Below are 288,358 nucleotides of genomic sequence, written 5' to 3' on the forward strand. Positions count from 1 at the left end.
TTTGACTTTATACTCCAGCTCCCGTATTTAAGAGGGAATATTTCTCTTTTTTTTTTATTCCACCGAGTTTATCTGAGAACTATTACAGCATATTAGGACTTAACATCATCAACATGAAAACTTAACATCATACAGTTATCATAAGCTCAGCTCAGTGTATTTAAACTCGAATGTTGGTACTTTACTACAGGAAATATGAGATGAGAGATGAGATAGCCTTTATTTGTCAGTTGCAGGTCTTTTGCCCACAACCAAGATGACAGACCTTGCCGATCGTACATACAATACACAAATATCACATTGGGGAGACAGGTCAGGCTAGGTAGCGAGGAAAAAAAACATCGAAAAATGTAACATGCAAACATGCTGAAGTACTGCAAAAAGGACATCTTTTGTGATCCTATTCTTCTTCTTTGGCTGCTCCATTTAAGGGGTCACTGCAGCGCCTCAACTGCCTCCATCTCACCCTGTCCCTTGCATTCTTCTCTTTCACATCAACCCTCTGATCTTTCCCTTTCTCTCCTTCAACATCCTTTGTCCAGTATATCCATTATCCCTCTGCACATGTCCAGACCTTCTCAGCCTTGACTATCTGTCTATCTATCTATCTAAACAAAATTTTATCATGAGTAAAGCATTCAATCAAGTTACGCAAATATATATTTAAATTTAAAATATGGGAGTGAAAACAGAAAAATGAAGGTACATCAAGGGGTAAAATGTTCCCATTTCATATTAACTATTCAGACATGTTTCAAAGTCTAAAAGTTCTTCTAGACTTTATAATTATTATGTAAATGGGAAAGAATTTCTCTCCTAAATATCGTAATGTATTTATCTATAACTATATCTGCCATTTGTTTCAGCGTTCGTATTTTCATTTTCATACGTATGACGCGGGTTTGGCGCGGTAGTAGTTTCTGGTGACGAAAACATTTAGGACGTATGTCACATGTAAACCGACCAATCAAATCGCTGTAAAGATTAAAAAAAAACCCAGCCCCCTCGTCTGCGCAGACTCAGTCACTGAGGAAGAGTCAGAGCTCGCGTCCCACAGCGGATTTCACGTCTCCCTAAAAAGGTACAAAATTGCCACTTTTTTGTATCGCTTCAGGTGTCATCGGTGGTCACAAGTTTAGTTTAACGCTATTAATATTCGCGGTCTGTATTAGAATGTAAACGGTAAGCCTGTTTGGTTGGGGTTTACTTATGTTTTTGTGGTAACCGGCAAAAGCAAGCTAATCTGGCTAACGTTACCAAGTAGTAGTTAGCTTGGCAGCTTTATGTAAATGCTAACGTCAGCTTTTGTTTCATTGAGCACCTCTGGGCTCCGCTCGTGCGACTTTGAGTGACCACATTCACACTCACCCAGCCTATGAAAAGCTTCAGTAGAGGCGGCTTAAAACACAAAACAAGTACAGTTCACAGGTTGACACATTCAGTGTAGTCTGATATTAAGCTATGGTTCTCTGCAGTCAGAGTGCCATTGACAGATTAGGCAACTTGTATTGTAATTACGATGTTTTTGCTGCAAATTGTTAAATTAGAGTCCAGCGGACTCTTAGATGACCCGAGAAAGCTCATGTGGTTGAACACGAGCATGGGTATGTTTTTAATGGCACTTGTTGTTTTGTGACTGAATGGGAAGATTTAATGTACTTTCCCATACAGTGCAAGTTACTATCATGGGACAGCTAAAATCATTGAAATCCACCTGGTCCCCTCTGAATGAGTTAACTTTTTTTTAATTTTTCACAATAACTTTGCTACAATTAATGGGGCAGTATAAGGTTTAATATTTATATATAGAGGACATGGGGATGGGTAGAAATGTTATGCTTTATGTACAAAACAAGTGCTCTGCGAATGTCTGATCAGAAGTAAATGTGACTACAGCAGTAATGATCATGTAATACAGCATAATGATGTTTTCTCAATTCAAGTCTGTTAATTTTTGCTATAAAGTTCAAATGTTAAAGTTGAACCCAAGAAAAGGCGTCATTTTAGCACAGAGTATAAAATGTCCGCAGTGAGGACCTTGGTTTCCTGTCGGTTTTCTCATCTCTCTGCTGCAAAAACAACCTGAATGAGAAACGTTTCCACTGACAGGTCATAAATTTTGTTGTGTAATGTGTGGCCTAAGGCAAATGTGCTCTGTTTTTACATAAAAAATGTTTGCGTTGCTCCCAAACACATCCAGGCTGACAAGTCTTGCTACTGCTGTTAAAGAAAGGTCTATTGTGCTCATTTCCTCTCCGACTTTTGTTGATGGGGATTCCTGATTATTCTGATTCACAGCTTCCTTTGCTTCCTTCTATTCATGGATTGAATTGCATTTGTGTTTCTGTGTATCTTTATGCATTAGCTCTTAGGAGCTCATCATCACCTGTAAAGCTGTATAAGTATCGGGTTGACGGGACTGAAGGAAGCGGCACGTCGTACGGGGAGCTGCCTGCTGAAATCGCCATGAGTTACAAACCCATTGCTCCTGCACCATCTGGCTCCAACCACACTCCACCAGGTACTTTAGGACCAGCTTTAATGTTGTGCAGTGCTGTTATTAGCATGTTGTCAGTTTCCTGTGGTGTGTATGTATGAAACAGTTCACACTGTGACTATGGTCAACAGTCCCATTGCCTTCATAAACCAGTGCTGCCCCACACAATATTTTATCAGTCATTAACAATACAGCACAATAGTATTATTAAACTATTTTTTAAGATTTTACATTTGAAACAAAATTGCTTGTGTTTTAGGTTCAGCCTTTAATGTGTTCTATCTCTTCTCTTCTTCTGGCCAGGGTCTTCTGTGCCCTCTCCCTCTCTTCCATCGTCGTCCAACTTCAGGCCAGCCTTCAGTGACTTTGGCCCGCCCTCCATGGGCTTTGTTCAGGTACAACAACAATTTAATTGCTCTGATACTTGAATACAGACTGCTTTAGTAAAGAGTTGTCATGTTTTTACTGAAGCATAGGTCACCAAACATGGATTTTCAACCACTCTGATTATGTCAATACTGGACCTTAACTGAGTAAATAAACTAAAAAAAAAACTTGTGTATTCACATACTTTTCACACTCATGTCCCAGCCTGGGGTTGATTAAATTCACCTCTTTACTGTTGCTGAATTATTTCTAAAAGGCGTGATAAAAAGTCATTTTCCTTTATTTGAAGCTGCACAGAAGTTTGTTTTTGTTCCCATACATCCAGCAAAAAGTGAAGCATTAGGAGTTAAACAGTTAAGTTTAAGTAAGTTAAGTTAAAGCATTACAACATACAAGAAGATACTATAGAAATGTCTATCAATAAAGTCACCCTCTAAGGTAGTAGAAAAAATGTGCCTTTCTGCACTACTTATTAGTGCTATATTGATTAAGTACAGTAAATATTGTTGGCAGTGGAAGGCGGTCACGGTTTGACTGAAGCATGTTTCATTAGCATAAATGGAAACCAATGAAGGGAACTTGATTTCAAAAGAGTTCTGAGAGGACATGGGAACAGTTACATTATTGTTAGATGAGGCAGTGAATACTTGAACACTACAATACTACATCATTGCAGTATTATAATTATTTCATCATTGTTACACAATGTTCCCTCTAAGCTGCGTGCGTGCGCACAGCTGGCATGGTCTCTGCGCAGAAAAAATCTGCATTGCGCACAACGCCTGAATTGAAATTAAAGTAAATACATTAACAATTCTGTTTTGCAGTGTTAGTCAGTAAGTGACTGGCTGCTCCCCTATGGGATTAGAACGATTTGGGACATTTAGCGCAAATATTGTGTAGTTAGTGTGTAGTGTATTCAATAGTTTTGTTGTGTGTGTCAGAACTAAATGTTACAGGTGTTACAGGAGTGATACATCTCTTGTTGTCAGGCCTGCAGGTATCAGGCTGTTCTCCATTATCATAGTGGACAGAAATTATTTTCTTGGTTGCACAAATAATTTGTGTGGCATCAGATTTGATGCAGAACATCTGATTGTTCTGTAAATAGTGTGAAATGTTTGTTTAAAAAAAATAGGTAAACAGCTGCAAAAAACTTTGTTGTTTGCAAAACTCCGTTACTTTTTTGAAGAAGTAACTATATAATTAATTGCCCAGCATTGGTCATTATATACTGTATTTTGCAGACAGAGAGTTACAGACTCTCTCCCAGACCACAGACTCATACTCATAATACAAAAAAAAAAAAAAGTTGTGTTCTCAAAATTGGAGTTCAAGTTACTTTTACTTCCAATAGTGTTAACATACTACACAGGTTATGAACAAGATTTTCTTTTTTAAATTTTCATTGTAAGTGGGCTAAAGCAGTTAATTAAAAGTAGTCTAACATAAATGTAAATGCTTTAATTTGATTATTTTAATAAACCATGTAACTTGGATGGATTCGATGCTGGCGTGACCACAGTGCACACGTCTGCTGTTGCTCACAGTGGTCCAAGGGACCGCTCAGGGAGTTTGTGTGTTCGCTCAGACACATGAAAAATTACAGGGAACATTGTTGTTACATCTGCTGTAAAAAGCAAACTGACATATTTTTCATGTCATTCTACAAAAAAGAAAAAAAATCTACATTTTTCATTCATGTCTGGCGTGTATGTGGAACTGTGACATGACTAATGTTTTCTACTACTTTCCCAAACAGCCTGTGAAAGTGTCCCAAGGGTCCACCTACAGTGAGCTCCTGTCTGTCATTGAGGAGATGAGCCGTGAGATCAGGCCCACATACGCAGGGAGCAAGAGCGCTATGGAGAGGCTAAAGAGAGGTATGTTTTAGTAGTCAAAAGTGCATGTCAGTAGGATTCAGAACATTGTTGTTGTTGTTTCGGTTTTTGGGGGGTGGGATGAAGGTTTTTTTTTAATTATTTTTTTATGCATCTATTATGCAAATAGAATCAGAGGAAGAGTGGTGAACTTTTCACTTTTCTTAGCTCTTTGGTGAATGTGGATTTCACACAGCTTATTCTGAAAATGCTTATTTAGTTGCTGCAGTAACAGTGCTCTGTTATTATCCTTTTATATAAAGAAAATTGTCTCTGACTCCAGCTGAAGACTTAAAGCCCAATATACACATTTATAAGAAATTTGCCAGGTAAAGCCCCCCATGACAGCTGGAAGTTATCACAGTCAGTTATCCATTAAGACACATTTGTCAAAGTGTGGGGCACAGTGAAGAATTTAGTGAAACTGAGTTGCATACCTGCATTTAAAAGATAAGGTTTGTCACATGACTGTGCAGTCCTGTGAAACTATAAGTACACTCTATGATTTGGTAGCTTGTGTACATTTAGCAGCAATAACTAAAAATAAGTTCTCATTTTCTGTATGACTGAGTTTCATATCTTTGGAGTAATGATCCCACTCTTCTTTACAAAGCTGCAGGGATTTGTTCTGTACCTCCACCACTCTGATAGTTCAAGACAGATGTTTGTGCTGATATGCTGTGCTTGATTTGTGTTGTGCTGTGCATTACCCAGAATATCTCCACTTTAGTCTTGTGTGTCCAAAATGCGTCATTCCAGAAGTCTTGTGTATCAACAGTATCTACACCTCCTTTGGTCTTGTTGTAGAACAGGATCAGTTGTGCTTTTTTTTCCTTTCTCTGGTATTTTCATCCACCATTTTGTTGAGTCCAGATTTGTGCATCACAAACCAAGAAGATCTTTAGGCCATACTCGATGGGCTTGTTTGGATTATATTGTAAAAATCTGAACGTTCCCGTGAATGGCACAAGCGTTCGTCTACAGTGACACAATCACTGGGGATAAACTGTGTGTTAGTTCTTGTTGTGTAAAATAATCTTCCTAAGTGGTGGCACTCTTTGTGGTCCACAAAAAATATATTCCTGACACTCACACTTTGTAAGAATATAGGGTAATTCCATAGGAAACAAATGCAGGAAGTTTGGGGTAAAAACACAAAAACTAGAATTTTATTAAAAGTATAAAAGGAAAGTTAAAATTTTAAATGGCATGATAGCCAAAAAGGTATAGTTTGAGGTATAGCTGGAATATGAAATGACAACAACTTTTCATTAATTAGGTAGGAAAGAAAACAACATTAGCGGGTCTTTTTTTGAAATACTTTTATGGGTTAAATCAACTCAGTTTTCTTGGTTAATGAGAGACCTCTAACTTGGCAGTAATGACTGTTGCGTGTTGTTGTATTTGAGGTAGTCTTTTTTTTTTTTCTTTCTTAAACCTGCCTTGTGTTTGTGTCATACAGGTATAATCCATGCCCGTGCACTGGTCAGGGAGTGTCTTGCAGAGACGGAGAGAAGCGCCCGCACATAACCTTTTGGACAAATCCCTCCACCTGGCACTGGCACTCTTTTTCCTGTGACACCTGCCCACATCGTGATCCCCATTTGATGTTTTATAACCTTTTTTTTTTTGTTGTTGTTGTTATAAATTAAATCCTTCCTCTTTCCACTGGCTTTTTAGAGGTGCATTATGCCCCCTTGTATCCATTCACAGCATTTCACTTCGCCCATTTTGGTAAAGACAAACTTTCTGCAACTCGTTGTGCATACGCAAACAGAAAATTTTATATCTATTTTAAAAATGTGGGGAATTTCAGCACATTTTTAGGTCAAGCTGGGGATATCAAAGTGGATGGGAATGTTTATATTTGTTCAACAATGGGATTTGACCAAGAAAGTTGACTTTTTTTAAAGATGTCCCCACTGCACCAGTGCTCCTGTGTCGATTTTGAACATCCAGTTTTCAACCCATGAGCATTTTCTGTTATTCTGTACATCTTGAATATCCTCCTGTTCCTTTCACCCTTGTTTTGTTTTCCATATTTTGTAAACACACATCGGACGTTTCTCATTCCCAAGAACTCTGTATATCTCATGTCAGTTTGTTAGTATGGAAATTTTGTAAACCAGATTTTTGAGATTCGGTATGTATAAATAAAAAAAAAAAATCACAAAAAAAATGTAAAATGCTTTTTAGGTTTTTAAGATGTTACAGGAGGTTTTATCAAACAAATGTGACTCAACATCTTTCAATGGAGTGTTTTTTGTTTTTATAAAAGTAGTTGAAATGTTTATTGACCTTGGAAATAGTGTTTTGACAACATACTTAGCAGATTTATTTCTTTATTTTTAGGAAATTAAACTTAACGGCCTTAATCTAGAAAACATTTAAAGAGCAAGGACAGTTTGTTTTTTCACTCAAGACTTCTGATTGATAGAAAACATCCTATTTTTTTTATTTTTTAAATAAATCCAGCTCTATGGGCCGTATTTAACAAAACACAAAGCTGAGGATAAACACAGATTTATTTACAGTTCCACAATCACAACCTCAATAACATGTCACTGCAGGCAAGCTTGGGCTAAATGACGCACTGCTTCACATGAACAGTAAAGAGTAGCTCTTTCTAAGCAAGTGAATGAGATACTGTGAGTTTGCGCAGAGTACATCTTGACATAAAAATAAAGGTAGTATTTAGTACATACATGAAATACGTACACAGTAGAAAGCAAAGACAAAGTGTTTTATAAGATTGTCGCAGAGGTTACGTTTCATGGCCCACATATCATGTAGTCATGGTGATTCTGCTGTGACCATAATAGAAAGGGGTTGCGAGGCAAAGATGAGATACATGATTGTCCAAAAAAACAAGATTTTCTGATCATTTTGATCATGGTAATGGGCTCCCAAATTGCAGATAAGTTGATCATTAAAAGGAAAATGCTCCCTTTAAGAAAGTAAATGAAAAAAAAGTTCCTTTAAATTAATATTACAGACTGAATTAATGGCTGTGCCTTACATTACAGTCCTCTAAAAAAAACTGGGTTTTCACTTTAAATTCCAGCTACAACATAAACATTTTCAAATCAAAATCTTAATTTAACATTTAGAGGACTAAAGCTGCAATGCAAGTTTTGTTTGCGCATCGACCCGTGGCTGGGTGTTTGGCTTGGATGGAATAAAAGTGGAACGCCGAGCGCACCGACTGTTTCTCTCCTCCATCTTGAAATTAACAGGCATCCTCTCGAGTCCAACTCATAGAGACTTCAACCCTGCGAGAAGGAAAGAGTATAACACGCTTCATTAAAACACAATACGACTTACTTACAAAACAAGCTTCTCACTTGCGGGCCTGTGAATATGATCAGTGCAATTAGGAAAAACTCAAACTGGACTGACTGTAGTGGCAGTAGCTGGTGGCGTGTTGTAGTTGAACAGGTCCTTGTAGCGACCCTTTTCCTCCTTCTGTTTGGAGCGGATCCTCTCCTCCATGGTTTTCAGCTCCTTGGCCACAGACGGTCCCAGAGAAGGATCCAGTTCCAAGAGCTTCGCAAAGTCGGCTCGCGCCTCCGTCTCGTTCCACACGGCAGCGTGGGCTTTAGCGCGCTTGTAAAGGGCCTTTACGTTGTCTGTTAGGAGGAAGAACAGCTATTCAAACTACAACATTGGTGACACAGGGCAGGGATAGCTCAGTAGGTAAAGTGGTTGCCCCATAATTGGAAGGTCAGGGGTTTGAATCCACTGAACGGCTACCCTGAGGTACCCCTGACCAAGGTACTGTAGCCACCCGCTGCTCCTCGGGCGCTGCACTGGTGGCTGCCCACTGCTTGAATGGGTTAAATGCAGAGGAGTCATTTCTCTACAGGGACTAACACATACACATCATTATTAGATAGGAGCTCAACTGGCTTGTTATCCATCATAATTTGCAAATTATTGTAATGTGTGACATGCAGAAAGAACGTTTTTTCTAAACCTAACAAGAATTTAAATCCACTGAGAAGTCGAGGAGGCCCGAAAACACTCGTTTTATTAAAATCTGACTACCTCAGTAGCAGGAGGAGCAATTCTTGTGCCTTGCCATCATATCAATCCTTCGGACGGATGAGCTAACAAGAGAATAGCAGCGTCCAATAATATTAATGACAGTGAGACGCTTTTTCATGCCATAATAACCCTGAACAGCTGCACAGTTCACTTGTATGGCATGAGATATAGTTTAGTGTTTGTATGTGCAGAGGGCAATTGTGAAGCAATCAGCTGTCACAAGTAAAATAACCTACGTATAATGAATTATTTTATTATGCTGAGCACCTTTGTGTTGGTGATAAAACTCCCAAATGGTAAAGAATAAATGCCAAAAATAGTAACAGTATTTTACCATTTTAATATAGAAATGAAAAAAAAAAAGAGACTAATACAACAACCACAACTGATACGATCAGTCAGGTTCAGGCTGGTTTCTGCGTCTGTTCAACTTTCTGTGTAATATCCCGGAGTGGATCGGAGGACATGGGCATGACATCGATACGTGGTTGCATCTGTGGCCACGAGGTGGAACCAGATGACCCAGCTCCAGACCTAAGCCAGGAGGTGCGACTTATCTTTGACGATGAGGCTAGTAGTAAATAACTGAAGTTATGCAATCTGCGACAACTTTGACAAAACTGACTCTAACAGAGTCACATTTGTTTAAAATAAAAAAAAAGATTAAAGGATGTATTTTACCAAGTTTCTTAGCAATGATGATATGCCACAGAAAGGCAAAAGAGAGAAAGCAACTAATGCTGTATTAAGCAAGACGCTAACGTTTAAGTGGTGTCATCCTTCAGCAGTGAAATTGGTGCAAACTGACTAAATTTGAGTCAGGCAGCCTTACTCTCGTATTTGAAGAGAAGGGACGAGCAGTGTTCGATGACCTCGTAATACTGGCCCTCGAGCAAGAGGCACTGACAGTAGTTGAGAAGCAGTGTTGTGATCATCTGGTCCAACTTTAACCAATTTTCATCTCCAGGTTGCTCCTGAATAAAAGATTTCACAAAGTATTCACAAAATGACAAGAGACACAAATCTTAATTCCACTTGAAAACATATTCAAGGAAGGAAATGTATGACAGCAATGTGTCCATGGTTATCAGTGCATAAAATGCATGACTGTCCCCCAACCTTGATCTGTAGGTTTTTAAGGCAGGCGATGCCATTGTAGTATTTGTCTCTGGCCTCACTGATGTGGCCTTCTTTGAAGAGCTTGTTGCCCTCCTCGTGGATCTGAGGCACAAAACTGAGTTTCTCTTCATCCGTCATGGCCCACACATCCAGCTGGAATGACCCGGGAGGAAGAACCTGGGCAGGCAGAGAGACACATGAAGTATATTTAGTATATTTGATGCACCTATTAATGGAATATAATGAGTGTATTTACTGAGGAAGAAATTTGAAAAATATATATTTTTCACTAGTATTTTCTTTCCTTTTTCATGATCCCATGAAAAGCTTGAAAATATTTCCTAATATAGATTAAACAACTTTACAGTTAATACAAAGTTAATACAGGCTGAAACAATTATTTGATTTATAGCTAATTAACTGGAAATTATTCTAATCATCATTTTTCATATAAAAATAACACATTTTTACAGTACCAGCTTTTGACAAGTGAGATTCTGCTGCCTTTTAGCTCATTTAGTCATTGATCTACTTAATGGATAACGTAATTATAATAAAATAATAATATTATCCTTCACATTTAAAAATCACCTGCTGTGGCGACGTTTTGTGAATTAAAAAAAAGCTCTATTAAGTTTGGACTACTGGTAAGATCAAACAAGCATAATTAAGGTGTCACTTTGGACTAACAGCATTTTCTTTATTGATTAGACAATCTTTAATGGCCTAATCAATAAATAAAATACAAAAATATATATGTATAAAAACTCAAGTACTGTGTTGGTGCTATTACTGGAACCCAACCCAGCACCACCACTGATGTTGCTCTCCTTCCTGCTCACCTCCAGCAGCTCGATAGTAAAGACAAGTGGCTGTGGATTGGCTTGGAGATGATCCAGGTCCTTGTGGCCCAGAGAGTGGTGCGAGTGGATCTGGGCAATGCCACAACAGTGCCTCTGGCCTTCCAGAGGGTCCTTACCAACACTGATGTTTCTTAAGGACTGGGACACAAGCGGATAAAGTGCTGTGTGCTGAGGAATGAGACAGAGATACAATCAGCCCTGAGGAAAAATGAACTGTTTAACCAATCAATTCCAGTATCACCAGCTTACCAACCTTGGTGTCACAGGTAAATTCTGCAACTTCTCCTTCTCTCATAGTGATGACCAGTCTTTCCCACACAGCCAATTTAAACTTTTTGCCCAGGATGAGCTCCATGGGTTTACTGCGGCCCCCCATGGTTCTGGAGTCATCCAGCACGGTGCCCTCACACAGGCTGGTGCGGTAGTGAAAGACCACCTAATAATAAAAAGGGAAATGGTGTTATTACCTAAAAGAAGAAAGAATTAGCACCCCCAAATGACATATCTGTAAGGGTCTGCGTTGTATCACACTGTGACCAATCACAAAAATGGAAAATTGACTGACGTGACAGCTCGACGAATCAGAATTCACAAACACAGGCCGTCCTGTTCCCGCCCCTATCTTTCCATCAAATGAAACAGAGGGGGGGGGGGAAACGAACCAGGCCTAAAACGATCCTAACCCCGTCTACTACTTTATCACCATAAATCGACAAAACACTCTAGCTTGTCGGTGATGTGTGTACACAGCAGCGTCCGATACAGCAAAGACTCGGACTAACTCGAGTCCAAAGTGTTAGCAAAGCTATAAACGCCGATAGCATTAGCTATCGGCCGATAGCAGTACCTCGTCGCGTTACTCAGACTAAAGCCTGGATTGAACCCGATCAGTCGCTGGGACCGGAGGTCTTACCTTAGTTCCATTGGGAAAGGTCGATAAGTCTCCTTTACCGGGACTGGTTAATTTCTTTTTAATTCCCTCCGCGAGAAGCTTGCGAGCCTCTTCCTCCATCCTCGGTCGACTCTCAGTTCACGAGATATCACGATCTTTCGCGAGTGCTGTCGTTTCGTAAGACGTCATTAGGGGCGTCATCTAGCGCGAGCTTTTCGTTTTCATAGAAAAACAGCTGTAATGGTTTACTATTGTAGATGCTCAGAAACAAACACGCAAAATAACGAAATAAATAGATTAATAAGATTATTATTTAGCTACGCTTTTATTACATTGATATTACCTCCTGGTAATAACAGTCCAGATGTCGCCAGATGATGGCGCTCTCGAATATCGGAATAATGCAACGTATTATTTTTATTTGCATACACACACACACGCACACACACACACACACACACACAAAACGTTTCATATGTTTTTACTTTTTATGAGTTCTCTATGTACATTACTGTGCAAATGTCTTGAGCCACCCCCTCATCTTTTTATATTTTCTTTCTGAGGAGAGAGACTTAATTGTGTCTTGAGCAATAGTTCTCCAGGATTTCTGCAGGTCTTCAGAGATTTTCTTTAGACATTGGCTGCTTTTTTTTTGTTTTTTACTCATTTTCAGTCCAGACCTTGTACTTTACAATTTTTAGACGAATGTTTGTTTGTTTGTTAAGTAACTTAACACTGACCCACAAATCATTCAAGCACAAAACAAATCCAGTGAAGACTTGACACAGCACCTGAGAGATTCTTAGTTGATCCATCTACTGTTGACTGAAGACTCATCAGAAACTGTCTAACTGGAAGGGTGACTGTCAGGAAGCCATTCTGAAGGAAGGAGACCAGAAAGAAAAGGCTGAGGTACAGCCATCTGTAAAACACAGCGAAGCCTCTGTCGTGGTCGGTGCATTTCAGCCAGTGATGTTGAAGATTGTGCCACATTTGATGGGAATATGAACACAGAAAAGTGCCATCAGATTTTGACCCACCATGCAATATAATCTGGAAAGCATCTGATGGGCAACAGCTTCTTTTTCAGCATGACAGTTATCTCAAACACACTGCCAGCAGCATACACACCATGCTTATCTGTTATTTTTCCTCCTCTGTGTGGATGTGAAAGTCTGCAACCCATTGATTTCCCACACTCTACCTGCTAGCCTCCAGCAGATGGACTTTACCACAATTTTTTCTCATCATAATGGTCCAAACATTGTAGCTTCATACAGAGTGATCATCAGTGCAGATCACCAAGAACCCTGTTATTTTTTTTTTAAAAAAGTGCTAGCTTACTCCTGGCTCAGCAGTTATCTGACCAGTATGACAGGAAAGCAGCAGAACCCAAGTGTCCTTCATTGGGTTTGTTATTATTGCTGTTATTTCTTTTTAAAACTGGGATCACTGGAGATTTAGATATCTAGAATAATCTATTGTCAATTTAAATGGAAATAGTTTCTGTTTATTGGGTCCAATTGCTCTTTTTAAGAGTCAATTAAATCAACCCTGAACACTCAAGTGCTTGTTTAGCTTTCATAGATGCACACTCTACAGAGGATTTGTGAGGTAGTAAAGAGGTAGTGGTCCTTTGTGTCATTAGGAATAAAATGTGATTAAAAGCCTGCTGGTTTGTCATACTCATAACTGATCTGATCAGGCTTGAAGTACCAAACCAGTGGCAGTATATGTAGCACAGTGCTGCAATTCAATTCATTATAATATATATACTGTGATTCTAGCCATAAACCCATCTGTCCTGGAGTAACACCCTATTAGAAACACCACATTCACTAAGGTATAAGCATCTAGAGTAATGTTTGAAATGTTGGAGACTCATACATCTTATGCATTTTTACTAGATGTGTAGACTTTATATTTTTTTACATTGTTTTAAGGTTAAATGAATGAAAGAAAGTTCAGGTTTATCAGTTTGCTTTAAAAATGTACAAGGATCAAATCAGGTGTCATGTCTTATGTGTGTCTTATCTGATCTGGCCACTTTTTGAATTATGGCAAATGTGAGCTCTGAAAACGTGTTCTAGCTCTTTTCTGTAGTACTGATTCTCTTTTCATCTTTACCTCTCCACTACCTCTGTTTTTTAATGTGCATGCCACATGCCTCATCTTTTCTATTCTCACCTGCTCTGTCCCATTGTCGCTTTTGCTCATTAAAAAAAGATGTGATCAGTATATGCTCCTCCAAAACTTACCAAATTTCCTTTTATTGTCCTATCAATTAATACTCTAATTAATATGATGTTCATTTATGTGAAAAACAAATGAATACACTTTGTAGATTTAACAGAGGGAATGGCATAAAATCATGTGTGTTAATCACAGGCTTAAAATTGGTTCTTTGCTTAGTTGTCTGTTACAGGTAGACCTAACACTGACTGATTTAGGTGCCTTTTTATGCTTGAATGATTCATAGGTCAGTATTTTAAATAAAAATCTATAAAAATGGTTAGATACAAGGACTGGTCTACTGCTCAAGACCAATGTCTCTAAGCATATTTTTAATTTAAGCTGAATGATGAGACTCCTCCAGGGCAGTAGGTCCAAAAATGGTATCTACTGTTTTTTGTTTTTTTTTACTGATTTAATTAACTTATTTTGGTGCATTTTGTAATATTTGCCAGCATAAAAGTATAATGAAAATAGCCTTTTTGTTATATTTGTGACTAGAAATATTCTACATGTATTCTACATGTTTCATTTTACATTACTGTGAAATATAACCATATACCATCCAGAAATTATCACTAATTGGCTTTTGCAATGTGAAGTTTATTATTTTTTTAGTGTGTGCTCAAATATGGGACTTTTTCATATTTTAAGGCAATAGACATTTTTTGATGTATCCCAGTTCAGATGAAATTTCAGGCTTTTATCCTTTATAGCTTTTTCAGACACGTTTAAACATGGCCTCAAAATCTGAAAAAGAAACATGCTGGAAGTAGGTCAATGGACCATTTAAAAAGAAAGTATTACATTTAAATTGAAAGTAAATTTAACAGCAATTATTACATATATCCGAACTTTAGACCATGAAATTGTATATAACAAATATATATCTATATATCTATATATATATATATGTGTGTGTGTGTGTGTGAGTGTTTTTGTGCAATCCTAATGCTTCTGTTAAATAGATTTGATCCATCAGCCTTTAAAAGCAGACCCAAAGCTACTTCTCAATCAGCCTTACAAATTGAATAAATGCGTAATACCTTTCAGAACAGCGGATGAATGGAGTGAGTCAGACAAACACGTTCTTAGAACCATGAAATAGCAGAAGGTCAAAAATAGATTTCACTGGAAAATGCACTCAATAACAGATGCAGAGGTAAATGCCTGATCTTGAACTATATAACATCTACATTTTAAATATATTGTGAAATATATCATGATTTAAATGAATGGCTTTTCATTAAAACCAACTGACACAAATTAAAATATACAACATTTTATAGTAATTTCACAGTCATCTTTCACGTAAAACAGAATACACAGGCAAGACGGTGGTCTTTTTGGTATACACATACAGTAATGTCAGTTCATGGAGTGGAAATATAGTGAAGGCGCTGAGTGGTAAAAGTAGGAGTGGTCAATATGTCAAACAAACCAAAAACAAAGAAAAACAACAAAAAAAAGGTCAATATATCTTATGAGTGTCAAAATACCATTAATTGTAACATAGTTGAAAGAAATGTAGTGAACATGTGTGGGCACATGAAATTTCATTTTTCAAAATAAGGTAGGTAGAACAGTTTGAAGCCTCTTCTACCACGAACTGCACAGCTGATGTAAATCACATGGTACACTGCGGGCGAACACAGAGAATGGCAATATTAGCATTCATCAAAACAAAGCTTTGCACATAAAAAGACAAGTAAAAGGTTTAAGAGATAAAATGAACAAAATTACCTCCAGGGATAAACAGAAGAAATCCAGGAATGAAGAAAATAGCACTTGAAATACCTGTGAGGACAGTTTTATTAGCTACAGTCAAGAGAAAACACACACAACGCTTTCTTAATTAGATTAAGAAAGTACTACATAACTACTGGTCCATTTAACATTTACATGCTCTGAAACAGCCAGAAATGCTAAGTTAAATGAGAGGATTGATGAAGTTTGCCTGTACAGTAAATCTGAAGCTACAGCTGCATAAATATTGAAAATGACTAACTACTCTTTTGACAAGATTAACACGTTGTTGTTGGAAATCACTGCTTAGTTTTCTAACAACATTAATAAAAGGTGTGAACAAGAAGGTGAAAAAGTATCTTATGATTATAAATTATGTGGCTGAAAGGAAGGCATAAAAATGGAGAATATTGAGGTAACACCAGAGGACACCAGAAACAGCCAAACTGCAAATTCCTAATATACAACCATCAATATCGATGGTACTTTCAGTTTAGTTAGGCAAAATTTAAGTGGTGGTGTCAAAGATTTCAGCTGTAGCTCAATCTGTGATATTTGCAGCTGCCTGTGGGAACAGCAAACCACATTTATAACTACAGCTCACAGAATTGTGTTGTAATTTTCATAAACAAACCAGGAAATAATTGGCCTCTTTCCTTCACTATGTGATCTCATTTTATGTTGCACATGAAAGGAGTCTGAACAGTGTAAAACACTTTAAAAAAAGAATGCTTGCACAGCTGGGCTGCACTTACAGACTTTCTGGTTATAAACAAAAGGAAATGGTCACAGAAAAAATAGTGCATATTTTACAACATATTAAAGTACGTGTCTAAAAGTACATGTCTAAAGGCCCCTTTAATTAGATGGAATTTTATTGGATTTAATTTAAAATGACACTGTAATTAGATTTACCCACAAATACTTAAAGGTAGTTACACAAGAATAAGGGGGTAACAAGTCCGTTTTTCACACGAATTATACTGCAAGTAAATGTAAGTAGTGTGTAAGTAATTTTAAGTAAGTAAGCAATTTAGTGGGAAAACAAACAGACACGCTTGAGCCATATTATGCGGCGGCTTGATCTTGCCTAACTTGTTTTTCTACAAAATTACTTATTTAAAATTACTCATGCAGTACTTAAAAACGTACTTAGACACTACTTAAATTTACTTGCAGAGTATCATTTTTCTTTGTTTCCTGTAAAAATCTGTCTTGTTACTCTCTTATTCTAGTGTATCTACCTTTAAGTATATAATTATATTGTAATTTCAAATGAAATACATTGAATTCCTTTTAGTTACAGGGTAATTACTCTCTTTGTGATTACAAAGTGTTACTAAATAATGCAATACTTGAGCCGTATACACAATCACTCTTATGCTAGTTCATTTGGAGGCAGATGGTGACTTAGCAGATGTACATTTTAAAGAAAATCTTAAAGGGGTGAGTAGAATAATTGATCAAAGTAGCACAGAAGCTGATGCAGAAGTGATTAATAATGTGTCGCTAACTTTCAAAATTCTCTACTTAAAAAAAAAAGGGGGGGGGGGGTTAAGAGATCCCCCCCCCACACACAATTCTTGTGGTGATGATGCTCAAGAAAAGGCTTGGGAGCAGTGATAAGAGCATGAATTGCTCTGAACAGGACTCGGGGTTATGCAAGTATGCTCAGTCAACTTTAGATAACAAAATTTCTTAAGCAGATTTTACAGCTTAATTGCAGAGTTGCACCTGCTCCTGTAGCTACTTATGAAAGACAAATTGATCTTCTCATCTATTTTGACTCTGGTGACATTTTCTTAATATGTTGTGGGGGAGCTCATCCCAAAGAGCACATTAATTGCTTGATTTCTGCCTCAAGCTGGAGAGGAGACACTCTATACAAAAAAGGCAGACATGACTAATTAAAAGTGCCTAACTCGGTGTGAGCATTCGAAGCTGATATTCGTGGAATGTGTAGACCAATTTAATGGGAGGTGCTGATTTTTGTAAAGGGGAAAAGCAAGGCTCATTTGATCTGAAAAGACTTTTTAAAACTTGCCTGACAGACTTTAATTCATTATGAATCCTGGTTGTACAGCCAAAGAAATTCTGAATAACAGTTCTGAACATATAGATACTTGATAAAATGCACTGGGTTTGGACAGAAATACAAGATGAGAAGTATTGAACACTCAGCTTTTTAGAGGTTTGGAGGCAGAAAAAACAAAAGGGACACTACTAATCAAAGACAAGGTTCAAGATAGCTAAACATGTGACACACAGAGCCACTACCGGGCCCAGCAGACCTCTGCACTATATGGAATGTGAAGTGTGATCTCATTCAATACAAACTTATCGCAAGCATGCAGTCAGAGCATTGCACTAGGGCTGCACAATTAACCAAATTTGAAACTCAATCACAAACATGATTGACCAGTGTTGAAAATGCTTGTTCTGTCAATCGAGTACAAAGCAAAAGTAAATCAAGCGCCCCTTAAATCAGTGCCTCATCACGTGCCTGCATAAATAACGAAATTCAAATGTCTGGTAAGGCAGAAGGTGAAGAGCTTGCTCCTTGAAGCAGATCCTTATCTGCTGTTTGGTAATACTTCAGATTTAGCACAAGAGATATTAACCAAGAATACTTCATACGCAAAGAGTTTGCACTGCAAGGCCACACAAACTAAGTTATTCAACCACCTGAAAACACACCACAAACAGAGTATATGAATAGATGAACAGATGAATGCCAAGAAAAACAATGTAATGTTTGCTAACATGAATCATCCAATGTCAGTTCATGTCCATAAAAGCAAGGGTGGATATGACACATCAGAGTATCCACCCAGCTCACAAAGACATACTGAAATCACCAACCAATTGAATTCCATTTGGCCAAAGATAGAAACACAGTGAGTAATGGAGGGTTCAGAAAAAATTGTCAACTTACTGGAAAAAAGATATTTTATTTCCACAAGATTTTTCCAATGTGGCAAAGCCTGTCCTGTCTGCAAAACATTGCAGGTATAATGTGGAGGGATACACAGCTGTGGACTACTATGAGCTTTATTCTCACCCATACTACACTTACAATGATCTAACTAAAGATTTCCCTGACAGTAAGAAACAGCGATTCTTGTATAGGTTTGTTGCTACATTACAAACATTCTGCTGACAACATTGAGTGTAGTAACAATGTGTAAGCTTGAAGAAGTTATTTTAGAGGACAAGTGGAAGTTTTAGGTGTTCTAGGTGAAATTGTGATCACTGTCTACAGCCTAAACCCATCTGTCATTTCCAAGTGCAAATGCTCCTTCAGTTCCCAGAAACTGAGGGACTTTTCAGCTGAATTTAAATGATCAGGGTGGCTGTTCCCCCAGGTGTAACCATAAAGTAAAACCTCCAGGCATCCAAGAAAAAGAGGATTTAAAGAGGTTCAGTGGAGTTTGAGGTTAGCGGGAAGTCGGCCAACTAGTTGCTACAAAGATTATGCACCATGTTATCATTTATTTACAAACCCCCCCAAAAATGTTCAGATGCTGAAGATGCTGAGCGAGGGTTAAATTGTTCTCAACAAAAGCAGATGCTGACTGAGACAAATACCATCATGGCAAGTCTGAGATGACCCCTATGCACTAAGGTCAGTCAGCATGAAATATTTGCACTTTTCATTTTTCAAGTGTAGGACAGTTATCTACCATGGATATAATAAAGTCACTGGTTGCTAGGGAAACATGTGTTTCCTGACTGGTTGGCAGTGGTTGTTGGAGGAGATTGAAAACCTCAGAGCGACTACTTTGGCTGCAAACAGGTTGCCACAGCTGCCTCTAGTTTCTCATCTTTTTTTAGTTCCTCTAGTTTTTCATACAATCAACGCACGGTTTTCCCTAGCGACAGGTGGCTGCGGACTGGTCTCTAAGCCTGTGTGACTCAGCGATTCTGGATTGTCACCTTAATCGTCATAAGGCGGTACAAAAAACAAAGAAACGAGCAAAAAAGACCCACTGTACATCATCCTTGTTATGATTCTGTCACTCCAGTCGTAAAAGCAGACAGACTGTGAGATCTGGACTGAGAACTATACTGTCCTGTAGCAGGCAAGGACTATGGCAGCTTTCTGTGTGTTCTTTTGTGTGTCAAGATAACACAGAGATCCTCCCACTTGTGGGAAAGCACACCAGCACTAATGGACTCTAATAAAAACATTCCATTCTGAATTATACTATTTAATCCACTATATAAGTCCTGCATTCATTCATGTTTGGCCTGTTTATGATTTGATAGAAGTTGAGAAGTGACGCGCTTCTTTGTGTATGCTTGCATTTGGACTAACATGCATTTCTAAAAAAAACAACAACAACAGTCTAAATGCTTTGCATGTCAATATTTTATCTTCCTTACCTGCACTTGGATTGAGCTGTATGCCAATACCTGTGAAAATAAGAGCTAAAACAAAAACAGCACAAACATTATAGGTTTGAAAGGTTCTGTTTTTATTAGTTTGGTTATTCTGGCAATAACTCTGTCATAATCTGTTGATCAGTGCAGGGGGACAAAGTTCACTGTGCAAAGTGCCAAGACTATCATTGCCTGACACAACACGGAACAAACTACCTGGTGTAACATTGCAAAACAATTTGGAGTGGCGCCTTAGTGTTAATGTTAGAGCGTCATTTTGAAGTGAACTTAAAATCAGAAAGAAGAGGTGTGTTTGTCCTTTTAGACTGCAGAAATTTAACTGGAGATTAGCAATTCTTTTGAGTTTAAAACCAAAATTTAATTAAAATCACTACACCATCTACAGTGGGAGCAGGCAGCCCTTGTTACTGTGATGCTCCAACAGCCAAAATGAATCAGGTAAACATGAGAAAAACAAGTTTCTCTCAGTAGATTGTTCTGGTTTGTGTGTTTTGTACGTAATAAGTAACAAAAACATGTACTTACCAACTCCAGTGATGAGGAGAAGGAATGAAGAGAGAACAACCCTTCTGTTTTTCTTCACCAGCGGATGGGACACCCACCTAGGCGAAACGTGTTTTTAAAGTAACCGTGTTTGTTATGCTTCTCCATGAGAGAAGACCGAACTTACCCGCAGCAGTGCGCAGAAAGCTGCGTGACTGAACTCAAGGTGCTGAAGGACCACTGAGAGCTGCAGTAAGACAGTGTTGCAGGGTCACTGCGGAGAAAGCAGAAACACGCTTCATCTCACATTCACAGAAGAAGCAGGGAAAAGAAAAATCACACCTGAACTACAGAGCCCACCTGATTTTGAAGAAGTTATTGAAAGAGGAATTCCCGTTGTTGCCCAAGGCGTCTTCATTTTCCAGATTCTAAAACAAGAGGAGATGATGGATGTCATATAAACATGAAAAATGTATAGCTCGCAGAGAGGAAGCAAAAGTAATACTGTTATTATAGTTGCTCTTTTCTTTTTCCTATTTCTTAAGGACGTGACTTTCACATATGTTCATCTGCTGTAGAAATTTATTAGGCCTCCCACTTCTTCTTTTGTCCACACATGCCCAGTTTGTCCAGTTTTATTTTTGAGGACACACTGCACAGCATGCTAGGAATCTTCTTGTTGGTGCAAAATGTTTATTTCATTGTGTTATCTGTGGCATTGCTCATATATTCCAGAGGAAATGGGAACAAATTATGTGTTTCTGTGACAGGCTGCTAGGAATGAAGTGCCAGGAAATATCATTTAAAACTGGTTCTTTGCTAAGTTGTCTGTTAAGTGTAGACACAATACAGGCTCATGCCTTGAGTTAGATACTGCTTTTATCCTTGAATGATTCAGGCAGTCAGTGTAAAGTGGAGAAAAAAAAAAACTGGAGACCACTTTGCTGCTTCTAAGCAAAATAAATAGAAATGAAGGGCAGCTCAAGACTTTTGAACAGTAATCTACAAGAGTCACTGGCCTTCACAAATATGTTGTGATAGAACCACGTTTGAAATAGTTCTTTTCACACGGTTAACAACCAAGCTCCATCACATCTTACAGATTCCATTTTACCAGAACTTACTGTATCTATGTGTGTTTCCATGAATCCCTCCTTGACTTTCATAACTTGAACAGCCACACTTGGCACACAAGCCCAACTTAGGCACCTGCCAGTTGTTTTTTATATCACATATTATGATTTTATTATGTTGCCTAGCTACCGCCAGTCACAAAATGACCAGTTTGAACTTTTATGCTCCTATAACACATTGTAAAGACATCCTATTGTTTTAATTTCATTGCAATAATGTCTCATTCACATCCACAAAAGTTGAATTATGCATTCAGTATTAGGATGGATCAAGTTGCCTAGCAACCACCTAGCAACAGGCTAAAATGAGCAACTTTTACTATATAAACAATATCTACCACCACTATTTTTCTTAAACTTTTCTCAGTGTTGGTAAATACAGTGGGGCAAAAAAGTATTTAGTCAGCCACTGATTGTGCAAGTTCCCCCACTTAAAATGATGACAGAGGTCAGTAATTTGCACCAGAGGTACACTTCAACTGTGAGAGACAGAATGTGAAAAAAAAATCCATGAATTCACATGGTAGGATTTGTAAAGAATTTATTCGTAAATCAGGGTGGAAAATAAGTATTTGGTCACCTCAAACAAGGAAAATCCCTGGCTCTCACAGACCTGTAACGTCTTCTGTAAGAAGCTTTTCTGTCCCCCACTCGTTACCTGTATGAATGGCACCTGTTTGACCTCATCATCTGTATAAAAGACACCTGTCCACAGCCTCAACCAGTCAGACTCCAAACTCCGCCATGGCCAAGACCAAAGAGCTTTCGAAGGACACCAGGAAAAGAATTGTAGACCTGCACCAGACTGGGAAGAGTGAATCTACAATAGGCAAGCAGCTTGGTGTGAAAAAATCAACTGTGGGAGCAATCATCAGAAAATGGAAGACATACAAGACCACTGATAATCTCCCTCGATCTGGGGCTCCACGCAAGATCTCATCCCGTGGGGTCAAAATGATCATGAGAACGGTGAGCAAAGATCCCAGAACCACACGGGGGGACCTGGTGAATGACCTGCAGAGAGCTGAGACCAAAGTAACAAAGGTCACCATCAGTAACACACTACAACGGCAGGGAATCAAATCCCGCAGTGCCAGACGTGTTCCGCTGCTGAAGCCAGTGCATGTCCAGGCCCGTCTGAAGTTTGCCAGAGAGCACATGGATGATACAGCAGAGGATTGGGAGAATGTCATGTGGTCAGATGAAACCAAAGTAGAACTTTTTGGTATAAACTCAACTCGTCGTGTTTGGAGGAAGAAGAATACTGAGTTGCATCCCAAGAACACCATACCTACTGTGAAGCATGGGGGTGGAAACATCATGCTATGGGGCTGTTTTTCTGCCAAGGGGACAGGACGACTGATCCGTGTTAAGGACAGAATGAATGGGGCCAAGTATCGTGAGATTTTGAGCCAAAACCTCCTTCCATCAGTGAGAACTTTGAAGATGAAACGAGGCTTTGTCTTCCAACATGACAATGATCCAAAACACACCGCCCGGGCAACAAAGGAGTGGCTCCGTAAGAAGCATTTGAAAGTCCTGGAGTGGCCTAGCCAGTCTCCAGACCTCAACCCCATAGAAAATCTGTGGCGGGAGTTGAAAGTCCGTGTTGCTCGGCGACAGCCCCAAAACATCACTGCTCTTGAGAAGATCTGCATGGAGAAATGGGCCAAAATACCAGCTAATGTGTGTGCAAACCTGGTAAAGACCTATAGTAAACGTTTGACCTCTGTTATTGCCAACAAAGGTTATGTTACAAAGTATTGAGTTGTATTTTTGTTATTGACCAAATACTTATTTTCCACCCTGATTTACGAATAAATTCTTTACAAATCCTACCATGTGAATTCATGGATTTTTTTTTTCACATTCTGTCTCTCACAGTTGAAGTGTACCTCTGGTGCAAATTACTGACCTCTGTCATCATTTTAAGTGGGGGAACTTGCACAATCGGTGGCTGACTAAATACTTTTTTGCCCCACTGTATATCTGTTTGCAGCAGAACAGCACAAAGAGTTCACAGATAATACTGTGGTTGGTGTGTACAAGTTATGCTAATACAGCACTGTGCTGTCAGACTGCAGCCTTTGTGGCTCCTACAGTTCTCCAGAGTATAATGGGAGGCAGAGCCTTGAGCTACTAGACACATCTTTTGTGGAAATAGCTAGTTTAGGCTGTGGACATACACCCTCTCTCTTCCTTTTAAGGTTGAAATATTTCCTTTTTTGACAAAGATTACAGTCAAAGTTAGATGAGGTAACGCAAAAAAAAAAAAAATTTTTTTTAAAAATGCTGCTTTATGTTCAAGCTGCTAGCGGAAGCTCTCGTGAAGCCTGCTCTTTCACTCCACATAGATTCAAATCATCTCATTGTTACATGTCATTAAAATTGTGTGCTCCCAAGGTTTATTTATTTTCTTCTTTATTCTTTGGCATCTTTTCATGCTCTTGTTTTCTTTCTTCTTTTGTTTCATTTCACTGGCTGCTGCCGATTGCTGCCCACCTTAAGCCTGGATCTTCTCTTTCAGTCCTCAAAATGATAAGTTAGCTGTCTTCCTTGCTCACAGGGACTTGCTGAATTCTTGAGTTTGTAGCTACAAATTCATAGTGTTGTTATAAAAACACTACAAGCTAAAACTGATACCAGTAAAAAAGGAATTAGACAGTCTCTCACTGGAAGTGTAACAGCAACATGAAAACAGAAATGCAAACAATATTTTGTGTCTCTTGTGTGCATGCTACCTGATACTTGAGGTTAGTGGGTTCAGGGGAGGCGGCAGCAGCAGGTGAGGGATGATTCTGAGGTTTGGAGAAACTCAAAGGGCCAAATGTCATCTCTCCTCCTTCTCTGTCCTTCCATCCCTGCGGCTCTCCGTCAGTCACAACCCCCTCCTCATCTCCCTCCAGCACAAACGCATCGTCGATGGTAAACTGTGTTGCCATGGTGATTTCCTCTTACACCTTGAGGTCCTGTAGCCGGATGCTCACTGTGATTTAAGAGTAATAACGAATGTTTTATGGATTTATGGATTTTTAATCCCTCAAATCGCAGGAAACAGCCTGTGAAAATACTAACTCAGCAGCTGCTGAGTTTTCTCTCACCAATCACAGCATTTCCCTTTAAACGTTTAAAGTTCGCTCATACATGCTACACTACATAAAAACTAAATAAAGTAAATCCACCACTTTCGAATTAGTTTAAAAGGCGAAAACAGCTGCCGTGCTGCCTACACGTAACAGCGGATGGGATCGAGGCTAAGTACAACAGAGCAGAGGCTACACGGCTTTCCTGTAGGTCTCTGCCATTGTTTGTCCTCATTCTTCTGTCCGATCAGATGACCAGGAGAAAAACTTACTGTCTTAAGTAAATCCTTTCTCCTGCGAAGAAACTTCGACTTCTGAACTTTGTTCGGAGACGAGTCACATTTTTGTAAGCCCTGAAAAAAGTGGTTTTAAAGCCTTCTGTTAGCAGTATCTTAGTTTTGCTTCTGTAGTGCGACTTCTTTAGAAATTTGGACTCTCTTCTTTTTTTTGGCAACCGGCAATCGATTAGATACGACTGATTACGCCCAAAGCGCTCTCTTCGTGTGCGAGCCAGGGCGCCGAATCGAGTGTCGTTTTATCGATCGATCCACTAACTTTTGTTATCGAAGGTGAAAAAAACTGAAGAAACTGGGTCAATCATTACAATCTATGAAATTCCTACGAAAAAATAGATGGCAAAGCATTACATAAGTCACTCGAAATTTCTATACAGTAAGTTGAATTTTTTTAGTTTAAAGCCTGAAATTTTGAGACAATAATTCAAAAAGGCGTTCACTGTGTGCGTGTGTGTATGCTGAATAATATAAGATAGCTAAAACAGATTAACGAATAGGTTAGGATAAATGATAAATACGATTAAATGAATAGGAAGAAACTGAACAGAAATGAACAAACGTAAGTCACACAGCTGTCACATGATGTGTGTGCATCTTTTTGTTGCAAGTTAGAGAAATGTTATATAATTTAATACAATGCATCTCGTTAAAGATGGTCACGTTTGGTTCTCATTAACTTCAGGGATAGTATAGAACTAGCAAAGCTGTATTTTATTCGACGCAGTTTGTCAGTCTTCTTTCATAATTTTGATCTGGTGTAAAAACACAGTAAATATAAAAAATAATTATTTTATTAAAAGCACGAATCAATTCAAAAACATCTTGACCTGGGTTGTTTAGGGCACAACCTATCAGAATATCAACAAAAGTGTATGTTTGCATATTCGTGTTCATGGACTGTGGTCATCTAATGGAGGAAAGGCATCCCGTCCAAACCCACAAGCCAGTAATATATTACCAAGGCTAATTAATGTCAATTAAAGAGCTGGAATCTATTTTGTGCGTTTTTATCTTTTGCTTTTAATCAAACAGCATTTCAGCTTTTCATTTACTGGAGTTTTAGTGTATTTTGTTTTAACATATTCAATATTCATTAGCAGTGCACTTAAGAACTGATAACAACAAATCAGCTAAATGAATGTATTCTCCATTTGGATTTAAAGACACATATAGATTTACTGGATCTTTGTATTTACATGCATAATAAATTTGGTAAAGCTGCCTCTTCTCCCATAACTAGAATGATTTTTTTTTTTAAAAAAAAGGCTCTAAGGAAGTATTTATTTTGATATAACTTGCTTTGAAATATCTCAAGTTATGGGTATGCTGATGAAGAGGAAAACCAGTTGAGATAGTCGACACACTACAGTGAAAAAGAAATATTTCACAGGACTTGATGCTGTCCAACGCATTCATGTGTGTGTTAATGCAATGCCATATTCCCTCAAGTATTAGTCATCTCAGCAAATCACCCAAGGCCAAACTGTGTGATGCTCAGAGAAACTACAAAATACTGCACGTCTTAGTTCATAAAAATACAATAAGACAAAGACTCAAGAACAAAGGTTTGCCAGGAGAAAGCCTCTTTTCTCTATAAATAACATGGTAGCATCTGAACAAACAACAAAACACACGCGACAATATCCTTTGCACAGATTAAACCAAAGCAGAGATGTTTGGCCATAATGCACAGAGACACATTTGTTGAAACCCAAACACAGCATAGCAGCACAAGTACCTCATACCAGCTGTAAAGCACAGTCGTGGTGAGGTGATGATTTGGGCTTGGGCATGGACACTTTGAAGCCACTGAGCTGGCCATTTAACTCCTCTGTACACCAGAGTCAAATGTAAGGCAGTCTCTTTGGCACCTAAAGTCCAAACTGGGTTATGCAACAAGCAAGTCTACAACAGAAATGCTGAAAAAGACAAGAAATCTTATTCTTATTGAAATGCTGTGGTGAGACCTTAAAAGCACTGTAAACATACGAGTGCCTGTAAACCTCAATGAACCAAAGGGACTTTGTAAAGAAGAGTGGGTCAAAATTCCTCCACAACAATGTGAGAAACTGATAGTTATACAGAAATTGTGGTTCTACAAGCTAATGTGAATCATGGAGTGTACATTTTTTTTCACAGTACTCTGTGCAGGATTGCATAGAGTACTGTGAAAGCTTTCTTTGTTACATGACTGTAAAAGATGCAAGAGAGCCAGTTTACAAAAATGGTAACACTTAACTGTAACCTAATTTATTGCCAGTTTTGTTGGTTTTTGTGTATGTTTGTTTGTTTGTTTTAAAATGATTTTCATATTTTATGTGTTGGGTAACATCCTAATCCCAAATAATCTAAATATTATATCTCAGCAAAAAACAACAACAAACAAACACAAACACACAAATACAATAAATAATAATAAAAAAAATATGATTAGGAAATAAAAGTAATGTAGAGAACCGTTGAGTAAACTATGCTTCAGATTAGGTACACCACCTATACCAGGTTGATCTATATTAATGAAATAGCAGTTGTTGTTTTGTTTTTGTTTTTCCACTGATATTGTATGAGGTTTTTGTGGCTCTATGTTGTGGTGCTTTGCACCTGAGAGGATCCACAAATCTTTCTGCGGTTGTGTTAAGAAGGACATGTAAAAAACAATCTGCCAAATCAAACATGCAGAGCTGCCCACCGTCTCACCCCTTTGAGAATTAGGAAGCAACCGATGAAAACGTTAAAGTCGTTCTGTTGTATGATGTTTCTACACAAATAGTAAGTAAAGTAAAGATGTCGCCTGCCAGTTAGGACAAGCTGGGTTTTTACTTTTTTATGCCCTTGTTTCTCTACCCACCACAACCTTCAGCAAACTAACATAAAACAGTTTAGGAGTGAAACTGTCTGTCTTCCCCCATAATACCCGTGTTTCACTTTTCTTGGCTGAGATGATGTGTTTTGCAAATTCTGCACTAAAGCACTGATACTAGAAGTAATGGAATTTATTTGAAATTATCTTTGAAGGCAAAATAAACACTGAAATTTGAATATTTCCACTTAGTACCTGTTGCCAACATGTGAAATCATGTGATTTCCAATAAGTCAGAAGACTTGCATTATGCAAACAAACATCTCTAAACCAACAATCACAGATTAGTCATTGTTGGTTGCAGTTCAGGCGAGCAGATAGTAAGAGCTGCTGGTTGCAGTGAACAGTGGTTCAATGTCAGAGAAACCTTACTGATAAATACTCGTATCAGGACTAAATCTGGACACACGGAAATTCAAGAGCTGTAAGTTATGTATTTGTATGTGTGTGTGTGTGTGTGTGTGCGTGTGTGTACAACTAACCCAACTTGAATATGTTCAGCTACTTCCTAAAATATGTAAACATATCTGACATGAACAGGAAAATGTGTATATGTGTCTTTTGATTTTTGGAAATCTAATGAGGCAGTGAAATCCTTGTAATTACAACAGTTTAAGAAACTTTGAATGCAGACTGATATCACTACTTCACAGACTGCGCCACATATTGATCTCTCCTCCGGCTTGGTGCCACATTCATTTTGAAATAGTCTCTCGTTTGCAGATGGGACAAAAGGCCACACTTTGCTTCATGCTGCAGCTCATTTTTGAGGTAAATCTGAAGAAGTGCAGGACAATATCTTTACCAATCCACAGAAACTTAAATGGCAGGTGTTTTGTCTCTTAAATTTGCCTTTCTTTCCTCCTGGTCAGCTGTCATCATGCACAAAAATCAGGGTGATACCTGACTCTACGCTGGAGCTTCCCTGTCTCCCAGCAAATAATCCCTTCATTGGAGTGGAAGAAATCACATGGAAATTCAATGGTTTTAAACGGCTTCTGTTTTCAGTGTGATGCAAATATTTGCTGCTTTTATGTACATATATGTATATAACACTTGGTCTTTTTAAAACTACAGGTGCCATCCTGTTTCAAAACTATCAGCCCGTCGCTTCAGACTTTTCCCTCCGCTTTCGCTCTGTCACTAAAACCAAAGAGGGAACGTACGAGTGTCTGTTAAAGGGGAGCGATATGGAAATAGTACGAAGGTTTGACGTTATAGTTGATGGTGAGACTCTTTCGTCATCATACGAGCACTTTTAATTTTACAGTTAGTGGAGCAACGAACAATAAAGTGTTTGCTGTTTGTCTGCTTTTTGTTTCTTTTTGCAGAATTCACTGACTATCAAATGAAAGTATTTACAAAGTCAGATGTTAAACTCCCTTGCAATATCCCAAGTTCCAGAGAATTCAGCGCTGCACTGTGGTTCAAAGAAAGTGCAAACGGAAGAATAAAGTTGAATCTTGAAGATGACTCCGCAGATGATAATAAAAAAATAGAGCTGATTTTTCCACTAGACCACGATCAGAGCATCATGGTCATAAACGCTGGCATGGAGGATGCTGGTATTTATGAATGTGAACTGGATGATGGAAAAAAGCTGAGCTCTATAAACCTTACTGTGGAAGGTAGGGGGCTCGTCAACTATAATAGAGATTTAATAGATTTAATAATTTGAGTTAGTAAGGGGAAAAAAAGGATCGATTAGTTGCATAAAACATTTTCATTTATGATTTGTTTCAGTTTTAGCTCCTCCTACAGCTCTTCCTCACACATGCCAAGGCTCCACCTCACCATGGGAGCCCTGCCCGGAGGAAAACAGCCGCACAGCAGAACCCATACTGAAGGAGTCCATGACAGAGTTTTCAATGAAGCTGTATTATTATCTCAGAGAAATATATCCTTCTGGCAACATGCTCTTCTCTCCTGTCAGCATCGGTGGGGTGCTCTCCCATTTGTTGTTAGGTACGAAAAGAGAGGCGAGTCGCTATTTTAATGTAATCACGTTGAAAATGTTTAGCATTCATCATGTTCTCCAGTGAATCCTATAAAAGTGACAATGAACTGTTCATTCCTCTGAAGCCTGAAAAACAAGGCCATCCCATAGACACAACACATCCACTGTCATTCATGAACACTAGAATGGTGAAAAGGTGGCGCTGTTGCATTGTTTCACACAGTTAGTCTGTAAACACAGGCACGTAGGTCAGCGATTTAGCGATTCTGACATGCAGACATGTATTTTTTAGGCCCTAAAATATCTGGTCAGCGACGCAGTTTTCCAGTTTCATACATCACCATGTTAAATTTGAGATAAACCAACCAGATAAACCTGCAGGTAAAAAGTTAAGATACATTTCATGTTTCAGTTTGGCAGAATTTTAGAGGGTGAATTAATACAGTAATGAACAAAGCTAAAGAAATAACAGGTTACAGGTTGATATTAAATTCCTCTTCCAAAACAATTCTGTTTCTGAACTGGTCTGGCTTTTGTTAGGTATTATTGGTTAACGTCTTATGTGGTTAGCTCAGCGTAACTAGTGAAACTGTTTATTTGACCACTCCTAATATTCCCGCTCTCTCCCTCTGTGTTGGAGAGTGTTTTATATATAAAGCCTAAGGATGGCCCGTTTTTCTTCTATTATGTCTTTTGACCAGATGTTATGAGTTCAAAAAAAAGCTTCCAAATGTAAATGTTGCACCTGAAATAATCTTCAGATCTTTCACCTGCTGAATTTATTAAGAAATAACAACAACAACAGAAAAAGCTCACAGCTGTCCACAGCACAGTACATTTTCCCATTACATTTAAGACATTTAGAGGGCTGTGTAAGGGTCATGCCATATTTTTCTCCTTAAACTAAAGGAGCCCCTGGAGTAAATGTTTCCATGTTTCAAATAACTGTGACTTAAAAATGTTTTGGTACACAGCTAAAAAGACAAAAAAAAAAAATACACCAGTGTCTCAAAAATCTATGGATTCAACTGTATTTTTAAAATCAAACATGGCTTAAAGCTTCCTATAATGTACTAAACTTATTGTTATTGTCTAATTGTACCTTCAGGTGCAAGGAACGATACCCGTAAGGCCATTGAGAGCGCTATCTGCGTGCCTCACGACTTCCACTGCATTCACTCCCAGATGAAGAAGCTGAGAGAGAAGCTGGCCGGCTCCCTGCTGATGGCCTCTCAGATCTACTATAATTCACGTATTACTATCACAGTGTGAAGTATATCACAGAGCAGAAAATCACAGGTCGTAAGAGATAAAATGATTTCTATTTCGGCTCTCCTCCTTAGACATGAATCTGAGTGAGTCCTTTACCGACCAGTCAATCCAGTTTTATGATGCGGAGCCCACAAAGCTGCTGAATACCACTGAGGAAAACACACAGATGATCAACAGCTGGGTGGCAGAAAAGACCCAAAATAAAATCACAAAGTTGCTTGACTTTGTCCCACCAAGTTCACAGCTGATCCTGCTCAACGCCGTCTCCTTCAGCGGTCAGTAAACTGTGCGCACACCTTATGCACATTTCAAAAACGTGGAAACTGATAAACTGTGTTTACGTGTGTTTTAGGTCAGTGGACGGTCAAGTTTAAATCAAAAAATAAAAAAGGACATTTCGCAAAATTTAATGGTGATGTGGTAACGGTGCCTCTTCTCTATCATGACAAGTACATGGCAACTATGATGTATGATCCTCACCTAAAGGCACAGGTAAAGAACAAACTACCAACTGACACTTTTCACAGCAATACATGTCTAAATCCTACACAGACCTTTCTGCCACAGGCAACAGAAGTGACATCCTGTCTTCATTGATTCCTACAGGAAACATGCATGTTATGTTTCTTTAATGTTGAGCTTTTCATCTTTAATGCACACCTAAACTGCTCTACTAACTCACAAAACATACAGTTTGAACAGTAGCTTAGGTAATGTTAGCATCATAGAAAAATATAAATTCAAATTTCATCTGACATTATACGGTTATTTTAATTTTATACTACAATCACTGTACAGTTTATTCCTGTATAAGTAAATATGCTAAAATACTTCAGATCTATAGCATTCAATTTCCTGTACCCCAAAGGGTCAGTTTTTTGTCTCTAGTCTTGTCTCTTGAGCTATGACAGGTATCAGAGTCGTAACCAGAATCCAGCATCTGATAGTCCATAATTCCGGTGACCTGCAGTCCTGTGCAAAAGTCTTGAGCCACCTCTCATTTCCTTATATTTTACTTCCAAGGAACCAGACAGTATCATTTTTTAAAGTGGTCTGCAGCTCTCCCGGCTTTCTGAAGGTCCCTTTATAGTTTTTCTTTGGACATTGGTTGCTTTTTCTTTCACTCATTTTCAGTCCAGGCCTGCGTAACTGACCATTTTCATAAGAATGCTATTCCTATGAAAATTGGAAAAGTTTTTTTGTTCCTCAAGCCATTTAACACTGACCAATGAAATGAACAGACAAGTAAAGAACCAATTTAAAATTCTATCTTCAGGCACAAACACAATTTGTATATTTCTTTTGTTGACTCTATGAAAAATAACAAAGATAACACAGTTTTAAGAGCATCAAATAGTATTTTTGCACCAACAAGGTGATTTTTAAAAAGCTTTTATCTAAAGGGTTGGTGTATTTCAACATGCTGTGGAGTGTGCCCTTAAAAAAAAGAGGAAAATGGACAAGTGGAAGACCAAAAAATAAAAACTATCTATGTTTCCTCAGAGAGTTCAGGCTGTGTTGAAGAATAAAAGCAGATATTGACTTTCAGGCACGTTAGAATTGTACAAACTCTGTTTTTGCCATATATATCGTATTTTCATCAAATTGCTAAAGATTTTCCAAGGAAAATGAGCAATGGCTCAAGACATTTGCACAACAGTAGATATCTTTAAGTTGGTAAACATGTCGGTGGCCTCGGTGCACCGTGGTTTTGCTCAGATGAGTAAGAGAGTCAACAAAGTTACTAAATTTACTGTACCACTGGTGCATTTTCTTTTTTCACTCCTTACAAAACAATACACAGAGAATATTTCCATCTCATGGACAACCAGATGATTTAAACAAAGTTAATGCCAGCCAAACAGTTACAGGCACTGATACTATCATGTGTATTACGATGATGAGATAATTTTTTTTACATCTCAGGTTTATTTTAAATGCCAGTGGTAAAAACAGATGGTCTCATAATGATCTCTTTTGTCAATTATTAACACTTCGAGTATTTTTTATCTTTTTTGGCCAACAGGTGGCGAGGTTTGCCCTCACAGGAGACAGCAGTCTTTACATCCTGCTGCCTTCCACCAACACAGAGGCAAAGTTGCAGGAGATTGAGCAGAAGATGACAGACAGGACTGTGGTTCAAATGATACAAAACATGAAAACAGCATCTCCTCAGCATATTGAGGTCACTCTGCCCAAAATCAAACTGAATTTCCAGCCGGAAATGAACACGCTTATCAAGAAACTAGGTTGGTTCATCTTCTGTGCTCTCCTCTCTTTCCAACCCAACATCTGACCTTTTTTTGTATTACCAAAAATAAACACCACCCATGCGTTCATCCTGTGCAGTTTAGCTAGCAGTAAACATTAGGTTCCCATTTATGAAATATGTCTCTACGTTTGCTTTTTGATCTCAAAGCATCTCCACCACATGCTTGGCTCTCTTACCTGCTTTCACCCTCACTACTACCTTTTCTGTACTTTTCACTCCCTTTCCAGGATTGTCAGTGCTTTACGAGGGTGCCGACCTGTGTGGCCTCTACCCTCAGGAGAAACTGTTCCTGGACGACGCCAAACACAGAGCCTTCCTCGCACTGACCGAACAAGGAGTGGAGGCCGGCGCTGTCACCAGCTTGTCGTTCTCCCGCTCCTACCCTTCCTTCTCCGCCCTGCGGCCTTTCATCATGCTGCTGTGGAGTGACCATATCAATGTGCCGCTCTTTATTGGCAGGTTGATCGAGCCGTGAGAGGAGAACATAACAAGGGATGGGGGGTAAAATGTGCAGGAAACGACAGGCAATGTTTAACAAAGGCTGCTTTGCTGCTGTGTTTGAAGTAATTTGAAGAATTTTTCTGAAAATTCAGTTGTTAAGAATCAATATTGCTTTAAATAGTCTAATTACTAAAGTGAGCAGTGACTTGTGGATTTGGATTATCTTCCGAGATGATGATAAATAAACACATATCTACACAACACACATGGTGCCTATCTTATGTTCTTGAAGAATCACATGTTCAAAGGAGGACAGACGCCCACTGATACAGCTCTGATTTATTTTGAGAAGTACTTACACAAACCCACCACAGGATGGCAGCCATACTGTGTGATTGACATGGACAGTGAATACACAGGGACTGCAACAGTGATTTTCCCATCTCATTCCCTCCTCAGCCCTCCCGCATCATCACCACTGATAATAATTCAAGGAAGACGAGTGTCAAAATCGGCGACAGTAAAGGTTTTTTGTTCGTTAAAGCGAGAGCTTGCTCGAAAAAGCGAAGCGAACTGAGCAAAAAAGGTACCCTGAATCGTCGTATTCACAAACAAACAAATACACAGATGGCGAGGAGGCTGAATGCATGGCACGTCGGCATTCAGAACGATCAGCTAAGGTTGCACTCTATTATACAAGCTGATGGAGATTGCTAAACATGCAGCTGTACTGCAGATTGAAATGATTACATAAGCAAAGCAGGGTCAATAGACAAAGAGTCAGAAAATTCAGTGACTGTAAACAAAACGAACAGATCCAGAGACGGAAACAAATAACCACCCAGCCAGAAATGTGAACTCTATTTGATCACTGCCAACCAGAAATGTATCCTTAATGCCTGGATAATACGATAATGTTGTTTTGGTTTGATTATCTCACTGCTGACGTGCTGGGAGTCTCAATGTGCATAGACAGAGTGCAGAATAAACCTACCACCCTTTCCCAAATCTTACTGACATTATTTAAGCTCTGAATGAAAATATGCTTAAGCCTAAAAGTGTTTTTTATTAGTGTCCAAGCCCTTTATTCTTATCCTAATCCAACTTTGGAGGATCTACTCTTTTTTTTTTTGCAGTCAGCAATCAGACATTCACAAGGTTATCGAAGGACACCAAGAATATGAGCAGCCAGATCGATTCAACAGTTAGAAAACTCCCCGAGGCCACTGACCCACCGTGCATGTGCTTCTCTGAACAAGTGTATGGCCAGAGCTGCTGTGACAGATGAACCAGGGGACGACATCTGATATCCTGGCAGGCATGGAGATAAGTTTTATATATAAGATGAAAATGCTGAAATGTGCACAAAGATCCACGGCATGCATGCAGCTCGATGAAATTGGGATCTTATTGTTGTTGGATCTGTGCGTTTCCACTGACCCTGAAGGATGTAATCCCCCTTTACACCGAGAGGTTAAATTATAGGAAGGCTCTTGTACCAAAAGCAAAGTTTTATCTGAACAGGAATTCCTGTGTTTAATAGATGTGTGGATGATTTAGAAGAGACCTGATATTTAATAGGTCAAAAATAACGGGACAATCACTCCCTCTGATGGCTGATCTCACCTTCAGCCAGATGTCTTCTACCAATATCGAATGTCTGAAGTCGTGCAGATGTGGGTTAGGGAACCTTTTCGAGCTGTTTATAAAAATCAGATAACCGAACTAATCAAATTCCTGTATCTTTAAATTCAAAATATGTGACACCGCACTGACGAAAGAACATGTTGCATAACTGGTGTTTCTGTTGGAGCAAAAATTACAGTCACTGAGGTAAACTGCCTTGAATCCAGATGAAATTTGTTTCAGAAATGCTGCAACACAGTGCAGGATACTCTGAAAGACATCGTTTTGCCTGTTGTGGACACAGCTCTGGGCTTTCATCAGACAGGAGCAGTCAAAGGTTACGCACCACAGTATTTGCCTTTCTTAAAGTTGCTCTTTTGGCTTTCTGGCAGTGGGAGACAGAGATAGCAAAGGCCTGGAACAAGTGGCCGGGCGCACTCGCACCACTGAGGCCTGCGGTGGTAACAGAGGATTTCTTTCTTTTGTCCTTTTTTAAAAAACATTCCTTCGCACCTCTGCGCTTCTGAATTCGGATGGCGACGTTTTGAATGGGGCATGACGTGAATACAGATTAACAGACGCTGCACAGGCAGGAAAAGCAGGCACTCGTAGTCTCACAGCCTTCACGCACGCGCACATTTTGACACATTATCGTCTCATGTGAAGGTGGATAAAACACCACTGTTACCAGAAGACAATGAAAATACATAAAAACAATGAAAAGGTAAAGGTAGAAATCCACCGAATGGATCTTTTTGTGCTTTATAATACGGTGTGTTGTTTTGCATTAGATAGACATCCACGAAGATAAGAGACTTCTCACGACAATCATCCTTTCGTAACACCCCCCCCCCCCCCTCCATCCCCCCACCGCGCTCCTGCATCTACGTACCACATAATGAGTCACAAAGGGTGCACATACTGTCGGGTACTTTCACTGAATGAATTTTGAGTACATTACTCTCAAATCTGGTCATTGTGCATAAAATTTGAATGGACATGAGCAACTTCTACAATACGGTACGGTCTAAAGCACAATTTAGTGAGCTTTGTTTTGTTACGTCAACACTTTAATGAGGACATTGTCACAATTTGGTTTACCTTGGAAAAGAAAAGTATTCAGATTACACCTTATTACCATCACTAATATTAGTATGAATATCATATACTAATACTCTGCGCCGTATTTATTGGCAATATGAGACAGATTTTGAACAGTATTGTTATTGCATGTTTTATCCTTTGTTCTTATTTCTTCCTTACTCACACTCTGTTATCGGCCATCGTTCAGTGAGACATAAATATGTGTGTGTGTGTGTGTGGTATAGTGCATTTGCATGTGTGTGCATTTATGCGTTTGTATCATGAATGTCTTGTATAATCTAGTCCGGTTTGTCACTGCTTGGGGCTCCTTGCTGCGTGAGCGTATGCCAGTACTCGACTTTCTTCCCTTTGTTTTTGAGACACTCGAACCAGTGTCTGAGTCTCTCTCCACTCGCATTGATGCCCAGCTCCACTCCTCCTGCAAACACACAGAGGGAGAAGCAGAGGAAACAGAGAGGAGTCAAGAGGCGAAGGAAAACTTGTTTGCTGGTGAGGACGATTGGTGATAAAAGGAGACAGAAACTGGGAGGAGGTGAAGATGACTAATAAGGAAACAAAATAACTAACAAACTAAAGAAAGAAAAAGTTGAGTTTGCTTTTCTTTTCTTTTTTTTTAAAATACTCTTTATTTTAGCATAGCTATTAGAGGGAAAACAATCACAACACTCACTTATGTGAAATGTTTGCAGGGACCAAAGAATGGTCCAGATCTTTCTAAAGAGCCCCCAAAAATCTGGGAAATACTGGATCATCCTTACCAATGCACTGTACATTATCCTGGGACCTTAGAAAACATTATCTTTACAGTTTAAGTAACACATTTCTCATGAATTGGAGTGGCAGTGTAGACTGGAATATAATCAAGTTCAGTACCTCAAAATTGTACATTAGTACAAGGCGTGTTTAAAGATTGATCGAATCTACCGACAAAAAGCAAAAAAACAAAGCTTTTCTGCTTTAAATTTTACCCCTGTCTGCTCCTAGATATTCTCCTTGTGAAGCACTGTGAGCATTAAGGCACATCTGCTATGCTTGGACTGCTCCCCAGAAGTTCCAAACATAGCGAGAGTTAATCGTCCAGTTTTAGCGGTCATTATTGGGGAAGCCTGCAGACTCAAAGCTTGAAGAAGGGGCATTAGTTAGGAGCACAAGCAGGAGCATATGCTCACAGCTTTATCAACTTTTTCAGGGTTTTGCATTGTGAATTTGCTCCAAAGGAGTCCAACTGGACCACAATTTGTGTCCCGAGGCATCAAAAGAAGAACCATAACTGCACACAGCTTGAGTTATGGAGCTCGCCCTCGTGCCACCATCCACCTACCAGTGCTGGGTAATCACATTACAGTTTTCTTCAAAGTAACGTGTACTGTGATGAATTCATTAATTACACCTACTGTAATACTGTTACAGATGTTAGTGATTAATGATCATCAAATGCACCTTTTTCTTCCTAAACATTTCCCTAATCAGCTGATTTCAGTTGGGCAGGGAGTGGACTGCAGCCTTTGAGAGGTGGCATATGGATATTGCTTTTATTTTTATTTTTTATTGCATGGTAAGAACAATAGCCTGATCGTAAAGTGCAGATTGCATCCAGGACAGAAGCAGCTAACCATTGCTTGTGATAAGAGAGCCAATGCTCTCTACACAGACAGCATGCTAACACAAAGCTAGCCAGCCTGATAAGAATTCAGTGCTGCCGATTCCATTACTGATTCTCCTATTGAGTTCTCACTGGCTCTGCTTTGAGAGTGACCACCATCGCTAAGCAGCATATCATAAATGTTACATTTGTCCAATTTCTCTGTAAAATGACCTGAAACACACTGTCTCGTAATTACCATTTAACAATATAAACTGAGGCTACACACCAACACAAATCCCAATCCTAACAAGAACACATGTGATCTTTCTCTTAGTGTTTAGGTATGAACACAAAGTTAACAGCACAAAGCAAAGATGAAAACCAGCACAGAGACTTTCAAGTGATTCTAATGTAGAAACATGAACAGGTGGAAAGGAAAGCTGCAGCCTGACTGATCATCAGTTTGTTACCTGTTGAATTTAGGGTCTGGCTGCTTGGCTGGGGTCAGCATTCACTCAGCTTTATCACCACTCTGGGTTCTTGGCTAGCTTAGCATTAGCATGCTGTCTACAGGATGCAGTTTAGACTTTATCATTGCGCTTTTGTCCATTTGTACAATACAAATAATGCTAATCTCCATATCCACTCTACACAATATTTTCCACCTCCTGAACATTAACTGAAATCACCTGATTGTAGCTCAAGTGCAACTGAAAAGATAAGTTGATAAGCAATGACTGATCAATACTGATTGATAGGAGAGGACACTAATAATTAGGGGTGGGTTTTTATAATCGATTTATCGATTAAAATCGATTCTGGCTTGGATAACGTAAAATCGATTCATTAAAATCCTGAATCGATTTTTTTTAATATAAATTTATTTTGCCCGAAATGCCAGAATCTCTGGTGAAATCTCACAAAATTTCAACAACCACCAAACAGCTAAGACAGTAAATGAGAGCAGGAACATGGATTCTGCACAAAGACTTAAACACACAGCCCAACCGCGGATCAGAATCAGTGAGATGTTCCCTTTCTCACAGTCGGGGCTGAAAGCCGACAGCGCGCTGATTCTGATCTGTCGGCGGTTCAGCGCTTTGTGTTCACGCCCTTTATGCGCTGATTCTAAAGCTGTTAGTTTTATCTCTCTCCAAACAATATTGACCGAACCAGCAGCAAAAGAAGATCCAAACTAGGCTTCACATAAACATCGTCATGAATTCACACTGACTTTTATTGTTTTGCTTCGACCACGATGCACAGCTCTCTCTCATGCTTGCTCTCTTGCGCGCTCTCTCTCCCTCTCTCTCTCTCTGTACTGTTTTCTGCATTATTCGCTTGCTTGTTACGCACAAGTCTACCGTTGTTTACAGCGCTGTCGGCCGATGTTTTTTTTTTTCGTTTTATATACTTCCGAAAATAAAACCTAATTTCTGCCGTTCAATGCTGAACAAATTTAAACTTTTTAAAATTATGCAAAATGCAAAACGCTCAGCCTTGTCTCTAATAAAACCGCTGTAACTTCAGAGGTAATGTTCATGTGTTGATTAATGGTTTTCTTTCGTTTTTGATCTACTGCAGAAAATTTTTATAAAATCCCAGAACAGGAAAATCACCTTCATGTTTTTCTGTGTTTTATCCTCAGCTACTTTGACACAAAGGCCTCTGCTGTGATGCTCACACCTTTGATAAAGTCTTGGTGTGTCAGCTTCCTTTTTATAGATACAAAAATATGTAAATGTACTGATCTGAATTATAATATTTCTGACTGTCAAAATTTCCCAGATTCAAATCAAAGTGAATCGAATCGAATCGAATCGAATTAAATCGAATCGTGGATCGAATCGATTCGGGACCCTGTGAATTGGAATTGAATCGATTCTAGAAATCAGTGAGGATACCCAGCCCTACTAATAATCCCCGTCCCTAGTGTGGTTAAAGCTGAGTGTATGTATGCTTCCCCCTAGCACAGCAGCCACAGTGGCGTGCCCCCCTAGCCCCCCCAACCAGACTGGCCACCCCGAAGTTAAAACAATAAAATTTAATGAAATATCAAATGTACGATTATGGTTTCACAGTGAAGCTCAGATATCCGAGGGTAAGTGAATGCAGCACCGGCTTCTGCACTATGAGCATCATGTTAGCAAAGGTAGGAGAGCCAAGCACGAAAGACGGCACCGTAGAAAACATTTTTTCGGTGAAAGATTAACAAGTTAACATAGCTGGACTAACCATCGGACATTTGCACGGTGGGCTGATGACTTATTTATTTATTTATTTTTTGTAACGGCATGAACAGTGAGAGGTGGTGGATTAGCCAGATGCTGGCCATTTGTAAAAATAACTCAGTTGTTTGGTGGTGCTATGGCGGAGCTTCCACAGAGGCAACAGGTGGATGAGGAAAGGGGAGGCAGGAGGAGGAGAGACCAGAGGCAGCCGCAGGTCAGAGTATCAGGTGAACTGAACTTCAGGTAAGAAGTTATGACCTGCAGTCTATCTGGGTCAGATATAAACCAAGTTTAGGTGGAGTTTATTTTCGTTGTGCTGACTTTTTACAGTCAGTTACAATAACTCTACTGCGTGAGCTAGCATAAAGTTTCTATACAGCTGTTTGGTTGCTATGATGTTACTGATAGTGAACTTTATTTTATTCATAAGGTTAGTTAGTAGAGTTGCCAACGGCTCCTTAAAAATGGAATGGTCCCTCATTCAGAGAAAATATTATGCGTTTCGTATTGAGCTGAGAAGAGACACAGTTTGTCCCGTACTTTAGCTAGAATGGAAAAAGACACAAAGCTGGAGTTATTCTGTCTTTATGCTCCACAGCTGCCTCTTCTCTCACCCCCCTCCCTCTCCTGTTTCTACTTCAATCATGAAACTGATCAATGATCAGCTTTTCTCTCTTGTTTGTTTATCGCCCACTTTGCGCCAGAAACAGGAAACCAGCGGATGTCATGCTAAACAACAGCAGCACGTTTAATCTTGATCAGCTGTTGTTAGAATTTATTTAATATTAGTTTCTAGTATCAGCTGATGTTTGCTGGAGCCACAGCTGTAAAGCTGCTGGTCATGATGTCTGTTTGGATATGTGGTGAGAGGGAAACATGAGGATGAAACCAGGAGATGTCCTTACTGAATCATCAGAGCTGAACAGGTGATGGAGAAACAGGTTTACCTTTTAGGTGACATGAATGAGTTGAAGAGAAGTTATGAACTGTTTCTGAGAGACAAATAACACCAGGATCCTTTTTTTATGTAGCTGACGGCTGATAGCTGTGCAGGGGCGGATCAAGTGTTGCCAGGGGGCCAGGTAGGGCATTAACAGGGATAGGGGAGCACAAGGAAATACTTTTCTTTCTTATTCTCATTTAAAATATCTAGCTTTTATTAAATAATTATCTGAATCTTGCGAACAAAGTTTTTATCTGACGTAAAATGTATAGAAATCATACATATACCAACAAGACAGTGTACATCACTGTCACAACAGCATTTGTTTTCATTCAAAGGCTTTATGACTTTAATACCTGGTGGGCCGGTCTGTAGTGAAAATGCCCAATTTTTTGTCCCAGTCCAGCCCTGCAGGTTAATACTGCAGGGCTCGCAAAATCGCTAGCCCGACGTCCCGGGGCTAGCGATTTTTCCAGTCGGGCTACCAAAACCTGTCTCTGCCCTGCCCGTCGGGCTATCATAGGAAGGGAAAAATATACGTCAATGCTTTTGCATTCTTTCGGAAATGTAGTTGGGTAATTATGTCATTGGCATCGGTGAGCCAGAATTTGCGCTTGTTTTTTGCTTTCACTTTGCAATCACGCGAACTGTGTATAGAGAGCGACACCACTGATTGGTGAGTGATGATAATTTGCACCAATTCCTCTGACATCGTCTTATCAATCGTTAGCTTACTATGCAAACATGACAAGTGAAATCTCCCGCAGCTTAAACATGTGAGAGGTTGATCGCGCAGAGAATCGCTGAGTGTTATGTGAGTGCGTGCGTAAAAGCAGCAGGATATATATATTTTAGTAATGCTGAGCCAAATAAGACAGGTCAGGGTGAAGAAGTGACAGCCAAAGAAAAGCTTACCACAAAACGGAAAAGTTATGACAAATCAGACTATAAGGCAAAAAGAAGGTGCAGCTTTATGGTTTCATGGACAAAAGAATTTCTGCGGCTGCAATATGACGAGCTAAATAACCGGGGCTGCACATAAGTGGTCCGCAGGTGCGCATTCACTGTCAAAATAAAAGACGCGCACAAGATAAGAAGTTGCAACGCCTGTTTGCATACATAAGATTTTCAGGAGGAGGACAGACATTTGTTTAGAACTCTTAAAGATGTCGAAGAAGCTCCTTTAAGCAATTACTGTGATGTTCCTCCACCTCCAAAGAAATGTCAGAAGGAGTCCGAACCACAAAAGAAGCTCGTATTCACGGAAAAGTGGTTGCAGGAGGTGAGCTGGCTTCAAACAAATGAACGCACTGAGATGTGGTGCAGAATGTGCCGTGAAAATCCCACTCTAGCAGACAAAAACAGTGCCTTTTATATGGACGCAAACGCGCGTTGCAACTTCTTATCTGGTGCGGGTCTTTTATTTTGACAGCGAATGCGCACATGCGGACCACTTATGTGCACCCGTGTAAATAACATAATGTTTTGTCGGGTGTGTTGTTGGTTTTCCCTCGATTTCTGAGTCGACAAGCGCCTTTGTTACTGGGACCAGTCATTTTAAGAAAGGCCCCCATGAGAAATGCATTATTGCTCAGTCTGCAATATCTTTCCCAGAACAAACACCAATTGCAAATAACATACTAAAGATAAACCTGAAAAATCTGTTTAGAACAACGTACTATGTTGCAAAGAGTGAACTACCACTGGCACAATTTAGCAGTCTTTGCAAACTTCAAAAAGCAAATGGCCTCGATCTTGGTTCCACTTGCCTCTTACCCGTGACTTCAGTGGAAATTTCAAATTCAGGATCTGACACAGACTGATTCATGTTCTACACAGTTCTTGCGAGTCCATAGAAATTTCTGTTCAATTAGAACCAAGTATTTGAGTTGATGATTGTAATTTTTATACAATGTTGTAATTTGTGTTTCAACAATTTTTTGATTAATGTTTTGTTTCCGTTACAATATTATACTTTAATGTATAATACTGTAACAGAAACAAAACAGGAAACAAAACATCAATCAAAAAATTGCTCTTTTTTTATTCGGGCTACTTAAATTTATTTTGGGCTACCAAAAACTGAAGAGTCTCTGCCCAAAGGGCTACCAGGGATTTTGAAATTTTGCGAGCCCTGTACTGGCAGTGTCACCATGCCAGCTGACTGTATTTCATCATCAGCCAGTGTTGTTCTTTATCAATATTACCAAAGTTTACCATAAGGCAGCATATAAAGTATTTACTTGCTTTCAGGTTTTATTCAAATGTTAGTCTTTTCATTTGTTTCCCCACTTTTTTCCTGTTTCAAAATCAAACACCAGTTTGTGAGAAGATTATCTTCTTTTTTTAATAGGCATTGGTTTTGCATTGGCATTGGCTAATTTGCCAATTGTATGTTAAAAATGTTCGTATTTTAATATTAAAAAATGATTTTGCCCAAAACATATGTGCACTACATGTCAGTAAAAATACTATGCAAATATTGATGTCCTTGAATGCTGAATAAACACTGACTGATTGTATCTCTTGTACTTTATCAACGCAGTATCTAAAAACTTTGCACCGTAGTGGTTAAAATCTCATTCTAATAAGAGTTAAAAGCACATTCGGTTATTAGGTTTATAGGGTTATTGAATTATGGTTAACGGTTGGTAGAATTGTTTTTAACATTATCTGCCAATTACATCTGCCACCCTTCTCCAAATCTGTGTCCCTACCTGCCCCCCCCCAACAAAAATTTTCTAGACACGCCACTGAGCAGCCAGAGCAAAAACAGCAATGATCAGTCAGTCTTGCAGGACTTTTGTCTTATGTTCTAACAGTGTGGCGATTGCTGTAAAGTGTTTTTGGGGCTGTTGACTTTGTACTCATATTTAAACACTAAAAGAAAGGTCTCTGGTGTCCTTATTAAGACAGGAATCTGTGTCAGTGTTTAGAAGGTAAAATGCATCTCATGCTATGCTACTGAGTAACACAAGAGTAATGTAATTACTGAGTATTTCAACTAGTTTTTTCTCCAAGGACTGATTAATGCATTACTTTTAAAAAAGTGACAAGTACCTTCTTCTGAGTAGTAACCCCAACATGGCCACTAGCATGACCACACACATAGCACAATCTTTGTAGCTCTGAGATCCAGCTTCTAAATGTGATCATCCTTCCCAAAATATAATTAAAAGCGTGAGGAAGGAAAGGGAATCCAGTGTGGGATAGAGATGAGCAATTGCAGCTCATAGTTATATTTCCAGGAAGCAAGTCGAGGAACACCTAGGGCGCTTCATAACTACATGACCTTAAGAACGGCAGCAATATTAATAAATGTATGTTTTCTGTTGAAGAAGTGCAAACCAGTTGTTGTTGGGGTTTTTTTTGGTTTTTTTTAACTTTGTTGTTAAAAAGTAATCTTTAATAATATTTAATTAGGAACAGCCAACATTGTATTATATTAAAATTTATGTAAATATCTTTATTTGCTGCCAGACTGTCATGGAAGGACAGAAGGAAGCAAAAGGGCCTTCATGTCAAATTTTTCCTGACGGAGAGAAAGAGAAATTTAAGGTAGCTGGAAAATAACAATAAATTGAAATTTTGATGGCTGGTTTTACAAGCATTGGATGCGCTGGGAATAAACAAGTGGAGAAACAAGAAATACTTCAAGTGAGGTAATGGAGCCACTAGCGGAGAGGCGCAACGTATGATAAAGCTGCACACAGCTGTCAAGCTGGGGATACAAAGCCTTTCTCATGGCTGTGATTGCACAGATAATGGAGCATAAAGTTTTAAACCCAGTATTCTGACAACACTGACATCTTAAAAACATGAATAACAAGGCCTCAGAAACTGACAGCCAAGAGCAAACAAGGCTCGGTTTTTGATCTACGCCTTTTCTGAGCACGGGACCGAGCGTCGCCTGAGACGCTGCTACTGGGAGGAGAAGAGGAGCGATCTACAGATCATCCCTCGCTTTCCTCTCACAGAACCATGCAACTTGTAGAACAGGTCTAAACCTGTTGACAGAGTTTCGATAGGATAATGACGCACAACACTTTGTCATTTTCACTGCACGCCCCCGCAGCACTCCCACCACCTCCCAACAGTGATCGATGGAGTGTTCCCCGGGCCCACTGGCTGCTAGTGACAAACGAATGGCCAGCCATCCTGACACACACTGGGGGACAGAAGAAGGATGAGGAACTGGAGCCGGGGGGAGACGTGGCGGCTGACGCACAGGCTGGTGAGCAGGTGCGTGCAAAACTCGCACGGTTTTACCCCTGCTCTCTCCTCACTTCTTCTCCGCTGCAGATCTGTCTCATTAAACCCCACCAGCGGATGAATAACTACTTGTGGTGAACCAAGCATTTAGCAGAGCCATAGATCTGAAAGAATCAATAGGTGTCAAAGTTCCTACTGAAACATTGAACTGCATCTGAATTTCTCTGTTCCACACAACTTTCCAATCCTTTTATGGGTGGAGGCGTGTCCAGCAGTGTTTTTGGGCCATCAGATTAACAGTTTTACAAACACCAACCTATTAATGTTCGATCACTCAAAGTCTCACAAAGTCCCTCACAGGACTGACACCTTTAGGTGAACACGAGTAGCTGAAGGTAAATTAAGGTAAATAAGTGTTTAAAAGAGAAACCATTAAGACTTGATGTGTATTAAATTACATTTGACTTTTTAAGCAAGCATGTCGCATAGCTTTATATGTTAAATATTAAGCTTATTAATTTTGGTACCTGGTCTTATCCCTCATAAACATCAAGCAATAATTTAAAGTCTTTCTTTTTTGTGTGTGTATACATTCAAAGCTCTCGACTTCTACAGCTTTATATGCAACATGTTCAAATTAAACACATTTTAAATGAAAAGCACTAAGGGAAGCACAGATGACTTTAAATTTTCTAACGGACACTTTTTACCTGCCCTCAAAATTTGAACTGGAGCTTGATTTGATGGCAGCACAGTAACTGGATTCATGGGTTTCTGTCTGTGCAGTTGTTCCATCATTACATTGCAATAAACATAAAGTCTCTTGCGATTTGGCATCGTGATTAAAACCAAGATTGAACTGAATCGGAGATATCAGACTTGGAACACAGTCCCACTGTTTTGAGACTGTGCTCGCGTGGCCTTCTCATCAACTCTTTATCCGCTTTTTTGGCTTTGAGACTTGACTTTGAAGGGAACCGATTGGAAACAGCTCAGAGGTTTAGATTTGGCTCATGGTGAAGATGAAATTTCCCAACTCTCTTCATGCGCATGTTGCTCCCTCAGTTTATCCATTCGATTCATTGCCTGAGTTTACTCACCTCTGTGATGTGACATCCTCTACATACAGTGGCTTGCAAAAGTATTCGGCCCCCTTGAACTTTTCCACATTTTGTCACATTACAGCCACAAACATGAATCAATTTTATTGGAATTCCACGTGAAAGACCAACACAAAGTGGTGTACACGTGAGAAGTGGAACGAAAATCATACATGATTCCAAACATTTTTTACAAATAAATAACTGAAAAGTGGGGTGTGCGTAATTATTCAGCCCCCTTTGGTCTGAATGCAGTCAGTTGCCCATAGACATTGCCTGATGAGTGCTAATGACTAAATAGAGTGCACCTGTGTGTAATCTAATGTCAGTACAAATACAGCTGCTCTGTGACGGCCTCAGAGGTTGTCTAAGAGAATACTGGGAGCAACAACACCATGAAGTCCAAAGAACACACCAGACAGGTCAGGGATAAAGTTATTGAGAAATTTAAAGCAGGCTTAGGCTACAAAAAGATTTCCCAAGCCTTGAACATCCCACTATTAGTCGTGTACTACACAAAGTTGGCCTTTATGGAAGAGTGGCAAGAAGAAAGCCATTGTTAACAGAAAACCATAAGAGGTCCCATTTGCAGTTTGCCACAAGCCATGTGGGGGACACAGCAAACGTGGAAGAAGGTGCTCTGGTCAGATGAGACCAAAATGGAACCTTTTGGCCAAAATGCAAAACGCTATGTGTGGCTGAAAACTAACACTGCACATCACTCTGAACACACCATCCCCACTGTCAAATATGGTGGTGGCAGCATCATGCTCTGGGGGGGCTTCTCTTCAGCAGGGACAGGGAAGCTGGTCAGAGATGATAGGAAGATGGATGGAGCCAAATACAGGGCAAGCTTGGAAGAAAACCTCTTGGAGTCTGTAAAAGACTTGAGACTGACGCGGAGGTTCACCTTCCAGCAGGACAACGACCCTAAACATAAAGCCAGGGCAACAATGGAGTGGTTTAAAACAAAACATATCCATGTGTTAGAATGGCCCAGTCAAAGTCCAGATCTAAATCCAATCGAGAATCTGTGACAAGATCTGAAAACTGTTGCTCACAAACGCTGTCCATCTAATCTGACTGAGCTGGAGCTGTTTTGCAAAGAAGAACGGGCAAGGATTTCAGTGTCTAGATGTGCAAAGCTGGTAGAGACATACCCTAAAAGACTGGCAGCTGTAATTGCAGCAAAAGGTGGTTCTACAAAGTATTGACTCAGGGGGGCGAATAATTATGCACACCCCACTTTTCAGTTATTTATTTGTAAAAAATGTTTGGAATCATGTAGGATTTTCGTTCCACTTCTCACGTGTACACCACTTTGTATTGGTCTTTCACGTGGAATTCCAAAAAAACTGATTCATGTTTGTGGCTTTAATGTGACAAAATGTGGAAAAGTTATTTCGAATACTTTTGCAAGCCACTGTATTCTGCTAAGACAGTAAGCCTGTTTTCTAATGGTAACGCTTACAGAAGACCACTGCACTGGAACTATGCTTGCTCGACCTATTTATCAACTGTTTTTCTCCATCTCTCTTTTTTTTGTTTCTGTGTCATTTTTCTCTCAGACCCAATTAACATCATGGGCAGGCTGCTGTAGCTAAACCTGTAATGATAATGGTCGGGGAAATGGTTGTTATCTGGGGCTGTGTGTGGGTCTGATGGCCTTTTCCCCTAGCAGGGCTAATAAGTCTTTGGGTTTATCTAAACAGGGGATGTCTCCCTCGCCTACCGACTCTCACACACACACACACACACACACACACACACTAGACAAAGTAAAACGCTTTGATCTGAAGGCCTCCGAGCTCATAGGGTGGTAATCCATTCTCACTGTGCCTCCCTACCAGTTCTCCATCACTCCTTAAGCTCCCATGTTCTCCGTTGCTGTGATATACACGCCGGGCCATACCAAAGCTGTTTAGCAGTCTGATGAAGCTGCAACCATCTAATGTGCCAAGTCTATGAAGGATGTGGACCCAGAGAAAATCATCTTCCTTTTTGAGTTTTCCTCTCCATTTCCTGTTCCACTCAAACTCTTCTTTGCTCGCTCAATCGTTCTCCTCAAGCCTCATAATTACTTCTCATCTCTCTAGTTTTCTTCCCCCTCTCTCTACCCACACTCAGCCTGTTTTTTTCCTCCTTCTTTTTTATCTTTCTGCTCCGCTTTCATTTCAACAGTCTGCTACGGTCACATTCTTTGCTTCGCTGCTTTCCTCTCCACTCCTCCCCTCCACACTACAGCGTTTCTGAGCCTACCTATGAAGTCGTTGCTCATTCCCAAGTCATAGTCCCACACAGTGATCTCCAGGGTCTTCTTCGCCAGCTGGTCCAAGGATACTTCATATGAAAACTCCTGTGCAGGTGGGGTACATGAGAGCATATTTACATCAATGATTCATAAACAGGTGATTGAAAGGAACTGATTTCCTAACTCAGTACGTGTTCTGTGATACGCTGGGTGCACCTGCAGGATATGACACAGTCCCTTTAAGGTATGCTTAAATTGCCATGCTTTACATTGGGAGCTCAGTAGAGAAATCAAAGAAGTTGTTGGCTGCGGCGTGGTTAATTGCAGAGAAAGTGTGGAGCTGTACCTCATTGAATTCGGGATTGAGAGTCTTTTTCTTCACTGAAGTCTTGTATTTGGACTTTTTCCCCATATCTGGCTGTAAGACGCTGAGAAAGAGAGAGAAACCAGATAAAGACATGAATTCAGCGAGATCTTGGGGATCAGGGAACATGCTGTACAACCCCTGGAAAACAGACTGTCAGAAACTATTACTCAAATAGCCACGGTCAATGTCCTAGTTAATCTTTGCCTATATTTCATGAAATTCTGCTACTTTTAGGTTAGTGTTACTGACAAACAAATGGAAATGATCACACACATGCATATTTAGCATTGCTGTGCAGTAATTAGTGTTAGGTACAAATAGAGACAGTTTACCAGGTTACCTGTTTACCATCTGTCTCCAGTGGAGTGGAGACAGATGGTAAACAGATATTCTTACACCACCAGTTTTGCACAGATTAACATACAGTGATTGTATTTTGTTTGAGAAAGTGAGAAAGTGTGCAACAGAGATCTTTGAACTCCTGTCAAACAGAGCCAGAACTTCATTATCAAACCAGTTAATCCACAACTTTTTTTAATCTTTGCCCCGTTGTGACAGTAAAGTCTGCTGAATAGCAGAAACAAAAAGGGAGAATGAAATTTTGCAAAATGTCTTTATGAGATAATTGTAACCCAGAAGTGTTTTGAACAATGGCAGGGACAGAGAGCAGCTGAAAGAGAAAGAGAACGAGAAAGAGACAGAGGAGGTTGTAGACCACGGCAAGATCATAATCGTGCTGATGTTGGAGGAGTATATGCTCCAGAGAAGAGGCAACAGAAGGGTCGCTGGAGGGCAACGGGATTCATCATCAGCATAAATTCAAAGTCAAGATGTTCAGGCAGTGAGATATCACACTCTTCCAGCCTTTCACTGTCAATGACGAATCCTGGCCTGACAGCTGATGCATGCAGAGCGGGAATCAGAGCGAGCGAAGGATGGAGAGGATGCAGGTGGAGCAGGAGGAGGGGGAACTGACAGAGAGCAAGGTGGCAAAAAGTTTGAATCTACTGTTGGATTCTAGTGTCTTTTAATGTAAACTTTAATGCTTATCTGTCAGCTTAGTATCTGAGTGCACTCCCTTCATCAATGCAGACCTTTTCTTTGTCAACTAGAAAGAGAAAAAACAGCAGATGCTTAAGATTTTATGATGGAGAGTTCAAATGTTGTGTCCACTAGGTGGCAGCACATCAACCACCATGACAAGATGAATGCGTTTGTAAACTGCAGCTTGTTCACAGGTTCAGCAGACAAAAAGACAACATTTACATCCCACACATCCCAAACCATTCATGGCTCTCCAGTAACTTCATTCCACAAACTCATGGTATCAAAGAAAGACATAACTGTGGGGGGTAAAAAAATCAATTTAATGTAAATCTAAATCTGAGGTCTGTGCTTCCTCTTTGTGCTGCTTATCCAACATCTTTTTAATTTCCTCTGCTGATCCTGTTCTAGATGTAGGAAGCAGGCCCGTGTTAAATGGTAACAGTCACAATTTATCATGCAAGCCTGGAATCTCTTTATTGTGGGTAAAGTAAGTTAATGTACTTCATCTTTCATAAGTTGAGATAATCTACACGGAAGCTAATAAAAAGCCAGAAACTGTGGTGTCATTTGTTTTCACTTAGTTAGGCTGCTGTAACGCGAGTGCAGGAAATAACATTATAATCTGTGCGGCCTATCCAGCAGACTGTTTGGGGTAAACATACATCCATGATGTACAGCTGTTTTTATGTTCCACCATAATGCCACATCAGAAATCAAGACTCATCAAATAAGGCAACATTTTCCAGTCTGTTGTCCAGTTTCGGTGAGCCCAACAAAGTGACAAATGAGTGTATATAACTCAAAGTCGGTCAAGTTTCGTACATCAGATTAGCCTGACAACCAAATGCATCAGAGTCTGTCTTCTTAGAGAGAAGTTAAATATCTCTGAGCAATTCAAAATAAGTATCCCCTGGGTAACAAACTAACTGTGTGCCTATTAAAGTTCCAATTACTGTGTTGTTCCAGTAAAAGCCATCAACTTAAATGTTTCAAACAATGTATAAAGACGAGACATAGGCTCAGCTAAATGTTTAAAGCATTAAAAAGCTCATTATCGCCACGAGATGCATCCTACCTGGTGTTTACATAATAGTTTGGTTTACTTTTTTCATTCATTCATTCATTCATTCATTCATTTATTTGTTCATTTCAGGCACAACAAAAATACATATATTGAAGATAAAGTGCACAAAACAAGACTTCACAAGAAATAAAAAAGAAATCTTAAAGAAAATAATGAATCAATTAAGACAGTCAGCCAAGCAAAGCATCTTTTTAACCCCCAGCGCGTGAGACGGTGAAGTGAAAGCTCGAGGACATCCGAGCCTTAGCTCTGCCGACTCACATTCTGCATACGCCTCCAAGGACAAATCACGCAGGAGAACTCAGATTTTCAGAATAACAAAACATTATTTGACACCAACGTTCGTAATTAAGATCGGGTAAATGGAAATAAAGGCCACAAAGGAGCAACCGAACTGTGCCCAAATTGCCACAGAAAATTCAATGTGAAAAATAATTCACGACGCAGGATGCTGGTCCACAGAGATACGGGAGGATAATCCCCTCAGTTTTTCACTAACAGTTTCTTTAAAAAGAACAGTGGGGAACAGCAAACTAAGTAACCACATGTTTATGTGCCGTATACGTGCACCGTTTTAGCTCTGCGTTACCGGCTGACAGTGACTGATAGGGTTAGCGAGCTACCGCAGCTGCTGCTGACAGCCTTTAAACGCTGTTCACGAGACAAACTGTGTTTGTAATGTGAGGCAACATTAACAAGCAGAACTCATCTTTAAAAAGCCCCATAAGGCGTGGACAAAGAAATGAGAACACCTCCTCGTACACATACTATTAAGAAATCTAATGCAGCTACACTACTACTCAAAATGTTATGGTTTGTCTACTGGGAGTGACCAGGATTAGTACATCAAGCGGCAAGGCTGAGATAGTTTGGACATGTGCAGAGGAGGGATTGTGTATGTACTGGATGAAGGGTATAAAAAGGGGAAGACCACAGAGAAGATTCACAGAGTGAAGGGTTGGTGTGACAGAGGAGCGTGAAACAGAGATAAAGGAAGATGTTCCACTGTGGTGACCTCTAAAAGAAGGAGTCAAAAGAAGATAAAGATATATATTAATAATATTTTTCATATCCTTTTTTTCTTTTTCTTTTTTAAGAGTTAGGAGATGTCCTCCAGTGCACATTTGTGCAATATCTCTAAAGTTAGAAACATCCTGTTTCTACAGTAGACAGGCCTTAGAGCTGAATGCTCTGCCTCCCAGTTTATTTTGGAAAGTCACAAAGCCAGAGTTATTTGTGTGACAAAAGCCAATAGTGGAGGCTATTATAGTACAGGCAGTTCCATAAGAATCAATCAGTGCAACCTAACTGACCCCATTAGAACAAACTGGTTATTTTCCATGATGACTGCATGACTAGACTGGAAAATTAACCACAAGTTAGCCTGCAGTCTGAGAGTGAAGCACTCTGTTTATTGGAATAATATGGTACTCTGAGGTCTTTGAGATATGATGGGGTCTGATTATTCAATATCGTGTATGTGAGGAGAATTTTTTTAGTTTTGGATTTAACAGGGAGCCGATGAACAGAAGCTAAAACGGGGGAAAAAATTATGGTCTATCTTTCTAGCCCCTGTTAGAGCTGGAGAAAACTTCAAAAAGTAAATGTGCACAGGTTATACAACCATCCACCATTGGTGGCCGGTCCAAACAACTTACAGTGCATTTGATACCAGGTTCATCTTTTGGTCATAATTCCGTCTGTGTCAATGTATGTCCCAGTTTAGTCAAACAGTCATTGAAAAATAATCATTTGATTCTAATGGGGTCCATTAGGGTCAGCTGATTGATTTTCTAATGGAAGTGCACTGATCATTTCATCATTATGCCAGTCCCCTACAGGCTCTTCTGACACATGAACTCTGGAAAATGCTGGGAAAGGACATCACGCTGATTTTTTACTTGAGAGCTAGCAGAGTAAAAATGATTTAGTCCCGTCACTCTGACTGATAGGAGCAACATATCCAAACTGGCCTGGACAGTAAGACAGTCCATCACAGGGGTAACAAAGCAAGAGCACACTCTCACATCCACACCTACGGCACACCTACCTCATTAATCAGCCTAACAAGCATGCAGTGCTAACCGGTGCGTCGGCATGCTGTTGTTGTTATTTTAATAGATGCATTAGAAATTAAATGAAACTTGTAGTCAGGAAGGCAGAATCAACTTCTTTATTTTTGCCCAAAATGTTTCTTTCCACCATGGGACCCACATGACGACTTGACAGCTCTCCAAAAAATTCGGTACCACCGTGGTGGCAAGTTAAGGCAGAGGCAGACAGAAGAATGAGAGCACTCCTGTGAGTGAGAGGGGGAAAATTGCTGAAAATGACAGGGATAGATGGAAGAGAGGGAGCCAACGTTAAAAACAGGGAACAAAAATAAGTTATGACACACAGATGTGCCAAAAAAAAAGGAGTCACAATTAGAAGAGAGGAGCTAAATATATGCCTGCTGCAGCAGAGCCTCATGATCTTTTTACTTCGTTGTGCAAGAACAGAGAGATAACAAAACTGTAAAGCACGGCAGTGTGCTTGGTCAGCATGAAGGATTTGACATGTTTGCACTTTTTCTGCCCTTACATGGCTTTTTTTTTCCGACAGACTTTTCTTTTTCATGTTTTAGATTGTGCATAAAGATCAGGGTAAAAGACTCGGGGCTCTTTTAAAAGATGTCGAATAATTTAGTCTTTAAAATGCTAATTTGTCCTTTAAATGGAAGACAAACTAGTCCTAAGATAATTCTGACCTTGTGTCACTTGATTGGCTTCTAAAAGCTTAACGAGAGAGAGAGAGAGAGAGAGTGACTGGACTCCTTATACAGTCATCTCTTCTCTTTTGGCCTGGTTCCCTGTGGCTTTGATAGATAAATATATGCACACAGAAATGAAGAATGGTTACTTTTTTTAACCTTTATGTCATATTATTTATAATGTTATTATTTAATAGTAAAAATGTGTAGCCTATACAGGGAAATAAAACGGTGGTTAGCATGGATGTTCACACATAAATGTCTCATTAGTATGAATTCCAAATCCAAAAAAGGAAAGTCATTGAGAAAAACTGAGAATGTTTAGACACATTTCTTTTCTGGTTACACAGGCCTCGAGACTGTTCAGACCACCTGGCAGCTGCTGGTCACCGGAGGAAAAACGCATATTTCACAACCGATCGGCACGTGGTTTCTGTGAAATCAGTTACTAAAGCATCAGTGACTCCCTGGCAACCTGAGGTTGCTCCAGAAAAATGGGTATTCCATGATCAGTTGGCAAATTGCTGCTTGAAGATGTTGGCAGTTGCGGGGTGAAACTGCTCACAAATAGGTCTATTGTGCTGTACCAAAAAACTCCTTGAAATTGCTTTTGGTTGCTAGCAGGTTGTCACAGTTGCCCACAGTCACCTGCTACTCTCTGAGCGAAAGAAAAAGATGAAGTTCAGCTTCAAGTTAAAAGGTGAACCTTTTAAAAAGTGTGGATGATGCAACTTTTACCTTGAAGGTGAACATTGCCCATTTCTGGTTCACGTCACTCCTTTTCAAAATGTACTACCACAGGTAGCAAGTATTTACACTGGCAATCACCCAAAATATTAAAGAGGCTTTTTGTGCAGCTCCCTGCTGGAAACAGAGAGACCTGTGGTTACCAGATGGTTGCTGACCAGTTTTCAGGCCTGCATGACCATACCAGTATGCTTCAGCTGTGGCTGGACTTTACCCTGCCTCTCACCCTGTGGTGATTGGGATAGGCTCCAGCCCCACCGTGACCCTGAATCAGAAAAGCGGAATAGGATGGATGGATAATCGACTGCTGCATATTTTATTTAATATCAAACATACTGTGTGTCAATATAGACCTAAACATGCTGATAGATATGTCCAAGAAAGAATTTTGGGTTTTCTTCCAGTTTCATTAAATGCAACAAGAACTTCATTTAATTAAAATTAAAAGCACAAGTGCCAAATAATCATCAATAGTGCACTGCAGAGCGGCCACTTACACCTATCAGTAATGTTAACAAACAGTTTGTATTTGATCAGCTCTCTCTCTCTCTCTTACACACCCACGCACACACGCACGCACGCACACACACACACACACACACACACACACACACACACACACACACACAAAGATACTGGCATCAAGATATGCTTGAGCTGCAGAGGATGTCTGGTTTTACAGCTGCAGGACATCAGTGAACTATGTAAATTAATTCCTGTCTATTTAATTGCTCAGTACACTTAAGGGATGTAATTTACCTGTGCAAGCAACATATTTAACCCCCTCCCTCCTTATTTGTTCAAAGTTAACTTCACTAAAACTTTACAGTGTTCATTATGCTGGTTCTACGGTGTGCACTGACAAAAAATACAGCGCCTTGAGCTGCACACCTTCAACAGCTCATCCGCTGAACTGAGGTAAACACGGCTCTGTGTGATGGATACAAAGTCCCTAATACGCGAACACAGAAGGGAACAAAAAGAAATGCTGGCAGACGGGCAGCTGAAAAGACCCAAGTGCCAGAAATATGAATCGGATCAGGGCAGAGGCTTAAACGAATAATAAACGACAAGAGTCAGTGTAAAAGAAGCAGCTGGTACAATAATGTAGAACAAGAGGAGGAAGACGCAACTGAGGGAAATAACATGTACCACTGTGCACAAGGCCAAGGAGGGATATAAGATAGAATCACTTGTGCATTCTGGGTGCACGTGTAATTTTACCTTTGTTCTCTAGAACATTGTATTAGAAGAGACACCGATACTGTACAACATGCCGGCTTTAAAGTAAAGAAACAACTCCTCAGAGAAACTGCTAGTATGAGCATTTCTGACTTTCTTGTTTCAGTTGTCAGCAGTTAATAAAATGACTCAGAAAATGTCCACTTGCACGAACCTTTGACACCATTAGCTGAAAAGCAGTTTTCAGTGCAGTGATTGTAGGTGTTCCTCTTATTCAAATCAAACTACTACGCACTGAAAAAGTACTCCTTCACCTCACTGTAGAATACGTCATCCAGACTTTCCTGCAAGCCTGTACTTACAGTTCAGCAAATGCATGTCATTTTTCCCACGGATGTACTCAGAGGAGGGTGTTATTGGCAAGGAAGCTGAGTGTCAGGAAGCCTGCGTGTCAGACAAGCTGACTGGTTCTCCAAAAGTTTAGTTCAGAAGAGAAAACATGAATGCGTTTTCAAGCTTCAGCCACTAGATTGGTTGAAACGAGACAGAAACAGTATGTTTAACCTTATGCCTTTTCAACTGGGGATGTGTTTTCTTTCCATTCATTTGAGATCCCTGTGTCATTTATTCATAAATTATAAATAATGAGAAAACTACCGATCACTCTTAGGCAATAAACAAACATCATCAGGTTCAAAAATGGAAGGCTCAAAAAACGAAATGACCTATTGTTAAACCATAAATGACGTTATTGCATCTCTCCGATCAGAGTCATCTAAAGAAAACAGAAAGGTGCTTTACAACCTTTTCAGTATTATTTTTAGCAACCTTGTGCTGCTTCTACCTTGAAGCCTCCCACTGTTGGAGGTGGTGTGGGTTACAAGATTTGCTGTCCTGTGTGGGAGCTTTCGCTCTCTGCACTGTTGGTGCTTAAGTGCAGCAGGCACGCTGGAGATTTAGCTGTGTGGGTTTTATCTGTCACCGTGCCTTACAGGCAAGCCGGTACAGTATCAACTATAGTTCTGTGTTTTAGACTTTGAAGAGACCTGCGTTGGCTGAGAAAAGAATTGATCTCACTGAGAGTACAATGTGATCAGAATGCATCCACCTCCACTCTGCAGGACCTTCCATGTGTCTCAGCGACTGTCACAGAAACACCTCAGCTCATAATGAGTGCTGATCTGCTTACTGCAGTGTATAATGTCAGTCAGGCTCTTGTTGACTTCACATTCCTGTCTCTAATGTAATAAAAGCCTGGAAACAAAAGAAATGAAACAACTTTTTACAGTTAAAAATAATCTGTGGATTCTACAAGCACCCCAAAAAGTTTCATATAAGAAAGTTTTCACAGAACTCTTTGAAGTTCTGTGCAACAGACAAAAACTAAGTACAATTTGGTGGTACTTAGTTGGTTGGTGGTACTAATAAACTGCACTTGATTATATGATAATCAGAAAATGTGAGCACCTCTATAAAAGCAGGTGTGTGTACACGCAAAGCCACAATCCTCCCAGGAGTGGAGATCCAGAACATTCACTCTAAGGTCAGTCTTTGCAATGCTCAGAGAAACTAGAAAAACACCTGAAAGCTATATCTCAGACTCTACAGTCCTCAGTTAGCATGTTAAATGTTAATGACAGGACAATTAGAAAAAACCTGGACATGTTTGGCTTGTCTGGAAGGGAAAGCCTCTTCTTTCTTAAAAGAACATGGCAGAAAGGTTTAGGATTGTAAAGTTGCCCCTGAACAAATCACAAGACTTCTGGTGCAATATCACTAGCACAGATGAGATCAAAGCGGAAATGTCTGGTAAGAATAATAAACCACATTTGGTGAAACCCAAACGCAGCATATGAGCACAAACAACTCACACCAATGATGATGATTTGGGATTGTTTTACAACCACAGGTGCTGAGGTACCTTGCAGTCCTTGGGTAAACCAAGAACTCCTCCACATACCAAAGTATTCTGATCATGAAACAGTATAATGATCCCAAACACAGCAGCAACTCTACATCAGAATTTCTGAAAAATAGAGAATAAGAGGCTTTGCAATGGCCCAGAAAAAGTCCCTTGACTGAAAAAACTTGACTGAAATGCTGTGCCAGAGCTTAAGTGAGCTGTGCATAAACAAATGGCAGCAAAAAAGAGCGGGCCTAAATTCCTCCGCAGCGTTCTGAGAGACTCACAAAGTCAAACAGAAATCCGTTCCTTCAGGTTCATGCTGCTAAACGTAGGTTCAAGCAGCTACTGAATCATGGGGTGTACTTAGTTTTTCACAGGACCCCCACAGAGTCCTGTGAAAAACTCTGAACCTTGTAAATACACTTTGATGTTTGTTTGAGAATCTTAATGAGCAAAATCATATTAAAGATGCATTCTGATTGCTGCAGCATGTAATTTATTCAAAGAAGCCCGCTTTATTGATCTACCCAGGCAGCCTGGCCTGGATAGATCAATAAAGCATAAGTCTGATGTATAGTAGTTTCTGTAGGTCAGAAAATGTTGAACTAAGGTTTTGGCAAAATAAAGTAGTTACTGAGATCATAAATCAAGAGAAGTGCAGGGTAATTTTCTAATGGACTTCTATTCAATCACCATTTTCAAGAATGTAAATTTGAGGCACTTCTCTTTCAATCCTGGAGGCCACATCTTTCTTTTACATACAGCCTCTGGGTGTTCCTTGTTTTACGACTGCAAGGCATCTATTCTAATCTCTGAAGAGCGTCAACAATTAAAGATCCCTAAACTAAAACCACCATGGAATCAGATAAACACCAGGTGGCTTTCTCTTGTTTATGGTTAAAAGGGGTTGTGATTACAGCTAAATAAGATAAATGTCAGCACTGATAAGACAGCACACTAGCAGTCCAATCTATGCCTTTCATTTTGCAGTACCATAAAAACATCCAAACACTTCCTGAATTAAATATGAATCCTTAAATTAAAAGCTGTTCCTGAGCATAATTTGTAGGATCCCAGGTTGTTCACGGGTATCTAACATGACTTACGTTTTGACAAAGGGGTCAGAGTAGCCGTTGGAGTCCATGGCGGCCAGATGGGCGCAGCGTATGATCCCAACCAGCAAGCAGCCCTTCTCCGTGTTATAGCACAGTGACACCAGGATGCGGCCACGCTGGGGACACAAGAAGCTACAGTGTCAGACAGAGCACCTGTTTCCACTCTGATATTTCCCTCTTCAGTGAATAACCATAGCGGGAAATCCTGCGGCTGGGTCAGCAAAGTTTCCCAAAACACTTGAAATACTTTCACCGTGTAGGATATAGTGTGTTAGCCGAGAGGTTTGGAATTAAAGCTCATAATTAAAGGGCTTATCTGGGCCAGAAAAAATGACACTGCTGCCTTCTCCTTTTAATCTCCAGGTTGAACCGTAAGCCGAGTCTAATCAGAGACCAAAAGCTATTAGCCTTCGTCTCTGGAATCACAGAGAGACGTGAGATAATCACCACCAGGGGAGGAAAAAAATCACTGTAGTGGCAGTGGTACTGGTCTAAATTACAAACTGTAGCTTCTCTATCAAAGGTCGTGCCTTAAACACATATACTGATTAAAAACACATAATTAAACTTCCTCTAAGATTGTGGAAGTAGATGACAGATTAGGATTAGGACTGTTGGAAGGATAAATTGCATGAGACATGGGAGATTAATAAGACAGTGGGTCATGTTTTAGTTAAAAAAAACAACGATAATGATAAAGAGGTTGATATCATTACCTCCTCTTCTGCAACTAGCGCTCCCTGCTCCTGTGTTTGATTGTTAGTTTCTTTATTCTGAAATAATAAAGACAGGAAGAGAGATCACAGTGCATAGTACATTGCATTTTTCTGTAATGCTCTAATGTAACTCAGTAATCACATTGCAGTTCATAAGCACATCATTGAGACGTTATATTGCATGTAAGGAAAAAAAGTGCATATGTCGCTCTAAGATCTGTATATGCCTTTCAGCATTGATGGTGCTTTACCAGATGTGCAAGTGCCATGTCCATAGACACAGTATTGCAGATGGAGGCTTTTGAACTGATAACAACCTGCATGGTCCCTCTTCTCTTTAGTCTGTAAGGCGTGACGTTCATGTTTTCCAGAAATAAATTCACATTTGGTTTCCTCTGACAGAACAGTTTTCCACTTTGGCTCAGTCCATTTTGATGGCTTAGCAGAGATAGCAGTGTTTCTGGGTCTTACTCACATGTCTTCTTTTTTGCATTATGTAACTTTAACCTACACTTTTGGACAACACATTAAATTTCCAGAAGTGTTGCTGAGTCCATGCAGTGATTTCCATGACAAAATCTGTTTTTAATGCAGTGTCACGATGATTACAGTCATCCAGTGCTGAAGCCTTCACCCTTGCTCACAGAGATTTCTCCAGATTCTTAGTCTTCTAATGAAACTTATGCGTAAGTTCAAGACGGCTGATCGATGGTCTCACATCTGTCTGCTCCCAGGTGTTGCTGGCTAAATCTAAGCTTCTCGTCACTTCCACTTTCCCATGCTGTCAAGCTGTTTGTGACATCAAAGGTCTAGTCCAATCATCTTTCTCCGCTTTAAGTCTCATTGCGCATCTGTCATTTCCTTTGCGGACCCCTTCGTGCAACCCACATCACCTAAACCTTCTTTCTATGTGAAGACCATGCACATACATAATAAATATCACATATTTGTCCACACAAACACGCACACAGAGTAATGTACACATACCTGTGCAATTCTCTCCAGGCCCATGTTGTAGCGTTTGTTCTCGCCTTCTTTCAGTTTCTTCAGAGCCACTCTCACCTCTCCGATGAATTCATTTCGTCCTAGTCTGTCCATGTCACAGACGCACAGCCTTCAATAGACAAGAGGTGCAGGTGAATTAGTGGCAAGTTTTCAATCCCTCTTGCGACTGTGCTGCTCTGCCCCAAAGTCTTGAAGCAAGCAAATAATGCACCAAACACAAGATCAGTCCACTGTGTGTTTTGGGTTTTTTTCTCATTGTCTTGCACCCATCAGACATACCACTCCCATGTAAGAGGCATAAGATGTTTTAAAAACATCTTATGCTTAAACTGGCAGACCTGGGCATCAGTTCCCTCATCTGCAAATGGTTACTGGACTTCCTGACCAACCGCCCCCAACATGTCCGGCTGGATAACCGCTGCTCATCTACAATCACAATGAACACCGGTGTACCACAAGGCTGTGTGATGAGCTCTTTCCTCTACTCCCTCTTCACCCACGACTGCAGACCTGCTAATGGTTCCAACACCATCATTAAGTTTGCAGATGACACCACGGTGATTGGCCTCATCAGTGACAACGATGAGGCCGCCTACAGGGAGGAGGTGGATCGTCTGGCTGAGTGGTGCGACAGAAACAACCTGCTGCTTAACACAGAGAAGACCAAGGAGCTCATCGTGGACTACAGGAGGAATGCTGACCCACATCCACCCATCCACATTAAGGGGACGGCTGTGGATGCTTCAAGTTCCTGGGAGTCCACATCTCCGAGGATCTCATCTGGACGACCAACTGCTCCAAGCTGGTCAAGAAGGCTCACCAGCGCCTCTTCTTCTTGAGGACTCTGAGGAAAAACCACCTGTCCTCAGACATCCTGGTGAACTTCTATCGCTGTACCATCGAGAGCATCCTGACCAACTGTATAACAGTCTGGTATGGGAACTGCTCTGCCTCGGACCGGAAGGCGTTGCAGAGGGTCGTGAAAACTGCCCAGCGCATCGCCGGAGCACCACTTCCTGCCATAAAAGACATATACAGGAAGCGGTGTCTGAAAAGGGCTGGGAAAATCATCAAAGACCCCAGTCACCCATCACATAGACTCTTCACCCTCCTGCCCTCTAGGAGGCGCTACAGGAGCCTCCGGACCAAGACCACCAGGTACCGGAACAGCTTCTTCCCCACAGCTGTCAGACTCCTGAACTCTGCCTCCTGACATCTGACCCACGTTAAACTCATGGACTGGACATACACACACCCACAACCACCTACACACACACACAATGGACAACCGTACCCTCAAACACACAATAATAACATGGACTGAACCACCATTCACAATCACTAGCACTTTATATACCTCTGTAGAAATTATCCACATATCTCACTTATCTTAACTGCACTACTGTATAGTTCTGTGTAAATAATCATACGATAATTTTTAATCCTACAACTGTTTATAACTTGCATAGTTCACATTTCTGTATAACTGTATATCTCAGATTTCTGTATAGTTTTTTTTTATTTATTTTTTTTATTTCATATTTATATCCTGTTCATAGCCTGTACATAGCTTGTACTCACTACAGCCTGTACATACTTATAGTTATAGAATATTCATAACATACTTCATACCGTGTACATTATAACATACCATAATAGACCCATTTCTGTAACATACTTACATATCTATATTATTGCTAATATATATTGTAATATATCTATATCACTAAAGCACTTCTGGATGGATGCAAACTGCATTTCGTTGCCCTGTACCTGTGCATGTGCAATGACAATAAAGTTGAATTCTATTCTATTCTATTCTAAAAAAGCATTTTCCACAGGAGCTAAAAGAAAAATAATGATGCGTGCTGGCACATTAAATCAGTGGCATCTACGGGGATCTCCTGGAAAAAAATCTTTAATCTCTCACACACACATTGTTTCACTGCAGAAATCATGGATTTGTTTGTACGTATAATGTGAATCAATGTATAGCTGCCTCTTTTCTATAGTTTATTTCTCTTTAGATGCACTCGGAATTTAAAGCGAGACAACTAAATCAATAACTTTGTCTCTACTGCTACAAAACTGGTTCTGTAAAATGATTTCTTCCACCGAGAGCACTTATTCAAACTGATGGTTATGTTTGATAGAAAGCGAGTTTTTCATCAGCTACAGTTGAGTCTTCACAGCCCATCGCCCGCCACAATACTCTCTCTCTCTGCTCCGATATTCCCAGAGGGACTGTAGCTGCTTCACCTCTTTCTTCACTGTCTCATTCTAAACCTCTCTCGCTCTCTCTCTCTCACACACACACACATACTTCACACACACCTTCCCCCTCTTCCTGTTCTCTCCCTGTCCTGCTGACATTTGGACTTTTGACATGCTGGTTCCAGTCTTTTAGTCATAACGGATGAGTATCTCTAGCAGAAGCTTCAGAACAGCTCTGACTCACGACCACGGCTGTCAGATGATTTATGTCCCTTTGCTCTGTCATACATGTAGGGTGTCTGTACTGAGACAAAGGTTGGCGGGCAATGTGACACCATTTCTGCTCAAACTTCTTCTGTGATGATTTTTCTTTCATTTCCCCAGTTTTGGAGTTCCTATAAAACCAAACAGATGCTGGTAGAATCTGTTCAACCCCTTGTGCCAAGTTTGGTTCGGTATTATTGATTAAATCCACCTCATGAGAGTAAAATTAGGATTTCCCATTCATAGTGTTAAAAACAACTACGAAGACTGGCACTAAAATGGCTTTATACTGTGCTGTGTAAAAGTCTAGAAGCACCATTCGTTTTTTTATACTTTGGTAAGAAAAGGGGAAATAGGTGCAGTGATTTATTGAAACATGTGCAAACATTCATGGAAATATGGTATATAAGGCAAAAAAGATTTACAATACTTGAAAATCTATTTTTGGTACAACAACCTTTATTCAACAGGGCCTGACCTCTCTCAGACATGCTTTTGTGTAATTTGGTTAAGTAGTTTTCAGGAACAGTTCTCCAGGTCAACATTTTAAGTGTTTCCTATGATAGTGTCGTCTGTCCAGACGATCCCACAATGCATCAATAATGTTGAGGTCCCGGCTCTGGTGAGGCCAATGCATGACTGATAGTGTTCTACTGTGATTCTTTCTGTCCAGGTATTACACAGCGGCAGTATGCGGGATCACTTTCATGCTGAAAAATGAAGCTGTTGGTGATCCCAGATGGTATTTAATATTGGCTCAAACTGCATTTTTCTCCATTCATAATTCCATTAGTTTAGACAAGATCCCCAACACCACTGGGTGAAATGTAGCTCCGCTGTGTCCACAGATGGCTGTACGCACTCACCCTTCTCCTGATATTGAAGATAATCTGAACTAAAATTTTTAAATTGGGATTCATCACTCCATCGGACCTGTTACCACTCATTTTCTTGTGTAATTTGGCATACGTCAGCCTTTTCATTCTGTTTCCCTTCATTAGGAATGGCTTCTTAAAAGCCAGCCCTTCACTGAGATCATTTCTAATGAGGCTTCAGCAAACTGAAAGGCCAGATGTATCTTTCAGATCCTGTCTTACGTCTTTGCTGCAGGTTTTCCAATTTCTTAAGGGTGTGCCTTTCAGTTCGTGTTCATCTGCTGTGGTTTTTATGGCTGCCACTTTCTTTTGTCTTTCATTTTCTACAGATTTTCTGATGACACACTGAGATATGCCAGGTTTTCAGCTAATGTCTTTTTGGAAATCACAGTATTGCTACATAAATACTATTTTCTGCCCGTCGAACTGTGTAATCGTTCACATTTCTTGTAATTCTACAAATTACTGATGTGTTTTTGTGACATCTAGTTAGTGTGTTTAAAGATACAAGATCGAGTTAGGTGACTTTTAATGCTTGAATGATTCATAGGTCAATATTAAGTGGCATAAAAAACACAATTTCCTTATCGGGGTTGTCAGGTCTCAGCCGATTAAAATGAACCTAAAAACCGGTCCAGATTGTATTTGAGGCAGGCAAACTCTAAAATGACAAGTTTGATCTCATAATGAAGTCACAAAAGCAAGAGTTATTACAGCTCTCTTCTATTACAGACATTAATCTTTACCAGTATTTAGTTTTAAACAACAATTGAAGCACAGCATTCACGAGGCGTTGTCTGTGTAAACTTTCATGGCTGTTGATAGTTCAGTTTAAAGCCAAATTATATAGCTGAGTCAACTCCAACAACAATATCATCACCACCCAACATCTAACACCCAGCCAACATATATATATATATTTTTACTCCTTGATCATATTTGTACCTGACTGAATCTCATCTAAGCCACCTGTTATGGCAATCTCAGCCTCCATCTATTACCAAATCAAGCCACAGATTTATTCCTATCTGCCCACAACCAAGGACGGTGGAAGTCTATTATGAGGCGCGGCAGAGGCATGGAGAGAGAGAGAGGAAAGAAAGTGAAAGGAGACAGACTCAAGCTGGCACTGAAATAATGTTTGTACACCTTTAACACGCACACGCACAAACACACCGCATCTCGTGATACCCGGCTCTCATCACACCTCCACATGATCAATTTCTCTGCTGATCATTCAGAGCCTGACAAATGTTTCAGTTGTAAATGTAAATGTCAGAAGGACTTTTGAAAGATTGTCCCCAAGGTATGCATTCATGTTTGACTCATCGCATTTATTTATTTTTTGTGTGCATTAAAATGCACACAAGAGTGGTGTCATTGAAATAAGGGGCTGGCTCGTGGTATCACATTATCACTCTCACTTCTCTCTAAATTATTAAAAATACCGCCTAAAAGCAGATTCACACTGCGGCAACTGATGGAGAAATTTTGGGCCTAATCCCACAATCACGTGGCCCCGCAGTGATAAAACAGGCTGAGGCTGTCTCATACTGAGAATTCAAAAGAAAGCAGATATATCTATAGCGAAGTATCAGCGCTGAAGCTGTGCAAAAATGATCTCAAATGTCTTACCCTTCCTGACAATTTTTGCGAGTCATAACCTGAATAAATAAGTGGCAAGGTTGGAGGTTTTTCCAGTCTGTTTTACTGCAGTGGACTTTTCACTCAAGACGAAAGCACCTCCGGCAGCCCGCCGCACCAATTAAAGGATTAGCTGGTATGAGGCCAACCGTAAAGTCTGGATTGAGGACGTTAGTTATTAGTTTACTCAGCTAGTTCATTGTTAATAACAGAATGGACCTCCAGCAGCCCTTAGAGATACAGTCTGCACACTGAAGCATTGAGGCGTTGCATAAAAGATGTAAAGAAAAAAACAATAATGCTGATACAACTTTGAGGGCTTTTTCAGAACTGTCTTTAATTTAGCCGTTCCCTTTTCGTATTTTGCCTTAGCATAATGGTTTTATGTAATCACACTTAGCGCAAATTATTGAATGAAAGATGAAAAAAAGAAATAAATGCATAAACCCACTCACTGAAGAACTCTTTTTTTATGTCCTGTTCTACAAAGAGCAGTGCAGGAGGATGGACTCTCACTCCCACTTTAGCACCATCAGAAGACGCGGTGCTTAAAATTTCCATGAAATCAAAGCCCATATTTGGTACGTGTACAGGGTTCTTTTCTGCAGTGGCCATGTAATGCATTCACATCCACTAACTATGGCTTTATGTAGTAGCTTTTAGTGGTTAAGCCATCCATTCCTGCACTAGATTCTGACTAAGAGGGATTCACAGCAAATTTCCTTTTGCAACAGAGTCAGATAAAAAAATGACAACGCAGCAAAAAGCAATCATGGAAACCCTGATGAATTTGTCACAGAGGTTATCCCATTGGTGTTTTATAGCTAATCATTTCCTTTTTTTTTTTTTTTTTTTTTGTTGTTGTTGTTGTCCCGTTTGGATCTTTAGCCATCAGAATTGTTGTCTTAAGGCCAAGAAAGATGCCAAGCGGATTTATTTTACCAAGTGGATCATCATGGCCTTGCCATATTGGTCCATTTGATTGACCTTTATTATAATTATGTATGCATTTTATTTTCGGTTGCTACAAACGGGACAGACATGACTGGGGGATAGGACAGGGAGAAAGAATGAAAGAAAGAGAGGGAGAGAAAGAAAAACAGAGGGGAGAAGAGACGGTGAGAAAGGGGGGAAGAAAGAAAGAAAAACAAACAAAATACCTGGATCACCTGTATGGAGAAAAAAACAGAAGAGAAAGCAAAAAAAAAGAGAGCAACATAATAAATACAGCACCATCACAATAAACTAGCTAGCAGTAGAAAACAGTAGATACTGAATATTAAACGATATTGTGCAGCATGCAAGATAGACAGCGCACAAAGTGCTTTGAGGCAGCAGCCAAGAAAGGTGTAGTCCGCATCTGTGAACACCCGTGTGGATCAGCATGCTTGTATTCCAAAGGTTTCTCCATGTTACGATCTGCTAGGGAGTGTGGGGAGCCATAGCCCCGTCCCCAAGGGCATGAAGCAGGTATGGAGGAGATCCAGGCCCCAGACATCCAGAGGCTCCAGAGTACGAGGACCCGAGGAGGACCACCAAAAGGGGGCGAACCGTGCCACCCTCCTGGGAAGAGCTGAGTAGAGCCCCAAATTAGAGGTCACCCAGCAGCTACGGAGCAGAGGCCAGAGGGGGTTGCAGTGGCATGCCCGCGGGCTCTGCCGGCAGCCAGCTGTACCAGAGAGGAACGAGCTTCAGGCCCAGAGGCCTGAGGGCACCCCACCCCCCGGAAGGGGCCCAGCCGGGCCACAGGCGCCAGGCCCCGCCAATCGGCCACCAGGAGTGAGCCGGTACATACATGAGCGCCCAGCCCCAGTCGACAAGGACCACCAACACACCAACATCTGAGGGCATCAGCCACCGGCAGGGAGTGTGGTGAGGGGAGAAAGGCCTCCGTACTTTGGAGGACCTGAGATGTACCCAGACCCAACCTGACATATAGACACAGACGAACAGGCGCAGGCGGACACAAACGTGCATTCCCACCCCCATATACACAACCAAATACTCGGCACTCACCCAACATGTAGACAGATACAAATAGACACTGCACAGACAGTCACACTCCCCAAACATACTCTATATCCCAGGTCCAGGTACCCCCGCCCCCAGAGGGGCAAGCCGCACCTAGACACAGGAGATGTAACCCTTCTCTCTGGGGTGGAGGCAAGCGGACCACCTCCTTATCTGCAGTAGCAGGGAGGCCCCGCATCCCAGACCCCAATCTGACAGCCAGCACCTCCTCCCAGCCGCCCCAGCCCTGACGGCTAACAGAACCGGGGTGAGTGAAGACCCCAAACCTCCCTACGCCCGCTTATATGTAGTGTTGCTGTGTGCTCTCCTGTTTAAAACACAAGAGAGCATGGTTCCTGCTTCCTCTCAGAGAGCAGCCCGGCTCCTCCCGAAAACCCTTAGTGTCTATATGCATTTAAAATTGAGGGTAGGGCACCAGCACCAGAGGTGGGTTGGAATACACCGACCATCCTCTGGATGCTGTAGAACGTGCCCACCCCCAAGGCCCTATATGTATGTGTTATGTGAGAGTGTGAGTAATGTGGATGTCTAGGTTGCAGAATAAAATTGAGGCACAGGCGGCCAGAAGGGGACAGAGGGGGAGTGCCTCCCCTGCACCCTGGTGACATACCTGCACCCCAAGCCCTGCGTGTGTGGGTGGGTGTGGTAGAGCGGGAATAGGGAGGCAGCTGAGGATGGGGAGGGAAGAAAGGGAGGGGCTAGTGGCCCCTCCCTGGGGGCAGCTCCCTCGCTGACCCCAGTAGGCACCCCCACACTCTGGAACCCACCAGGGCAAGGGGGCCCAAGCCCATCCGGACCAGGGCTAATCATTTCCAACCCCATAAATGCACGAGTATTATACACGTATATATCATACGTCTCCAGTGGCCTGGCATTAATATGTGTGAGAATTCATGAATATTTCATGCTGATTATGTCGTAATTTGTTCACAAGCCGCTTTAACTTCTGCCAGAGCAACATCCAGCAATTACGCAATAATTTTATGTCCTCATGGTTATTGCAATGTGGTTGTTTTTGCACAAAGTGCACACCACCTCACTGTTTTTGAGGCAGTGTGATGATGGGCAAATGTGCCATTCTCAGTTATTTTCAACTGTTTCTGGGCAAGAAAAGACTGAGAGGAGTAATTAAATGTAAAAAGAAAAAACCCACCAAACAAACAAACAAAAACAGGTTTCGCATCTGTTTCACTGACACATTCACCTAACAAGCAAAAATCCCAGGCTATATCCTGGGAGGAGACACAAATCCCTTTGGGGTTGCATCAGGAAGGGCATCCGGCATAAAAATCTCAACATGCAGAGCTGCCTGCTGTGGAGCCCTGCGTGAATATGACAGCAGCCAAAAGTACTAATTTATCTATTTATTTGTTTTTATGAGCACCTGGTGGTAAATAACATGCTGCCACTACCAAAAAAAGTGGCAGTAATGCACACCTACAAGCTTTTGGCCAATCACTAACAACAAAAAAGTAAAAGTAAAATATGTGTGAAGTGGCGAGACACTACAGCCATCAACCAGAAAAAGACTCGTTGGTTCAGAGTGAACATCAAGTTTGATTTTTTTTCAATCTCTGCTTAGACTAGACTAGAGCATTGACTTTGGGAAATCCTGATACCCCCTTTTTCCTTTTCTCCAGCTGTGACCACAGCATCTGTGAGCCAGCATCCTCCAAGAGTGTGAGCCTTTCTGGGATTTTGGCTTCCTAAGTAGATATTTGGCATGGAAAACTACAGAATCAAGTAACTAAATGTCACTGCTTCATCTGTCCCGAGTGCCAGAATGCTGATGCAACCCAGTTTGACAGCTACACAATCCAGAGCTCCTTCTGTCTGATACAAACTCCAAACGTTTTTTGCTCCAGATCTGCTTATTCATGAATGGGTCGAAAGCTCCTCATCAGGTACATCATCTGGAGCACTGTCATTAACACAATACCTCCAATTTCAGAGCAAACACAGCTATCAGCTAAACCTCCTTCAGAGCCATTGTGCTCCTGTGACACCACTGTGCCTTGGCTCACTCAGCGTAACAGTGAAACACTTTTTTGTGAGGATAAATGAGGAGGAAAAAGACAGCACCTCCTCTTACTTCAGCACTATAAAAAACAGAAACAAATTACTCTGTCACTGCAAGCTGGAAACAAAAAACACCTGAATTTAACTAAACAAATACGTAAGAGCTTCCCATTAGATCGGAGGTCTACATACTGCGACACTGTGTGCCCAAAAACTGAGGTGACCAGGTTTTTTCTTTGCTCACAGCACGGGTATATTTCAGTATGACAATGCCAGTTTTCACACATGATTTGGCCCCCACAGAGCCCAGACATTAACCCCTGTGAGAATCTTAGGGGTATGCTTTAGGAGAAGACCTACGCAGCAGCTCTGGATGGAAATAAATGTTGTGACACTGCATAAGCTTATGGAAATGATGCCACAGTGGATGCTGGCTGTCATCAAATATGAAGGCGGTCCAATGAAATATTAGGGTGTGTGACTTTTGTTGGCCAGCCAGTGTAAATCAGGTCTCTCTATAGCTGCTAGACACGAGAGCACAATGGCAAACAGCTGCTTAAGGAGTGGACCACAGCGACTGTTACATAACAATCATGGGCTACACCATGTTAAGACACTTAAATATAAGGGATTATAGCCTTATAACAATCTACTGAATCAATATGAAGACTAGTTTGTGCAGAACAAACATGCCAAACAACACAACTTTGTATCACGTATCAGTTTGTAACACAGCTGTGCGACTTTACTCGAGTGGTTCGCTCTCACCACCCTCACGGCGCCTCCTTTTGGCCGCAGCTGTTTTCAAAGAGTCACTCACTGTACATTACCCGCTCGACACCAAAACCGCAGACAAACTCAGTTACTGTAGGTTTAGGACTGCATGGACGTAATCCTTGCGCTTACATAAAAACACATCACTTAAACAGAGGACCTATTGCATGTGACAGGACGGCCCAGTTTGACAGTGCACTTTGCACTCTCCAGGCCTTCGGGCGAGTCTACGAGAATGCCGAGTCTGGGCAGAGTCCCTCCCTCTCAGCAGTGCACAGAGCACAGGGATCAAATACTACAGCATCCCCAGCAGAGCAGATGCAGCAGGGCACAACCCCAGCGAGTAAACATCTCTCTGGGGATCCCTATCTGCTTTCCCATTCTCTGACTTCTTGCCCCTTTCTAGGGAGTAATGAGAACAAAGTCTGTTTATTGTCTGAGGTATTGTGCTAGTGCCTGAACTCATCCAGAGAGACACTGATCCAATTTTAAGCCTCCCCTTCTCCTCCATTCTCCTTACTTTCAGACAGTGTCTCATTTACTGTCTCATATATATTACTGTCCTCGTTCTTTCGTTTTTTTTGGCCACCCCTTTTGAGAAAACTCCTCCCCAGCGCTCTACTCGTTTTTTTGTCTTCATTCATCACTTCATCCATCTTACACTCTACTCCAGCTACTCTCTCACACTGCCAGTTGACCTCTTGGATTCTCTGCGTCCCTCTTTTCTCTCGTCTTTGTCAGTCTTGGCCTCCCTAGTTTCCTCTTCCGCGGACCCTCATCTGTCACTCGACATCATTCGCGCTTTCCCTCCTGCTCTTTTTGTTGATCTTGGCAGCCACTTCTCTCTCTCTCTCTCTCTCTCTCTCTCTCTCTCTCTCATCATCATCATCATCATCATCATCATCTCTTGCTTGGCACTGGTCACACTCCACCTCCTCCTCTTTCTCATTTTGGCAACCGAGAGCCCCCCTGCTGGTCTGTGGCTGTGAGCTATGTCCTTGAACAAAGGTCAGGTGGGTTTCCTCTAGTTTGAGGGGTCTCTCCTCAAGCTGTTGTTTGCATGTCAAGCGCGGGTTTTTTGTGGCTTTTTTGGGTCGGGAGAGTAAATGTTTTTGTCTCAAACGTGCACGCTCAAGGACATTTGTTGTTTGAGTGTTTGTGTGTGTATGTGTGTGTGTGTGTGTGTTTTCTGACTACATGCAGAGGAAGGGCCATGCATGATCTTTCCTGCCAGTGATTGCCCTTGACATGGACACAAGAGGATAAGCAACACACCTGACTGCCAGCCTTTGTGTGTGCTGTGTAGATGGGACTCATGTGCGTGTGTGTGAGTAAATGCACTTCCCTGTGTGTGCATGCGCGAATGCGTGCATAGCTTCTCCGCTGCATTTCCACAGGATAAACAATGCCATCCAAACCTATTATGAATACTCTGACTAAACTGACACTGATTACATGTTCACAAACAAAACACACACAAAACTCTGTCTCTGAATCAGCACACAGACGGACACGCGTGCGTCAGAGTTTTTGGGCCAAGATGGCTACGTTTGACCTCAATCACTCCGCATGCAGGACGATGTGGGAGGAAAGAGGGCGGAGCCTCCTGGCAAAGCCAACACCTGGGCAGTTACTGCAGCAGTAGCAAGTGGAACATTTGGCTGGTGTCGCTGGGCAGGAATAATGAATTACAGTACCTGGAAAAGCCCACTGGGAAGCAGACTGGCTGTTGGCAAGTCACTGGGGGTTTCAAGTTTGGGTTTTCATCATTCGCATAATAAATTTTGGCTCTCAGGAAGGACGGGGGTGTAACAGCAGGACTGAAATCCAAAGCTGAGTGCCTACCTGAGCGTTTTGGTGGTCATGTCTGCTGCAGTGATGCCGTGATACACCAGCGTTTCATTCCACACTGGATTCAGTGTGTTTTTCAGGGTTTTTGTGCGTAGTTTGTTTGCCTGCAGAGGAAAAGTGAGACAGATGAAAAGAGTTACAGAAAGGCGAAGATCTAAAGAACAAACAGAAGAGTCAGGAATGTTCAAAGGGCAGGAGAGCAAATTCATTAGCTCAGATTCACATAATACAAGAAAAAAATAAGAGAGACAATAGATCAAGAAAAAAGAAAGTGAAAGAGTGGGGACGCATCATTTTTCACTGTCCCTTTGGACATCACAGACATCTGCTGCCTGGGCTATTAAAAAAAGAAAAAGAGGTGAAAGCACGCACGGCTACCCTCACCTCACCTGTCTGTCTGCCTCCTTCTCAACATGATTAGAGAGTGCATTAGCACCAGCCAGACCGCCAAAACAAACACCACGTCTCAAACGCAACACAACACAGCAGCCAATTAAACCGTGCAACACAATCATGATGAAAAATTAAACCTTTCCAGAAGAGGAAATGCTCCCGAGCTCCTAATGGCTTCAGCAACCATAAATAAAGTTTGCATCTACGTGCTGCCTCGCTTGTCTTCAGCGAGTTCTAAACTTGTTTGACTTTTATCTCAGGTTTAATCAGGATGCTTATATACTTGTATATATATGCATATATGCTGTATTTGGATTGCATCTCATAAAATGCCTTCAATTTCTACAAACAAGTAAGACCATGATGAAACACTGGCAGAACAAACTGGCGGGTTAGTAAAGTGCAGATGTGTGTTTTTTTGTATTTTCTCCCTCTGTTGAAAAAATACATTAATAAACAACAGTTACTTTGCATATTTTAATTTGACTGCAAGTCTTTTGCTTAATGGAGTATTTTTGTGCTGTTGCTCTTCTTTCGCCACTGCAGGCTATGCAAAATTATACTGTATGTATATTACAAATACACATTTCCCTCTTAATACCCTCCTGCTCGTGTCTGAGGCATGTGTGAAGTCAGATGCCTTAACTCTCGTCCTCTCTGCCACTGCCAGCTTCTTGCTATAATGCCTCAGGGCCAGAGGCTGAATGCTCCATGCCATCTTCTTTCTCTTTGTCTGTTTTTGTCCCCTCGTCCTATTGTTCTGCCTGAGCAGAAATTCCCTCTTCTCCCCTCTTGGCTCATCTCTGTCTCCTCCTCTATTCTCCGTGTCCTGCTGGAAACATCTGGCTTATCAACTGCACTCGGCTCTTCAGAAGTTGGTCGATCGAGGAAAACAAGTGTCTTCGATTTGTGTCATTTGTTTGATTCATCAATGTGCGAGACGAGCCACGCTTAAGCAGCGTCACGACTTGCAGCGGTGTTTCACCGCCTGCCGTGTGCGTGCCAACTCAGCAGAACAGTTATTTTTCTAACACTCATCACTTGTTTGCGCTCGGATCAGGTTTGGTTTCTGCTCCATCTTCAAACAAAAAACAAAAAATCCCACCACTTCCGTCTCTGTCACTCCCATCCTTCGTTTTCCCTCTGTAATGCTGCCTTTTTTTGTTTTGCTTTGTTTTTAAATGTTTTATCAGTAGCACTCCATCTGTCCACCACACCACACCACCCCCATCTGTCTGCATAGATCATTTTACATACTTCATACTCCCTCTTCCTCAGTCCCTACTTCCCAAAGCTCTGAATGAATATTCTTTTCATGTCGGTTGATAATGGAGAGATGAAGATAACGGTGACCATCACAGACATGCACTAAGAACTACAACTGTATGTGTGTGTGTGTGTAAGAGAGGGAAAGTGGGAGCATCTCTGTGTGGTTATGACTAAAACCTTAGCATGTGTCAGCACATGTACAAGGTCACGGTGAGCATGTGTTGTTGTTGTGCACTCAACAGCGAGGGAAGGCACGCTTAGCTGTCTGCTGGTTAAAGAGTGTGTGTCGGTGGGTGTGAGACAGTAGGAAAGGAAGCAAGGAAACGTGCCAGGGCAGAGGAGAGATACCCCCACCCCCATGTGGTGGGTATTTAGCAAACAGTCATTCATGGATACTACTCATTGACGCCGTCTCCGCGTCCCTCCACCACCGCCTATACCCCCCATCAACAATTGCCTGTTGACGTGAGCCGTGTAACAATCCTCCCTGTTTCCATGACAACCACCTGCTGCTGTCCTCCCCTCATCCGTCTTTCCCTCTCCTCCCCTCCCTGCCTCCACTCACCCCTTTCTTCCTCTCCTCTCAGTTGTCTCCCTCTCTGCACACTGTTGGTATTTCAAGGTCAAAGAGGGTCACAGGCAGATAGTGAGACAGAGACAGAGATAGGGCTGGCGAAGTGGGGAGGTGAGAATTACAACAATGGGACAGAAGACAGACAGAGGAAAGCTGGAGGACAAAAATCCCCCAGACGTCGTTATGGTCGGCACCTTGAGACTTCAGACGTTTGCCTTGTTCGGGCTGTGCCGCCTTCATCGTCTCCACCCGCAGCACTTTCATAACCTCATTTGGAGTCAACTTTGAGCCAAAATGGCCGACAACAGGTTGTATTATGGGGTTGCTGCTGTTGTGGCAAGCTTTATCTTCCCTGCTGCTTGAGCTGAAAGCAAGACAAGAGAAGTCCAGTGGACCAGAACGTGTTTGCGCTCGATAAAGAGGAGCACCGGACGAGCCACATTAAGCAGTAACCAACTGAAACGCTCCCTGCTCGTTGGATTGAAGCGACACACACACAACAAATTAGCTTGCTCCCATGTTACATTTTTGTTTTTCAGGCTTTTGACCTCTTCATGATGTTTCATAAGGAAGAATCCACAAGGGGGGATTTCACATAGACCTGAATCTGGGTTTTTTTTTTGGTTTCCTCAGTAAGTAATCTACTTCTACCACCAGTTACTGCGTGACATACAAGCTCAACGACAGTTAGTAACTGGGACATCCCAGCGTGGCGGCATGTTATGATAATTGCTGTTGAGGTAAGGGTGAAGCAGTGACCTTGCTAGCCCCAGGGAGAAGATGCAGCTTGACGTATGGATCAGCCAGCCCATTGGAGTCCATGGCTTTCAGTCCCTGTGGACACAAACAGACACACAAACACACAAGTACTATAGTGTCAAAGGTGATGTCATGGTGCCCTCCAACTATTCACATGTAACTGTCAGGGTCAGAAAAAGACATCACGTACGACAGACCTGTTCGACAGCAGTCACATCTCAATAGTTCTTCTGGCGGTTTTCTCCCTCTAGGCTAGTGTTTTCTACCTCCTTTGTAATGGCCTCAAGGGAACTGTTCAGTGAGATTTGCATAATTGACATCATGGGAGTGCGTGCAGCATGCAACGGACGGCTCGTGTCCTTGCACGATGACCAAAATGTGTCTGCGAGAGCAACCTAGCAACATTATCCAGCATTACGTCGCGCCGTGAGATGATTTAGTCTTGAACTGACAAGCTGCCGAGGCTACGTGGCAAATTTGTTTCCCTACAAAGGTTGAGAGACAGGAGTCTGACGTCTTCTGCAAACGTAAAAGCATTACAGGAGAATTATTTTCACTGGGCCTTCAAGGAAGATTACGCAACGGCACACATGCAGACAGACAGCCTAGTTATAAAGAAGATTTTACAATTGCGCGTACCTTTGCCTTGTGAATAGTACAATGCAGACAGTTGTTTTCTTGATCAAAGAGCAGGTTGAACTCCAGCGTTCCCAGGTAGGCTATAAAAAAGAAGAAAAACAACCACACACAAAACACAGCAATTACTGTCAGAAAAAGCAGAGACACGTTCAGTCTAACACACACTCGAAAGCTCTGAGTCATATTTGTAGCAGATGGGCTCTTCAAAATACGATGCTGCCTAATATGAATTGATCTGTCTTGTTTGATTACTGTTTGGGAAAGAACAGAAACCAGAGCCCTGCTATTGCAGCGCGGTGTAATAAATCATTAGAGCCACTGTGTCACATAAAGTGGGAGTGACAAACACACAAACACAAAATGCTTCACTCCACAATTACTCTGCAAGCATATGCTGTGCTTCTGAGAGGGGAAGGGGAAACAAAGCAGAAGCTCAAGTCAAGTAAAACAAGATAATGTTCCACTCTAAACTGCATAAAACAGTGTTGTTTTTTTATGCTGCGGTGCTTAGTCATTTTCGCATGAATGAAAACCCCCGACTTTGAACTTCGAGCACAACTTTCCCCACCGCAAAACTCACTGTCATCATCATCAGAGTCGATCAGCTCCTCCCTGTCTCCCTCATTCTCCCCTCTTCTCTCGCCATCCTTGTACCCTCCGCCCGTCTCCCCATTGAAAGTCTCCTCTTTCAGGATCTTCTTCTCCCTGGGAGGTGGCGGCGTGCAGGGGTAGTCGTGGAAACGCGGGAAGAAGTCTGAGATCTGTGGGATGGGGAGGATGGGCCCTGGGCACACGTTAATGGCAAAGTGCTCCTGCATAGAGATTTTGACCGGAGAGGGCGGGGGCGGGGCGATAGAGTGGGGCGTCGCCGAGGGGGAGGAGGCGGACGAGGAAGGGGTGGAGGCAGAGGAAGGGGGGATGGCCAGGTGGGAGGTCGAGGGTGGCGGTGGGGGCTTGGAGACACTCATGTGCACTGTCAGACGGGACTGTGGAATAAAAATGGAGAAGCGAAGCAGAGAAGGACAAAAAAAAAAGGTGAGAACGACAAAGATAATTACACGAAAACACCGTCAGCCTCCTCTGACTCTGTCACACTCCACTTTGCAGGGGGTCAGTGGTTTTCAAAGAGCACACTGGTCTCGTATTCACACGGAAGGATGGGTGAACCCATCACTAGTGGGCACCTTCAAGCAAAGGTCTGAGTCCCCCTGAGATGCATTCAGGCTGAGCTGAGATGCAAGAACTCTCAGATCTCTGAGATCATTCAGACCACATTCGGAGCTGGTCTGGGCTGTTTCTGTTAGCACTATGTAAGGAGAAAGTTTGCCTTCAGGGCTTTCTGCCAGGAATGCTTGTCTCTGAAAGCTTTTTTTAAAAAAAATTAATATATCTTTCATTATTTTCACTTCTTCGGTTCAGTTATATACAGGCACCAAAATAGGTAAATATGGCAAAAAATAATGTCTGCTTTTTAAACCCACCTTTATTTAAATGTTTACTGTGTCTTCCAATCTCTGTGTAGCAGAAAGCCACTGAAGACGAACTTTTCCCATGAGAAATGGGCCCTGCACCAGAGTGAAGGACCACTTACTCAACCGACACCCTCCACATAAGTGGATCCAGCTAGTATTTATTTTTTCTTCTTCTTTTATTTTCTGGCAGACTATGCACAGGAAGTGCGTTGCTGCCTCCCACGGGTTAAAATCAACACTATATTTCCATGTGTTTATTTGCATATGGAGCAGGGAGGTGAAAATCCAGTCACAGGTGGTCATGACACGCATCTGCAACATCCTGTGAAAAACTGAAATGTGTTCCTGTTTTAATCCACTGATGAAATCCTGACCTGTCAAAAGCCAAAATAGAATTTGCCAGAACCTTTGGCACTTCAAGCATGACTCACACATTGTGTCAGCACCGAGTCTGTGCTCTGAATGAATATTCAAATGCAATGCTGTAAAGTAACGAAAAAGAGATGTCACTTGTATATCGGTTCTCAAATCCATCCCTTACCGCCCTCTTTTCCCTCTTCTCTCCCTCATCTGCAACTCCCCAGAGCAATATTTACATAATACTATTTGGAGCCTTTCTCAGTCCTTAGCATATTTGTACCTAAATGAAGCATAATGACTGTTTCTAGACTCCATCATCATTAAGCCAAATGCTCTAATTTCCTATTTTCCTGGCAGTAATTAAGACATACTGAAGATGTGCTATCTCATGTACTCCCACGGTGCTCTTGAGTCTTTAATATTTTAAGATCCTGTTTGATTTTATTGGTCACAGTAAAAAAAAGAAAAAGAAAAAACCCAACAAACACAAAAAAAGAAAAACCAAGTTCAGACTGTTTACTGTCGCTGTCCCAGATTAAAATGCTAAATATAAAAATAACTCCATTAAAGAAAAAACTGGCTTAGTGTGTGCAAAAATATACAGATGCACTTCATGAACGAGCATGACGAAGTCACTGTCGACAGCCACATCACAACAGCAGGTCATGTGAGGATGCACGCCAGTCGTCATCCTTCCTATATGTTTCACATGTCCATCATGTCACAGCTTGTTAGATTCAGCTGGTGGCATCTGCTCCTTCATATCTGAGCAGTTTGTGTTTCACACACATCTTTCCAAATAAAAGGGTTTCGCTCTTTAGTGTTTGACTGATTCAACTTGATTCGTTTGTTGAAGGCATAAACGTTTCCTTAACTTGAAAAGTTGTGTGTGAAAGTGCTGAAGCAGTTTTCATTGTGGATGACTTTCCTATTAATTAAAAGTGCAAAGAAAAAAAAACCTAATGCATGTTTCAAGAGCATCTTTCTCTTATCTGTCAGATAAGAGAAAGATGCAATGATATATCGGTCGAATGGTGTTGCAAACAAAGCAGAGGTCGATATATATTTGTTGTGTCACATCAGTTTTGCACTGGCTAAATGTTCAAACGTAGTGTGATGAGGACCTGAAAGATTTGTTTCTCTTGGCACAGAGGGGGAGATTCATTAGGAAAAGAACAAATAGACTGAAAATATTCTCTTAGCAGCTTTTGGCCAAATTGTTATCACAGTTGCACTAAAAAAAATAGTTTTTCACCCTCAGCAAACGTGAGGCAAAGAGTCTGAGTAAAATGCAACTGAAATAAATAAAATCAAAGGTTTATTCATGCAAATAATTAATTAATAAGGAAAATGTAATTGGTATAAACTGAGACTGTACTCAAGCAACATTCACTTGACCAGATTCGATTAAATGTAAAATTTTGTGATAAAATTACATGAAAATTTTACATGTAATTAAATTAGTTAAAGTCTTTTTTGTTTTTTTGACTTTGGGCTGACCAAGGGTCTACAACTCAAAGATAGTTCACGAAAAACAGAGAAAATCATGGAAAAATTCGGAATCGTTGCCATTTTTGCATAACAAAAGCCTTAATCAGTCTTGAAATTTGTTATTGATTATTGTCCTGTCAATTTGCACACAGAATAACTGATTGACTGTTTCACCTCCTTTGAAATGAGCTCGAGCTTTAATGAGACTTTGCGGGAATGTCGTTCGATGTCATCTTTTTTCACAGTGAGCTTAATTTCTCCATCTACATGAGTCAGAACTCGAGCAAAAATCAGCAACGGGGGAAAAACAAAAACAGACTAAAAATGCCTTGTTTTCATCAGCATTGGTGTAGCTCATCTCCAGTCTACGGTGAAGCACGCTGACCACTCCACGCACAAACATTCACGTGCATGTGAGGCTGAACGCACCTCTGTGTCAACACCTTAACTCGCTTTTGAACTTGCATCTGTAAGAGCATCCCGCATTCCTGACCATACTTCATTACACACATTTATTCAGACCCTCAACACACATAAAGACCCCAAACCGCCAGTCCCCGTCCTCAACAACTACACTCATTCAGTCACTCACGCCGCTCTTACGTAACAGCACCTAAATTCGCTGCTTGGGAACCCGCGTTCAAATGTTCACTTGCAGCATGTTGCTTGCAAACTCATTCGCTCACGTCCTTTTACATACTGAGACACGCACATGCGAGCGCATGTGCTCACACACACACAGACTTCCAGACACGCGTACACACATTCACAATTATAGCCACCCTCAAAAAAACATACCCAGGGACAGTCTTCATCTGTGCCAGCACTCCATCTTGCCTGCTCTCACATCCTCTGTCTCTCACACTCTGTGGAGCATGCAGACCAGCTTTGAGTCAATATATCCTTCTGTACTCTCTCTCTCCCTCTGCTTTCTCCTTGTCTCTGTTCATCGTTTGCTCTGCTCTCCTCTCCCCTCCCTCTCTCCCTTCCCCTTTACTTGTGACGTATGTGCTTAAAATCCACATCAGTCGTTTCCAGACTATGCATATAGTACTGTCACTCACTTTCTCGGCAGTGGGGAGAAATCCGGGCAAAAAGGCAGGCTTGGGAGGGAGAAGTGTTTGTGGGGTTTTGACAGAAAGGAATAGAGAGGGAGAGAGAGTGACAGACAGACAAGAAGAGCAATACATCGGGACAGATGGGGAGACAAACAGACAAACACAAGGCAGTAGGAGCAAAGACAAACACACAGAGACGCAGATATATATATATATATATATATACATACAGTACATGTGGAGGGAAATGGGTGTGAAAACACTGACTGCACACAATAGGAAACATTACTTAAAGGTGGGAAAAAGGGGGACGGGGGCACTAGCTGAAGGACACAGAAAGGAAATTAAATTCAACGTGTTGACTGAGCTCAACAAAACACACCGCCAACCATTAAATTACACTACCAGATTACTTTGTGTGGGCTATGACTACAGCCAATATCAGACAAGCATATGTGTGTGCGTGTGTGTTTGTCTGCATGTGTCCAATTCAAGAAGAGCTGATAGTAACGGCTGCCACCTGCCACAGTAATAAAATGAATCAAAGGCAGCAACGCATCAGTAGCAGTGGATTTATGTGGGATGTCACTGATGGAAATCAGCAATGGTCACAAGGATGAACAACAATACGACTGACTGAGTGTGTTCAACCCTGCAAGTTTATGAGGTTTTTAAAATTAGAGGGCTTATTAGCATTAGAAAACTCCAAACCAGACATTTATGTCGATTTTTGTGTTTTATTTGTTGTGATAAGACTTTTTTAACCCCCAAATCCTATTTTCTAAGAGGTTCAACATGCATTTAGACCCGGCAGTCATCCAAATGTATGAAATAGTTTATACTTTTTAGTCATTCAAAGACCATAAGGCATAAAATGTGAACTGTTTGGTGCAATAAAAATGTTTTATGGTCCTGTTTGGTTAGATTATTAAATTATCTTCAAAGCGACTGGTTAGTAAACTTTCTGTAGTGGATTTTAATCAAGTCAAAAGAAAAGAGAATATCTGAAGGAAAAATTTAAGGAAAGATAACATTTTCTAAATGTTAGCATGAGGAGCATTAAGGTCGATGGGTCATGCAGCCAATATCAATAAAACACGAGGCTTTGATAGGAGGGGTGAAGAAGGGGCCATCTCCAGTACTCTAAGGAAAAGGGGAAAACAAAGATGGAAAAATGGATATAAAAGAGAAAACATTCAGTCTCAATGAGAAAAATGAGAGTAAACCAATAAACCTGGACGGCAGCTCTTTGGAATTACAGCAAAAAGGTTCATGGTTCAAATCCCAGCTGGGGAAGAGTTGGCATGTCCTCTGGTACTCTGGCTTCCTCCCAGAGTCCAAAGACAAAGTGATTTTAAATTGGCCATGGAAGTGAGCTAGCGACAGTGTATAGCACAAACAACTGCACAAAGACATGAACGCTACATGATGTATCATGTAGAGTGGGAGCCCATTGGAAGGTTGTTGGTTTGATCCCTGGCTGCTCCAGTCAGCATGCCAAGATATTAAGTTGCTGCAGATGTGTCTGTCGGAGTGTGAATGTTAGAAAACAATTAGATAAAGTGCTTTTGTAAATGAGGCAAGTTGTATAAAGTGCTTTGAGTAGAAAAGCGCTATATAAGAACCAGTCCATTTACCACAGTTAAAATTCGCCTTCAGTCTAAAGAGCTTTGAGAAAAGCATTTTAAAAATGTGAGTATATTTGTTTTGTCTGATATAACCGAGTTTCTTCAGAGACACAAACAGGCTTTTTGCCTTTAAATGACCGATTTGTTTGAGACGTTTATTCCAGCTATGGTCTGTATATAAAAGACAGACATAACGTCAGGTCTGAAAAGTCAAGCCAGTGTCTAAGTGTCTTAGCTCTAAATCTTTGTAATGGCCATCAGAGGGCATCTGGTTGTAAAATGAAGCCCAACTTACCCCACTGCTCACTGAATTTATGATTTTATAAAAACATTCCTGATGAGATTACAGACTTTAGTAGTTATGCAACAAGTTAAATATGTAAATTAAATTCCTATTCAGATCAAAATAAAGTCTGATTGACGAGTCTCCACCATATAAGCATGCGTTCATCGGTTTTCAGTTAGATCCAAGCTTTGTACAAATTAGTGGCTAATATTAGGCTGGCTGCGTCCATCATTTATATATAGTCTATGATTACCTCCTATTTCATTGTGATAATCTTGACTGGGCAAAAAAAACCCAAGTCATGCTAAGGTTAAAGTGGCGTACTGTGGTTATAGAGCACAAAGTTTATGGTGGATGAGGGTAGCGTCACTGGATCTGCTGAAAAATTGCTTTCAGGTGGGAGTGCAGCATTTTGACCCTTGTCTAATAATAACAGTGTGTTTATTTTGGCAACCAAGATTACAAGAGTTGTCTGATAGCAGCTCAGCTATCAGAATTACAGAATTACACCTGTCCTATAATTACCAATATATGTAGTAAATGCTTGTCTGAGCTGCACTCAGTGGGTTGGCGTAAACATTAACAATGTCATTTTGCATTGTTAAAAAGTAACAAATGATCAACATCAAGCATATTCAGTTATATTAATGGTCGGAGGAGAAGAGGGGTAAATACATGTGGGTGTGTCAGCTCATCCATTTATAGGCAGATTTAGTCTGGGCATGTCATCACTATCAGGATTACCGCATCAATATTGCGTTAACAAACCATTACACTGTTTATTCATTAATTTGCAAGAAGAACATGTCGGCTAAATGAGTTGAAATGAGATAAATGATTACTCAGTGTACCGGGGCCAAAATGATCTATTTTTAAATAGGTGCTTTCGACATGCGCCACAGGCTTCGAGGGGCTTGAAATTGATTCTCCTACAGTAAACATCTGCCTGAGTTCTGGTTACACGGACACAAAGTCTTCATGGTGTTGGTTTCCACACAGCTACTCAGCCGTCTGGTGAAAATGAAGAAGCATAGGTGAGCAATTTCACTCCACCCACAGCGTCAGTTATTAGAGTGCTCATAGCTGACCTCCAAAACTCTCAGACGCTCTTCATGTGTCTGTGCACTGTAGTCCACCAGGAGGGCTCTTGCAGCATGTTCAGGTCATGGATCAACAATGAACCATAGATTTCTGGTGCACTTTTGCTGAGTTAGTTTAGCAAAACAATTGCAAAATTTTTTTTTCAATTATCTGAGTGGTGTCTGGAACACCAGGGGGGTTTGTTCTTTTTTCTTCTTTTTTTAAAGCTGGACGGTATATAGAGGAACAACGTTATAGGAGAGCTATATTGGTTGGCTTTTGTAGGTAGTGTACATAGGCTATTTAGTTGTGTGGCTGGGGGAGGCATTATGTCTGATGTGGTGGTTAGTAATACTAAAGCACCACAGGGGCCAGTCCTGTTTCCATTCCTGTTTACTTTGTACACCTCAGATATCGAGTATATCAGTGATTCATGCCACCTGCAGAGGTACACTGATGACATCGCAGTGGTTGGGTGTGTTAGGGGTGGGCACGAGTGGGAGCACAGGGAGCTGGTGAAGAATTTTGTCAGGCAGAAATCACCTGCTCCTGAATGTCAGCAAGACAAAAGACATTCAGAGATGGCGGTTGATTCCCGGAGGGGAAAAAACTGCAGGTGAGGAGGTTAAATCAGTGTTCATTTGAATGACAGACTGAACTGGTGGAGCAACAGTGATGATGTGTACAAGAAGGGGATGAGCAACACACCCTACTTTCTGAGGAAGCTCAGGTCCTTCAGTGTGTGCAGAAAGATGCTGGAGATCTTCTACCTGACTGTGGAGGCGATTTTACTGTCGTCTGCTGGGGGGCAGCATCAGTGGGAGAGAGCCGTGCAGGATCAACAAACTAATTCACAAGGCAGGAGTCATCACATTCTGGAGGTGTTTGAGTAAGTGAGGACAAGAGGTCACTGAAAAACTGCTCTACATCATGGATACCTGTCACATCAGCTCCATTCATCACTACAGAAGCAGCGGAGCTCATTCTTCCTCAACATTATTCAGTTATTGATGGCATAAAGAATACTTCAGGAAATCATCCATACTGTTATCAACACTGTGTATTAAAGCTTATTGCTGCTGTAGGTTACTATATAAGGAAACCTTTATTGAATCATGTCTAAATAACTGAATAACTTTAGGATTTGTGGGGTTTTCTTAAAATCCTGTACTACAGCAGTGCAGATTAAGTTTTTTTCATTTTGTTCGCTCTCCTCAAAGCACTGAAATCATCCATCCAAAATATTAAACAGCCAAAACACAGCCCAGAAACAATGCTTCTGCTACTCTGGATTAATCACAGGCATTGTTTTTCACAGTAACATTTTCCTATGAAAGAAAATGTCCGTGATTTTTACACACTGTATGAACAAAATGAAGGGAATATAAATGTTTGTGAAACATGAGTACCCTGTATCCAGAATCACTCGATTTGAATGTTATGGCTGTTAAATGTCTGATATCAGTTTTATTTACTTGCATTTCTGTGACTAGTAGACATCAGTGATAAACAGGAAACAACACAGAATAGGTGTGTGAAGCCTCTGGCTACTTTAATAAATGCATGCAAAATCTCAGGTGAACGTTTCAACCTCACAACTAATTATTTTTATTCCTAAACCAAGCAGCAAGGTAAAATGAAATTTCATAGGTACTAAAAACTGAACCAAGGCAAAAAATGAATATGACTCAAACACTCTGGATAATAATTGATGGTCTTTAAAAGTGAAATCTCTACCTCACCATTAAGTGAGGTAGACTGTAGACTGTTGCTACGGGCCATTCGATCCTTATACAACCGTTGCAAGAGCTTGGTTTGCATTGCCGGCAATAAGTCGGACTCGTTCCCGGTGGGTGATGGGCTCCGCCAGGGCTGCCCTTTGTCACCGATTCTGTTCATAATTTTTATGGACAGGATTTCTAGGCGCAGCCAAGTGGCGGAGGGCTTTCACTTCGGTGGCCTCAGAATCTCATCTCTGCTTTTCGCGGATGATGTGGTTCTATTAGATTCATCGGGTGATGGCCTCCAGCTCACACTGGAACGGTTCGCAGCCGAGTGTGAAGCAGCGGGAATGAGGATCAGCACCTCCAAATCGGAGGCCATGGTTCTCAGCCGGAAAAGGGTGGAGTGCCCACTCCGGGTCGGGGATGAGTTCCTGCCCCAAGTGGAGGAGTTCAAGTATCTCGGGTCTTGTTCGCGAGTGATGGGAAAAGGCGGCTGCAGTGATGCGAACGCTGCACCGGTCCGTCGTGGTGAAGAGGGAGCTGAGTGTAAAAGCGAAGCTCTCAATTTACTGGTCGATCTACGTCCCTACCCTCACCTATGGCCACGAGCTGTGGGTAGTGACTGAAAGAACGAGATCGCGGATACAAGCGGCGGAAATGAGCTTCCTCCGAAGGGTGGCTGGCTTCTCCCTTAGAGATAGGGTGAGAAGTTCAGCCATCCGGGAGGGGCTCAGAGTAGAGCCGCTGCTGCTCCACATCGAAAGGAGCCAGCTGAGGTGGTTCAGGCATCTGACAAGGATGCCTCCTGGGCGCCTCCTGGGGTTGGTGTTCCGGGCATGTCCCACCGGGAGGAGGCCCCAGGGCAGACCCAGGACACACTGGAGAGATTATATCTCTCGGCTGGCCTCGGAACGCCTTGGTGTTCCCCCGGATTAGCTGGAGGAGGTGGCTGGGGAGAGGGAGGTCTGGGCTTCTCTGCTTAGGCTGCTGCCCCCACGACCTGGCCTCGGATAAAGCGGAAGAAGATGGATGGATGGATATACATATATATATAATAAAATGCTGTTAGTCAAAATTTACTGTATCTTGCTTTTTATTTCCTTCACCAACATGCTCTCGGCCCTCTGTTCACATACAACTCAGTTCTAAAGAGTTTGTTTCTCCACCCGAAGACATTTTAAATCCTGGCCGGCACAGCAGCTCCAAAAAGTCTGGAGGCCCACAGATTACAGCTGAAGTCTGTAATAACTGAATTATTTCCATGGTTAAGAAAAATACCATCACAACATCTATCTAGCAAGATGTAAACCACTAGTGTTTATTGCTGATTGCTGATTGTGTGACTGCTGTGTGAAAATGTAGAAGTGTGCAGGACTCTCTACTCAGCCAAATGCTGCAAAACTGACTGATCAGTGCTTCACGGTGCAAATGGATATAATGACCCTAAGCATCTTGCAAAATAGCCCAAGAGTTTCTCAAAGCAAAAAAAGGGATATTATCACATATGGCCAAGTCAGTCACCTGATCATATTCCAAAAGAGCATGCTGTTTAGTTATTAAATACAAAACTGAATAAAAGAAATCCCCATAAACAAGCAGCAACTGAAGCGAGCTGCCGTAAAGGCCTGACAGAGTATAGCAAGAGAGCAAACACAACATTTGGTGCTGTCCATAGCTTCTAGACTTCAGAGACTCATTTCTTGCAAGCATTAAAAAATAATACTTATATCTAAAATTATGTTAGCTTGTCTGATAACCTTTGAGCCTCTGAAAATGTTGTGGCTGATGGCTGTTATTCAGAAAAAAGTTAATGCAAAAATTTTTTGTTCAAATCCTTTAATTAAAGATGAAACTCCATTCTTCAACCACAGTTTGTAAACTCCTCTGTGGTGGTGTGTTATTGTACAAATAGTTATCGTCCTAACTGGCTACACTGAAACTAGGTTTGGCAAAATAGTTTAAAAAATGACATAAAAGCTCAAAATTTTGAGTTACTTCCATAAAACGAGTTTTTGCTCAATCAATGGCTCAAATTTGGAGTCTACACCTAAAAAATGTATTCAGTGCTAGCAGTGAAAACATCATAACTACATGATGTATATAAATCATGTAGTTATGTATCTATAGATCATGTATCTATAGAGCTCACCAATGAGGGGAGTGAGGTGGTACATTCGACAGGCACATGCTCGGTTTACGCTGTTCTTCATTCAGGGTGTCATGGATTTGTCTGGTTTACCATGCCCCGGCAAGCTGTGAGGAAGAAATCCAATCAATTGTGCTTGAAGAATGAAGTCTGCTCAATGGTGTTGAGGTATTGATCTTTCTTAGGGGTAAACATTAGGTTGCCTGTCTGGATATTTAACACAGTTGCATTGTCCATGAGCTGACAAAAGTGAAGCACGGCGAGCAACATCCAAAGAAAAAAAGTGAAGTGAGTTCCAAAAAAACCCAAAAAAAGTAAACCCTGACAAAGAATGATGAAAGGAGCTGCATAAACTGAAAATGTTAGTCAGTGATATCACCAACTAAAAACCTAAATAAACAGTAAAAAAATAGAGAGAAGTAAAAAGGGAAACAATGCTGGAAAACAGAATCTCTGAACAAAGCCGTTCAGCTGCCACACACGCCTCAGCCTCCGTGTCAGCGTGATTAAAGCATCCACATCGCTCATGAGTATAATATGAATAATAAACATCTAGAATAAGTGAGGAAGAGATTGGTGGGAAGGAGGGAGAGACTGCAAGCAATTTGTGGAGAAGCATTTATCCAGTCCTTCTGCATGGCAAGATAATCTCCTCCCATTACTGCAGCACAAAGCAGTGCAGGTTTTCCATTAAGTATATAACCACATCCTCCCTAGCCTCTCACCCAGCCATTAGCGCTGAGATTAAGTAAACCTCTATTTACATACTTCAGCACTAGCATATGGTGAAATTTTTAACATTTGACCACAGCACAGGCTAAGAAACAGCATAAATCTTCTGATAGAGATCAAAAGAACTGCTCACCGTTCCCTACACTTGCCCTTGCAAATGTGTGCAGACAGACTGCCAGACTATCTTAAGTTCCCGAGTAACTTTGCTACTTTTTGCAAAAAGCAAAGCCACATTAATGGCATGGCTGCTAAAGTCAAACTAAAATAAAAAGTCTCCCGTGACACAGCTGTGTTTCAGCGTTTCCTAGCATTCCCTACTTTCGGCTCCAAAAGCCAAAACCATATCGCTCACAGGACTAGAAAAAAAAAAGAATTTTTTTCTTCATTTCATCATAATAAAAGGAGTTCAGTGGCTTTGTCTCACTGGGCCTTTAATAGGTGGAAACAACCTCAGCAATCTTCTACTCTATATTTTTTGCCACCTTACTTCAACCAGTGTTGACCTGAAATATAAAAATGCTGTTTCAGTCGTGTTTGTTTGTGTTTGAGGCAGGGGCGATTTTAGCCCATTTTTGGGGTTGCTTCAGCACCCCCAAAATGAATCAAAGCACCCCCAAAGATTTCTTCCTTTTTTTGACAATATTTGCTGTTTGTGTGACACACTACTAAAAATATAAAAAGCATTCAGTACTTGGTTGAGACTTAAGATTTTAACAACAAAAGTATACATAACCCCTCCCCCCTCCCAAAATGGTTTGTTCCAGCTCGCCTCTCCCCAACTCTGGCTCTAGCGCGGTTGCTGCCAGAGCGATAGTGGCTGAGACGCAGCAGAGCGGAGGTGGAAGTGCCGGGCTTAAAACAGGACATATTAGCTACATTTAACCTTCAGTTACTCTTTATATAGTTAGGTAGGAGTCAGACCATGTTTCTTTTTAGCTGAAAAGCATTACACCCAGGTAACCTGCAGTGTTGAAAACGTGTTTTCCCACGATGTTTGCTACCCTATAATCCGCCCTGCTCTGTAGTAAAATCAGCGACATTTGGCCGTCGTGTTGCTCCCATTGAAATTTATATAACCTATTTAAAATCTAAAACTCAACAGCCTGCTGTTGATACCACTGTCCTGTTTGAAATGGATACTAACTAGCAAACTGACTGAATGCCCATTAACCTTATAACTCCTGTTGTGTGTGTGTGTGTGTGTGTGTGTGTGCAGAGAGACAGCCAGGTTCATAATGGATATAAGGAAGTTTTTTCAAAAAAAGGAGCCAAATTCAGGTAAAAGTGTAAAATCAAATGATCCGTCAATCAAGAATAATGTTGGATCAGCATTTCAATGTGTATATCTTTTATTAGATGTTCATGTGGTTTGGTTATTTGCCTTTTGGTTGAAAGTACACTGAGAGAGGACTTTTTGTTAGTGATCTAAATAGTTTTTTTTCATATTAATGCAAATTTTCATCTAATTGAATACAATCTGTTTGTGTATGATTGTCAGTCCAAAGAGGGAGAGAGGAAAGAGGGGAATGTGAGGAGAAAGTACAAGGTCAGGAAGAACCAGGTAAGAAAACAGACAGGGAACAGTGACAGGCAAAACAGAAACTGTTAAACTGACAAAAAAAAAAAAAAAAAAGATTTTATTCATACAATCTGGAAGTTGTGTTCTCTCTATATTAAAGCTGCTATACAGAATCTGCTAAACAAACTGGGTTGAAACATTTTTGACCCTCTTTATCAACATTCCAACATAACATTATAATTGATCGGGGAGATTAAAATTCATGATATATTTTTATGTGGTTCAGCCACAACTCTACTGAAACCTCAGCCAGTAATAGGTAGGCCAACTTTTGGACCATCTAGTTGTCTGTATGTCTGCTGCATTACATACATCACATTTGCACACTATCAGAAAGTGCCAAACAGCCCTGGTGGAGTGAGGAGCTGTAAAGAGAAGCAGATGCTCTGTTTATATTCTAAAAATGTTTTAAGCTTGTTTCAAAATACTGCATCTTTAAATGTTTTCCAAAAGCACACATACACTTATCAGTGTTTCTCAAACTTTTTACAGTGTGTACCACCTGATAAAAATGTTAAGCTCTCCCAAGTACCACTATGAAAGCATGAAAGTCATAAATCTTACAACACAAAATTATTATTATTAAATTAGTAAAATTAGTATCTGCAGTAAAGCTTTTTTCATACATTGTATACATTCTACCACAGGCAAAGTTGCCTCAATTTTTATAGTTTTTTATTAATATTTTGTAATAATTTATTTGTAATAACTTATTCTGTTTTGGGAGTGTTTTTTATCTGTATTATATTATACATACACATTAAAAGTGAATCTCTGTCCAAAAAATGCACTCAGTTTACTTTTTACTCACTGTGAGCATCATTCATTATTCTCCCCCAGTAATTAAGATTAGGATATGTATCAAGGCTCGCAAAATTTCAAAATCTCTGGTAGCCCTTCGGGCAGGCATTCTTCAGTTTTTGGTAGCCCAAAATAAATTTAAGTAGCCCGAATAAAAAAGAAAGCAATTTTTTTTATGTTTTGTTTCCATTACAATATTATACATTAAAATATAATATTGTAATAGAAACAAAAAAATTGTTAAAATAAAAATCACAACAACTGTATAAAAATTACAATCATCAACTCAAATACTTGGTTCTAATTGAACAGAAATTTCTATGAACTTGTAAGAACTATGTAGAACATGAATCGGTCTGTGTCAGATCCTGAATCTGAAATTTCCACTGAAGTCACGGGTAAGAAGTAAGTGGAACCAAGATCTAGGCTATTTGCTTTTTGAAGTTTGCAAAGACTGCTAAATTTTGCCAGTGGTAGTTCACTCTTTGCAACATAGTACGCTGTTCTAAACAGATTTTTCTTGTTCTTGTTGTGCTTGGTTTATTTTTAGTATGTTTTTTGCAATTGCTGTTTGTTCTGGGAAAGATACTGCAGACTGGGCAATAATGCATTTCTTGCATTTCTCATGGGTTCTGATGGGGTCTTTCTTAAAATTACTGGTCCCAGTAACAAAGATGCTTGTCGACTCAGAAATCAAATGAAACTCACAACACACCTGGCAGAACATCATGTTATTTAGCTTGTCATATTCCAGCCACAGAAATTCTTTTGTCCATGAAACCAAAAAAGCTGCGCTTTCTTTTTGCCTCATAGTCTGATTTGTCTTAACTTTTCCGTTTTGTGGTAAGCTTTTCTTTGGCTGCCCCTTCTTCACCCTGACCTGTCTTATTTGGCTGAGCAGAACTAAAATACCAGCGTAAATCCTGCTGCTTTTACACACGTACTTACATAACGGTCAGTGATTCTTTGCGCACTCAACCTCTCACATGTTTAAGCTTGCTGCGAGAGATTTCACTTGTCGCGTTTGAATAGTAAGCTAATGAGTGATAAGACGAAGTCAGAGGAATTGGTGCGCAATTAATCGTCACTCACCAATCAGTGCTGCTGCTCTCTACACACCTTTCGCGCGATCGCAAAATGAAAGTGAAAGCAAAACACAAGCGCAAATTCAAACGCGATTTCAATATGTCACATATTGACAGTGGCTCATCGATGCCAATGACATAATTACTCAGCTACATTGGCGAAAGAACGCAAAAGCATAGACATATATTTTCCTTCCTACGATAGCCCGACAGGCAGGGCTGAGTTAGATTTTGGTAGCCCGACTGGAGAAATCGCTAGCCCCTGGACGTCGGGCTAGCGATTTTGCGAGCCCTGTGTATATATATTTTTTTAATTCTAATCCATTCTTCTTTTGCAGCATTTAAATAACCTTTATCAGATTTGATGGTTTTGTTACAGACTTTTCAAAAAAGTGTTTTGCTTTTCTTTCACAAATGTGGGGATTAAATAGTGTTAAAATGTACAAAACAGTGATGTCATGTTTTGTGACGAGGACCCAGGCACAGAGAAACTTGATGAATTTAAGAATCTCATGATTTAATAAAGAAATTTGCAGACTTGCACAAAGATGTTAAAATTATGATGACTGATAACAGAGACGAAGACAACAGACGATGAGGACAGGGAGAAACAGGGGTTTAAATGCACCAAGGAGACAGTTATAGAGCTCTCGGGACAACTGGAGATATTTAAGGATGCAGGAACTGACAGAGACAGGGAAGAAGTCTCATTGTGACCTGTAAAGTTTATCTTGCCTGGCTGGGCAGCTCTCTGGGTGCTTAGCACCCCCAAAGCTCTGATCCTAGAATCGCCCCTGGTTTGAGGGACGTGACTGCTAATATAACATATATCCTTCACCTAAACACACATTAGGCTATGTTATTTTTCAGGGCAAACAAAGTGTTTGTATTTGTGTGTGCGAGTGCGTAACCAGTTTTGAAATATGCTTTCAACTCGCGTTTGGAGCCAGCCTCAAGTGGCCATTGGAGAAACTGCACCTTTCTGGCACTGGGAATAGAAAAGACTGGGAAAAGGAGTAAGGGGACATCAACAGTATCTTATATCAAGCAAAACACTTTATTTTCTTTCTTCATGTATACGTTAGCCAAAGACAGTTTTTCCTTCTTTGAAGTGTGGAACAGTGAGGCGCTGTATCAACATCTTATTAAGCAGCCGTCAGAGGATGTTTCCTGATGAGCGCATGATGTGCATGATGCAAATTTTCCTCCTGCGAGAAACAGTTTGAGTGGCATTTGAATTCCGCTCAAGAATTGTTAAGAGGCACTCATCGCATTTCAAATCAACGTCAATAACGGGGAACTGAATGAGTATAACAGACAGGTTGGCGGCTGCATTTTTTAACAGGTGGCTAGCTGCGGATGTTCCCCCAGGGTGGCAGTTGGTGTCACAGGTGGTGCTCGCGCTCCACATCACTCCGCTTCGAGGTAGGGGTGGGGGTGGAGTGATCGGTCGCATTGGAAGAGAGCGCTGCTCTGTCAAGGTACATTATTCTTCTCACTACATGCTAAATCCTGCATGCGGAGCTTCTAGTCTCACACGAGAAGCCGCTCCCCCGTCCTTGTTTTTCAGTCGCTCTCAGCCCTCCCTCCCTTCACTGATATGATCTACTACCAGGCTCAACCTCAACTCCTACGCCTTTCTCCTTCTCCATTTCTCCCTCTGAGGGTTTTTTCTTCTTTTTTGACACAGACAGATTCCATTAACCCTCTCTCTGATTTGTCCTTAACTTTGACAAGCAGGGTCACACACCCCTCAAAAAAGAAGGAAAAAAAAGACAGGTGTGGAATTTTTTTCCCGTCTACATTCACGCACAATGTCACCAAGCAAGTTTTCATTTTTCTAATGTTTTTTGACAGGCACAGCCAGCAACGCAAAAGAAAGAATGACCTCTGTCAAATTAAATGACAAACTGACAGAAGGATATTCCCTCAGGCTAAATGTGTCATTTCATTTTCCCCCCTTTGTTTATTTTATATGTGTCCCCTTGCTCTTTTGTAGTTTACGTGCACAATGCCCCCCCTGTGGCATTTAGCTTCGCTGTTGTTTCACTTTCGATTGACTGTTTTCATATAGCAACTTCCTGTGCAGTGTGGAGCCAGAGACATGCCGCTGGATCTGAAGCGTACAGAGTCGGGTTGCTCAGGAGCTTTGAGGTTACCTTATTTCTTGTTTTGTCTCTCATGAGATTGAATTACTCTCCTGCTGACGCTGATCTACAGCCTGCTGTTTCAACTCTGAAGCAAAGCTCAGCACAAACACAGCCACATTATTTGCCACTGACCCAATTAGATCCTGAATAGATACCATGATACACTCTTTCGCTGTCCTTGCCAGCTCCCTGATTTCTTAGTTTTATTCCACTGCTTTTGATGAATGACTTTGCTTTTTAGAAAAAATGACAACTCAGTGATTAATTGCATGTGGTCTTTCTCTCTTACACTGCCCCCCTCCTTTTTCTATTTCAATTTATGTTTCTGGCCCTAAAAAAAAAAAAAGAAAGCTATCTTTACCTGGGTTTGCCCCATCAGCATATTCCCATAAATAAAGCAGGGGGAGAGGTTGCGGTGGTTGCAGGGAGCGGTGAAGGGAAGTGTGGCCCAGAGGCAGAGCAGTGGGCATGTGTGAAATAGAGGGTTGAATAGACAGAGAGGGAAGGGGGAGAGACGAGCCAACTGCTTCAGATCAGGAGTGTGAAGGTGACTGCAGTGAAGAAGTCAGAAATGCGTTTTAAAGAGCAGGAAACAGAGAGAAAAGAAAAGAGGAGGGAATAAACACGAGCTAAAAAAAAGAATGAAACATTTCCACAGCAAAAACAGGAAATCCATGAGCACCTCCAGAACTCCAGGTCCTTTCATAATGGTCTTTTCTATCAAACAACAAATAGAGCGTGACTGCAACCATGAGCATCGGGGCAGCAGATGAAGGGGGAGAATGGGAGCGTATTGAGATAGCAGCGATTGCAGCGAGGTGTGCAGCCAGCGTCCCGTGGCAGGATGTCATGCTATGTTTAATGAGGCAACCGTGCAGGCAATTAGTCCCTGATAGGACATTATCAGTCAACAATAAGTGAATACTTCATTAAACACAAAACCCTCCAATAGCCTCTCTTCTTTAGCGTCTCACTTTTGCTCATTTGTTAACACACTCAGCTCAGATAACAACAATTTACAGCTGAATTCTTTCTTAATATTATTCTTAGTAATTTGCATCAGAAAAAACTAAATTTGGGAATAAAGAGTTAGAGAGGCAAAGTTGAGATGGTTTGGACGTTTGCAGATAGTGGACGTATTGGAGCTGCCGGGCAGGAGGAAAAGAAGACATCAGAGAAGATTTATGGATGCGGTGTAGTCGCTGTGAAAATCCCTAAAGCAAGTGGCAGAAAGAGGAAGAAAATACGATCTCAATAATGTGCCAAGTAAAAAAATAAATAATGGGGGTATTGTTCGGTGAGAAAATATTCAATGTGTTTTTCTTGCAACATCAGCTCCATTCCATACAGCAGTTCGCTCATCTGCATCATTTTGTACCTCGTGGCTGTTTGTTGCAGTGGGAATTGCACCTTCTGATGTATTCTGAGTATCCTTCACTCGCTTCAAAGCTGAGAGAAGTTCTGAGATGGTAGGTTGTGTTTGTAGTTTGCAGTTTTGGCTGAGCGATCAGTGGTAGCTTCAAACAACCCGAATCAAATTTATAACATGCGAAGAAGATGACCAAGTTTTGTTTTTGTTTTTATTTTAAAGTAATGCTATTCACTGGCTTCTTGATTTGACTTTTTGATCACTATTTTTTTTTCAAAGATCCTACAGTAATAGTGAGAAAACCCCAACAATCAAACGCCCCCCTATAAGCAAACACTTAGTGACAGTGGGAAGGAAAAACTCCCCTTTAATAGGAAGAAAGATAGGCAGAACCCGACTGAGGGAGGGGTGGCCATCTGATGCGACCGGTTGGGGATGAGGGGAGAGCTAGAGATAATAAGTAATGATTAAAAGCAGAGTGTTGAGTGTTGAACAAGGTGAGTGAGGAAGAAATACTCAGAGCATCATGGGAAGCCCACAGCAGCCTAGGATTACTGCAGCATAACTAAGGGAGCGTTTAACTGTCACCGAATCGAACTATAAGCTGTGGACAGTGTCTTAAATCTGAAGCACAATTTTCCCTTTTTGTTACAGTTAATCGACTTAACCAGTTTTAAGGAAGATGGTGAATTTGATTTTTCTACTGATTATGTCAACTGACTTGTTTGTTTCATTAACATTTTTTTCCAAAAGCTGGTCGAGTCCTCCAGATCCCTCTAAAAATAACAGCAAAATTAAAACATTTGTAGTGCAGTTGATGAGAGACATTTCTAAAAATTTTTGCACTAAAAGTTGATAACGTGAAAAATGGCCACATCGGTGTTTCACGCTGCACTAACGGCACCTCTGCCTTCATCCTAACCAAGTTAACAGAAAAAAAAGCCAATTCTATTTAAGTCAACAATTCAAAGGTCTACACTCCATTGGGAGCTGAGTGGACCATGAAATGCACATTATTGTGCTCACTTGTCTGTTTCTGTGAAGGTAAGGGGTAAAATAAGTTTCCACTTCTCCACAAAAAAAAAGCAAATCGCTAAATAAGGGCTTTGGTTGGATGCACTAAGCATATTTGAGCGTGGCGAGGGTCGCACAGGGAATAGGTTCTTCAATAGTTTCCCACTGCTGCGCTGCCTCAACGCGCAAAGAACAGGGGAATGAAGGGGGAGAGAGAGGAATGGAGAGAAAGCATAAAAATTAGATTATGCTTTACCTCCCGCTTTTGTTTTCCTTTGAGCACAAAAAAAGCCTTTTCTCCATTTGCAGGGAACACAAGGCTGTGGGATTAATGAAAAGTTGTTCTACCGGTAGTGTTTCGGTAAAATTACAACAAATTTTTCACTGAAGAGGCGAGGCATGGCTGTTTTGCATTTCTGCACATTTTGAAGTGAGGTGACATTTATGTGAGTCACGGTCGTGCAGCAGCTTTGTCCTGTGAAGTGAGACAAAGTTCACCAACTGACCGCTCCAGAGCAAAGCTAAATGCCAAGGAGAGGAAGAACAGAGTTCATCTGGAAAGTTTACACATCTGATGCCAGAGGCTTGAAATTGTGTCATTTATGTTCCCTTTCTCCTTTTTTCCCTCTTTGTGATAGTTAATATCATACACAGAAAGTTAAAGATGGTTCAGGTGAAATTTAAGGTGTACTTTCAGCAAAAACAACCAGTGTGTCTGAGCTACTTTGGCAGTCAATAAACTGCGTAGGGTTTAATAGGAGAGAGCCCCGGGGACCCGAAAGCCCATTAAATTCTGTGCCTGACTAACTAACAGCGCAAAAATCTGTGAAATCAGTTAGTTAGGAAATGAAAGGATGAAAAACAGGACTGTACGTGCTATCTACACACACACACACACACACACACACACACACACAGCATATACTCTATACACTAAGCTGCCAGTGCAGAGATATCTTCACAGCACTTCAAAAAGTGAATCCATTGTGATTATAGCGGCAGCTTTTAGCATCCCATGCATCGGCGCCTGAGCTCATTACTTCAAGCTTAAATTGATATCTACATTTTCTTCAACTGTCAGTTAATTAACCTCTCAAATCACACATTTTACCCCCAGTTCTTTCTCTAGCTGCTTAACAGCCTTATTCTTCACATTTACTGCTATATATACACACATACTATATATATATATATACTTGATTTAATTCATTAAAAGTAAACAGCAGCTGCAGTATTATGACACTCTGCGTCAAGAGAGTTTCAAAATTTCCACAGATAACATGTACAGCAGCTTGACGAGGTAAACGCTTATGTGCAAAGTTTAAGTTTCACTTGGGTTTTTAGCTCAGCCTCTCACCTTTGCTTTGAGGTTATACTCATAACAAATCAGAGTGTATCTGGACAGGTCAACAGACAGAGTGTACCTGTACTTACTTCCCTGTAAGACTGAACTAGATAAGCAGCATGAAATGGATGGATGGAAGTTTAATCTGAACTGACAGATTTTGACAGTGGAAGTTTGTGTATATTTTCTAACCAACTGACCCTTTTTTGACCAATGGCGCAGCAGCTGATCAATTTTTACAAGTTCTCATTAAATGAACCTATTTGTGAACCTGTTTGTGTTAGAGACAAAAATCTAATGAGTTTGGAAAGAAGAGGAGACTAGCTTTTGGAGGGTTATTATCATGCATCGTGCATAATGATAGCACAAAGCTACTGCTGTCTGAGCACAGACAGAAAAATCTGCTCAGTCTAGATCTTACCATTAATACTTCCCCTTACAATAACACCTCAACCAATTAGAGAGAGAAAATTCAAATTGTTCCTGAAAGATCAGAATTATTTTGTAATTTTAGAGCCAAAATGACAAAATAATTCTGCATGTTGCATGTATTAATAGCCAAATGATGAAAAGTGTTATTGCTGAAAGTCTGCACTTCAATCAAATATTAATTGTTAAATTTGAAAGGAGCTGTAGTGGTGTACAGAACTTGAAACTACATAAACTGTGTCTTTGTCCAGTAAATTATGAACAATTTAGATGTCAAGAATTATTCTGTCTATTGTCTTCAAACACTAGACAGAGCTCTCTGAACGTATTCCTTTTGTTTCATCTGTCAGTCTGTTGATGCCTGTTGTGCAATTCGTGACTTACACCTGCCGATAGAAGCACCGCTTTTTTGTGTTGTTATTCAGGCTCAGATTGTTTCTTTCTCCTGGACATTGATATGGACCCTGTGCATGGATGTGATGCTGTGAAATATATATAGAGAGGGACAGAACAGAACAGACTGGTTGATCTTTGCATCTTGAATCTAAAGTTTTTCTCACCAAACTGCATGGAAATGAAATATAAACTGATCAAAACACAGAAAATGGCAAATCTGCAGGAATACAATGTCACTGCCCTTTTTGTTCTTGAGAACAGAGGCGACCGGTTAGATCTATCTATCTAATCCAGACATATTTAGCCAGATAATCACCTTTCATTATATAATCCTCAGGTTAGCTAAGACTGTACACATGCCCTTCATCCACATCTGCTATCCAAGACAAACAAGAAGAACAATCAAGGTAAGTAGAAGGAAGAAATAATATCATATTCTTTTCTTCTAGCTTCTTTTGCTGTTTTTATATATAATAATAATTTATAGTTAAGTCTTCAATAATTCAGAACGACGACCACTGGCTGTAGTTCATTTGTAGGGAGCAGGCATACTGCTCACACTGGCTAATGAAACTGACAAGCATTTCCTCTCTGCTTTGTAATATTTGATTATATGGATCCTGAGCTTTGCTGTACAAGCCAACAGATGGCCAGGCCTCTGTTTTCATTTGTTTTGGTTCACCATTTGTGCCCCTGTTGCTTGCTACAATGCAATTGCATCAGCTGACTTATTCAGAGCAGCTCGCTGTGTGATTATCAGGCTGGCCTCCAGAAAAACAGGCAGCGAGAGCTTGTAATTAGACTCGAATTATATACAAAGCAATGGGGAGAAATTCCCCAAATGACAGGGAAAACATGAAAACGTATCTCTTTCTCACCCTCTGTTATCCTGTCTGCACAGAGACCAAAGGCGACAGTCTCATTTTAGAGCCGTGACATGAAATCAGTGCTGGATAGGGGAGGAGGGACGTGAGGATGAGAAAGTGGTGGTGAAGTGTTAAGATGGGTGAAGATAAGATGGAGTGCCAGGCCTGATTGCATTTCTATCGGTTGTTTATGGATCAGACACGGACTGGTTTGGCTCCTCTGGGACCGACTTTCTTCCGACTGGACAGCAGGCGAACGGAAAGATAATGCGAAAAATAAAAGAAAACAAGGAGAGTACACAGGAAGGTGAAACCACGCCTGAACTCACAATCAATGTGTGTTTTTTGTGACTCTGATACTTTCTGTTATGCATGCCAGAAAGGTTCATTTTTGTTTCAATTTTCTTTTTAGTTAAGAAATACCTTGAAAACCACTCAAACAATTTCCCTAACTGTAGGCATAAATTTGGTTTTAATTTAATGTTCTTTAATAGTATTTTATGGGGAAATTTGAAGTTCTTGTCTAAAGCGCCCTGTGGCACACTAGCATCCTTGCTTGTACTTTGCTTCCTGCCCGATGTCACAACCTTAACCTCAGCATGACCCAGGATAGCTGGCTAAGAAATCCTCGTCCAAACAGTTCAGCGTTCAGTCTGGGTGTAAAGACTTCAATTTTTACAAAGGATATAAAAGAAGTGAGTGTAGCAGAGTTTCTTTAACTCTTCATCTTTGCTTGAAGCTGTTAGCTTAAGGCTACGTTAGCCACTAGCAGAACATACCCTAAGAGAAAACTTTATCTTTGATTCTGCTGCTCTGCTTTTGATCCTTTAAGAAAAATAATACAATGTTTAAGCGGTGTGGTGGTCTGCTTTTCCCAAATCAAAGGCTTTGGGAACTTTTAACTTGTCATAGTCTTTGTAGCCTAGATTATGTCAGATGTTAACAAGAATTCAACACGCTTCAAATATTTCCCCCAAATAAGAATATCTGCTACACTCATAAAAGAGAGACATAGCCAATACAACACCACTATATATCTGAAGTCTGGAGCATAAAGGCCACTGCAGTTTTTCAGACACAGAAGTAGCCATAAGTGCTAAATTGCTAGCTAAGGTGCAACTATAGACTTTATTTACTATAATCCACAGACAAGGATATTTAGTGCTAACATATTGATATAAATTAATAATAGATAATGGATGGTGAAAATGGTTTACTCACCCAAGACTAAAGAACAAATGTCTTGAATGGCTGTATGGCAACAGTAGAGGCTGTACAGACAGGCAGCAGCACCCATGAACACTTACTAAGTGAGGTCTGCAGCTCTTTAGACGTTGTTCTGGGTTCTTTTGTGATCTCTTGGATGAGTCATCAGTGGCTTTAGAAATGGCTTTGTAACCTTTCCAGGATGATAGATGTCACTGACATTGTTTCGCGTGTGTTCTTGAGTTTCTTTCAATCGTGGCATGGTGTGTTGCTTTTTGAGATATTTTAGCCGGCATCACTCTGTCAGTCAGGTTCTGTTTAACTGATTTTTTGATTCAGCAGAGTTGGCAATAATCAGGCCTGAGTGTCACTAGTAAAACTAAACTCAGCTTTCTAAAAAAATATGTGGTTAATGCCAGCTAGTTAATGTTGTAACAATCTCACACAGGGACAGATTTGGATAGCTTTTCTCCCTGAATAAGTGAAATTATCATTTAAAAACTGCATTTTATATTTAATCGGTTATCTTTCTCAAATATCAGAAGTTGTTTGATGATCTGAATCATCTTGGGCTACGTTCACACTGCAGGTCTTAATGCTCAATTCCGATTTTTTGATCAAATCCAATTTTTTTGACTGCTTGTTCACACTACAAATAAAATGCGACAGCAAACGCACTGTAGTGTGAACGCTCAAAGCGGCCCGCATGCGCAAAAGAAGACATCGCACACAACGCGCTCTGTTTAGCCCCAGAGCAAACAATATTGTTTGACTGATGGCCCTTAATATAAAGACTTTGGACTTTACGTTTCCCAATTTTTGCTTTAAGTTATTTTGTTATTTACATAATAATGTAGATAACCTAATAATTATCCTTATTGCTGTTTTAGAGGAGCGGTGCTTCAAAGGATAGTTGCAGATTTCTGTCAGAATCTGCAGATTATACAATACAAATAACATGCTCACGTTTCTCCAATGTTGTCTTCCCAACAGTTTCACTAACATCTACACTGGATGGCCAGGAAGCGTTCGCAATGTCTTCTCCGGCGCTGATAATTGGCGTGTGTCTGGTGTCAGTGACGTAAAAGACGGATTTAATGCAACATGACCGTTCAAACAGCAGTCGCTTTCTAAAACATCGGCTATGTATCGGATTCAGTACCACATACGAAAGTGACCCAGATCGGATTTGAAAATATCGGATTTGTGCCGTTCACACTGTCATACCATGATCGGATATGGGTTGCATAGGGTCAAAAAATCGGATTTGATGCGCTTTCGCCTGCAGTGTGAACGTAGCCTAAGTGGCATTAATAAGCAAAAAAACTAAGAAATCAGGAAGGGGGCAAATACTTTGTCCTAGCACTGTGTGTAGGTTTCGCAGGAGCGCCTAGAGTTCTCTGAAAACCTTCCTTTTCAGTATGTATGCACTCAATGTGGGTCACGTTTGCATGACATATACAATGTGTCTCAGCGTCCTTCACTCCAGTGGCTCTTGTGGAGTATATTTAGAATCCCTATTTAGTGTTTAACTCCTAACACCCCAGGCTGGTCCATTCGTCGTCTTCCACATCATTGCAGAACTCAAGTGCAGCTTGCTTTCCATTCTCAGCTGTGTTTGTTGTGTTGGTTTCGTCTAGTCCACCTGGCCCTCCATTTCATTACTTCAATTAGAATGATTAGGATCTAAAATTGCTTGTGTCGGCTCAGTGATTGACAGCAATTGGCCACTTAGGGAGGAGTGCTGCAGACACAAAGCGCTGCTCAATGGCTTGTGTAGTGAAACGGGTACAAGGTGTGCATGCGAGTGTGGCTGTGTTTGTTTACCCTGATGGGAGTTGTGCTCACTGAAGACGAGAGCAATTCTTTAGGCAAACAATGCGAGGCCATTACTATAGAAAGTCCAGATATCCTGCTTTCCCCACAAGTGCAGCGTGAATGTTTGGGAAAGCGGCAGAGACGCTGTGTATATGTGTGTGCTTGCATTATTGCAAGGTTTTGCAGACACTGCAAACTTTTTTCAGTATGCATGTAAATAAATGAACAATTCAGTGTATAGATAAAATAACTTCTGACCACTTCAATTCCAAAACTGTAACTGTGGGTGGACATTAAAAATTCCTCCCCCCTCCATTCGTACAGTTTAATATGCTTCAAGCGTGTTGCAATCAGGACGTATCGTAAGCACACTGATTGTGCGAAAGCATGACAGACAGGCAATCACTACTCAGTCATGGCACGTTTTGTTCCACCCAGCTGGAGCTGGGAATGTGGCTTGTTTTTTGCCGAGGTGCATTAAACGGTCCAACATAATTTAGACGGCTGGCTGGTCTTCGTGTCTCTTCTCATTACAGCCCTCGTGGTCTGGGGCCGCCTTAAGTAGTGACTGTTGGAGCAGATCTTGAGGGTCTGTCTTTGCAGCAGCTTCGTGGCGTGCGTGCTGGTGGAGTGAGGCGTTGGGTTTATGGCGCATCAGTGTCAAGTATGGCTGTTCATCATCAGGCGCTGATACTCAGAACTGCCGAGGCTCCTGACAGAACATTAATCTGTGTCTCAAATTGACAGCTATAAGTTTCTCCTCCTCCTCCCTCATGAGTTCTGCACATGCGACTGTCATACACTCTCTTTCCGTTCATTTTTCTGTTTGCCATCTTCTTCTGTTGCTGTACTGACATTTCCATCCACACTGTCCTTTGGTCCATGTTTTTTGTTCTGCTGTTTGGGTATATACGCTGTGATTGCATTCAAACTCAAACTGGTCCCTACCTATTTCAGCTGAGCCCCCACCCCTGCAAGTTTTGCTATTACTAACGTTTAAAACTGGGTTTGAGTGACTCCTCCTCCCTCTGGCTCAATATTTGAATTAAATAGATTTCTATAAATGTGATTAATGCTGTGATGCGGTGTGTAATATCCAGCCCTGTGCTCATTTTTGTTACAGCAACTTTAGCAGCTAAGACAGCCCTTTTAGCTTGTCTCTACCTTGCATTTGAAAAAGCCAGTTCATGAACACTTAAGTGTTTAATATGAGGTTTTGCTTGGTTGTTTGTTGCTTTGTGTGAGCCCAACAAGCCTTTTCTTCATTATTTTAGAAAGCTCTTTTTGAGCCTTTACCTTTACATTATGATATTTGTGTCTTTTCCCTCTCTTCCCTTTTGACATTTTCTTTTATCTTCCGGCCAGGATGTCTGTGAAAGGTGCAAAGGGAGGACCGGAAAGTAGACCATCCTCTGCCGCCAGGTCAGTGAAGAAAAAAGTCAAAATTAACAATTCAAGCTCAGTGTGAACCCTAAACCTTTCATTTGGAGCATTTCAATGGCGCATTCCTGTTGTTTTTGTCTCTTATGTAACAGTACATAAGCAAATTCAGTAGGAAAAGTAATTCTTGAGAGATTGTCTAGCTGATTTTAAACAGTTTTAACCCTCTCAGGCTCAAATTAAACCTTTTGTTGCTAATGCACAACCAAGTCCTGCAGTGGTACTTCTGAGTAAAAAAAAAAAATCAGTCAGTATTTATGTTTCTTTTTCTTTAAATAAATAATGGGACTCTAAGTTGATTAAGGCCTCTCTCTTTCCTAGCACATCTCCACGAGTGGGGAGGGCTGCAGCAGCTGGAAGATCACCCGTTGCAGGCAGATTTAAAAACAAGGCCCTTCAGCTCAGCCTCTCCAAGAAATTCTGGTTATTATCGTTCGTTGTTTCTAATCAACATTGATTGGGACAAGGGGAGTGGGACGTGTAGAGTTGTGCACCCAATTATGTGATACATCACCTGAAAAATAAAAATAAAATGTAGAGTTTCCAAGTTTCCAAGTTGCCCTCCTGGGAAACACTGCCTTTCTTCCTTTTTTCTGGTGATTGATGTTACCACTCATGTCGCCTGACTAGGCCCAAGCAGCTGATGCTGCACGAACAAGGGATGGAAAATATTACCTCAAAGGCACTTAAGTGTATTTGGTAAACTGCTGGAGGGGAAATTATAGACTTGGCTTTTATGATGATAGCTCTCAACAATTGGCGTGCAAATGCACTCTTCACAGCTCAAAGTCCCCCACACCCCAGGGGAAGGGCCCTGAGGAGCAGGGTAGTCGGCGTGGTAAAAGGAGCCTCAGCAACAGCTCAACAGTGGCCGCTGCCTACGTCGCCTACCTTAATAAACTTTTTGGACAGGTCAGTTCATGCATATACACATTAATATAAACAGAACCTGACACTCAATAGTGAAAAATAACCGTACTCATTCTGGAGTATGTTTACATTCAGGGGTAACAGCACATTTATATAAAGGGCAAATATAAAATAAACTGAGCAGGTGGTGTGGATTATTAAAAAGTGTAATGTACACAGTCCATATCAGCATGTCCTGGTGATGCTTTTATAGTAAAAATGCCTCTTCATTTAACAGTAACTGCACCTGAATACTGTATGTTTGTGTTTGAAGGGAAATCTCGTGGTGCAAACAGGAATAAAAGAGCAGGCACAGAGATGGAGACACAAAAGATCAAAATGGTTAGGACACCATCACTGAGTGCTTGGCGAGTGATTACTGGAAGTTGCTGCCAGTCGCTCGTGAAATTAGTTGCAAAAGAGGGTGCTGCACCAAAGACCTTATGATTGTTTTGATGACCAACTTTTCAAGTAGAGAAACTTGAAAACGTGTGACTCAAACTGGAACTGTTCTCCTTCACTGTAGTGAAGTTGTGTCCGGCCACTGAAATCATGGTCAGACACAACAAGTTTCAAAAGATGCAACTTTTACTTTGAAACACTCAGTTGGTGAGTGTCTGCATGTTGGTGTCTTCCATGCAAATTACAGGTGGCTCAGCAACTAAACCAATCTCAAAGAGCTTGTAGGTCCAGCATGGTAAACCTCACTGCAACTGCTTACACCTGGCGACAGCCCACAACTATTTGCCAACTGGTGTTGCCCATGGGACCACTCACCAGTCTCTAGATGTAGTGGTCTGTTGTTCAGCAATAGATTTCTCACTGGCTATTAGCAACCGGAGTTAGGGTGTTTTATCCAGTTTTTCTGCGCTGTGGATTTTACACAGTACAAAGTGAAGAGCACCAGAACCCAGCTGCATGACTATCAAGTTAGCCTTTATCTCTATATGGGGCAGACAGGACAGGTGGACAGATCATAAGTTGTTCAAGTCATGTGCTCACTTAAAAAGACCTTTTTGTATAATTCTGAAATGTACATTATTTTTTCAGTTTTTGGTAACTTTACCTTTATATCAATTCAAGCTATTCATTGGACTTGAACAACTTGAACTGCAATAAATAACTGGAAAAACTGGGCTGTTCTAAAACTTTTAACTGGTAGTATCTGTTGAAAACATGCAGTCATACTGTTTGTGCATGTGTATCTCATTTATTCCATGTTTGCTGTCATCATAGTTGTCTTTATCTTACTTTAGCAAGGCTAAATCTATTTTGGCATACGCTTAAATGACCTCTGACTGAATTTGTCATTTGTGGTGCTGATCAAACACTGTAATTGATTAATGTTATATTCTGCAACCTGAAATACATCGAAAGCAAAAGTTTGATTTTAGACACAAATGATGATACCCAGCCAGTAAGAGTTAATATTTTCTTCCACAATCTCCTCCTTTGTCATAGTAACTGCTCAACATGTACACCAGAGTGTGATATGTCCTTGCCTCATCTCCATCAGTCCAGCAGGTCTCAACTTCACAGTTTGAAAACCCCTGGAAATATCCAAAATCTTAAATAGTGGTTGTTTCCTAGCCCTCTAAAAGAGAAAAAATAGCCTTACTAGCATTTATTTATTTTAATAGCAATTATGCAATACAAGCATGTGCAGCAAAAATGCAAATGTGTCTCCTTTATGCTACACAAAACACAAACACAGAACCGTGATAAAGTGGAGGTTTGCACAGTGAGTCACAGCTGAATAAAAAAACATTAAATTTAAAGTTATGCAGCCGAGCAGGAAAATTGCCCTATTTATTTAGCTGATTGTGAGCACTAACAATCAGCTGTATGTATAAACACTGCTTGTGGCTGTTTGCAGTGATCCATAGCGATCCAAAAGCAAATGCTCTGTTTGTAAACCGGTAATTGTTAATGTGGAATAGGTCACATAACCATGGAAAATCAGTATCATTACCAACTGCTATTAATTCAAATATGAAATTGGGGCTGTGGGCTGTAATCCATGTCCTTTATGCCTTGGAAAAGAAAAAGGGGGGAAGCACTCCAATAATTTCACAAATGATTTAATGCCTGGACTCTGTGTCATCTTCCAGTAATGCTCTGCTTGGCTCGGGTTAAGAATTGGCTCTTTTCACGGCTGATACCATGATCCCAGGTCCCTGCAGGATGTTACAGAATATTTCAAAAAATTACAAATGGACATGAGCCAAGAAACGATGCACAAGCATCCTGATTTCGGTTGGAAATATTAGCTGATTTACACATGAAGCACTTAAAATCATAACATACAATGATTTGTTTTGAGGTATGCCGTGTTCAAGGCTCCTTGACAAATAGTAAAGTTCTTCTCATGTATTATATGAGGAAAAAGACAGGATTTATTTTATATAACGGAATCACTAAAACCTGATAAGCAGAGAGTCTATTATAATGTTGTTTTTACACAAGATTAGGACTGGTCAGATGTAACAATACTCAGCTATAGTCATTTTGGAGACACATGGTGGAATTAAAGACCACAAAGTACAGCCAATTCAACCCTTTGAAGATTCAATTTGAGTACAATTCTCAGTCATTTCAGGTATGTACAGAGTAATAATGGCAAGAGTCGGTTCATAATGTTCATGAATATAACTGTGGACATTACTAGTCAGTCTTCCTAATGAGCCAATATCCATGATGCATGAATAGATGACATTAGTGATTTGCCCAGGAGAGGATATCTAATTGTTCTGAGAAAAGTAAATGTTCCCTCGGCAGGATTATAGGCGGCATTAAATTTGTCGTGCAGCTGGTAGATTAGATGGGGAATGCAGGTGTTGCACATGTTTTCAAGTGTGAGAACAAAGTTGTCCTTTTCATTAAAAACTGTAACAGAGATGATCCTCCCACAACTGAAACTATAGTCACAGGGAAAATGTATTTGCCACGTCTTGATTTGTTGTATGTTTTGCATATTTGTCACACTTACATGTTTCAGATCATCCAAAACGTTTAATATTAGACAAAGATAAACCAACTAAATACAAAATGCAGTTTTTGTATGATGACACATCATTATATAATACAAGAAACTCAAAAGTCATTGAGATCTGTCAGTGAAGGAAAGGGTTACAAAGTTATTTCTAGTGTATCCCGGTGAGAGCAACAAAAGGAGAAAATTTAAAACAGCCTACCAAAATTACTCCAGGAACACATCCACGACTCATCCAAGAAGTCACAGAAGAACCCAGAACAACATCTGAAGAACTGCAGACCACACTTTGGAAACGTCCAAGAAGACCACTGTTGACCAAAAACAACACAGAGACTCACCTCTGCCCTAAATCAGCTTTATGATCTCCAAGACTTCTCGGAAAATATTTTGTGGACCCACAAAACACAAGTAGAACTTTTTCAAAGGTTTGCATCCCATTACACGTGCATAAAACTAACACAGCATTTGATAAGAAGAACATCACACCAACAGTCAATCATGGTGGCAGTAGTGTGATGGTCTGGGGCCGCATTGCTGCTTCAGGACCTGGACGTCTTGTTGTAACTGATGGAACCATGAATTCTGCCCTCTACCAGAAAGTGCTGAAGGAGACCCATCAGTTCCTGCTCTGAAGATTATGCAACAGGACAATGATCGAAAGCAAGTCCACCTCTGAGAAAACAAAAGTAGCCAAGTCAAAGTCTGGACTTAGATCATATTGAGATGCTTTAGCATGACCTGAAACAAGCTGTACAGTGTGACTGAAAGAAAACAATTCTGTAAAGAAAAGTGACTCAAACAGTGATGTTAAAGACTCATGGTCGCATTTCATAAATGTCTGATTGCAGTTCTTGATGCCAAGGGTGGCAAAGCCAGTTATTATGTGTAGGAGGCAAATACATATTCACACGGGGCAAGGTAGGTTTGGGATAGTTGCCTTTTTCTAGTAGATGAAATCATCATTTAAAAACTTGTATTTACTCGGGTTATCTTTGTCTAATATTACAATTTCTTGGGTGATCTGAAACATTTAATTGTGACAAATTATGTGACAAATGTGTTTCAGTAAGTGCCCCAAAATTGCACCATGGACGGTTAGTTACCTCGTTTAAAGGTTGGAGTAAATTGCTCTCCGCTGGAGCCTAAACCCAAAAAACAAAGTCATAGGTTTTCCTCTGTGTTATTTTCCCCCCATCTCCCCAACTGTGTGTCATCACCTCTCCCATAAATAGCAAATCTCACTTTTCTACACTGCTAGAAAGCTAGTTTTCTTCTTTTTTTTAAGTTGGAAGAATAAAAAACAAAACAAAACCTGGTTTGCAGCTCAGTCCCGACTGTCTGCTGTTTTACAGACTTCCATTTTATAGTCATGGTCAATGGAAAAACTGCTTTCTGTGCCACAGGAGACTCATTTGTGGCAATGCTGAGAGTGGCCACTGAGAAAAATTTTGTGCTAGAGCCGAGCACCAGTTTTTCTCAGTAAATGCTACAAAATGTACTTTTACTTTACTTATTTTTTGTGAAGCTGGCCTCTGTCACAAGTAATCATATTAAGTTAAAAGGTCATTTAACTGCAAACCACATTGTTTCTCTAACTGCTAGATTAATCTTTAAACACACACATGAGAAGGATTTCCTGAAATGAAACCCACCCCAAGAGGAGCTGTGCGCCTATGAACATTTAAATATGTTGCATAACTCGATCTCTTAATAACTACCCGGACTGTTTCAGAGTTGCAACCCATTTATTGGAAAAGGAAGAACATCTCACCATGACCTTGGGCTACCGTGGATAATTTTACACTCCTCTCCGACTCACTACGTCACCTGCCATGACTGATCTAGCTTGTTTTACCGTGGCGGTCTAATGTTTGAATTTACAAGTGATGCTTGGACACTGAGGTAGAGAGACCATATCCTGCAGCCTTCCTAATCTCAACACAAGTAGCAAGATTTCGTGTCAGCCTTCATCAGATCTAATTGAACAAGCGGCTGGCAGAGAGAAGAAGAAAGACAACTGATACGTGTGCACATCAGACATAAGCACAGTTGAATGCAAAGCAAATCGCACTGTACTCTGTACTGTACACTGTAATGTCACTGCTTTGTGGTTTTTTGAGAGCCTTTTCACTTCGATGCTGATGCATGCTAATGTGAAGCTTCTTCTCACATGTGTACACGCGTCATGCTTACAAAGCAGTGTGCTGCTCAGTGGGCCACATGAAGGCAGACAAAATGAAATGAACCATTAATGGGCTTGTTCTGACGGATGAATTCAGAGCCTGAGTTGTATGCGAACTAATCATTTCTGGATGAAAAAATCTAATTAATATGTTGACCTTGCTATGTGAACATGCCTTTTTGTGGTTGCAGGATCCTCTGCATGGTAAACAGTGGTGCAGCTCTGCTGGCGCTATTGAGTTTTTGTTTTTTATGCAATGACTATTTTACAACTTAAAAGCGTTGTATAAATCACTAGTGCCTTAATGTTTTAAGTAGAGCCCACATTTAGTAATATACAGTGGGGCAAAAAAGTATTTAGTCAGCCACCGATTGTGCAAGTTCCCCCACTTAAAATGATGACAGAGGTCAGTAATTTGCACCAGAGGTACACTTCAACTGTGAGAGACAGAATGTGAAAAAAAAATCCATGAATTCACATGGTAGGATTTGTAAAGAATTTATTCGTAAATCAGGGTGGAAAATAAGTATTTGGTCACCTCAAACAAGGAAAATCCCTGGCTCTCACAGACCTGTAACGTCTTCTGTAAGAAGCTTTTCTGTCCCCCACTCGTTACCTGTATGAATGGCACCTGTTTGACCTCATCATCTGTATAAAAGACACCTGTCCACAGCCTCAACCAGTCAGACTCCAAACTCCGCCATGGCCAAGACCAAAGAGCTTTCGAAGGACACCAGGAAAAGAATTGTAGACCTGCACCAGACTGGGAAGAGTGAATCTACAATAGGCAAGCAGCTTGGTGTGAAAAAATCAACTGTGGGAGCAATCATCAGAAAATGGAAGACATACAAGACCACTGATAATCTCCCTCGATCTGGGGCTCCACGCAAGATCTCATCCCGTGGGGTCAAAATGATCATGAGAACGGTGAGCAAAGATCCCAGAACCACACGGGGGGACCTGGTGAATGACCTGCAGAGAGCTGGGACCAAAGTAACAAAGGTCACCATCAGTAACACACTACAACGGCAGGGAATCAAATCCCCCAGTGCCAGACGTGTTCCGCTGCTGAAGCCAGTGCATGTCCAGGCCCGTCTGAAGTTTGCCAGAGAGCATATGGATGATACAGCAGAGGATTGGGAGAATGTCATGTGGTCAGATGAAACCAAAGTAGAACTTTTTGGTATAAACTCAACTCGTCATGTTTGGAGGAAGAAGAATACTGAGTTGCATCCCAAGAACACCATACCTACTGTGAAGCATGGGGGTGGAAACATCATGCTATGGGGCTGTTTTTCTGCCAAGGGGACAGGACGACTGATCCGTGTTAAGGACAGAATGAATGGGGCCAAGTATCGTGAGATTTTGAGCCAAAACCTCCTTCCATCAGTGAGAACCTTGAAGATGAAACGAGGCTGGGTCTTCCAACATGACAATGATCCAAAACACACCGCCCGGGCAACAAAGGAGTGGCTCCGTAAGAAGCATTTGAAAGTCCTGGAGTGGCCTAGCCAGTCTCCAGACCTCAACCCCATAGAAAATCTGTGGCGGGAGTTGAAAGTCCGTGTTGCTCGGCGACAGCCCCAAAACATCACTGCTCTTGAGAAGATCTGCATGGAGGAATGGGCCAAAATACCAGCTACTGTGTGTGCAAACCTGGTAAAGACCTATAGTAAACGTTTGACCTCTGTTATTGCCAACAAAGGTTATGTTACAAAGTATTGAGTTGTATTTTTGTTATTGACCAAATACTTATTTTCCACCCTGATTTACGAATAAATTCTTTATAAATCCTACCATGTGAATTCATGGATTTTTTTTTCACATTCTGTCTCTCACAGTTGAAGTGTACCTCTGGTGCAAATTACTGACCTCTGTCATCATTTTAAGTGGGGGAACTTGCACAATCGGTGGCTGACTAAATACTTTTTTGCCCCACTGTAACTGGTGCAATTGCATCTTGACATTGCATTTATATTACAAATCTTGCTGGCAGTTTTACACAGTGAATAATCATTTGAACGCCCGCCATGCGGCGCAGCTTCCAAATAAACAACGGGCGCCTTTTCCTGATGCTATTGTGCACTTGAACGGGATGACCTTGTGTGATTTATGAATTAGACTGGCTGAGTGCCAACATGCATTAGGAAGAAAAATATTGCACTTCTCTTTGCATTTCATTACCGGTGCTGCTCAGATTTCCCTTTTTATCTCTCACTTTTCGAGCATTTAAAAAAATGAACAACTCAAGGTTGAAGAACGGTTTGCCTTCATAAAAGTAGCAGTAGAGTAATGAAAACAGACAGTTGATTAAAAGCAAGGGTGAAACTTTAAACTGTAATAGCTCACAAGCAAGGGTGGCATGGGTTCTGGGGTGAAGTATTTTTTATACTTGTAGGTAGGGCTGTTCGATATAACGATATATATCGGATGACGATATAAAAACATCTATCGTTTCATTTTAAGCTATCGTTTGTTTCGTGGTGTCGCAAAATAAACTGTTTACAGCAATATTTTTTCATTGTTTTGACGGTCACTGTAGTGGCTATATTAATTTCTTAAAGTTCTCTCTTTCTCTTATATTTTATATAACCACACTATGGACAGACAAACTGAATCACGTGAAAGAGCAGATTATTTACGGATGAGAAGTAAAAAAGAGCCGCCAGGTGCTAATAAATAAACCTTAGTTTATTTTTAGAACAGGCTTTTCCCCGCAGCACGCTGTTTAATAAATACTCACAAAGAAAACGGCGGCCTTTACAACTTATGTCTAAAAATGTATAGTTTCATGCATCGTTAAAACACTCGACACCAGCTACATGACTCGCAGCTGGAAACACTTCCCGCAAGACGAGCTGCCCGAGATTCACAGAATTTACAGAAAATGTTACATTTTTGTGATTTATATCTTATCGGGATGATAGAATTCTTGTATTGGGATATGAGATTTTGGTCATATTGCACAGCCCTACTTGTAGAATATGGAACTAATTAAAAGCAACTGAAATTCAACAGTGTCTCTCTTCTGTATGATATGCAGCATTTTTTCTCTACCCCTTAAAAGCTGATGAGGAGTAATGCTTGAAGCTCTTTTTTTCTGAACTGAGCAGTTTCTGTTATAATTCAGGCCTGCTTATAGAACAAAATGACTGAGTGTGCAGCAGAAATTAGTGAGGGTGGTCTGTGCCTATGTAGCTACGCCTGGAAAGTCTTGAAAAGATAGTGTGTTGTACAGCTCGCTCCATGCCCTTTCATTTAATGATGGTTTCTTGAATTTTTTATGTCTACTTTGACCTTGAGTACTAACAAGGAAAGCAAGGGTCAAATGCTAAGACATCCAGCCCCTTATGCCCCCCAAGCCCCAGTATATTATTGTGAAGTTTGAAGATGATCCATAAAAAATTGTGGGAGGCAAGAAATATTCAAGTGAATAATTTTTGTACTGAGCCTTACCAATCCCAAGTCAAAGTATTGAAACACAAGCCCACAGCAAATCAGCCAACATTTGTTCTGTACGTAATCAAAGTTTTTAGAAGCTGTCATCTCAGTCTTGTTTCTTTGAACTTAGAGATATCCTTGGGCGTCTGGTGTCTTTTTGCTAAGCAGCATTTCCATATGTCAGTCTCCATTGCTCTGTAAGATGACTGAGTTAGCATGTTTGTTGCTTTTTCCCCCCGTGGACAATGCTTCTGCAGTAGAGTTGCACACTGCAACCCTCGAGTCAAAACACTGTGCCGCAACCATCTCGCTAAGGACACATCATCTCAGTGCATCTACAGGATGATTAATGACATTTCAGTGTGATCTTTTAATATCTAAGCTCTTTTTTATGCAAATTCAAATCAGCACATGTTTGCAAATGTGCTAATTAAAACACTCTCTCAAGGGCTAAGGCATGTGATATGTGACTATTAAGTTGTTTTGTTTTTTTCAAGGGCTTACATATTGTAGTGTGTGATGGATTCTTGCAAAACTGCCAAACCACAAAGCCCATCCTTTTAAGTCTGCATTTCTTGCCTACGGATATGTATTCCAAGTAATTTCCAAGTTATCATGTCTTTTCATTAAAACTGCCTGTGTGTAGCCAAACATATAACATTATATTACTATTTTAAGCCATCAGCACACCTAAATTTCACTGTCATCTATTATTCTTAATGACTAGGTGGAGACTTTGTTCCTAGCTTCTAGCTTTGCCTCACTCTGAAAATATGGAAATGTTAGAGGGAAAAAAAGGAGAAAAAGAGATCACCCTGAGCAATTGTCAAAACAAGGCAGAGAATACTGAATGTTTCACACGCGGCTATATGCAAATTATATATCTTGTCTCAAGTGTGTGTGTGTGTGTGCACATGTGTAGTTTTGCTTAAACGTACCTGTGTTTCTTTGTGACAGTGCAAAGTTTCTGCAGCTCACTGTTATGTTATGGCTGTGCATGGGTGTATATTCACACAATGCTGGGTCTCCCTCAAGATGCCGTGTTTGTGTATGCACGCGCGCGTTCACTAGCGTGTCATTTTGCAAATTAGCAAGACATGTTGCTGGGTTAAATCCCATTAGAGTTTACTGTCGGCATGCAGCAGCAGTGCTGACATGATATGCATGTTATTCTAATTTAGTAGTCAAAAAGAGATGATCACTGGGATGATTCTCAGGAGAATTCACAGTTTTAAAGCCAGCCTGATTTCACATCCCCCATTCTGATACTGTTGTAATCATTTCTACTGTTGTTTTCTTTCCTCTGCTGTGCAGGAGAGGCAGCTGATGCCACTGGAGATAGATGGTAAGATGTTGTTGAAGGTGTAATTGCAACGCAAGCACATGATAAAGTAAAAGATAAATTACTAGTCAATACACACACCAGAGTATGTAACTCTAGGCAAGATGGCAATACTTCTACGAGAGGCACCACCTTACTATACAAAATTCCGTGAATCTTCAAAGTGTTCACATCCCACGGTGTCAAATATTCCCTTTCTAACTGTAGATAATTTATCGGAATTTCAGGAGTGGGACTACATCTCTACCCATGCCCCTTGCGGTTCTCTATCTATATGTGACACCCAAAAATCCCCAAAATATTTTTCTATTATGGATTTAGGCTTAACTTAGCCCACTATTATTCAACTCGTGCATATCTAAACGTCAAAAAATTTTGGCACAAGGATGTCAGTTTCGCTGTTTTCTATCTCTGTTTTTTGCAAAGTGCAGAAGCAAAATTTTGGCCCCCGGGATGTCAGATTCTTTCTTCTCTATCCCGCCTTCGCAAAATGCAGCAGGAAGCTTTTCCCCCACTGGGATGCCAGTTTTCTTCTCAAATACTGGTCATTTGCAAACGCAGCAGTAAACATTCCTTACACCAGGATTTGGCTGTTTCTCAGTTACTGTTTCCTTCTTTGCAGACCTTTCTGACACCAGGTGCTGTTTTCTCTGCCATCTGTCCATCAATCGCAAAATGCAGAAACAATGAACATTACTGGCACCGGGTTGCCAGTTTCTTGCTCCACTATCTCTCCTTTCCAAAAAACAGTGCAAATAGTACTGAGATAGCATTCTTTTTACAGCACCGGGATGCTATTTCTACCCCATTGTTTCCTCCTTTGCAAAATGGAGCTGCAAACCTCTTGGCACTGCCAGTTTGTTTCTACACTACCCCTTTTCTGTAAAGTTCAACACCTAACCTTCATGGCACGAGGGTGCCAGGGCAGCTTTGATTAACACGTGACCAGGTTTTACACCTCAAGCCCCTTCTTTACAACCAAATGATGTTCATTCCTCCCTGGACACAGCAATTTTTCCTCCCAATCTGCTGGTTCCAAGCATTCCTACCAGTTGTATTTTTGCAACAGTGTTTGATCTTTGTAATGCACAGTCATTTTTGCTTCCGGGGGATGCCTTCTTTGGGGATCTGCCCAGCATGGGAAGCACCACCAGTCCCCTCGGAGGCCTTCCCCAAACCGCAGCCTCAATTTACATTCAAGCCATCTGCCATTAAATACTAGACATGCTGTCAAACCTAAAATGAGAATGTTATCCCAGCTAGTAAAAAGATACAGTGTCCGTGTTATGGTGCTGGGGCTGCTGCAGCTTCAGGCACCGAGTCGACCTCTAAAAAATGCACATTTTCGAGATTGAACTGGTGGTGAAGTATATCACAATTTTGTCAGGTTTAGCAAAAGATCGTGGTTTGGGCTTAAATATTATTTTTTACAAGATTCATGCTGAAAAATGATGGTTTCTCTGTGCTATAAATCTGATGTCATGTGCTTCCTTTTTAAACATCCATATGTGACAACCTGGGAGTGAGAGATGTGTTTCAACATTGCTTAAATTCTGTGTCACCACACTGACACCAAAGGGGAAGACTATTATTTAGCATGTATTCCAAGTTTGGGCTACACCTCAGAATACATTTATTTATTTATGTTTTATAGTTTTTTTTACTTCAGATGTGCTGCCCTTTGTTCAGTAATCCCTGCTGGAAACAGGCAACAAATGATCAATTCTTTGTACCAAAGTCGTACACATTTAACCTACATTAAGAGCTAGTTTCCCAGACAGTGATCTAGTCAGCAGGCTCTACATTAAACAGTGCGAAACTAGACCTACCTGCATGTTGGAAAAATTAAGCCAGTGTACAAGTGCCTTAAACCTGCATTCTATCTGAAGGCCAGCAGATGTCGATAACAAGTGGCAAAAAATCCTATAGAAGCCTAAAGGAAAATGACTCTCTGTCCTGACCTCTGTAAACACTTTACAGAATAGTTTCAGTCAATAGACTCAGTCACTCATTCTGGGTCGTACTTTCTATTTTGGCTGGAGGATTCTGTGGTATGAAAGCACACACTCCACAGACTCTCTTTCCTTGATGGAAGATCTGTCTGTGGGATTGAGGAGATCCTCAAAATATGATTTTCACCATTAGTTCATCAGTGTTATATTCCCACCATATTGCCAGAATCTCCTTGAAAGTGCAATAACTTTGCATTTTGTACAATAACTCATTGTACAAAATGCAACATTTGTCTCCAGAATCATAGACACGTACCTTTAAACACACACCTATCACACACTAAAGCTCAGACTTCTGCTTGTATCTGCACACTGTGTGTGTGTGCATGCACACGTTACGGTTTGCTGCAATCGATGGAATTTGTTTATGTGTCTGTCAGAGCTTCAGGAGGCCTTTAAGGAATTTGACTATGATGCGGATGGCTTCATCCATTACAAAGACATCGCAGACTGCATGAGGACCATGGGCTACATGCCTACAGAGATGGAGCTCATTGAGATCATCCAGCAAATCAAGATGAAATGTAAGTATTTATCTGGCAGTGTGCATCTATAAGGACCCATTTCTCCCTAAGAGGCTAAAGCACGCATGCATAATTGATGGATCTTTCAGTAGAGTGCAGGTGTGAATGTGTGAGTCGTGTGTCTGCACAAACCCACGTGCTTGTGTTCTTTCCTGTGAGTCCTTGAGGACCTCATGTTTGCCTTTGGAGTTGGGGACATTCAAGACGTTTTAGCAAGCTGATTAATGGTCCTCACGCTGCAGGTGCTGGGGCTGTACGAGTGTTAGTCTACATGTAGAAGTGTGTGTTTACACTTAATCTTTCTCCCGCTGCCCTTAATGTTGTTTGCCTCTGCCTTCTTTTCTTCTTTTCTGAACGATCGAGAAGCAGATATGTGTGTGGTAAGTGTTGAAAGTTTAAGGTGAATCATCTTTGCAGCTAGAATTTTGCCATAGCCTGGAGTGAAGCGAACTGTAACACCTACCCGATGTCAAAACAACTTTGTTCAGAAAATGTAAAGGGTTCTATTAAGACTATACGCAAAATTCAGTGGACGGCCAGGATTTTTCACACAGATCATGCTACTATCTGCAATTAATAGGATTATCATAATATTTACTATTGTATGCGTTGAAGCCCAATATCAGCACACCTGCACATCATGAGAACTCTTGTTTTCATGTTTGTGCATGGCATTATTTGAGCAGATTATATTTCTCCATAAATAAGAAGCATCATAATTATTCTCCTATAAATAGAACATCATATTAATATGCAATAACACAACATAATATGTATAACAATTCAATTAATTGCATTCACTTTGATGATGTGTGTTTTTCTTGAGATTTAATTGGCTCCCACTGAATGCATGTGAAAGGCAAGAAAAAAGATGCCGTGAGGAAGGAAACGTTAATCCTCTAAACCATGATCTGAGGTAACATTCATTTCTGATGCCAACAATATAGCTCGACCAAGTTTAAGTTAGTTTTTAGAGCTGTGGGGTGACTCCTGGTAGAGTATGCTTCATGTTTTATGCACTGTACAATAATACCAAGCAGCAAACTGATAAAATGCACAAGAACCACTTACTCTGAACAATAACAACCCACATGAAAGTATCCGTCTTATCTTACCTTCACCTTTGCCTGCACAAGTGACCAAACAAACAGTTCAATCTTTACTAGGAAAAGTGAAGTGCTAATGTCAGATCAGCTACAGATCATTAAAGGACACACATTTACCAGCAAATGTCATTTCGGTCCATTAAAATACCACCATGCTCCTTGCTCTTTCTTTCTTTTTCCCCTGTTGATGTTCACAACCGAAGCTCAGCCTTCCAGCTGCTGTCAAACAAACGCAGACACCAAAACAATGAGAAAAAATGCGTTACATATTTCCACAGAGACACAGTTTTCTTGCTTTTATTGTTAAAAAAAACATATTATGTAAGTGTTTTTATTGCAAAATTGGATGACTCAATATCATTACGGCAGAAAACTTTGATATTTCCTTTCTGTATTTGTATGTAGCTGCTTTAAAAATAGTCTTGCCTCTGTAATTATTTTAAAATACTAGTGTGACTCAGTGCAGAGCAACCAGAAAAATATGAATGAATGAATGAATGAATGAAAAGATGCACCATATGGACAAAAGTATTAGCCCACACCTCTTAATCTTTGAATTCAGGTGTTTCCAGTCCACGCAGTCTCTCTTTACAAACATTTGTGAAAGAATGGGTTTCTTTTACTGAGCAGTAAAGTAACCGGATGTCATCTCTGTAAGCAGGCATAGTGAATTTCCTAAATACCCCACAATCAACTGGAAGTGGAAGCTATTTCAAGACCATGTGGCAGTAGCAGACCATGTAAAGTTACACAGCCATGTCCTTGGATAGTGTGTAAAAGCCGGCAACGCTCTGCTGACTCAATTACTACAGAGCTCCAAACCTCCTCTGTCATTAAGATCAGCACAAAGACTGTGTGCCATGAGCTTCATGACATGGTTTCCATGGCCTAGCAGCTCCTGTAGATGTAATATGTGGGTGGGCCATTACTTTTGTCCTAATCGATAATAAGAATAATACTGACTGTGAGTCAGTAACAACTTCACCACACCTGATCCAATAAAGCTGGGGTTTTTTTCAGCTGTGATCCTCGGGGACCAGAGTGCAGCTGGCTTCCTCTCCTATACCAGATAGTACATTACGTTCAGCTGGTGTCCCCAGTGTAAATAATATCCAGATTAGATTCTTAGAATGACACCAACAAGGATATTGCTGTGGCAACGTTAACCTCGCTCTCATGAATATCTCCATCTAATGTGCACCCCTGCAAAAAGTGAACTAAAACTCGTGCAACAAATACAGCTAAACATGTAAAGGGGAAAAAAAGCCTCACGCTTTAATCACTAAAGTCACAAGGTGTAAAACTGCAGCCATGAAAATGACTCACATGTGAAGCTTTGCACATCCATATATAACAAGAACCAGAAAATAGATAAAGTGATGCCTCACACAGTGTAGAGAAACATTTTCCATCTGTCGCTAAAAGGAAAACCTTAAGAGAAATATTGAGCACGCCAGGCCTTTAGAGGTGGCAGCTGTGTGTTATATTTTATGCCGAGTCTCATACTCTGTGTTGAGTGTGGCTTTGGTGTGATCACTAAGGTGCTGTCAGCTTTTAGATATTCTAAGCTCGTCCTCTGTAGTGTAATCCCTCTAGATTGATTATGAAATTCATCCACTTTTTTTTTCGAGAACAACTATTACGCTATCAATTAAAAATAATCGTAATCTCCTAAGGCTTTTGGTGGAGTTTCCTCAGCCCTGTGATCTCAGACTGACCCAGTTAAGGCTCAGAAATTCTTCAAGGCTGTGTCAGGAATCCCCCAGACAGCTGCTTCACAAGGGTAAAGCCAGTCAGTCAAAAAAACATACTTTACCTTGAGGCAAGCATGAAAATCCTTTACCAACCCGAAAATCAGAAAATTAATTGCTAAAAGTAGGTTTTATGTAAAAATCCAGCTCCTGCTATTGTGGTAGGCAGCAGTTTTATCCATTAGCCTCATGATTCAGCATCATTTAGAGTGTTTCCCATCCGGTCAGTTTGTTGTGATTCTCTCTCTCAGCAGACTCAGAGTACTGATTAAATTTTTGAACCACAAAATGACCACGTGGCTTTATTGAAAGAGCCTTTTCCGTCCAACAAGATCCAGATAATGAAAGAAGGCAAAGCCTACTGGTCCACACTATCAAATAAGCCTGTCTTTTGTCGAACTAATAACACGAGTCATCCTACTGTATCAGTCTGTTTTGATATTTACCATGGAGAGCAATCAAACTGGCTGAGGAAGTCAACAGAGTGAGCACACGAGGCTGAACGCACAGCAGCATCCATGCACCGAGGATGTTCGTAAAAATTTTCATAACTTAAATTACGTTAGGCCAGCTATACACTTCTGTAAATATTGTGGTCTCTGGGAAAAATACATTGGACAGCTACAGCTTTGTATCCAGGTCTCGTAAAACAGCCATGCTATCAAGTAAAAATGTCTGCGGTTTTGGATTGGTTGATAGTGTGGGTCTCAGCTGTTCCGTATCAATATACCTTAATAAGGAAAGATCATTTGAGGAAATAAAAATGAACATGATTTATTGAGATACAGAATTTAAATAAAACCTACCTGGTGATTAGACTCAGGTGAATGGTCACAGTCAGAAATGATAGATATAAGACAGGATTCCTTGAAGTCTAAAGGTGGTGAAGATGATGATGGAGGCTTGGATGGGGCGGGTAGCACGAATGCAAGTCTGAAAGGCAGAATGACAGAAGAGCAATGAGATTTAAAGCACACAGAATGGAGGCTGATTGGCTCGGAGAGGATGGGCAAGAAAATGGTTGGACTAGAGTAATTATGCCACCACTGAGTTTGACAGCGTGAGAAAATGGAGGTGATGTAAAGAATAGAACAGCAACCCGAACAGCCAGGAAAGCTGGAAGATGAGCGAAAACAGATCTTCCTTTGACCAGTCTAAGGAGCTTGGAAAGAAAAGCGTCTGGACTTCTTTAAGTTGCTTGAAGACGTTTCACCTCTCATCCTGAGAAGCTTCTTCAGCTCTAGGGTCAAATGGTGGAGAGTCCCAGATTTAAACCTAGTGGGAGTATCCCCCCAAAGAGGGACAAAAGGACTCCCTGATGATCCTCTACCTAATCACATGAGCCAAGGTGTGAAAACGGGTGTGGTTCACAATCAGGGATCTCAAAACAGGATTATAGATGGCAGACAGTTGGTGTCGTAAACCACCACCTCTGTTCAAAGATGGTCGCTCACAGTGGACATAAATGGCTTCTTTCACTCCTCTTTCAAACCATCTGTCCTCTCTGGCCAAAATGTGAACATTGGCATCCTCGAAAGAGTGTCCTTTGTCCTTTAGATGCAGATGGACTGCTGAGTCTTGTCCTGTGGAGGTGGCTCTTCTATGTTGTGCCATACGCTTGTGAAGTGGCTGTTTGGTCTCTCCAATGTAGAGGTCTGGGCCTTCCTTGCTACACTGTACAGCATACACCACATTGTTAAGTTTGTGTTTAGGAGTTTTGTCTTTCGGGTGAACCAGTTTTTGTCCGAGTGTGTTGCTGGGTCTGAAATGCACTGGGATGTCGTGCTTGGAGAGAACACTCCACCATTTGACCCTAGAACTGAAGAAGCTTCTCGGGTGAGAGGTGAAACGTCTTCAAGCAACCTAAAGAAGTCCAGACGCTTTTCTTTGCAAGCTCCTTAGACCACAATGACCTGGATGACTGAGAACCTTCACAGACATATTCCTTTGACCAGCATTTTAACTTTAATCTCATTTCTCTAAGCTCAAGCAGTCTTGCTTCTTTTATCTAAGAAATACTGAAAAAGGTCAAACTAATACTATTGGCTAATAACTTGGAACTCTTGGTAAATTCTATTAGAAAATTTCCTCCTGTCTCTTTTAATGTAATTCAGTCTTTACCTGCATTCCCAAGTCCTTCTTTGTCTGTCTTCAACTGGTCCAAAATGCAGGAGCAAAGCCCCAAACAAAAACTAGCCAGCACTGATCCCTTTCAGTTCAGTATTTTCAACCCAGAATCCTCGCATACAAGGTCTTGATTAATCAGGCCCCATCTTATCTTAAAGATCTCGTAATACCATATCACCCTAGTGAGCGCTTTGCTCTCAGACTGCAGGCTTACTTGTGGTTCCTTGGATATTTAAAAATAGAATGGGAGGCAGACCCCTCAGGCCCGTTTTCTGTGGAAACAGCTCCCAGTTTGGATATGGGAGACAGACATGCTTCTTATGTTTAAGATTCGATTTAAAACTTTACTTTTTAATAAAGCATATAGTTAGGGGTGGATCCGGTGACCCTGAACCCTTGTTCTTGTGCCTTTTGCTCTGTCTTCCTCCCCTCTTGGCTCTGTTGGAGGTTTCTTTCTGTTAAAAGGGAGTTTTTCCTTCCTACTGTTGCCAAAGCGCTTACTCATAGGGGGTTGTTGGTTATTGTTTGTCTCCAATATTGTCGGGTCTTTACTTAACAGTGCAACAGCTTGAGGAAACTATTGTTGTGATGTGGCGCTTTGTGAATAAAACTAAATTGAATTGTGTTCATTTTAAATTTTTATGACATGATTTTACATATGAAGGGCTCCATGCGCAGGCTCCTGTGTACAAAGCAGACCTGTCCCTGATCGTCTGATCATCTGACTCAGTTCAGTTCAGCGGTCTTATTTTAAATCCAGTTTCACGCTTTTGAGGTTGCACCACCTAAACTGTAACACATGCTCCCTCAACCTGTCAGGTCAGTTAAATGTTTAATAAAATAAAATCTTTTTTTCAGACATTTGTGGGAAAACTTTTTTTTATAGAACATATAGCTCTTTTATAGGTTATTTCTCCTCCCATTATTTCTGGCTATAGTTCTTATCTAATGGAAGTGTGGTTGTACAAATGAAGGCAAGACTGAGATAATATATACATGCACAGAGGATATTGAGGTAACAGGCAACAGATGTGGAGATGGCTGAAAATTAATCATAGACTAATGAGACACGGGGAGCAAAACTGAGCATAACGCACACGAGACACAGGCTACCAAAACAAAACAGGACGGAACAGAACATGGGCTGGACTCTGACACAGACACGTAAACAAATACAGAGAGAACAGACTCAGGGACAAGAGACAGGACTGGCACTGAGACCTGGACAAAGACACGCAAGCTTTTTGCAGACAGAAGACAAAAACCCAGACCTCAGACAGATGGCAAAACTGAGAGGAGACTGGAACAGACTGAACAAAAAAGGGAACAAACCAGGAAGTGTGACTAGATAGACTATATAGAGCCAAATCACAACAACTGTCAACTTAAGGTAAGGGCACTACAATAATGCAGAGAAAAAAAACCAAATTAGATGAACCCCTATGAGCAGGAACTTGGTGATAGTCAGAAGACAGGACACTGAAGCATGCTACTGCTGGTAAAGAGGATTAAAAAGAGTTTGGCTGAAATGTATGTCTGTAATTGGCTTACAGTGCCAAAGCCAAGTTTCCAGTCTCTGTCTGTGTGGATTTTTTATTTTTTATTTTTTCAAACTGCCATACATGGAGAAGTATCCTGTTGGAGCTGTAGCTTTGTTTGAACAAGTTATTTCCCTTTCACTCAACATCAGACTCCAGTCCATAGACCGGCCATAAGTGAAAATTACAGCAAATGTCCACTTTTCACTAGAAAGTGGGGGTGAACCTAGCACCACGTGGTCATCTAATCAGAGTGGGTGATGAGGACTAATGCTGGTTTTAAATTGGACATGCTTTCCAAATGTGCATCTTTGGCAGGCTGGTGAGTCAGGTCAGCCTAAAACAGAGCTAAATGAAGACTGATTTTAAGTTAAAGCCACCGAGTCTCTAGCAGCGGGCCTTAAAGCCAAACACATAGCCCTACACTGCTCACCCTACACCTACACTGTTAAAAAAAATTAAATGTGCCAAATGGGAGAGGGTCTGGAGAAGCCGCGGAGAACATTATAGTCCCTGTAAAGTTGTTCAGCATGACCAGTTTGGTGGGGGGTCAGTGATGGTCTTATGGTCATATGACACATATGCATCGAGGGACGCACAGACCTCTACAGGCACCAGCACCCTGACTACCATTAGGTATCAGAATGACATCCTTAGACCAATCTTTAGACTGGTGGATTGGGTCCCATCGTTCCTCCGACAATGCCTGACTTTATGTGGCGAGAGTATGCAGACAGTTCCTGGAGCATGAACGAGTTGATACCATTAACTGGTACCCATATTTGGCTAACCTAAATCCATTTGAATACCTCTGGGACTGCTTCAGTCTGTTTTAGTCCATCCAGCAATGAAATTTGGTCAAAATGGACTAGCTTGCCACGTCATGTTTCTACTTTGATTTTTGGGCTGTCTGGATGTGCGTTGATCATTTTCATTTCCAGCAAACGATGTGGCATCCTTTCATTCCTAACACATCACCCAGTCTCTGTCAGTATAGATATCCAGCATGATTTTCTTCCCCATTGATCTGATGTATTTTCAAAATGTTCCTTCCTCGTTCCCAGCTTTTTTGAACAGTGTATGTGCACCGTAGCCTCACAAGGAAAGCACACAAAGTAACTCTTGACAGTCTTTCTGTGCATATCTCTGAATGTGTGTGTCCACGTAAATGTGTGTGTGTCCTCTGTCTTCCTACAGGGGGTGGTCATGTAGACTTTGATGATTTCTGTGAGCTAATGGGGCCGAGGATGGTGGCTGAGACAGCTCATATGGTCGGGCTGAAAGAGCTCCGCTGTGCCTTCAAACAGGTAAAAAGGTCTCCAGCCAGAAAGTGTAAAAAAAAATTATTCCTTTAAGCAAGTAAATTAGACCCAGTACTGACAGTTTTTTGAAGTGTGCGACCTTTCTTTAAAGATTGCCAAGAACTGTGTGACTCTTACAGGTAATAAAGGCTGAGGGAAGAGGGCTTTCTATGTAAGAATACAGAAGAAAAGGGAGAAAGAACAATATTTATATCGATGAGATTTTCATGGTTTGCGCTGTCCAGAGACCCACAGCTTATACTCTAAATACACTTCTTCATGCCACCTGTAAAATTGTTCTCAGCGGAGTTGCCTTGAAATGCTGCGGTGCCTCGTTGACGTGGGAAATATTTATTGAGTCGTTTCCTTTGACACGAATACAGAAGCAGGTACAACAGCGGCTCAGGGCCCTCGTGTGACGTCGGTTGTGGCCAGGCAAAACAAACGCGATGATGTTGATGATGTTATTTGTAAGCACAGCTTTGCACACCTGGGTTCATCCCATTACCACATTACAGAATGATAGGTTTTTAATGGGTACCACAAAACAGACAGCACTGATAATGTGCTCTTAATGATTTCAACTGAGAACACATCAGAGTGTACATCAGGCCACTGAGATTCATTTATCTGTGTTGTAAATTTAGCCTCCTGTTTTTTTTTTCTCGCTCTTTTTTCTCTGTTATGAAAATCAAGAGAGAAATTGGATATGAGCTGCCATTTGGAAATTATTTTTGAAGCTTTTTAATAAATACAGTATGCGGATACATTCAAATGCCAAATAACATATAGTTTGCAGCCAAGCCCATAACATTTTGGACAACGATATAATTCTTGTAGTTTTGCCTCCCAAATCTCTTGAATTTACCAAAAGTATTGTATTAATTCTTTATGAGTCATTTTATAAGACATTTTTAGTGATAGTTCCCCCATTTTCAGAGGCTTAAAATTTATTGGTCATTTCATGTCATGACAAATTAAGCAGATTAAAGATCTGGAGTTGATTCCAAATGATTCAATTATGCTGAAAAATACAAATGTTCTGCAGCACTATATACATATGGACAGTATTAACAGAAATAAATATATGTAAAATGTACAAATATACAATCTGGTGTAAAAAAAACTAAATATGTATTTAAATAGTGTTATGCAGTAGCGGTTTTAGATACGGGCAACACGGGCGGTTGCCCGGGGCGGCATCGTGGTGGGGGGCGGCATCATGGGCAGTGGCGGTCCTAGCCTGTTTGGCGCCCTGGGCGAACACTCCCTGTGGCGCCCCCCCCCCCCCCCCCCCCCCCACCACCCACACACACACACACACACACATGAAGAGAGAGAGAGTATGCATAGTATGCAAATGGCTATCAAACAGCAATCATAATTCGTCATACAATGAAAACAGGACAAATCAACAATTGACAATGACTAATTAATATTAAAATCTGTAATATAATGTATTGTTTGGAGTTTAGTCTGTTACTGTTGCTATTTTTACCATTTCTTCTTGGAGCAACTGTAACCCACATAATTTCCTTAGGGATTAATAAAGTATTCTGATTCTGACTCTGATTGTTTCAGGATGACCTGCCATTATCCAGTGACACATCTGCTTTCCTGTATCTTTTGCTCGTTTCTCCTCCTCTTCTTTTCTCTTTTTTCTAAACTGAGGACCTGATGGCTTTGAACTTTTCTTGTCCATCTTCCATTGTTTTTAATTTTGCACTCCAGTATGAACACCCATCCCCCAACCCAAGGATCAGCACAACATAATCTAACAGACCTACACCTTAGTTCACAGATTCACTTTGTCTAAGGTGCATTTCTGAGATTTCACACAACCCAGGATTCAAATCATAAATACATAATGGACTTGGATTTACAACATTATAAATGAAATGTGCTCTATTTGGAAGCAGCCGGCCCCCCTCCCCTTTCGACGGCTTGTGTGTGAGACTTTAAATCATCAAACTATAAATTTTAAATTGTTATTGATCCCTTTACCCCGGGTCCTAAAGTGTATATTTATTTTCTTACTCTTCTTATATATATTGTTAGTTTACTTGCACTGCTGTAACTGGAGTCTTGTCGTCTCGTCTCTCTATATACTGGACTGCATGTAGCGGAGATGACAATGAAGTTTACTTTGACTTCGGCAGCGAGCAGGCGCACCGACGAGAATTTCGAAAAAACATCGGTGCAAATTATAAGTCTGTATCATAATGTCTGGTGTTTTTGTGTTTGTTGGTTTGTTTTTATTTTGTTTTACTTTGCGAGTTGGTTATTAGATGCTGCTCCAGCCAGTCAGAAAATCATCCGCCGCCCCGCCCTCTCCTCTCTGCGCCGCAAGCAGCAGGCGCAACTCGCAAACGAAGGGCGCCCTTACTCCCAGCAAATGGGCGATAGAAAACCGATCGGTGCCTATGCCATTCCCAGTATGCGCTGGCATGACGTCGGGGCAGCACGAGTACGAGCATTTCTTTTTTTTTTTTTTTTTTTTTGCCAATGCCCGTGATGCCGCCCCCCATCACGATGCCGCCCCGGGCAACCGCCTGTGTCGCCCGTATCTAAAAATCTAAAACCGCTACTGATCACGGGCGCCAGAGGGAGTGTTCGCCCAGGGCGCCAAACAGGCTAGGACCGCTACTGGTGTTATGTATATACAGTTCGGATTATTGCACAGTGGTGGTTTATAGAGGGAAATGGGAAAATGAAGGGGTGGGACTGTGTTATCGGTGCGTGTATGAGTTAAGGTTGGTTATGGCCTTTGGGAAGAAACTGTTCTTCAGTCTGCGGAAACTGTTATTGAGAAACTGTGAGAGAGATGAATGAATGTACTGGGCAGCTCAGTTACAACAAAGACCACAGAAAACAATCAAAGTGGATGATCACAGAATTATTTCAATTATTACAAAAAGCCTTCATGACATTCAACCAAGTCAAAAACCCTCTGGAGAAGGTGGATGTGAATGTAAATACACAAAGGTAAAACCCACTGACTCAAGAAAAGAAGGCAAGACAGACATTAAATAACCATCGCTTCAATCTGTTTTGTGCTATAGGACTTTTATGCATCAAACTGTCAGTAAAATCCACATAACTGCACTGTTAGGGTTAAAAACTGGTTTAAAGTTTGAAGCCTGCACTTTGGACACAGGAGAATAAGGGGGGCTGCGAAGTCATCTTAAACTGGTGATTTGGATGGGCCGGTGGGTCTGTTGACTCCAGAGGGCTGATTATGATTTTGTTAAACTCCCGTGGTTAAACCTCAGACAGATTTTGATGTTTGAATTCAAATTCACTGTCGGTGTATGCAGGGAAAACTGCAAAAATACATATCGTTATCCACTCGTGGACCTGGGTGTATGTTATGAATGACTCCTCTGTTTCGCCTTTGACTCATTACCATTGCTGTCAGAAACCAGAAATTCCAGCTCTGGTGTTTGAATCAATTTGTGGAGAATAGGACATGAGCTCTCACCTTTTCTGAATAGGGAGCTTCAAAACTCAGGCTGAACAAATGAGAAATCATTTCAGCTCATTCTAACTTAGAGTCTCTTCAAAAGCCTTTCTCAACTACTAACTTTTCATGAGTCAGCGCTGAACCATCTGCACATTCAAGCTGTTTTCAAACTCCCAGGGAGCTCACGCAGCCAATCTGCATCCACATACTCGATGCAAAACTCAATTTCAACTTTTATTGTTTCTCTTCAGCTTATTATTCCTTGTATTGTTGTTCTGTATCCAGTGCTTGATTTCATCATTATCTAACAAATTTGTAATTAAATTTTTTCTTTTTGTTCTTTGCGTGGCTTTCAGTTCTCTTCACCTATGGTCTAATTATTCGTCTTTCTTCGCTCACTGCATGTTTGTGCTCCGACCCTCTTGCTCTTAACCCTACCCGCTACAGTTTGACTGTGATGGCGATGGAAAGATCACACTTGATGAGTTGAGGGAGGGCATGAAAAACCTCCTCGGGGAGAAGCTGAAGAAAGGCGAGCTGGAGGAGATCCTCAGTGACATTGACCTCAACAAAGATGGCAACATTGACTTTGATGGTGAGCGGTTGGGGACTTGTGTGGGAGAGGACAGACTTCAGACAAAAATATGAAAGGGAATCATTATTTTAAAACAGAAAAAGTGAGTGCAGGGGATGGGTGCGCAGTATCATTATTAGCCAGGGGTACTTGTATGACTTCCGTAGTCAGTGGATTTTCAGGCAGGCTAATCACTCCTCTACGTATCCTGCTGGCAAATCTTATGCATTTACATTATTTACATTACCTTATTCTGCTCACAATTGCTGCTTCTGCTGCAACCTCCTTTGCAACCCACCTTCATGTCAGTTTTTAAGCTTCCAAACTTAATTAATGCCAAATTCAGCTTCCCATCAGGGTCTCATCTACACTCACAGTTTTCACAATAAAGTAACATCTACTTCTTAAGGCTCCCAAAAACCTGCTCGAATTGGTGCATCAGCATGTAAAACATCCTTTCCCCGTTGCCACTAGGTTGGCGATTGCTAAACATTTCCTCTGTAGTGTAGTCATTTACATGTTTGCTTGGCAAATGAAAGGTCAGCTGTTTAATTCCAGTTGGAGACACAAATCCCCCTTTGCGGTTGTGTCAGGAAGGGCTTCTGTATGAAACTCTGCCAAACATGTCAAGCAGCCAAATTATTTAAGCCATATTCAACAACATGCGTGTTAATTACAGCAAATTAAAGTGCCATGGCAAAGTTGATTGAAATTCAACATGGCAGTCACTGTTTAAGAAAAACTGCTTTGCAGTTTAGCGTGGCCAATGACTCAAAAATATGAGGTTAATCCAATTAAATCCCTGGAAGGAGTGTATAGCTACAAGTTACTGAATACCCCAAGAACATTTTGTAAAGGGATGTTACACATGTGTCCCAGATTTTATCCATGAAGCTCAAACTATGTGACTATGTGAGAGAAAGAACTTCATTTAAATTTTATAGGTGGTGCCATGAAGCCATTTTTGTACCACCCAAGACTTATGAAATATGTAAAGTTTTCACCAGACCTGATGTAATGATGTAACTGGAGGGAATGCTGTCAAACCTGTGGTAAGGAAGGACATGGTGAACCTAGTTGGAATGGGTCAAATTTGAAAGGGACAGAAGAAGAAAAAAATTGTGAGAAAAGGGGTACAAAAGGATGAGACAGGACAGGAGGGCTGGTTAAGTCAAGGTGAGCTGGCTGGAGCAATCCAAAGTAATCAGAGCTGCATTAAGCCGATCAATTCACATGCCTGGACACCTGTCACATGCCACATGCAAAGAGCAGACACTGCTGGGCAGCTCAAGGACTCAGCAGAAATCACATTATGCTGCACTCAGATAAACAATTAACTAACACACACATATAAACACGTCCACGTGTGAGCACGTGCAACACTATCAATACGACGTTTGTGTGAGTGAGATTAGTATGCGGCACATCACAGGCTTAAAGCAAGCTGTGATCCTGTTTGCCTCGTCTCAGGACTCCAATCAATTATGATTGGGGACATATGAACAGGTGTGTCACTCCGTGGATCAATAAGCAGGTGCTCCTCATTATCATCAATTAGCCCCAAGGGCAGCATATTGAGTGTATCTATCCAGTCCTGACACATGTGCAGTATTACTACCAGGCACATGGCCCACAGAGATCCACGGCACCCATGAGGACAGTGAAAATGATCGTGTTTAGGCTCAAACTGGAGATCTGATTGACTACAACAGAGCTGCTGTTACTAGTAAAAAAAAGTGTTACTAGGTTAATTTGGAATTATGCTTTCCTACCCAGTGATCAATAGTTTCACGCCAATAATAATTGTTTGAAAGCACTTCGGAGGGACAATGGAAACACGGAAGATGTGATCGATCTGCAATCTGCAGCTGGGTTTCATTAACAGGAAACGTCAATAGCTGTCTTCATTGACAAGCTATTCCAGATGAATCAATAAGGTCAGCTAAAGAAGTAGTCATAACTCTAAAGTGGGTTTAAAGCAGTTAAAATTCAAAGTACCAAAGCGTACTGTCCTGTAAACACTTCAGTGTTTCATAAACCTGGCGAGCACATAAACGTTTTGTGATTACAGTGTCATACGGGCTGAGAACGGCGTGACTTTTTGTGATATTAGTGTCATTAGTCCTTATCAGTGGATCTGCTGCTGTCTGTCTCCCCCTGCAGAGTTTGTTATGATGCTTTCTTCACGATGACCTCTGATGGAAGAACACGGAGCATTCAGCACCCGGATTCATCAGCTGCGTGCCATTATTTCTGTCTACTTACTCCTATTGTCCTTTTTCTTTTTTTTTTGGAATATTGAATTTCACATGGCTGGCTGTGAAAGTGTAATCCACTTAGAGATCTCTTTATATTTTCATAATAAAAGTTGAGGTTGAATAAGTGCAGTGGGCAGAGGGTGAGTTATGAAACCCTTATTGTATTTGTTAATGCTGCACTGCTGCCCTCTGGTGGCAGAGAAAGAGCTGGTATGATTTCTCACCTGTTTTTACTGTATTTCCTACGGAACTGATACATGAATGGATCATACTCGAGTAGCTGTTTCTGACTGAGTGAAGAAGCAGGTGTAGCTGTGTTGGAAACAGGCAATGCTGCATATGATCTTGTACAATTTAGCAATATTTGCTAAATTAGTTATACAAATCTAAATAAATATTCCTGTAAGAGCAGCTTTTATTTAACAATTTGCACTTTTAGTTATGATGTCAATGTTGCAGAAAAATAATGCTCAGCTGTTCTGTGTGGGGAATCCCCCCCCTCCCAAAAAAAAAAAAAACACCTCCACAGCCAATGTTGAAAAAAAAGTGCATTTATTATTGAAAATTGATAACTTAAAACATCTGAGCAAAAACAAGCGAGGTCTGTCCAAAAAGCCTTTGTACAAACGGTTTACATACAACTCTACTCGTCCACCCGCTTGGCCTTTCTTAGATATTGTGAACACCCGGTAGCTCAAAATAATTCTGAAAAAAAAAAAAGATATACAGTTAAAAGTAGTATTCATGCTGTGACCAAAAAATAGGGAATGGTAACCAACGCCAAAACCACAATGCAAAATGGTGTAAGGCATATGCAGTCCTCTGACTGAAGCACTGCAGGTACCATCCTTCCTCTTCCACGCAGACAGAGAGCAGCTTTTAATAAAGAATAATGCTAACCCAATAGCTGTAGGCATGCTGTTTTTACTGGTTTCAATTTGCCATAATATTGCAAGACCCCCTTAGGATTTCAAACACAACTTATGGACACAATGTACAAATATTACTTTACTCGTAAATTAATTCAGTTTTAACTTAACTCAATGGGAAGCTGGATTGTTTTTTGTTCTAGAGAAGACACTAAAAGCACTTCAAGAACCGAACCACTGGATCCTGCAGACGCAAGCTCTAGAGGAATCTTGTGGTCCATGACAAGTATGTGGAAGAAGGAGATTAGGAATTCAGGTTCACTGTGAGCCAACCAGAAAAGAGAAGCCAGGGCCAAACCTGAGGCTGCCAAAGGAAGAAAACATTAGGAACAAAAAAAAAAAAAACTTTTCAAGGTCATGTGCTCCTCTTAAACTCAGGTTAGGAGCAACAAAATGCATGAGAAGCTGGAAGAAGCTCGAAACGTATTCTTTCAACAGGTCCTTTGCCGCTCCCTAGAGGCAGAAATGGAAGTGTAATGTAAGAAAAGTGTAATACTTTTATCTGTGTTTGGTACACATGCACCAGCTTTTAGTTGCACTTGGTCCATGCATACATCACTTCACAGTTATTCCTTTAAGTAATCTTGCTTTTACTTTTTTTGGACTTTCAGCATTTAGGATTTCACAGAGTCACGCCGCCTTTCACTGGTCTTATCAGTGTGGAAGCATTTTTGTTGTTGTTTGTTTGGGTTTTTTTTTTTTTTTTGGGCAATCTACGAGTCAAAATTGGGGGTCATTATCTCAAAATCTACTTAATAATCACAAGTTTGAGTCAGTAATTCAAATTTATGAGATACCAGCTCTGCCTGGTATTTTTTTTTTCTGTCCAGTGGCATAATTAAGCTTCCATACATCAAAGACAAAACAAACAAACACTTTTCCCCTCAGTTCACTTGCATTAATCACAAAAAAGTGATTATGGGATATTCTACTCTGTCACTCAAGAGCAACAACAAGGAAATATTAACCACGTGCTGCAGTAACTTCTCTTGTTCTTGTTTTTCTGCAGTTATTCAGGAAATATTTCTGGAAATTGACAATAAAGCAGATGAGAATAGTTGCTGTCTTATTTTTTTTTCTAGATCATTTTTCATAATTACAAACATCAAATGTTTCCCTGAGGTGGTTTGCCGTATATGTTAGAGTGAATGACAGCTTTGCACTGATCGAGTTATATACTAGTGGTGGTGGTGAGGGGGGGTCTCTTAGCTGTAACTGATGGGGTGAACTGGCAGTAGGAACAAAAGCAGGTGTTGCTGAAGGTTTCTTCTTAAATGTCACTTCAAAGTCCAAAAGATGTTTGTTTGTTTGTAGGGAAGCTCTAGTTGTTGGGGATGCTCTGCAGATATGTGAGGATGTGCTGGATCTTAACCAAACGTTCTTTGAGGGTGGTCATGGACAGGACAGACAGCTGGTATCGAGGGTCGATAGGCAGAACAGCCAGCAGCCACCAGCAGCAGGCTGGACCATTCGGAGTCGCCTGGAAGAAAGGAGGAGGAGTGTAAGCAGCTTTAAGAAAGCACAAACCTTTGCCGTGAGACGAACTGAGCCCAACTCAGTTGAGGGTCCTGGTACTATGTTTAACATCAATGAACAAGGCAAATGTGATACTCTCATCTGGAGCATGTTGAGAAAATCTCTGAAAACTAGTACTGATAAACAGACAAAACCCAAATTATTACACTCTGAATCTCAAGGATCTGAGCAGAACTGGATGTTGTAGTTTAAATTATAGAAATATTCAGTATTTTTTTTTTTATTATTCTGGCTTTGAGAAAAAGCTTTTCACTTTCTTCCAACCCCACAGTGCATGCATATTAAATTAAATCTTAATATTTCATAGAAAGTCTCATAACACAAATGCAGACTGTGGGTATTTTGGACTTTTAATGTATTAAGTCAATTATGCCAAACCACCCAGTAATCAATAACTCCAAAATCTCCTGATCATCTGACACTTTTATTTATCTATTCATTTTTTGTTGCTGCAGACATCTCACTTTTCTCTTTTCATTCATCAGAAGTGTAATTAAATCCATTCACCCATGAAACTGATTCAAATCAATCTGCTCATAGAGATTTTTAAACTCTGTACCAAGTCAGTGTTTAACTTATTTCTAACTTGGTGCTACATTTATTACTAAACTTCATAGTTTTTCCTTATGTGCAGCCAAATGCAGTACTTAACGTATGACTGTGCCAGAGTCAGGAAGCCTGAGCCAGTTAAAACATTTGCACTTGACACAGTATTAGAAGTGAATGGTCTTTATTGTGTGTGCTACAGTTAACTTCAAAGCAAATAATCTGTTTATTTCTGTGAAATCTATAATAATGGAATAAAAGGTCAGTGTCGTGTCTTTGCTAGCATGTGGTAAAGTCTTTTCATGACACTGTTCTGATGCAACAGGGCAGCCAGGATTAGCTATGAAGCACCCTTTAAGCTCTTTAGCCTATATTGTCAATAGACTCCACCCAGTGGGTGTCCAAAGAAGTGAGCTGTAATCCCCTTTAGCGCTGCAGGCTGCAAGTAAAAGCTACATCTGAGCGCACACAGCACCTACGTTAAGGTATTAAGATCCCTGACGCAAGCGAGTACATGGCAATACGGGTCTCCCAAAAAGGCAAGTGTGTCGAGTTTCAAACGGTCCAGTTTCATATAATAATTTAAAGTCCAAGTAATGCAAGATTTACTGGCCGTGTGCTGTTTCCAAGAAGACGACCGCTGTTGGCGAATTCAGAAGATACAAGTTCTGATAATAATAAATCTTCTTAACAATCAACTCTGCTGCCAACTCCCTGCCGTGCAGTATTTTCACAAACTGTTCTGCTATACAAACAATATAAAGTGACTCACACCATTAATACTTTTCCCCCATATTAATTCCCACTGCAGGGAGGCACACATCAGCAGAAGTTTAATTATGCAGAAGGTTTCATTTTCCAGCTCACTTATTCTAAATTGATCATGAATTACAAGTCATCCCCTTGTTCATCAAATGCAGCTTTAATTTAAAACACACACACATGCTTGTGTAATCATTGCTGCACTCCAAGACATCAGTGAAGAGCAATATTTTCTGTGTAATATAACAGTAAACACAAAGAAACCACAGAAAGCTTTGCAGTTAAATGCAAATGGCTTACATCCATCCCAATAAGCTCAAGAATTCGATTACCATTTGTTGGTTTATGTGAGATATTTGCAAGTGTGTCAGATACTATTTAATCTGCACAGAGATATTCAGATCTTCACAGATGGAAGTTTGGATATGCTGTGAGACGTACCTGGATGTCAGCTTCTCGTTCTGGCATTGGTCCAAAGTGCTGCAGGATTTGGTTGTGGAAGTGGATCTTGAGGTTCTGGAACCAAACTCGGGCCTGCTCATACACTGCATCGTGCAGCTCTTGTAGTCTTGCTAGTTCTTCACTGTCTTCCACCTGGCAAGCAAAGAATTGTTTGGCCTGGTTAAACTTAAGATACTTGATTTTTCTCCAAGAACAAAAAACAGGATTCCTTCCACCTAAATGACATTCACTGTGGTTCTTACTCTGCTATCCTCCAAGTGCTCAATATCTGCAGTACTGTAACCGTCCTTCATTCCTCGGGACAGGACCCGGAAGCGTTTTCCTCCAATGGTGTCCACTACCGAACGCCCATCGGGGAGGAAATGGACACTCCTGATGATCAGCATGCAGCCGTAGTCTGCAAACCTGCAGGAAGGCATATGACTGTTTATTTAGAAAATGTAGCTGAGGTAAATTGTTCTAATGACCCCTGAAGGGCCTTAGGTAATTAATTACATGCAATAACATGTCTACTGACATCTACCAGTCATGAGCAGAAAAATCAATGAAGACTTTGAACAAGTGCTTTCATAACTATCTTTATCTTGCATAAAGACTTTTGTTTAGTCACTTATGCAAACCACAACACAGTGCCTGTGCTTGCGTACTTACCCTTTTTCGGGGTCACTGATGCACATCCCAAACTGCCGGGTGCCTGTGTCCATGCAGCGGCGAATCATGAGGCGGTAACGTGGCTCAAACACATGTAGGGGACAAGGCACAGTAGGGTACGCCATGGTACACACAAAGATAGGCACATTCTTTGTCAGGCTGGGGAGAAGGAATTAAAGGAAAACGAGTTTAGGACTTTTCTATGATGTGCATAAAACACTTACTGATAAACATGATGCTTGAATGAAAAGGCTGCTCACTCAGAAAGCTCTCTGGTCTCCTCCTGGTGAGTTTTAGTCCTCTCTGCATACTCCCGGCTCAAGTACTGTTTGATCAGCATGTCCAGGAGTATGGTCTCCTTAAATTTCCTAGATGCCAGATACTGAAGAGAGCAGGACAATGGGTTAATAAAAACAGGAAGCACAGAGCACCTTAAAAAAATTAGCAGAACACCAGCACAATTTTGGTAAATTTGTGTCTCTCACCTCTTTGAGACTCTCTTTACAGAGCGGGCACTGGGGCATGTGATCCAAGCAGCGTTCCAGGCAGTTTTTACAGAAGGTGTGGCCACATGGTGTGGTTACAGGCTCATAAAACAATCTGCATTGGTCACAAAAATTCAACAATCAGCTTGTTGTTTTAGATGTAAGCAGCCAGGCTGTTGAGTCATATCCATGAGCGCTGATGTAAGCCAGCAGTAAATGTGGCACACAAGGCAGTGCTTACCTCATGCATAGAGAACACTCCAGGTCATTGGAGTCCAGCAGATCCTTGGGAACAATTCTCATTTTAGGTTTGGTGGGGGGGGGTTTGGAGCCTTTTGCCACACCTTAAGACAAGAAGAGGTATTTTAATAAAATTTAATTGAATTAAATTTGGGTTAGAAATTAAAAACAAAACGGCAGAAAGCTGTTCAATGCACCTTGCTTTTTATGCTTGCTACTTCCGCTGTCCACTACACAGGGCTCTATGTCTGACACTGACAACTTCCTCTTCAGGAGGCTTCCTTTGTCCTGGTCCCCCAGTTGAGGAGCAGAGCAAACTCTCTTTAGACCCTCCTCACTACAATTAGAGCTATGCGATCGTAGTGAATGAGCTCGGCTCAAACCAGGTCGCTCCACACTTTCCCAGCGTTTCTACACAATGACACAGGACAGAGGTTAAGAAGATGATGGTGGTTCTTTCACTGGTGTGGCTACAACTGCCATTATTAACAAATTCATTATCAAACTCTGTGATTGAGCTCCATTGTGTTAGTACCTCCTGGTTTTCCAGATGGTGCGCAGAGGCAGCACGGACTTGGTGGAGGTGTTGCCTTTGAACTGGCCTCTGTGGTTGGGCTTGGGTATCTGCCACAAGGGTTTTACTGCGTAAGTGAGTCAGTGCGTTCTGTGTTGTTTCCCTCAGGCCAACCTTCACATTCTCATCACCGGGGGAGAGGAGATCACACAAGATCTGTGAAAAGAAGTCACCTAAAATCATCAATGCCATCCTGGGAAGCTTAAAAAACCTGAAGAAGAAACACTTCTGGGTACTAGAGGACTCAGATAGTGCTAGAGCCGGTGTCCCATATTTGTAAGATTTGCTCATTCAAATTCAAATGAATCATCAAACACTGGCTTTAAACTACATATCGTGCCACACAGGTTGAAAGAATACAGTTAGGTCCATACATTTTTGGATACCGACACACGTAACACGGGCCTAAAGAGCAGATTTACTCTATTTCAAAGGGTTCAACAAAATACTGTCTTCACCACTAAAGAATTACAGCCACTTGTATACACTGTGAATTTTCTTCTCAGGTTCATGTAATACTCTTTTTTTTCACACAGTAATAATATAACAGTTTAATTTTCAGGCCTCAAACATACAGTGTGCAGCGAAGGAAACATAGGCTTATTTGTCCTCTCTGCACAACGGGCTTACTGAGAAAAGAATAAACTACACACTAACATTTGTTCCTTCATTGAAGTGATTTATGTTATGTTCAAAATAAATAATTAATTCCCAGATGTCAGTAAAACAACACTCACAGTTTTAGATTAATCCCAGACTAAAAAAAACAAAACATATCAATGAACATCTAAAATTTAAAAGTAGTAGTAGCTTATTGTCTACTACTGACAGAGCCTGAATTATAGATCATTTCACACATGCTTCACTCACTCGTTTTCCTCTACACCGTTTTCTCCAACACTGCATAAAAAAATATTTCATCAGAATATTTCCACAGGAAACTGCGTGCAGCAAATAAGGCCTGTGATAAAGCTGGTGAAAGTGATGATCCTGCCAAAATGTGTATGCACCACAACTTCTGTTCTTCATTTTTACCCTTTTACTCTTATTTTAACAGATGTGTAACCATATGCTGAGCATCATTTCAGTGTTGTGTGAGCTTAGTCATGAAAACGAGGACAGTGGGTGTCATTTTCATATTCATTAATTAGTTGATTGCTACATTTTGGTACTGAGGAGGCTGGTACAACTCGTACAACCTTGGTTTATTGGCTCATGCTGCCGAGCTTCCATGCTGTAGCAGAAAGATGCCTAGTTCACTTCTAATTTCCAAATCAGAAGCATGAGAAATTTAGTTAAGATGCCAACACACCCAGTAACCCAAAATGACCAAACGAATCAATTTTTGAAACGCGATTACAGAAAACGCTTGTGTCGGCAGCTGACCACAGACCAGGTTGGGCACATAATGGCGAACTGTCACGCTATGCAGAGAACGAATGTAGTCCTGCATACATTAGTCAGCTGCATGTCACTTATGTAACTACAATACTGTGCTCTGTCTGATCTTTAAGTGGTACTAATGTCATTAGAGGCACAGTCATAAGATCTGACCCACTAACAACTTGTGCAATTGTAAGACAGATGATCCCAGGGAGATCGAAGGAACCAGCAATGTTCATGGTCATGGAAGTACAAACCAAAAGCAATGTCATTTGTGTACATCCAATGTCCCTCATACAGTCCACAATCATCACCTTGAGTAAAGCACCCACAGTAAATGCTTCATATTTCCATATTTCCAATAGCTTTAATGTCCCATGGCCTATGTAATTAATTTATTACTTTCTCTTTTCAATTTAAATATATCAGCATCAATGACCAGAATAATAAAACTGTAAAGGACATTTGACAATATAAATCCTATTAAAAACACAGCAACGCAACAGCTCCTTCCATTCAGGATGCTTATAAAACCTAATGTCTCTAACATGCTCCCAGTTAAATGAGTAATTCAGTAGTTAAGATTAAGATGTCATGACAAAAGGTGATTACATTAGGGTTGTAATATAATAGCAGATGCTAAATAAACAGACAAATAGCTCTAAAGTAAATAATAAATGAATAAGGAGAAGGAGAGCTTTGTGTTCCCAGCTTAGACACTCGTGCCCTGGATCTAAACTACTTAAAATAGTTAAAACGGTATGAATTCCACTTCCTCCCTGGCAGCAGACTCACAGCAGACACTGTAACCCTCTCACCTTTTCCACTTGTCTTTTAGCACAGGGAAAGTCCTCATCAACAGCCAGGCAGTGGAGGAAGACTTTGAGAGACTCGTCCACTTGGCCCATCTCATGCAGCACCATAGCTTTCCTAAATAAAGCCTGAAAGAAGACGTGCAAATGTGACTCTCAGATAAGCTTCAAAAACACAAGCTAAAGGTGTAGCTTATATATATATATATATATATATATATATATATATACACACAATGCTTTCAATGCCTGTCAATATGACTATGCATGACATAGATAAAATCACAAAACATGTCGTAGGCATTCGACACAGACGTTTGGTGTCGTGCTTGTGATGTAATAGTCATTAATGTCTGTGACCTTAATCGCTGCATTCTCAGTTGCCATCGAGAAAACCTTGACTGGTCATGACACTCTTTTGTAACATATTTACCCAAAGAGAAGCTCCTTTATGTAACAGTAAAAATAGCAGCCCGCTGTTAAAAGTACGGCCTGTAAGCAAACTTCTCCGGGAAGTATAATTCACTGGTCACTAATCCAACATAAACCTTGAAAGGTGTTCTATATCAATGTGGATGAATGAATAAACCTTGCTGCTGTAAACTGGTCTGCAAGTTACCGGTCATTAGCATATAACGACACTAATGACACAGTTAATGAGGCCGCTCTCTCTCCATCTGTGGGGCTGTGATGGCAGCAGTCTTAAAATACACCTTTTCTAAGTAAAGGCTGGCTGACCGATATATCACAACAGGTGAATGCACACTAGACTCGACTATGCAAAAGGTAGTTGTGTGAGTTCGTCCACCATCCTTAGGGAGTTCTATGCTAACTTACCCAACACCAGTCATTCAACCACATAAATCCCTCAGACTTTTACAAATTTTACAAAGTCATTCTGTTTCTTTATTATTTATTAGTCATGCTTCATTTCTATTTTTAAAGCAGACTAACATATTCCTGCAGTATCACTGAATGACCTACTTCAGCAGAACAGCTGGATCGGGGACAAACGTTAGTGTCCTCCAAAGCCTGGCGGTACTGTTTCAGACCCATGTACGCCTCCGCTCGAGACAGTCGCGCCACCACCATCGTGTCTGGATCTGCAGGGGACAGGATGAAAAGGAGAGGGGAAAGAAAAACTTTTAATAAACCTCAACACTTGCACAAACACAAACCATTCAGTTGCTGCATGATTTGACATGTATGTGACATGCAACGCAGGTTAAACCTCAAGTAATAGCACACATACCAATTAAGTCTATAACTCACTGAGCTACCCCACAATATTTCCTAGCTGCACAGGCAGGTACTGTTTTCCCCTCAACAGAAAATATTTCCTGCAAGTCACACATTATGCAATTAATCAGGACCCTGCATTACATATTAACTGTGTCAATGAATTCTGGGCAAACAGTGTAAAAGGAAAACAAGCTGCAGAAGCCTGCAAGACCAGAGAGAGATTGGTTGACTTTATGGTTCTGTCCACTGTGGTAGCTTAAATTAAAAAGAAAAAGCACTACAAAACATGACATATGTTTAAACACAATGACAGGCTTTTTTGAAAGGCAGACTGCTTTGTTGTTGGTAGAACAGCTGCCATTAAGGAGGGCCTAAAACAGCTCTAAATATTTCCACCTGTGAGAAAGACTAAACATTAAGATGAAGATATATTCCACTGTAATCAGCTATGTAATCAGCTTGCCTCAACCTTTTAAAGCAATCTGTCTGCGTGGCAGATGAAGTTTGTTACTTAACTGCTGTGTCATCATAAACCACATTGCATACTGTCAGTGCTAATAATGTATTACGTTTCCCTGAGAGAGATTATCTCATTTCTATGAAGCATTTGAGATACTAATTGGAAGGGTAAGGGTAGTTTGTCTTGTCATCATTACATCAGCGAAGCACCCACTCTGTGTCTGGAACTTTCTATCCTCCCCTCAGGTTGGATGCAGAACTGTGGGTCTGCACTGTCGTAAGCAGGTGCTACGACTGCAATAGCGCCTCAGCGGCATCGGTGTAAAGTCCTCTACCCACTGTTGAGTGACAGAAGGGTAATGCCGCTATTATCTTTATGTAACTTTTAATGTGTACAAATCACTGCTTTTGGGACGACCTGAGAGACAATCCAGGAAGAGGGCAGGCTGTAATTTCATATTTTGTCATTTGTCATCTGGCACACAGCCTTTCCTTCCTTTTTAAAATAGTCGCAGCAGCAAACAAGAACAAAAAACGAACACCCAAATATATGATGTTAATTTGAAAGCAAGTAACTCCAAGCATCTAATGTAGGGAAGGAAGTGCATTTGGGTTGTATTGATTATTTCTTAATTTATCCTCAGCAAGCTCCATGTTACATCCAGAAAAAAACAAACCATTTACCGTTTTAGGGGGGAAAGGGGGGGATAAAGTTTTGCTTTAAGTTACTCAAACCATCAAATGCAATTCATTTTGTTCTGATTAACTAAGACGTGCCTTCAAGTCTGAGTTTCTGGGGGTTCCTGGAACACGGTTAACCCTTTCGTTAAACATCCTGATATTGTGCTGCTTATGTCTGAGTAACAGAGGTCAAAAAGGATGCAGCATGTTACATGAGATAAATCACATGAAGGTCCAAAGCAGTTTTCCAGACCTACTGTCAAGCTGCCAGGCTATAGAACTACTATCCTAATTACTATAACAGCACATGTTTAATGAATAGACTAGATTTCCTTCATTGTGTGATTGAAAGTAATCAGAAATTTAGTAATCAGGAAATAAAAAAAGAAGGAAAAGAAAGCATGTTCTTCTTGTAAGACAGCAGCATACCCACAATGCATCACGCTGCTTTACTTTCTATTTTTGTTTTCACGAAGGCAGGGTATGCCATCCTCTGGCCTGTCCTCTTTAACCTGGGAGCTCAGTGTACGTGCGGGCAGTTTACCGTATGACTAGTTTGTTTTTACCGGACAGAGGAGCATTACTCACTTCAATACACCCACATAGGGGTTTCCTATCAATACGTGCATCTGCACCTGCGAAACTCAATGCCAACAAACCTCCCACGTCACTGGCAGGCTAACTACAAATAAATAAACCAGCCTGGTTTAGTTTCTTTCATTGCATAACTTGCTGCCTTTGCTGGGTGTGTATACGGACCCCCGGCACCTTCTAAGACATTTATGAAACCGTGGTTCGCCCAGACATAACAATTACAAAATACAACCGCCCTCCCCCCATAAGAAGTTACAAAACCTGCTCCAATATGTGTCACGACCTGCCTTACGCAACGTGCACAAAGCGCGCATGCCCATCTTGTGCCATTTCGTAAGCTGGGCCCAGCAGATAGGCAGAGCAAGAGTAGACTGGCGTCAGTATAACACATGAAATTAAGTAATTACTACTTAAAAAAAAATGTTGGTCACCATGTTGTCGCCTCTGAACCCATTGAGGGCAGGGGCCATACACGTATCCCGCTCCCGTCACTACTACACAACGCTGGTTAAGTAATAACACACCCGCACTCCAGTCATGCCTGCTCGGTGAGAGTGCGCAGTAGACACACCTCTCCCGAGTGCACGGCTGGCACTGTTAACAACACTGACCTGACTGAATCACGTCGGTTGCTAGCTCCACGGCTTCTTGGTAGCGTTTTCTTCTACAGAGTGCGTCCACTTCCATTACTTTTTTCGATTTTTCCACCTCCTCCGGGAACCATTTACTTAGTAGTCCGCACAAAATCACGTTCACTTTCTCCTCGCCCCTCACGTGTTCACTACACAGTTTACATTTGTCAAGCAGCCGTCGCTGTATGCATCGTTTACAGTATGAATGTCCACAGGCTAAGGTCACGGGTTCACCTAGAAAGCAGTGACAGTTAGGACACTCCAGCACGTCCTCCTCCGCGGAGCTCTCCGCCGCTTCCCAGCTACTACGGCCCGACAGCGGCTCTGGCCCGGCCGCTTTCCTCTTAAAGTTGCGGAGGATACAGTCCACGAAAGTGCTGAGCTGCTCGGGCTGCACAGGACTGTACCGCATAGCAGCTGAAAACCAGTCAATGGCTTCTCTAAGGCAGTTTTCGGACGCTAGAGCGTTAGCTTTCTGAAGTATAAGTTCATGGTGGTCCTCCTCTTCCGAGACGTTGCCCGAGTCAGCACCGATGAAGAAGGCGCTTCTCTCCTCCAGGTCGTCCGCCGCTTGCGGCTGGAGCGACATATTAGCGTCTAAAAAGATGAGCAATAATATGTTATAGAGACTTAGGCTTTCTTCTGCTAACGTGTTTATCCATTTTACGGCTGCCGTGGTCCTCAGCGGTATATTGAACGCACTTTCCCATAGATACCCGATTGTTACATAAAAAAAATAAATAATTGTCACGTGAGCAGCAGACTCGTGCCGTGATTGGTCGGGACCTCTCGGTTACAAAACCTGTGCTTGAAAGTTTCATAACTACGGAAGAGACGTAGTAAAGTTGCCAGTGTGCCAAATGTCAACGCTCTAACTGGAACTTTTTAACCCCCCAAGTCCTTTACAGTCAAATAAAACCAAACAGAAGCCATATTACTGCGAAGGTTTGAGCGGGAGGTTTTGAAACCAGGGGAAATAGGAAACCTACTAAAAGGCATTCATAACTGCTTGTGTAATACGATTTTGTAACACTTTCCCAAGTGTCAGTTTTATGTAATTAATTTCATGCACCTTATGTTTTCCTTTTTCTTTCGACTTTCTCAGTGTAGTTTCATACTTTCATTTGCTGCCGGAAATATTTACTGTTTGATTTTTTTAGAAAGTTTTGCACAGAAAAGCAAAGATCACAACACCCGGTCACTGCTAGCATTACGTCACAGCCATATTATTTATGTAAGGGGAAATTACCTTTCTCCAAAGGTAACAGGGCTTGAGGTCCGGTGTCTGGGGAGGTGTGTTTTTCTACCCAGGTATGCTTTTACTGCAGTGGCAGTGTGTTTGGGATCATTGTCATACTGATATATGAAGCTGTTGCCAATCAGATGGTTTCCAGATGGTATTGCATGGTGAATCATCTAGCTGAAATACTATTGGTGTTGTTCCAAACCATGACAGCCTTTTCCCCTGTTTCTCTTTCATACAAATGTCTTCTTGACGGCGGCCCTTCCACTGAGACCATTTCTCATAATACTTCGACAAACAGTAGGTGCAGATGCATCTCTCATGTCCGATTTCAAGTCACATATAGGGAAAGTACACCCAGTTTTTAAAAAAATGTGGTTAATCACAGTTAAATCGTGATTTGGATTGTGATCTATCTATCTATCTATCTATCTATCTATCTATCTATCTATCTATCTATCTATCTGAATCTGCTTCTTCAAACTGACTGTTGAGTCACTTCAGCTGTCAAAATGTGTTCTCCTGGCTGTAAGTTTCTGTGGCAATTGTGGTAATACTATGGTTACATTATTATAGCTATCGAACAGGATATCCACTCACGTCCCCTCATGCTTAACCAGTCTTGGCTTTAATGATACACAGATGTTCAGAGGTCATCAGCTCTAAGTGAAAAGTAAAAGGGTGATTTATGAAATTCTGCAATCTTTGGGGAAACGCTGTAAAAACGTTACACAGTGTAGCTGAGATTTTATGAGGCGGTGTGAACCTGATTGAGTTTTGTATAACGTGGAGGGACACCTCCCTCTAGTGGTTAAAGAATGTTATTGCTTTAATGGACTTGTTTAAAAAAGTTTTATTTGTAAAGTTATTTATTTACAAAATGTCTGCATTGAATAAATACAAAAAAATATGTATTTATTTTTAATCGAATGAATTTTAAAGCATGTCAAATAAATGTTTTATACTGAAAAATAGAAATGTACATAGCATTAATGATCACTTGTCAACGTGCAGTTCATTATATGTAATATTTCGCATGGATCGCATTATTTGGCTCTTAGCACATACTGATGGTACGCAATACACAGAGAGCACGATGAAGCAGTTTGCACTGTCATGTGATAGGCTTGTTATAAACACCCACTAGAGGGCAGTGTTGCACTGTGTAAACTGTGAGTCACAACTCGCTCACTCGAATGATCAGATGCATAAACTAGCATACAGCTCCACGACTAACCCCAGGAGGTTAAACTTTCAGTTTAACTTTTTTTGTGTGTGATTTGTGTGTCCACTACAGAGGATGTGAATGAACAGGCTGGGTCTCAGGAGGTTAAAACTGTGCAGACGCACAACTTGAACTTTGCTCATTTGCTACATTAAACACGTTACAGTGCCACTGATGATAACAGAGTCAGCACGCCCTCCTTTCATGAATCGTCCTTGCTCTTTCCTTGTCGCGCTCATATAATTTTAAATCCGATGTCACAAAAGCTAGAAAGGAAGTGTCATCCTCTAAAATCTTAATTTATTCTTGATCAACAATTTCCAATTAAATGTGTCTTTATTAAGAAGCTATACCTGACTGAGCCTTTTTATTTTTCTTTATTTAAGATTATCCCTCTTTATTTCTAGATCCTTGCAAGTGTGCATCCGTATGGTTAGTCTGAAGAGTTACAGACTAACCATAGTTTGCGGATTTGAAGCACAGAAGGAAATAATCAGTCCATATACTGATTTCAAAACCGATCACAAAATTTTACTATAGCAGATGTTACTTTGTATAACAATTATCTGACAGTTGCCCATTTGTCTATGCAAACTATAAGTCTTCCTCACACGTGAATGATTAGAGAGCAAACATGCTGGCCAAGATATGTTCTTTAACTGCCACATTAAACAAATCTCTACAACTGCCTTCTTTCACCTGTGCAACATTGTACAAATTAGGAACATCTGGTGTCACGGTGATTCTGGAAACTAGTCCTGCGTTTGCCAGTTCAAGCCTGAATTATTGTAATTCTTTATTTTCCTTATTCCTTATTGTCCATCATCTCCTGTGGAGTGTAATAAAGATGACAGCCAATCTCTGTGATGATGCAATGCATAGGTCTGGTTCCGGTGCTGCTTTAGGCCCAGGCTGCTGGAGGACTCATAGTGGTGCTCGGCTCTATTCTCCTCTTGCTCACTTATCATCCATTTATATGCTGCTATTGCATGTCAGTAACTTTGTGTGTTCTGTGTCAAATCGCTCCTTGTCTGTCTCTATATGGCCCTGAGTCTGAAGCTGCTCAGTGGTTACTGATTTAAAAAATCAACAAAAACTGCTGTTTGTTTGGTTTGCCAGCCAGTGAAGGCAGATGGCTGTTTTTCCTGAGAAAATTCTTTTGGAGCTTTCTTCCTGTTAAAGGAAGTTTTTTCTTCCTACTCCCCACAGAGTGTTTGCACAAAGGGAATTTTTTTTGTAAATAACATAACAAAGCCTTCATATGGCATATTTTAAAAAAGCAAGCAAGATTATTACCACACAAAAATACAGCTATAACAATTTGATCAATGCAAGATGTCCAATGTAACTAACCCCAGTTACAGATCCTAAGTTTCAATTATTTCTTTACTTCCACTTACCTACCTGTTAAGTGCCAGGAGGATTGCCAGGATTTATACATCGGGGAAACCAAACAACCTCTGACGAAGCGGATGGCACAACACAGAAGAGCTACCTCGTCAGGCCAGGACTCTGCAGTCTATTTACACCTACAGGCTAGTGGACACTCTTTCAAGGATGAGGATGTACACATCCTGGACAGGGAAGAACGCTGGTTTGAGCGTGGAGTCAAGGAGGCCATTTACGTGAAAAAGGGAAAGACCATCTCTGAATCGAGGAGGGGGCCTAAGGGTACATCTTTCGCCATCTTAAAATGCTGTGATTGCAGCCATTCCCCAACTCTCTGTGAATGGTACTCATGGCCATTGATCAGTGGTCTTTGATCAGTGGGTTTTGGTCAGTGGTTGTTGATCAATGGTCATGAGAATTTGCATAATTATGATTAAGGAACTGACCTCACAGCCCATTGTTCCTTCAGTGGGCTGGTTTCAGTCATTATGCAAATGTACTGTTTATAAGATTGGGGAATCCTGCAGTCAGCTGAGACTGAAGAAGTCACCTGGATGAGTGACGAAACGTTTCTCCCAGAATACGCTACATCCAGATGAACAGAATCAACTTTTGGAAATTTATTTTCCTGGATGATTGAGAATGCATCAAGACGTTCCACTTACCTAGTTCGAGGGGTTGGGGGGTCGTTTTTCACGCCATAAACAAAAAACAACATAAAATGTATGCTATTTATCCACAAAACTGTGGATTGTGCTACAGCATGCAAAACATTAAGCATACACAAATTAAGTAGATATTAAGTAAATATGACAAAATAACTCAAGAAAGATATAGTAAAGAGACAAAAGCAGGATTCCAATTACATAAAAATGAATTTAAAAAAGTGAAATAAGATAAAAGAGATTGGTGAATTTAGCAAGGAGCTTCTAGAGATCAGTAGAGCGATGGCTGAACAGTACCAAATTTGACAAGTTTCATCAACTCATTAGCATAAAGTCTGTAGCTCAGGCAGTAGAACGGGTCAGCTACTAACTGGGAGGTTGGTGGTTCGATCCTTGGTTCCCGGTTGCTCCAGTCTGCATGCTAAATATCTCTGGGTAAGATATTAACCCCAAGTTGCCCCATATAAATAAGAGCACTTATGTAGAAGAAAGTGCTTCTACATAAGTGCTGAGATATTGGGAACTGTCATTTATATAAACATTGTATAAAATGAACGCAGGTCTGCAATAAACCCGTGTGTTTATTGTAGGTTGCATTATGTTCGTACACTGATGTACACGCTGTACTTGAGTGCTTCGCAGGCTTTGAATTCCTGAAATATAAAGATAATCAAAGGAACTACAGAAACACTGTGTGACCTCGTTCTCCGTGTTGACTCTTCAAATACGGTCTTATCACGATGACATACCATTTCTGTTGACAAAACAGTGCTACAGTTGATTTGTCAGAACATTCCAGTCCACGCGGAGATATGAGACACACACTTCCTCTCAGTTTGATATGTCTGTGTGACGGATAACGCTGGGAGAAAAAATAAAAAAGTCTGGTGTGTAACACGTGCATCATAATGTGATGCTTAAACTGTAATAAGCAGGCAGCTTGCATGGTGTCGATCGTTTGACTTGTAAAGTAAAATGGAGAAAATGTGATAACTTCTATGGTCACATAATGAGCTTCGACATATTTCTATCATTCAATCTGAAGCACAAAGGCTTTCTGTGCCGGTGTTATCTGTTTCAGAGTGGAATAAAATTGCATTATCCACTTAAGGAATAAAAAGAAAAAGACTGTGCAGAGCAACAAAATGCACACTGTTCTGAGCGTAGACGTCTTGAGAAATCTGGAGGAAGAATGCACACGTTCGTATTCATTTATCAATGTGGGAAACCTTCTGTGCCTGATTCTCAAACAGCTGTTCAGGAATGCAGCCCTGGTGGTGACTCTTGGTCAGCCTTATCTGGCCCCGCGTAATCTCCCAGAGGTGTTTGGGTTCTCAGGAGAAACATGTACTCAAGAACATGCAAAAAGCACAGCAGCATTTTGAGTGTGCAAGCAAATGCACGTACACACACACACACACACACACACACACACACACACACACACACACACACACACACACTAGAACTAGAGGGAGGAAGAGGTCGCCTGGAGGTTTATGTTATTTGAAAGATTCTGTTAAACATTATGCGACAAATTCAAAGCCAAGCACGTGTGCGCACGTCTACGTGTATGATCTTGTTGGAGTCTCTGGTTTGTCTCCAGTTCTGTGTTGCACTCGAGTGTAAGAAGAAGTGTTCTTGATCCAACAGGGGAAAAAAAATGTGAGTGAGGATGCCAGCATGAAATGTAAATGCCCCATCTTAACTGTGGGCTTTCGCAGTCAAGTTAACACTTGTTTATGCTGTCGCTCTGTACGTATATGGAAAGTACTGAGACTTGAGCTATGAGAATACACGGTTCAGGGTTAAGGATCATAACAATTCTTCTGTTTGGTTTACACCAGATCCTGAACAAAACATGTACAGCACGTGCGAAGGATGTTTTCCTGCCGCACATGGACACTTCTCACTTGGCCAAGTGGATAAAAACATAGATGGGTACGTTAGCTCCCCCCTGCTCTCGGCTCTAAACTCTGGAGCCCACCCCACCCTCCCTGCTTTGCCGCATGACTGCTCTCCTCATTGTAGGGTCTGCTGTGTCCAAGCCAGGACAGCTGTGGTACAACAGGCCCCATTGTCTTCTGCTATATGACACTATTATGTAACAAACAGGACAGCGGGTGAGATCACCAAGATCTACCAAGCCTCTCTGGTCCCATCATGCGTTCACTGGTGCGGAGTAAACACAGAGAGCGGGCGATGAGGGGAAGCAAAAATGGAAGTCCAGTATCAGTCTGGAGCTGAGAAGGTGTAATTACTCGGAACAAACTGTTGTGCAAACAGGCGACCGAGCAGATTATGGGGGATCTGAAGAGCAAAGCCAGAACAAAGCCACAATATTTTGGCGTGAAAGTTGGCCGTGCTGTGGCCCTCCCTGTTTCTTTACAACTATATCACTCACAGGACACACACACACGGTTATTATTTTAATACATTTAATAGTGCACTTTGATTAACCTGTACAGAAATAATATTATTAAAAAAGATAAAACATTTTCATTTACGTAACACAAAGCTTAACATGTACAATAAAATAAAACAGTATGATACAAAACAAACATATATCTGAGGTATAAATATATTGGCTTTAAATTAACTGTCATTGTCATGCATTATTATTTGGCAGAGACACAGTTAAAACACTTGCGATGCGAACAATGGCTTAGTAGATTAATCAGACACGTCAGCGCGAACAACGCACAACCTCAGATTTAAGCACGAGTGTTACGAGTGAAGGTCAGCTGATACAATGTCTTTATTTTTTGAACACAGACGAGACAGCACAGCGAAAGAAGCTCACGCAAAGATATTTTCCTTCCTTCAAATTCACACATTCAGTCTTCCCTCCTCTTTACAGTAAAACCTGTAAAATCACCACCTTTATAAAAGGACCCCTCTTTTTTTTTTCCTCTACTTTTCCTGTCGGACTACCTTTCTGTTCTCGTCTACATCAAAGCGACTGTGAAAGCATGTTTTTAAAAAACTTTGATAGCATACAAGCCTAAAATCTCAAAAACTGTGCTGTGCTTTAAACAAATCTAACACTTGTAATGGTGAGGAAAAGCTCACTGTGGGGAATCTACTGTTTTCATCTTGGGTTTTAAAAAAAATTGGTCCATTAAATCAGTTTGGTCTTGCATTTCGGTTCCTGACATCCATAAAGTGTGCCTATGCATCTCCTAGCACGCAAACAATGGCATCACACGCTCAAGACATTTGCCACTTACTCGATTTGAATTCTTCTTGATGGAATTTAAGACATCTATCTGTATGTTAGTAAATGAGGCCCTTCCTTTGATCGTTCCTCTCATTTTGGTGAGCCAGCCACCAGTACTCGTCTGTCTCTACCCTAAAACACTAAAACCCTTTGTGCTACCGGCCACCTGTCGTCTCACAACATCCTATCTATTGTCTCCGCTCAGTCTGCGCATTACCGTCTTTCTTCGCCCGTGGATTTATCAATCGGCTGACCATAATAATGTCTGCTGTGCTTTGCTGTAACAGAAAAAAAGGGGACAGAGGTAACGCGGACATACGGCGACCTTTACTCTGAACAGACTACTTTATGTACACATTTTTCTGCTACTGGAAACCAGTATGACGAATCTGTGTTAACTGCTGTTTTCACATACACGCTCTCACGCATACATTAAATCCCTCTTTTGCTTCTCAGAAGCAATAGCACCCTTTGGACAAACCATACATCTTGTATCAACATCGCCTCCTCTGGCCCAGATAAATGTTTGTCTGACACAAGTCCTCTTGGCAGCACGCTGGGAGGCCCCAAAAGAACAGTTTAAAAACATAACATCAATCTTGTTTGGACATAGGGGGGGGAAAAAAATCACAAAAAAAAGTCCTTCAATCCAGGATCCAGAGTTTGTCCTGATGTGAGGATGGAGGCTTGGACTTTGACCTCCCTGGGAGGATGGAAGTCAAAGTCCCACCCCCCAAAAAAATTCCCCAAAACTGCCACCGTCCAACTTGCACACCACTTTCTCATTTGTCCATGGGTGTGGTGAATGAGTCTCGTATCCGTGCCACCTCGGCAGCGCACAAGTGTCCATACAGTTTATTGTACCACTCTGGGAAACGACCCCTGATTAGACAAAGAAAGAGACGAGGCTGTTAGCCTACTGCGTTGCTCTAAAACTTGATTTGTTTGTGGCTCTGGAAGTAATCCACTCACCTGCAGTCGGTTCGGGAAATGTGCGTGAGTCGGGATTTGCTGGCTCCACAGGGCTCTATGAAGTAGCGTGAAGTGAGAACATTGGCTCGGACGCCCACCGCAGACGCCCCTTCGTGGTCTACAGAGGTACACACCAGTGCGCATGCTCCCTTTGGCAGGTCCGTTACCCATGTTCTGTTAGAAACCAATAAAGACACTTTAGATTAAAAACAGCATTAAATTAGATGAAAGATGAAAGATAAAGACAAAAGCAAAATAAACACAAGAAGAGAAAAAGACAGCGATCTACCTGAGCACGACATGGTCTCTGGTAGGATGAGGCGCCATGGAGTTCCTGACATACTGGTAGACCTCTGTCCTGTCATCGAGGGTCTCCACTACACGGCTCTCGAGCAGGTCCTCATCCCAGTGTCCCTGCTCTCGCAGCACCCGGGTCAAAACCTCTTCGGGAGTTGCGGGAACCTCCACCATTACTTTCCACAGCCGCAGTGGATACCAGTCATGGACCTAGAGAAACAGACGGCGAGACCCAGTTACTTTACTTGCAGTCCATTGATTTAAAGCACTTTATGTCATTAAAATCACAGAACAAAGACAGGAAATTACAGCAGACAGGAAATGTCATGCACACAGGTTCCTGCAGTTAGTTTTAAGGGCTTGAGAAGAAGGTGACTGGACTTGTTTAAGTATTTTCAAGACATTTCACCTCTCATGCAAGAGGCTTCTTCAGTTCAGTTTCACTCACAACCTCTGGTGGTAATGTCTGACACCTTTTTCACAGTCATGTAATAATGCACACGATTAATAATCAGTCAACGAGTGAGATGTCCTCAGCAAACTTAAAGAACAGTTGCCTGCCCTTCAAGCTCTGATTAAGCATGCCCCCGTCTTCACCTCAGTTCCTACATTTCATGCTGTATCTAACTTAACATCTTGTTCTGTGCTGGGGTCTTGCTGTTGCTGTCTCTGGATTTCCACATGTGTGCTTGGAAGGCCCCCAGAACAGCCCTCACTGCCAAATATAAATTACTGCAGATGGAAATAATCTTCTTTCACTGTAGTGCTCCTGACTGAAATGTGGTAAATATAAACTTTCAGTGTCTTATCCAAGTGTTTGGAGGCTTCCTATAAGATATCTAATTGTACCAGTTACATTAGGGGAAATTACAAAAATTGGATGTAGTAATTTAACTGTAATCTTATGCACAACAGCTAGGCTGTGTTTCAACATATTTCACTGCGCTCTGGCCAGGTCAGCTGCTTCTTTCTGCCATCATATGATAAAAAGCACACACTCTGCGCCTTGTGACTTTAAACTGGAGAAAAAGATAACCTCATCCAGGGCCTCGCAAACTGGACACAGGAAATGTAAGCCTGGGATAATGCAGAGGCTCTGTACGGGTTTGTGTTTGTGTGTGTGTGTCTCTATGTCAAGCTGATGTCATTCTGGGATGGAGTCCAGTACTGGGATGGGAATGAGACGCCAAGGGGCCAGGCCACTTTCGCACGGATTTGTTTTTACACAGGAAACCCTAACTGCAGGTTTTCCACTCGATATTTAGAGAGTTAAAAGAGAGGCAGGGCAAGGACTGAGAGGAAAAGAGAGGAGCGGAAACAGAGATGGTGTGCATGTTTCAGGAGTGACAGCTTGTTTACACTCTATAGAAAGATAATAAATCTTTCCTGTGAGCTGTCTGACAATTTTATCAATGTTTCCAGGCTGAACAGATGACATTTAAGGGGACCTAGAGAAAGATTTTTTTTTTAAAAAAAAAGAAAAAAAAGAGGACCTACCTTCCTATATGCCAGGTCAGCATGCTCTGGCGTGGAGCAGCTGTCATATCCTTTGAACTTGTCTTTAGCCTCTTTGAGGAGCGTGTCCAGGCTATCTTGTAGGTACGCCCTGTAGCCTCCATGCGCAGCCTCTTCACCTGCAAGCTCCTCCAAGCGCTGCGGCAGCAAAGCCTGCTCCATATACGAGTTTCTGCAGCGATTCATTTCTTCTGGGATCTGTGAGAGAAGAGGAGATGGATGGTTAGAACAATTATTCATCTGCTTAGTCTGTTAGAGTTTAGGATAAAGAAATATCTTTTGGTTTGACAGACTTTGACAATTCCTACTGATGTTAGAGAAAACAAAGCACAGAAAACTTCAGAGAAAAAACGAAAAAATTAATTAAGACCCCCTTCACAAAAAATATGATAGGCAGTGTGAGCTTACTGTGGGGAAAAAAACTATTATGTAAAACAGGTCTGATTTTAAAGATCTCAAAGCATTTATGAATAAGTGATTAACACTGAAGTCATGGTTTTTCTGGCTTTGTCATTATTACATTAATCCCATTAAACAAACTGGAAACACATCCTGTGTTTGCCTAGTTTATCCTCAATATAGTCTCCTTCATATCTTCCATTGTTAATTGCATCCTGACAGTGTTATCGTCCATCTTCCCTTTAAAAAATCTCCATAAGCAAATGCAAATGTAATTAAAGAAATCATTTAAGGAGGTTAATTCGGTTTACTTGTGCAATGTGACCATGACAGGAAAGCAGGAAGCCTTTCCACAGTCTAATAGAATTTTAAACGATCTTAATGACCCACAGTGTGCAGCCTTTTAACATTTACTCTACCATGTCCGGAGAAGATGGCACAAGGCAAAGCACATTTCTGGCTTAATGTCAGTTTTAATTGGATCTGTAATGCTGTAGTTTTGCTGATTATTTCCTGTTATGCTATCCATGTGGAGATGCCAAATCTCACTGACATGAATTTATGGATTTCTGACCCCTGTGATACTATGCTAGAGTTTGGGGGGCGTTTACTTGAACAGAGCTCTGGACAACATAGGTATTCAGCCCCCCGTAGCATGTTCACTTTCCATAATCCAAACTCCTCTTGAACAAATAACTGCATGAATTGGATCAATGCCTTACATAACTGGGACTCTGTTTGTTGACAGGACAAACGCAGGGACATGAGGTATGCGGCAGGAAACCGGAGGTGACATTTATTCTGGCAGCAAACATACCCTCGTTACCTTAAATGGCAGTTTACTGTGAAGGTAGTAGCCAGTAACTCATTCTGCTTTTATTTTTTAAGCTAACTTTAAAAGTGAAGAGTTTGCTGCACAGGTACTGCTACACGATTTTTAATCACTGACCCTAAAGAGTTTCCTGCACTCCTGGATCATGTGCGCCAGGCCATGAGTGGCAGCAAGGTTTTCATTCAGGTCCCTCTGGTCTGGCTTTCCGAGTGTCTGCTTCCGGTTCATCACCCTTTAGGAAAGAAGGAAAAAGAAGAAGACATAATGAGGCTAATCAGAGCAATCACCACAAAAGAAAAGTAAAAAAAAAGCTGGAGGAAACAGTTTAGCTGTATAAAGCTGATAAACCCTCACCTAGAAGTGTCAAATGTGGAACAATGCATGTGTTTTTTTTAATTAGGTCTGGACGTTTATGTAACCTTTCTATTTCCTCTGTCTCTCTCCCTTCCTCTTCTCACCGGCTTTGCTCTCTTCCACACTATTCTGCCCTCGTGCTAGTTTGGAGTGACCCTTTCCTGTTTTCCAAAACTGCACAGGCATATTGCGCCCTTATGCAAGATGCTGCAACAAAAACTATGTTGATTAAAGGCATGAAACTGAACCGATTACAGCGGCGTGCGCTCAGACACACACCTCGGCGAGGAGCTCTCCTTCCGTCGAAGCGTGTTGAGGTGGAAAACGGATGGGGCCAGACAAACTGCTAGGTTGGTGGGAGTCATCTGATTCTCAGCCACGCTGGCCGTCACATCGCTGAGCAGACACAGCAGAGTCCGGAGCGCCTCTCGGTTCTCGTCCGGCAGGAGCAGCACAGCAGCGCGAGCTGCCTGAAGGCGGAGCTCTTTAGGCATGTCTGGAGAAGATGGAGAACATGGACTCCATCATCATTCCTTTTCAGTTCAATTTAGCACAAATTTATTTAGCTCCACAATAACATTATCATATATAAAATTAAAAGCTCAAGGAGTCAGTCAGTACTAATATCTGTTGTCATACTACATCCTGTCATCTTTTTTTCCAGCTGTTGTTTAATTCAGGAAGTAGACCGTATCGGGCCTCCAATTACCTGCCAAAAACGAGTTATGATGGGATCTGTGTTGACCTGTTACATAAGCTATGTTACATAAGCTCATATGTATGGGTCCACTATATGCTTGACCTCTCATACATCACCTTACACAAACGGTGTAGCGTCCACAGATGTGTGCTCATCTGTCTCATGTGTTTTTACAGCTCTATGGCTACAACATCTAAAACAAAGTATGTCAGCTGTGCAGCTGCATATGTCAAGCTGCGCGAGGAATGACGTAGACGAGCCTGGAAGAACATTTTCTGTGTTTTGTGTCTTCTTACACTGATAGATCTGCAGGAAGGTTTCTGAAAGTTTGCTGGTAAGCAAGGGCTCTGGTAAATCTCTGAAGTACTGCTTCAGCATGTCGGCAACGTCATAAGCTGACTGGCCCTCGTAGTTGACTCCTCCCCCGTCGGCGCCGCTCGCTTCATTCATCTGACGGAGGGCTTGGATACGAGATTTTACGCCCGATTTCCTGAAAAGACCCACCTGGGCGGGGAAACAAAGAAGAAAAGGGTTACGTCTCACATACCATGCAGAAACCTTTGAACTATAAAGTATCTGATCAAAGAGTATCAAAAATGACTCTCACAAACACACACACACACGTCTTTTATTGCGTTAGGCTGTCGCATTAGGAAAATAACATTCTTGACTTATCCACAAATCCGTAGCTTACAGTCAATATGGTTACATCACAACAGATCCTGTTGACTGTATTTACAAGGAGCTCCTACAACAGCCAGTAGGCATTCTTGTAGTGAATGCTGTGTAGGACCTCATCAATGGCCTTTTAAGGCTGTGTGAAATGGCAATGTTGGGGAGGAGAAAAGAAGAAGACTGCTGGCTTGTCCACTGAATATTTTCCATGAGCTTTCACACTTCCAAACAGAGGCACTTTGTCTGTCCTTGAAAAGAAAGTCATCATTCTCTTTTGCATGATGCCACATTAAAAGCCATTTTTCAATTTGACTGCACCTTTCCTTCCTTTATAAATGCACAGACTGTGACAGACTGGGTATAGATTAAAGCGACACAGGTGACTGAGCTGCCGCACACTGACTCTCCCCTGGCACACAGAAAGTGTTTACACACTGACTGAGTGGGCATCAGACTTTTTCCGATTTCCTGCCTCATGTTATGTAACACCAAGAGAAATATGCACATGTATTTAAATTGATATTTTATGCAGTTTGAGAAGCTTAAAGAAAACAAGTTAGCTAAAATAGTACTTAAAGCTAAAGCTGAGGTGGCCATTACATGTAAACTTGCAGTTCCAGTGTATAAAAAGGTTTTGCACACATCTGTGCATATTTCTGTACTATATATTACCTGGTCGAGGCACTGATTTCGTAAGTAGCGCATGGCCTGCTGAATTCCTTGAGGCAGGGGCTGTCCCGTCCGCTGGACGATGACTTGTAGTGGCACACCAAACACATTCCTGTCTTTGTAGTCGCGCACCTTGATGCGCTTCATGAATTTCGGCACAGCCCTGCAGCATACACACAAATTTGGATCTTTAAAATGGGTCAACATTATAATGACATACCTTCATTCTCTCTTTACTAACTGAGAGCCTAGACTGTAATCAACAAAAACACATCACAGTAATCAGGGCTAACACAGACATTCCACAAACACCTATTCATACAAATTGATTCACCGCCGCGTCAGAAATGCATCAAATGGGTTATTTTTAGTTAAGATGCAATGTAAAACTCAAACAAATCCAATTTATCACAGAGCGCTTGAGCCTTTTATGTGTGTGCAAGGCGAGTGTGAAAGTGAGCAGAGGTCCATCTGCAGGGTTACGGGGGGCGTGGGTAAAAAGGTAAGGGAAAAATGGGGATCGTGGAAAGAAGATGTACAAACCCGCTTCTTTGCACATCTCCAGTCGACGATCGCCTCCAGATTTGTCACTCTGGGCGAGCTTGTGTGCAAGCATTTGGTTCCTAGTGAACAGCAAGTCTCCATCCACAAACCCAGAGTTGAAACATGCAACCCTGACCGTTTCACAAGAATGTGCCCGCAGATTTATGGCTGAGTATCTGTCTGCATGGGTGTGAGTGTGTTTTGCACAGAGATGTTATGCGTGACTCAGGACAAGTGCGTCTTTGTAAGTGCTGGGGTTCACAAGACTTCTTAGAAGCACGGTTTAGAAAAAAAAAAACAAGAAGAAGAAAAAAAAGAGCATGTTATGATCCCGGGCAGAATTCTGACTATGTTGTGGGCCTCCAGTGGCCAACAATTGGACACTGTCTTTCAGTGAGCCTCAACCTGTCATAAGACTGTCATAATGCCTTCTATTCCCATTTAAAAGAAAGCCTCGAGCAGAAAAATAACACAGAATTAATGTGATTTTTCCACTTCTAGTCATCTTTTTCCTTAACTTTAGCTTCTTCAAAACAGCCAATTCTAGGTAGCACTTTGGCTTATAGCAATTTAGCACAATGACACTTCGGTCTACTGTAATGTGAAGAATGTTCAGTGACATTCAGCTGCTTTCATTTCAGGGAATTTCATGAAATTGTCCATTTCACCCCCCCCCCGTGTTCAATTTAACATAAAAAAGCAAGAATAAAGAAATAAACGAGCGCACAGAAAATTAGCCCAGACCTTAAGCTTAGAAGTGGTACAGAAGATCGTTTGGAAGGACAGTTATTGCGTGCAGCTCTTTTCAGCCTCGAGCTCAACACCTCGCGTGTGAACTGCCATGATTGCCCCGTTGAGAAAAAGACTATGTACGCCCCTTCCCAGCAATTATGGGCCTGGGAAAAGAATGTGAAACCCAACCTCTGTGGACAGCCATCCCCACACTATACAACAACCTGCAGATGGATTTGGAGATGGGTAGGATTGAGAGGGTTAATAGCTGGCTGAATGGGTATATTAAAGGGCATTACTTAGAGGAACAATATGGCAGTGGCAGAAGCCATTTCACATGAAGCTTTAAAAAGAAAGAAAGAAAGAAAGAAAGAAAGAAAGAAAGAAAGAAAGAAAGAAAGAAAGAAAGAAAGAAAGAAAAACACTTCTTAATGCTTTCACCCTCCATTTCCCGTCCACAAGCCTTCCCTACAGTCCACTCACCAACTGAAGCCATGTTTGTTTGTAGGAGTGTGTTTCTCCAGTAGAGCAGTGAGCTGCAGAAGGGAGAGTTTCTGCAGCAGATTCATCTGTAGCACAGACTGGCAGCTAATCTGAAGCTGGGCAGAGGCCAAGCTGGGCCGATGGGAGTTCTGGAAGCTGGGCCAGCGGAGTTTCTGTGGTCTGGAGTACATCGGAGAAGAGCAGAGCACAAATTGAGATGTGAGAAGAATACTGACGATTGAGAAAGAACAAGTTTAACCCTCGGGATCTGCCTCATGCTTTTGTTCATGCATAAACGTTGACAATAAAACCCACGGCCACACACAGTATTTGTAGTTGTTATGTGCCAAGTGATCAGTTTGGGGATTACAAGGACTTATGTACACATCAATCAAGAGATTGTCTTTGAGACTAAAAGCCCGCCGAACGTAAGTCTGCCTGTGAATTCCTGAAAGCACAGGAATGGTCCCCATGGAAACCAAGCAGCATTCCAGAGCGCTCGTTAGCATTACATAAGGAGAGAAGTCTCAGCGTGTCCCCCTGTTTATCCTATGCTGTCACTTTTTATGTACAACTCTTTTTTGTTGGTACCTCAGTGCTGCATTCAGGTTTGCTTTGTCCTTTTACAGAAGAAAGACTGGCAGCATGAGACTTTCCGCTTAGTATTAAAACTAAAAGTAGCACATAAAATTTTTCTTATATAAAAATATGCATGAAATTGTATTTTTGAGAATGGCTAACAGTGTGGTCTGGGAATTATTTAGAGTCACAGTTGCTGTTTAATCTAGGGCAGGGGTATGAAATGGACCTGAGGGCCAGAACTGGCCTGGCAAAGACTTCAATCTGGCTCACTCCATATCGTAAGAAAATATGTGAAGGAGAGCATAAATTTTGGACTTTTAACTGTAGTTTTGGCTCCAAATAAAGATCCCCCCCACAATTATTTATACAGCATTTCTTTATCATATAGAAAAAGAGACAATGTGTTGAAACTTCACTTCTTTTTCTTACATCTCAGGTATTAAAAGTGTAGTTAAACTTCTTTACATTGATAAAAAAAAAAAGAGGGGTTTTACTGCTCGACCCACTTAAAATCAAAGTGGGCTGTATGTGCCCCATAATGTAAAATGAATTAGACATCCCTGATTTAGGGACTATAGATATAAATGACCACATGTACTCTAATCTGGCATGTTTGCACCTTACTATAAAATGTAAGGATTTCAAACCTCTGATTTTTTTTTAAATTAAAATCTGGATGAACCGACCCTTCATTGATGATCTGTGTTTGTAAAAAGATGGTTTTGAATTTTCTTCCCTCACCTGCTGGTTCGGGTTAGAGATGCTCCGACACCAGAGTCTCTTCTCTCCCTCATTCCTTCCTCCCCCTCGCCCAAGGGGTTTCCTGTGCTGTCTTGGTCGCTTCCGTTCTCGTTCTCCTCCAGGCGGTTCTGCAGAGGAGAGGACGGGCACGGGGAGGCCGAGTCCAGTGCTGAATCCGAGTCGCCTTCTTCCTCCTCATCTTCCTCCTCCTCCTCTTCACCGGCCGCATCCTCAGACCAGGCATTAACAAAACGCTGCAGGCCGCTTACGTGTTGAAGAACTTCCTCTAATTTGTGCTCGTCCCCCTCTTCCTCCTCTCCCTCCACTCTCACTGTGTAAGGGACGTTGTCATAAAAACTTAGACGGCTGTCGACCGAGCCCGATGAGCCACGACGTTGACGTCTGCTGTGCCGTCCCCTGAGGATCACAGAGTTTCCATTATCATTAGTGCGTGAACTCCCATCCTGGAGGGCCTTGGGAAAGGTTCCAGGCTTATGGCCTTCTGGTAAATAGAAAAAGATCATGCCCTCCTCTTCCTCTTCTTCTTCCACTTGTCTGCTGTTGTCTTGCACGCTGTAGTTGTTCTTGCGGTTCTGCTCATCAACTGTCATCCCATTACTAGCGTGGCAGGGGACGGGTGGGGCAGATTTGGGAGCTTGCTGCTGATCTGAAGCTTGCTGGAGGAGGCTGAAAGGATCAAAACCTTCCAAATACATGCCCCCTCGCTTACTGGAGGTCGCCGCCGCACTGTGGCTGCGAGCTCGAGTCACTGGGCTCGGCGTGCTCACCGCACTCCCGCTGCTAGCTTCCGACTGGCTGCTCCCAGTACTTCCAGTACTTCCGTTGCTGGTCTGAGTGGAGTAGGATACAGAGCGATTGCGGTTAAGTGTCATAGTCTGGGTATTATTGCGATGGTGATTAAGATTCTGGTTGAGGTTGAGACTGGAGATATCCACGCAGTTGAGCCTCCGCAGTTTGTCATCATCAAGACCCTCTTTGACGACAGGGCCGCTGATTTCTATTTTGCCTCCGCCGGTGCCCCCCTTCTTCTTTCTCTTAGAGGAGCTGCCACTGTGGAGCCGCAGACTCTCCATCCTCTTGAGAAAGCTCTTAGCTCTCGAACGTGTGCTTTTGCTGCTGCCGGATCCTCGGTCCAGACTTCCCCCTCGTCCGGCGACCCCCGTCTTTACATCAAAGGTAAACTGCCTGAGGGTCTCTAGGGGCGATGGAGGCAACCCATCAGACAGAGAGTCCTCATTCGCACATCCTGACCCACCTGTGCCTGACGATGAACACATGCTAGCTACTGAGCTGGCACGGGTGGCATTAGGGGGCACAGCTTCGTTTACCAGAGCGGCACCGTGGGTCTTCTCTTCTCCTCTCCCTCCACTCCCACTGCTGTGGATGGAGCCGACTTCGGGCTGTTCACTGAGGTCGGTCAGCACACTCTCCGAGCTGTTGCCTTCTCGGAGGGTGAGCTTGCCCTTCTGGGATGCTTGGTCCTTGGGAAAAGGGGGCTGGCAGGCATCTGTGGGCAGCGCGGAGAAAACCTCCAGCTCCTCCATCCGAGACCAGCGCTTGCTGTCCCTCTGGAAGGTCCAGCGTCCACTGATGGCACAAGGCTCATCCTCATCTGAGTCCTCACTCTGAATGAATAAGGGGGCCAAGGAAGGGAGAGGGGAGAGAAAGGAATAGCAAGAAGAGAAGGGGAAAAAAGAGAGGGAGGGAGAGAAACAGTTGGTGACATTATTCACTGCCACATTTTCCACTTCTTTTCCAGCATTCCTCACCTTGATCCAGGAAACTTTCGGTAGTTATGGAACTTATTTTAGAATGGATCTAATTTTAACCTACATGAAATATAATTATATACAATGGCTGTCAAAAGCTTCCATAACACAAGGGCTTTTATAAGAAGACATGTATAAATTTTAGCATGAAGCATGAGGTAATTATATTCATGGTCAGCCAGAAAACCTCAGAAAAATAAGTAGAATAAATTGGCCATTGATGAGTCACATTTAATGTATATGAACCATTACAAAAATGCACACACCTCCCCCAGTTTGGTTAATCTGTCTCAGACCCCAAAGGGCGTTGAGAAAATTCCATTTTGACCCCATAGCTCTCAATGTAGCCGGCCAGACTGGGGTCACCCCCCGCCTACACCCACCTACACAGTCGTTATCTGTTTGTGCACAGGCACTCATGGAGAGTAAAACAAGCGCCGTCACTGATATATTTTAAAATTTCTTATACAACCCACCTACAAAACTGACGTCTATATTATACAATCAAAGTCAAACACAGGCCTCAAATCTAAAATCTGAACTCATTAGAACACCAAAAAACTTATAAATGAAGTTCCTTTATAAAGGATCCTGGAGATAAGCACTTTGATTGAAAAAGGAAAAAGGAAAAGGGAAAAATAAATCATCATTGTCAGAGTTCACAAAGGGCTTTATTATAGGCTTTGTTTCAAATAAAAGTGAATAAAGATTGTTATCTATCCTGGTGCAAAGAGGATTCACCTAAAAAGAACAATTTAGTAATTTTGCCGACACCGCTCTATACGACCGTAGCCTGTTTCTGTTATTCTGGTTGTATTGAGAGATAACCAGCACTCACTGGTGATCATAGCTGGAACCATTTTTTACCGTCCACCCAGCAAATCATACTGATTGGATACGCTGATTGCCACATCAATGAAGTCGCACAATGAAAGCTATTCTTATAATCATCAGACAGTACGAGCAAACCACGAAGAACGGGAGACGAGGAGATGGAGATTTAAGAGAGGGAATGTAAAGACGTGACGAGATCAATGCATTCCTAAGCTGTCTGGGCGTGGGGGTGGGAGGCTGTTGTCCCGCAAGAGCGGAGGAGTCGAGGAGGCAAATAACCTCTTTGACTCCTCTGCTCTTCTCTGTTGACTCCTGAAATGAAAGGTGACACAGAAAGGGTCATCCTAATGAATACCACCACGCATAGAACAAGGATCTTCCTATGTAGCCCTTAAGGGCATTAGATTTGGTTGATTTGTAGAAAACAGAGAAATTCTTGTCACAAAGTGACAGTGTCTGTCAGTCTAGACTTTCTGCTTTAATTGAAACATGAGTGGTCTAAAAGTGGGATTTTTACATAATTATCCTAAGGAGGAAAAACACTTTCCACTAGGACGGCTTCCTTAAAAGAGACATTTAAGAGCTGGTGTTGGTGGGGGTTTAATTGGTGCAAAAAACTGCTTGAAAACATGCCTTTATAATACCTCTGAAATCATTGAAAGATGTATAAATATGAGGAAGTATTTTAGAAGAGAGAAGGTGAGCATACTTTAAATGAATGGGGGAGTTTTGGTCAAAGAAACCCCTTCATTTAGACATTAAAGCTCTCCTCCCTTCCCCTACTATCCCACAACCCATTTGGTATAGAAATGAACTCAACAGGTGCCTTCTCATTAAACGAGATGAGAGAAAATGCAGCTTTGCCCTGTGGCCAAGTGCGAACTGTGGGTTGAGGTGAGGCGGTGCAACTGTGGATAAGGAGATGTGCAAAGTGGCTTTTCACAAAAGGAGGGTACTTCAAGTGCTTGCATGTAGACTTACTCTTTTTCTTTGTGGCGAAATCTCCAGTCTCATTAAAGCGCACTTATTGAGGGTGTTCAGTCTCCTGCAAATACAAACACACGCACAACTGGTTAGATTTGAATTGCGTGGGCTTTAAATATTAAACCTCACCAACTTTCACTAGAACACAAGGAGAGGATGTGTAAAGGAAGGAAAGATGAAACAAGACAAAAAGGAGCTGCGGTCCAGTCTGGCTAATGAGATGCGGAGGGATAATCCCTACGTGGACAGGAAGAGAAGGAGAGAGGGCAAAGAGAATGAAATCTGCTGGAGTGCCGACGCAACCTCGGGGAGGGGACAGAAAGATTATCCCTTTAGCCACCTGGAGAAGGGGAACCAACCTCTGAAGAGCTCTTAGAGCAGATCATGTAACAATGGAGAGATGAAGTGATGGGAACTCAAGGACAGCTGCGGATGTGGGGAAGGGATGAATGCTGCCAAAAGAGGAGACACTGAGATGATAGCTTCCAGATGTATGGAGGAACACCTGCTGTGGTTTATTACTTAAGGATCGAGTTCTGATGAAGAGGCTGAGTCCATTAAAGAACCATTAGTCCCCTCCTCATATGCTAAAAAGGACGGCAGGGGGACAAATTGAATGCAAACCCAGTCATCTTCAATGATAATTGCAACCATTTGGATCACTTCACATATAAAATGAAATCTCACAAAGCTCAGAGCCTTTTAAATGTTTATGTTTTAGGGAACAATTGCAGTCTAATTTTTTTTGTCCCCTACAACATAAAAAGAAAGCTGCAGTGATGTAAGGAGAAAGATATGTGCCTGGGAGGATGGTACAAAAGACTCTAACGGCTAAGATAAACCCTATCAGTCCCAGACAAAGAAGAAAATAAAGGAAGAAGAAGGTAAGAACATAGTGAAACCAAACAGGGAGGGGAAGTGCACGGTTGCTTATCGTGCGATTCTTTTATCTCATCGGCAACTTTCCAAAGCATGGCTCTTTTTGAAGTCATGCCCTCATGGTTTCATCAGAGGGAAAAGTAGTGATAGTACAAAAAAGAGAGAGAGAGAGAGAGAGAGAAGATGATGAGGAACAAGAAGAAAGGAACATACCATCAAAAGAAAGATAAAAGGCGTATGAAGGGTTTTAAGCATGACTTGTAATTTCACCTGCAGAGAGCCTCAATAGCATCCCGATCGAGGAAGTCGTGGTCCTTGGTGACTGAAGAAATGTCAATGGGAAACTGGGCATCTAAAGAGAGAGAAGTGAGTCAGGTTACGTGAGGGCATCTCCCTGCCACTGATTGGATCAGTATGTTCAGATAAAACTAAAAGATACCACCCTCAGCTCCAAAGACACCCACCTACTCAAACACCCACCTTCCCCCTCTCGCTCCCACCCACCCATACAGCCCTGATTAAAAGCTAAAAGAGGAAGTAGCGTCTTAGTCGACCAAACAAACACAGCTGCAGCTTTCAGACCCAGCAGGCAGGGGGGATATGCAGCACAAGGGGAGAGAACAGGGGACTGATTGAAGAATGACAATAGGTACTCCAATGTGGCTCAGAGGTCCCGCTTCCTTTTCTGCTTCTCGCTCTTTCTCTCTGGTCTACCTGAATAACAAGGTCACTTGTTCGCCCAGTTGCTGGGCTGGTAAAAGCAGAGTGAGTATGCCTTGAAATTCTGTCTTGAATGCCAAGAATGACCAACTGGATATTACAAGGTTTTCTGGAATGTCCCAAAATGGGACTGTTGCATCCAAACCCTCAGGGGTCACATTGATAAGAAAATGCTATCATGGGGCCAGCACCTTTAACCTGTACTGTACTGGAGCAGGCCTATCAGTCTGCCTATCTTTAGTGGGGCAATAGTCTCGACGGCACAGACAATAAAGAATCTCTTATGGAAATAAGGAAGGGAAATGTGTGTCACGTATCAACAGAGCAATTCCTACTACTACTACAAATGAGTCGAGCGCAGTTTTCAGCACTTTTGTATTGCTTTTTTTTTTTTGTCTGAAAGGTCTCAACACCTGTACAGAAACTCAAATAGGAAACCTTTCACAGTTAAGTGGAAATAAGCAGTGACCTGCTGACAATGGCAGCTCGGTACTGCTGTCATCATTCTGTAATTACATAAAGAGAACTGGTTTGCCCCTGGCATGCAGTAGTATAGCTAAGAAGACCTACAAGGAGTGAAGAATGTTTTATGTACTTTGGTGCTTATTTATATTTCAAGGGTCATGCAAAGTACTCTTTGTCAGCAGTTGTCATTGCAGGTGTAGCTTTAGATGGAGCAGAAAGCTATAATTATATAGGTTACACTGTATTCAAAGCATAGGCAATGTTTGCGATACAGTACAGCTTGCTGGGGCTTACATGGATTTCTTTACGGATGTAGAGCAAAAAAAAAAAACCCCACACACATCTCATTTGCTCTTCTGTAATGTTAGGCTGTGTGTTTAAATTTTTAAAACTAAATATAAAAATTATTCTTATTGCAAAGCGATAAAACCCAAACCCATCAGTCCATCAGTCATGTACCAGTTTTGAGTGGGCTGCGGTGTGTCCTAGTGTTCCTTACCTTCATAAAGTTGGGCGTATTGCGGGAACCCTGCAGCTCGGAGCCACGTGCAGGCCTCTTTGGCTTCGATCTCTATGGAGAAGAACAAGTGAAACACATGTTAAGGGTTACAGAAGAACAGCATCATATCAAAAAGCGTGTAGTAACATGAAAAGACATGAGCGTGGCTTTTGTAATAACATCACGAGTGTAAATGAAACATCATTTAATAAAGTTATCAAGTTTAAACACTAATCCAAGAAAACACTCTGGAACCCTCCAGCATGTTAGCAGCTTATCAAATGTGAACTCCTTGACCTTATTAGCTATCTAACACTCCGTCACGCACGCCTCTCACATGTTTCTAGAGCTAAGAGCAACATACGTGCAAACTACACACCATCACACTCTCAAGTGTCTTCCACTTAAGCTTCTTAGCTAGGTAATGCAGTGGAGTCACATATCTCTGACAGTAAACGTTGCCTAACCTTTTCCTCACGTGACACGAACAATGGTTGCCGTGGATCTGCATCCATGGAAAACATTTATTCTTTAAAGTATTAACACGTTACATTTTCTTTGCTTGTTGTCTAAGAGCATCTGTTTCCTCCTGTTACCATCACAAGTAAACTCTGAAGATTAGCGTGAGTATAGGAAAGGGAGTTTAACATTCAGATGTGTCATTCTGAGAGCTCGTACAGATTCTCCATAAAAGCCATTATTCCATACTTCTTAAAGGCTGACAAACAAATTCTCCCATAACTCCCTTAGAACACAAGCTGAGGTCTATAGTGTGTCACCGGTGCCACGAAGATGTCTCCCAGCTATCTGTGAAAACTTTTTAGATGACATGTGCCAAATGGGTGCTCCAATCGCCATAAATGCTTCATTATCCCTGCAGCTACCTGTTTGTAGACAGGAGACCAAAAGAAGAGTTTTACAGTGTCCTAGTTCCTAGAATGATAGTAAGTACACACGCAGATCAACCTTGAGAGAAACAAAGCCTGAGTGACAAAAATGGTAAATGGCCTGTATTTGTATAGCGCTTTACATAGTCCCTAAGAACCCCAAAGCGCTTTACACTACATTCACCCATTCACACACTGGTGATGGCAAGCTACATTGTAGCCACAGCTGCCCTGGGGCGCACTGACAGAGGCGAGGCTGCCAGACACTGGCGCCACCAGGCCCTCTGACCACCAGTAGGCAACGGGTGAAGTGTCTTGCCCAAGGACACAACGACTGAGACTGTCGGAGCCGGGGCTCAAACCGGCAACCTTCCGATTACAAGACAAACTGCCAACGTTTGAGCCACGATCGCCCCCAAGGCACAAAGCAAGTAAAAGACTTGGAGGACAGTCAAAAGTTCTTGCTTTTACAAATTACACTTGCAAGTTTAATTGGGTTACTGTGTCTGGCTGAGTGTAATTAGCTAATCATAACCACCCGTAAAGAAACTGGATTTAGTGCATTATATCTTTGGTTCACTCGTTAAGCAGTTACACCCCATTTCAAAACTAAATCGCTCCACACGTTATATACATCTTCCCACAAGAACACAAAAAGAGATCAACCTGAAAGGCAAGAAAAGAAACAAGAAACAGAGAGGTCAAGGAAGACTACAGCTGCAAAGGGTCTGGACTAAGCGATATACCGACATTTACATACCAACAACAAGCCTAGACGGCAGACAAACCCACTAACAACAAGGTGTGACACGACCAAGACAAGAGTCTCCCCACTGCCACTGCAGAGGCTCCAACTTTCTTTAAACAACTACCATGACACCAGCGCGCACCGCAGTGTCAAATGGCACATTAACAACTACACTTCAGCGTTATTTGTCAAACGTGTGCTATTTTTCCTTGTGGATGTGAAGCTGTATGCCTGAGAAAAGGTGTGTTAGTGTGTGTGTGTTTCAGCTGAGTATTTTTGGAGCGTAGTGAACCCAGAGGAAAGTACAAACCAAGCAATAATTATACCAGCATTCTTGAAAGCAAGCAGTGCACCGGGCCAGAGATTCCTGTGCTCGCTCGTGTATAAATATGTGTGCACAAGTAAGTCTGTGTGTGTGTGTTTGCATTGACTAACCTCGTGTTTAAAGACAAACTACTCAAAAGACAGTAAAGCTATTGAAATGCAAATTAGACATGCAAACACATGGTTGGCCTTCCAACCCCACGCCCCCCTCCAGTCCCCAGAAAAGGAGCTACGCGAGCCAATAAGTGCCTTTTGCTGGGATGCTATCCAGTGACCCACCCTACTGGGCTAGAATGTGTGTCAAATCTATTTTACAGTGACATAATGTGAACTTAGTGTGCCGAGGAAATAAAATAAAGACAGCAGCATTCACCACGCAGATGGATCCGACTGAATAATATTTGTCACTGAGCTACATTGTGTCCATTCATTCACAGAGTAAAAGAAAGAATATTTTTGTCTTTTGTTTGGCCACAGGAAGTGGACAGGGGCATGGGGCATCTGGCACAAACATTCTTAACAATAGAGCAGCACCCACTTGCACTCACATGCATCTGGAAGAATCAAAAGCCGGATCAACAAAGCAACAAAAGGAATTTACAAGAATATCCCAGGAACTCAGGCCATAAAAACATCATCTTTAAACAGACCTCCTAGCCTTAAACATTTATGTTGGCTTCGATAGAAAAAGATTTGAGGGTGTATTTCAAATTTTTTCTTCACTCACTGTCCACCCTGGTTCCCTAGCCCTGATCAGGGAACTACCTCACTTCCTCTTCCTGCTTCCCTCACGGGAAGAAAGCTTAGCAGCGCGCAATGGCTACCGACCACTTGGCTGTGCAGCCCTGCCTTCATTTGTTCCAGACCAGATAATAGACGGGGAGGCAGCCAAGACAAACACGGGCCCTGGCGATTGTGTGTACTTACCAAACGTCCTCGTGGTTAAAGATGGCTACAAAGCCACTCTAAACAAATATCTTGCGGCACCCACTTAGAGCCTCAACATTGCAGTGAGAAAGCAGAAAAGTGAGTTTTATCACCCTGATAATGACCACGTTATTCTGCACGTGTGTGCCAAGTCGGCTCAAGAAGGGATAACACATACGGAGTGAGTCAAAGGTTCAAAGCCAGTGGCACTACTCAAAATACTACATGTCCTGGCAAGCTATTTACATCCAGCTCACTTCACATATCATCATGTTCAGTCTAATTCCTGGAGGATTCATCTTCTTGCTTTTGAAGGAAACTTATTGTACACCACTCTATGAGAACTTTGTCACTTCGTGCCATTAACTCAGGGTGTGAATAATGATGCAATTCTCAACTGGAAAAGATAATTATGCCAAACTTCTCCCATGTTTGGCTGCTTCTTTTTTTTAAGCCAGTTGCCACATGGTAGGTTTGGCACACTGTGGCCACTACAAGTGGGACCACTGATGATTAGTGGGAAAAAATAGGCCTGAAGCCAAGTATGATTTTTGTTTGAAAACTAAACTTTGCTCCATTTTCAATTGTGGTATTTCAGTGTAGGGTGTGTTGTTTTTTCAGCTTCTAAGAACAAGTTTGAGAACCACTGGCGAGGTGACGGGCAGGCAGAACTTGGATTATCACAAGTTCAGAACAGACAAGAACATCTGAAAGGAATGAGGCTTTGAGGTGGCTTCGTCTAGACTTTCCAACAAATAATAAATATTCTGACATAATTAGCCACATTGATTTCTGAATGTGTCATCTTATGACCAAAAAATGAAGACAAGTCAGCTCCACACTAATCTTGACTGATATGAACAAGCAAAGACAACTCAGTGGGACACACTCCCTCTTGCTTGGAAAGATGAAGATGATTACAGAAGAACAGCAGATAACACAACTAATAAGATCCAAGCTGATGCTAATAGACATTTCATATGGATCACGAGAATCTTTTCTCCTGCACATTGCCCAAAGCTAATCTGGTGAGCACCCAGTCAAGCTTTACCCACTTTCCCGAAATATCAACTTCTAAAATTATCCACCACATCTTTTCTTTGCTTTCCTTTTCCCTGCTCTCACCTTCATCTCCTGCGCTGTCTCTACTTATTTCAACTCTGCTCGCCACTTCTCTTCTCTCCCTTCCGGTAACAGGAAATTCTCACAATTGCCGACCACAGTCCCACCCCACCTCCCACCCCCAGTGCAGGAGGCAACGGGGTCTGGCTGGCTGAGTCTGAATGCTCAGCTCCAGTGGGAGTTTGTCAGCAGCAAGCAAACAAAGGATGCTGCTCCCCCACCTATAGCAAACTGGAGGTCAAGAGTCTCTATACAGTTAACAGTGATGCTGGGGCTTTGAAGTTGGCAGACTGAGAATAATGCTTGACTAACCACTGTTATGAATTGAGGTGGCTTATCTTGAGTCATCTGATCACTGCTGAGTTTCCAAGTGCCCACTGCATAACAACCCAAAAAGCAGTCGTCAGATCCTAATGAAGTTCATTTCAGAGTGGGTCGTTCCAAAGGGACCGCAAAGTTGGTTTATATAGGTGATGTGATAAACCAGGCCAGACTTTGTGGCTGGCTCAGACGTAATAAGCAGAGCACCAGAGCCTGAATGCTGCCTTGCTTTTGTCCTTCACCTAAGCACTGACAAGGACAAGCCTGTAAAAGACTAAAATTTAAATCACAACACACACATGTGAGAAAACCCAAGAACAATTGGACGTTGCAGCTTTTTTAGCGTGACCAATGTAAAATCCCTCCTGTGCTCCACTAGTGGAATGTAATGGACATTTTTTTTTCTTTCCTGATGGGTATCATGTTTTGTGATTCCACTGTGGAGACAGCTGGTGCTCACAGAGAAGGCCTGGCTGTTGGCTAAGTGATACGGTGCCAGGAATATTACCATCTGGCTGTTCTCAAACTATATCCCACTGACACAAACAAAAAAATAATCAAGTTACTAACATGCTCCATTCCAGTTATCCAGTTATCCAGTTAACCACCAGCTGGCGCAGGCATGCAGGCACGGATCCACGAACACATCCATACGCAAACACACGGCTGTCCCAGATGGATCATCGCAGCGCTAACCCCAAAGACCCCCTGACGACAGATTTATGCTCACACAGAGTGCCCTAGCCCTGGATCAGGTGACCAGGCATATTCAAAGCTTCTGAGAAGCTTTCAGCAACCAGATGACAGTCTACCTGCCAGCACCCCTCCCCTCCCTCCCTCCCCTGATAGCAATCCATTAACATACAGATCCCAGGACAGCCCAGTACCTTCAGCCAAAGGAAGGTGAGAGCAACAGCGAACATATGACTTTTCTCACAGGACATGAAGAAAACAGCTGGATGTAAATCTTCCAGATAAGGTCACAGCTTCTTCCTGTTTCACAAAGAATCCAGATGAAGCATGTTTCCTTCATTTAGAACAACCCCAATCTAAGGTGGTTTACCTCATCCCACATAGGCTTGAAAAAAGACAGTTAAAAAGAAAAGAAATGTGGTCTCTATTACGCTTTTGACTGGATAGTCCTTCTATTCCTAGTTTGCATAGTAGAATGATATAAGCATTATACTATTCCTGGATTAGTGGTTACTGTAGATAAAGTTCATTCACCTTGCATCATAATGGCTGGAAATGAGTATATACTGTGTGTGCGTGCGCGCCTTTGAGCACGTTCTTAATGCCTTTATGGCTCAACTGAACCTCAGCGCGCTCATATCTGTTCCAAACCTCAGGCAGCTGATAAGAAGCCATGTGTTAGAACAAACGTTGAAAACGGCTGGGACAAAGGAGAAGCACACAAATCAAGCTAAGCCTGCCAAAACTAAACTGAAAACAGGACTTAAACAGCCACAAAGCACCCCCTCAATATCCCCCTCCCCTGCTTTTCGCAAAAGGTCGGCCGTCAGGCAAAAGGCAGTTAAGCAAACTGGAGGCGATAGGATGGCACTACTGTCGCGGGCTGGTACTATACCCAGGATAATCTCAAAACCAAGTCAATATCAATAAGGCTACTTGAATTAGGTACATTTTGGGGAAGGTTTCATCACCACTATCGATTCTAACAGTGAAGTGTGCGCTGCTCTGCTAGAAACTTCTCTTGGCTGAGCGCGTAAAAGGGTCAGTCTTACAGTAGGTTTTTGGTTATGTGAGAAAATATTCCCCATTTAGTGTTGTGGAGGTCACCGATAAACCAACATACGAACAAAAACAAACAAACAATCAAAGAAACAACAACAAAAAACGGACATATTCAAAGAATTGTGAACAGAGGTCGGGACTCCGTACGCGTCAGGCTGTGAGAATTTCTGACAGTCCGCAGCGCTGCGCCCCAAAGATGGTTTATCCAAAACCTCCACTCAAAGCTAAACCTGCAGTAAAAGTTTTAAATCTTAAATTCCGAAAATAACCTTTAAAAAGTGCACTTATGGGAACTCTTCACTCCCCGACGAACAGGAAACCGCTTCACTGGACGGACACGTTATTCATACAAACTGAAAATCATCACTTATCTAAACGCAGTTCGGTGGATAAGAATGAAATGAACTTACGTGTCAGTATCATTTTTAAGGTCTCAGTTCCACCATAAAACAGAACTCCTGGCTGCACTCGGGCAGAGTAGACAGTTCAGTCAGATCTACTCCACCGTTAGGACGAAGTCCGCATGATAAATCCACTGTAGATAAAACGCAAACTAGAGAATCGGGTGCAAATGTTCTCCGACCGTTGGGCAAAGCGGTAACTCCATAGTCCTAACTAATCTTGCTGCGGCAAACAGAATTCCACAATCTTCAAATTGTCCCAATACCACACCGGACCTTGAATGAAGCGGTTCCCAGCAGGAATGTGAATGGAGAGAGTAAAGTGTGATTCAAGCTTTAGGAATGGGCAGCTCTGCCGTGGCTCCACCCCGTCCCCCCCCCCCCCCCCCCCCCCCCCCCCCCCCCCCCGTCCCCCCTCATTCTGCTGCTCCACACCTGATAAGGAGCTGGAGACATGCAGATGCACCCAGAACAACCTCTGCAGTTCATAATGTGCAGGGACTGGAGTTTGTTTGACGATCAGAGACACAACTTTGTGTCCAAACGCACTAAAAGTCACAAACTGAGTTCCCCGCTACAAATGGCGACTTCATTCGATGATATCTGTTTCTAACTCATTTGGAAATATATTTGCTCAGAACCGTAAAATATATTTTACAAATGTTACATGTAGATAAACTAAAGTTATTAACCGAGTTATATATTTTTAAAGACTTGCGTGCTCTTTTCAGCTGCAGGATCTCTCCCGCTTCTACCACTCCCATAAGAAGTATTTGACTTGTAGGTTGGCACCCAGTTTGCATATCATTAGAAACTAATGGAGACAACTGTGAGACTCTCTTTTGTGACGCGGGATTTAGTCTGAAAAGCGCAAGTGGTGCCTTGAAAAGAAGTGTTGCAGGTATGGTAATGGCTGTGTCCATGACGCGCCGGGCGCACGTACACCACGCTCAGGCTGACTGCAGTGACAACACATTTAAATTCCTGACCGCAGGGCACATAGGACGAGATACTGAGATAATAAGACTTACAGTTCACTCGTTTATGTTTGGTATACTTAGAAACAGCCAGTTGAGTGTTGCAGATTCTGCCACATGCTCCCATGTGTGGACGTCTCATCTTTTCCTAGATCTCGTCAACTCTTATTTATTTAACTTATTGCCATGGTAACTCACAGCGCTGAAGTGGTCCAAATAAAAAAAGGAGGCGAGTCAGTGGCAAATATGTGTAATCCAGAGTTCGGACTGCCAGAAGGGGGAAAGGATGATGCAGAAAATCCTGGCTCTGTGCGCAGTCTGTCGCTGGCATTCATACCAGAACCAGCTGACGATGGAGTCACAAGTGATTCAGTCAGAACAGAGCCAGCCAACTACTGAAGTGGGCATGTTAGAGGCATATTGTTTTCATTTCTGATGGGTGATGAGAATAATTTGGAATTTTTGCCTTGAGTTTTCAGTTTTAACAAGATGCAGTTTTTTTGTTTTGTTTTTATAGACCACAGAAGATTTCTAAACATTTAGTGTATGACTTGCAAAGACTGTCTATCATACATTTAGCACTGGTAATATGTCTAAAAGTCCCCAACACAAAACATATTATTTCATGATATCTGGTCTTTGCAACCCTACCTCTAAAACTATAAAATAGCGTGTATTTCTTGTGTTCTGCACTACTACTATTTGCTAAGTACTTTAAAGGCTTATCTTGTACTTACAAAAAAATCAATAAAACAAGAGCAGTCCTTTATACATTCAACAAGACCTCCTATGTATACATTGAGTCACTAGCTCCTGAATTATGTATGGATTCAGATCCATTTGTGACATTTTCCTTGAAAACATAAAGACCATATCTCACACTTTTTCCTTTTTAAGTTTAGTATGTATTTGGGAGGCTATATATATGAAAATATTATGTAATATGTCCAAAAAATTTCCTGGATCCAGATCTGAATCAGTCTATTCAATCAAACTCCACCTTTGGCAAAATGTTCATGCCAAACTGTCAACAAGTTTTTGCGTAACCCTGTAATAAATACACACACCACACATAACCACCTTGGCAGGTATTAAGCAGAAACAATGGATTTTCTCATATGCCACATGTGTTTGATTGATGCTGCCCACAATGTTTATACAGTACTATCCCTCCAAAAACTCCTGTAAGTACTTGTTCACAAGCTCTACAAGAGAGAGTTACACCTTTTTGGTGAGTGATGGAATCCAGACATTAGTACCTTCAGAATTACTATAGCATACACTCACCTTATCAGGTACACCCATTCAACCATTCATTAGTGCAAATATCTATAACTGTCAAGATGACCTGCTAAAGTCCAGACTGAGCATTAGACTGGGAAAGAAAGGCGATTTCAAGTGATTTTGAATGTGGCATGGTTGTTGGTGCAAGATGGGCTGGTCTGAGTATTTCAGAAACTGCTGATGTACAGGAATCTTTCTCTCTAGGGTCTAAAGAGAATGGTTGAAAAAGACAAATTATTCAGTGAGCAGAATGAAAGGAGCCAGAGTGCTTTGAGCCAACAGAAAGGCAACGGTATCTAACACAATATGAGAAATCTTGAAATCTAGGTAAGAGGTAGAGCACTGCTGAATGCAAAACACACCTTGAAGAGGATGGGGTATAACAGCAAAAGACCACACGAGGTGCCACTCCAGAAGACTGGAAAAATGTTGCCTGCTCTTTATTGATTCCCAATTTGTGTTTCAACATACATATAAACAACAAGAGAACATTCTACCTTGTATCAACAGTTCAGGCTGCTGGTTATAGTTTCATGGAGTTGGGAATATTTTCTTGGCACACTTTGCAGCCGTCAAATCTGCAGTAACTGTGTGATGCTATCATGTCATTATGAACCAAAATCTCAGAGGAATGTTTTCAGCACCTTGTTGGATCTATGCCACAAAGAATTAGGGCAGTCCTGAAGAGAAAAGAGGTTTTATCTCTGCTGACTTTTGGGGAGATGAAAATATCACATTTTCCATGTCCATTCACCATAACTATAAAATCTATGGTGATTCACGGTAGGGCAGTTTCGAGTGTTTGGAAAGAGCACAACAAGAAGCACTTGGCTTCAAATCTGGCCAAGGCCTTTCTGTGTGTCCTCCCCAGGTACTCCGACTTCCTTCCACAGTCCAAGTATGGCAGTTAGTAGGTTAACTGGTAATTCTAAAGTGAATGTGATTGTATATGGTTTTAAGTTTCTCTCTGTTAGTCTTGTGACAGACGTGAAACTTGTCCATGGCAGCTGAGATAGATAAGCACCCCTGGTGACCTTGAATTGAATAAGTGGAAGAAAATGGATGGACGAATGGATAAAATTCACGGTGGTGATGATCTGTGTAGTTTTTTTTTTCTTAAAAAGAAATGTTTTAGCAATTTCTATTTTTAAACATTCCACATCAGATTTGTACAAACCCAAAACAACCCAAAGTAAAGCCAATCTAAGCAAAACATACGGGACGGTACAAGCAGTCATACAAAAACATAACACACTCATATAAAAGTTCCTGATCCTATCTGATTAAAAACCGAAGCTGTTTTCACACATGATATCCGGACAATGTTGGGACAGTCAGGTCAGAACATGGTTTACAGTTGTCAAATATAGCACAAGGCTGGAGAGACTTTGCATCAGCTGCACTCTCACTGCAGGAAACAGTCCAGGTTAGGCGATATAGCATAAGCATGCAAATTATGCAAAAAAGATCAGCGTGATCACTGATGCATGAACATCAAAATATGCAATTTTACGAGCTCATAATCTGAAGGAACATCACTTGTGATGACTATCCTAAACCTGTTACCTGAAGGGAGGAAGAAAGTTAATTGGGATTATTAGTCTTTGTGCGAGATAGAGGAAAAAGAGAGAAAGAGATGGGAAAATGATAGAAGAATAGAGAGAGAAAGCAAAGAAAGGGACAAAAAGATGAAGACAGATTGCCAAACAAGGCCAAATCCCTGAGCCACAAAACCCGACCACCCAGAGGCTGCAACCAAAACCCCTAACCCAAAGCTACACTTGCCTGAGATGGGGCAACCCTGCAAAAAAACAAGGGGGGTGGGGGTTAACTCTCTCAAGTTGGTTTGTGGCGATAAATGCACAATAATGCAAGTTGTTGTTGATGTATGTGTGTGGTAAATTGTCAAGAGATCAGACAAGCAGACTGCTGCTGCTGCCAGTTGCTCAGGGGAAAATGAGTGTGTCTCTCTCAAGTGTCTACAATTTTCATTCATCAAAGCTCGTCAGAGTCAGGCGCTTGTTTGGCTTATGATTCAGATACAGATCAAATACACATAAGTATAATGAGGGCTTTGGACAAAAGAAAGGAAATGGGGAGATGCATCAGTGTTGCACCAGACAGACACAGCGGATTAGAGCCGGCATTATGTGTAACTACCCTTTAGCAAAGGAATTAGAAAATACAAACATTGCATTTAAGGCAGGGCAGTTTTAGTGGATTATCTTGTATAACATAGTAAATTTTACACATGTCCCCTAGTGGTTCATAGTGATAACTTCCATACTGAAAGAAAAATAAGACCATTTATAAAAACAAAACAGACATCATCCAGCGTTTGTAGCTGGTTGTCTTAGGTGATGCTACTGTTGTAGGTTGTAAACTTTACAGTGTCACCTCTGACCCCGAGACACAGAGGGAGGGCCTGGAAGAGGGAAACGGGGAAAAGGAGGGTTAAAAAAAATCATAAAAAAATGAGTTGAGAAGAAGAAGAAGAACGACTCAAAGCCAAATACAGCAAACAGCAAAAAGCTTGAGAAAAATGAATGAAACTATTTCCCCTGCTGTAGAGACATGGGACAGCCTCGGGGTTTACACTCAGTCTTTTGCCATTCCTAACCCCGAACAGAAAGGCCAAGTGAGGGTCAGTGCAGGGAGGTGTCAGTCCAACTCACACATACACAAACACCCAAGGCCATGTCAACAAAGACTCACATAACAGATAACCAAACTGTGGGTTTGCAAAGGTCACTGAGGTCCACTGGAATCGGCAAAAAACTGAAGTTCTGTATTTATGACGACACCACTTTGTCAACTTATTGTGTGCATGTCATGTGATCTATTCATAAGCAAGGTAGAGGTAATGCATTTGCTTCTAAATTGGATCTACACAAGTTGAATCCTCTAATGGCAAGCGTTTGTCCTCTGCATTTCACTGATACAAAATGAGTTAAAGACTTTGAGACACAGAGAGATATAGTGCCATGAAAAAGTATTTGGCCTCTTCCTGATTTCTTTCTTTTTCTTTTTCTTTTGCATATTTATCACACCTGTATGTTTCAGATCATGAAACAAATTTTAATATTAGCTCTACCTACCTGGCCCTGTGTGAAGGAGTAATTGCCTCCTAAACTTAATAACAGGTTGTGCCGCCCTTGGCAGCAAGAACTGCAATCAACCATTTGCAATAACTGGCAGTGAGTCTTTCACATCTACTGGAATTTGGTTGTATTCATTGCAGAATTTTTATAATTCAGCTGCACCGGAGGACTTTGGAGCATGAACAGCCTGTTTAACATCATATCAAAGCATCTCAATCTGATTTAAGTCCAGACTTTGACTAGGCCATTCCCAAACCATCATTTGGGGATTGTGGGATTTTTTCTTTGTGATTCAGAGGTGGATTTTATGGTGTGTCTCAGATTATTGTCCTGCTGAAAAAACCCAAGTGTGCTTGAGCATAAGGACATGTACAGATGGCTGAACATTCTCGTGCAGGATTTTCTGGTAGAGCGCAGAACAAATGGTTCCATCAATTATGGTAAGTCATCTGGATCCTGAAGCAGCAAAGCATCCCCAGATCTTTGCACTATCACCACCAGGTTGGACTGTTGTTATGATGTTCATTTTTTAAGATGCTGTGTTAGTTTTAGGCTAAATGTAACGAGATTCATACTTTCAGAAAAGTTATATTTTTGCAGTTCATTGGATGTTGTTTCGGGTTCTTTTGTGACCTCCTGTGATTTTGGTAGGCTGACCACTCCTGGGAATGTTCACCACTGTATCATGTTCCATTTATAGCTCACACCATGGTTCAATAGAGTCCCAAAGCCTTTTCCAACCCTTTCCAGACTGATTGATGTCAGTGACTCAATTATTTCTCTAGCTCATGCTTTTTGACATCTTTTAGCCTACTTCACTTTGTCATACAGGTTATATTTCAGTGATTTCTTGTTAGTGAAACTGAACTAAGCTTTCCAAAAAATGTGGTTAATCGTTTGAAAATGACATTCTGTATTTACTTGCATTATCTTTGTCTAATATTAAAATCCGTTTGATGATCTGAAACACGTAAGTGTGTCAAATACACAAAAAATCGGGAAGGAAGAAAATACTTTTTCATAGCAATGTATACAGAAGAGTTATGGCGTTTAGGTGGGGTGGATAATCTTTTCATAACAGGAATCTCCAGAAATAGCTCATCCAGAGTCTTGGGGATCAACTCAATGAGACACTGATTAGAGAAAGAGAAAGAATGAGAGAGAGAAAGGGAGAGCGAGCATGTGCTTCCATACACACAATGGCTGGGAGGAAGTGTGAGGAGACAGAGGCTTGGACCAGCACTCACACAAACACACACACAAACAAAGGAAGTGTGAAGCAGACAGTGGACCAAATGCCTTGCCAATACCTTCTCCGGGCTTTGATGGACTGACCACGATCACAATAGAGGCAGGAGCTAGTCATACACACACACTGACACAAACAATGGATCTCTGCACAGGCGACTAATACTTTGTATTTTCATCCATAGGGTGTGTTTAAAAAAATATACATACTATGGTGGATCCAGTTATCCCTTAGGTTTTACGAGTGTATTTAGATTATGGAGGTACAAAAACCTAAAGCAGGAAGAATGAACTATTGAAGGAGGGCTGCTTAAGATCTGTATTGTGCAGGGATAATGGGCTTTTAAGCTCCACAGTCTTGCATGCAGTTTGTTTTGCACGTCCACTTGAGACCACGTACTTACACACATATCGAAGCAGAGAAAGTTTTCAGAACATCTCACATTTGAGATAACTTGTAACTAAAATGGATGAAAATGAGAACAAAAACATCTCCTTTCACATTCATCAAAGCCAAATAAGCTGCCAGACTCATATAAGCTTGAACACTGTCATCCTTTTATTAAGGAGGATTAATTGTAATGACCCACCATTAAAGATGTTCTCTCTTATAAAACCCCAAAGAACACGATTTACAGTACAGAGTACTGCTACAGACCATATTCACCATACACCAAACATAGGTGACTAAAACTACATGCACTGGTTAGACATTCTTTTACCAAATGAACAGAAAATGTGTGTGTTGTATACAACACAGTTTCAAGACTTTCATTTATACATCATAAATTTGCACATTAAGTCACAAAGCTACAGAAGATCCCGTCTTGGCTAGCATCGATGGGTTAACTTGGGATCTGGAAAACAAGTTCAGGCCCAAATTAGAGACGTACCGATCTAAAATCTGCCAGGTTTGCGACTGGTGAAGGATTGGTCAGTCTCACGTATGTCTGATTACGAGCAGCCCTTTTTATTCATGTGCAACATGCATACAACACTGTAGGTAAATTATCACATACACACAGTAACACGCTAACATGTCGTTAGCAAGGAAGCTCTTCACTGTGATCCAGAATGATCCAGTGACAGAAACAAGTAACAATACGTACAGTTAATTTATGAAATGACTGTAAAATTATGCAAATACTTGACATTTGTTTCATTACATAAATCTGTTGCACATGCTTAGGTAAAATATGTCCGGCAAAGGTTGATGTAGAGCAACTCATTTTTTAGTTGCTTTTTTGTTCCTCTTTCCAGTAGCAGAACATTTTGTTTTCAGTTATTTAAGTGAGAGGTGATCTTGTAACTTAGATCAGTTTGGTGGAAACTGTAAAGTGTAATAGTTTCATTTATATTTATATTATATTTTATAGATAATATTTTGCATTGGAGAAAAGCTATTTTTGTTGCATAAACTGCTGTAGTCAAAGCTCTGAGAAAGAGAACTTCAGCATCGGCAGGGCAGACTTTGGAATTGGGCAAAGAAAATTACAATAATTGCAACTCCAGTCCAAATTATTTCCAGCCTGATTTGATTTTAATTTGGGGATTTGTCATATTGAGCCCAAGATTCAGGTGCTTGTGTTAAAATACAGATCAAATAACAAAGAGGCTGAATGATGATGATGAATAAGTAGAAATTTAAAACTAGACAAAATTTATTGTTTACTTCAATTGTAGCCCAGATCAGATAAGCCTGACTTTTTATAAAGCTTAAAAGTGTGTGTGTGTGTGTGCGTGTGTGTGACTAGAACTATCCGAACCCTTTTGAGCAGGTTTTCAGTCTATTTTTAACGTCAGAATGAAGAGAATCTTGTTCTTCGGTCATCACTGATGTCTTAAAGGAGTTAAATCACTGTTTTCTTGTTAAGCGCTACCATATGTTGTTTCTACTCAACCTTGGCTTTCGGACAGTTGCAGAGGGTATTACTGGTGAACACTGATGTGTAAATGTAAATGCAATAATGTAGCATGTAGTGTAATGTAGCAAATACACACGTGTACACCAAACGCACACATAAGAACTGGATATTTGCATAGATGTTCATGTAGATATTTTATTCTGCACATTGCTGCACTCTCTTGTGTATAACGCTTCATTAAGTGTTTGCCCACAAAAAACAAAAAAAACAGTCACTTTGCACAGAGAGTTAAAGACTCTAGACGCTACACCGAAACAGGCACGTACAACAACGCAGACATTTAACAATTACAGTGATTAGCAAACCACTTTAATGTTCCGATTAACATGAAAAAGGAACACACACATGCACAGAGCTCCAGATTACCTTCCATATTTTTCATATTAGTCATGCTTGAAGAAAACAGATTAGTGACGGGTTGCTTTTGGGTGAGAGATGGGTGCCAGAGGAAGAGCAGATCCAAAGGGAAATTTAAAGATGTTTCCAAAAACACAGATCTCGCATGGAAACAAAAGGCTGGGCGTTGAATTTGAAGGACATGTGAAAACAGTAAAAAGGTTGAAAGTCAGTGTTATAAATGTGCAATGATCGTGGAAAAAAAGAGGAAAAGATTGAGAGAATCTAAAACAAATAATAAAATCTGTTATCACTAAGTGTTATTCCACAATATATGACATTTTAAATAAGAAGAAGCCTTTATTCCAACTTCCAAATTTGGTAAAAAATAACTGTGGTGGGCTTTCTGCAAACACTGGTTGATTAATGCCATTAATTTCACTGCAAAAGACTGAAAAACAATGTTTTATTACAAAGTGCAGTTGTTACTGGCCTAAAACGAATGAAGCAATCTGGCTTGATTTATTTCTGCAGGCTGTGGGACTGGTAAAATGGCACTTAATCACATAAAGAGTTACTGTGTGCGCAACCACAGTTTCTAAGAATTACAAGACGTGGAGGTCTGCCTGGGAAACTGAGATGAATTCTTAGGGAGTGGTTAATGATGCCAACCATATGGCTCTGAAATGAACACATATCCGCAGCTCTTCTGTAATGCCTGGAAATCTCCAGAATTCCTATTTCAACTAAGTGACGTACAATAATTACTCTATGGATTAAGGTGTACTTTTACAGGCCAGGCTTTCCAAACTAGAAACACAGAGAGAGCAAAACAATCCAAGTGTGCTCGAGTCTTTCATCCCATATCACTTCAAGTTTAACAAACTAAAAAAACGACATCTCCAGCTCCACATTACTTATACAGATCACAATATCATCAATGTTTTAGAACAGCGACTTGGATTTGTCATAAAAGCAAAGAAAGACTTACAATAATCCTCCGAGTGCACTACAGAAGCGTAGTGACACACGTCCGTAAGAATGTACGGCCTGCTGATAGCGTCTGACATCATGATGAATAGCCCTGAATGAAGGTGGGGTTGGTATATATGCAGCACTTGGAAGAGTTGTATGCCAACTACCTTTCAGCAACAATGAATTGCAAGGCCTTGGGTGCAAAGTTTAAGTTGCAGAGAGATTGAAATAAGCCCAGCAGCTATTGTGGAAGTTTGAGTGTGACTGAGTGAAGGACAAGGTGAGAACAGATGGACGTTTGATATGCCAGGAAGATGAAGAAATATGACATCTGGGAGAAAAAATGGCTGTATGCCTGTATATGTTTGTGTGCCTGTTTTGTTTTTTTTGTTTGTGTGAGTGGCATGCTTTTTTTTAAATAAACATATCACCGCAACCTGCACGTGCATGTTCTTGCTGAGGCATCCAAAAGAAGCCCTAACAACTCCCCTCGTCCCCTTTCTATTTTCTTTCCTGTTTTTGACTTTTGTCTTGGAGTTCTGATTGTGTCGTGCAAAGACCGAATTCCAAAGTACCATATATCCATTCTCTCTCTGTTTCTCTGTGTATAACCTGCCTGTGAGTAACACAGGAAGTTCATGCTTTGGTTTTTCCCTGCCCTGACCTGTGACCTCCTTTGAACCCTGACCTACAGCGAGCCACGTGACAAAGCATGCAGACTCGAAGGCTGTCACGATAAACACAAACCAGGTTCAGCTGGGAGATTATCACTGATCCTGGAGCTTCTTCGGCCAAAGAGCACCAAGCAGGTTTCAATTTCAGAGTGATTTCTGCCAGCTCCATCCTACTACTCCTGTTTCATGTGACATTTTTCAGAAAATGAGTGAAAGTGCTCCTGCAGATCAAAGACAGCTGGGATAAATGACAAACATACCATGACAAATAATATACCAGAAAAAATGGAATGAAGTGCATGAAATCAATTTTTTCACCTCTCCGTCATAACCCCCCCCCCCCGCCCCCTTGTTTTGAACTGAAAGAACTGATAGAATCTACATGAAACATAATTTCTTTTTGTAATATTTTATTATACTTCAATCAAGATCACATTGATCAAAAGATGATTATTATTTGCATCAATAGTAACATGCTCCCCCAATCCCGAGAACAGAGGAGGCATCGACGACAGTGACCTAGTCAGACACAAGGAGGAGCTATAGTGGCGGTGGGTTGCAAAGCAGCTTGCACAGAAAGCAGAAACTATAGGGTTGATACTGTAAATCAAACAGAGCCCTCTATAAGATCTGTCAGTTGGATGTATAGACGGGTATCAGCTACCCGTACCTTCCAGCAGGTTTCTCTTTTTACTAGAGACCATGCAAACAATCTTAAGCTTGGAAAAGATAAAAAACTTGTGATGCAACTGACCATTGCATTTACTTGATAAAAATGCTGCATTTACTACATCAACTGCACAGTAGTGCAATAAGTGTTAGTATTTACTATATTCTAGAAGCTAGAAGACTTTGTCTTTTTAAATGTCTCTTTGAGTTGATGAACTTTGCTGATGAAAATAATAACCTTCTTCCTTTGGGTAAAACCCTGTAATTATTATTATTATTATTATTTTATCTCTCATTGCTCACTACTCCATTTCTGTGCGAGTAATTTTCTTCCCTTCGGCTCTGGTCTGTCAAATCACAGCAGGAAGGTCAGCCTGTGGATATTAACTCATTCCTCATGTGACAGCCTGACCTACTAAACTAGCGATGGACATGAGATTCACAAGACAAATGCCTGGCACACACAGGAACCTAAGGAGATTCAAGTAGAAACAATTTCACGTGTGTGCCTGTGCAAACCTACACGTACATTTATTTGCATGCTTAGCATTTTTTTTACGTAGTCTTGTGTAAGCGCTGACCAAAAAAAGAAGCTTTTTGATATGTTTATGAAGGGCTGTAGTTCAATTGGGGAGTCTAAATGCTTGTCTTTATGCATAGCTGACCTGATTCTAGAACATAGGAATCTAAGGAATCTGGTAAGCTAAATACAAATAAACTGAAAGAAGTAAGTGTATGTGTATAAGGAGAAGAAAGCAGCTCCGCACTTAGGCAGTGAATGGAAACATCTTGTAAATGGACTGCGACCCAGATGCAAATAGGATAAACGGGAATCAGGGTCAAGCACTTAATCAGCCAAATAAAAATGATCACTAATCAATGTGGTCCACTATTCTTACCAATTCTATCAATGAATTCTGTTTTAAACATAGCAGACTGGAGTTATGTTCTTTTTACATTAGATATAAATTATAAAAGTCTAATGTAGAAGGCTCTTATTTCTCGAGAGATTCTAAAACACGTTATGTGATTAACACTAATACCCACATTCACCTAGACTGCACTGAAACGCTTTAGGGTGGGAAAACTATGTGATGAACAGGAGCCAGAGTTTAGACCTATGACTCCCCCCTCATCCCTCTGCTCCTCATTGGTCCCTGGAGGATGATAGCTCAAGTCTTGAGTACGGAGGGGGAATAATACCATCCAGCTGGAGGCTGGCAGCAGCGACAGAGCCCTCCATATGTCCAGCAGATTGGGTTATGGCTCTCATCACTGACCTTCCCCCATTCCTCCAGTTCTTCACATGTGAAGGAAGAAACGTGAGTGGATGGAAAAATTAAAACAGAGATGCTCTGAGAAAGAACTGTTTGAATGTGAATGAACACATTTCTGGCAACTTTTCGCTGCTGGTTTTGAATCTATCAGTGAGAGAATAACAATCATATAACAATCATACCATCAATATAAGGAAGAATATCAAGAATATCAGCAGATACCTGGAGGTAGATCGCTGAAACTATAAAAAAAATTGAATGTAGTGGAAACAAATGTGGGGAAAAATGTTTAACTTCAAAAAGAAAAAAAAATACCTGTAAAGATGAGTGGTGACCCAGGAGGGAAAAATGTCCCAGCATTTGGCACCACATATGAAACATCAGCTCGTGACCTTGCTGTAATTAACACGTAATGCACCAGCATAAACATAAATGTAGGCAACAGCGTCGGTCACTGCAGAAGTCTTAATGAGACATTAAAAGGTAGTGTTTACGTGTAAATGCTGACATCATAAAATTAGTAAATAGGGATATACCGATTGTGTAATCAATAATTTTCAGAATGACAATTTAATTCTTGCTTATTAACCTATATAGGCCAAAAAGTGAAAAAACTGAACTGAATGAAAAAAAACTAGCAATATGCTCACAATCAAAGGCGTCAGTCATGCATGCATACTTGCCACCTCCAGTTGCTAGGGAACAATGTGTCCTCCATGCATACTATGGACATCCCAGAAATCTGGTAGTGACCACAAGGGTTTTTGTGCAACAGCCTCTTTGCAATCAATTTCATCCACTAACTACAAGGAACGTCCACCAACCAACCATCAAATAAGTTGGGAAATATAATTTTTTAAATCTTGAGTGGTGGTTATATCACATCTGATGTGGCGGACAACACTGAAGCAATGTGTGAATGATATCACACAATGCGAGAGACCCCTGAAAGAGAAATCTGGCTTTCTTGCATTAAAACTGCAAATATTTCAAGAGTTTATTCAAAGAAAAACACATGATGCTGGAACAAGACACAAACACCTGCCATTTTCTTTTTTCACAAACAATAATGTCCTTGTGACCAGGCAACAACCACACAACAAGAAACAACAAACAACAAACAAATTCCTCTTTGCGTCTTCAGGTGTTGTGTTAACAGCTTCATTGTGCAGTATTGAGGGATGTGAAGAGAAAAGGTTTCAGGGTTACTGTGCTCTTGGTTTATTCACACATAGTTTTAAATTTGATCTTCAAAACTGACATGCTCGGGAGGCACGAGTCATGTTTCAGTGAGCGCACATTGTTAGAGCCACTCAAGTGGTTCACATGACAGCTACACTGACCCTGAGGAAAGACAGGAGAAGACAATAAAAGACCTAGCATGTTTACCATTCATTAAGTTTCAAGTGAAAGGCATTTCAGAAAGAGACAGATGGTTGTGTTAGAAAGGAATTAAATAAATACTGCAGGTCCAAAGTCACCTCCAGAAGACTAAAACAAACCCTTACTTTCATTATATCCTCATAGAGATTTGTTCAGAACATTATAAACCTGCTGCTTTTATAACCTCGGGATAAAAAATGACTGTGTTCTTGGAGGCACGGGGCTATTGTGTAATCTGTCAGGGCAGTTAGCCTAAGGAACACTAAGTACACAATGCTCACTGACCCTGACCTCTACCACACAAGAACCAAAGACATTAAGGTGTCAAAATGTCACTTAGCTAACACGCTAACGCTAAGCGCCCCAGTGCTTCTTTTATTAGCAGCTATAAAGAGTTAAATGAAGTTTGGCTTGGATGTGGGGAGTGACAACACTTGGCGAGTAGCCTTGTGTTCACCTATTCAGGGTGGTAAAGAGTGTTAGGATCCCTGCGAAACCGCAAGGTAAAAGGTTGCAGGCAACACTTCCTGATGAAAAGGAGGAAGAAACATTCAAAGAGATTATTTTCAGGCTCCACGGAGGTCTCCATTGAGGCGTCTGGGCAACACAACAGAAATGTAAGTTCAGCTGGGGAGACCATCTGAAGATGAGATACTTTAAACAGAATAAAAAGCAAGCACTTGGTTAAAAAACAAGAAAACACTGTAGTAACCTTTTAGCATCCAGCGCAACTTGTGATCGATCACACTGTTGTCCTGATAAACCTTTTCCTTTGAGATTCTCAGAAAACAGTCTTTAAAAGACCAGAAGGAGCCTGAAGGCATCCTGTCTCAGAAGCTTATCAGAGCAGCTGATGCATTTTTATTGGTGCTGTTCATGGGTACAGACTTCTAACCAGTTCCCTGACTGATGACCAGATTGTTCTCAGATTGGTCAAAATGGCATTTAGGTAATAGTTTTGTCCAAGTAAATTTAACGAAAACTAATTAGGACATGGAAAATGAAGAACATCCTTGCTCGAGGACCCAGAGTGTCTGCAAGCCATCTCACAGACAGAAAATAGGAGTCACTTTTCAGCTTTATGAAAATGAGTCAGAAACCAGATCTGGCATAAGTCACAGGTGGTTTTTAAGCAGCAGCGCGTCCTTGATTCTGTTTCTAGATTTTGGAAATCCATCTGTAATTGACTTCTCTCGCTCCTCATATATCAATGATCTTCTCCCCATTTTCTATTTGGTTAAAAACAGTATTTTAGCCAGATACCAGAAAGAATTTCAAACCACAACACTGGTACAGTACTTGAAACAAAATATGGGCCATTCTGTGTTAGCATGGTTTCCCCGTGTCTCGGGGTACTCCGGTTTCCTCCCTTAGTCCAAAGACACGGGCATGGGTTGTACCTTTCTCTTGCACTGTAACTTGATTTAAATTGCACCTTTCCTATTCCCAACAACAAATCTAGATTTAGAGAGAAAGTTTCCAATTAATGGTATTCAAAGGGTCAAAAATACAAACAAGAGCAACAAGATTAGCCAAAAAGCTCCCGTCGACGGCTCAGTAAATTAAAGATAGCTTACCCCCTGAGAACTGTTAGAGGGCTGAAAGCAGCAGACACACAGGAAATGAAAGCCCACTGGAGAGTAAACAAGCAACATACCATAAGATCAGGCACCCCAAGCGGTAGTTAACTCACGAGAGATGAGACTGTTTTAATGGGGCACTAAAACTTGTTTTAAGTACACATCTGGAGTAGATTCTTCCAGAATGTGGCTGTTTTACAGCTAATGACCAGTGACGAATCGTCACGCCATCATCCTCTTCGCGTCTCACAAGTCATTTCCAAATATGAACAGTTAAAAAGGCAGGCACTAAAACTTGGAGCTTGTGAGACACAAAGACCTTGGACATAAAGTATTAAAAAGATTCTGACAGATGTGTAGATACACCTGTCTTGTGCAACTGCAGTGCAGTTCATAGTGGGATTAATGTGCATTCACTGTGCAAGTAAAAGATGCTCAAATCTTTTGAAATGCACAATCACTCATTCTTACAGCTTCTATCCAGAGTGAATGTATCCTCATGATATTACTGTTTTCTAATTTTCACTAAAGATAATTATCTTATATAAAAGATACGAAGGCCAGATAAGAAAAATCTACGGCAGCAAAAACCTTAATAAAATATGGAGAACACAATAGTTTGCTCAATCAAAATTAAAATATAAATATGATGCAAAAAGGAGCTCAAATCTACGATGAGGTGTTGTGATTTGAGTTTTTAGCGATTTTTAGTATCTGTTCTTCTAGCAGCGGTGATGAAAGACGTGTTAGTGAAAGTGTTAAGCTGCATGTCCAGTAAGTGCTGGAGAGAATAGTTTGGATCCATTAATTATCCACATCCATTTGCCACAGATGCAGCCATTTGGATGAACTCTGCACCAGCTGATGGAGTGTGTGGATTCAAACAGCACCAGCAACGGTGATTAATATGAATTTGCATTCCAAATGCATAAAGTTCAAAATTCATCCCACAGAAATGTTCCTTTGCATTAGTGTGTCTGCGATTATGCTGCTTTTCAATTACGTGCAACCCCTCTGTATTTCTTCGTTCTACTCAGTTTAATGTTCCTGTAGAGCTGAAAAGTCCTTAAGCCAGCTACGGTCACACTGCGTTCCAGGAAATGTGAGTGTGGCAATGTCTTGCTGCAACGCTCCATGAAGCACATCAAAGTACACTCACTGTGTTCCCTCTGGTCTTAATCATCTCACAAGGCCTTCCATATTATTGATATAGCCATTATATAAACACCTCCTTTTATTAGAGCACAAAATCACATGACTGGCTCACTTTGTCCTCCAGTGTATATTACATTTTTATATTGCAAACACAAGCATTCTATTCTCAAGTATTTATCAAGCCATAAATTCTAGCCTCCCTTTCTAGCCATAAAATGTATGGATTAAAGAAATAACTGTGATTATTTATTTATCATTTTCTTCTGCAAAAAAGCCTCACAGTCTGTCTGCAGATGTGAAATATGTGTTTTACTCTGATTTACTCTCTCTCCCTGGTTCTGTAATTGACAGTGCATGACTCCTCTCAGCACGACACAACCTGCTGTATTGATTAAAGCTGGCACATATTACACGGTGACTCAAGCTAATGTGAAAAGGTCCATGTCTGCTGACAAAGCAGCACTGCCCCAAAGAGAAATCACACATTTCTGCAACTGCAGGGAGTAAAGACGGAGGTGTGGACGGGCCACAAAAGACTGTGGTATGAAATCAGCAAGTACAATTACCAAGTACCTAAGCAGGAGTGAACCCCACAATGTATGCAAATATTTGTGCACATTGCTTTAGAATTCCCAAATTTTTGCCAGATCAGGAGTTCTGTGAGTGTCGACTCTGCAAGCATCTATTCAGCGAACAATTTCAGAGGATACTTGAAATGGCAAAGCTTGTTGTTCCAGCTCAGTCGCGCCCAGCCATTTGAGTCTGTGAGGAAGACAAGTGTGGGAGACTCTAGGAGCAGAGCACTGGCAGTGAATGGGACAATGAGAAGTCAAGAGCACGCATAGAGTGGGCCACTTGTGATCCTGCTGAAAAGTGCTAGACATCCCACTTGAGTCATGGCTAGGTCTAGAGAAACAGAAATCAAAGAAAAAGGGTGATTAGGATTCTGCTCACAAAACAGCAGACTGAAGGTGCAGCTCCTCATAACTCTGAAGCCAACTCTGCTCAATACTCTCCACTTTAGCCGTAATAAATCTACCAAAAATAATTATTAAGTACAAAAAGGACCTAATGCTTTTTTGGGCAATACTACATGTCTTTAAGATAAAATGCATGGTTGACCTAACTTTTATTTCACAAGCTCAAGAGATGCTCCCATGATCAAACATTTTCTCTTTAGAACTAAAGACAGAACTGATTCAATATAGCTGGATCAATGAAACATAATGCGAGAGTCAAAAGAGCTACTGAGTAATTTCATGGCTTTAAAAAAGAAAATGAGAAAAGCCTGAAAGAAGGAGAGGGAGCACGGGAGAACAAGCAAAGTAAACAAGCTTGGCTTGAGCCTACTGGAGTTACTGGGTTTAGCAAAACATTCCAAAGTCTTCGAAACAGGCGGCCTCGTGAGGGAGAAACAAGTGGGCTTTAAATCACTGAACAGGAACAGTGTTCATGGCCTCTAATTCAATCATAATACTAAGAGTGTTCACTCTCACACACCAGCAGTGACACTGAAGTGGCTACCAGTACACTAACGTATAGAACGATGGGACACAATCAGTCACAACAACTGAGCCAAGCCTAATAAACTGGGAGAGGACAAAGTGAATTACTGACATGAAGGCACAGGGGATTTCACATTAAAACATATACATGTAAATATGAAGTAATAATAAGAGGGGGAGGTTAATGGATGTAGTGACAGAGTGAATGAGGGATGGTGCAACAGAAGAGGATACAGAGGAGGCAGATGATCCACTTTGGCGACTCCAAAACTGAGTAGCTGACATAAAAGGAAGAAAGACACTTGCAGCCTCAGAAACCATCCATCCATCCAGCCAGCCAGCTATCCATTTTACAATTCAAGGTCTGGGGTGGCTGGAGCCTATCCTAGGCATACATATAATAAGCAAGCTAAAAAGAAGTGTCAAACTCTGATAGTGGTGATATATGCATTAAAGTAGATGGTATGAAAAACAGCATGACAATCTCAAACCTCGTCCATGAAACTCAGACAAGGTGCATTTTATTAAAAAAGCAAAATATTTGGAATGCATAGACCTAGCATAAGGCTTTAGACACACATAACGCATTAAAGGTGTTACATTTTATAATCCACAGAAAGCTTGTAACACATTTTTTGAAAACTTGGTAGTACCAAGGTGGAAACTTAAACCTTTACAGCCCACTGCCCACAGAAGCTGGAGAAAAACAGACTTTTCAGCAAATTTAATTCATTTCACTTTCTCCTTTAATGAGGGAAACACACTGAACTGAAAGTGTGGTGTTTACTACACAAAACAAAAATCATGCAGCAATGGGAAAAGGTTGATCACGAGGCTGAAGGAAAATACAGTGTGTCCCTGGCACGTGTCCCATAGTCATGTCTAGTCAGGAATGACTGTAATCTTATATAGCAAACATACTTACGCTAACGCGGTAAAAGGGTCCGTGCATGCTTTTGCGTATTCCCTCAATTACTCACACACTTACACACCTACAAAAACAAACTGTTTTTATGGCTCTTTCAGGAGGTTCAAACATAGCACATATCCCTCAAGAGACACACGTGAGCTTTAATAGAACCTCTTCCACTGAGATCACAGGAAAGGAAAGTAGTGTTGGCCTACTTTTCTTCATCTTCATGAAGGATGCAAAACACGCAGAGAAGTAGACAGCGGAGTGCACTTGATAAAATAATAAGGCCGTGCTATTTATAGTCACAAATGAGCAGCTTGACCTAAATGTCACAGCAAATGCTCAAATGTGACGTCTGAAACTGGTGAGTGCCCAGAAGGAACATCACAAGCCATTCTGCAGAATGCGCGAATGGACGGCCACAAGACAAATCACCAGAGGAGCATCTGCTGCGGCAAATTAACGATACAAAGAAAACCTTAGTGGAGAGTTTTGTCCTGAAGCCACTTTGACATCAAGATGGGAGTAGAAAAGGTCAGCTTTAGAAACAAAGACATCTATTAGAGTTGTAGCCAGGCTCGAAACCCTAGAAGATGCACGCAGCTGTGACGTCAGCCATTGGTCTGTTGACTTCTATTTTAAAGCCTTAAGATTAGGCTCAGCATTTGCCTTTCTTTTGGAATCAAAGTGATCATATTCGCAAACAGGGTCAAGTGATCCAGTTCAGTGATGTCAACCAGGTGAAGTGAAGCCTAGAAGCTGAGACTGGTTGGAAAACACCTCAAAGAGGCCACACCCCTCACAAAGCAAAGTAATAAGCCTTACTACAAGCTGAACACACCTACACAGGTATACTTGTAAACGTAGCTTTTCTGGGTGTTTTTGTCTTTTGTCCTCTCATTAATGGCTTTTCACTGAAAATGGAGCTTCTGAAAAATTCCTTGACAATTTTAAAAAACTGTCAAAACTGTGCAACTTAACCTCCTTTGTTGATGTCAGACTGTGAACTCCTTGATTGTCTGTAGGCTTCTGATTTGGCCAAGATGAGATGTGACAGCCTGCACAAAACTGTCTGATACATTTTCATTGCAAATTTGAATAACAGAAAATGAGTATACTTATACTTAGTATAAAAACCATAAATATGCAACACATCATATGTAGATCCCATATCAAATTAACAACTTTAAAATGAGATGGGACATTAATCATAAGCTTTTATTTTCCAGTTTATAAAATCTGTGTTCCGCATTAAACATACTTTTCTTTCTCCGGGAAATACAGAAAACGTACATTTAGCTCACATGTACATATTGTGACAAACTGCAGAGAAACAATTAGTGTGACTGGTTGGTTTGTTGAGCTGTTAGAAAAGTTGCGCTTGAAATGACCTGCCACTTAAAAAAAACCTTACTCCATTCATGCTTGCTCATCTTCAGTAGAGCTAGCTAGATGCTGAAAACGCGACCATTTACATCTGCACAATGAATGCATCACTGACGTGAGAAGACAACAGAGATGTGCTAAAGGTGTAAACAGCCGTGGGATGTCATTATTTTCTCATGACTGATCAAATAACTGGCTATCAGTGCCAGGTTACAGCACATGGCTAAATAAACCAGTGGACAACAGTCTGCCAATCACACTTGAATACTCATTAGTTGAAGGTGCAGGAACGCTGCTCTTGATCGTCTACCATTAGCCATTTGAAACGTGCTATAGACAAGTGTTGCGAAGACAAAAAAGTATAAGCTGCAACCCAACAAATAGTTCAGAATAACAACATGAAAGCAACAGCAAGGTGAACATGGTGAACAAAGTACTGTGTGATATAAACTTTTTCAGTCCCAGCAGTTAAAATTCACTTTGTCGAGAAAACACACAGAGTGATTTTGTCTTGTTTATCTGCAGCTAAAACAGCCGCTAAATTTTCCATTCTTGCTGTGAATGTATGTTGTTGAAGCTAATTTGTTACACAGTTGCCTTGTCTGTTTTCATTCAAAGAGGTCTATGCTGATGTCACAGTGGTGCACCCATTCTGACTTCCTCTTTGGGCGTCCTTCAGGCGTGAAATGACTCTGTTGGGTCCCTGTAGAGCCCCGTAGAGCCACAATAGGTCCAGAACATCTGTGTGGTTTAACAGTAGACAGAGTCTGAGCAGACCGGAACATGTCTATGGGCACCCCACTGACCCACCCTTCAGACCCATACAAAAGCCTGGCTGCCACTTAACAATCACACATGGACAAGCAGGGGCACAAAGATGCTCTCATATTGAAACACTAGCACTTAAATGCACTAATTCCTAACAGATAATTTTCAAAGTAACATGTCATGACCTTGATGTCTCTGTTTTGGCAGTGGTATAAAATTTTAAGTCACATTATTCTTAGCAAGTGCTGCAGAGTTATTGGTTTCCCCAGTCTTTCATCACGCCCACACCACTTTGGTCCAGATGGTTACATGTCAGCACCTCGTCAGCTTCATGTGGCACAAAACAGGGTTTTGTCTCTGTGTGCTTCTGGTATAAGATGGACCCACTTATATAGTTCAAAATGGATGGAGCGGTAATGCAGATTTGGAAGTGCAGTTATTTTTGGTTTGTTCATTTTGGCGTTGAATTATGGCTCCACAAAGACTCGGCACAAGCAAACACAGTCTGTGCTTTTTTATAATTAATAAAGCTGGTGAAGCTGCACACACATAACGGCTGCTGTACTGTCACACACACCGCTTCGAGCTGCATGTTCATTTAAAATTTCACTAGTTCGCAAGATCTTAACAAGGGACACTGTAGTCACGCCAAATAACTTATTTACTATGCAAAAACCCCAAACATATATGTAATATTCATGGAAAAATGTGGCTCTTTTGGATAGACTCAAATATGAAATAAAAAGTTGGGAATAGGTTACACTATATTATACAGTTACTGGGACCTTAAAAGTCAAGGCTGGGACAAGAAGTTGACTTCTTTCATGAAGATATAGATAAAAGTTAAGTTAATTTTAACACAGCAACCGATTTAAGAGGTTGCTGTGAATAACAGTGCCTTAGTCTTGTAGTAATATTAAAGAAATTGCTGAAATGCTCTAAAATAACCAACTTAATACGCCTGTTGCCTCCCTTCATAAATAGATTTATTGATCAAGATCTGGTTCTTATGCAACAGTATTAGCCTATGAGCATTACAGTAGAGATAAAGTGGTTAGACCTCTATGGTAGCTTTCCAAACATGGTGCAAATGTAGAGCAGAAATAAGCTACACCCTGATGCAATCCATGATTACATCTCAGAAATGGCACTATGTTAAAAATGAGGTTCAACACAAAATGTGAATTTTGTCTAAATACATCCTTCAGAGAAATTTCAGGTCACATGCATTGTTTTAGTGCACAGTTAGCATATGTATAGATGACACCTGTGAAAAAAGAACATATCAGCTTAAGGTGATGCGAAAAAAAATAATTTGGGTGCTGAGTAGAGTGTTAATGACATATGTTGGTTAACAGTTTCTGTAAACTGTCTTCTGAGTGCTCATAGCCTCTTTATCACTGTTCAAATCCTGCAATTCTCTAATAACCTATAGTCATCTGATATGATGGAAATAAGTCATTTCCGTTTGCTCCAGCTTTAGAGTCAAAATGTCAACATAAAATAAAAACTTCCCACCATAACAGTCAATGTAGTCATCTTTTGTTAGGCCGAGAATAATTAAATTCAGCAAGATTTGATTTAAAAAGAAAAAAAAAGGAATGTCAGACTGGCGACATGCGGGTGTACTGCGCCTCTCGCCTTTGACTGAGAAAACATTTGAATGGCTTTTGTCTGCAGCCTCATTGGTTTACTATCTGCTGACTTTCATGGTTAAATTTCATACCTGTGGCCTAAATGTTGCATTCATTGCTTCTTAAAGAAACTCTGTACTGAAAAAGTAGGCAGATTTAAGTGGGTCTTGAGAATAAATAGCTTGAGGAAGCAGTGATCTTTTTGCTTACGTCTCCAGTAGACAGTGTGCACAAAGACTGGACTAGAAGCTGGGCTTTGTCAGTGGATAAACTCTGCAGTTGAGTACATCTTTCCCCTTTCAGCTGTAAACACACTTAAATATGTGATGTAAGTGTAAGGATGACAAGGGTGGGAAATGTCAAATAGGCTATTGAGTTTCAGGACGTGTGATACTGTGCAGAAGTGAGATCCTTGAGGATCATACTGTCGGTGTTTGTTAGAAAATGCACATGCGTCATCAAGGTTTACAGACCAAAATCAAGTCATTGTCATGAGTTAAAGTAAATAAATATCATCTTACCCATCTTTTGCCCTCTAGAGGTCAATTTAGATGAGAAATCATTTTACAAGGGACTAAACAGAGTTTTTTTGAAATGCTGTCATCTCCCACAGCAAGAGAAAATGTTGGACTCACACATAAAGATTAAAGAAAACTTTCATTAAAGCTTCATTAAAGGGCTGAAGACGTGTTAAGCCTGTTTGGTTCCAAACACACTAAGACACAACTATGAATGTTTTGGTTCAGAACAACATGTTCCTGCACACTATGGTCATGAATGACATCACACACAGTCAAAAGTTAATTACATACACATTTGCAGTTGAAAGCCTTAAAACTGAGCTTAAATCTTGAGGAAGTCACGTGTATTGAAAAAAGAAAAGGGAGAAATTAGTGTCACAACAGGAGAGCTGTAATTAGATCCTGTCATAATTTTTTAGCCTACTTCTCTAGTCTTCCCTCTTTCATGTAGGACAGTGATCTATGCTGCAGTGTGAGACATATCTGGTTTGTCGATGGATATTTATTACCTGGTGCTCTTTACTTCTACTGAGGTTAGGTCCACAGGGCACTCACCTCTGGATTGATGGGGATTTTGTGTGACCCCCTTTGAAAAGGCACATCAAAAACCGAGCTGAGTTGCAAAGAACACAGATTTTAAACATGACGCAAGGACATAATGTGACCTTAAATAAAGATACCTTTTTTTTAAAAGCACTTTGAAAAGACCTGAACTTGTAGTGGATGTCAGCCATCTGGGGTCAGCATTCCTAAAGAGCATCTCTGTAAATGCACTCTCTGTGCTGCTGCTTTTATATGATCAGGGACTATTTGTATTATTTAAAAGCAAGCTTACCAGAGACCTGGAAGTCTATTCTAATGGACTCAGTCCTATGTGTGCATAACCAACTCATTAGTTATACATGGGCCAAACCAGGTCACTAGAGAGACAGAGTAGGTATGAGGAATGACAGCAACACTGCTCTCTTTAAAAAGAAAGCGTCAGCCATGTTCACGAACATCTACCAAAAACGAGAAAGCTCTAAACATGACACAAACCCGTCAAAAGAATCCGAACTGCTTGTTTCCTTCTCTGAGCTTCAATACCCCACCCATCCATTAAATCCCAGTCAGCTGTTGTTCTATTGATCTGTTTGTCAGAAATACAGCTGACTTTACAGAAGCCTGGCCATAAATACTGCCTCCTCTCTGAGACAATGACAATGCATTTTTGTCATAATGTTGTGCATCATCTTAGAGATGATAAACTACAGGTGTATGTTTTGTATCTAAACATTCATATATGCAAACCGTTAAGAAGAAAGTAACGAGAAGAAAGGATGTGCACACTGAACCAGCAACAACACGAACATGCTTTTGCCACTCACCTGCCAGATGAGCCTCTCGAGCGGGCTTGCTGAGCATATCTAGGGCTTTGGAGGTAGAGGACCTGATGTGGTCACTGAAGGACCTCTGCAGTAGCAGCAGCCTCATGGAGCGAGACATGATCCACCTAAACTTACCAATGTCAGACTCCCACTCTATCTGCACACTTATTCCTGCCTAAGTTGGCTTTTGTGCATTTCCCTCTCGTCAGTTAATTGGATAATATCTATCTGGAGTAGCTTAAACATCACTATCATCAGTGCTCAAATATCCAAGCGTAATCTGACTAGTTTCTGCATCTACCTGGTTTTGAGCTATCTTCTACATTGGGCTGCTTCTCCTTCTCATTCTGTTCTGTTCGAGTCTGGACTGTACACTCCCGTCTGCTGCAGCAGGCATCAGTGCGGTAACTGCTGGGACACATCCAGCCAGTGCTGCAATGCTCTCATATTCTATTCTGCCAGAGTGTGTGTATGTGTGTGTGTGTAGTGCTGTGTGTTAAGGTGAGTAAGTGCTTTCTGACAGAAGCTTCATCCCTCTCTGTGAATAAATGAGTGGGTCACAGACACGACTTGCATTTTATCCTGCATGTCTCTCTATTTTTGCCTCTTATCTGTTCCACCTTCCTTCACATCCAGTCTATTTACACCTGCCCTTCCCTGTCTAGACACAAGGAGCATCAATGCCAGTTATATAATGTATTTCCAAGCCAGCATGCTTGTTCTGAAGTTCCATCTGCCCTCATCTTAAAGAAATAATACGAAATGGAAGTTACGGCAATGAAGGGGTGCAGGATAACATCTAGATCCACTCAGAGAGGACAAAATGTTAGAAGCAATTAAAGAGTGAAAAAAAGTGAGTTTAACTTGCTTTGACCACAAAAACTTCTGTCATTCCCAACAGTCAATAATCACTTTCCTAAGCCAATCCTGTGTTAAACGGTCCGACTCATAGCATGACTTACTGTAAATATATTATGGACAGACGAGAACATACAGTGCACACATACAAACACACACGTCCATAAACACAAGCTCAAGTAAATTCTATTAGTTATTGAGAAACACACATGCACTGCTGATTCTTACATAACCAAACTTAAGCTTCTGAAATGGCCAAAAACAGCATAATACAATTTGTTACTACTTGTACCGCTGCGGTGTTGATCGGATAATCATGATTTGGCTTCTATTTAGCAAGTACAACTCTCTCAGATCAGTGAGGAAGCTTAAGCATGGGCTGAATTTAAAAAAAGAAGCTGTAGTAACATTTCGAAAACTTTAAACTGATTTTTGTACTCTTTTATTTTTTGGTGTTGCTTTGGTGTCACATTGCAAAGGTTGGCGCTACACAAGCTACTTTAAGCCTTTGAAAGATAAAATCTCAATAGGAATGTGCCTTTCAATCAAATAAAAGTTTGTTATTACATTTTAAATGGTTTTAATATTTCATGCAAATTTAATAAAATACTGTAAAGACAAAGAAAACACAAACTTGCATGAGAGCTATGCTGTGTTTTTTATGTTATTGCTTAGTACTCTATTTTTACATTAAAAAAGGCTCATATTGTTACCTGTATGTGAAATGGTAACTTCTTTTTAATTGAATGCGTTTAGATTCACCAATTTGCATGAACTGCAATTGTAAATTCACCAATCAATAAACTAAGGGCTGTGTTTCAAAAGGTGGAGGGTCATTCACTAATTAGAAGGTTAGTAGTTTAGTACCTGGCTCCTCTACTCTCCATTTGCCCTTGGGCAAAATACTAAATCCCAAATGACCTCCTATGCATCCATCAGCATGCTTGCTAGGAAACTGGGAAATACTTGCAGTATTTGTTATGACCACCTTTATTCTTCAACCTATCTTTCTTGTAATCTCTTTGAGTAGTTTTCAGGAACAGTTCTCCAGATTGATTTCTTTCTGAGATCATTGTCATGCTGACAAATCGAGCTGTTGCCAATCAGATGTTTTCCAGATGGTACTGTGTTATAGATCAAAATCATAATGTTTTTTTTTTTCATAATCCCATAACTTTTAAAAAGACTTGCAATAACATTGGCTAAAATGCAGCTCCAAACTACGACAGAGGCTCCGCCATGTCTTACAGATGGCTGCAGAGGCTCTGTTGTACCTCTCTCCTGACCTCACCTGTTGTTGTGATAAAGATTTGTTTCAAAGACTTGGATGTATCACTACATAAAACCTGTTGCCACTGGTTTTCAGTCCAGTTCTTGTGTCATGTGTCATACCTGAGCCAAAGTTGTGCTTGAATGACTCATAAGTCAGTATTAAGTGAGATAACTGTGTTTTCCAGCAACAACAGGACATTGTTTTCAGTACAAAGGCAAGCAACAAGCTAGTGTTGCCATGGAGAATTTAGCAGCTAAAGCGCAACATATTTTCTTCAGAAGATAATGAAAAGACAAGACAAACAGTGATTGTTTGACCAGAAAGAAGACTGCAGAAAAATATATTATAAGGTGATAATAATTTCATTTGCATTCAGTTTATTATGCTGCCCCCATTAATCACCTACCCAGAAAAAAAGTTAATTTCTCACAGTTTACTGAACTTAAAAACACTCTATTGTATTTTAGGCCCAACAGTCTCATACTCGTATGTTGGTATAGTTTCTCATTATGTGTGTGTGAGTGTGTGTGTGTGTGTGTGTGTGTGTGTGTGTGACTATTTGTGTTCTGCTAAACTGCATTTTGTTACATTTCGCACTAAGCTCACACTTGAGAAAGATCAGCCAGTCATGCTGATTGCTCCAGCAAGTGAAGGTAATGCTTAGGCTAATTGCAGTTTCAAGATAGCATTGTGCTCATCACGGCCAGTTGACTTTATGGTCTCCCGGGGTTTGCTGAGACTCATAACGTTGGATTGTCGCATCTTAACCTTTTCACAACCTTTTAGTTCATGGTCCCACAACTGTGGACTGACCTCCTGGACAACCTAATAAATAAGGATTAGGGCGTGATAAAGAAAAAGAAACTATGGAAGTATCAGAGTTTCCGTTCCTCCTTCACACACTGGTTTGACTCACATGACATGAGTTGTTGTTTTCAGGCGAGTGCGCTTGTGTGCGTACGCCAGGATACAAACAGAAACCATCTGGGTCAGTATGTGTATCACAACATATTGGTGTACTTTCCCTCTCTGTCTCCAGTATACCTGTGATAGGGGGCAATACGCAGACTGTAACCTGGATATGAGGGTAAATATGCTGAAGTAGAAAACAATGCAAGTCTCACACCTCAGGAAGGAAAGCACTGCCAAATGCCTCCTTTGTCAAACAAGTGTACAGCCTGCCAGGAGTGTGCACGAATACCAGAATCCACAGAATACAGGCTGGAGAGGGTTACATGCCAACATACTGACCCAGATATGGAGACAGGGGTGTTGTGCTTTGGGAAGACTTCAAACAGTGCATAGGAACAGTATGCCATGGTCTTCCATCAAAATGTCTATGAAAAACAATGCCCCCATTACAGAAAAGCCAAAGATGTGTTATGTGTGTGTGTGTGCCACAGTGTGACTGTAATTGTGTGCAAGTTCCTTTGATGTGACCACCCACTTGATTTCTTAAGCTTGATTTAGACTTCTGTGATAAACCTATATCCTGACTTACATAGTAACTGGAAACTTCTTTTGTCCCCACATTGCAAACGTCCACGCCATTCTAGTCATTGTGCTACGCGTTGACCTGACGTGTAGATACAATTTTCAGGAGGTGCTCGTCAGGGGTTCCAGTTATGGCGTAAGTTATGATGTAGATGCAGAACTATACACTCCCTCACATGCTAGCTACCAGTTAATTCAAGGTATAAAAATGAAGTTTCCGAAATCACGAAAAAAAAAAAAAACCCAACATCTTAAGATATATAAAGGAAAAAAAATCCACCAACTGAGTGAGAATCTGAGTGAACCTCAGTCTCTCTCCCTGACAACCAAACAAGGGGAATAAACCAGCCAGGGAGTGACGGAGCCTGCTGAGCCAGGACTGATTCATTAGCCTCAGGACAGCATTGGCATGCTACACCATCATCACTGGGGAGATTTACAACCTCCTGGCTATGGATGAAAATTCCTCCAGGATTATTTAAGATAAAGAATATATTTAAGAGGATATACACCTCTGTGAAAATGATAATAAGGAGAATAGGGAGTGACATATCCAGAATGGCATCAATTGGTTACTTAGTTACCTCCCAACTTATCCATGTTTCTTATTTGAAGCAAAAACCAAATAATATCTATTTCATGTGATGAAAGCCTTTGCAAAAAATATTCTCACATCCGATGTCTAAAACTAACTTTTTGGTTTCCTGACCAAGAGATAGACAAGCCAATCCACTGGCTAAGCATCGCAGAGATACAAAATGTCCTTTTTTTCGGTCAAATTTACATAAATACATACATTTACATAGATATTTAGGTAATAATTATGTATGCAACCTTAAAGACATGGTCCTTATTTGAAACAAATTATACAGAAGGACCTGTATAATTTATATAAATCTATTTTGCTATTAAATGTATTCAAGAATGAAACCAACTTGATGGTTTTGTTAAACATGTGATGTTTATCGACCTTCTATACACTCTCTGCAGTTACCCTGTTCCATTTACTCACCTTTGTAGTGGACGACCTCAGAGAATTACCCGCCAAATCGAAATTTTTACCCACATTACACCTGTTACCGGCACGTAGCACAGAAAGTAGCGTGTGCCCTTCACACAGGGAGGTAGAAGGTAAGTGTCAGAAAGGTCAGAGAGTGTTTTTTTAAACCACAACAGCACTTATTACCTCAACCTTAACCTAATGTCATGAGATCGTTTAGTGTAGCTTATTAGCCAAGACTGCATCATACCATAGATGCTAAGTGCAAATAGTTTCTATAAATGGTGATATTAAAAATAAAATACAACCAATATCAAAAAGGTTTCTTTATGCAAAAAGATTAAAAAAAAAAAGACAATTTTCTTTTACGTCACAACAGCAGGTAGCTCCAAATGTTTGATTTTGCTGATGTTTTTTTCCTGATGGAACCCCAAAGGGATTTGTGTCTCTGACTGGGATCAAGCCTAAACCCATTACCAAAAAACTAAAATAAAAAATCAGTGACAAATATAAATTTCTCACCATCCATGTAGAACATTTACTCGGCAGCTTCCATGATAGTCTTCTTCTTCTACATACGTTGCATGTACTACGGGTACTGAATCAATAGCTGTTGAACAGCTATAATAAGACTGATGACGCAAGGCCTCTTTCACCTCTTCTGGCTTATTTCTATAGAACAGGGGAGACTTTTGTTGTTGTAGGTTCGGGAGTTTCAGGAGGCTGAGTTCCTGTTGTAAATTCCCCTTCATGTGTGGTTTCCTTTTCACAGTACAGGAGATGGATGCCCAAATAAAGAGCTCTAAAAATTCACAGGAGGAACACTTACAGTAATAGAATATGACTCAACCAGAAATCTGAAGTTGCAGAACAGTGAAACATCAAATGCTTCCAAACTTTTTTAAAATTCCAAACTATCCCATATATCCTTTGACATCAAGCATGAGGAAATTGGATTATGTACATTCAAAGGGAACAGTTGTGATTTGCATTTGTAAATCTTTCCACCTCAGACTCAAAAGTTTGAAATATAAACCAACTCAGTATGTTACACTACCAGTCTCCAGACAGGAAGCAAAGGAGAGGGTGTCAAATGGGAGGGGAGAGGAGGGGCTGGTGGGGGGGTCAGGCCATCAGAGACGGATGGGGGAGGCCAGGAATGTGACCTTGCACAAACACATTGACTCCTGTACTTGGTATGAAGTGGGGAGGGCAAAAAGTGGGATAAGGCAGACTCAATTAAAGAAGAGGAACAAGCAACAGAAAACAAACATCAGTCATGAGCTGCTATTGACTTGGCTCCAAATACGAAGAGCTTGTTTACATCTGTCAGAGCGCTTTCTCAGATGACAGCGCCGTCGTTAAGAGGGCACACAGCTGCAGGAAAGAGGCAATAGTCGCAAATGAGAAAAGCAAGTTGTTCAACTCTGCTAACTGTGATGTTCTCTGAATAAAGTGGGACGCTGTGTGGGAACGTGGTCTGTTGAAGGCAAAATGATCAGTCACAAGATCTGCAGAGAAAACGTGATCCTTAAGACACCATCTGTGCTCAGAAGACTGATTTACTTGTTTACACAGATGACTAAGTCTGTCACATATTCCTCACAGATACACCATATTTTTTTCTCCGTTTTATTGGATGAGCAGATCAGTTCTGTCTCCTTTACACAATAAGCCTTCTGTCTATTTACTGAGCCTTGTTCTGCTGAAGGTGTATTCCTCTTAAAAAGGAATTTTTCCTTCCCACTGTCACCAAGTGCTTGTTCGCAGGGGTCACCTGATTGTTGTGGTGTTTTTCGCTTATTGTAAAGTGTATTCCTTATAATATAATAGACTGCTTTGAGGCAACTGCTGTTTTGATTTGGTGCCGTATAAGTCAAACTATTAAATATAGTTAAAACATCTTTTTAGCTGCTTCTTTCAGATTCAAATCTTCACATGAATCATATCGACATTACAGATCAGAAACTATTGACTTTATCCACACGCTGATATCTTTTCACTTGACCAGACGGCTGTGCTTTCAAAAGGGAGTTTTTTTAATGTGAGATTGTCTAATGATTCCTTCTGGGTTCCCCACAGTTTAACGCTCAGGTCACTTCTAATAAAACAATTATCTTACCATCAGCTGTAAATACCAGTAACATCACTGTAACTGGAAAGAATAGTGACTAACAGGGAAACAGGAAAAAAAAACAGCGCCAGACAGACATGATGAGGCAAGTTATTCACAGTCGGAGCATGAAGAATCCCACTGAGGGTATCTAACCCTCCAGTTTCCTTACTCTTCTTATCGCCAACTGCTAGCCAAGACACGTAGGTCCAGGTAAAAAGCCAGGATTTGACCCTGCTATTGGTTGGATGCCCATCATTGTGTTTTATATTTGCACTGGTTTATATTTAGATCAGTTAGGCAGATCATGGTGCCTCTAAACTCAACTACAGCCAAGAAAAAAACACAGAAGACAGACCGACTTTGCTATCAGTAATCTGCAACGTGGATTTCTGACATGTTTACAACATTGCAAGTTTTCACATCAATAAACATTCAGTTTAAGCTTGTGTGTTATTACCCTCAACAGTGTCTATTATTATCAAACTTAGTTTGGATATCAAGTTCCATTGTGGATCTGGATCCCATTCAGCAAAGAACCTGGATTCGTTTCATTTTGTAGACAGCACATATTATCTTGTTTTGGCAAGACAACTGTCACTGGTTCAAATAACAGAAGCTGTTGTTTGAATCATAAACAATAAAAATGCCAACATTTAGCTTTTTTTGGTCACTTTGTGCTGCTACACTCTGTCTTCAAAAATTAAAACACCATCATTTAGCTGTTAGCTATTTTCTCTCTAGCTTGCAAATTATGAAATATAGGTAATCAAATATTTTAGGATATTGGTAAAATAGATTTGTTTTCAGTAAGATAATTATCATTACTGTACTGGATATGGATTTAACCAAGTGCTATAATAAACAATTGTGTTTTTCTGCTTTCACATTTCAGTTTCTGGTTATGACATGGAGGGCGATGTCTATGACATTTCTAAGTCATAAATTGGCAATAAAGGTTACTCCCAGATGATGCAATAGTACTGTAAGAAAAGCTTCACAGTAGCTAACCCTAGTTGTTAAACCTCACCCAGCCATACCAACTATGTGCTACATTAACCTGCTCAAATAAAGAGCAGATAAAGGAGTGCTTGTAGTGTTCAGGGCTACAGCAGAAAGCATTAAAAATATTAAATTCTCCAATATAGGCTGTCTTCGCTGTTTTCCTTGTTGTGTTTTTACTACCACGAGGCAAGTCTGTCAGCTTCCTATCTTTTATCCAAGAAAAAGTTGCCTCTGAAGATAAAAAAAATTGCCTCTTTGTTATAGTAATAATACATTTGTGGTAATGAATAAATAAATGAATAAATCTGAGTGTATTCTTAGTTTCAGCAGCATAACATACACATCGCATCTCTCACCTCATCATGACTGTCCTTATCTTCCAATGGTATGCGGCATGTCTTGTGTCTTTTCTTGCCATTACAGTTAACTGGTGCTTTGCAGGCCCTGTAAAATCAGGCAATAACCAGCAGGACAGGAGCTGTAACTCTGCAGAGCAACAGACACATGGTCTTTGTGCGCAGCCAAGCCATAACACTGGCTAAGGTACATCCAGCGCCACAGGCAGGTCATCAACCGTGCCATTAGGGAGCATGGACTGTGGAAACGTCTTGTTGATCACTAGTGAGCTTCTGTTGTTGCACACATAGTAAAATTAACCATGAATGAGCTGTCTTTCATAGCAGTGCAGCAGGAGCCTTCAGGGCATGGCGTGTGATGTAACACTGTCAGAAATGTGTCATTCCAAGAGGCCTTAAATGCTGGCGATACAGAGAGGGCTTTGAAGTGCCACAATGAACACTGGGCTTTGTGCCCCCCCCCCCCCCCCCCCCCCGCCCCCAAAACTCCCGTTGCAACCCCATCCTCCCCCTCCATCCACAGTCCTGGGCCCTATCACACAGACGCAAAGATGAAGGTTACATAACTTGCTTACAGGGAGTCAGAGTGATTTAATTTAAGAAAAATGAAGAACAGACTTTGACCCCTTTGAAGCTGCCAAAGTGCTTTTTTTCCCAAGCTTTGACTTAGAATGCAGGTAGCACTCACATATGCACAGCATGCACACACACACACACAGACACACACAAGGACATGTTGGGGACATTTTCCATTCAATAGTGGTATTAATTAGAGAGAGAAAGGGACAGACAGAGCAAGCCTGAGTGAGGACTCTCATCAGGCTTTGAGGCCCGCTGGAAGAATTGCAATGTAATGATATAGCATGTCAATAGAAATAATTTTATTGATAATAAAATATAAATAATAATAATAATAATAATTTTCATTAGATTCATTCATTCAGAAGTTATTATTTGTATTGCTAAATTATTCAATAAATATTGCTTAGAGAAACTTGTGTGCTGCTGTATGTATTTGATATAAGATAATTATTTCTATTTGCTATTTTCCCCCATTTTTCTTTTTTATACAGAGTCTGGAAAGTGAGGGCAAAAGGTAAACGAGGGGAAGGTTCAAAGTTTTGGGCACAGACTCGACATCCAGTCTGGCTCTTATCTTGGAAAGGCGACAGGCTTGATGGTTTTGTAGATGAGTCTAGGATTCTTATCTACACTCATATCCAGAGCCTCATAGCACCACAGTCTGTCCTTGTTCAGTCAAACACTCCACCTTCTCTCTCAGTACTTTGCAACGGCTTCGTGTTGTGAACACAGGACATCGCAAATAGTCGAGAATCTCCTCACATAAACCACTTTAGGCGCAGACCAGACAAACTGAAGACAACTTTCACAACTTCTACGTGACCGAAAAATGAACAAGGTAAAAAAAAATTATAATAAGATTCTCATCTAGGCAGGCACAAATGATAATGAAAAAACAGCAAGCACTTACCAGCTTTTTCTTTCTCAGGAACAACGGGGGTGCTCTGGGAAAAAGAGGAGAAAAAAAGATTATAGTCACGATAGCTTGGCTATGATGCATTTCCATGATACTTGATGCCACGGAGTGATTCACACAGGAAACTCGCTTGATTTTTCTTAGCACTTGTAAATATTCCTAAATAAACCTTGACCTAGAGAGTGTAATTAAAATAAGCATTCATCCTGTGTTATTCCAGTGTTTTAGCAGCTACTTATTTCATTCCTTTACATGTTATCCCTCTTATTTGAGGAGCATCTGCAGTTTTATAAACCAGTGTTTTAACACGAGCTCAGCAAATTTTATGTATTTGCGACTGCTTGTTCGTGTCGGTCATCTGGCTAAAGAGAAAAGCATGCCAGTCATTGCATAAAAATAAGTGTTGATCTTCGGTATTAACCATATATTCTTCTAAGAATCTTGCCTAAATGGAGTGTATAATTACACCACATTGTTTCATGACATACCGGGTTTGAGATACCAGGAGTGTGGTTGCCAAAACCCAATATGCATAGTTTTATGATGTGTAAACATTTTGATAAATGGCTACAGTAGATAACAAACCTACCAAAGAATTCTGAAAAAAACACATCATTAAAAGTGTTCACACAGCACACTCTCCTGTGAGTTAATGTTGATTCAGCTCTCACGTAGGTAGTCTGGGGAGACATTACTGATAAAATCACAACACATTTTGTAGTTGTAGTAGATTCTTATTATTCTAGTTGCTTAATATTACCTTTTTTGGATTTGTTGCAGGTTTTAGGAATAAATGCTGCATCAACAACCTTTCTGGGTAAAAATAGAACAGTCTGTGTGTCGTTTCAGTGGTAAAGTGCATGTGTGTCTGCATGTGCGTAGAGTGGAGCATTCAGCTGGAATGTAAAGGTCTTTCTTGGTGCTGACTTTTGACCTCAGGGTCTTTTGCTGATCTCCACACCCTGACCTGTTTAATCCAAACTCCCCTGGAAGAGATCAGACAGAGTAAGCAGGACCATTCTTACAATGCGCTCACACTGCCCAGAGAAGGATTCTGTGTTCATAAAGTCTAAACATTGTGATATTATATGCGATATGATATTTGTATTAGGATGAGTTTACAACTCAATGTTTATTTTCCCCTCAGAAATAGCTAAACGGCTTTAATGGTGTTTAATTATGCTGTTACAACTTTGACCTCTTTCATTCCATCCTTTTTAGGGCGATAATGCCTCAAATGGCACCAAAATTCAAATTAATCACATTGAGTGGAAGCAAAAGAAATGAATCATTCTTGTTTCACCTTCAGGTGATTAAAAAACAGCAGAAGTTAGAAAACGTCAGCCAAGAGACCAAAGGTTGTGTCCTGTCTGAGGGCTTGGTTTCACTTATCACTCACTGATTTGTTTCATTTTCACTTGCTTATTAGTTTAGGTTTAGACACCAAAATCTACTTGGACAGGTTTGGGAAACGCATGTTGAAAAATAACACTTTCCTATTGCATTTAAATGTGATGCCAAGGGTGCACCCATATGCGATGAGTTTGGAGTGAAAGACCCATCCTACTAATGCCTAAGCCCACATTGTGGCACAAATACCACAGGACAGCTGGCTGGAAACATGTAGTTTGGGTTAACAATTGAGGCAATTGCCCACACACTCACTTTGGCTGAAGAACGATCACACTCTGTTCTTCCGAGAGTCTTTACTCAGTGATACTGGCATCAGAGATTGGCATAAGGAGTCCTTTGGTGATGTGCCATAATGGACTCAAAAAAATGAAGATCCTTTAAAGAGTGACTATTTCCTTAAGGAAAAAACTCCATTCAAGAAAGAAGATATTTAGTGTTTCCCTAAAAGACCAACTTGTAACTTGTGTTTTATCCTTTCTGTACCATCCGTAAGGTTGGGAAATATGTTAACTTGTAAACATATTTCATTTCAAACATTCTGGACTAATGCTGCATTTCATTTACCTCAGAGATCGGGTTTCAGAGCTGTGAGTGATTTCACTCGTGAATTGAGCATGTTTTTAGTAGCAAAGTCAGTTGTTTTACTTCCTAGCAAGGTAGAGCTATTCATGCATCACAAGAAATACAGCACAATGGTGCTTTTTTGCACTTAAAAGATCTCCAGCATGATCATGGAAAGAGCCCAGTCAGTGCTCTGCGTATGGCTTATTTATCGAGTTAGAAATACACAATAGTGGCTGTACAGTTTTAAATTTTTACTGTTTTATTACTGCATATGTTCACGACTGCCATCATGTCTTGTTAAGTCAGTGTTGGTGGGGCTGCTCTAACTATTCGAGTTGGAAATTTGATTTGAGGGGGTGTTCCAGTTGAAAATTCTGACTAGGAATTTTGAAATTCAGCTGGAATGCACTACAATGCAATACAATGCCTCTATCATCATTTATCACATGTAATTTTTGGATGGCGAGATACCGCAATAAGCTTACAGAGAACCGGCGTTACGCTAGTAACCAAACAATTTCCACTGTTTCCTGAAATTTGATGTCAACACTAAACTTTACAAATCTGATTAATACAAACTCCTGGCCTTGTAAATGTTTCTTTTTTCTCTGTTAGTATGAGCACAATGTATTTTGCCATAAAGGGAGCATTACTTTGATTATTAATCACTTTTAATTTCATTAGCATCAGGCTGCAGTACGGTCACATTCAAGAAAGAAACATGACTAATCATTACAGAGCAAAAAATATGGCTACAGGCAATTTGCTCCTCCAGGCTCAGGGGGAGCCCCTATATTTTATGACTGAATAACCACAGGTATGACACGGTCTGGCGAGTATGAATACAGTGGCTGCTCTTATGCACGAGTTTGTTTTTGCTAATGTGTTTGCTGATTCACGCTGGATAAATGAATTATCTTAGTCCTAAATCCAGTTTTTAGAATCCAGCGAGTGAATTATCTGCTCACACATAGTTTAAACTAAAATCCACACAAAATCGTAACTAGATTTTTATCTGGCGATGCACGTGTTTATGATTGTTGAGTATGCATGTGTACGTGTTTATGTCTGCACAAGTGTAACATATCATATGTGTGCTGAAACAGCAGTAAATCATTTGTCGGTCACTTTCAGACGTAACACGGGTGAAGTTTCCTCTGTGGACAAACAGCTTCACAATTTATTGCTAATTAACGGCCTAAAAAAAGACACCAGGGAGAAGCTGAAGGCTCCTGTCATTAAATTATCCGGCACAAACAGAACATCAGCAGTGAGGTGATGCCAGACATACATTTATACTCAGTGCTATTTCAGCTGTTGCACACGGGTAATATTAGCTCTGCTTTTTCAGCCACAATGTTTTGTTACAGGAAAACATTATGAATGGTATGAGACTCAGCTAAGATAACACAAGCCACCTGCTCCATTTTTGCCTTTTCATCAGCTGGATATAGGTTAGAAACAGTATTTATTATTCTTGTTTCGCCACAATATACAATTTTATTTGAAATACTACCAAAATGCCAAAATATATCCTCACACAGCATTTTATATTTAAATTAATTCAGATTTTGTACATGTACAAGACATGTTATTCCTTTATATTGTAGCAAAAAGGTTCTTTTTTAAAAAAAATCTGAATGGCTAATGTTTTGTATTTTCATCTGCAACTCTGAAGGATTGGCCCTGTATGATGGAAATATGGGAGGTCTGTGTGGCTTCTCTGTTTAGGTCTAACAAGACATTTCAGTTCACCAGTGCACCCATCTTATTGTGTAAACACGACACCACGGGTTCCTTTCAGTGACCCATGAGATCACTTACACACAGTGTAAACCTCAGCTTTCACGTACTGTTGCGTTTCACTTTATGATAGCAGTTACAGATAATAAATACATTTAGAAATATGTTCATATATTTATGAGAACAAGAATGTTAACGAATACACGGAAGTACCAGTGATTTCACTGCACCACACTCACATATTTTCTTAATGCTTTTCTGTTCTCCCCCACTCTGCATGCCACAGTGCAGGTTCTCCCAGTGTGGGGTCAACCAGGCCGTGTCAAGTGTCCACTGGGGAACTGCAGGCTGCACAGCACACAGGCATCAGCTGCCTCATTTACTGCCACTAATTTACTGGAAGTGGTTTGTGTTGGGGCACAAGGGGTACGGTATGCGTCTGCCTCACATGAGTATGTAGTGGCCTGCAAGCATGCGTGCCTGCATGATTACACACTGTAGGGTTGTTAATTAGGGTCATTACTCTAAGCAGCAGGCCGGTGAAATTGTTTTTGTCTTGGTTTGGTTTTTTTCTCTCCAACAAATCACTTTTAGTGAATACATTTCAAAAATCCAGGTATGAAACTTTCTTTGTATTTATCTATGTATTTACTTTACTAAACATTTTGGATATTTTGATTGGAATAGTATGGAGAACTTTGACACTTAATATTTCTGCCTTACTCTAAAAGCTGTTCAGTTATTTTAATGTTTGATGGTTTGTTAAGTGCTCCTGGCAATCAGGAATCAGGTATATATTTTTAAAATATTTATTTAACTATTTGTACTATATGTCCCCAGAACAGATGCTTGTGACACCCTTTGATATCAAAATTCTGGAAACATGGTGAAAACACAACAGAACTTGTTCTTGTAGTAGGAGGAAGCAATAGTGGAGTTCACTGGGAACAGGAGAACTGAGTAAAAGACTTCAAAGATTAAACAAATATAGCATGAGAGCAGAGAAAGTGGATGCAGTGGACACTTTTTAGAACTTCACCCTTCACTCTTTCTTCCTGTCCTTTGTGTTGGTGTAACAAGTGAAGTTCCCCAGTGTGGAGTTGTTGGTCAGTCATTTCTGCGACTGACTGACCTATAACAGCATAAGAAAGCATGGCCCAAGGCCGGTTGTAGCACTTACTTTGTACACTGTCTCCATCTGACAACAGAGCTTTGCGAGCTGGAGCAGAGTTACATGCATGTTACCTCTGCTGGACCATCCTTGTATAATGGAAATATGGGAGGTCCTATTCACCTGGGGTCGCTACAACGGACGGTTTGATTTGGCAGATTTTTAACACCAGACGCCATTCCCGAGGCGACCCTCTCTCACTTGAAACAGGCCACTGCACAGCTACAAGCATTTTACTTCACCTTTGTATGGTTGTGTGTGACAAATAAAATTTGAATTTGAACCTTCACATGTTATGTGAATATGTTAATTACAAACCTTCAATGTTAAATAAATGGTCTGCCACAACAATGTTGGTGATAAAAAATTACTTTTTAATACAGGAGTTTACGTTTAAGTACACGGGTTTGGTGCTGTTACCAACTACTACATTTCTGGTATTGTGACATCAGCCCTGCTTCTGACATTCATCTGGTTTGGGACGTCGGTCCGTACTTGCCCAGATTTTCTGGTAATGAGAGGGGATTACAAAACCACTCTTAACCCTCCTGGAATGCTCGCAGACTCATTGGAGCGTTCTCAATAATATAAAGCTTGTCTGATATTTAAGAGTTGGAATTTAGATGGCAACAACTGCAGTTACACTGGGACATCCACAACAGCCAATGCGAGAAAATTTACAACTAGACAAGTGAATGGGAAAAGGTATGAAAGGTAAGATGCCAAGGACATATGAACGAACAACCAGTAATAGGTGTGTTAATCATCATCAGACACCAACCTGTCAACCTATTTTCAAGGGAAAAATGGCTAGATGAGTCAAATAATGTGTTAGTTGTGTAACAGACTGACCACTTGAGAAAAATTAATGCTATCTTTAAAGAGGCTTTGAAGCGTGGCCGGTGCTTCCTCACAGATGGTCTGCTGCCTGCTGAAGAGACGTTCAAAGCCTGGGTTGAGTAACTGAAAGGTTAATTTATCTTGTACTATGGAAACATGACAGCTTATAGACAAATAAGTAAAGACTTTCAATACCCAGTCCTAGTAACAAATATTATTTTGTCTCTTAGTAATGGCCCCTCATTGTGTGTGGCATGCCTTTCTGTGTGAGTGAGGTAGTCAGAGTTGTTAAGCAAGCCACTGGCATGTGGCTCTTGCACAACAAACCCAAGCAGTCCACCAGGCCTGTTCCAACCCCACCGCCAACCTCTCATCCCCACCCCCCTCCAGCACTGCAGCTGCAGTGTGTGTATGAGTGTGTGTGTGTTTGTGTGGATGTGCGAGTGTGTGTGACCACCCATGGTTTGTGCTGGCCAAGGATTAGGGGGCTCAGGCAAACCCAAACTTTTTTCTCAGCCACTTAACGCGAATGGCTAAATCGGTGCAGATGGCTTATGCCCAGGTAAGCTTGCGTCTCCAGCACTAGATGCTTAAGGTGTGTGTCTGACAGAGGAAAGAGAAATGCATCTGACTGTGTGTGCGTGCTTTCCTAGGAACATTGGAGATGTTATCTGGAACTCACTGTATTTTGACTGGCATTTATGTGCTCTTTTTGCCCTGCATTTACAAAGGAATTTATTCAGAGCCCAAGAGTCCATGTGTGCAGGGAAACGTGGGAAACAATTTCATTTAACCTTCTCCTTTCCAGAAAAGCCCCCCTCCCACACACACACACACACACAGTTATCCACACCACACATTTTCTCCTTTTTCCCCTGCATCCCCTTCCCTCATTTTAATAGTCTCCATATGTCACACTTAGAATGTGTCAACAGGAAGTGATGCGATGACTTGGTTTAATGATCCACTGGAACATTTCCTGCAGAAAAGGTATAGTAGCGTCCAGATGTTGGATTTAACAGTGACCTCGCAAAACGAGGTGATGCTTGAAAATGTCTCTGTGACGTTTATTGTGATCTTTTAATGCAGTAAAAAGCTCAAGTAAAACCTACAGCACGAATGGGTGCACTTTCAGTCTTTAGCTGTGTGACGAGGTTAATGATTTCACCGTACAACCTGTGCACTTGCTCACATTCACACACATGCACGAGACTGCCAGCTGAGACCTTGTTCCCTCGCCCAACCTTGAGTCATGAGTTATGTTCTGTACGTCCACTGAAAGAGAGTAAGAGAGGGTGAGATGTGCACAAACGCAGACACCCCCATACATCTGACTCTGTTTACACACGTAAGCCAAAGCAACGGACTTCTGGTTTCAGGCGCTGTTGTGGAAGGATTTAGTGGTGGAGCGTAAACTGTGAACTGTTCAGTGGCCCTTGGATTCCATCACCAGACAAGACAATAACTCTTCACTTGTCCGACCGGGCCGTTTTTCTCCCAAAAGGAAAACGCTTTATTTTTCTCTTTGAATAATGCCATTGCTTTACCTCATATGAGTAAAGCATTAAGGAAACCACTTTATGCATCTTAAGGGACAATAGACCTTTTCATGCTTGTTGTATGACCAAGCCTAATGAGAGCAGCAGAACCAGAGCAAGCAGGTGCCAAAAAGAATCTGAGTGAGAAATATGCTTTTAAAAGTTTTAATTTACACAAAAAGAAACAGATAACGTGCTACGAAAGCAGGCAGTCTAATGTATATGTTTTGACAAGTAGAACAAATAACCACACCTTAGGTATATGTTTGAACATGCAGAGCATATACTGATGCAGCTCTTTTCCCTCCATTTTTTGGTTCTTTCAAAACAGAATGGTTGGCACCAGATCGAGGCATACGCACAATCATATCTAAAACTAATTAATCACTCTGTAAGCCTAGTTATTGCTTTTTGGATTGTACTCTAAAGTAGCTCCACAAAGGGCAATGTGAAAAAAGTGGCATAAAAAGTTCGGAAACCACTGATTAAGCCACACAAAGTAGTTTTATAATTTAGTTTTACATCTCTCCAGTTTCACTACGCTCATTAAGGCACTAAATGTGTCACCTGCTTCTTCTCACCAGGTCACATTTGTGGGTTATGGACCAGAGTTAATAGGGATAAGCTAAGATCCCAACTGCAACAACAATGCTGCCCACAGGATTAGGTGCTGACATTTTTAAGGACAAAGCTGAGAGTAGGTTAACAAGGGGGATTAGAATGTCCACTGCACAGGATTATGGTGGCCCTGTGCTGTGGCAAAAACAGCTACTCACTCGCGGGGGTCACGGTTTTGTAACATCTACTTTAGGTTTAACCATTCGCTTTTCAGGGCACTACATCCAGTCAAAGAAGGTCACTCAAGTCTCCTGCATGACCTAACTGTAAACTCCTCACCTGTACAACTTCAAATGCCACAAGCACATCTAGCTATAAACACAAAACACCAGTGGGCTGCATTCCTTCCTTAAGACATTAAGGAAAGCTGAAGAATTGAGCAAGAGGCTCAAGTATCTCTTGACTGAGGTAATCTAACTTCAAGGCAAATACGGATGGAAAACAAAAAAATGCAAACACACGCTTGACTTAAACGTCCCAATTAAAAACTCAAACCGCACGCCCCAGTGAGTGTATCTTAAATAGCACCTGGTTTTATAGTGGGTTCATGTGTGCGTCTGTGTTCCTGAGACGCTGTTTATTTGTTCTGTGATTTACTGCACTTCATTATCTGTGTATCTGTAGGGGTGTTTCCAGATGCCTGCATTTTACAGTCATCCTCATGATTTAGTGTCAACAAGTACCATCATCTTGCAAATATTTGCTACACGTTCTGCAGTGTCCTCTATGTAATCGATTCACGCTTCAATTCACTGACTCAGTGCATGCCACGATACCAATTTTTTAAACGTAATTATGGATGAAAAAGTATGATTCATTTAAGTAAAAAAAAAAAAAGCAGCGATATCCATATGGAGGCAGTAAATCGCATTGATGATTGGGCTGGTGTGATTTCAGGGCGGTGCCACAACATGTTATTATAAAAACAGAGAGTTGCCGTTGAGCTGAGGGTGTAAACACTAAGAATCATGTGATATTTGACATTCATGACACTGCTAAAACAGAGCACTCCTTCTGTTAAAGAGTTAAACACATCAAATGCGTCAGGCTCATGCATGTGGACAATACCAATATCTCTAAAATACACCATGTGTTGTGCTTTCTATTAGAGTTTCACTTGTGATTATATTAATATGATATTATGCGGTGGCTGGAGCTCAGGAGATAGAGCAGGTCATCTACTAATCGTAAGGTTGGTGGTTTGATGCCTGGCTACTCCACTCTGCATGCTAAATGTCCTTGGGTAAGATCCAAACCCCAAGTTGCTTTGTGATGGATAGTGAACATTGGATAGAAAGCACTTACGTTTCTGTAAAAATTAATCCTTTAGTTTGTATAATCTCTTTAATCAAAATTATATTTTTAATGCTAAAATATCAATTATTGTTGTTGAATGGGGGCCAGTCTCTTCCAGGGCTAACACATAGAGACAGACGGCCATTCGCACTCACATTCACCTATGTGTAATTTAGAATTACCAATTAACCTAACCCCCGTAATTCCATGTCTTTGGATTGTAGGAGGAAGCCAGAGTGTTTACCCAGAGAGAACCCACGCAAACACGGGGAGAACATGCAGACTCCTCACTGAAAGGCATCTTGCCAGGACCTTCTTGCTTTGAGGCAACCATGCTGCCCCGTTTTACAAAAGAGCAGAAAAAAATAGTTAAGCACAGTTAATATATTTTGATTACAACCCCAAATTGCAGTTATTTACTTAAAAATAGAATTTTAGTTGTTGAATGTTATGCACGATTCATTTCTTACTGAGTCCAAGGTGCTGGCTCAAATTTAGATATAAACGAGTTCAGATTGATAAATGATAAATAATGATACATTTTTATGAGTTTTAAATATGTTTTCGACAGTTGCTTTCTTGTTTTTGTGACAGGTAGTCTAATACATTTATTGGGCACTGTGAATCAATTCCCTTGGAGTACTTTATGCACTGGCTTTAGCCTTCATTCAACAGGAATTTCCTTATGGGGGATGAGGAGAAATTCATTTTCCACATCCTGTTCCAAACATAAGCCTTTTCTTTTTTCTTACCCTCTTTTTGGAAACCACAGCAGGTCCCTGTTTGTCTCCTTGTTACAGCTGTGCTCAGCAGAGAAGTGACCTTGGGGACAATGACACTACATAAAGCTGCTAGCATGGCCATGACCAGAGCCACTGCTGGCAGCCCTTGACAGACTGAATGGTGACTGGTTTCATAGCTCCCTGACTCATTATGGCCTACTACAGCCTTTAAGCCAATATGTGGGTGGAATGTAGGCAAACATAATTACGCCTGTTGCCCATTGTGTCGACTATTGACCACAGACAGGAGTGGGAGAGAGTGGGAGTAAATGCAATGATAAATAAAAGGCAGTGAAAGTAGCAAAAAAGTCAGACTTTTATCTGCCTGGGACGTGGAGAAGGTGTGGTCTGGATGTAGGATGTTTGGGGACTGCGAGGCTGCCAAAACGGAACATGGAGGAAGGACAGAGCAGAGATCTGCCAGTGACCTTAGCACGCAAACCACAGCACTTCTATTGTCCACCAGACAGATAAAGAGCCATGTTCATACATAACCTACTGACAGGGAGTAGAGTCTTTCCGTCATTCTGAAATAGAAATATCTCTCAATCAATCATCCCTCCCAGAAAAAAACAAAACAATCCCATGAACCCAGATATGGAAACTTTTACTTTCTAAATTCACTGGCAGTGAAACCAGAGGTAAAATTGAATACTGTTGCTATGGAGACAGAATACAGATCCAAACATACGGTCAAAGGTCACCGCTCCATGGAATGTTCACCGAAGACGAATGAGAGGTGGTGCCCGCCAGCACCTTCCCTGTCATCATGTGCATGACATGTGAAACACCCCTGTGCTAAATTTAACGGGCAGTTATGCGATTTGTTCAGCAGCTTCTGTGTTACATGCCTTGCTCATGGGAACTGTCGCTGCCCAAGGTGACTGATATGTTGTTTCCGACTGTAACATTTAAAGGAAGGTGGATAAGGGTCAGCAGGCTCCGCCCGCCTCTGTGACTTGGCACATCCTTTGCAGCGGCAGAGCCCTAAAAATAGAGTCGCATAACAAATACTTCTTGCACTGCGGATGGTGCAGTAATGTCACTACAGAGTTCTTATCTACTCTAATTTTGGACAAATAAATACTCATTTTTATACTAGGATTGTATTAGTTTAAAATTATTACACCTGTTTACTGGTTTAAGATGGTCAAGCATGAATAATTTTATACTTTTTACTGTTCTGGTCCTTTATAATGTAAAATGAATGCAAAAAAAGGTAAAGATGCTCTTGTGACTTTTAGAAAACAGTTGATGAAACCAACTTGTAATGTAATCAGTGCACAATCATCAAACCAAAAAACAAAAATAATCATTATTTACAGCCATGAATACAATATACATTCGAATCAGTGTACCCACTAGTCTATAAAGCAAATAAAACTCACCTGTTGCAACACAATAATGCAAGCTAACCAACAGTTCAAGACACCTGCCACACTAAGCAAGTAATATAAACCTGCCAACAAAAACACTCAGAGTAAAGAATAGCGGTTCCAGGATAAGAACAAACACCTGCTGCAGCACAACATCCGCTAAGTGTTCGGCTCACATTCTATGCAAGAATAACAGCCACCTGCTGGAGGCTAACAATACCCACCGGCTAAACTTGCAAGGAGCCAAGAATGCATTCACATGAACCCAATACCTTATCCACAGCAGCAAAGGAATGATACTGCGCATGCCAAGTGAATGTCCACTCATCACAAACAGATACAACCACATATCACCTTTAGCGTGGTTACGTAAAGGTCGGGACAGCATGAGACAGTGCTTCAGTAGATGCGGTGTGTTTACACCCGAGTGTTGCACTGTGTTTATGGAGGTGTCATGGGGATAGTGTCAGAACAAACACCAGACACATCTTGCATAATCCAGCTGAAGAAATGGAAGGAATGTTAATGCAAAAATGATAAACACTTTACTTTTAGCACATCCTGCACAAACATACACACGCAGAAACGCATGCATGTCAGCGATGAGAGTGTCACTCTTTTTCACCACAGCTTTCTCGATGCTTTGATGTACATGTGGGAATCACAGAGAATTCAGAAAGAATTAGAACTGCAGTTAAACAGTTATTTCAAATCATACTATGCCCATATTTTACTTTCTCAGACGGTCCAGACTGTGCTCTAATTGCTTCAGCTTGGCTGCTCTCTCTCGTAAATTACAAAAGCGTGTATGGTAGCATTTTACCCTCAGTCGGGCCGCACTCACCCCCTGGTTTGCTAAAGAGATATGTTGTTTGCTCTGTCCTGTGTAAACTTGCAAATACCTTCCTGACTGATGTCAAGAGATGCTCACGGCAACATGTACAAATGTTGGTGAAAAAGCGATGCAGAAAAGGGCGAGAGATTTCCTAATAGGGTTATATTTTTTCCCTTTTAATTTTACAGCAGGCTATCTGAGATTTTGGTTGTTTCAACATTTTTGTAGTGAGACAATACAAGGCTTGTTTTATGAGTATGACCTGATTGTTTGGATATGTCAATTTACTGTGTATGGGGCAACTAAAGTACAGGTACCTCCTAATTTTATATAATTCAGAGGCTTTTCAATAAATCCTATTATTCTATTGTAATGCTTAGATATTGGCGACAGTGTGTCAGAGGGGTGGTAATTAAACCTGATTATGATTTAGATGCCTTTTGTGATGATGCATTTGTTGTACTATAAGCACTTCTGGCAATTCAGTCAACACATGTACAATCTATAAAAGCTGTCATTAGTACAGAATAAAAATTAATACTAGGAATTAGGATTAAGTTATTTCCTATCATAACCTGAGATTACACCCACACAAAAGAAAAATAAATCTTGTACTGCCTTTCCTGTAATCTCTATTTAGAGTTGCATGTGTGTTCATGTCTACAGGTAAGTGACAAGACTGTTGATACTAGAAGGTTGTTTTGCAGTCTGAATTTATATTAGAGCAAACACTGGTTGCATGTTCTGGTAAGGAGTGGAAAAGTGCAATCTCAAAACTACCAGTTAACCAAAGTTATTATACGTAACTAAAGATAAAAAACAATTAAAACTATCCATCCATCCATTCTCTTCCACTTATCCTTATTAGGATCATCGAGAGGCTGGAGCACTATCCTAGCTACGATGGGCCCACCCTGGACGGGTCGCCAGAATATCGCAAGTCTAACACAGAGAGACAGGCAACCATTCGCACTCATATTCACATCTATGGGCCATTTAGAATCATAAATTTACCTACCCATATTAACTTCATGTCTTTGGACTGTGGGAGGAAGCCGAAGTACTCAAAGAGAACCCACGCAAACATGAGGAGAACATGCAAACTCCACACAGAGAGGCCCCGGCCAGGTGGTGGATTCAAACTTGCAGTGAGGTGACATTGCTAACTACCGTGCCTCCGTGCTGCCCCACAGTTAAAACCAGTTTTTACTAAATAAAATAAAAATAAAATGTTAGCCAAAGTTGTTAGCCAAAGAGTAAGCACTTATAATCCTTCGTTTTAAAAAATATCATAACCAAGATTTACAAAACAGGCTTTATTTTTTATCTACTATGACTCAAAATGTGTCTAAGGCCATAAACCCAACCCAAATCAGAAATCTGTTTATCTATACATTTCTATAATACTTTGCAGTCTTTTTGCAGCCACAGCCATCACCATCTGGTGGCCCTGAGATATAATGCAGGTTTAACCCTTCTTCACTGGCTTCATTTTTCCACCCAGAAGCTTTGTTCATCTTTGATAAAGTCTACAGACCTGACAAATACCAACAACCTGTCAGTGTTAAAAAATGAGTCTAAACTGAACTGAAGCATTTAAAATAAATAAAAATAATCAAACAGTCTTGGCCCAGATATCTGCTGGCTATATCAGAACCCCTGTCCTCTCCAGAGGCTAAACCCACCAGAAATAGCCAATAGGTTGCCAGATTGCCTTTCCTGTTTTCTTTTAGGAAAGGCCAGTGGATTTGTATTGTGTAGGTAAAAAGATTAAGTGGGTGTCACAACATTTTATGTCTGAAAGGACCCCTGCAACTATGAACTACTGAGATCCCCTTCACCAAGTCTTCATCTCTTTGGCCTCAATCAATCACTCCACGGGGCCACCACTGTAAAAGGCCTTCTATTAGGCACAGTGAAAGCTGTGTTTACCCAAGCCTAGTGAGTTACCTTGGGTTACTGTAGGAATGGAGGTTGTGGAAACTGCTGGCTACAGACATAATAAATCACACATCACTGAGGATGTTGATATGTACCCTTTAAATGAACCAAGAACTGTTCTTATGTTTTTTGACGGCAGGGAAGATAAACAGCACACAGCAATGTCAACTGTGGCATTGCAACAGATAAATCGTGAAATTAATATATATATATTTTTTAAAGTAACTCAGACACTTCTGTAAGGTTACAAAGGTTACAAAGTTATACATTAATAATACTATGATTAATGTATTTTATGTATTTCTGTTTTATATTACTGTGAAGCACTTTGTGGTTTTTATCCTGTGAAAAGTGCTATATAAATAAATTGATTTGATTTGATTTTACTCTATGTCATTTTAACCAGTTTTGACATAGAAAGGCTTGCTTGAATGTAGGCAATGGCTATGCAAGGCTGACAAAATCATTAAGTGAGCATGCAAGGGTTTTAGACACACGTCTCACTCGAAGCGTGTCCCCCACTGCTCCCTCTTGCCCTGGCTTTTCACCTCCCAGACCCCCCTTTCTGACCCTTTTGATGGGGTGAAGGGATCTAGATCTTTGGAACCAGCTAATTAGAGAGTTTTAACGTCTGCTTTACTAAGCCCTGAGAGCTGAGGGACATTCCTACAATTGGAAGATTGAGTATGTGTGTCTGTGTGGTCCAGATATTACTAGTGTTGTGGGGACCTAAATCTGTTTACTCAGTAAGATTATGGACCAATTTGGAGTGGAGGTCATAGTTACATCATTCTGGTGGCAGAATCTAGAAACAAGTAAAGGAAAACCAGTGAAAGCCCCAGAATAGGAAAACATGTCTCGTTTTTTGCTGCTGTTCATCAAAAAATATTGAATGTATTTTTCTAGAATAACATGATAGAAGTGGACCTCTGAATGGAGTCAGATTGTGACACAGGTCTAGTTTCTGTGCAAGTCTTACCCAGACTAATGCAAACTAAGGTTTTGTTGCACGGCCTATAAATATTAAATGGCATGTATAGAGTCAGAGGAAGAAGTTGTACACTTGGTGTGCGTGTGTGAACTGGGAGCCTAACTGAGTGTCCAACTCAGTGATTCTCAAAGATCAGGTTGCAACACTGTTATGTGTGTGAATGTGTGTGTGAATGGGTGGATGACTGGTTGTGTAAAGCGCTTTGGGGTCCTTAGGGACTAGTAAAGCACTATACAAACACAGGCCATTTACCATTTTTTATCTATAGAGTTGCAACCAATCTCCAGCCACTTGATTGGAACGATAGTACGTGCACTCAGTTTGCCAACCTTTACTTTACTTTGCTAAATGTTAAAACCTAGAGCCTTCACGGGTGTTCACCGGATGAAGCAGGTGACCAATATACTGTAAGGCTATTCCAGAGGTCCAGGTTCAAATATGCCTGGGGACATTTACTGTGTGTCCTCCCCTCCTCTCTTTCCAAACCTTCCTGTCTTCAGCCCACTATCTCATCATGCATCTCAATGGAAGCAAAAAAAAGTCTTCACCCCAAGCAAAAAGATAACCCAAGACCCTTCCTCTTTTCCAAATACTTGCATTGGGTATTTCTCCACCATGCCATTCTGTTTCACACCTGCAGAGGATGTTAACTGCATCAGGTCTTTATGTCTTGAATTACATGCCTGAGATTGGGATTCTTAGTAGATGTCTCATCTATTCTAGCACCACTGAGTAACTTAACCACTATACCACTTTTGTCATATGATAGGCATATTTGTGTCCTTGACATTTTACAATGAAACACCCGTGTCAGCTCATGTCTTGCGAAATAGGCCTCAGGACTAAAATCTGGCAACAGTGGCCCCAGTTTAACCAGTGTTTTGGAAGTTAAGAGTAGTGCCTGATTTGTAGTGTGCTGTTGTGGCTATAGAGGCACAAGCAGGTTATTGACTTATTGAATGGCTGGTTCTCCAACCCCTGGCTCTTCAGTGTGCCCAAGTATCATCGGGCAGATCACCAGACTGTAAGCTGATCGAGATCAGGCGGGCGCCTTCTGTGGCAGCTCCATTACAGCTGGCATGTGAACGGGTGACTCACATTGTAAAGTGATTAGTTCGAACACTTAAGCTAAACGTGAAGACTATTTCCTGTTACAGTTTTTTTTTTTTTGGTATACTGTGAAAGAAAAAAACTATTTTATGTTAGAAATGTACCTTTTTATATGCAGGATATTCTTTATATTTCATTAACATTTATTTGATCTTTCACCTTGAAAAATTAGGTGTTTTATTGTCACTGCTTTTTAAGTTTAAATGTTAATGTCAGTTTATTTTTTGCTATTTTTGTCTATTTTCTGGCTTTTTAGTCATTTTCAAAAATATTTTCATATTTTAACTGCCCGTGTGTTTTAGTTATGTCAGTGACATTTTGCTAGAAAATGTGATCAGTCAGTTGGAATCTGGAACCTTGTTATGATTTCTATATACATTCGGGTGCTGACTTACCCCACTCTTAGGCTTTGCTCCAAGGGCTTGTGGAGTTCCTGAAGACAAAGCAGCAGCAGCAGCAACAACAGCAGCATGTGGATGTGCGGGTGGTTGTGACGTTGCTGAAGAGGTTCCTAAATCAAACTCCTGCACAAGTAAAAAAACAAACAATATAGTTCACTGAGAACGCTGAACTGTTGCACAGTTTCAAATATAGAAAAAACTGCTGTCACATCCAGCTAGATAACTCAGTTGTGTGGGTACCGGGTGATGCCGTCGATGGAAGGTGGCTGTGCTGTCCATGGAGGAAGTAGCAATGAGGGCATTCTCAATTTCCTGATCTAGCTGGTCCAACTTCATCAGCAGCAGCACCATTGAGTCCAAGCGAGCATGCCCACGCTGAGACAGATCAGTGGAGAACAGTCAAACTCACAACCTATTAAGGCCAGCATTGAATGTGCCACATATGTTCCACTTCTCTAATAAAACTTTTTTCTCCAGTGTCATCTGTGATCTGTGACCAGATGATCAGGAAGAGAAAAGAAATATGAAATATATATGTGAAATGTAATTAGAAATGTGACCGGAAAAGCCAAAAGTCAGTACTATACAGTAAGATCAGAACTATTCACAGAGTCAGTGACTTTGTTTTAAAAGGCTTATAACTTTTAAGCATGATTTCAAGTACAAAATACATCTAATTGTTCCTTTGTTCTTTGTTCCTCTGTGTTCCCCAGCAACCTTCCACTTCAGCCAATTAAAATAGCTGATTTACACATTGTGGCCATTTAATGGCCATCTCTTTTGTTTCGCCTCTGTCATTACTTTAACACTCCACTTATTTGCCCTTTAATCTGCTGTGCTAATTTATCCATCTTAGGGCTGTGATAACAAGTCTCATACTGACCTCAGGTGGTTTGACTTGTGCAAGACAAGCAGACCGACATGCTACAATCCAGCATTGCATCACACTCCACCTACCACTCTGTCCTCTGCTAACCTTAAGCTCTATGTTGTTTTCATGCAATTTGAGCAGGAGTAAAACGTGTAATATCCTTTTCTTCGCTGCTTAAAGCAGTATGTTTTCATTTCCCTCTGCCTGTCTTATCTTGGCACCGGGTGTGGCTCCCTGTCTGAGCTTTACCCTTGAGAAGAACCCAAGGAAATTTCATGGCTGGCCCATTACCCACAAACAAACCTTGTTACAATCCCCGCAAACAGATGCTGTTAAACTCTTAATGAGAGTGAGCTCATGGCACACACACAGCCACTGTGACTGTATGCTTACGCAAAGCTACAAAAACAAGTGGATGTGAGGCTGGCTTTCATGCCTGGTTTGTCTCTACATGCAGTACCTTGAAGAGGAATCTTTAGGTTATGCACTTTTTACAGATCATAAATGTGTCTGCTGAAATGGTCAGCATGGCTTAATCATAAATGTGCTAATAGAGTCAGCATACTAAAGGTAGCCTCATCCCTGTGCCTGGCTTCCGGCTCCAAACCTAATAATGTCTTATGACTGCTTCTACATTTATTTTCCAGTTAGTGCCCAATTTGGCTGTCAAAGTCAGATCCTATCGGTTTGCTGAGAGCGCAAATGACATGCCATGTGTGTCGGGGAAATGCGCTTCACACTGATGCATTCACTGACATTTCTAGCTCGCGGCAGAGCGCAGAGCGCAGCGCGCAGCGCTACGGTCCCATCTTCTTGGCAAAGTATCACAATGAAACATTGTACCGTTGTAAAACAATGACATCTTTACGAGGCCTCGCTGAATGAACAAAAGCATCTGGCTCGGGATGGCAAAAACAACCACAAAACGGCAGAGTGAAAAACAAGTGCAAGCGTAAACTTCAGTTGCCTCGGAGGCAACGTTTTTAGGGGCATTCTGGTGGTTTGGGTGTTCTCAGAAGGTTTCTTTTCTGTCTTTCCCATTTTTGAGGTTTCTGTCACATTCCACTTAACTTCCTGTTTTTTTGAGATGGGAGATGTTTCCCACACTGTTTGAACTCTTAGATCCCTCCTTCCCCTTAACTTGCTCTTTTTTCAAGACCCCTCAGTCGCCTGTCTTACAGCCAGTCTGCATCCCATTTCTCAGACCTCTGCATTGAGTGGGCTCTCTTAATTAATTCAGACAAAGAGGCCAAAAAGGAAAAGAGAGAGCACGAGAGAGAGCCAAGTTGTCTGCTGACTGTTGAGCCAGTTTGGCCTTGGGGTCAGGATAAGGCCTTGTTGCTAAAACAAATAAACACAGTAACAAAGCCCAATATCAGCTTAATCTCAAGCCGTTATGCAAACCAGATGGGTTCGTTTTACAAGCTGAATCTGTAACAAAAACTTTGTCTACTGGGGGATGCAATCATTAGTCAGTACAATATCTTGTCAGAGATCATTCCAGGCTGCTTCTGTCATTATCCACTAAAGAAACTAACATAAGCTCAGCAATTCTCTGATATTGAAAACACTCTTCTCCCATTTTTTATGTCCCGTGGGATAAAGCTATACATTTTTAATTTATATATGTTATCAGCAGGGTCTTCTATACGGCACATTTCCTGCGCTAAACTGGACACACAAATCACGTTGCAGTCAAAGATGAGGCAAGCCATTACCATATGGTAGATGAATTGTTGGCTTCTTCCACTGGCTTAACTGGTCTTTTCACGTTCCAAAATCCTGCTTCTTTGGTGGGGTATTTAAAGTCATCCTAAGTTTGAAATTAGAGCCAGGGGAAAATGTGCCACTGGTTTTCCATGTCTCCCTGTTGGAATATGATCTATTGTTTTTGGCAGTTGGTGGACTGACTTCAACATTAGTCATGGCTAAAAGTGGCTCCAAAGTTTCTAAAAAATTTATGTGGAAATAATGCTATGATAATCTTTAGGATTACACAACCCATAGGCTTTTCAGGAACACAGCAATAACCAGAGTGTCAATATATGACACATAAACCACTCAGCACCAGCTGATTTTAGGGTTTCTATTCTAGACTACAAGCCAAATATTTTTTTTTATTGTATGCCTGCATTTTATTCTACTATTAGGAAGGGGTTGTGGTATATTATTAGGGTCATGGCAGCACACATCAATAGATTTATATACAAAACAACTGAATATGACCAAACAATAGCACAATAATCAGCACTATTTTCACATTATGTAAACTATAGCCAACAAGCTATAGTTAACCATACACTGCACAGTTGCACATGGACTCCTTTTGTTTCAACAAATAATGAAGGAGTTGTAATAACATAACTTATGTCATCACATGAGAAATTATAATTGCTAACGATATGGTATATTCAAAAATAGAACCCAACCGATATATCAGCCATGCCAATACCAGCTGATATTGGCTATTTGCCGATACATCCATTTCAACATTTATAACAGGCGATACATGTAAAAAGTAAAGAAGATTCAGGAGAAATACTCTTCAATCATGTTATGGGTAATAATGCAGCAAACTTTGCCCACCACTCTTAACTTCACTTATGGCAACATGTATCTGGGGACATCACAAACACAACAGCGAGTGGATTAGAGCAGAGTCAAGAGTGAACGAATAATCCACAACTTGTGACGGAAAAAATGTCATATTATCTTAGTAGGGACCCATCAATAACTACACACAACAAGTGTTAGGGAAATCTATTTATACTATATATACATATCAGATATTTAAATCACCAAACACTGGTATGAGCCTTAAAAATCCTATATCAGTGAGTCTCTATCAGAAAATATCTGTGTGGCTCTTTGCAGTTATCTTGGCATTCTTATAAATGGTGTTACTATAAATATTTATACGTCTGATTAATGCAAAATAGGTGAATTAATATGAATATGAAACGTTCCACGAGTTTTTATAATAAAACAAACTCAGACGTGTCACTGTTTACAAGAGTGTGATCAATTTGATCTTGAATGTCACACAGGAATTTAACTTCTCACAATACGTTTCTTGTCCAAATTAATGGGCTTCCTACTGTTATTTTAAAAGGACTGAAACTACAGCAACTAATTAGTGAATACAGTTTCGATTGTCTGATTGTTGCTTTGTTTCTAAGATTTTTGGTATATTTTTGTACCACATAAGCATGCTGCTAACAGTGTGAAAACAGCACACGATACAGTATTTGCTAGAGAAAACAGTTTAAGCATTTCACCCTAGAGATTACTTTGAGCTTCCAGCCCCTCTGCGTTCATGGTCTCCATGCCCTTATAGGACCTTGTTTTGCAATGAGCGGTTGAGAAAAAGTACAACATTTCACAGACCCCCCCCCCCCCCCCCTTCCACACAGCCCCCTCACAGATCTGTAAGCATGTGAGAGTGAAGTCAGTGTTTTCCGAGACACTTGCCAGAGTGTGGGACCAAAATTATGTGTGCCCAGTAAGTGTCTGTTCATTAGAAGCATTCAAGTCGCAGAATTACAAAGACAGAACTTGCAAAACTGATCTAAACTAGTATACATGTAGTAAACTAGTAATTGTACATCCATTCAACTTCTGTATCATATTTATTCTTACCTTTCTGAGCCGCACTTTGAACACGTTGTCTTCTTTCTGATCTGCATGCTCATATGTTCCATCTAAAGCCAAACTGCCGTCTTGTGTATCGTTGTATATAACTGAACGTACGTCTTCCCTTGACGCCTCCATTGTGGCTCCTGGCTGGTGGTGTTCTCTGTGACCATCTGCCACCTCAGAGGCAGGTGACTCACTGAAGTGAGGACCTGAGGCTCGGTTACCATGGAGTCCCTCGTTGACCTCTGTAGAGCATGGTGGCAGGTTTTGCGTGTGTTGTTCAGCAACCTCGTGTTTATCATCCAAACAGCAGCGCTCAGCAGCTGGATTTGGGGTACTGTTAACATCATTATTCTTTTGAGCATGAAGTAGAGAGCTGTCTTTTGCCTCCACAGGGCTGATCTCTGGTATAGTGTCCAGTTTTGAACAACTATATTCTGTCTGATGAGGAATGGCGAAATCCTCACTAACAGGCGCTAAACTTTGGTCAGTATTTCCCAGTGACTGACTTACATAAACTTTCACATCCTTATCTGCACACTGTGTCGTGTTTGTCCCAATGGCATCTCCTGCATGTCCAGAATTCATTTGTTTAGATGACACGTTGCTGTCTGCCATTAAAGAGCAGCACTGATTTATGACACTAACATCAGATGATTCAATAGGTCTGACGTGTCCTTTTTTCGCGCTGCTTTCTGCTTGTGCACTTTTCTCTCCCTGGGGCCTGCTCTCCGCTAACATTTCAACATTGTGCTGCTCCAACAATGTCTGGTTGGATATTTCCCAACCATGATCCTTATCCAACGGTCCAGCACAGGCTTCATGGTCCCGCTCTTCTCCTACAGTGACTCTTGAGAGACAGCTCAGTCCTGTATTTTCATTTAGAGTTCCTAGGTCACTCAATCCATCTTGCTTGTCAGCAGAACATGCATTCCGGCTCTCAGATATTCCTTTGTCACATTCTCCATCTGCTACTAATGATTCCACAGTTTTGTTGATTAGCGACAGTGCTTCACCACCCTCCATATTTGCTGAGCTTAGCAGAACATTCATACCAGGCAGGTCAGAGATGACAGTCTTGCTTTCCTCAACATCTGGGAGGTCGGGTTGAGGTTCCTGTTCGGCAGCAGAGCAACAGTTTACTGTGGCCCCAGTGATTTCAGGAGGTCTGCTGTAACCCTCTCTATGGCTCCCCTTTGTATCCTGATGGTTTGGAACTTTGCCAGGTTGCTCACCAGCACATTCAGACAATGGAGGCACATTGTTGGAAGAGATAGAGACGTATTGTTGGTGAGAGATACGTGCACTTTTAAAGACACTGTCATCGCACATGCTGTGATTCTGGCAACTTTCTGTGCACAAATCACTTTTATTATCGATAGTGTTATCACTGCTATCAGTTGCACAAGAAATATTTGCACTAGACATACCACTGTTTGAATTACAAAACTCTCCAAAATTCCCAGGGCTTGCGGTTTGGAGATCCTCTGAGTCAGAGTCAGTCTTTGGGAGTATGCCAACACCCACCAACTCATAAGACCGATCCACTGACTCCTGCAAATCCTTTCCATTGTTTTCCATTAGTTTTAAGTGTTCTGGTTCAGTATCATCATTCATCACAGAAGCTCCTCTTTCACAAGTCTGAGCAGGGTCATTTATAGGCAGCTGGTGGCATCCTTCTGGCATAGAGGAACACCTTGCCCGTCTACCTTGTTTCGAACCCGCAGAACCCATCCATAGCCCATCGCCTTCGAGCCCATGACAGCAGACGAGATCCAGATCATCATAGCTGTACTGTAATCCTGACGGGTGAGTCACATGCTCCTCCCAGCTTCTTTTACGTATGGCTACTGGCATGATGGGCAGCCAATGCTATCCCATAAAGCTGCTTTTGATGCCAGGTTAAATAGAAGGAGCAGATCTGGTGCAACAAGAGGAGAAAAGGAGATAAGAAATAGCCAGTGTTGCAAAGTTTTCACTTTGCAGGAGCTGAATGTACAAATAATGCTTCAACTTTCAAGTAAGCAACCCAAGTGTATTAATTTAACCCAGGAATCCGATTTCTTTTGAAGCAGAGTTTTTCCATATTTCAGCTTGGCAACTACAAGTAAACTACTCTGATCTCTAACAATTGTTTAATTTTTTAAGACGGAGAAAGCTTAAATCGTTGAGATTAATGTGGACATCCCTCTGATTGTTTATCTTATCACAAACAGGAAACTGTAAACAAAGCAGTTTGTCAGATTTGCACTATTGTAACAGTAAAAAAAAAAACCAGTCTGAAAAAGTGCTGGGTGTTGGTTAATAGTCTTTCTGCACCCATTCACCTACAAAAATAAGAGACTGAAGTAGATTGAAGTAAAACTGGAACAGAATCCAACACTATCACAGAACCAAGTGCAAGTCTTATCACAGAATTCAAACTAAGATATACTGCATTACACTGCTCTGTGTTTTTTCTTCCTTTTGTGGTTGATTTCAATTTATAGATGTGAAGAAACATAGTGTAAATCTGCTATGTGTCGAGACAGACAAATAAAATATTTTGATTAAAGAGAACCATTCTGTACTATGTAAATAACACAATTCAAAACAACATAGCATAGCCACCTTAAGTAGTCTGTGACAAAGAATCAGATTTTTTTAAGTGTATTGAAAGTATTTTAAAAATGGAAGACCTGCTTGAAGAGTTTTTTTTTCCCAAATTTTCATTTTAAGTCAGAAGGATGACGGTTCTAACTGCCATTTGCACCCTTTGGCACAACCATGTACCTGATTTGGTTATATGTAAAATAAGGGAAAGGTCCAAAAAGCAGTCGCTCCTCTTACTTGCACTCCAACGAACAGCTGACAGCCGAACTCCACATTCTACAGTGGAGGAACACTGATGTTTACTTCTCATAAATACTCCAGTGATGACACATTGTTTAGCAACATAATCTGAAAGCTTTTGTGGAAATCCAGAAGTGGAATATATAATCCAAACCAAAGATTGCAGATCAATTAGTTCCTGAAATGCAGTTTGCCAAGAGATGTTTCTCAAGCTGACTTTTCATTCATCCATCAAAAGAAATCTTTCCACGTTTGGGAAATTTTACTTCATTCTTTCCAAGCAAGAAGTCCTTACTTTAAGCTTCTACGAGCCTTTTTCTAGACTCGAGTCAGTATCTTCGCAGTAAAACTGTTGGACAGGCAGTGAAGCCCCCGGAGGAAGGCAGAAAGCCGGGAAGCAGTGAAAAGTCCATGGACAACTTCCATCTTGATCACATTATGGTTTTTGCTGACGCTGAACGCTCAAGAGTCGGGTTGGTGTAAGAGGGGCTGGGTTTTCTTTTCTCCCAGCCCTCCCTTCTCTCCTCCGCTCTATCCTTTTTTCTCATCAGGTCCCCTCCCCGCTGGTTTTGACAGTGAGTCTGAGTCACATCTCAGGAGCCCCATCCCCCGTCTCACAACTCTCGTAACACACCATACACTCCACCCTCCTCTACTGTACACTCGCTACTCGCTATTTCAGAAATATTGCTTCTCTTTTCAGGAGACATTTTCTTCGTTCTTCTTTAGCTCCCTATTTCACCAAGCTGGGCAGGAGGAGTTGGCTTTGATTAGTAACAGACAGGCTGCTTCATGAGACTTCGGTCTGCGAGCCAACTGAGATTGCTCTAATGTTTTGGCAGATATATCTGCAGCAAATTTGTCATCTTGTAACTACAAGTATTCTTAGATAAAAAAAAAAAATACTGGCACCCGTGAAAAAAAATACAAGGCAAGATATCTTTATAGTTAATCTGGTTGGGGGGAGGTATTTAAAAATACACTAAAATGGTAAATCATATTTCAGCATTAAAACATACTTTATAATAATGGAGACGGCTTTAAAAGTGCTACAAACCTGACAATTTTCTTTTCAAGGAGATTAAGTGGGAAGAAAAAAAAATATTTAGGACCAAAATACCAGCAATTAATTTCCTAATATAGTAATTTCTCTGTGAAGCACTTTGCAGAAAGACAGGGCAAAGCTGGCAATGACTACTCTTCATATCACAAAGACCAACTGACATAATTTGTTTTTAAACCCATAGTGAAATTAGGATCATAGCACAAGCTGAATATTTCATTTGGAAAGCCCGGACCAATTGAAAACCTCAAAATGTAAGTAATCTCCTAATTTCACTAAAAGTTCAGCTATGATCAGATTTAGAATGAGTGTTTTTTGTGTTGGGTTTTTTTTTTGTTTCAGTTGGGTCAGCTGCATACCAACAGGGACAGTCCAAGCACAAGAGAAAACTGGAATGAAGCCCCCTCGAACTATCTCTCTAACCCCAGCCTCTAACCTCTGGGTCATCCAGATGTGAGTTGAAGCTTTGGATGAGTCTTTTCTTAGGGGCTGCACTGGGAAACTGTGCACTACCATAAATGTTGCCTCTCCGGAGACACAGATGGTCGAACTCAAGGGCAAGCCATCCAAGTACAACAAGACTCTGCTGTTGTATGTCACATGATGCACTCTGCACTCTTACACCAAGTGCCATGTAATGAAATGCAGATTTTGTTTCGGTTACAGAAGCTTCCATGTGGATACGGTTGGTGATTGAAGTGCGGAGCCCGACACAGAGCATGACTCAGGCTATCCACTCATTATCTCCTGCGGACGTCCAATACTGCTCTATAATTTAAAAGGCTATGCCTTCCCCTGCCAATCACACCATCTTGCCCGTCCTCAGGGCAACTGGTGTACGTCACAATCTGATACACCAGTAATACTGTGAAAACACATATTTAGGCAACAACATGTGCAAAAGAAGATGCCCATCAGCAATGTTTCTGTGTGTGCAGTTGTGTGTGAACTGGAAGAGCAGCGAAGCACTAAATGTGGGAGGTTAAAGCAAAATGTAGCTTTGATGTGAGTACAGATCTACAACTACTGTGGAAGTTCAGGGAGGGACTAAATACAAGAATGTGAACATACCAACCATGACGTAACAATATGTATGCTGACCTTCAGCTAGGAAACTGTTAGGAATGTTCTCCATTCATGCAGGCAAAGCTTGCCAGCATGCCACCAATTAATATTTAACACTGAACACAAAATACAAGTAGGCAGATTTAAATGATGTACTTTGCAAAACATACATGAAAATACAGTATATAAAAACTGTGTTTTCTACATTTCTAACACGCTTGAAAGCCAATATTTGGTATGACGACCTTTATTCTTCAACACAGTCTAAATTTTTTAGGCAGGCTTTCTTCTAATTTCTTTAAGGAGTCTTCAGGAGTAATTCTACAGGATTCTGTGAAAGACATTCAAAGCTCTTCTTTGGCTTTTGGCTGCTCTCTTCCCTATCAAGATGATCCCGTACTTCTTCAATAAATTCTGGGCTCTAGTCAGGCCTGATAATGTCCTTCTATCCAGATATGCTTTTACTGCATTGGCAGTGTGTTTGGGATCATTATTGTGCTGAAAAAATGAAGCCATTGCCAATCAGAAGCTTTCTAGATAATATTGCAGGTGGATCAAAATCTGACAGTGCTTTACTGCATTCACAATTCCATCAAGAACTGTAGCTTCATTTGCTGAAATACAGCCCCAGTACATGACAGAGCCTCCACTGTGTTTTACACTCAGGCACCCACTGCTGACAGTCTCTCCTGATCAGCTACATATATATTGACAAGAATTTGAAAAAACAGAAATTGATTAATCACTCCATAAGACCCACTGATTTTCAGTCCAGTTCTTATGTGGTTTAGCATATCCCAGTCTTTTCTCCCTGTTTGTCTTCCTTAAGAATGGCTTGCTGACATTCAACCTTCCACTGAGACCATTTCTGATGAAGTTTTGGCAAACAGTAGATGAATCAGCTGAAGGGCCAGATGCATCTCTCATGTCCCATGTCTGGTCTTTGCTGGAGTTTTTCCAGTGACTTTTAGATGCTGTTCATCTGCGGCAGACATTTTTGTTTCTTTTTAGGTCTCCCTCTCTTTGTTTTGTCCTCTATCTGTCCAGTGTCCTCAATTTTTTAAAGATATGTTGCACAGCATGCAGAGATATGCCAAGTAATCAGCTAACAGCTCTTTGGGAATCTCTTTATTGGTGCAGATATACTATACTATACTATACTATTCTATTTTTTGCATGTCAAACTGTTATCGTTGGAAAAATATGCATTTTTGGAACAGGCTGCTTTTAACAAACTGCCTAAACATACAATTGGTTCAAAAATTGCTTCTTTGCTAAGTTTTCAGTTATGTGTAGAGTTATCACTGGATAGGTTTCACTACCTACTGGCAACCACGTGAAACTCACAAATCCCATCTTTCTAACATGTTTTCATTGTTACAGCTTTGAAGCACTCTGAAATTGGATGATTCTTTTTTGTATCATTGTGTAAATATTTGGTCATAAATCACAAAGCCAGTTTAGCATTTAACTACATAAATAGAGACAAGATTATGACACAAATTTATAACAATACCAGGACAGAGCATTTGTTTTTAACTAATCTTTAGCAGGAAGCACAAAAAGGATATGAGATATTTCAGGTTTTTTTAATTGAACTTTCTTCATTGATATGGGCACAGCGGATTTATCCAAAGGATTCTGCAATATTTCAGTCTGGCTTTACCAACAGATCTGCCATCCATTAAGTCATGCCATAAGTCATGTTTTTTATGGGAACATGTATTTGCCTTAGGAGTCACTGTTGCAAGTCAAACTCAAAGTCCCACACAAGAAAGGGTGAGCATGACCATTTTTATAGGCATGCAATAGTGCGGGTCACAAGTCTGGATCAGTCACATACATGGATAAGAAAGGACCATTCATGATTCACCCTATAATCCCCCACTGTTCAACCCGTCAGATTCTTAAGTGGAGCAGCGAGGGCCCAGAGGAAACAACCCCACATTCCTCACTGATATAGTTTATTATTGGAAAAATAAGTCAGTCTAAATCATGTGCATTGAAGAACACAGTGTTTACCCATGTAGGAAAATCTAGGTGACGTTTGCAGAGAAGAAAAATACTGTCCCTCCCATAACTGAGTCATTTTCAGGGCTTTCATATACAAAGACGGCTTTGAGTAGATCTTGTTGCTCTTTTTTAGGGTTTCTTTAAATAACTTAAAAAAAAAAAAAAACACTGTACTTGCCTGGTAGTTATGAGAAGTTGTGAAAATTGATCTTTGGTTTATTAACACTAAAAATACAACAAAACAAAGTTTCTCATCAGATGATCTAAATATAACATCCGCAAACCACACCGAGCTCTTTGCAAATCTTTCCTGTCACTTGCTATGCCCTGTGGTTAACAACTCTTTTTGTCTACAGTCATGCTAGTCTAAATAACTGTGTTTGAGGGCTGGGTGGGAACTTGAGCAGTCACAGTATTCTTGAATGAAATATCTCAATGAATATGATGCAACTTAAGAGGTTTGCCTTGATGTTTTGATTTTAAAAACTGCTTTTGTTCATTTGTTGATTTTGACTTGCTTTGTCTATGTGGGTCTAACCTCAAAGACAATGTTGTGGGAGAAACCCAGGGGCCCACTGATCACGAGTCATCAGTTATATACGGTGTGGATGTATGCAACTGTAATAAATGGTAAATGGCCTGTAATTTGTATCGCGCTTTACTAGTCCCTAAGGACCCCAAAGCGCTTTACACATCCAGTCATCCACCCATTCACGCACTGGTGATGGCAAGCTACATTGTAGCCACAACCAGTGGAAACAAAATCCTCACACACTCATAAAAGTCCCACTAGTGTTCACAGTGGACCATCCGGTCTTTCTTTTTTTGGTCTCTTGCATGGTTAAAGAGCTTGGACAGCCAGCATTGTATTGCCATCTCAGAAGTCTCATGAAGAAGGCACCCCCCCCACCTTAAAGAGGTCCCAGCAGATGACTGCCCCTTCCTGAATCTGGTCTTCCTGGATGTTTCTTCCTGTTAAAAGGGAGTTTTTCCCTTCCCACTGTCACCAAGTCCTTGCTCATAGGGGGTCTGATTGTTGAAGTTTTCTCTGTATTGTTGTATGGGTGGTGAAGAGAAAGCTGAGCGTTAAAGCGTAGCTCTCAATTTACTGTTTAGTCTACTTTCCTACCCTCACCTATGGTCACGATCTTTGGTTAGTGACCAAAAGAACGAGATCACGGATACAAGCGGTGGAAATGAGCTTTCTCCGAAGGGTGGCTAGCCTCTCCCTTAGAGACAGGGTGAAGAGTTCAGCCATCTAGGAGGGGCTCGGAGAAGAGCCACTGCTCCACCACATAGAAAGGAACCAGTTGAGATGGTTCAGTCACCTTACCAGGATGCCTCCTAGGCGTCTCCTGGGTGAGGTGTTCTGGGTATGTCCCGCTGGGAGGAGGCCCCGGGGCAGACCCAAGACACTCTGGAGAGATTATATTTCTCAGCTGGCCTGGGAACAACTTGGTGTTCCCCAGAAAGGCTGAAGGAGGTGGCTTGGGAAAGGGAGGTCTGCGCTTCTCTGCTTAGGCTGCTGCCCCAAACCTGGCCCTGGATAACCAGAAGAAAATGGATGGATGGATGGATGGATGGATGGATGGATGGTATTGTAGGGCCTTTACCTTATGATATAAAGCATCTTGATGACTGTTGTTGTGATTTGCTGCTATATGAATAAAATTGAATTAAATTTATCTGAATTTTTCTGAGCTGAATTGAAGTGAATTGCACAGTCACTCACTCAGTCACTCATTCAGTCGTGCTGGTTATGGTGTGTTGGCTTTGTCTGACTGTGCAAAACCAGGTTGATGGATAGCAGACACACACTCCTGTGTAAATACATAAATAAATTTGACTCTGGCTGTCATTCACTGTATCATTCAAAAGCAGGAACCTGCAATGTGTGTTACTGTACCATAGTGGAATATTTATTTAGCCCCAATTCTTTTAAACAACACATATTTTCAAAATATTAAAAATATAATAATATATAAATACTGGAGTTATGGCACATCTGTCCAAATAGGACTACCTGGAAGGGGGATTTGAGTCTTGCATGCATTGCTGTTTGCTATGGGTGATTGTATTCTTAAAAAAGCTGCAGTTATATTTAAGTTCCTAATTATAATTGTTTAGAATTATTCTATAAACCTTACATTGGCAGAAACAATAAATGCTAGCGTCAGAGTATATGTAACCACAGTGAATCCTGAATTTCTTTTTTTCTTTACTTTCACAACTCGCAGTCTTTATATGATATATAAAGCCACTTTCAGCTGCTCCCTGACTACAAATGACTACAAATGCAAATAACTTATTCAAGACAAGATAGTGACAGCATCACAAACTGGCATCTTCCATTTCCCAGAAAGTCCCCTCCTAAAAAAACAGCAAACTTTTATTGGTGACCTCATTCTGGAGAAGCAGGCATACTGTAAACAAAAACAGCAGCCAAGAAAGCCATTTCAGTTTTTTATTTTATGAGGGGAAGTCCTAAACTATCCAAATAAAGGACTTAAAGAAGGAATTGTAATCTCCACAGACACCTTTATGAAACTGTTACCGTATGGGAGTTACTTGACACTCCTTCTAAAAAACAGCCTTTCTCTACTAAAGCTGATGTTGTTTACAGTTAGGAATGTGAATTTCAAACATCCTGTTTAGGCAGTTACTTTTTCATCTAAGGAAAAAAAATAAGATACAACTTTTTATCTTGATGCTTGATGGCCCAGGTAAAGATATCACAGAAAGTTGATTCTGTTCACTTGTGCTCTGCATTTTCAGTGGGAGAAACTTTTCATCACTCATCCAAGTGAGCTCTTCAGTCACTAAAGAAGACTGAAGAAGAGGCTGTAGAAGTGAATGACTGACAAAATGTTTCTCCCACTGAAAAAACAATGTCCAGATGAAAAGAACCAACTTTCTGGGATACAACTTTTTAAGTAAAGGCAGACTATTCCAGTTCTAAAATTACCCAGGGGTTCCTGAACCACAGCTAGTGGGTCTGCATAGCATCAATTCATCAATTTTCTTGCACTTGTCCATCACTAGGGCGCCATTCATTCCACCTAACATAGGGCACGAAGCAGGGTATACCCTGGACAGGTTGACAACCGTTCATGCTCACAATCATACCCAAGTACAATTTAGAATTGACAATTAATACTGTAAAAGGATCCCAAAACAACTAACGAGAGAAGCCATACAAGCATGGGGTAAACATGCAAAATCCCCACAGAAAGGTTTCAGCCAGGTAGTGAATCCAAACCCAAGACGTTCTTTCAGTGAGGCGATACAGTTAGGTTCCCCCCCTGTCAGGATCAGGCCCCGCGCTGCACAGCTCTGTTTTGAAGTCTGAACTTTCAGCCTGATTACCTGTCAAATTGGTGTTAGTATTATGAGGCAGCGGAGAGGTCTTGTAAATTTCTCTCCCCTTAAAAAAGTCACTGGCCCCCAAAATTTTGGATCTCAAAAACAAACTTTATGAATCAAAGCCTGGTAAGGTGGTGATGACAGCTGGATTTGATCTGTACACTCTGGCTGAAACACATGCCTCAGAAGCGTATAAGCGTTTGCACCTCAGCATATTGTAACACCTCTGTAGCCTTAAAGTTGCACAAAGAAAGATGAATTCTTACATATACACAAGCTTATACGGTTCTGCAAACACACGGTCATGAGGACTTGCTAAAGTTTACCAGATTTATAAAATAGAAGTAAATCTGTCTGTTCTTGAATCATGTTTATTTAAACAAGATACAGACAAGTGATAGAATTACTTTACTCGTCTTGGAAGACATTTTGAAATGTAAGCAATTTATCAACGCTTGGTAAAATGCACCAACCTTGCAGGATTCCTTGCACAATCCCAAACTGGACAGTGTCTGCGAAGTGAGAAACTGAATATTTATCCTGAAGTCTTGTTGTTCATGAGGAATTACTCTGCATGCTGGACCAGACCCCGTGCAGTCCAAGTTAGTGACGTACTACACCCTCCCACCCAGAATTCTGCTGAACATATGCAGCACTGGCATTAATTCATCCAGCTGAGAACCAGAAAAAACATGTTGTCCTTGGACACTGTTGCCACAGCAGCATCAGCAGGAAATACTTCAGACCAAGAGTCAGAAAATGAGGGGCCAGGAGTCGTTTCATCGTATGATGAGCGAGACCTCTGAGCAGCTATGTTTCCGCTCCGTGTTCGTTTGTGTTTCAGTTCCAAGCGAAACCTCCCTGCATCTGCACCGGCGCTCTTACATACACTTGAAATTGCTATTCGGGTGTTCTGCAGGATCTGAATTAGCTTGCTTTTATTATATGCTGATTTTTACTGAGAATAAAAATTTGCCTGTGTGTTCATATGGACTTCAGAGTTACTAAAATATCTTTATGTGTGAAATTTTACTTTGCAGGAATGTTGAATTTGTCATTTAAGAAAGACTACTCCTACTCACAGTTACTTTTCCTTACAGTCTCCCACCTAGTGTGTTTATTGCAAAATCAGAAGCAAAGCATTTCTTCATCATGATATATTGTGTGCGTTCAGTCCACTTGGAAGTCATGTCTTCAAACCTTCACATTAAGACAGGAAACCTTTTGGGTAATACATTAAACTATGTTATTGTGAACTTGGGCATATTGTAAGCTGTTTGGTTATCAGTGACAACATTTTTAATAAACAGCAAGTTCAAAGAACACAAAAAAGTTCAAAGAAAACAAAAATATGACTCACAAAGGGGCAGATTTTCAGGACTATGAAACAAAACACCTCAGACTCTACTGAACTACACCTTGCCCTTACTTGGACTAAATTAGCGTGCCTCTGGGATGCTAATTTAGTCCAAGGGTTAGGGTAAGGGTTTGGCTAACCCAGTACAGTGTACAGTGATTCAATCTGAGTAGTCATGAGCTAGAAGGTCTACAAACACCCTATCCTCACATTTAAGCTGAGGCCAAAATTCAAGCGCTGGAGTACTCAAACAGAAGGACTGCAGGTGGTTGCCTGTAATTAATCAGGTAAATACAAGTTGATGGTCTTAATGGGCTGACCTTTGCATTTCCTCAATATGTTACATACACATGCTGCTTGATTCAGAGCACAAAATTGAGCGAAATTAGCGAGATTGTGAGGTCCATTCGCCAGCTGCACAGACACTCCCTCCCTTCCCCGTCAGAGTGAAACTGTGCGCTCACGACGTGCAGTGGGATAAGTAAACGTTTCAAGTGTTATACAAGCTCACTCATTTTTGTACAGTCAAAGAACAGCTTTATCAGTAAATCACTTATTTTTATCACCTGAAAATAAACTACCTTTGGAGGCTAAATACCAACCACAGAGGTGCCACACTTACCAGACCAGAAACACACCCGCGTAAGCTTCATTTTATTCTTCATTAAGCCTCAGCACTCATTTCAAAGATATATTTTTGTACCACTGGGAAGCACGCGTTATTTGCTGCTATTAAGCTACTTTCATCCACTATTAATCACGACCACAAACAGCAGTTACGTCTTTACTCCAGCAAACGGCGCCAAATTCCACACAAGCCGCTGGCGTGCAAGCCGATGTGCTGCGTTCAGGCACAATGCGACAAATATACAGATTTTTGTTAATAAAATACCTATTTAGCATTCGCTAGTTTTACTAGATCAATGTGTTGTGGCTAATATTTTATAAGGTTCGGGGGTTCCCAGCTTAAAGTGTTCCTGGATAAGTAGTCAGAGGTCTTTCAGGAAAGTGTACTTGGTGGTGATTCATGTTTCATGGCTGTGAATGTTTGGTCAACGGCGCAAAAAAAATAGAAATTGAAAATTCAGGCTTGGACAAGTTCAAGTGTAGTGACTCGTCGACAAAAATGTCGTGCAAAAGCTCAAAAGCGTCAAGGACAACCTTTCATTGTTGCTGCATTGCTAGCTCAGTATTTGGAGTATTTACAGTAGCCCCTAAACGTCGCATACAAAAAGTTGTCTTCTTCCGTGTTTACCTGTAAGTGGAAGGGCGTAAGTGGGTGTTAGCCAAAGGAAGGAAAATTGTGCAAACAAATTCGTGAATTTGCTTCATTGAGGTGGTTAGAGTAAATTAGTGTTTAAAGAGAACTGAAGATGAGCCGAAGGAGTTAAGAAATTTAATAAAGTTTAGGCACTTAAAAGTTTTTCCTGTTAAAGTTGTGTACTCGTAGTTCGACGATGGGGTGTTGCGGGAGCACAGAGGTAAGTTAAGCTAAACCTAAGGGCGCTATGGCCGCTTTTAGTTTGAAAAGCCGAACAGCAAAGCTCGTTTACAGCTCGTGCGCAGCGTTAACGTCACTCTTTGAGCAGCAGAAGCAGCTCTTTGTTTTTGTTACTTCGTCTGGTACCAACGAAGTCGCTAGTTTGCAGATTTTTGGGAGGGCAGTGAGGCAGGTACTTCTGGGCGCTCTCCACAGAAACGGAGTTTAAGGATAACTGTTATTTATGCCTTGGCAGAGTAAACGTGAATGGAAACCGCTGGAGGAGCACAGCTGCACGGATATCCCATGGCTCATCATATTTACACTCTTTTGCATTGGCATGGTAAGTCTTTAGGTGAATGAGAGCATAGGCGTGTGGCTGATTCTGCTGATATTTTAGCCACACGCCAATGCTACCTTTGAGAAAGTTGTGATATCTCCTTGTTTTTTTTAATCTAAAACTATTTTATGAGGTGTTGATCACACTTCGCGGTCCTTTATGGAGCCTGCTGTGTAGCTGTGTAATTGTTCTTCTCCAATACTTAACAGGTCAGCAGCAACTCATCTAAAAGCAACATCAGTAAGAAACTTAATGAGTGCAGGGTTCATTGGAGGTCTTCTGCATTTAACGACGGAGTCCCTTCTTTGTTGTGCTGGCCAGTTAGTGAGTTAGACAGAAGTGAAGTTGCTGCCTTTCATCAAATAGCTGCTAACCTTTGCAGTAACAGCACTGCTGTATATCCAGTTTGGCAAAAAACAGTTTTTGCGAGCTTGAGATTCAGTGGTACAATGATGGCTTTTGAGGCTGAGGTTTGTGGTGTTGTTGAACTGTGCCGTAAGAGGGATTTTTAACAATTAATAAACACTCACTGGCATAAATTTTGTGGCTATGTTGGTCAGATTTTGTATTCTTCAATAAAAAACATAAAGTTTTGCCATCATTAGCATTTATTACAGATTAGATTAGTTTTATTTAATGTGGGCGTACCATTAATAAATTCTATACTAATCTTATGATGATATCATCTTTGATCCGTGTCACCTGCAGGCATGTATTTGTGGCTATCCTATTGCCACCGGAGGTGCCGCCAGACTTGTTTTCGGATATGACAGCTATGGCAATACCTGTGGTAAGAATAACACCAAAATTGAGGGAGTTCCTCTTAGTGGCCGGGACATGACGGAAAACAAGTGAGTCTGATTGGTTACATATGACTTTGCATGCGGCATAGGTGTAGAGTGTTTTTACACTGTACTCATCATTTTCAGCTATGCAGACCCTTTGTTGCAACAGTCTAGTTCTTAAGCTCTTTGCATTCCTTGATGAATAGTGTAATTTATTAGCATACCTTCTTTTTGTATAATTTGCCCAAAGAAAGTCTTAGTTAATGAGATTTTTTTAAAATCACCATTTGTCTTTGAAGTCTTTGATTATATTTTGTGTTTTGGGGTGTAGCTTTCCATCAGCATGCAGCCTGTGGGCCACATTTTACTGAAACAATGGGTCATGCTTTATTGATGGGCTGATTGCCCATGAAAGCTTTGAATAAAAGGCGTTTCTGCTACAAAGAAGGATCTGTCTGACAGGGTAGCAAATGTCACCATCTTTCATTTTCTCACCAGACAGAGAACTCCCAACTGGCATAGTAATAACCAAACATGATATACAGATGAGGACAAAATTACTAGCCTGCCTCAAGACTTTCCAAGTCCCTGTTTTTTAAACAGACCAAGGGATTTTCAACATAGCGTTTCTAAACATACTAGTTTTATTTAGAATGCATTAATGATCTGTATTTGCACAAAATAACAGAGTTATGCCAGGAAAAACCCCAAAATGACCACGGTGAATATTTAGTCCTCCATCTATTTATTGACGTATAGAACAAACTATTGCTGTGCAATGATGTGCTTTAACTTTATAAAGTGCAAACTTGTAAAATCAAGTTCTAAGAGAAAATCATGATTTATGCACAGTACACAACCTAACCAAGGATTTGAGCTGGCACTTGAGAAAATATGCTAAAAACAAATAAAATCAATTTAGACTGTAGAAGAAGAATTGATACTAAAGGAGCAGGAGATGGATATACGAAGTTTTCACAGTTTTTCCAAGTGTAAAGAACTGGAGTGAAAAGGATCATCAAGAAATTGAGAGAGAGCCACACAGTACTGAACAAACCTGGCAAAGGTAAGAAAACAAAAGCTTTCAAAGACTCTGGAAGGAAAACCAATGAGAGCTGTGTCTAAAGACCCCAGAACAACTGCCAAGACACTGAATGACTTGGCCAAGTTGGGAATTGTAGCCTCAAAGAAGACAATCTCCAGAACTCTGGCCTGCAAGGCTGCAGACCAAGAAAAATGTCTGCAGAAGAGACGCCTTTAAGCCAGATTGAAGCACATTAAAGACAAACCGGTGAAAGATTATGCATACTAGAAGTGGGTCCTTTGGTCAGATGAGATGAAACTAGAGCTCTTTGGTTATAAAAACTCTGCTTATGTTTGGAGAAAGGAGGAAGAGTCATTAAACCCAAATGCTGTGGGATGCTTTCAGTGCGTCTGGAATGGGACTCTCATCAAACTGGAATGAGTCACGAGGAAAGAAGGATATGTGAAGATTTTGAAAGAAAACCCCAAGTGTTAAACTGCAAAACTGGGTCTGGTTTGTTGCTATGTCTTTCAGCACAACAACAACCCAAAACGTACATTGCTCCTGATGAAGAACTACCTCCAGACAAAAGTGAAAGTTATGGACTAGCTGTACAAAGCTCTGACTTTAATCCCATTCCAAATCAGTGGAATGAACTGAAGTCCTACCTCCATCAAATCTGGAGGGATTGAAAGATTTGCCAAAGAAGAATGGGCTGGGATTGCTCAGGAGACTTGTGAGAGTGTTGAAAACTATGACAAGCATCTGCAGGAAAGGACACACAACCGACTATTAGCATCTATTAGCATTTTGACTCTTAGTTACTTTCTTATTTAGTTAGTTTCATTTTTGTGAAATAATTGTGTTTCTATGTGTAAAGCAAAATAATTTAAACATCTAAAATAAAAGTAGGATGTTCAAAAAAGTAGTTTAAAAATTACTTGCTCTGTTCAACAGCTCATGGGAAATGTTTTAAAAAGGAAAATTTCATAGTGGGGCTAATATTTCTGTCCTCATCTTAACAGATAGGGTGATATTTTTTTTGTCGTTTTGAAGTAAAGGGCAGGAAGTATTTGGTATCAGATGGGCAATAAATCAAATTTTTCTTCCTTTTTTAGGTTTGTTTTCTTTCTCGATCCTTGCAACATTGACTTAATAAACAGGAAGATCAAGTCCATTGCTTTGTGTGTTTCCAAGTGTCCATCTACTGAGCTGACGACATACTCTGATTTAAAGCAGTTTGCGTTGAATAATGGTGAGAAAATTCAGAAGTGCAAGTATTTTACAGAAAAGATTGCTCACCAACATCCTTATAATTGTATGTTGAAGCATTTTGCCAAGTTGGACATGTGATATATTTTTTTCTTTCTGTTAGGTTCGAATCTCTGCTCCTATGATCTTACTCCTACAAGATACACAAGCTATTCATCAGAAAAATCAACCAAGTGTCCAAAGCTGCCTGTTCCACCAAGGTTATCTATCTATATAGATATATAGATATATAGTTCTTTCATTAGTTTTAAATTAATTAATTCTCCTGTACTCTTATTAGCTTAAATACATTCCAGGACCAACAGAAAAATGGTTTTCCACAATCTATCATTTATTTCTTGGAGACCTAGTCACTAGAAATGAATAAAAATCTGTGTTCTGTGTCTTTTTGCTCTTTGCAGTAAATCTGTCCTGCTTTTCCGGCGCTGTATTCCTACGGATATCAGCTGCTACACTCAGTTCGCCAAAGCTTTTATGACATTTGTCAGCGACAACACTGTGTTGCAGCGTGTCATCTCTGGGGTGATGGCCAGCAAAGAGATCATCATAGGACTTTGCATTCTGGCTTTAGGTATAACTCCAGCTTGCAGTATGAGATTTGCTTTTATGATTTCTGCTGCCCCTCTTGCACAGCTCGAATTTCTCACGAGGATTCAGTATGAAGGAAACCATTGGAAGGGAAGCTATTTTTGTCCTGAAAAAACAGGAAATGTTTGAGCGGTTACAGTCGTCGTATCCACTCAAGTTCTGCCCGCAAGCTTTAATTTAAGGTCTGCTTTAACTCATCCCCATGAGACAGAGCTGATCTCATGTCAGCTTCAGACGTCTTTCATCTCAGTTATTTGATCTGCCTCGTTCTGGGGTTTTGGTTTTCAGTGCAACAGGACAGACTTTTTCATGTGATTCAGATTCAGAGCGACTTTCTCTACAATAATAATGATAACAATAATAATAATAATGATTCCTGACAAATATCCCTCAAATAGTTTTATAACAGTTGGATAAATATTTGAAACTTAGAGATTAAAAAAAACAACAGATACAGAAGGAAAAACAGTGGTTTGCAATAGTATGTAGAGTGGATGTAGCCACATTGCTAAGGCTGTGAGTCTTAAGCCCAATTTCTTTATATTTTGCTTCCAGACCTCCTTGTATTTCTTTAAGTGATCTTGAGCAGTGGTTCTCCAGGCTTTCTGGAGGGTTTTTTTCAAAGCTTTTCTTTGGACATTGGCTGCTTTTTCCCACATTTTCACTCCAGCTCTTGTACCTGACCATTTTCAGTAATATTTTTATTTTGGTGAGCTGCTTAAAACGGACCTACAAATCATTCCAGTGCAAAAACAGCACCTAACTCAAGGGATTTCTAGTGTTGTGTCTACACATACAAAACCAATTTTCTAACTGTAGCTTTAAAACCACTGACCTTCTGATTTGTGGATGACCCTGTCTGTCCCATGAGCCACAGGTGCACCGATCAGCTTGTTGCAGAAATACGCAATTTGTTCCTGTTTCTTTAGTTGAATCAAAGAAAAATGCCAAATATAACAACGTCTGACAGATATAAAATAGTATAGAAAGAAAAGGGAGCAAAAAGCAGCCAACATTCAAAGGAACAGCTTTGAATATCCTCTAAGAACCCTGGAGAACTATTCACTTTTGCCTGTGATGCTCCTGATAACCGTGCCTCTGCTGTCTATCACAGTGCTCCTTATTCCTCTATAGCCAGTAGCTCATTCACGTTACTCTCCGAAACTTATGTTTATGTTGTTTTACATTTAGTTTAACTTTCAGTTTGGTTTGTGTTTTAAAATTATTAGTTTTCATTAGTTAGGTTAAATAGCTTTTTTAAAATTATGTCATGTCTTTTTTCAGAAGAGATAAAATACGAAATGTTTGTTTTTGTTCAACTTAATTTTCTCATGCTTGGTGTATGGTTTATAACATGGAGGGAAAAAATGTTTTTGATATGCCATGTGTCTGAACCATGACCAGCAATATCCCAAACAACTAAAAAAAAAGTTTCTTGTATTATAAAACTTAGTTATGCTGCAGATATTTAGGCATTTCTCTTGTTAACATTGTTTTCTGTACTCGCGTGACGTCGTCTGTTATTTCTCTGATGCAGTTCTCTCTTTGATCATGATGGTCGTCATTCGTTACATCTCCCAAGTGCTGGTGTGGATTCTCACAGTTCTGGTGATCATCGGCTCCACAGGTAACATCTTTTAATCCGACGCTCTGAGTCACAGCAGCAGAACATTATAGTTTATCTGCTTTTAAAAAAAGCAACATTTACGTGGGTGTGATCTTTTACAGGTGGGACGGGCGTTCTGTGGTGGTTCTACGTAGACCACAGAAAGGCTCTCAACAGTAACACCACATCAGTGTTTGGAAAAGAAGTGGCATCGGATAATGTTAAGGCTTTGCTTTTCTATGCCATTGGTTCTACTATTTTCACGGTATGTACACATACGTGGATGCTTTGCTATATACTTACAGTTTAAGAAATGCAGTGATTCAGAAGAATGAAATATATACATGTAACATTGTAACATGTTTCTGCTGGTATTAGAGAGAAAAAAATCATAATTATCATCAAACTGAACACCTCCACTGAACTTGTGAAACGCTTCAGGTTGTTCTCCTGCTGGTGATGTTCTTCATGAGGAAGCGTGTGGCTCTCACCATCTCCCTGTTCCATGTGGCGGGTAAGGTGTTCATCCATCTTCCCCTCCTGGTCCTGCAGCCTTTCTGGACTTTCCTTTGCCTCATACTCTTCTGGATCTACTGGATTGGTGTGCTTCTCTTCCTCGGGACAACAGGTTAGAAGAAAGGCCTATCGGAGACCACAGTTTTAGTTTATTTTTTATGTGTCTGTTTGTCATTATTGAGAATTCTTTGAGTTGCTGTTTGCTTCAGTTTGTGTATTGACATTGCAATGCACCAGTTTTTTTTCTAGCGTCAGATGAGTTCAAGCAAGCGGAATATTAATTGTCGCTTTGTGACATTTTGTCTTTGTTTTGTGGCATGACTGCACTCCCACATTCGGAGTCTTGTGCAAATCTCGTGATGTAGGAGAACGGACGAAGAAAGAACCACTTCTTCCTTCTCCTCATTCTCTTTTTCACAGCGGATTTTAAATAGTATTTAAATGAAAGGTCGGCACAAGAGCAGCAATTCAGTTGATTTCAGTTTGCACAATTTAAAAGTACACACACACAAGACAAACAACATACTGTGAAGGAGTAATAAAATAATCCAGTGGCTTTATCTGAACGTCTTTTGTACTCCTAGTAATGTCAAACTAGGAGTACAAAAGTTTTGTGAATGATCCTCAGTAAGTGTACATTAATAAAGGAGCATTAGTTGGTACACATGGGTTCATAGCTGTCCAGCAGAAATGAGACACATTTCTATGAATGATGTTTTAAAAGTGGTTACAAAGTATTTTAAATACTGTTTGTAACTTTTAAGTGGAATGTGTTTTTAATAAATCAGAGGGAAGCAGTTTTATAATTTAGGACTCCTAAATCTTCTAGAAACAAAATCTAGAAAATAGATCTCTGGAAGTAAGGAATATTAGGGAAAGAATGATGTGACACTTGACAAGCAAGTAAGAACGTAGCTGTGCGGTAAAATGGTGAAGTCTTGAATTGTTTATTTGTTTTATTTGGCAATTACCTAAATCATTGCCTATGTTTCCGTTGGGGATAATCCACCAATAGGCTCAAGCTCTTTTATCAAAATTAAATTCTTAATGCTAAAATCTAATTCCTGTGATTGTAATTGCAGCTGCTCAGTGGTTTTGTGTCTTTTACAGTAAAGTAGGCTGTTACATTCATGACATCACTGTGTGGCTTTCATTTCTGTTGTAGTTACTAGCATTTCATATGCATATCATTGAATCAAACCTGCATCTTATCAGATAAACTCCAGTGATTTGCTGGCAACCAAATGAATGAAAAAACTGCAACATTCATATTGAAGCAACTGAAAGTCATGCTGGGTTTTTCTTTTTGTTTTCCCCTCATAGGAACACCAGTAAAAAACAACTCAACAGGTGTGGTTGGGTATGAAATGCAAGGGCCTCTTCAGTTCCTGGTGTGGTATCACGTCGTGGGTCTCATCTGGATCAGTGAGTTCATCCTTGCCTTCCAGCAGATGACTATTGCTGGAGCTGTGGTCACCTACTATTTCACAAGGTACAAAAGAAGTAACAGACAGCACTTGGGGTTTAATCTCACCAGATGCTTAATGCTGCATTAGCTGATTGTAAGGTTCTTCTGTATTTGTTTAACTTAAGGAACAAGTCCCAGATGCCAGCAACTCCTATCATTTCCTCTATGGCACGTACTATCCGCTACCACCTGGGTACTTTGGCCAAAGGCTCCTTCATCATCACGCTTGTTAAGATCCCTCGTCTAATCCTGACATACATCCACAGTCAGCTCAAAGGAAAGGTGAGCTTTAAAAGTCATGTTTAAAGCTCTTAAATTATATTATAATACACATTCTAAAACTTTTCATCTTTGTACATGCATTGCATCTTGTTTTTGTCTGTTTTTTTAATAGGAAAATGCCTGTGCCCGTTGCATGGTAAAAGCCTGTGTCTGCTGTCTGTGGTGCCTTGAGAAGTGTTTAGCATACTTGAATCAAGTAAGAACTCAAATTTTAATGAACTGTATGTTGTGTGTAGATTATCCCAAGTATTTACAGTCTGCATTTCAATGTCAAATGATTTCAGAACGCTTACACAGCCACAGCCATCAACAGCACAAGTTTTTGCACCTCAGCTCGTGAAGCTTTCCTTATCCTGGTGGAGAACGCGCTCAGAGTAGCCGCCATTAACACTGTCGGCGACTTTGTCCTCTTCTTGGGAAAGGTACCAAATGTGTCAAATAACTAAGTTTGAAAGCTGACGTTATCAACACATGTCAACATGTCTGTGTTTTCATAACTTGTTTGCTCTGCCCCCACGTTGCCTAGACGTACATTTTTGGCCCACATTAATACTTGTTGAGGTGTGTTTTCTAACCAGCTGTGTGTCTTCATTCTCAGATTCTTATCGTCTCCTGCACAGCTTTTGCCGGCGTTCTGGCTCTGAACTACCAGAGGGACTACACGGTGTGGGTGCTGCCTCTTCTCATCGTCTGTGTCTTTGCCTTCCTGGTGGCCCATTGTTTCCTTTCTGTGTTTGAAAATGTGGTCGATGTCCTATTTCTGTGCTTTGCTGTGGACACAAAGTATAATGACGGCAGCCCTGGGCGAGAGTACTACATGGACAAGGCGTTAATGGTGAGATGAGGGATTGTCCTTTATCTGAGGTCCTTTTTTATTTTGTTTGAGAATATGAAGTAACAGAAGACTGGAGACATTCTGTGCTCATGTCAAAATAGGCAGGAGGTTAAGGTGTATAGTAAACCGTTGCAATTGTTCTGTCTCTCTAAAATAGACAGGTAGCCAATCATGCTTATATTCACACCTACGACCAATTTAGACCCACCAGTTACACCAACATGTTTGTCTTTGGACTGTGGGAGGAAGCTGGAGCGTCCAGAGAGAACCAAGGCATGGGGAGAACATGTAATCCACAAAATAACTTTCCTAAAAAAGAAAAAAAGAAGCTTTTAATGTCTCTTTGATTGATATTGGCAGTTCAGATACTGTTTACCCAAAACACTTAACAACCCCCGAAACAAAACTGGCCTTCTACTCCTGGACTCCATGGAAAGACATTTCTCCTGCCAATTAATCCCTCTAACCCTACACAGCGTTTTGTAAAAATTACTATATTGCTTTACTTGAATATGTGAATAAGATGAAAAACTTCTAATTACTAATATTGATTTTTTTTAGTCATTTTCTTTTAAATTTATAACTTTTTGGCTTTGAGTCTCAGTGTTTGCTCAAATGTTTTCTCATTTGCTTTTTAACCTTGCAAGAAGATTATTTTGAACTAAGAGTTAAATCATTTTTGTATAACTCTTTGTTTCCCTTTTCAGGAATTTGTTGAAAACAGTAAAAAAATGGGTTGGAAAAAGCCAGATGATGGAGATGGTCGAGAGATGAAGCCCATGGTGAGCTGAAAATTTGTTTACAATCCTGGAACAAAAGATCCAATAAGTATTTAAGCTAACCACTGCTGTAGGTTTGGGTTTTGCATGCCAGATGATGTAAAAGTGGAGTGTTTTTGTTTGCTTTTCTTGCAGGCACGTGGGACTTCAGCTTGATAATGTGTCAAACATCTAAAACCACATCTCCAGTTTTTAACTCAGAGGTTGCCAGCGTCACACTGCAGGGACATCCACTAGATAGGATAACAACTGACTTTGTACAGAAGTTTTACATAGTTTTGCAGAAGATGTTTCTTAATGTTTATTTTTCAAAAAGATTGTATGAAAATATTTAAAGTTTGCCTCTAATGTAACAGGTTTATTTGGGTTTATGTTTTTGTTATTAATAATAAGATGGCTTTTTCCCCTCACATATGTGGGTTTCCCTTGTGGAATTTTAAGTAATATGATGGTTTAACGTGTTTGATAAAAAACAGCTACCATTTGGATGTTTGAGTGTAGCTTTTTAAACTGGTGGCTAACTATGTTACAATGCATAAACTGTCCATGATGTTTGTGACTTATTAAATTTTATACCAAAACAACACAACAGAGTTTTATTTATCTATTTTATGTGTTTATTTATTTAGTTGTTTTTTGTTGACCACATCTGTACAACCACAGGACTAAATCAAATGTTGATCAGCTCTTCAGCCACAATCACTTGCAGGCAACCTTTGTGATTGTCAGCTTAATCAGTCAGTTCAAGTGAAGAGAAGTAACAAATGAAGATGATCAATTTTAAACATGTCCTTTAGAGGAAAGCTCATTTGTTGTGGTTGTAAATGAGTCTTATCAATAGATGGCATCATGGGAAACATTTAGGAAATAGCACTTAATAATGCTCATAGATATCGGGAGCTGTCACAGTAAGTCCAAATTCTGTACTATGGAATAGTTAGCGTCGATCCATGTTTAAAAATCATGTCAAACTATCACATTCATGTTCCCAAATCTTAAACACTCCTGGTGTTGGATGTTCATGTATAAGAATGTTCCAGATGGACAAAAAAAAGGTGACAAGTTCCTTCAAGTGTTAAATAAGTGATTTCTTATTTGTATTAATTTTATATTTGGGCTTTAAAAGAAAACACAATTTATACAGTTTTACTCATTTACCTTCTGTTGTCAACATTTGCAGTTCCAACAATTAAAGAGTATCCTATAAAACGGTAACGAACCGCTAACAAAGGGGTATATTTGGGCCAAACAATCAGCTGTAGTTTCTAACTTTCATCACCAGAGGGCAGCAAATTTCTTAAAATGATTGCATCTCAGTTGTGAATATAGTGTAAGATGCTACCATGACCCTCCTAATATAGGAAAATTACACTACTGAGAAAAAAATCCTTGAACTACCCCTTATTTTTTCATATTTTACAAGGAAAATGTAAATTAGGTGCAGCAGTTTATTGAAGCAATTATACAAATATACACAGAAATACAGTATATGAGGGGAAAATGGTTTGTACAGTTCTAAAAAAATTGAACGTCAGTATTTGTATGACTATTCTGTAACATAGCCTTTAACTCTCAGGCAAGCTTCTTGTCATTTCATCTCATGTCTTCAGGAATAGTTCTCCAGGTTACTTGAAGGATTCTTCTTAGGATGCTGCTCATGCTGCTTCAGTAGTTTTTAGATCCAGGCTGTGAGGAGGCAAGTTCATGAAAGATAGTGGTCCACTGTGAGCTTTTTTTTTTAACAGTGTGTTGGGGATTGTGGTGTTGAAAATGAAGCCATTGCCAATCCAGATGGTATTAAAGTGTGGATCAAACCCTGACTATCTTTTCTGTGTTCATAAATCAATGGATTTTGACAAAATCCCCAACACCCCTGGCTGAAATTCAAACCATGACAGAGCCTCCACCCGGTTTTACAGATAATACACACTCACTGTTTCACCTCTGTCCTGACTTTGTCTCTAGATCTGGATTGATCACTCCATAAGACTTGTGTAATTTGGCACACCTGAGTCTTTTTTCCTTGTTTTACTTCGTAAGATCAGCTTCTTGACAGCCATGCTTCCACTGAGACCAACCAAGCAGATGGATCAACTAAAGAGTCAGATACATCTGACCTGATACATCAGGTCCTGTGTCAGGTCTTTGCTGTCAGCCCCCACTTTCTTAAGGACATGACTTTCAGGCACTGTTCATCTGCTCTAGGTATTTGTTTTCAGGCCTGCTGCTTCTTTGGCCTCCACTTGTCCAGTTTCCTCATTTTTTTTTGACGACACTGCGTACCATACAGAGATATGACACGTTTTCATCACTGGTTGATACCTTGTGTTAGGGCACCTTGTTTGCTTGAATGATTTATTGGTCAGTGTTAGGTGTCCTCAGATCCACTTAGAGAAAAAAATATTAATATTTTGATTTCTCATAACCTGATAAAATATTTAGTAACTTTAAATTAAACATATTTAATTTGTTACTAATCTGTAACTAATCATGTGTCACTATTTATAGTATTTTGTGTTATAAGTTATGCATGTCTACATGTTCATGTATCAAAATGTAGTTTAAAATGAGTAGCCAATTAGATTTTTTTTACCTCAGATTTTTAACTTTGCAGGTAAATTATGACACTTTGTTTGTTAGAAATATTTGTGATCACCATGGAAGCAGACTATCCTGCCATAAATCTGCTTATTAGTCTCCTCGGTCTATTGATGTATAGATTACATCTCCTCCAATTGAGTGCTGAACAGCCAAGAATCAAACCACTAAGCAGTTAGAAGTTATTGATGGGAAAGCTCTTTCTGCGCATTGCTGTCCACCTCTATAAAATGCAGGAATCCAGAGGAAAACAGCTCAATGCATGGTGGTGAGTCACACTGAAGTGATTTCTGTATAGAGCCATTCCCAGAAGCTTTTTGTTGCAGGATAGAAAAAAGCTTGGATAGATTTTCTTCTTATTATTGATGTTTCTGGTTTGGAATTATCGAATAATTTTTATTCTGTTCATTGATCCAAATCAGTCGCTTTTCACTTGATCTAAGAAGATAGGTTTTACTGATATGATGATATGATTTACACACATTATTTTTTGTGTTTTTCACTTTTACTCACCATGAATAAAAAGGTGCTTACTGTAAAGAAACTGCAGTGCTCCCAGTATTGACTGCAGTATTGAGTGCAAGAAATAATTACTTGCCTCTTGATCTTGATTCAAAACCTAAAGTGAATAGTTTATAATCATTAAACTTGTATTGCTCCTCTCTAATGTGGACATCTGTTATTTTTCATTGACTCAGGCACAGTATATATGTGTGTGTGTGTGTGTGTCTTCCAGAGTATGTGATGAACAACAGTGATTTAACCATTAAGCTGAGCTATACTGCCTCCTCAGCAGCTTGCTGAGGTATTTCCAGTTGATCCCATTTCGTATGCAAACAAAGAAGAGTACCCTACAATACCACTGTAGAAATGAACACAGAGTAGGACTATTAAAAAACACACAGAGAGCAAAAGATCATAACCATCATTGACATATCACACTTAACTATCTTATTATTTATTTGAATTTATTCATATCTGTAGTTTTATGCAGGAGCTTTACATAATTGCTATGAACCAAAAGCCCTGCTTTCAGACTGCTCTCTCAGTTTCAGAGCATTTATTCCACTCTTGGCTATGTGTGATGTCAGTGAGAGGCAATGCCTTATATGGTTACCTAAAATAAACACTTGTTACAAGGTAAGGCTGCGAATCATGCAATATGGAGATGAGCACAATGTCCCCTTCAAAATTAATCCCAATTGAGTTTCCAACTTGGAAAAAGAGGTAACTTTAGATCCTGGAGGTGTGATTTCATTCAAGCACAGAAAGACTGTAAAATAAAGCAAACCCTGCAAATCATTCATTTACAGTAATAAAGAGAACTCCTTCCTTAGTCTAAGAAATTTACAAGATTTTGCAACTTGCTCAACTGATGGGTTAAAAGACCTCCACATAACCTAAAATGGTTGTAAAATTGAGATATAACCAATATAACCCTGGTGGGTGATTATAATTTGCACAATAACAATAGCTCATCACAAGTGTGGAAGCGATAAAAAAAAAATGTTACAGAGCATTACTTATCCAAGAAACCTGATTTCCGAACATCAAAAGTGCTTCCTGCAATTTGAGGCTTTTCCCGTCAGCTCTCAGTCATCCTGTCTCCCCACACACAGGCAGTCCACTTTTTATTGTTGGACCTTCTCCAACCACAGACTCTAGTGTAAGGAAGTGGACCACAGAGATGGTATCTCGCCGCATTTCTATGGTCAGCACATAAAAGCACGGAGAGTGTGTGAAAATGAACATTTGATATTTACCCAGTGACTTTCCTGTCTGGAGCTGCTGACAGGCCCTGTGCCAACACACACACACACACACACACACACACACACACATACACACTATTACCCATCGTAAGTTACTCCGGCCTGTGTACACTGAGCTGCATTGAATAAAACATGGACAATTATTCTCAGAGAACAACCAGTGAAACTAACTTTTACAGATCAATAGTTTCAAATTTCAGTTCCATTCATTCTACACACTCCTCTCTACATGTTTATTTGTTTTATGTCCTGCATGTATGCATGTGTACATAATGTGGGTGTGATGTGACTCATGAAACATTCACCTGTTTCTCTCCTACATAATGCAGTAATTGTGTGTGCATTGTGTGTGTCACTCTTGACAGCTGTTGGCTCTCTCTCATGTCCTGGATAAACACTTTATGACACATGTTGTGTCCTTTTATTGTTTATGACATCATCCAAAAGTAGCTGTGCTGCTTAGAATGTGGAGAAATAATGAACTGGTGAATGAATGAATGCGGTGTGTTTTTTTACCACACATACGAGGGAGCATTAAAGCTACTGGGGGGACAAAAAGCAATTTGGTTCAGGCTTTTTTTTTTCATAACTCTGAGAAAAGTTGTAGCTCGCCGTGGTCGTAGCTTACCGAGAAAAAATAATTCTACAGCACAATTCTGAATTTAATGTCAGAATTCTGAGAAAAAAGACCAAATTCTCAAAAAATCCTTGAGCATAATCTCCCCTTTAAAAACATGAACCCTCTCAATTGATCGATCGATAGATAACCATTTCCATAAAAGGGTGAACATAGTCTGCATCAATACTTAGGTAGGCGGTACGTGTCAAAGTAAAGGACCCAAGGTTCCCTTGCAGATCATTGCCCAAGGCATCACACTGCCTCTGCTGACTAGCCTTCTTCCCATAGTGGATCCTGGCACCAGGTGTTCCCCAGGTAAATTATGTTACGATGAACGTTATTCATCAGACCAGGTCACCTTCCATTGATCCGTGGTCCAGTTTTGATACTGACAAGCCCATTGTTGATGCTTTTAGTGGTACACACGAGTCAGCATGGGCACCCTGATCAATGTACATATATATGTGTGTGTGTGTGTGAAGCGCAGCCAGTATTTTGTATTTAATGGGTAATGGATCTCTTTTTTTTGCTTTTTAATTTTGTTTTCTTTCTAGATCCTTACAACCTTGACTAAATTAACAGGAAGAACAACTCCAGTGTGTTGCGTGTTCCCTAGTGTCCATGTACTGAGCTGAAGTCATACAGTAATTTAAAAGGAGTTTTTCTCTGAATAATGATGAGGAAAAATGCAGAAAAGGACATATTTTGCAGAAAAGATTGCTCAACAACTGGGTGTTTCACTTGACTTGCGCTAACGTCACACAATCTTCAGCAACACATTTCTTTTCCTAAATTTAAGAACAGAAATGGGGAACAGAAACATTGTTAGAAATAATAAAGATATGGTATGTTCTTTCAGTTTGAAAATGCCCTTGTCCAGTTTTTTCTGAATTTTGTTAAACTTTTTTTTGGTTTTGTGTTTTTTTAATCTAAGGAAAAGGTCAAAAAACCTGATGCATGATGGGGAGTCACACCAAAATCATTTCGGTATAGAGCCATTTCTTTGTCGCAGGACAGAAAATATATTCAGACTTTTATTTCATATATTTGAGGTTGATTCAATATATTCCAGGTTTATTCAATATATTCGGGCTTTTATTGTAATATATAATTTCCCAAACCTTATCCTATGGTCTGTTTTCCAGAATTCTGTGAGTGTGCTAGAGAAGCTAAGATGATTTCAGAACTGTAAAAACAAATAAGCAAACAAACAAAACAAAACCCCACCACAACTTCTTTATTCCTGACAATGTTCTGTTCTCTGTTTCAGTTCTTATGCTACCCCTTTTTTTTAGTTGCCCCAATCCTCCTGCACACATACATGCCTCAGCAGTATCATTCTTTTCCCAAATATGAGAACAGAAAAAGAGAACAGAAATAGAGAACAGAAACGCTCTCACAAAGAAACAAGAGCTTTTCTGCGCAAATTCTTGTCCTGCAACACGTGTGATGATGACAAAATTGGTCAATATAGTTTTTATTTCAGCAAATCATACATAGACTGTAAAAAAATGCATCTGTATCATAACCTTTAAACACTATCAGAGCTGTGATGACAGTGTGTGATTGGTTGAGAGTGTCTACAGTGTCTGAGGTCATCAAAATAATTTGCACGTTGTTACACTCATGAAACGGCACACTTTAAGACCGAAATGCTTTCCAGGTTCATAAAGTGAATTGAAATTCCATGTTAGAGCGAACGAGGAGAGCAAAAAACAAAAGTTAGAGATGGAGAAAAAAAAACAGTTACATGGCACTTTTAATGTGTTAACATGGAATTTCAACAGATATTTGATCCAAAATGAAGCCAAATGGCAGATTAATCAATGAAAATTAACATAGGAGCTTAGGTGATCCCGGGTCTGCATAGACAGTCACGTGACTTATCGACAATACACATCTGGGATCAGATTCAGTTTTCAACCCTGACACACAATAAGTAGTTTAGAGCAGATGAGATACAAATTAAGCTTTTGAAACAAAGTAAAAGCAAACACTGTAAGATGAACATTGTCTTCTCATATAAAGCTGTCTAAACCAAAGCTTCCTCTAGCCAGTGTATAATATATAAAACATTTTCAAATCCAGCAGAATCTAAGTGTTTTTACGCCTTAACTGCTAAGCATCTCTGTGCTTATCTACATTCTAGCTATCCTATGTAACAAATCAGAAAATCTGAAGTATGGCCTAAGTAACACCATCATAAGAGAGACCCAAAACACATGCCAGACCAAAGTCCAAGTAGTATACAGGCTTAACAGTGAAGCCGCTCTTATGCAGTGTAACGGTGCGTTTAAGTCAGTCCAGAAAGCATGCTTCCCCGACTTCGACCACCACTACAAGGCACACCTTTCCCCTTTAACCTTCGCCCAACATATCATGTCATCAGACCTGCATGGATCTATGTTGTTACTGCTGTGCAGGAGACTTGTTCTGTTACTCAGTGTGCTAACACGTTAAGTCAGAGACTCGTATCTGAAAATGCAAAAACATCAACTGCACGCTATCTTTTAAACAATTTTTCAGCGGTTTTCTTTGTGCTCATCAACCCATTAAAGGTCAATAAACATGTTTTAATCACATGGATTTGTGGCTGAGCCACTTTACAATTTTTTTTGAGTTCCTCAAAGGTTTGGCCTCGGGTTCAATAAAAACAACATCACGCAGTATTGGACATGCTAAGACAAATCTGTTTCATCTTCTGTACTCATCCTAAAGTGGATCAGAAACCAGATAACAGTAATACCCCACCAACACCACCACCGGCCATATAGTAATTTGTCTTTCCTTGTTGCTGAGCATTTGATTTGTGTCTCATTGAAAACAGCTAGCACGTCGCTTCTGATTGTTATCCAACTGGCATTTTTTGTTGGTTTTATTTTTTGCCTTAATTCTCCTAATGAAGCATGTCTAACTCTTATCTTGTTTTTCCACACAGTTACAGTCACAGTTACAAATCAAGATCAAAAGAAACCTAAAGAGTGCAATATTCTCTTATCTACATCATCAACATCCCACCTATACAACAGGAACATTTGATAAGGATTAAAGAGGTGGGTGCGGGGGAGAAGATGGAGGAATGAAGAAGGGGGGGAAATCTCTTTAACATTGTGCCTTTGGCATCAACACACTCGGGCATCGGAGTGGTGCACAAAGACAGGACACAGACTGGAGGACACGGACTGTCCAATGAAGGGAAAGGTCTTTGCACATGTGACCAAATCCAACGCAGTGGATTGGTTATCGATTAGTCCTTATAATATTCTCTGGTTGGCTGACACACAAGTGAACAAGTGCCATGAACCACTCATATTTTATACTTAAACAGGAACAGAAATCATAAACTTTTTTTCCAGGAATACTGATTTTTTTTTTCTAACTTATGAACAAACAATACACAGAGAGTAGTCCATAGGCTGTTATTACGATTAAGTATCTGCCCGGGGAGTCACCTAGAAACGTGCAGTTTGACCAAACAAACAGTTTTCTCTTTTTTTTTTTCTTTTTTCTTGTTTTTTTTAATTTATGACAGGTATTCGTCGTCGTCATCATCATCCTCATCTTCAATGTCCTCATCATCCATACCGGTCTGGTCATTGAGGACAAACGAGTCTTCATCGTCATCAGTGAACAGCGAGTCTCCACTGCCAAGGTCTCCGGAAGATTCCAAAATCACACCTGGAAACAGGAAGAAAACCCAGTTTTGCATCTAATAAAGTCTGATACTTTTATAGGAAAAATGTAATCTATACAGTCATGAAAATGAAAGCTTTCCTAGGACTCTACGCACCCCTGAGAAAAACAAAGTACAGCCAGTGATTCAGCAGCTTGTAGAACTACCTGTAGCAACAGTAACTTAAAGTAAATGCTTTCTGTATGACTTTGTCTCTCACATCTTTGTGGAAGAATTTTATACCACTATTCTTTGCAATGCTACATCAGTTCTTAGGCATTTTTTGAGTGAACATCTGCCTATGTTTACTTCCAAGAAACTACGCCTCTTTAAGATCCTCTTTTTATACCCAATTGTGTGACTGACATGTTCACAATTAATCTGATTAGCTGCAGACAGAGCTGCCCTGTGCTCGAGTTGTCTGGCTTCAAAAAGCTATGACTGTGAGAGCAAAAACACTCATTAACCAATGTGTGACCTCACTATGGCTACTTCTGACTGTTATTTACAGTCACATAGTGAATGTATTCCACTGACTCTGATAGAAATTTGGTTCAGTGGACTATCTTTGCCTGCACAATAATGATAATGGACCTGTGTGATGCAGCCACAACTTTGGAGTCAAAGCCAAAGATATCACCATGACTGCCCAAAACAGATTTCATTTGGCCTTATACTTAAAGCAATAGTGTGGAGATAAGCTTAGGTGAGAAAAATCGAGCTTCAGGACAAACAGCATGAGGATTTTGTTGCCTTTGAAAGAGCTGCACTCACTAGGTTTCCCCTCTTTTCAGTTGCTGTGCTAAGCTAAACTACCTAGCTGGTGGATGTAGCTAAATACTATGGCAGTGGCAACGATCTTCTTATCAGCCTCCAGCAAATTGATGAACAGAAACAGATGACAGGCTTCATGAGCTTACATTGATATCTGTGATTTATTTCTTCTCCCTTATTTTTTCCCATCATGCTGTGTGTCTCTCATTTTCTTAAACACACACACTTGACACGCTTGGATGTCTTGCCTACCGCAGTCTGCAGGACCATGAGTGCGTGAGCCAGCCACCTCGTTGCCATAGCGATCCACACACCAGCACTGGCCGCTGCTGCTGTGACACTGGTGGGTCCGATAGTAACCTTCCTCATCACAAGATGGCAAATACTGACCTACAGGAGCGAGCCAAAACACACGCCATGAGTTCAGGCCGCACAGCGTTTGTGCGCGTATTTGTGATTCTGCGTGCGTCTCACCGAGTAACTTCTTGCCTGCTTGCTTTTTGTTGATAATGGACAGCTCTGCTTTGCATGGGGAATCTGAAAGAGACCGACAAGGGACACACTGTTGACAGACTGCAGAAGTCTGCTTTTCTGGGAATGCATCTGTATGCGTAAATCTTCCTTCCTTTGTCTGCTTTTGTGCTTTCATATCGATGCTTGTTTGTGTACCTCCTGTGACTCGTGGGTAAATAGTCTCCCTTTATTACCCCAAAACAAGTTTTCATCCCTGGTTTCATACAAATGTGTTTTTCATGCATTTTTTTGTATGACACTGTTTTGCATTTTACTGTGCTGTACAGACTACAATAATATTCAGTGCTGAGAAAAAAAGGCTGCTGCAACTGAATACAAGGTCTCTCTTATTATTATATCTGTAGAAGTTTGAGACTGAAAACTTAGATCTTGTTTTCAAACCTTTGCACAATTTCAGTTGATTATGGCTTGCTAAAGTGACAGAAGAGACTGAATAGCAAAGTAAAACTGCTCCATTAAAGCGATAAAGATGCAGCAGGACAGACATCACAAATCAGTCCATCAGGCAGGTTCATAAGCAAATGGCTAGGTTAAATAATATAAACCACTTTATTTAGGTGGTAAAATTTAAAATGCATTTCAGAGGTTGCTAATAATTTGTCTAATAATAATTTGTAAAGAAAAAGTGAGCATGAAAACCAAAGTTAAATTGAATCTTTACCATGTTTGCAATAGTGGACAGCTGAGGTCATCATTTTACTAATTTAATGTAAATGTCTTTTCCAAATAAAGCTCGGCAAACTAATATAACTGGGTCCTTGTGTTACTTCCACTAAGCTCTCAGCACATTATTCAGTGCAAACAGTGTTACCGTAAAAAAACAGGTGTGTCCTTACCTGTGTACCTCTGGAAGCCTGTGCACCACTCAGAGCTGGTTATAAATTTGTCTGCGTTTATATCACAAGATTTGAAGAAAGCATCTGAGCAGGGCTCATTCCTGTCCAGATAGAGGCTCCTGATCTCTGATTGGTCCAGCTGTAGGTCAAAGTTAGTGTCCAGCCGGGAGAACATCCAACCCAGAGGGTCCTTACAAATAGGTGATGTCCCAACTTCAAACTCTGTGGGTGGGGGGAGATCAAAGAGAGTGGGTGGCTATATTAAGAGTTTTTGTTTATGACTGAGTGTGTCACTAAAGCCACCCTACTCACTGTTCTTCTCTGGCTTCTGGATCTTGACCCTCTTGTGGTTGCCGTTCTCATGCAGCACTCTGAACCAGTCTCTCAGGCGGCTCACCACCTCCTTCAGCTCCGACTCGCTGCACCCTGCAGAATAGTGACACTAAAGATTAATGACAGGAAAGTGACACTTTAATGTCCTCCTGCCTCCTCACGGACACCAGGAGTTAAGAGTCAGCTATGGCACAGAAACTTTAAGCAATTTGCTATCGCAACGACCCTTCACCAGGGCAGGAGTTTTATAATAAAGATGGGGCTGAACACCGTGGCAAACCCCACCCAGGCTTGCAGCGTGTGCATTCAAGTGTGCAAAACTGTGTACCTTTCTTCTCTGCGGAGCTCTGTTCAAGCTGAGAGGGACAAGGACACATGCCAGGGCACTTCACAGTAATCTTCTTTCCCGTGATGCATGCCTGGTAGTCTAACTTACACTGATTGAGAGCGACAGAGACAGAAGGGACGAGGCAGAAGAGGAAGCAGAATCAGGATGCATGTCTCATCAGGGGGAAATGAAAAAAGTGTGACTTATGGGTGAGAGGTGATTAGATTATGTGTTTGTGTGTGCAGGCACCTTGGTGGAGTAGGTGTGGCCATCACTTCCACATACGGGCGAGGGGTGAACCACGGGGCACGGTGTGCACTTTGACCCTGGACTCTGGTACAGATTGGCATCTTTAAAGCTGGAGAGAAGATTGAAAAGACTTGTTGTTTTTCACAACCACTGAATATCTGAGTGTTGAAACATGTCAAATGAAGTCCCATTTGACAATGATGCCTTCATCACAATGCCTCGTCGGGCCCGCCCTCCCAGTTTCCTTTAAATCTAAATCTTTTCTAAGCATTTTGGATCTGTGCTGGATTGTCTTGTTCCTACGTTCAAAAAAATGAGACGAGGATTTAGGATTTGTGTGTGATTATTTTCTGATTTGCTTGCACACTGTAGTGGGAATTGTGTTGTTGCTAAGAATGGGAAATGGGGTCAGTATGGTGTTACTGTCCTCTGTCCAGTCTGCAGTGTCCTAGACAGAAAAACACACACACGTACAAAGCCCATTCATATCACTTGGCAGGACTTTGGGTCCATTGTAAGAAAGCGCCAGTGCCGCGGGTAATTGGACCAAACTGTAATGTCACACAACAGTCGCAAGAGAGACTGGAAAACCAGTAAACCAGCTGGAAGAGAAGGAGAACAGCAGCCCCTCTGGTGCTGCTACTTATTATGCCCCATACATTTAAAAAAAAAAAAAGCAAAACACAAAACTCTGATTTTATTTTTTTCCAAAATTCTCTCTCATTCATGTTCCACTTCATCACGGAAACATCTGAAAAGAAAAATAAGGGGCAGCTGGACACACAGGCTTGTTAAAATATCAAGCGTGTGTGTGTGTGTGCACTCTTACCTAACTCGCCTCTGGCTGACACAAGTGGCAGTCTTATAATCCTCAGCCACACACACCTTGTGGCGACTGCATTTGATTTTCAGACAAGGGTCTTTGGCTGGATCAAGGCCTAAAAATACAGAAGAGACATACACAAACATGCTTTTTAACATGTGTATGCAACATTTATAGCCTCTCTATTTACAGTTTCCAATAATTCGTAATACTACGAGCAATGGTTAGCTTTTCCTTTTTGTTGTTTCAAAATCTAGATCAATGGTTCATAGTTAAACGATGTGCTTCTTTTCACTTTCACATCTCAGTGACGTGAAAAGTTGTTTAAAGCTGAAGTGCATTTGTGTGTGTTTATTTGAGTCGGTATTTATTCACAGAGTACACTGGCCACGTGTCTCCCACACTAAACTCAGCCATAATGCCGTTAAGTATCCTTGCAGCTAAAAACAGATGGAAATGGTTTTAGAAGCTACTTCTGATCTTACATCAGCATCCGTTGAGTGTCATTTATATGTGTGCTCTTGTGGAGATCCTCAAACTGATTTACTGTCAGATCACACAGGCAGATAGGCATATGGCACTAAAGGTGGGGGCTGATTTTGGATCTGAATCTGATGCAGATGGTATGATCCCTGCCAGTAAAGACAAGCTAGCTGCTTCTGACCCTGTGTCAGCTTTCAGTGAGTCACCTATGAGCAAAACCTAAGGCCCTTAGCTGTTCCCAGAACAGTCTGTGAATGACCTTTGCTCTAAAGAACCTTACTGTAATCCCTGAGCAGCTTTGGAAGATTATCCTGCCTCCACCCACCAACACACTATCTAATGCTATTGTTTGCCTGACATGTCTGTGTGTGTGGATGCGTTTGAGGATACAGCGATAAGTGAGAGTTCATGTCCTGACGTGCCTCGATGTGTGTAAGAGCTTAGCACTGTCAGTAATACAATGGGACATTAGAAGATAAAAGAACAGGAAATCATCCTGTTTTTTTCAGCTGGGTGCTGTAGTTAAAATAATTGGGGATGGCTTACAAGTAAAACCTTCAAAATCTCGTTTTATAAGAAAGAGCCACCATGATGATATTTATACACCGGATATGAGCATGGCTTGTGTCAACCTGCTCAACAAGCTGGTGGATGCCAAACAGAGTGACAACTTCTATAAGAACAGGAAACTGTTAAAAGTGTATTCATCTTTTTTTTTCCTGCTTTGACCAGTTACACTACGTCTGCAGATTGATGCATACACCAAGGGTCCGACTTACTAATGCTCTTTACAAAGAAGGTGCAGTGACATGACGTGGGAACTCTTTGCGACTGTCTGTGTTGCATATGTGTTTCTAGAAGTTCTTTTCTCAAGGTGCAAAAATATAGGAAGATATTTTAAATCAAGTACAAAACCTGATTTACTAACTTTTGTGACACACAATTTACTGCTAATTGCATCAACATTTAATGTGGAATGTTTTTATTCGTATGTTATTTTTTGCACTTCATATGCCTGTGTTTAGGAAACAGCACAACTTTTGTATTTGAGATTGCACTCACGTGTTATTTTGACCACATTTAGGAAATCTGCAGACTGATGAAGATGCTAAATGTTCATCAAATGAGTCTCTGCAAGCTTAACCTGCCTGACATTACCTCCTATAATTCCTAATCACAAAGAACACATGGGCCAAGTTGTAAATATATAACTATGACTATTCCGTCCTCTTATTTTGATTATTTTAGGACTAACACAGCCACTTCAGGTCTGACTCTTTCTCATTCACACCCACCTTGATCAAAGGGCTTGGATGGAGTCCATGTTCCAGGCTCCTGAAACATATCATGAAAATACTGCTCAGATCACATATTAAGCAAATACACTACACATGGTCACCGTACACAGACTACAGATTAAAGAGTCATACAAACCTCAACTTCCTTTATGAGAAAGCATTACGGAAACAGAGAGGCAGGAATTAATTCTGATTAGGTTTAGCACTTGGAGACACACACACACACACAAGCATACAGTGTCATCCGGTATCATTGAGCATGCTTTGATTTTGTCAAGATAATGTTGATGTTATGAAAGTATCTCTCCGTGGATAAAAGATGTCCTTGTCTCACTGTGTGTCAGTGCATGTGCTGTTTATCATACTTCTTCATATCACTGAAAAGAGAAATTTGTTTCATGCAACACATGCTTATACACGACAGTGCAATAGTGGTGCAGCTGGTGAAGCTTTGCACCATTTAAGGTGTGTAAAATTGCTGTTACTAACTGGATATGATAGAAATAAGAAGGATAATTAGCAGATAAGCTAAATTGTGGTATCATAAGAGCACCTCTATAAAAATTTGCAAACTAAGAGATCTTTTTTATGGTCTCTGCATAAGAAGAAGCCTTACAGAGATAAAAATATATAACCCAAAAATATAAGTTATTTGTGATTCATTTTTATATTTAACATCCTACAAAATGCTCTGCTCTATTAAAATCTTCCGCGGTGTAGTTGAATGATTCGGTTCATTGCCTGTGAAAATGTTCCCACAGTCTAAAAAAGGAATCCGCAGAGGTGAGCAATTTGCCAGCTTTTAATAGAAGGCCAAGATGGAGACACACCCAGCGGGCACTGGCTTATGATGCAAATGTAAAAGGAGCTTAAGAACTTGTGAGCTCTGTGTTGTTTTGCTAAGGTCAAAGATCTCACTGTCTGGTCTCTCCCTCTGTCTCTGGGCATCCATTCAAACCCAACACCGCACCGCAATCTCTCGGATTCTGTCACAATGGTAACCCGTTATTGTCGTCTCACCTGCCTGCTTTCTGTTGTGTTTATCATCCACGTTCAGTCACACTCACACACATTACTGGAGATTACATCCGTTACAAGGAATAAACGCAAAATCCAAAAGATTAATGTTTTTTCTCATATGTGTGTACTAGCACTGAACCTTTTAGTCATACATGATGTTTGCATACAGTAATCAGAAAACACAACTAATTTATAAAACTGTCATATTTAGAGTTTTCAGTGCAATCACTACAAACTACAAACTTTCCAGAAAGAAAAAAAGCAACAAATGAAACTAAATTTACTGTTAGCAGTTAGAGCTAATTTCCAAGTTTTAATGACAAAATACAATTATGACAAGGGATTTGTGTTTTAAACATAATGGCAATGCAGCTGAAAACACAAAGAGACAATTTCAAATCCAATTATTCACCCAAGTCCTTTTTTTGAATGACTCTAAAGTCTAAAAAGCAACCACTGAACTCCATGCCACAGATCAGAAAGATATTTTAAAGATCTTATAAGAACGACTCATTTCAGCACAACTACAATGCACAAAGACCAAAAACTCTCCTTGTGAATTTAGTGATAAATTGTAGTTGGAAATTCATAAATCACGCACTGATGGTTCAGTTCTGTGGCGTTCCTTTTACTTAGGCTCTTCTTCTTCTCTAAATATGGGATGAGGAATGATTAGGAAGTCGTTCATGTTCTATTTATGACTGGAGTCATTTAAAGCAGAACCACAACACAAGAATGACAAAACCACCTGTGAATACATCAGAAACTGTCCCAGGACCTATGAGAGCGCCTCATACATCAATGGGCTCAACTTGACTTCCAAAGTAGGAAAAACCTCTGCCCCCCCCCCCCAAAAAAACCCCATAATGTCAAATTTTTAACTTGGAAAACAGAAGTTGCTTCTGGAAAAAACCCTGACCTTCTGCTGTTGTGGCCACAGCTGGACAAACAGAAAAAAACATCCCACAGATTTCAAAAGCTGAAGTCTAAAAGCACAAAGTGAAAAACCCCCACAGTACTGATGGAGATGCCTTCCTTAATGATGACCTTCCTCTGCGTACTCAAATACAAAACAGTGAAGCCGTGCTTGCTTTGTGCAGTACTCTTCAGCATGTGACTGTGATTGGAGGCCACTTTGCTGAAATGGGCTTGCTAAGTGTCTCTCTAGAAGAAGTTACAGCATGATGTTTGCAGTATTAGACATTATGAATGTGATCTAGCTCGTGCATCAGTCTGCTGCACATTAATACATGAATGAAAACGAAAATAACAAGCCACTTGTCTTTACTTCTATTACTCATAATTTCACTTAGAATACATAAATAAGTTTAGGTATGAGTGTATGGCTTCAAAGAAACATTTTTTTTTTGGTGGCCTCTGATTTCTATGGACACAGTTTCCTCTCGTTCTCCCTCGTACAGAGCAGATTAATTGTGCTGCTGTGATGTATTTTGGCCATACATCACTTTGTACATGGAGAAATGCGATGTGCTGCAGTGGTTTGAACGGGAGAGAGATGAATTGTGAAAAAGCAGTGACAGCGGAAGGCCAGAGTAACTACAGTTAAGAAGCAGTTATTGCTTGAGCCACAGTGAGAAACTACACAACAGCAAAGACAAATGTGCTCCACCAAACACACGTTAAAAACTTAAATGAAGATGAAAGGAAGTTTAAAAAGAAGAAGAAGAAGAAGAAGAAGAAGAAGAAGAAGAAGAAGAAGAAGAAGAAGAAGAAGACAGCCAAGTTGAGCTTTACAGCTCTGGCATGGCAGGACGTTTGGGAATATGAGTGTACTTTTACAAATATGAAGTACTGCAATGTGCTATTCCAAATTATCTACTTTGGATGTGCTTGTTTAAGATTTTTAGCAATCATAGCACACAGTACTGCAGACGTCTTGTATTTGGACCAATGAAAGAACTGCTCAGAGCGACAGAGTTGCTGACCTGCAATATATGACTAAATGTTGTATCTTGACTTAAACCAATTATACAAAATGTATGAAGGCAAAGCAAATGCTTCTATTTTACTTTTTTTTGTAGTCTATAAGTGACAGTGATGTAGAATGATTTACACTGTTGAACTGAAGCTGTTTACCCCAACATCCCCATTATGAAAAAAACACGTGTCTCGCTTCCTTGCCTGCTGTGTGGAGGAATAGGGTCAACTCTTGCTCTTTCTTAGCTCTAATTAATTTTTTCCATCTTGTCCTTTAATGTTAATCCTTCTGACCTTCACTACAGACTCTTTGGTACTCTTCACATTGTGTCTCTCTAGCTTCAAATGATAAAAAAAACGCTGTGGTAAAGGTGAGCATCTGCTTCTCTTGCTTAGAGTTACACACACAATCTGAGGTCTTCCTTAGCAGTAGGAAAACACACAGAGCAGAGATGAAGCCATATAGTGAGGTATTTGTTTCTGTTCAGGATGTGCCCCTTCCAGCAGTGCAAACTGTGGAGACTGAATAATGAGAACATTGCATTATAGGGCCAGGCCCTCTGGACCAGTCAAGACAACAAAAGTGCTTGCGGTCTGATTCCTTAATGGAATCAACAGACGCACGCACACAAGCATGGACTCACACACACATGAGCACACGTCCATGCACAGACAGCTCTGCAAACAAACATACTTATCACCACAGCCCTGACTGCAGTGCCAGAATCTGTCAGCACTACAAAACATCAAATAACTGGAAGAATGCACTTCGGTGCACATGCAACCCGCCACCCACTTTCCTAAAAAACACAGAAAACCTAAAATTCAACAATAGACCTAAAGGTCTCCTGAGTGTGCTCGAAAATAGCAACTTTTCAATTTATCTCTCCATTTGTTTCCACCTCTACTCTTCGCTCTCCCTCATGGTTCTAACAGCCTTTTTTTCCTCATGTGCACCAAATCATGCAAACACAACAGTGTGTGGCTAATACCCTAATTTGCTGCTGTGGGTATCGATTTGATGCGGTTTTATCCGGATGCCTGTAGAAACATTTCCTAGTGACTATCTTGCTTCCGACAACCGTTTTTCTCACCTTTACTTCACATTTTCACAGATCTGATTTTGGTGCTTCTAATTGCATCCTAATGACCTCCTTTCCTGTCCTTGTTACCTTCCTTCTGATGTCCAACAGGAGAAATATCTACATTTTTTTCGCTGTGCCAGCTCTGCTCGTCTTGCTCAAGCTTGTCGCATGCATGCACTCGCAAACACATACAAATCTACACTGAGGTGCTTTGAAGCGGAAAACGCCTGAAGCTCTGTACCTTTCCTACATCATTCACACTCCACAACACAAACAGTGTAGGACTCTCTCACACACAGACACACACACATATACAGAGAAAACACAGACACAGGAGCGACTACAAAAAGGTATAATCTGCTCTTATGAGAGTGGCCTACACAGGATGTTATTTTCCTCCTATAATATACCACACAATAAATTGGCGTGAATGTCATCACGCATCACTCATCGTGCTTTTCCTCCAATTGTTAACAGTCTCTTCGCTCTGTGCCAGTGCTGCAAGCAGGCCAAGGTCCAGCAAGAGAAGCAGAATGTCTAAAAACTGAGATGGCACCAGTGCTGAATAAGACAGCCCCAGGCCTCCACAGCCACCCTAACAGGACTTAACAGTTAACCAGTGGCCAAGATCCCATATAGTGCACTTAGCATGAAACCCACCTATGGCTCTTGCTGAAAGATGTAAAAAAAAAAAAAAAAAACAGGCCTGACATATAAAATGAAAATCACAGGAAAAAAGTTGTGCACAGAATCCCAGTGCACTGGTGGAAGAACTGTGTATGTTTCACTATTTTTTAAAACCCCTTTTTAGCTTTTAATTTGCTTTAAACTGTTTTCAACTTTGTTCCATTTGTTTTTATTGCTATTAACGAGTCTTCAGCCACCTGTTATCACTTTTCATTTTTATGGAAATTGATGCAGAGATTTACTGAAATAGGTATACTTGCAAGTGAAAAGGAAAAATAATTTGTACAATTCTAACATGCTTGAAAATCATTGTGTGGTATGACCAGCTTTATTTTTCAAGATGATCCCACACAGATGGATCAACTGCAGGGCCAGATGTATCTCTCATAACTTTTAGATACTGTTCATCTGCTGTAGATTCTTTTTAAGGCTTCCCACTTCTTCATTTGTCTTCCACAGTTTCCTCAAATTTATTTAAGTACACACTGCACACCTGTTGTGACACACCAAGTTGTCAGCTAGTGTCTCTTTGGAATTCACCTTGTTGGTGCAAAAATGCAATTTTATATCTGTCAAATTAAGTTATCTTTGGCATTTTTCATAAATTCAACTAAAGAAACAGGAGCAAATTATCTGTTTCTACGACAGGCTGCTAGTAACAAAGTGCTTAAACATACTTTATACATTATACTGTGTATGCTACCATTGTATATAGTGTATTATCTTACTTTTTTTCATTGATTGTACTTATTGTATTTTTGTATTTCCTTCTGATATCTGTACCTGAGCTGAGGCAAAAATGTCCCCGTTGTGGGATCAATAAAGTCTTATCTTATCTTATCTTATCTTACAATTGAAACTTGGTTCTTTGCTAAGTCATCTGCTTTGTAGATACAACTGGCTCAAACCTCGAGTTAGGTGCTTTTTTGTGCTTGATTGACTCATAGGTTAGTGTTAACAAACAAACTAACAAATAAAATATAAACATTTTACAGTTACAGGGACTAGGTTGAAAATGAGTGAAGAAGCAGCCAATGTCCAATGAAAAACTTTGAAAGACCAGAAAGACTGAAGAACTATTAGTCAAGACCATTAAAAAAAACAAAAACAAGAAAGCCTGGATCCTTGGTAGCACAATGTAAAGAAACGAGGGGTGGTTTTTGCATAACTGCAGATGCACACGAGGATTTGTAACACTCACAACATTTAAAGTTAGAGGAAATGTTTAAGATAACCTAGCCTGCTATTTGGTCATTTGACACAGTCTTATGGGAATATTTTTTCATTTGTGGTCCTTTGTGAATCTTTGACAGCTATAACAGTTAAAAGACAACTTCATGCATTGCAATCACATGACTTTAATTAAATAGTGTTTAAATCCCTGCAGGGGAAACCCCAACTTTAAAAAAAGCTGATGTAACCACTTCCTGTATAGAAATGTTATGTAGGCCATGTCTCAAAAACAAAGTTCATATGTATTCACAAGTTGTGCTCGATGTCTTGTGACAGTCGGTTGCAGCTTTCCTGTGCTGCTTGCTGGCCCCTTGAGCTCTAACCTCTGTACAGCGAGTGCACACAGTATGTGACAGCAGCGTGACACTGTTGAAGTGATTGTGTTCCTTAATGCACGACTGTATCAGTCAAATTGCCATCACCTCTAACTATAGTGCATCATCATTAGCACAGAAACAGAATCGGAAATTAGACTCCAGAAGCATTGCACAGCTGTTAATGATCTACAAACACAGCAAGCCTAACAACAGATGTGTTTCATCTAGTTCCAGAGTGAAGGTGCATTGAATAACATTTTATTTCTTTTTTAAAAACTTAGATTTTAATGGACCCATATTTGGATTGTTGGATTTCAACCACAGTGTTGAAATGCATACAAAATATCGGAAAGAAAGATGAATAGATTGAACATAGCTGCTTTATAAAATGTACAGATACATTACTGCGTGCAACAGTGCAAAAAAGAAAAAACAAACAAACAACAAAACCACACAGACAGACAATTTGGGACACAACCTTAAAATGGGAAATGAAAGGCACACATGGATATACAGAGCATTCAGTACTTTTGCACTGCACCTCTCTAATGCCTGCTGAGCCTCAAGGTTAAATCACACAGATGTGAATGCACACAAAGCTTTCAGCTCACCGACAATCATTCTACATGCTTTCATGTTTCCTTTCCACTCTCATTACTCTGCCGCTTCTTCTCACCTGTCTATCTGTCCATCTATCTATCAATTCTTATGCATTAACACAGTAACAAAGCTCTGCTAACTTTCTTTCTACCGCCTTCTTGTAGCTCAGGACGTCAGATCATCCTAAATAGCACACGGTGCGCAGTTAATCACATTTCCTCTCTTCTTGGTTCTGACACTCTATTTGGATAATCCAAATCCTGTTCAATAGTTGGACCTGAATGTATCACATGGTTCCACCTGAGCTGATGGGATCACACACTTAAGTGTGACTGGCAGAGAAAGTGAGACAAATAAGTACAAGTTACATAGAAAGCCGTGTATAAAAAACAGCACTTTCTCTTAGCTTTAAAAAATTAATTAATTAATTAATTTCACTTGCGCTTTTGTTGCTCTGCCTCTCTGTCGGATATCAAACACGTCAAGGACCTTCAGGTAACAATTCCCAGTGCATTTGTTCAGCAGTGTGGTAAAACCACTCAGAGCTGGAGTATATTTTTTCTATCATGTTAAATCTGTTTGTTTTTCAGTCACTGAGGTACAGTACATAAAGACTGTTATGTGCAGACATGCTTCTTTTCATATATCCCATCTTGTGTGTGAGAACAAGTTCAAGCCTGCACAAATCAGCCCTGGTGTGGAGCCATTTAATCTGTGCCTAGAGGGAAGACATGGTTTTTTTTTTTAGCAAATACACACCACCTAAACTCTATTGGACACTTTCCAGTTTTTTTATCTGTATAATACAGATGTTATGCCTTTAATTACAAGCTAAAAAAAATCTTTAAATATTGCTCAAGGTAAAAAAAAAAAAAAGTATTTCCATAATTTCCATTCCTGTAAAGAATGACAGTTGTTTATGGGACATATGCATGTCGTCTGGCAGCAGGACCACATGGTCAGAGGCTACTGGTATGTGCCATGACAATCAGTGGCGGCATTAACTTCCCTAAGTGGCCCTAAATACCCACGTCAGGATAATCGTGGCTGACAGCACCTTCTTGAAGTCAGCTAGTTAAGAAGCTGTTAAAAGAGGAGACCAAAAGGCGCACAACACACTGCGTTATATTCCTTTAATATTCCCACAGGGACCCACTGTGTGTGGGTTTAAAGTGGACTCGCTCTACATTGTTCATCTAGGCCTCGCTGCTGCTGCTGACTCTCTCCTCATACCTGCTTATTATAATTAGGCCCCCTTTTGGGGGGACTCTGTGGTGCCTCACAGACTGCTCTGCGCCTTTGTGATTCGCACAGGCCTCGGCTATCTCTGCTAAGCAGGGACTGCTATCGCGGAAACACACTCACAGGCAAGGATCACCCCAGCATCGCTATTAGTGTATTTACTGTCTCAGCGGAGCGGCTGATGAACGTGTGACAAACGGAACAACGGGCCCCGTGACGCGGCGCTTGGACACAACGACAAAACGAGGAGCGCGTGATCACAAACCAATGAGGGTGGCTAGAGGGAGAGAAAAGAGGGGGGCTGGAGCGGGGCGTAAATGAGATAATGTGGAGTTGGGGTGGTGGGGGCGATAATAATATAAGCCTGAAATGTTACTTACATCTCTGAATTTATCCCATTTCCCCGTGAGCCACTTATCATCCAGAAAATTGCCGCTCTCGGAGCGAGCGGAGACGTGTCCAAAGGCGACGGCGCACACACACAGCAAGGCGACGCTCAGCATCTGCGGACACACAACAGCATACACAGATAGAGAGAGGACACTGGATCCGGCTGTAGGACACCGCAATCGCGCTGAAACAGAAGCAGTTCAATCTGCGTCGCATCTGCGACGAACGCTGAGCGTCAGCTCGATAAATATCAACACGGAGCTTTCTGGTGTTTTTTTTCCTACCTTGTCGCATCAGCTGCTCTCCAGACTGTATGTGCTCGCTGCCGTTCCTGTCACTAGTAATAGCAGCCTCTCCTCCCTCACCGTCTCTCCGCACCGGCTGTCTGTGCGCAGCAGAAAACGGGAACGCGCTCGAATGCGTGCACGAGCTCTGTGTCTTTTTCTCTTTTTTTGTATCCGCGCGTAGGAGACGCTCCTGATTGTTGGATGTGGTGCTGCTATCAGCTAAAGTGATTTCCAGTGATTACCGCTTACGAAAACTGTAGCGCTGGTCTTCAGTATGTGCAGTTTTGTGCAAGAATCTATTGTAATTCGCACTCCAACAAGAAATTACTGTCAGTATCTATGATGTACATTTTCTTGTATACTTTTTCAATTAAATACACAAAAGGAGGTAAAAACAAACACATTAAAAAAAAAAAAATCTCTTGGGAAGAGCAGTTCATGTGCAGTTCTGATTTGGACTGTTCCAGCAGTCAAATAAGGCCTACCACAAACTTGGCTTTGCATGTTTTTAAAGGGTTATGATGGCTTTTAAAAATATAGATTATAATACCTCATATTCAGTTGTTCCCACAAAGAGTTTTAAAAATGAAATCCCAAACATATCTTAAAAAAACCCCGAATTTAATAAAGTAAAACTGTATTTTTCAGAAAATGACATGTATGAGCGTAAACTCTATCTGGTGCTGTATATTAATGGGATTAATATTAGGCTAATAGCACGAGATAAAATGAGAATTTAACAACAATCTTTTTTTTTTTTTTAAAAAGTAATATATGTGAAATTTTAGTAAAATTGTGACTGTTTTTTTGGTTGTAAAAATAAATACATTTTCTTTTTAAAAAAAATATGCAAAAATCATGTTTATTAGGCACAATTTTTTCATGTTATTTTACATTAGACAAGTTAATTCACAGACTAATTTTGGTAATTATATTGATATTCCATGTATTTAAAATAATGGAAACATTCTGTAAATTTTTTTAAATTAAAATCCTGTTAAAATACAGATTTCATTTACAATGTGCGTTAAGTAGTCAAATCATAAAGGGAGGAAGGTTGCAGAGACATTTTATATTTTGTAAAAATGATAATAAAAGTAATTATTAGAATTAAAAATATGATCAAAAATGAATTCAAAGAAAAAGAGAAAAGTGTTGTTGTTTTTTTGTGTGTGAGAGAGTTTCACTCCAAGGTCAGCTGAAAGGTCAGAAATTCCCCCAAATGAACCACTCTGCATAATCTGTGGGTATGGGTGGAGCCACTCTCTGTTAGGTCAGCCCTATTTTGAACATGCAAAGTCCAAGATCTTCCTCACAGTGGCTCTCTGTGTGGGGCAGTACTTTTGGTTTTCAAAGAACATCTCAGGAACCACATTGTGGCTTTATTGTTATGGTTTACAGCTATATGATGGCTCATACCTTGCCTCCATAGTGTAGCGGTTAACACATTAGCTTGACAAGAGAAAGGTTGCTGGTTCACTTCCAGGGATTGTGTGAGGAGGGGCATCCTGCTGTGGTGAACCTTTGTGACACGGGAGCAGCTGAAAGTAGCCTGATGGGTGGCACATTTAAAGGGACAAAAGGAACCAGCAACAAACTATACAGTTGTTGAGTTAACTATCCTCTTCAGGATGGCTCTTTGAGAAATGCTCCATGTGACTGAAATGACTGAAGCAATATTGTTTCTAATATATACATTATTTAACTGACAGTTATTCCAGTGTTACCTTTGGCTTATCGCCAGTCCATCATAACGGCAACACAGAGAGACGGGCAACCAAACACTCATATATCTACAAAAGTAGCCAATTTAGAAAACCCAATCAACCTATTTATCTAAAACACAGGACACACACACACACCCAAACGTCACGCTGAGAGGCTTCAGCTGACCAGCAGCTTCAAACTCTTCTCCAACACCATGCCCTCCCACATTCTGGAAGATGAAACACAGTTTTTCTAAAGTCCTCGTCTGCTGTTTTAAAGATGATGCCAGAAAGTTTAATTAAGACTATCATGTCATTTTCTTCCTCCATATACCGTCCAGTGACACAGTGAGGATCTCTTTATCCAGATATTACCTTTAATTTGTCAACCCGACGCAAAAGATGATGATTTAAAAAGAAAAAGAGCAAAAGCCTTGTAACCACACGGTTATGGATGACCAAGTTAAAGCCTATTATTACCAGTCTGAGAGGAGAGAGTCCTGGTGTTCAGGTGGGTCATGGCATTATAATGCACAGTTGCTGTAGAAACCAACCTTGACCTCAGCTTCACATCTACAGGAGAGTGTGTGTGGGCATGTGAAAAGGATGACAGAGTACCGACATCTGAAAGTCAAATTAGAACTATGAGGCATGCATGACTGCATCGGAAAAACACACAAGAGTGCACAACTTGGAAGATAAATGGTCAACCGCATAAGTACAACTAGATGTAGACAACCCAAAGAAAATGTTTGAAGCGCACTCTGTGTTTGTTCCAACAGGAAGTTTGCAACATGTAAACAGGAAGCCGATAGTAGAAAAAACCATGGTGGTTGTAGGAGCAGGAAATGTTGGTCTATTCTGAACTGTTGATCAACAAAAAGTGATTTAATCTTGGTTATGACATTTTATTTTATTTGTATTTTTCATGGCTTGCCATTCCTTTGTGCTTTATGAAATTTGTGCAATAGGAAGCTGCAAAAGAGGGGTGTGTGTGTGTGTGTGTGTGTGTGTGTGTGTGTGTGTGTGTGTGTGTGTGTTTCAAAGGCCAGGAGGTTCATACATTATTCAGTCTCAGACATTAAAGATGTAGATGTGGTCAGAGACATATGCAGGAGAGACACAGGGAACACTCGCACACAGACAAGCATAGCAATGCACGCAAATATGTTGCTGCTTAATCGAAACTCTGCAAACATTTTTCACTGCTCTGCAGTTTGATTCCTCTTTTTATCCACAGAGTAAAATTAATAAAGATCTCACATTGTTGCCTCACTGCCTGCGCAGTCTTTGCGCAGGCAGTGAGAGAAACACGCGAGAGGAGAGATGGAGAAAAGGATGGGCTGGAAAATAGGACAAAAACAACATAATGTGTGAGTGTGCGGGGCTCTGTGTGCATTTGGATGGGAGGGGCATGAAATGTGTCTCAAGGAGCAGAGATTTCACAGCTCAGTGACTCTGTCACTGTGCACCTGCTCGCTGAGACGGTGGGAGGGAGAAAATGAGAAGGAAAAAAAGTGGCGAGGTGAGGAGGTTTGAGGTAAAAGAGAGTTGAATTTTATTGAGAGAGCCAGGCTAAGCACATCATGGAGTTTAGTGTATACGGTATTATTATTATTTTTTTTTTAAAAAGTGCACAGAGGCATGCTGTGAAGTATTACTGTGAATTACTATGGCCTCGACTCTCTTGAATATTGTGGAAAACCTTCCCAAATTTACCTGGAGGGATTTTCCCACTTTCAGCCACCAGAGGGTTGAACCATGAAGCCGAGCTCTGAGGTAGAATCCCAAGTCATCCTCAAAGCACTGACAGCGCTCTAAATGCTCCACTTTTTTCTGGTATTTTGCAAGCTTCCTACTGTCACACTGTGTTGTATATAAAAAGCAATTGCAACCATTTCTAATAAAATAATGCTCACATTTAATTTATTAGTAACAATACCAGTAGATCATTAGTTCTCTTAACTGGTCAAAGTCATGGAAAACATCCCCAAACTAGAAATGCACAGAGGTTAATCTGTGTATGCAGTTGCACACATAAGATAGCATCTTTTGCGTGCTACACCAATGCAACTTTATATACTCTATTTTTATATGTGTCACACAATACTTTTAGTAAAGCTGTATATTACAATGATTTATGAGTCCTTTGTGCCAAATACCGCATTAGGAAAAGTAAAAGGACTCTGCACAGTGGTACAGTGGTTAGCCCTATCGCCTCACAGCAAGAGGGTCATGAATTGAAATCCACCAGCCAACTAGGGCCTTTCTGTGTGGCGTATGCCTGTTCTCTCCACGCCTGTGTGGGTTCTTTCCCACTCCCCTTTGACTTATGTGTCAGTGTGAGTCCGAATAGTTGTCTGTGACAGACTGAATACTTGTCCAGGGTGCACCCTGCCTCTCATCCTATGGCAGCTGGTACAGGATCCAGTTGAAGTGAGTTAAATTTGGAGCCAGCAAAATAAAAAATAAAGTCTAGGCAAGAATGTAACATATAACTGTGTTATGAGGTATCTAATGAGATGACCACTTAGTGAACCTTAGATACCAAATGCAAAGGTTTTTTTGATTATTATTGGGTTTCACCTTCTCAGTTTCGGTCCTCCATTATTACATTATTTGCTCCATAAAATCAATTTGTTTACAATGATTGACAGGACTGGATGCTGCAGACAGACCAGTATTAAAATAGAATATATTGAGAATGGCAGCATGCTCGTATACATTGTTCATCATTAATGATGCATGTGCACTAACGCACACCAATTCTGAATTTTGAACTCTGTGCTCACAACAATCCAGTAGTTCCCTTCATTTTTAATGCTAAAGTTCATGATTTTAAAATGCATGGTAGGATACAGTGGTAAGTGCTCCTGAGCCCAAGAATTGACACTTCAGCACAAAACTGCTTTAGCTTTATTATTGCAGTGTGGGTTAAAGTCATTACTAACAGCATTATTGCACTATTACATACAAAGATGTCTCTGGATTCTCTGAATCTTTGCAGTTTTTATGGTGACAGATTTTATCTTTAAATTGTTGCAGTCTATTACAGAGCACTGAATTGACTTTTTCTTTAAAATGCTGGACTAAAAAAATATTAACATTTGATGTTTTTGCACAAGTTTAACTTAAAAATACAACTTAAATCATCAATTTAAAACAATAATGCTGTTATTTACATTTTACACAGCATCTCATCTTTTTTGAATGATGATTGAAAAGAATGAAATCATCATGATTGAAATAATACAATGATATAAAAATAACACTCTCCCTCGGTCTTCTTCCACCATGACAGGACAGGAAAATAAAAAGGTCGTGAGTGAGACTCAGGTGTGCTGAAATCTTTAATTGGATTCCACACAATCTCCTTTCTTGCTTCAGTGTAATAAAACAAATGGGTTTTTAGTTCTGCGACACTCTCATGCCATTTATTCAAAGAGGAAACAGTGATGTCGTGTTTATGAGCAGAGTTTAAAACTGGATCCAAATGAATGTGCATAACTTTGTCTTCGCAAGTATATACATACATACAGTGAATTTAAACTGGAACTGTATATGTACGTGTCTCTGTGTGTGTGTGTGTGTGTGTGTGTGTGTGTGTGTGTGTGTGTGTGTGTTCTGTGTTCTCACATGTATTGAGAGAGAAAAATATAGGGACAACTCTCAGATGTGGGGTGAGGAAAAAGCTATCTTGCAAACCATGTTTTGAGCATAGCAGTGACTTTAAGGTCAATGTTTTAGCCCCAGGATAAAAAACTAATAGCATAATAATGACAGAGAGGGAACTGCAAACAGGAGATAAGGTGGACGAAAACAAAATGCTGATCGCTGAGAAGGCTGATTGCAGAGCTACTGTGCTAGCATTAGAAAGAGGAAGAGAAAAAACTGAGGAGACAGAAAGAACAACGTTAGGGATATTAAAAAACAATTATGGGTGCTTTTTCTGCTGTATTTCTGTGACTCACATTAAAATGATTGAATGACTATCTGACAAGGTAATCGTTTAACATCTATGACTTACAAAGGGCAAAATTCAGCATCTATCACTTTGTCGCTTATATTCAGTCGTATGGGACAAACACTTTTTTGACTATCCAAATGAATCAAGTGAATCCACCTGCAGTGTTTCCATATACTATTGCATCCCTGTCCCACTATCGGTCCACTCAGTTTTCAAGTTGGGAGATTTGACAGGAGATCGCTGATCTAAAAATGACATAAGTCACATGAAACACAGTAAACTTGGATGTATAAAAAATTGCATTTTTTATAAATACAAAGACCTGTGCGTAGCACACAGTGAATGCCTTGTAAGGTTATTATTTAGTTAAACTGAGCCATCGCATGTACAATTATATATGACAGTGTAGCTTGTATAAAATATTTACATAGATGTTGGATTTACAGTACCCTAGGCAATGTTTTTGCAAAATTTTGTCAAGATTGATGCACTTGTCTAGGAGGAAGAACTCTTCCTCTAGGAGGAACATACAAACAGAAGCTACAGTCATTATAGTATGAACATGCAAACATGCCTGAAACTATAGATACATAAAAGGCAAAAACAGAGTTCCTACAAAGCTCTTTTTTGGATCCTGACTGCTGTTTGTTTTATTTTCTGTCAGGATGATCCCGTGCTTTAATAATGTAGCAATCCAGGCTCTGAGGAGGTTATTCCATGACTGATAGTGTTTTATTTTGTGTTTTTCTAACCAAGTATGCGCTTGTGCTGCACTAGCAGTGTGTTTGGGATCATTTGCATGCTGAAAGAAGAAGAAGAAAAAAAAGAAAAGAAAAAGAGGACGATGTTACCAGTTGGTTGCTTTCTCAATGGTATTGCATGGTGGTTAAAATCTGATGCTGCTTGTCTGCATTTATATTTCCATTCATTTTTACATGATTCCCAACTGCTCCAATTCATGGCAGAGACTCCACCATGTTTCACAGATGGCTGTAAACACTCACTGTTGTATCTCTCTCCTGTACCTCCTGTACCTTCCACTTCTTCTTTTGTCCTCCACTTTTGTCCTCCAGGTTCTTCAAATTTACTTGAACACCACACTGCGCATCATGGTGAGATATGCCAGGTTATCCGATAACAGCTTGGAAATCATTGTGTTGTTGCAAAATACTATTTTATACCTGTTAAACTGTCAAATTAAAGAAATTGGAACAAATTATGTAACCTAAGGCAGAGAAGCAGTTTTGAATTTGTTCTCTGCTAAACAAGAACAATCACCCCTCCGAAAACAACCCTTCTTCTAAAAATAGACTGGACTGAAAATGATTTTTTTTTTTTTAAATAGCCAATGTGCAAACGAAAACGCTCAGAACTATTGCGCAATACCACTTGGTCTTAATCATGGGATAAGAAAGTCTGGTTCCTTGAAAGCAAAATGTAAAGAAAAGACAGGTATATGTGTATATATTCCTACTTAGCATGAGAAATAAGCTTTAAAATGTAAAGGAGAAAGGTTGCTGACAGAAAGTCTGATTAACTTATCACTTAGTGGCCAACTTACAGAGCTTAATACAGGCTTTTTGGTCATGGTATTTGTTCTCCCCCTTGTGGTGATCATTACATATTACATGACATCAAAAAAAGAGGTGTAAGCCAACTAATCAACCGGAATCAGCTAATCAGTTACTGAAATATACTTCGAGCAGAACATAGTGTCGGTCTTCATAAAAACAGCCTTTCTGGTCATAATTCTTTTCATTCTTCAAAATATATATGATTGTATTACAGCAGAATCCTGCAAAACATTTAAATTTGACCTATTTGTAACCAATGAACTGGCTTCCTTGGTTTACTCAGCTTCTTACAAAGCCAGCCTGTCTAATGAATTGAGTAACTGGTTAACATCCCATCCATCCATCTGAGCACCCATAGCTTTGCCAGTCTGACCTGGAGCCACAACACCGTCGCCCTAGTAAAGAAGGCCCAGCAGTGGATGCACTTCCTCCATGTCCTGAGAAGAAATAACCTGGACCAGAAGCTACTGCTGGCCTTCTACCACTCCTCAGTGGAGAGCTGAGGTACAAGGTAATTAACACTGCCCAGAAAAATAATTGGCTGCCCTCTGCCACTCCTAGAGGCCATCGCCTGATCCTCTTGTCTCAGGAAAACCTGGGCCATCACAAATGACCACCTGTTTGACCTGCTGCCCTCTGGGTCAGTTAGGTCCCACACCTCCAGACTCACAAACAGCTTCAGGCCACTCACACATGGACTCTGTTCAGACCAAGTCTTTTCTTTGCAGTACTTCCAACCACTTTGCAACTTGTTCTCTAATGTGTTCCTTTCTCTTATTTTTGCACATTTCACTTGTTTGCTCTTTACTCCTGCTGTCTACTACTTATATTTTATTCCAGCACAGTTGGTGTGGAGCACCCACAATTTTGTTGTACATGTACTATGACAATAAAGGCGATTCTATCCATTTTAATTACAGAAATTGAACTGGTAACTTTCTTTAAAAGGTCATCAGTGCCCTTGTTTCAACAACACACCTTTATTTTAAACATGTTAGCACAGGCAGCTTCACACTAAATTGTAATACTATTGTTTCTCCACTAGGGGATAGCACAGGACATGAAGCACAGTGCCCCATTTAAAATTTTTATTTTGGTCCAGTTTACAAGACAAACACAAATGAATCAAACATTTCAGCATTCATTGTCCTCCAACTACTGCCCAGTCATTTATTTGACGAGGACTGCTCCCCGACCATGTCAGTTTTATATTCCCTGAATACACAAAGACGCGCAAACTAAAATTCCACACAAGCACTTATTTGTCAGATTTGCTCATTTCCGGTACATGCACATATGTGCAGTGTGATTTTTATTACCCCATTCCCTCTGTGTCTACACTTCTTTTACTGATCTCTCTCGCTCTCTTCTATTTTTCTTGTTTCCTTGCCCATTCTCCTTCCCAGCACACACAGCAGCTTCTGTTACAATATAAAAGTCTTTGCAGGCTTTCTGTTCTCAAACACAGATGAAGATGCACACCACGAATGCCGCCACTTTCAATGGGAGACCTCGCCAGCGAGCTGTAGATTGAGTGTCCCAGGGTGATTAACTATTGATATGGGGCTCAGGTAACGCACCTGATATCTTGGGGGTGGGGGAGAAAGACAATAGCATCGGAAGAGTGAGGGGGGTGGAAAAGAGAGAGTGAAACAGAGAGAAATAGTGTCCAGGGGTAGAGTAGGATAGAGACATATAATAATGGGAGAGTGAAGGCTGAAGGCCAGCTCACAGACAAATAACAAGTACATGGTTGCATACGCTCTAAATTCACATACAGGCCTCCCTTTGGATTGGCGGACTGAGTGGATGCTCAGGCCCAGCAGCCAGTAGCTGAATTGCATATTGTGATGACTCAGGGCATAGCTGAGGAAATGGGATGGAGAGGGCACTGAATGTGTGTGTGTGTGTGGGGGGGGGGTGTCTTTGTGTGGAGGGCAGGCTTATAAACAAATGGATCACTGTGAGTTAGAGAAGAACCATCCATTTGTCTTTAGCAACACACATTATGGTCCTGCTCCCCAGTATCCCCCAGCCCCACCATCCAAATTACGTTGCATTCCCACCTATTTTTCTGTGTTTGCTGTGTAAACAGACCTGCTTCTTTGTGTGACACCAGTTACAACTTACACCGTCAGCATTTATTGCAATCACCCCCCTTTAAATTCTTTATTCCTACCTCTTTGCTGTCTGATAAGAATCTCTCCCTTATTCATACCTATTTGTAGGTGGGGAGTTAAGCAAGCCCACTTTCCCAAAAGCAATAACAGCAAAGCAGCTAATATCGGGTATAGTGTGCATATAGTGCTGTATTCCTGTAAACGGATGATCTGGGAAAATATATATTTTATTCACACTGTCATCAGCTGATATCGTTTGATTATCCATTATAATTCTTCTTACTGTTAAAACAAACTTACCAAGAAATGGAACAGACGGCGTATTGAAGTTGTTCACACCCAGCATTTAGAAGCGTTTATGAGTTTCGGTGGGCCGAGTGTTGAATACCGGCACCATCAGGAACTAATTAGAAGGACACCCACATAAAAGGTGAGAGAAATAAAGAAATCTTTGGTAAAGGGTGCCTTTGGTAAAGGGTGACCTCATAATATCCGGTCATTACACAAGTCCAAACTCACTGATAGTGGCTACAAATAACACTAAATAAAAGTGAATATAATTTAATTTTCTGCTTGATTTAATCGATTTGAATTTAAAAGACTTAACATGGCGCCTCCTTTTCTACCTTACCTTCGATCGCTACGCTCATTAAAAAAAACAAAACAAAACAAAACCAAAACCGATTGTGTCAACACAAACTGAGTCACCTACAACTAGTATGTAGGCTTACCTGTATGGGCTGTTATACTCCACCGCTCCGTCGTGTTTTTTCCCTTCTCTCTGCCACTCCCTTCACTTCCATCCTGCAACACAGATAGCCCCGCCTTTCGGCCACTCCTGTGTGGGATTCTGAGTTTAATGCTCCCTCCGCTCCTTCTCGGTTGCCGGGGGACGTGTTTTACTGACTACCTTTTGCGTTGTTTCTACACGACGCGTAAAATTCTCTTCAGGAAAATCGAGACTGCTGCAGTTTCACCTTTAATTTCTCCCGAACTACACTGAAGTCCCCAGGTAAGGCCAACCCAGGCGAACTTTTAGTCAACAGGTGCTTTTACCTGGTTCGCCCATAAAACTTGGCAGTTTTATTTTTTCATACAAGTGGCTGATATTGATGAAGATGACAGGTTACAGGCTACTTTCTTACCTTTTCTTTTAAAGCTCAGCCGGCTGTCCCCATCCCCCTCGAGGTGCAGGTGTAGTCAGGTTGCTATCTTATGCTGTGTTCACGTCCCTGGCGAAATATCCACGCCGAAAATGTCTCTCTTTAGCCGAGAATCATTGTTTCGCATTTTTTCCTTAAATTCAAACGCTGATCCATTTTGCAGAGTTGGATATATATGTATATGTGTGTCTGTGTGTGTGCGTGGTGGGCAGCTTTATTCATACATTTTTCCTCATAAAAATATAATTTTTGGTTCCTGGATTTTTGCGCTTCTGGACTTGAAGGATTAACCTTTTCACCCATGACTTAAGCTATGATCGATATATATAGAGAGAGCTATAAAACATATAAAGACCTGTAGAAATAGGCAAACACGGCCACTACTACATTGGTGGTTTTTTTGTTTGTTTTTTTGAGTTAGTTTACTTATCACACATGATATCAAATCTGTTGGCCGGACTTTGATGTTCCATTACAGATGTTGAGAGTTTACAGTTTAATGTCACGTGTCCAGTGGACTGTCCTATATGACCTTAAGCTAAGGTATTTTAATACCAAGCGTAAAGACGGCGATTCTCTGTGACTTTTTTTCCTTGTGGGAGGGTCAACATCAGAGCACCTGTTAAGCCAGTCCTGTTCCTCCGACGCAAAGTGATCACCTGACATTTTTCTTTTTCTTGACTGCTCAGTCTCTGTCAGGCCAGAGGTAGTTATGTCACTCTTGCGTGTGTGACAGTCACTGCTAAACAGACCAACTTAAGTTCAACTTGAATTTCGATTGGGATGAATTTCGTCCTCAGAAATTCTTTGCGGTATTGATTTAACAGTCAGACTGTTGGTTTGTGTTATGACGTGTGCCTTTGCTCAAATCTTACCCTTATTATAAGGGATAAAAGGATAACCCTCCTAGACTGTGACAGCCTGCCTTACTTAAGAGATTGTGTTCCCACTTACTTAACCTATTTTGTTTCCCCATTGATAATATTTTTAAGCAAATAGGGGAATTTAATACCATCACTATCACATTCATCACTTCTTTCTTATTTCTGGTTCACATCGGTTGCTGGAACACATTGCCTTTATCCCAGTCTCCTTTTTATTTTATCCTTCTTTATTTCCTGACACAATGTTTATCTCTTGAAAAAGACAGACCATGTCTGACCACATTGATTGGTGCTTCCTTATCTGTAGTTCACATTAATGAGATACCATCACTGTAAACTCATTCGCTCTGTTGCAGTCTAGTTCTTTGTTTATTTGCTGACACAATGTTTTAAAAGACGGAGCCTGTCCGACCTGTTCTTATGTAGCAGTGCCATAATCGTGATGAAAGGGAGGGAGCAGTAAGGGTAGTCACGTGTTCAGAATCAAGGCAAAGGTGAGGGGAAAATACCTTATACTGGACTTTGTCCCTTTGTCAGGAGAGAACACGTTGTCTCTGAGCAGATACCTGTAGCCAGTGTGCTTATTACCTTTTCCTTAAAATGCTGATGAAGCTTTTAAGAGATAAGGGCATGCAGAAGAAAAAGCCCTGTTGCTATTACAAACAGCGTTTCACATGTTTTGGCCTGGGAAAGCCAAGTTGTCTTTTTTTTTTTTTACCCCCCCCCCACTTTTCAGCTTGTTTTCACCAAAATTCAAGATCTAAAGGCTCTTGACCTTTACTTATCTGTGAAGTGCTCTTGCATCACCTTCCATCTTAGAGTTAACAGTACAAAGTATTATGTTTCCAGATATCACAGAATTTCAACTAACCTTTTATATACTTGACCTGTTATAACTTTTCACACATATGTGCACTTGCATTTTTTTGTTGATGACACTTGTATGCAGCCACTAGGCCCAGATACGTGTTGCTATGTCAAATTTCATTATGAGGGTTTAACCTCAGGCAAGATTTAAAAGAAAAGGATTGCATCACCCTTAACACCTTTCAGCAGGTTACGAAGCCGTCTTCCGCCAGTAGTCACCAGCTAGCCGAGCAATAGGACTTCAAAGCTACCATCGTCTGGATGTCTGAGCCCATTTAATCTTTTAGAGTGTTTTTTCTTTGATTTTTCTAAAATTCAAGCGTTATTACCTCAGGCTAGCCAGTCTTGCCCTTCAAGGTCCTCAGCTGGGTTCTTATTTTTTTTTGCAGCAAATAAACCTAAGACCAGTTTATCTTGCTTCACTTGAGAGATATGAGCCAAAAATAAATAGCCAAAGGCTGACTTGTGTTTGACTTAATATCAGTTCTTGGACGTCACTTCTCCGCTCTCACCAGGGTGAATTGAACTAATGAACCCCCACTGTGGAAACAGCAAGGGGCCTCCTGCTGTGTTACATCCCGAAAACGTTAGTCTGCATTAGAGAGTGTTAATCACGGTATAATTACCACATTGTGGCACTGATTGGATAAAAGTGCTTCCTGCCAAAACTATACTTGGTTTGATTTTTAGTAATGCATAAGAGATTGTGTGTGCAGAAAATGCTAGAAAACAGAGAAGCTGAATGGAAGACTAATTTTAAGATAATGACATAGGTAAAGGCCCCCCCCCTCAAAAACTATTAAATAGTTTCTTTCTCAGTTACTTTTGTGTTGATTTTGAATAAAAAAAATACAAATTATTGTGCAGAAGAGTTGTTATGCTTAGTTTTTTTTGTTGTTGTTTTTTTAGAAATATTTTGTATGGGATTGTACGATGCACTTGAAAATCTAGCACTAACAACGTATTGCACATCAGTTTAAGTTTTAGTTTTGCATGTAAGTTATAGACAGTTATACATTACAGCATAACTTTAAAAGACATTTTGTGTTTTTTTTATTGTTTAACTGGATAGAATTGTGGACTGATGGAAAGCAGAGTGGGTCCAGAGCATTTTCTGTTCATTAATAACACATTAATAATATTTTTTTCTTACATACACTGCCTAACTAATTTGTTAGATCACCTGTCATAAAAAAACAACAATTTTAGAAATCTGCCAAAAACTTGCTTAAAACTAAAGATTATATTGTTTTTTTTTTTATTGGGCAACCAAATTTTAGTCTGGACACATCTGAGCTGTCAGATATTGATCGTGCATCATATTCAACGACTGAAACCATTTTTTTTTCTGTTAAATAACTGTAATTTAGCATCTTCATCGAAACAAAAAACGGAGTCTCTATCTTTTTGATTAAAGAGGTGGTGCATTCTGGAAGATTAACTGTACATTAAATTTAGATTTTTTTTTAAATGACCAATACTGTCAATTTAGAGCAGCTGTGGCATAAGTCTTACAATGGGTGGTGGACTAATAAGCACTGTACAAAGTTTATCTCGTTAAGATTAATAGTTTATTAATCATTGTTAATTATCATGTAAATCTAAAGGAAATCAGTATCCTGCATGGGCAGACTAAGATGTTAATTGTAGATTTTTGCAGCCATTACTGCCTACATCACATTTGTCTGATTACCTTTGTATATTTTAACAGTGGCTTAGCTCGTAAGATGAATCGCACAATATCAAAAGTATCAACATTACACTGATTTATCTCCCAGCATTCCCCTGCTGACTATTATCTTACAAACTACAATAGCTGTCTTCCCAAGGTTTCATTAATTTTAAAATAAGTTCCTAGTTTGCTCTAA

At 40.7% G+C, this 288,358-nt stretch overlaps 11 protein-coding genes and 3 long non-coding RNA genes across 21 annotated transcripts in view; 7 read left to right on the forward strand and 7 right to left on the reverse strand.

The window, feature by feature from the left end:
- Window positions 1–951: 951 nt before the first annotated feature.
- On the forward strand, window positions 952–7,717 carry cdk2ap2 (cyclin dependent kinase 2 associated protein 2). Its single transcript, XM_085161669.1, has 5 exons — window positions 952–1,081; window positions 2,366–2,521; window positions 2,801–2,892; window positions 4,647–4,767; window positions 6,227–7,717. Exons 2-5 carry the CDS (start codon window positions 2,467–2,469, stop codon window positions 6,292–6,294), a joined length of 336 nt encoding a protein of 111 aa, XP_085017795.1. The 5' UTR covers window positions 952–1,081; window positions 2,366–2,466; the 3' UTR covers window positions 6,295–7,717.
- Window positions 7,272–11,865, reverse strand: aip (aryl hydrocarbon receptor interacting protein). Its single transcript, XM_085161664.1, has 7 exons — window positions 11,707–11,865; window positions 11,047–11,229; window positions 10,773–10,961; window positions 9,931–10,107; window positions 9,644–9,785; window positions 8,164–8,393; window positions 7,272–8,036 (listed from the first exon to the last, which is right to left on the reverse strand). The coding sequence occupies exons 1-7, from the start codon at window positions 11,803–11,805 to the stop codon at window positions 8,031–8,033; spliced, it is 1,026 nt and encodes a 341-aa protein (XP_085017790.1). The 5' UTR covers window positions 11,806–11,865; the 3' UTR covers window positions 7,272–8,030.
- Window positions 11,866–15,183: 3,318 nt separating this feature from the next.
- Window positions 15,184–25,375, reverse strand: tmem134 (transmembrane protein 134). The gene is made up of 8 exons (XM_085161668.1): window positions 25,039–25,375; window positions 24,425–24,669; window positions 20,911–20,978; window positions 20,738–20,824; window positions 20,593–20,669; window positions 20,050–20,094; window positions 15,661–15,714; window positions 15,184–15,556 (listed from the first exon to the last, which is right to left on the reverse strand). Exons 2-8 carry the CDS (start codon window positions 24,623–24,625, stop codon window positions 15,474–15,476), a joined length of 615 nt encoding a protein of 204 aa, XP_085017794.1. The 5' UTR covers window positions 24,626–24,669; window positions 25,039–25,375; the 3' UTR covers window positions 15,184–15,473.
- Window positions 25,376–28,199: 2,824 nt separating this feature from the next.
- On the forward strand, window positions 28,200–34,127 carry serping1 (serpin peptidase inhibitor, clade G (C1 inhibitor), member 1). 2 transcript variants are annotated; one of them, XM_085161659.1, is made up of 11 exons: window positions 28,200–28,346; window positions 28,576–28,693; window positions 28,795–28,906; window positions 29,000–29,149; window positions 29,254–29,550; window positions 29,666–29,887; window positions 30,988–31,131; window positions 31,223–31,426; window positions 31,504–31,643; window positions 33,178–33,400; window positions 33,651–34,127. In XM_085161659.1, the coding sequence occupies exons 2-11, from the start codon at window positions 28,646–28,648 to the stop codon at window positions 33,896–33,898; spliced, it is 1,788 nt and encodes a 595-aa protein (XP_085017785.1). In that variant the 5' UTR covers window positions 28,200–28,346; window positions 28,576–28,645; the 3' UTR covers window positions 33,899–34,127. The 2 variants fall into 2 exon arrangements, with proteins under 2 accessions (XP_085017785.1, XP_085017783.1); XM_085161657.1 differs by having other exon boundaries at window positions 28,646–28,693.
- doc2g (double C2-like domains, gamma) lies at window positions 30,986–80,446 on the reverse strand. Its single transcript, XM_085161661.1, has 11 exons — window positions 80,265–80,446; window positions 76,724–77,129; window positions 76,144–76,223; window positions 75,505–75,579; window positions 72,504–72,613; window positions 60,820–60,946; window positions 59,833–59,889; window positions 59,108–59,232; window positions 49,263–49,344; window positions 48,925–49,021; window positions 30,986–37,012 (listed from the first exon to the last, which is right to left on the reverse strand). Exons 2-11 carry the CDS (start codon window positions 77,109–77,111, stop codon window positions 36,873–36,875), a joined length of 1,281 nt encoding a protein of 426 aa, XP_085017787.1. The 5' UTR covers window positions 77,112–77,129; window positions 80,265–80,446; the 3' UTR covers window positions 30,986–36,872.
- Window positions 80,447–88,665: 8,219 nt separating this feature from the next.
- LOC146516907 (uncharacterized) lies at window positions 88,666–89,709 on the forward strand. Its single transcript, XR_014874376.1, has 2 exons — window positions 88,666–89,398; window positions 89,619–89,709. It is a non-coding gene; the product is annotated as an uncharacterized LOC146516907 (long non-coding RNA).
- On the reverse strand, window positions 89,619–92,445 carry LOC146516908 (uncharacterized). The gene is made up of 2 exons (XR_014874374.1): window positions 91,480–92,445; window positions 89,619–91,429 (listed from the first exon to the last, which is right to left on the reverse strand). It is a non-coding gene; the product is annotated as an uncharacterized LOC146516908 (long non-coding RNA).
- A 6,152-nt stretch (window positions 92,446–98,597) lies between these two features.
- On the forward strand, window positions 98,598–132,945 carry cabp4 (calcium binding protein 4). Of its 4 annotated transcripts, none has more exons than XR_014874373.1 (9): window positions 98,600–98,695; window positions 103,544–103,600; window positions 103,940–104,041; window positions 104,401–104,530; window positions 114,460–114,490; window positions 116,880–117,023; window positions 124,743–124,852; window positions 128,757–130,820; window positions 131,047–132,945. XR_014874373.1 is itself a non-coding variant. In XM_085161666.1 (9 exons), exons 2-9 carry the CDS (start codon window positions 103,545–103,547, stop codon window positions 131,073–131,075), a joined length of 750 nt encoding a protein of 249 aa, XP_085017792.1. In that variant the 5' UTR covers window positions 98,600–98,695; window position 103,544; the 3' UTR covers window positions 131,076–132,945. The 4 variants fall into 4 exon arrangements, 3 of the variants coding, with proteins under 3 accessions (XP_085017793.1, XP_085017792.1, XP_085017791.1); XM_085161666.1 differs by having other exon boundaries at window positions 128,757–128,904; XM_085161665.1 differs by having other exon boundaries at window positions 128,757–132,945.
- Window positions 132,739–143,865, reverse strand: lonrf1 (LON peptidase N-terminal domain and ring finger 1). The gene is made up of 12 exons (XM_085161655.1): window positions 143,109–143,865; window positions 140,506–140,624; window positions 139,528–139,650; window positions 137,288–137,482; window positions 136,950–137,163; window positions 136,754–136,856; window positions 136,513–136,627; window positions 136,288–136,409; window positions 136,028–136,186; window positions 135,619–135,781; window positions 135,356–135,508; window positions 132,739–133,550 (listed from the first exon to the last, which is right to left on the reverse strand). Exons 1-12 carry the CDS (start codon window positions 143,716–143,718, stop codon window positions 133,392–133,394), a joined length of 2,235 nt encoding a protein of 744 aa, XP_085017781.1. The 5' UTR covers window positions 143,719–143,865; the 3' UTR covers window positions 132,739–133,391.
- A 6,202-nt stretch (window positions 143,866–150,067) lies between these two features.
- Window positions 150,068–231,755, reverse strand: dlc1 (DLC1 Rho GTPase activating protein). Of its 3 annotated transcripts, none has more exons than XM_085161654.1 (18): window positions 231,550–231,755; window positions 228,426–230,343; window positions 224,156–224,290; window positions 223,910–224,038; window positions 207,291–207,324; window positions 166,537–166,608; window positions 165,123–165,204; window positions 163,971–164,034; window positions 160,366–162,011; window positions 159,043–159,222; window positions 157,288–157,447; window positions 156,237–156,444; window positions 155,520–155,736; window positions 155,004–155,118; window positions 153,638–153,853; window positions 152,133–152,350; window positions 151,844–152,017; window positions 150,068–151,753 (listed from the first exon to the last, which is right to left on the reverse strand). In XM_085161654.1, exons 2-18 carry the CDS (start codon window positions 230,277–230,279, stop codon window positions 151,654–151,656), a joined length of 5,604 nt encoding a protein of 1,867 aa, XP_085017780.1. In that variant the 5' UTR covers window positions 230,280–230,343; window positions 231,550–231,755; the 3' UTR covers window positions 150,068–151,653. The 3 variants fall into 3 exon arrangements, with proteins under 3 accessions (XP_085017780.1, XP_085017778.1, XP_085017779.1); XM_085161652.1 differs by having other exon boundaries at window positions 231,252–231,755; XM_085161653.1 differs by having other exon boundaries at window positions 231,195–231,755.
- Window positions 206,749–211,712, forward strand: LOC146516912 (uncharacterized). The gene is made up of 2 exons (XR_014874375.1): window positions 206,749–207,218; window positions 207,309–211,712. It is a non-coding gene; the product is annotated as an uncharacterized LOC146516912 (long non-coding RNA).
- A 9,595-nt stretch (window positions 231,756–241,350) lies between the features above and the next one.
- Window positions 241,351–251,679, forward strand: slc44a1a (solute carrier family 44 member 1a). The gene is made up of 16 exons (XM_085161656.1): window positions 241,351–241,596; window positions 241,852–241,938; window positions 242,644–242,786; window positions 244,863–244,999; window positions 245,120–245,216; window positions 245,418–245,587; window positions 247,142–247,231; window positions 247,333–247,475; window positions 247,652–247,838; window positions 249,050–249,218; window positions 249,320–249,476; window positions 249,589–249,672; window positions 249,761–249,898; window positions 250,075–250,311; window positions 251,019–251,093; window positions 251,226–251,679. The coding sequence occupies exons 1-16, from the start codon at window positions 241,573–241,575 to the stop codon at window positions 251,244–251,246; spliced, it is 1,959 nt and encodes a 652-aa protein (XP_085017782.1). The 5' UTR covers window positions 241,351–241,572; the 3' UTR covers window positions 251,247–251,679.
- Window positions 251,680–257,540: 5,861 nt separating this feature from the next.
- On the reverse strand, window positions 257,541–274,354 carry spock3 (SPARC (osteonectin), cwcv and kazal like domains proteoglycan 3). 2 transcript variants are annotated; one of them, XM_085161662.1, is made up of 12 exons: window positions 274,207–274,354; window positions 273,913–274,035; window positions 265,547–265,555; window positions 265,408–265,447; window positions 263,636–263,744; window positions 262,807–262,915; window positions 262,558–262,666; window positions 262,209–262,322; window positions 261,897–262,118; window positions 261,001–261,063; window positions 260,779–260,916; window positions 257,541–259,757 (listed from the first exon to the last, which is right to left on the reverse strand). In XM_085161662.1, the coding sequence occupies exons 2-12, from the start codon at window positions 274,033–274,035 to the stop codon at window positions 259,603–259,605; spliced, it is 1,191 nt and encodes a 396-aa protein (XP_085017788.1). In that variant the 5' UTR covers window positions 274,207–274,354; the 3' UTR covers window positions 257,541–259,602. The 2 variants fall into 2 exon arrangements, with proteins under 2 accessions (XP_085017788.1, XP_085017789.1); XM_085161663.1 differs by lacking the exon at window positions 265,547–265,555.
- A 10,037-nt stretch (window positions 274,355–284,391) lies between these two features.
- Window positions 284,392–288,358, forward strand: part of ugt8 (UDP glycosyltransferase 8) — a 22,738-nt gene continuing 18,771 nt past the window's right edge. The window contains exon 1 of the mRNA XM_085161660.1: window positions 284,392–284,588. The gene's annotated coding sequence lies outside the window, so the exon portion shown is untranslated. The remainder of the gene's footprint in view (window positions 284,589–288,358) is intronic.

The sequence above is a fragment of the Neolamprologus multifasciatus genome, chromosome 6 (genome assembly GCF_963576455.1).
Source record: "Neolamprologus multifasciatus chromosome 6, fNeoMul1.2, whole genome shotgun sequence".
Lineage (NCBI taxonomy): Eukaryota > Metazoa > Chordata > Actinopteri > Cichliformes > Cichlidae > Neolamprologus > Neolamprologus multifasciatus.

Bases quoted from the DNA above. Each gene is read 5' to 3' on its own strand.
- tmem134 (XM_085161668.1), bottom strand. From the start codon at position 24,625: ATGGCAACACAGTTTACCATCGACGATGCGTTTGTGCTGGAGGGAGAT. The intron at 20,979-24,424 runs GTAGCATGCACA...CTCTTGTTTTAG, and splicing joins CCACTAACCTCAAGTATCAG to AATCTGGAAAATGAAGACGC. The intron at 20,095-20,592 runs GTAAGTACATGT...TTTTTGTTTTAG, and splicing joins TCTCCTCATCACTGGAGTTG to CTCTTATTTTCACAGGTATT.
- cdk2ap2 (XM_085161669.1), top strand. From the start codon at position 2,467: ATGAGTTACAAACCCATTGCTCCTGCACCATCTGGCTCCAACCACACT. The intron at 2,522-2,800 runs GTACTTTAGGAC...TCTTCTGGCCAG, and splicing joins CTCCAACCACACTCCACCAG to GGTCTTCTGTGCCCTCTCCC. The intron at 2,893-4,646 runs GTACAACAACAA...TTTCCCAAACAG, and splicing joins CCTCCATGGGCTTTGTTCAG to CCTGTGAAAGTGTCCCAAGG.
- cabp4 (XM_085161665.1), top strand. From the start codon at position 103,545: ATGTCTGTGAAAGGTGCAAAGGGAGGACCGGAAAGTAGACCATCCTCT. The intron at 103,601-103,939 runs GTCAGTGAAGAA...TCTCTTTCCTAG, and splicing joins AGACCATCCTCTGCCGCCAG to CACATCTCCACGAGTGGGGA. The intron at 114,491-116,879 runs GTAAGATGTTGT...TGTGTCTGTCAG, and splicing joins GATGCCACTGGAGATAGATG to AGCTTCAGGAGGCCTTTAAG.
- slc44a1a (XM_085161656.1), top strand. From the start codon at position 241,573: ATGGGGTGTTGCGGGAGCACAGAG. The intron at 242,787-244,862 runs GTGAGTCTGATT...TTCCTTTTTTAG, and splicing joins CGGGACATGACGGAAAACAA to GTTTGTTTTCTTTCTCGATC. The intron at 251,094-251,225 runs GTGAGCTGAAAA...CTTTTCTTGCAG, and splicing joins GTCGAGAGATGAAGCCCATG to GCACGTGGGACTTCAGCTTG.
- lonrf1 (XM_085161655.1), bottom strand. From the start codon at position 143,718: ATGTCGCTCCAGCCGCAAGCGGCGGACGACCTGGAGGAGAGAAGCGCC. The intron at 136,187-136,287 runs GTGAGCAGCCTT...CCTTCTCCCCAG, and splicing joins GAGACCAGAGAGCTTTCTGA to CCTGACAAAGAATGTGCCTA. The intron at 135,509-135,618 runs GTAAGAACCACA...TTTGCTTGCCAG, and splicing joins AGCACTTGGAGGATAGCAGA to GTGGAAGACAGTGAAGAACT.
- doc2g (XM_085161661.1), bottom strand. From the start codon at position 77,111: ATGAGTGTCTCCAAGCCCCCACCGCCACCCTCGACCTCCCACCTGGCC. The intron at 49,345-59,107 runs GTAAGTCATGTT...TCTCTTTCTCAG, and splicing joins TCTGACCCCTTTGTCAAAAC to CGTCTTACAGCCAGATATGG. The intron at 49,022-49,262 runs GTACAGCTCCAC...CCACCTGCACAG, and splicing joins TCAATCCCGAATTCAATGAG to GAGTTTTCATATGAAGTATC.
- aip (XM_085161664.1), bottom strand. From the start codon at position 11,805: ATGGAGGAAGAGGCTCGCAAGCTTCTCGCGGAGGGAATTAAAAAGAAA. The intron at 11,230-11,706 runs GTAAGACCTCCG...TTTTATTATTAG, and splicing joins CCTTTCCCAATGGAACTAAG to GTGGTCTTTCACTACCGCAC. The intron at 9,786-9,930 runs GTTGGGGGACAG...TCTTTTATTCAG, and splicing joins TTAAAAACCTACAGATCAAG to GAGCAACCTGGAGATGAAAA.
- serping1 (XM_085161659.1), top strand. From the start codon at position 28,646: ATGGGACAAAAGGCCACACTTTGCTTCATGCTGCAGCTCATTTTTGAG. The intron at 29,551-29,665 runs GTAGGGGGCTCG...GATTTGTTTCAG, and splicing joins TATAAACCTTACTGTGGAAG to TTTTAGCTCCTCCTACAGCT. The intron at 31,132-31,222 runs GTATTACTATCA...TCTCCTCCTTAG, and splicing joins TCAGATCTACTATAATTCAC to ACATGAATCTGAGTGAGTCC.
- dlc1 (XM_085161654.1), bottom strand. From the start codon at position 230,279: ATGCCAGTAGCCATACGTAAAAGAAGCTGGGAGGAGCATGTGACTCAC. The intron at 162,012-163,970 runs GTAAGTCTACAT...TTATTCATTCAG, and splicing joins TTTCGCCACAAAGAAAAAGA to AGTGAGGACTCAGATGAGGA. The intron at 155,119-155,519 runs GTGTGTGTCTGA...TCTTTCCTAAAG, and splicing joins AAGGAGAGCTCCTCGCCGAG to GGTGATGAACCGGAAGCAGA.
- spock3 (XM_085161662.1), bottom strand. From the start codon at position 274,035: ATGCTGAGCGTCGCCTTGCTGTGTGTGTGCGCCGTCGCCTTTGGACAC. The intron at 262,667-262,806 runs GTGCCTGCACAC...GCTCTCAATCAG, and splicing joins GCCACACCTACTCCACCAAG to TGTAAGTTAGACTACCAGGC. The intron at 260,917-261,000 runs GTGAGACGCACG...TCGCTCCTGTAG, and splicing joins AGCAGGCAAGAAGTTACTCG to GTCAGTATTTGCCATCTTGT.